The sequence below is a fragment of the Mytilus californianus genome, unplaced genomic scaffold (genome assembly GCF_021869535.1).
Source record: "Mytilus californianus isolate M0D057914Y unplaced genomic scaffold, xbMytCali1.0.p SCAF_3, whole genome shotgun sequence".
In the NCBI taxonomy this organism is placed as follows: domain Eukaryota; kingdom Metazoa; phylum Mollusca; class Bivalvia; order Mytilida; family Mytilidae; genus Mytilus; species Mytilus californianus.
In genome coordinates, this window is record NW_026262679.1 from 111,035,675 (window position 1) to 111,274,490 (window position 238,816).

General features: G+C 32.6%; 1 protein-coding gene across 7 annotated transcripts; it reads left to right on the forward strand.

Annotated features, from left to right (window-relative positions):
* Positions 1–10,748: 10,748 nt before the first annotated feature.
* On the forward strand, positions 10,749–227,199 carry LOC127735795 (uncharacterized). Of its 7 annotated transcripts, none has more exons than XM_052246113.1 (98): positions 10,749–11,068; positions 27,783–27,999; positions 38,898–38,999; positions 41,090–41,137; positions 45,171–45,274; positions 46,932–46,999; positions 47,790–47,962; positions 49,094–49,567; positions 51,917–52,219; positions 52,423–52,534; positions 53,681–53,829; positions 54,329–54,431; positions 56,663–56,805; positions 59,021–59,156; positions 59,486–59,631; positions 62,108–62,209; positions 64,937–65,040; positions 66,195–66,262; positions 66,829–67,022; positions 68,553–68,664; positions 71,955–72,100; positions 72,822–72,984; positions 74,628–74,794; positions 75,674–75,809; positions 76,673–76,851; positions 81,228–81,351; positions 82,024–82,169; positions 85,008–85,131; positions 106,764–106,912; positions 107,827–107,935; positions 108,493–108,641; positions 109,137–109,252; positions 110,511–110,572; positions 111,021–111,193; positions 111,760–111,883; positions 113,704–113,852; positions 116,152–116,260; positions 118,034–118,179; positions 118,966–119,081; positions 119,294–119,355; positions 122,139–122,311; positions 123,061–123,187; positions 133,190–133,341; positions 133,951–134,062; positions 135,034–135,170; positions 135,977–136,092; positions 137,195–137,256; positions 138,137–138,312; positions 139,515–139,638; positions 140,342–140,493; positions 141,069–141,183; positions 143,728–143,867; positions 148,340–148,442; positions 148,764–148,906; positions 150,633–150,789; positions 151,139–151,299; positions 151,822–151,954; positions 153,015–153,193; positions 153,901–154,018; positions 155,593–155,744; positions 156,372–156,623; positions 157,391–157,496; positions 158,374–158,510; positions 161,356–161,471; positions 161,788–161,861; positions 162,907–163,109; positions 164,831–164,860; positions 166,318–166,420; positions 167,712–167,854; positions 171,473–171,632; positions 173,133–173,347; positions 175,039–175,183; positions 175,734–175,909; positions 176,273–176,381; positions 176,724–176,872; positions 180,667–180,828; positions 185,499–185,614; positions 186,823–186,884; positions 187,399–187,571; positions 189,581–189,730; positions 190,398–190,501; positions 190,873–190,940; positions 195,811–195,971; positions 196,627–196,732; positions 197,210–197,355; positions 201,934–202,133; positions 205,118–205,226; positions 205,698–205,829; positions 206,162–206,331; positions 206,735–207,029; positions 207,416–207,565; positions 208,885–208,987; positions 215,002–215,144; positions 216,093–216,295; positions 216,796–216,857; positions 220,905–221,170; positions 222,030–222,132; positions 225,727–227,199. In XM_052246113.1, the coding sequence occupies exons 1-98, from the start codon at positions 11,039–11,041 to the stop codon at positions 225,878–225,880; spliced, it is 13,725 nt and encodes a 4,574-aa protein (XP_052102073.1). In that variant the 5' UTR covers positions 10,749–11,038; the 3' UTR covers positions 225,881–227,199. The 7 variants fall into 7 exon arrangements, with proteins under 7 accessions (XP_052102073.1, XP_052102075.1, XP_052102071.1 ...); XM_052246115.1 differs by having other exon boundaries at positions 10,750–11,068; positions 27,861–27,999; XM_052246111.1 differs by lacking the exons at positions 10,749–11,068; positions 27,783–27,999 and adding an exon at positions 34,862–35,465.
* The last annotated feature ends 11,617 nt before the right edge of the window (positions 227,200–238,816 follow it).

Genomic DNA, 238,816 nt, shown 5'->3' on the forward strand with positions numbered 1-238,816 from the left:
ATGTTGTTTTAACACTTTTCAACATTTCCTCGCCATTGTTTCAAAAACTATTTGAGCTAGATTAAAAGTGTAAATTGCAAAAGTGATCAGCATGACAAGATGTATCTGCCGTGATAATTATGAGAAAACTTTAAAGGTCGCCCTGTTTTGGAGTTATTGCCTCTGAAATATCCATATTTTGCAGTTTTTGGGTGTTATTGTGAAAAAATTAGGAGTTAGGTTAAAAGTGTAAATTGCCAAAATTTATCAGCATAACAAGATCTATTAACTCTAAAAAGTTCAGAAAAATTTATCAACCTGTTTTTGTTGACTGCAAAATGATCAGCATGACAAGATTTACCTACTCTTGACAAACCGTCTTGGAGTTATTTTGCTCTTTAAATGTTGAATTTTTTTTAATTTTTTTTTTGGAAGTTTTGGCTGTTATCTAAAAAACTATACAAGCCAAGTTAAACATGTAAATAACAAAAATAATAAGCAACATAAAGTCAGAGTAACTATTGCATGTGCATAGGAAAGACCTTATAAGCAAACTGGCTAACTTTTTTACTGCAACTCAATATAAAAGTTCAATATCACTTATTTTAGTAGTGCATCAGGAAAATATTGCTGTTGGTGGATTAAATTTATGTTTAAATGGAATAACCCTGATTACTTCTGTAATTGCCTCATAATTTCCTTATTGACTTGCAGCAGGGCCCTCTGTGATGGCTTCCATCACTATCTTTTAGTGTTTTGTGTAAAGATTGCATAAAATACAACCAAAACCTTTATGCTACCTGGCTTGATATCTTGGTCCTGGAATACAGTAATCATCCTTTGATTTTCGTTGTCTTCGAATATAGTCCAAAATTTAGTCCTTCATATTTTATGTATGAAATAGTAAAAGGTTGATGAAATTACCTGTGAGTTAGAGCAAGTAGACTTTTCTCTTATTTTGATATAATATTCCCGAAAGTAGTACATCACACTGTAAAAAATTTATTGAGAAAACACAGATGTGAATTTTTTTTTTAATTTGCATTTAAATGTATTCTAAAGATATGAACTACAAAATAACTGTTCTCTCCAGGTTCTTTATCTTTCAAGTCTTATCACTACCTTTGATAGTCAAAACAACATATAGTGCAGTGAGGTGAACACTCTTTAAATCCTATCCAGCCAACATCATGCAATTTATTAATCATATTATGTACTCAAATAATCAAGTACAAATGTAACAAAATTATGTGTATTTGTATAATTATATTTGTCAAGAAAACTTATTAAAAAAATGCATCAGTTGTGTATGATGAATGAATCTATCTGATATAATAATAGATTGAACTACAAATGTGCATATATGCAAAGAAAGATAACCTCAATTCAAAATATATAATTTGCCTAAAAAATGTTCCAATGCTAGCTAAAATACAATGTATAATTTTAAGTTCTCATTGCAAAATGAAAGCTATCTTTATCCTCAGTGCTCATAAGCACTTTGGTTTTTAATATGAAATAGGGTAACATTCCTATTACTAAGAGTAGGAAATATAGATTGCTTTAATTGAGGGCACTTTTATCTTTTATCATCACTTGGTGTTTGCATGGTAATCTTTTTTTGAATTTTTTCCCTCTGAAACCAATGGTTAAATTAAAACCAAACATTGCAACTAGCATTCATGTGCTCTTGTATCAAAAGTTTTATGTTAACTGATAGGATAGCTTTTACAAAATGGCAGATTTTTGATAGTGTCAGTTACTCTCCTTTGATAGTCTCTTACATTTGTTCACTTCCAATCAGCCAACATGACAGATATTGAAGAATGCAGATCTTTTATTGGCTTCACATTTATTCATCCACAAAAAACTGAGACTGCAGAAGCTGTTACTAAATGGGAGATATTTGATAGTCTCTCTGTTAATTTATTTCACTACTATCAACAATCCTCAAAGATTTTTATCATAGATACAGAGCCAGAAATAAGAATACTTATGTTTTACTACTGAGATAAAGGTATTACCTTCAAAGTAACACACCAATCAAAGCTGCTAGATTTTCAAAAACTAGTGCCACTCAAAAGTATACTAAGATGGACTATAACCATGATAACAACATTCCAGATAAAGGACCAAAATCCTACCCAACCATGAAACCAATTAAAGTTAACATTGTTAGGCATCATAAAACTCCGTTAGATGGCTTAGACCACTCAGAGCCACCAATTTAAGTTTTCATCTTAAGAACACTACACACCATCCTGCAACATAAATGACAAAATTATACCAACTGAAGTTAAACGAATTATCTTTACTTGAAGATTTGATGACAGCTATTAACATAGCTAGTTCTAGTTTTATAAAAAAGGGACAAAGCACACTACATCTGACTATCATAGGATTTCCCTGACATCAGTTTCATCAGAAACAAGTCCACAAACAAAATGATACAAGTAGTCAATAGTATTATCATGGACCATGTTGAAACATGGGTTCATGTGAGTTTCAATTGCTTATTACAATTGGAGACATTTAATACAACTGTTATGATCCATGACGGGGAAAAATGTAGGTACAAAACAGACACCATCCTGATAGACTTCGACAAGAGCTTTGAGTATGTCTTACATGTCATATTAATACTAAAAACAGAAAAACGTCCAACAACTAAGTCCGTAATACTAAAAATCCACAAGTGAGATCTTATCTCTTGGTGTGACATCAGTAGTACCCCTAGGATACTGTGATGGGCCTATTATATTCAGAATTAACAACGGTCAGTGCTCTGCTGTTTCATGACTGACTCCGTTTCTGTCATCAATAGGAAATTGCAGATGTGCTTACATCTAGAAAAATGTATAGTTATCTGTGTCTCAGGACGACATCAACATCACTATCAGCCATACTCACTACATGGACCATTTCTATAGGATTCTATTAGTGAACAGTCAAAAAACGACGAAAATCTAGAATTGAGTATGATTGCTCGTAGAAGCTATGGTGGTGTAGGCAAAGAAAAAGAGATGGATGGCAAAATATCAGTAATGGTTGATTGGATCAATACAGGTTAAACAGATGGAGACTGACAACACTCCCTTATGTCTCATTAATGTATACATGCCATCTGACAACAAAGATACGGATAATGAATACAAAGATACTCTGACACAAATGACCGAAATATTGAGAAAATACAGGAACACTCGTAATATACTGATATGTGGAGACTTGAATGGGTCTGTACATCGATCAAAATAATCTCATGATCCTCTATTTAAGATATTATTGGCAGAAAACTCATAGGATATAACCCAGATTACCCAGAGAAAGAAACATTTTTCCATCATAACGCGAAATCTTCTGGACAAATTGATTATTTTTTCTCAGCTACTAAAGAACTAAAACTAAGTGTATAGATCTTAGATATGGAACCAGACATAGCATTTGACAATGTACCTGTCATAGCCACAGTCAAAAGAAGTTAGGAAATCCAACAAACCTAAATCAGTCATTGTTAGAACAGAATGGGAGAAATGCAATCTAAAAAAATATTAATTGACTATATCTGATGGAGTAAAAGAAATACTTCAAGCTAGTAACAAAAATATAGAGGAGGACATCACATCTATAGAAAAACTCCATACCGACCTACAACAAATCAATAAGAACCAAAAGCACTGTGAAATACCCTTGGAATAAAAATATATCAGAAGCATAAAAAATTACTAAAGAAAAGTATGCCTTATGGGAAAATGGAGGAGCACCAAAAGACAAAACATAATAAGCTAATAGCAGCCGAAAGGCTATTACGAAAGGCAAATTCACAAAGGGAAAAATTGGCAAACCAGATAATGACAGCATCTTGCTCGGACAATAAACTTTTCCACAAGCTACTAAGAACACAAAGGTCAGATGGTAACCGATTTACCAAGATTCTACGAAGGGGTAACCAAATTGCTGAAATAAACGAGGACATTCTTCAAATGCGGACACTGAGTTATTTCCATGAGCTGTCGAATCCAGACTATCGGCAGGATTTTGATTACGAAATAATTTCCCTGCAAAATACCATAATAGAAAAGATAGAAAAGGGGAAAGTTAAAATTGAACCAATAAAAGAGGAGGAAATACATAATGCTGTCAAAAAAAATTAAAAACTGAAAATCGTTAGATATTTATGGAATTTCACCCAAAAACTACAAAAACGCTGAGGCCGAGCTTCTCCCACTCATCATGTATTACATGTCCTCAAAACAGTAATAAAATAACTTGACATCCCACAGATGCTGAAAGGAAGTATAACGACACCAGTATTGAAGAAAAATTAGGACCGTCAAAACCCAGCAAACTATAGAGGAATAACAGTGAACAAAATCTTCATTAAAATCCTACAGAGCGTATTAAAACCCAGAATAGATATTAAGATCCATCAAAATCCAAAACCAACTACAACTACAACGAAGAGCATTCCTGGCATCGGAAGAAAATAATACAATCTTGTGAAGATGACCAGGAAATTCTGCTACTAACTTTGGATGCAGAAAAGACTTGATAAACCCAAACATGAAATATTATTCAGCAAGGTCTATCCCTATGGCATTGATGGTGAAATAAGGATTATACTCCGTAATATGTATAAAAAAATGAGCATTAAAATTAAATTAGACGATCTTGTTTCTGACAAAATATCTGTCAACTAAGGAATTCAGCAAGGAGCAAAACTCTCAGCCTCCCTATACAAATCCTATAATAATGCCGTTCTAGATAGTGTAACAGAAAGTGGATTAGGAAGACATATGGGGACAATAGGTATTGCTACACCAACATATGCGGGTGATATATTAGTACTGGCAAACTTTGAAAGTGAACTGCAGGTCATTATGATCATTGTATACCACCAGACATATAGAGAGACCTGGTCAAAATCAATCCACAAAAATCAGACTTTGTGTGCTATAATACCAAGCCTTAAAGAGTAGTTAGCATTGTCAGCTCTCAGATAGGTACACGTACAACTGCAAAACGTCTAGGTATAACAAGAAATGAAAAGAATACAATAGATATTGACAAACAAAAATGAAAGTAGGAAGGGCCACTATCTATGGCATGTTATGAGCTGGACTCAATGTAAGAAAAGGTTTTTCTCCTCTTGTATCCCACAATCTCTGGAAGGTACATTCTGTTTCAAAATGACATATGGGCTGGAGGTCATGCCAATTGAGAAAAAAGAAATGGACCAGATGGAAAATCTTAAGGCAGCTACAGGGCCTTACCAATCAGGTATCCAACACAGCAGTCTTTACATTAATTGGGACAGTAGCAATCCGTATGGTGATGGACCGACATATGCTAGGATTAGAAAAAAACTAATCGTTAGAATTTCAAATAATAAAACGTCAACTTGCAATAGATAAAAAAATGAAAAATGAAATTTATTCATAAATAGAGTACAGGAAGCTCTGACTAAGTATGGGATGGAACCTGTTGATAATCTTATGCAACACCCAAATAAAAGGAAAAATGGAAAAAGATAGTTAAATATCATCAAAATAAATACTGGCATGAAGTATGCTTAGAAGACCAGTCCAATAAAAAGACATCGGAATACCCTCAAATATAGGAAAAACCATCCTTTGTGCCTCATAAAATCTGGCAGTGTACAGGAAATAACCCATTTAATTTGAGAACAGGAGAAATAAAGAGCATACTAGTAACACAAACATATATGCTACAGACAGTTGGGTCTAGACACAATAAGAATATATCCCCAACATGTACACAGTGTAAAACAGCAGATGAAGATCTAGAACACTTCATTTTTTCATGCAGTAGACATAAGCGTACACGTGAAAGTCACTTCCAGAAAATAAAATCATACCTGGAAAACTTAAAGAATGGGCTCTATCAGAACTTGGTTGACTGTGACATGCTTATACAAATTGTGATGGACTGTACTAATAAAAGCATTAACTATGAATTTCATATGAAACAACAACACTACATAGAGTTAGAAAACCTTACACGGTTGTTAGTCAGTAGATTGAGACAGCTGGCAGGATAGGGTTGAGGGCGTAGTGAAAGCATATCTAGAAGCATTTTATCTTTTCTAAAATAAAGACAATCTGCTTGATAAGTGCTTACATAAATATATAGACCATATCTCAATCTATTCCTTTCAAAAATTGTAATAACATTAACGGTACCAATTGTTTTGCACCAGATGTTCATTTCGACAATAAATGTCTCTTCCGTGAAAATGATGGACTGGTTGACGGTCATGGTTAGGATTGGGGCAATTTCACTAGTTAGTTCTTTTTAGTATCATTGGTTTGATGTCATCTTGTCCAGCAGCCCTGTGTGGATTAAGATGTTTCAAATTTTTTTTCAGCTGCATTATTTGTCGGATTATAATATTTCCTGTTTTGAAATTTTTCTGGTGAATTTGTCATTAGTTTTTTTTTCTATCGAATTCTCTTTTACTGGTCGGACATGCAGTGGATAAGCCAGATTTGAATTCACCATTCAGTATATATTTGCTCTGTTTAAGGGATTTGTTTCTAATTTGCCATTTCTGAATGGTGCTACTACGTTTTTTTATCGCTTTTCTATAAATGTTTGATGTAGGTCCAGAAGTTTTTTTTTTTTCATTGGTGTTCATTTATGCATAAACAATATCATGGTCTGGAATTCCAGGTGTATAAACATCTATTCTCAATATTTTACTTGAACCGTTGGTAATGAGTAGGTCTAGTGTGCTTTTTGTTGTCTCTTGGACTAATTGTGTAAATTCATTGCCACCAGGAACGTCTACGCGATGGTAGAATTTTTTCAGTATGTTGCGTTCTTTAGCTTTCGGTTTTGTTTGACCAGGGACATATAATACAATTATTAAGTATTATGTGTCTCTGGTTTGATCAATGCTATCCTGATAGGATGAAGTCATCTCACGACCAGTAAGCATGCATAACTTAGTGAAGCTATATTGACAGATGTTTCAAATTCAGATGTTTTGATGTTTTAGGATTACATAATGATAATGACCATATGTAGAGGTCTTTTGTCCCTTCTTGTTAGATTCGTGCCCAAATTAATTCGCAGTTTGTTTTCAATTCTGGTACCTCTAAGCTGAGAAACTTGTTTATGGCTATTATGATTCCACTCCCAGTTTTATTGTTCTTAATATCCTTGTGGTAGATGTTATAATCTGGTGGACATAGTTTGTTAATTGTAATTGGTGATTCTAACCAGGTTTCTGGACTGAAGTTAACATTAAAGAACTGAAGTTAACATTAAGACTCGTTAATGGTATAAATGGTTTACTTCAGTTTCCTTGTTTTTCTCGTTTTTGGAGTTAACTGTGTTATGGTTTTATATTTTTTTTATAATTTAATATGCTGTACTGTAGTGAGTTAACACTGTTATATGTTGGAATAGCTGTTGAACTATAACATAAGGAATTGTAGTTTGGGTTGTCACAAATGATACAAACCCATCGCACAGAAATGTTTTTATCATCCACGAGGTTTTGATGTGTATGTCTTTGCAGTTGATATGAAACCATTAGTCACAAGTATCGCATCTAATAGCTCTGTCGTCCTAGGTCACATGTTGGTCACATGTTCTTCAGTGGTATACAGTGCTATTATTTGTGTGTTGCTCCTGGATTTGAATATACATCATTTGTGTTTCTATTATGAGCAGTGAATAGAATGTAACTGACTTACATTTATAATGATAATCTCTAGGTGATTTTGGCCTATTTACTTTGTTAGTAGCTGTTTACAGTTATATCTCGTTGTATTTGTACTTCTTCATTCTCAATGCTTGTCAAAGTAGTATTTTTCATGTTCACAATCGCGCCTACAATGATGATAATCCGATGATAATTATTGTAATAAAAATTAAACTGCATTTTGAAACTTGGACTCTGTATCAATATGATGTATAGTAATATTGATTAGATAAAATCGTCTAAAACTCTCTAGTACAGTGTATCTTCGTCTTGGGGCTAGAATAAGGCCAATAGCTCTGTTTCTTCGACTTGTATAGTTGAATAAGTTCAGATGTTTGTGTATCGTGGTAGCATTCACTATAGATGTCAAGTTATAGTTATTTGGTGATGGCAAGGCTAAGTAGATTTTCTGGATGTACACCGTCCTTTTTATTAATAGTGATGTTTACTGATTTTGAATATCTTCTTATTTTTATGTATCTGCCTCTAAAGAAGTATTTGCTAGCTTTGATTGTGTTCTTACTAAACAGCTGCTTAAGTTTTGTGATTTCAAAGTTCAGCTTCTGAATCAGTTGTCTTGTAACTTGGAAATCTCCCACTTGATGTAGGATGTGTGTGTCATTGTACTTGTTTTAATTGGTTATTGACAGTATGGGACAATCTATAAACTTAATTTCACCACCTGGATGATGCTCGGCAATGTTTATCGTAATCTTGTATTTTTTTAGTACAGTGTTAACAGTTTCATTATTTTGGTGTTATAGTCTAAAATAAATGAACTTTCCTTCTGTTATGGTAGGATCACAGGTTCCCGACCAAAATTATGATGATATGATGTCTTTTGATTGTTTTGGTAATCCCTCGAATCAAGTCGACCAATTCATGTGTCTTTGCTTCAGAGATGCACCAGGATTCTAGTAGGAACTCGTTGTCTTGACAGGCGTTACCCAACGGTAAACCCTTTCTATCAGATACAGGTATTGGTATTTTGAATTTAAAGCCGCCTGGTATTTGGGGTAGTTCAGCAATGTATTTCTTTAGTTTGTAGCTGGTTTAGGAAAATATACAGTTTTAAACATTTTTTCCCGCTATAGATAAGAAGAGATACTTTTTTTACTGTTTTTTTTAATTATTACAGTAAATTTGAATATGTGTGTAAACAAAACTCGGGATCATATTCAAAGGATATCGTCTCCTATGTACATTTTGCTCTCTCGTGGGAAATTTGAAATAGTCCATTCAATTCTCGCACATGCGATAAACAAGTTATCACACATACCAATAACATACATCCCAACATTACAATTACACATGAGATATCAAAAGATAAAAAAAATACCTTTTTTGACACTCACCTATATGATTCCCCAAACAAACAACACCTACAGAGGGAACGTATGGTATTCAAACCTCGTCAAGTGTCTGATAGAGAGAACATACGGTATTCAGCACTCTTCAAGTGTCTGATAGAGAGAAAGTACGGTATTCAGCACTCGTCGAGTGTCTGATAGAGAGAACATACGGTATTCAGCACTCGTCAAGTGTCCGATAGAAAGAACTTACGGTATTCAGCACTCGTCAATTGCCGATAGAGAGAACGTACGTTATTCAGCACTCGTCAAGTGTCTGATAAAGTGGACATACGGTATCCAGCAATCGTAAAGTGTCTGATAGAGAGAACATACGATATTCAGCACTCGTCAAGTGAATGGTGAAGGGAACATACGGTAATCATCACTCGTCAAGTATCTATAGCTTAGCCTATATATTATCCCATTGCAAGTACAATTATCCAGAATCTATATAGCCAAGTTGTGAATAAATCAAAAGAAATTGGCCATCAACACCGAATTCCACCGAAGGGCGACACATTTTGTCCTGTTCGGCCTTTTTTTACCGTTAACAATACGGTATGATTTTTGCTCATTGTTGCTGTATGGTGACCTATAGCTGCTTACATCCATTTCCTTTGAACTCTGGTGGATAGTTGTCTTATTGGCAATCATACTCCGTATCTTTTTTTCATTTTGTTAATCATTTGAGTTTTCTGTGCTGTGTTTTTGATTGCCACTGTAGAATTTCGTTTTCATGTTAATCCTATTAGAATGCCTTTCCCGCTGTGTGTCTATTTTTGGCTTTATGTCGTCCTTTTACTGTCTTCATTAGCCTATTTCACAACATATTGTATAAAAACATGTTTGTTGTTATACTTCGGGCAAATCGGGTGGATGTCTACAAATCAACGTACCCTGGCCAATGATGTGCTATTCAGTCTTGTAATGATTATATGGGTTTTGCTCATTATTGAAGGCTGTACGGTGACCTATAGTTATTATCTCCTATGTCATTTGGTCTCTGGTGGAGATTTGTCTCATTGACAATCATACCACATCTTCTTATTTTTATAGTTACGGTTCCCTATGGTTGACTAACAGATACCAGAAAAGCCTTTCCATTTTGATTTTTTTTTTCGAATGAGGTCCCTACAGGTATTCATAGCAAATATTGGACCCTTTTCCTGAAATCTGCAATTCTATTTCAATTTCTTTGTATGGTCTTTTTGTGGGAACATGCCATTCCATATTCTTTCAACTGCCAAATGGCCATAAAAATTCTTCAAATATACTGGGCTTATAATTTTGGTACGCCAAACGGCCATAACTTTCTTTCTTTCTGGAAGGGAACACACGTCAATAATATGAATAGGTGCTTTATTCTATGGGTCTGTCACTGTATCTGCTATTTAGTAGTTAAGAAGTTATTTGTGTATGAGGAAATAATAAAATCAATTTGTATAAAATCGAATATGCCCAGTCAAAGTCAATCATTTGAAAAAATGTGAAAATATCATTTCTAATAGAAAAAAACTAAATATTGAAATTTTATTATTTGAAATATAACTTGATTTTCCGATTAGAAGTTAAAACAGGTGATAACCGTATAAATCTCCAGGGCTTTTGTTATTCAACACGGAAATTTGCACCTGAAAAGAAAATATCGACTTGTATCATCAATTATTAACAGATAAACAACGTCTACCCGTAAACTGCTAACGTGAACTGTACTCTTCTGAAACCAATCTCATATATAGAAGTACCTGTTTTTACCCTCAGTTTGCGAAAGACGCCTGAAACGGACAGTTAACTGTGTTTAAATCGCGGAAATCTTTGATCCGAAACAAAGTTATGGTGAAGACATGATTACGTAGAGTTACAAAACAACGATTGGTCTTATATTGTGTGGATTTAAAGGTTCTTAGATTGTAGTTGACTAAATACTACCGTTAAAAGTGTAGGAGAAACAACCTCCTTTTACGTTGGACTAATAATGTCGGGGAGTTACCGGTTCAATCACGAGGTAAGATTCTGACCGATTGTTATTGTTGTGCGAACCATCCTATTTTGGGTAGATTGTAAAAAGTCTTAATCAGTTTCAAGAATATAACGACAGAATAAAATTTTAAGTAAATGCAAAATATAGTTAATAATAATTCGTCTGAACATGTAGGAAATATTTTCCAATGGACGCTAATAATAATAATAATAATAATAAAAAAAAAAATAATAATAATAATAATAATAATAATAATAATAATAATAATAATAATAATAATAATAATTAAATGAGAAATAAAAAAAACCCCAACTTTTAATTGTCCCATTAAATACAAGAGCTTAAAATATTTTCACAATCACGAAACCATTTGAAATATCTAGAACACCCTTGAGTAAATTGTTATTGATTTTTTGTACACATATTCAATGATCTGTATAAGGCCAACTAAATTTAATTAGTAGATTTTCATCCAGATTTTTGAAAAAAAATGGGGCGGGTGGGAGGATTTTATTTTTTAAATTCTATTTCATATGAAACACTCTTCTGACGTGTTCTTCATACATGCAAGTGTAATAATAAGCTAATATCATGTATATACATGTATAAGGAATCGTACATTTTTTTTTTAAATTCTTAAATAAATATCTCTGATTGGCAACCACTGTTCTACATGCAATTGCCGCTTTAGTATACAACAACAACGTGGATAAATGCTCTCTTCAGTTAGACTGCCTAACACCAAATTTATTTTGCTTTTCAAGCTACGGTTTGTAGTCCCCATAAAATGAAGCAAATGCATTGGTATGCAACACAAGTATTATGAGTACAGTCTGAGAATAAAATGAAAACTCAAACAGTGTTGAAAAAAATAGGGTTGGTGCTTATTCAATATGCAAATATAATATTACAATGTAAAACATGAACTTAACAAAAAAGAAGTTGTTTAATGACTCTACTGAGGGTATAGGGACAGAGGGTGTTTGCTGTTTGTCAACAAAAAAAGACAGCCATGTGTAAATCTAATGAACAAAGTCTGGAAATCGTAAATTTTTTAAAATAAAAAAAAACGGGGCGGGACGATTTCAGAGGGGCGGGCGGGGATGAAAATCTATCAATTAATTTTAATTGGCCCAATATATATATATATATATGGGAAATTAAGAAAATAATTTAAATATAGCTTACATACACATACGTACCTTTCTACTTCTGTAAACATTCTTTTTATATGCACTTGACTCTTTTTTTTTGTTTGACTGAAAGAAAAAAAAATTAACTAGAAACTAGTAACATGTGTAGAGTATTATAGTCTTAAAATTCACAGAGTACACGCAGTTGAATTCATATCTAATAACAGGTGGACTATTTGGTCTAAAGAATCATTGTAATGTGTTACTGTACACTGGCGCTGCACATGAATTTCCCCACGCTAGGACCACTTAATTTTGGATAGGAAGGAACACATTAAATGAGTGAAAACAAGGATTTGTATAGTATTTTACAACTTGAACCCTTGGTGAAAATAGGTAAAACTATTAACGAATATTTACAACAACTAAAAATAACACGGAAAATATATATCATATAAGCAGAGACATAGTCTCTGATATAGGTACTGAAGTAAGTAAAATTATTTAAGAGTCGGCAATGCCGCATATATGTACAAACGGCAATATACATGAGCTTAAGAAAGTTCTAACAACAATCTAGATCTATAGCCAAGGATTTGTATACATGGCATAGTCGTACTATACAAATTCTTGCTCATCACATATAATTGATATTTAATGACACTATACATAAAAAAAAATGGGATCCATTCCCCAAACACCTGTGAGGAAATCGTATGGATAAGTAAGAACACATTCAATAAGTTGAAATATTGAGGAATAAATGTACTAAAATAATTTGAATTAAAACACACGGAAATATTATAATATATGTAGGGCCGGGGTCCATTCCCCAAGGGCCTGTGATACACGTAAATCTGTAACATTGGACCGAGGCTTTTATACTTGTATATATAGTAGTCCTAGCATTGGTTAGCAAAGGATTTTAATAGCATATTCTCTTCTTTGAGAACGGAACCATTTCTTAACCGAAAAAGTTCATGAATTATAAGTAGACTGGTACCTGACATTTTTCCATAGACGAGCTATATCTGGTCATAGTACAGATAAATAGGCGGAACAATCAAAACGAAAAGTAGAGATGTGTGGTGATTTTAGAAACCAATTTCTGTCAGGAAAAATTTAATATTGAAACACTTTATTTAGAATTGATCATGAATATCTAAAAGCTTCCATCGTAACAATATAAAGCACATGCAAGCTGCCAACGTATATCATAAGGTTTAATTTTAAAAAAGATAAGATAAGAGATAAGGTAAGATACATTGTTTTATGTTGTTGTCTAAATAATGTCATATCATATATAAATAACACATAGCTGACAGGGTGATAGAGCAGATTGCTACCCCGAGAAAACATTGTCAACTGAGTCGAAGCTGAGGTTGACAATGTTCTTTCGAGGGGTACAATTCTGCTCTAAGATATCAGTATCACCCTCTCAGCTATGTGTTATTCAATTTATTATACTGAAGGTTCTATCATTATTGTCTTTTACTACTAAATTTTGAATTGAAAGTACTTAACTACCGTACAGATAGTGGACAACAGTGAGTTCCCACTCAAAAAATGTCCTATCATTTCAACTAAAATCGATATTTTTCAAAAAAAATATTACTAAGTAACTTTAGATCAAAGTTTTATAAAACAAATACCATAAGATGCAGAAATGTTTAAAATTTATTTGTTTATTTGGCCATTATATTATTCAGGCTCACTTTTATTTTCTGATGAGGTGAACACAAAAAAAATTTCTGGAAAAGTTTGCTATGCATTCTACATGTTCTAACCAAAATATAATCGTAAAAATTTGCATTTGTGTTCAACCAATCAGAAAATGAAAATGAACCTCACGAAAATTAATAATTATGGCCAAATAAACAATAAAATTTCAGACATTTCTGCATCTTATGGTATTTATTTGATATAAATCGGTCTTCAGTAGTTACTTAATTTTTTGGTAATATTTTTTTGAAAAATATCAATTTTTGTTGAAATGATAGGACATTTTTTGAGTGGGAACTCATTTTTGTCCAGCCTCGACTTTAGTCGAAAAAGCGAGACATAGCGATCCTACATTCCGTCGGTGTCGTTGTCGTCGGCGGCGTCCACAAATATTCACTCTGTGGTTGAAATTTTAATAACTTTCTTAAACTATCCTGAATTTCTACCAAACTTGGACAGAAGCTTGTTTATGATCATAAGATAGTATCCAGAAGTAAATTTTGTAAAAATAAAATTCCATTTTTTCCGTATTTTACTTATAAATGGACTTAGTTTTTCTGCCGGGAAATATTACATTCACTCTGTGGTTAAACTTTTTAAAATTTTAATAACTTTCTTAAACTATCCTGGGTTTCTACCAAACTTGGACAGAAGCTTGTTTATGATCATAAGATAGTATCCAGAAGTAAACTTTGTAAAAAAAAAATCCATTTTTTCCTTATTTTACTTTTAAATGGACTTAGATTTTCTGTCAGGAAACAACACATTCACTCTGTGGTTAAAGTTTTTAAAATTTTAATAACTTTCTTATACTATTTTGGATTTGTACCAATCTTGGACAGAAGCTTGTTTATGATCAAAAGCTAGTATCTAGAAGGAAATTTTGTAAAAAAATAAATCATTTTTTCCGTATTTTACTTTTAAATGGACTTAGATTTTCTGCCATGAAACAACACATTCACTCTGTTGTTAAAGTTTTTAAAATTTTAATAACTTTCTTATACTATTTTGGATTTGTACCAAACTTGGACAGAAGCTTGTTTATAATCAAATGCTAGTATCTAGAAGGAAATTTTGTTTTCTTCCAGTTAACATTACATTCAGTCTGCAGTTAAAGATTTTAAACATTTATTAGATTCATAAACTATCCTGGATTTTTACCAAACTTGGACAGAAGCTTCTTACAATCAAAAGATAGTATCAAGAGGAATATTTTTATTGATTTACTTCCTCATTTTTGTTGAGCCTGCGATTAACAGAAAAAGTAGGCGAGACACTGGGTTCTGCAGAACCCTTACGAATTTTTTGTCCACTATCTGTATGACGTCATTTACATAACAACGTTACAGTTTTTAGAAAAACAACAGAAGTGAAGCAAGATATATTTTTTTTTTTATTTTGACATTAATATTGTATGAAAAAAAGTCTGAGGCCAAAACGTAGAATTTGAGCATTCAGTTTCAATGTTTTTAATTTATTGATGTAAATTCAATTCATTGTCCTTATAAATTATCGATTTTTGATTGGTCTGCATGAGAGGGCGACATTCAACAAATTGTCTCCCGCTGAGCCATGGGATAGAGTAAATTATCTCCCTCGTATTAGCCAATCAAAATCTGGCATTTTAACGTGAGGTATAATAAATTACAATATGACATTTTTTAAACAACATTAAAGACAAATTGAATGCTCAAGTTCTACCTTTTGGCCTCAGAAATTTTTTCATACAATGTGAAAATTATTTGCATTTGTAATGTACATGACATCATAGTAATATATTATAAAACAGTTTCAAACATGTCAAAGAATAATATGAAATAACAGTTTTATATTCTATTGAACAAAATTCTCTTTCTGAAAATAATAAGTGCATTTTCAGACAGTTCAAACCTTTTTACGATATAATGAAATATTTTGACATATTTTACACAAGGGTTTTGAATGGGAGTGTCCTTAATTTCTGTATTCTTTAATATCTTAGGCCATTTTTCTCTTTTCTTTATACTTTTTGCCCATTATTATCTACTCTTTATATTTTAGCACCTCATTATCTTCTATTCTTTATTTTTTTGGTCCATTTTTCTCTATTCTTTATATTTTTTGGCTATTATTCTCTATTCTTTATTTTTTTGGTTCATTTTTCTCTATTCCATATATTTTTTGCCCATTATTGAATTCTCTATTGTGTAAACATGGGAAACCCCCATCCACACTCTCTTACGTTGTCCCCTTTTGGTATCTTTATTATACATGTATAGTCTAACGATTGCTCTGATGTCCCACGGTATCAGAAATTCATAAAAAGGCCATCAATAGCAGTCTCTGAAGTCTATAGATGAATAAAATTGAGGATGGAAACGGGGAATGTGTCAAAGAGACAACAACCCGACCAAAGAGCAGAAAACAGCACAAGGCCACCAATGGGTCTTCAACACAGCAAGAAAATCCCGCATCCAGAAACATACTTTTGAGGAGACACAATTTTCGTTTAATGATAGAAAGATTTTATTTTAATTTTCAGCCCCCAAAAAGTGGTTATGTCATTAAATATCAATAAGTTGAATATAGGCCATTATTAAGTATTTAACAAAGTTTTAAACTTCAACCCTCCTTCCTCTGGTTACCACGTTGAGGGTGTAATTGGCCGATTTCACTTTTGAAAAACAAAATATCTTTAACTAGTTAATTCAAACTAGTTAAATCAGTTAGATAAAGTAACTAAATAAAAAAATTGTTTCCTAATTTTGGTATACAAAATCAAGACGAAGTGTGTAGTCATAATTTGATCAATCCTTTAAAATAACTCAAGACCTAACCTTAATGTCATAATCACACAGAATTGAATTAAAACTGAATAACATCTGTTTTAAATCATTTAGATAGGTATGTTGATAACAATTTTAAGTTTTCTACAAACATTATTAAGTTTATTTGTCATGTTTATGCTGCAAGTCATACATTTACATATTGATTAAAAGTATGACATTACCCATCTTATTGATGTATCTCCTATTTAACAAAGATCATACATTGTATTAGAATTAGAATTATATTTTAGATGATGATAAATATATTTACTCTTTAGTCATTCTTGCATACAAAATTTTCGAAATGTACAATCATTCGAACTTGAATTAAAAAATGATATTTTGATTTAAATAATAGTCGAGTTAAAAAAAATATCAGTTTTTGTCAAGAATCATAACATTAGCTGTATAATAAATTCATAGTAATCAACTTCATATCATGATATTAAACTTTTAAGAGGTGTATAATAAGTATTTTTTGACCATATATTGCACAAATTTGTAGATTCCTTTCCTAGTAAATTGTGAGAGATTGGTATCTGGACTATTGGCTTGTAAAGTACTATTTACTTTTTAAAGTGAAGTTCATTTCTTCAGATCTTGTTTGTGAACCCTGAAAGATATAGTTTCTTGAAAAAGACCAATACAGCAATAGATGAACATGCACATGTTATATGAAGCATACATTTAGATCACATGATATATCAAGCATACATGTACATCACATGTTATATCAAGCATACATGTACATCACATGATATATCAAGCATACATGTACATCACATGATATATCAAGCATACATGTACATCACATGATATATCAAGCATACATGTACATCACATGATATATCAAGCATACATGTACATCACATGAGATATCAAGCATACATGTACATCACATGATATATCAAGTACACATGTACATCACATGATATATCAAGCATACATGTACATCACATGGTATATCAAGTACACATGTACATCACATGATATATCAAGCATACATGTACATCACATGATATATCAAGCATACATGTACATCACATGATATATCAACCATACATGTACATCACATGATATATCAAGCACACATGTTCATCACATGGTATTCTCAATAATACATGATAATCATGAGGAGTTGTTTATTAATCTTCTCTCTATTGCCATCCATGAAGCTATACTACAAAAATGTAGATTGCATTTATTGTACAAGCATTTTCATGGGCACAAGTTTTGATTCTCTTTTTTAAAGGAAAAAATCTACATCTTTAAGTTCATGAAGTTAAACTCCTTTTTTACACTGTAATTAAGTTTAAAGTGTAGTTTAAAATCTTAATTTAGTAAACTATACAGATTTTGGCTTCTTTTTGAAAATCCTTGACCTTATCTGAATTATAAAATTCAGTTAATGGAAAAATTCTCCTGCTTTTATCTATACTTACAAAGAAAAATCATTTAAACACTATAATAAAATTACATCAATAATTACCTAAAAATTATTGAAAATCATGAAAATGTATGGTTCAGATTTAGATATGACAAGTTAAACACAGTGCTGATTGCAATTATACCAGTTAACCAGTAACTTGGATTTTGAGACATAACTTAAAGTAATTCTGCTTTCAACATGTTCAATGGTAAAAAATTCATGGAAAAAGATAAGCAAAAATCATAAAATGATTATATTGAAAAAGTGTAAAATGTATTGCACAATTAAAGCAGCATACATTTAGAGAAATAACAAGAAAGGTTTTTGATTTCCGTCTTTTGGTTAAAATTACTTTTTAATAAGGAAGAAATGGTATTGAACATGTGAGGATTTCGTAATACCTTTTGTATATTAAATAGATCAATTTTATGTACATAGTTGTTAACTTTTGTCTCACATGTTTTTGCTATTTATAAATTGAATTCATTGTCTGAAGGTAACATTCGTAATTCTGTGGTTAAAAAGTAACCTGGAAATATGCTTAATCAAATTAAAAGTTGACTTGTGTCTTCTTGTAACTTTTATGTACATGTATGTTTGTTAACTATGCTGACATTATTATTAAATCATTGCATTTGATATTTTTGGGGATTAATATCAATTTCCCTAATTTGAAGTTTAAAACAAGACTAAAATGTTTTTTTTTTTTCTGCATTGAAACTGCACAAATAACTTTTGTGTATTGCACAAGATTATGCCTTTTTGTGTTGCTTTTAATGTAGCTGTATGAAATCTACTCCATGGTACAGCAACTGATATTTGAGTGTATTACAACAAGATTTCTTATCAGTAGTTTGAGTACTTTTAGCTCATTAAATACTAGTGTGTTCTTTTGGATTTTAGAACTAGACATTTAATGTTAAGAAAGACACTTGTCCTCATGTTAAAGACCCTAAATTGACCTCTAGATGTGTGTTGTTTGATCTTTGTCTCTTTGACCTTAATTATATACCACATCTTTTATTTATTTATATATAAACACCAAAAATGGTAATTTTACAAATAAAAAGTCTTATTTGGATCATCTGTAGTTGAAATTCTTCACTGGTGATATAGGTCAATACCTTTGTCTAGGACAGCCAATAAAAGATATAAGTATGTACAAAGCATTAAGATATAATTAATAATCAGACTATTTTTATACGACCGCAAAAATTAAAAATTTTTTGGTCGTATATTGGTATGACGTTGGCGTCGTCGTCGTCCGGCGTCGTCGTCCGGCGTCGTCCGAAGACACATTGGTTTTCGCACTCTAACTTTAGTTTAAGTGAATGGATTTCTATGAAATTTTACCATAAGGTTCAATACCACAAAAGGAAGGTTGGGATTGATTTTGGGGGTTATGGTACCAATAGTTAAGGAATTAGGGGCCAAAAAGGGGCCAAAAATAAGCATTTTTGTAACTTCCAGACAATAACTTGTGTGTAAGTTTATGGATCTCTCTGACATTGTACCACAAGGTTCCATATCACAAAGGGAAGGCTGTAATTGATTTTGGGGGTAATTGCCTCAAAATTTTAGGAATTAGGGGCAAAAAAAGGGGCAAAAAACAAGCATTTTTCTAGTTTCATGACAATAACTTGTGTGTAAGTGTTTGGATATTTCTGAAATTGTACTACAAGGTTCCATATCACAAAGGGAAAGCTGGAATTGAGTTTGGGGGTAATTGCCTGAAACGTTTAGGAATTGGGGGCCAAAAAGGGGCCAAAAATAAGCATTTTTTCTAGTTTCCAGACAATAACTTGTGTTCAATTGTATGGATCTCTCTGAAATTGTACTGCAAGGTACCATACCACAAAGGGAAGGCTGGGATTGAGTTTGGGGGTGATGAATCATAAGGGGTTCAAAAAATTTGGGGAGGGGGATTTTTTTTTTTTCTTTTTTTTTTCTTTTTTTCCTTTTTTTTTCTTTTAAAATTTTCCATTTTAAGTTGGTTATTTCTGATTTATATTTAAAAGCAAATAATAATGATATGGCAGGAGATACACACCAAACAGGATGTGTAAATTATTATATAATAAGTATTGTGCAATAGCAAGAAATTTTCAATTGCACATGTACAGTATTGCACAATAGCAAGAAATCTTCAATTGCACAGTATTGCGCAATAGCAAGAAATCTTCAATTGCACAGTATTGCGCAATAGCAAGAAATATCCAATAGCACAATATTTCGCAATAGCAAGAAATTGTCAATTGTACAGTATTGCGCAATAGCAAGAAATATTCAATTGCACAGTATTGTGCAAAAGAAGATACTTCGTATAAATTGCTTATTTCTTGATCAATTTCAATGGGGTTTTATTCTTGAATTCTTGGGGTTCTTTAATATGCTGAATCTAACCGTGTATTAAGTTTTTGGATTTTGGGCCCCGTTTTTAAATTGGTCCACATTGAGGTCCAAAGGGTCCAAAATTTAACTTTGTTTGATTTCATCAAAAATTGAATTATTGGGGTTCTTTGATATGCCGAATCTAACCGTATATTTAGATTCTTAATTTTTGGTTCCGTTTTCAAATTGGTCTACATTAAGGTCCAAAGGGTCCAAAATTAAACTTAGTTTGATTTTAACAAAAATTGAATTCTTAGGGTTCTTTGATATGCTGAATCTAAACATGTATTTAGATTTTTGATTATGGGCCCAGTTTTCAAGTTGGTCCAAATCGGGGTCCAAAATTAAACTTTGTTTGATTTCAACAAAAATTGAATATATGGGGTTCTTTGATATGCTGAATCTAACCATGTATTTAGATTTTTGATTTTTGGGCCCCGTTATCAACTTTGTCCACATTGAGGTCAAAAGGGTCCAAAATTAAACTTTGTTTGATTTCATCAAAAATTGAATTCTTGGGGTTCTTTGATATGCTGAATCTAACCATGTATTTAGATTTTGGATATTGGACCATAATAGGTGAATGTCCAATTTAAAATTTTTAAGTTCTTAGACCACATTCATTCTGTGTCAGAAACCTATGCTGTGTCAAATATTTAATCACAATCCAAATTCAGAGCTGTATCAAGCTTGAATGTTGTGTCCATACTTGCCCCAACTGTTCAGGGTTCGACCTCTGCGGTCGTATCAAGCTGCACCCTGCGGAGCATTTTATTTTAGATATGACATAAAACACTGCAAATGGCCTATATTAAATTTACATCATATGATCATGGTCAGATACATTGAAGATTATTGCCACCACAGAACATTGTTTCCATACTCACCTAGCTTGAGCTATTGAAGCTATCCCAGATTGTTAAATGCCATGGAATGTGTCCAACATATATTATTTGCATTGTAAATGTTGATTCATAGAATATGTAGAGTTAGTCGGATAAATGTAATATTTGCACATGCTACAAATTAGCTTAAATGTTTTTTAAACAAAATACATGAATTTTTTTAATGCATAAAAGGATAACAGGAATTACCCCACAATTTGACAATACAACAGACCACACAACCACTAAAACACAATGAACAACACATACAGTACAACAGACCACACAAGCACTAAAAGACATTGAACAATGCTTACAGTACAATGGACCACATAACCACTAAAACACAATGAACAATGCATACAGTACAACAGACCACACAAAAACTAAATACAATGAACAACACTTACAGTAAAACAGACCACACAACCACTAAAACACAATGAACAACACATACAGTACAACAGACTACACAACCACTAAAACACAATGAACAACACATACAGTACAAAGGACCACACAACCGCTAAAACACAATGAACAACACATACAGTACAATGGATCACACAAACACTTAAACACAATGAACAACACATACAGAACAACAGACCACACAACCACTAACACACAACGAATAACACATACAGTACAACAGACTACACAACCACTAAAACACAATGAACAACACATACAGTACAACAGACTGCACAAACACTAAAACACAATGAACAACACATACAGTACAATGGACCACACAAACACTAAAACACAATGAACAACACGTACAGTACAACAGACTACACAACCACTAAAACACAATGAACAAAACATACAGTACAACAGACTGCACAAACACTAAAACACAATGAACAACACATACAGTACAATGGACCACACAAACACTAAAACACAATGAACAACACGAACAGTACAAAGGACCACACAAACACTAAAACACAATGAACAACACATACAGTAAAAAGGACCACACAAACACTTAAACACAATGAACAACACATACAGTACAATGGATCACACAAACACTAAAACACAATAAACAACACATACAGTACAAAGGACCACACAAAAACTAAAACACAATGAACAACACATACAGTACAAAGGACCACACAAACACTAAAACACAATGAACAACACATACAGTACAACAGACTACACAACCACTAAAAGACAATGAACAACGCATAAAGATAGTATGGCTTGGTTCGGGCTCAACATGTTTTAGGGTAAGACCAGTTTTTAAGTGCCCACAATCCTTCCCCTAGACCATATATGTATCTAGTAAATGTAAGTTTATTTTTTTATTTTAGGTACAGGTAAAAAAAGCACAAATTTGTTTATTTTATAAAGTTATATCTAATATTTTGTTGTATTCTACTAATCCTGTTATTTGTTGTGATTGGATATTTTAGACTTGTTTGTTTGTTGAATATAAAAAAACATATATATTAAACATATATAGAAAAAGTGTGAATGCAAACTTGCCAACTTTTGAGATTTTAACAAGCTGGCAGGTATGTGCATGTGTGTTTTGGCATTATTTTGTTTGTTCTTTTAGAAAGTATCCTTGTTTTAAAATTTTGCAGAATTGATTCCCTTATATTCATAAACATCACATATGCCACTATATTTTACAGTTAATGTAATATTGTATTATATATATATTATTGAGAGATGAGACTTATATAGAATATTGAATTGAAATAGAAATGCCCTTCCAGCAAGAACCAGATATTTAGTATTGTCAACTATTATGTCAACTCTAATGAGTTTGTTGCTACTAAGAAATAATAACATTACTATCATATACATGTATAATATGTAACTGAACTATTTAATATGCATGCATACACATAACTAAATAGTTATGGAAAAGACACATTTACATTGACTACATGATGTTTTTCATGAAAATTTAAAACATTATAAATCCAGAATTATATACATCATGTACATGGTATAGATAACTTGTTTCATTTTTAGCTCATCTGGCCCAAAGGGCCAAGTGAGCTTTTCTCATCACTTGGCGTCCATGGTCGTCATTAACTTTTTACATTTTGAACTTCTTCTAGAGAACCACTGAATGGAATGAAACCAAACATGGCATGAATGTTCCTTATGAGGTGCTGACCAAGTGTTGTTACTTTGTAGCCGATCCATCATCCAAGATGGCCGCCAGCGGGGGACTTAGTTTAGCATAGGACCCTACAGGAAATACATACAAATGTCTTCTTTTAGAGAACCACTGAATGGAATGAAACCAAACATGGCATGAATGTTCCTTATGAGGTGCTGACCAAGTGTTGTTACTTTGTAGCCGATCCATCTTCCAAGATGGCCGCCAGCGGGGGACTTAGTTTAACATAGGACCCTATGGGAAATACATACAAATGTCTTCTTTTAGAGAACCACTAAATGGAAAGAAACCAAACATGGCATGAATGTTCCTTATGAGGTGCTGACCAAGGGTTGTTACTATGAAGCCGATCCATAATCCAAGATGGCCGCCAGCGGGGGACTTAGTTTAACATAGGACCCTATGGGAAATACACACAAATGTCTTCTTTTAGAGAACCACTGAATGCAATGAAACCAAACATGGCATGAATGTTCCTTATGAGGTGCTGACCAAGTGTTGTTACTATGAAGCCGATCCATAATCTAAGATGGCCGCCAGCGGAGGACTTAGTTTAACATAGGACCCTATGAGAAATACATACAAATGTTTTCTTTTAGAGAACCATTGAATGGAATGAAGCCAAACATGGCATGCATGTTCCTTATGAGGTGCTGACCAAGTGTTATTACTTTGTAGCCGATCCATCATCCAAGATGGCCGCCAGCGGGGGACTTAGTTTAACATAGGACCCTATGGGAAATACATACTAATGTCTTCTTTTAGAGAACCACTGAATGGAATGAAACCAAACATGGCATGAATGTTCCTTATGAGGTGCTGACCAAGTGTTGGTACTATGAAGCCGATCCATAATCCAAGATGGCTGCCAGCAGGGGACTTAGTTTAACATTGGACCCTATGGGAAATACATACAAATGTCTTCTTTTAGAGAACCACTGAATGGAATGAAACCAAACATGGCATGAATGTTTCTTATGAGGTGCTGACCGAGTGTTGTTACTTTGAAGCCGATCCATAATCCAAGATGGCCGCCAGCAGGGGACTTAGTTTAACATGGGACCCTAAGAGAAATACATACAAATGTCTTCTTTTAGAGAACCACTGAATGGAATGAAACCAAATATGGCATGAATGTTCCTTATTATGTGCTGACCGAGTGTTGTTACTTTGAAGCCGATCCATAATCCAAGATGGCCGCCAGCGGGGGACTTAGTTTAACATGGGACCCTATAGGAAATACATACAAACGTCTTCTTTTAGAGAACCACTGAATGGAATGAAACCAAACATGGCATGAATGTTCCTTATGAGGTGCTGACCAAGTATTGTTACTATGAAGCTGATCCATAATCAAAGATGGCCGCCAGCGGGGGACTTAGTTTAACATAGGACCCTACAGGAAATACATACAAATGTCTTCTTTTAGAGAACCACTGTATGGAATGAAACCAAACATGACATGAATGTTCCTTATGAGGTGCTGACCAAGTGTTGTTACTTTGAAGCTGATCCTTCATCCAAGATGGCCGCCAGCGGGGGACTTAGTTTAACATAGGACCCTATGGGAAATACACACAAATGTCTTCTTTTAGAGAACCACTGAATGCAATGAAACCAAACATGGCATGAATGTTCCTTATGAGGTGCTGACCAAGTGTTGTTACTATGAAGCCGATCAATAATCTAAGATGGCTGCCAGCGGAGGACTTATTTTAACATAGGACCCTATGAGAAATACATACAAATGTTTTCTTTTAGAGAACCATTGAATGGAATGAAGCCAAACATGGCATGCATGTTCCTTTCGAGGTACTGACAAAGTGTTGTTACTTTGAAGCTGATCCTTCATCCACAATGGCCGCCAGATGGGGACAATGTTTAACAAAGGACCCTATGGACAATACATACAAATGTCTTCTTTTAGAGAACAACATACTGAATGGATTGAAACCAAACATGACATGAATGTTCCTTATGAGGTGCTGACTAAGTTTTGTTACTTTGAAGCTGATCCTTCGTCCATGATGGCCGCCAATGGGGGGACTTCCTTTAACATAAGACCCTATGGGGAATACATACAAATGCTTCTTCTATTGGTGCACTGAATGGAATGAAACCAAAACATGGCATAAATGTTTCTTATGAGGTGCTGATGAAGTGTTGCTACTTTGTTGCCGATTTACTGTTCAAGATGGCCACCAGGATTTTTTATTAAATTACAGGACCAATATTAAACCAAATTTGGCCTCACTCATTATTAGGGTATCTGTTATGATTTTAATCTATTTTTACATGATTTCCAAAACCAAAGTAGAATCAGGTGAGCGACACAGGCTCTTGAGAGCCTCTAGTTTCTTTTAAGAGAGGATTTAAAGATTTTTGGCATGACTTCTGCTTGAAAAAGAAAATATTTAAGGCTAAATTTGAAAGAAAACAACATAAGTATGATGTCCATTAATCACATTCTTTTCTAATGGTTCTGCACAACAAAAAACGAAAGCCAACTACTAGCAGCATGGTGATTGCTTATGAAAATTTGCAATGTGCTCCTTACCTCAAAACTTCACAGCAATAGGAAACTTTGTTGACAATAAAGACATACTATATAATATGTAGATGTGCATATCGATTGACGGGAAATTATGATTTAATTGTTTGTCTAAGAGTTATGCCCCTTTGAACTCTAACCTAAATATACTACTCCAACAGTTTGTCACAGCAACTCCTCTGAACCACAAAACAGAATTTCATGAAACTTTGTAGATAATTAGGGCATACTATGTAGATGTGCATTTCAACAGGAAATTATGATTCATTGGTTTTTAGTCCCCTACCGACAAAGTTGAAGGGGACTTTAGGTTTGCACTCTGTCTGTCTGTCTGTCTGTCCATCCGTCAGTCCAGCAAATCAGTTTTCCACCCTTTTTTTCTTCGTCCTTGAAGATATTGATTTGATATTTGGTTCATTGTTTTATCATGCCAAGTTACAGATCAAGTTCGAATTTTGTTCCGGTCTGATGATTTTGTGCAGAGTTATGGTCCTTGGACTTAGAAAATTCACTCAAATAATCAGTTTTCCTCACTTTTTTTTTGTCATGCTTGAAGATATTGATTTGATAATTGGTATATAGTTTTATCATGACAAGCTACAGATCAAGTTTAAATTTTGTTCCGGTCTTATGATTTTGTGCAGAGTTATGGTCCTTGGACTCAGAAAATTCACTCAAATAATCAGTTTTCCTCACTTTTTTTGGTCATCTTAAAAATATTGATTTGAAAATTGGTATATAGTTTTATCATGACAAAATACAGATCAAGTTCGAATTTTGTTCCGGTCTGATCATTTTGTGCAAAGTTATGGTCCTTGGACATAGAAAATTCACTTAAATAATCAGTTTTCCACACTTTTTTCATCATGCTTGAAGATATTGACTTGATATTTGTTATATAGTTTACACCATGACAAGTTATAGATCAAGTTAGCACTTTGTTCCTGTACAATGAATTTTTAACCGATAGGGGACTATGTATTGCCATGCAATACCCTCAGAATGCTTGTTCTAGGAGTTATGCCCCTTTGAATTTAGAATTTTGACCTAGATATATTACTGCAACATTTTTTTAGCACAACTCCTCTGAAACCACAAACAAATATTCATGAAACTTTGTAGTTAATGAGGACATAATATGTAGATGTGGATATGCACAAGAAACTTTTACTTTTGTAAGTGTTATGAGTCTTTGATTGTTTGCCCAGTGACAATGTTGGGGCATGGGGTATGTGAGCAAAAAGTTCTGTCATAATACCGTTAATACAACCTGCACCTCACAACGACTAGGTTTTTAGACCACCGATATAAGAGAAATTATAGCTTTCATTAGCGATCCTTTCCTTGTCAATCATGGATTAATAAAGGCAACAATTATATATATCTATATTGTATAAAAATAAGTATATGATGTATGAATGCAAATGACAGAACTATCTACCAGAGTTCAAATGATATAAGTATTTGTTTGAAATTGAATATGTATCAAAATTGTATAGCTAATGATCTATTTTCAACATTTTTCTAAAGAATCTCTGTTTCTCAAACCACTTACATTGGTATCCATTAAAGTAGATGAACAATTTTCATACAATAGTGTATTATATATCATAAACTATAGTACTATATCATATATTTCATGATGATTTTTTCTTTATATCAGAATTCCTGGTATAATGTCCATAAGCTGCATCTTCCTGACCATGATTATACTAACACCGCAAATTCTTGGTACTCACAGAGTGACGCTGGTGTAAAGAATGGTGGAAGAAAACATGAAATGGTCTCTGGTGGATTGGCCTACTACGACAATGCCACATACAGTGGTCCACATTCCAATAAAGGTTCCTTCACCAGGGGCTCAGTTGAACACCCTGATGGTGAGTAAATTTTAATGGGATTAAAAAATGTAAAGTTGAGGAAAAGTACACTATTATGAAATTCTCTCAAATGTGGAGGGTTTTATGTTCATCTCAACAGTGTACATGAACCAATAATACTATTTGGAAATCATTGATACTTCAGTCAAAAAGAATAAAAAATAAGTCCTCTAAGTCCATCCATTGCTGTCATTTCTGCAGAATAAGATTGAGTTTGAAGGTCTTCTTTTATTTTATGATCAAAAGTTTTCAACATTACTTCTTATTGATGAAAAAAGGAAGTAAAATCTGTTATTAATTGTTAGTTTTAAATGTAATCCATAAGTCTATTGTTTATAATGTCAGTTGTAATTATTGCTGAAAATTTGAGGTATTAATATTTAATTTGGATAATTTTGATAAAATTGGTCAATGGAATTATATTTGCTGATCATTCATTTTGTTTAAGAATTAATGCAGTTTCACTTTAGATGAAAATTTAGAATCTGTAGCTGTAAATAAATGAGATAAATTGCTACAAACATAGAAAGAATTTATTTGATAGATAAACTAAAATGATTTTTTTTCAAATTAATGTGATTTTATGACATTGTCCTGGTCAATAATTCTCTGATATCAATTTTAGAGAATTTTTATAATCTTGAATGTTTTACCAAACTGCCTAAATTTCACTAATTACATGGTAAATTGGAGATGTTTCCTTGTTATATCGATCAGATAATCTTATGTATGAAAGGAGTGTATAAAGCAGGAATAAACATTATTTAAAGATTTACGTCGTTTCATTTTTTTAGAAGACAAACATTGTACTTGTATTACTCTTGTCAGATACATATCACAAAAGTTTATTGACTGTGATACATAAAATCGGGTAATAAATATTGGCCTTGAAAGTGTATTAAGAAGATTGAAAGAAAAGGAACAATACGGTACACCTTGGTTGGAATTTCTTTGTCCTTCAGAAAAATATAAAGATGTAGTAGTGTTTGTAATCCGTATAAGTATTTTATGTTCATTCTGAAAAGTTATAGTAAAAAACTGTATTCTAATATGATGATTTTTAATACGTCAACTTTTACAGTTTTTGTAAAGTTACCTTTTTTTATTTAGTAACATGTTATAGCAGTTTTCAAACACAGGTTTGAGAAATGTATTAAAACATATGAAGCATGGGCTACATGTAGCATTATTCGATGCTGTGGAAATTAAAAAGTTTAAGTTAAAGGGGCACTAGCTGTCAAATTCATGTTCACCGATTTGACTCAAATTCTCATATTTGACTTATAACAATGTAAAATATTTATCCAAAATATTAAAAGTCTAAAATAAACAACTTACCAGTCATGGGCTCGATAATATGTAGCTTCGTTTCATGTGTATTCTAGTCTAGATGCCATCTAATTAACTATCGAGTTGACCTCCGAAGACCTCCGATGACCATATAAGAGATGTAAACATAAATATAGGTATAAATAGATTAAGCGAACTCGTGCAATTGGATTTTTCTAGGTCTGTTTAATTTCGTATTATAGATTAAAAATAAATGTTTACCATCGTTTTTACCTGTATAAGAATGATTTTTTTGTGGATCGAATCAGTCAATCAAATGATTTACCTTTGTTTCACTTTCAATGTTGACATTCTTTTCCTTTAAATAACTTTACATGCACAATTTATGCGTTATCCATCTCTAGCTAAGGGGTTAAATTGAAGTTCACATGAATATGGATTCAATGAGGTCGAATTATTCACTTGCAAGTGAAAAATTCATCAATGTTTCTTGGCTTATTTTGACAAAATTGAACCATAGTTGCTGCTAAAAGCGAATAATTATTTCACTATATCACTTTCATTAATGATTGAACAAAAAAAAAATCATATTTTAGATTTTTTATATATCTCGTAGCTAGTGCCCCTTTAAAACTAGTGCAAAAATACAGTTTATTTATTAGGTCACTTCCACATCCGTAAGGATAAAAAAATTCACCACATCACTGAAAATTAAGTTTGATAATAATGGTGAAGGTTAAGTTACTGCTGAAGCTTGTATTTCATATTGAGACATCAGGAGTTGATAATATACAATATTTATTTGTTTGTTTAGCAAAAAGACTAATTCAATTTGTTCCAATACTTAGATAATAATATAGTGTGACATGTGAAAAAAGAAACCTTTTAGCTTGCAATTGACCATTTTACTACACATACAGGAGTACAGATAAACTGATGCAAAATACTTATAGGTATAAATATCTCATCTCAATTTGTTGGAAAATATTAAATATTGTTTGTATTCAATATAGAAGAGTTACAAAGAAAAGCTTAGAAAGTGTCCATTTTCATCCAGTTTCTTAAACTCCAATAAATTTTATATTTACAAAGTTCTTTGAACCATTTGACTGAAGGGGAAAACTGAAAAACAATTATTTTATAATTATAAGTAGATCCCTGCATTCCTTGAATTGTATTAATTTCTTATTTATTAGTATTTAAACCAGGTAAGTTAAAATGAAACTTTTCATTGCATCAAAGGACAAAAACTGAGTACATTGTAACTTTATATGGTTAAATAACAGTTTCATGACTATAAATTTCAAAACAAAAATAAAATAGCATAATTTTTAAATCAATATTGTGAAAAAAATACGGGGTAAAATTTTGTCCCATATGATTAAGGGAACCACAAATTACACATTATTTAGAGTTAACTATAAATCAGTTCTTCCTAACATATTTGAAATACTATTTACTGTGTTAACACTCAGATTTCATAGTTTTCTTTCAATGCATGTTTGGTTAAATTTTTTTTCAATTTTTGTTTAAAATATATTATTTATTATATATGTTCAGTTTATTTTGATTTTGTTGTTTTTGTAAGTGTAGATTAAATTGCAAACTGACAACTTTTCAATAACTTTTTCCCAACATGGAACAAAATCTGCAGAAGCAAGACTTAAACATGTTGTCTGTGATGTCAATGCATCAACCATTGTTAAATGTTGTGATTGGTCTCAAAGACAATACATTTCTCTGTGTTAACAGTTTGTCCATTGTGTACATAATCCATTTGCAAATGCATCAGAATTTAGGAGGATTTTACTTATAATACTTATCCACAATCATCTGAACACAGGCAATGTTAATCAAAAATCGTAATCTGTGAAAATGTTTTCTAGTACATCAGGTCTATTAGGTTTTTTTTTTAGCAAAAAAGGATACTTTGCTCTTATGGGTTAGTCTTTTCAGTGATCAGGATATTTTGTTTATTTGGTCTGATAACAGAATGTTTTGTTCTTTTTGTTAAATCTTTGCTGTGAACAGGGTAGTTAGTTTATTTGGTTTAGCCTTTTGTGTGAACTGGATATTTTGATCTTAATCCAGCTTTTTCTGTGAATTAGATATATTAATTGCTCTTTGGTCTAGCCTTTTCTGTAAACAGAATAAATTGCTCTTTGGCTAGTCTTTTCTATGAACAGGATATTTTTCTCATTTGGTCTAACCTTTTATGTGAACCAGATAATTTGTCTGTTTGGTTTGACTTGTACTGAAAACAGGATATTTTTCTCATTTGGTCTAGCTTCTACAAGTGAGATGTTAAGCTAACTATAAAACCAGGTTTAATCCACATGAGACAGGTACATAAAGAATGTGATGGAATAAAGAATAAGTCTGTTTAGTATACACCTTCCTGTAAACAGGATATTTTATCCATTTGGTCTAGCCTTTGTTGTGAACAGGGCATTTTGTTTATTTGGTCTTCTCTTGTACGCAGGATAGTTTGCTATTTCTATCCTTCATTTACACAGAAAGTTTTGTCTGTTTGGTTTAACTTTAACCCTTAACTGAAAATGGCAACAATTTGCTCATTTGGTCTAGCTTTGAACAGGATATTTTTTCTGTTTGGTCTTCTCTGGATGTGAACAGGATATTTTGTCTGTTTGGTCTTCTCTGGCTGTGAACAGGATATTTTGTCTGTTTGGTTTAACTTTAACCCTTAACTGAAAATGGCAACAATTTGCTCATTTGGTCTAGCTTTGAACAGGATATTTTTTCTGTTTGGTCTTCTCTGGATGTGAACATGATATTTTGTCTGTTTGGTCTTCTCTGGCTGTGAACAGGATAATTTGTCTGTTTGGTCATCTCTTGCTGTGAACAGGATATTTTGTCTGTTTAGTGTTCTTTTGCTGTGAATAGGATATTTTGTCTTTTTGGTCTTCTCTTGCTGTGAACAGGATAGTTTGTCTGTATTGGTCTTCTCTGGCTGTGAACAAGATATTTTGTCTGTTTGGTCTTCTCTCCCTGTAAACAGGATATTTTGTCTCTTTGGTCTTCTCTGGCTGTGAACAAGATATTCTGTCGATTTGATGTTCACATGCTGTAAACATGATATTTTGTGTTTGGTCTACTTTTGCTGTGAACAGGATATTTTGTCTGTTTGGTCTTCTCTTGCTGTGAACAGGATATTTTGTTTTGTTTAATCTTCTCTTGCTGTGAACAGGATATTTTGTCTGTTTGGTCTTCTCTGGCTGTGAACAGGATAATTTGTCTGTTTGGTCATCTCTTGCTGTGAACAGGATATTTTGTCTGTTTAGTGTTCTTTTGCTGTGAATAGGATATTTTGTCTTTTTGGTCTTCTCTTGCTGTGAACAGGATAGTTTGTCTGTATTGGTCTTCTCTGGCTGTGAACAAGATATTTTGTCTGTTTGGTCTTCTCTCCCTGTAAACAGGATATTTTGTCTCTTTGGTCTTCTCTGGCTGTGAACAAGATATTCTGTCGATTTGATGTTCACATGCTGTAAACATGATATTTTGTGTTTGGTCTACTTTTGCTGTGAACAGGATATTTTGTCTGTTTGGTCTTCTCTTGCTGTGAACAGGATATTTTGTTTTGTTTAATCTTCTCTTGCTGTGAACAGGATATTTTGTCTTGTTTAATCTTCTCTTGCTGTGAACAGGATATTTTGTCTCTTTGGTCTTCTCTTGCTGTGAACAGGATATTTTGTCTTGTTTAATCTTCTCTTGCTGTGAACAGGATATTTTGTCTGTTTGGTCTTCTCTTGCTGTGAACAGGATATTTTGTCTAAGGCAATTAATTATTGGGATGCTAATTGTATTTAATTCATTCAGAAATGAACAATAAAAAAGAGATGAAGGATATTTAATTTATTTAGATCAGATTTGTAAACAAGAATCTCTCCTTTTTCAACCATTGTATATGTTTTGTCTTTGTAATGATAGGTATCTATTAAGTATGTTTGATATAAAAAGATTTAATGCACCATATATGATTAAAGCAGATGATGAAGGCAGGATAGATATAAAAATGTAAATTGTTATTGCAAATAAGAACCCAAATTGTCTAGGGATTGGGACAAGAAAAAATAAAATTCATATGAATACTGTATTTTGTTTGAATCTCAGCTTTATATTGTGGTCAAGGTTGAATTTCTTGTTTAGTACCAAAATAAAATAGGTTACATAAAACTGGTAAAGCTATATATCATGATAAACTGGTGATTGCATGTTTTGGTTGAGGAAAATAAATTAGTATCAGAAGGAGCAAGCAACAGTATCACCTAAAAATTTAACCTTTGGTGACTAAATAGGTGAAAATATATCTATTACATGTATTAAGTTAAATATACATATCCATACACTGTAAAGAAGGTACATTTGGGGTGTATTTTACACAGCTATTTATTTTTAATGATCAGGTGCACTGATTTATATTGTAACATTTCATTTTGAATTAAAAAGTTATAGGTCCAAATTTAAATTGTTTGATGTTGCCTACCTACATACCTAAAAAGCTGACATAATTTTTTTCAAACTTTTAAAAAAAATATTTTTTCCTGCTCTAATGTCGTTTTCTTGTCTAAAACATGTAACTTATGTTGTTCGCCAACAACAAAAAAAAATCTCTCCATACCTACCCAACCCTACAAGGCATGGGTAGGCAACATCAAACAAAGAATTTTTTAAGGGTGGCCTAGTTGATTGATTATGATGCTGCTGTACTCTACTGTTAATACAAGTTTGATGATACATGTACCAAGGGAACAGTCCAAAACATAATATGAAAGAAAGATAAACAACACATTGGCATGAATGAGGTGAAAGTCAAACAATTTAACAGTTAACAAAAGACTTTAAGATAACAAGAAAATCACCAAAAACCTGGGGTGAAATCAGGTACTCAGAAAGCATTGTAGTTCTTGCTGTATTGGTGTCAACTGTTGTGACGCTCATGGGAAGTTAAAATCCAGTGATAAGAGTCATCATCAGATATTAGGCATTTGTTTTACATGCAGCAGCACACTGATTGAGTATGCTTTGGTCCATTTACTTGAAACTTGACACTGTTGTTGAGATTGGAGTATCTTAGGCTCTTCAGATTCTGAAATTTTGTAGGTACTTGGTTTCCAGAGTTGCAGGATTCTAACAATCAAATTTAAGGCAATTTTGTATACACCTAAATATGTGTGTTCTTGGATATTTTTCTGCAGGACCATTTAAATGACTTCTGATTTTTTTTTATTACAATATTCCATTTTATTCTCTTTGGGTCTTGAGATCAAAATTTTGAAAGGGAACATATCCAAAGCAAGAAACCTGTAAAAGTTAATACTAGATATTCTTTATGAGAATCAGTCTTCGTGCACATACAATGTATGCCGTAAATAATTATGTTTGTGAAAATAGTTATACTGTATGCCATAAAATAAATATTTCATTCTGCATTTTTACATTGATCTTATTAAATATTCATAGGACTTTAAAGAAAAACTTATGTCATGGTTCATGAAGTTCAAATGTATCTATAATTACAATGTGTACTGACATTGCTCCATCCATGCAAAACAGCCATACCTAATTTGATAAAAAATACTGCTAAATAACTTGTTTATTGTGTTTAAACTTTGGTGTGTGGATATAAAACTGAAATCTATTATTTGGAGGTAGATCCCCAATTGGAGCAAATTTAGGATTGGAATATTAAGTTAATGTTTAAATAGGGATATAAAAAGCATGTTTATTTTAACGGATACTGCATAAAATGATGGAAATAGGTGACCTTGAGAGTGGCAAAGTCAATGAATATGAAAATGTGATTAACACTGGTACTGTAGGGCAGAATGGAGTGTCATTTGTTGACAATAATGTGCCTCATGCAGAAACTCATGGTGCAGCATACATAAATCATGCTTATATTAGTACTGATAGTATAGATGTCTGTGTTAATGAGGATGTGCCACAGATCAGAGAAACAAAAAGCTCTGCTGCCAGTGAAAATAGGAAAACAATGTATTATCATTTTCAAGACTATAAAGATAGTACTGCAAATTTACAAGAATTGGCACAAAAGACAAGTAGTGAACATAGCAAAAGTAGTGACAGATTGCCCAATAGATATGTAGATTATAAATCCAAAGAATGTGATAACTTGCCACATCAAATCAAATTTGGTAGGTAGGCTGTTTATTTTCCTTTCAGGAGTTTTTTTTTTTAAATTATGTGTTTCTAAACCTTATTTAATTCTGTACATTTGCATAGTACATACTGGTATGTGCATTCTTAGTTGTCAATGACACACTGGGTTTAAAACTTTTACTAGTGACAAAGTTTGTCATGCATGGAGAGTACTTTGTTTATTAAGTTCTATACATATATTGGGACTATGTACCGATTTTATTTATAAGGTTATCTCATAAAAAATTCTTAAATAAGCTTGATAAAATTTAACCTTGTTCATAAAAATATTAGGTTTTCATAAAACCAAAATGAAAATATTTCATGAATATCATTAATACAAATTATCTTTCAGTCATTGTGTAATTCATATAAAAGTTGTTGTGTCTCATTTTTAAAAATTTCACTTTAAATACTGTAGTGTAACCTTACAGAAATGTAAAATGTCATGGCCATGATATAATTGATTTAAAGATTATAACAAATGACTAAAATGACTTTTCGCAAATAATTAATGAATACATTCAGTCTCTCCTTTAACTATTGAATAATATTATACTGAGCACCGACTATGCAAAAAGAGTAGCCAAGGTTGAGAACATAACGCATGATCTGAATATGCACAACATATTATGTCTTTCAATGTCTTTACAGAGGCTATTATTTTGCATAGTCAATGATAAACACAGCATTCTTATATTATTATCTAGAATGTCAAATTAATCTAACCACTATGAAAATATTAGCTTTCATCTCCTTAATATATTCATACAACATGATATTACAAAGTTGCGTAGGGTATAATGTTTTTCACCCGTCTGTTCGTCCGTCCGTCTGTCCGTCCATCCGTCTGTCGTACCGTCTGTCAGTCCTGTTCTTGTCATCGCAACTCCTCTGAAACTGTACAACAGAATTTCATGAAACTTTGTAGATAATTAGTACATGCTATGTAGATGTGCATATTGACAGGATTTTTCAATTCAATTATTTTTCTAGGTGTTATGCCCCTTTAACTTAGAATTTTGGCCAAAATATACTTTGTCATTGCAATTCCTCTGAAACCACAAAACAGAATTTCATGAAACTTTGTAGATAATAAGGACATACTATGTAGATGTGCATATCGACAGGAAATTATGATTCAGTTTTTTTTCTAGGAGTTATGCCCTATAACTTAGAATTTTGGCCAAAATATACTTTGTCATCGCAACTCTTCTGAAACCACACAACAGAATTTCATGAAACTTTGTAAATAATAAGGACATACTATGTAGATGTGCATATCGACAGGAAATTATGATTCAATTTTTGTGGAGCCTGCAACTTTTGTCGCAGAAAGCTCGACATAGGGATAGTGATCCGGCGGGGTAGGTGGCTACGGCAGCAGTGGTGTTAGCTAACTTCTTAAAATCTTTATATTTTAGAAGATGGAAGACCTGGATGCTTCATACTTTGTATATGGATGCCTCATGTTACGAAGTTTCCGTCAGTCACATGTCCAATGTCCTTGAACTCATTTTCTTGGTTCAGTGACTACTTGAAAAAAAAGTTATTATTTTTTGTAATGTTAAATTCTCTCTTATTATAAGTAGTAAGATAACTATATTTGGTATGTGCGTACCTTGCAAGTTCCTCATGCCTGTCAGACAGTTTTCACTTGACCTGGACCTCATTTCATGGATCAGTGAACAAGTTTAAGTTTTGGTGGTCAAGTCCATATCTCAGATACTATAAGTAATAGGTCAAGTATATTCCGTGTATGGAAGGACTGTAAGGTGTACATGTCCAAATGGCAGGTGTCATCTGACCTTGACCTCATTTTCATGGTTCAGTGGTTATAGTTAAGTTTTTGTGTTTTGGTCTGTTTTTCTTATACTGTATGCAATAGGTCTACTATATTTGGTGTATGGAATGATTGTAAGGTGAACATGTCTAGCTGGCAGGTGTCATTTGACCTTGACCTCATTTTCATGGTTCAGTGGTCAAAAGTTAAGATTTTGAGTTTTGGTCTTTTTTTCTAATACTATATGCAATAGGTCAACTATATTTGGTGTATGGAAATATTTTATGATCTATTTGTCAGTCGCGCAGGTTTTATTTGACCTTGACCTCATTTTCACAGTTCATTGCTCAGTGTTAAATTTTTGTGTTTTGGTCTGTTTTTCTTAAACTATAAGCAATAGGTCAACTATATTTGTTGTATGGAAGAATTGTTAGCTGTACATGCCTGCCTGGTATGGTTCATCTGACCTTGACCTCATTTTCATGGTTCATTGGTCAATGTTTAGTTTTCTTGGTTAATGTTAAGTTTATGTGACAGTTGTAATAAAGCTTTATATTTAGGACTATCAACATAATATCAGTGATTAGTAAAGAAGGCGAGGCATTTCAGCGTGTGCACTCTTGTTTTTCTAGGAGTTATGCCTCTTTGAACTCTTAGTAGAGTTATGAACTTACGAATCTGGTAAGATTTTGTTTCTCCAGTGACAATGTGGGGGCGTGGGGTATGTGAGCGTGATCACAAAGGTTATTTAATTTTTCCAAGCAGACAACAGTGGTAAAATTTTTACTTCAAAAGTACTACAATTATTCCATTCATAAAGTGCATTCAGGATGCAGACAACAATTGCTGTAAGATCTGTCTACTCACTTTATCATACAATTACCATTGACATTAGCTATGATGACTATCAGGCAATAGAGGACTTTCCATAACATAGTTTTTAAATCAAAGCCAAAAAAAAAAAGATTTTTGATTTTAAAAGAACATTCTAAGAAAAAGGATAATAATCAATGCTACAGTAATGTTACTTATCAAGAAAGACTACATGGGATATTCCAATATTATTCATTTTTCAGAACTCAAAACAATGCTTCTACAAATTCCTCAATGCTAAATTTGATTTTAAAAAGGCATCATACTAGCTGGTTCACATTTATGTTATATGATAAAGTTTTAAGTACAACTGTAACTGTAATTAATTTCATTGACAATGTAATTGTAATGTAATTAATTTCATTGACAATGCAATTGTAATGTAATTAATTTCATTGACATTGTAATTGTAATGTAATTAATTTCATTGACAATGTAATGGTAATGTTATTAATTAAATTTAAATATCAGTTTAATTGTAAAGTAATGAATTACATTTATATGTCAATGAAATTGAAATGTAATTAATTACTTTAAATTGTCATATAATTGACCCCAGGCCTACTCAAACTCTGAATTCAACAAATCAAAATACTAAATTTGGTGTTTTAAAGCAAATTTTGTACTCTGAGTACTAAGTGTAGATTTATGACTGAGATCCCAGGTCTGTTTTTTTTAGGAAAGAGTCAAAGGGGTTACAAAATATAAGAAAAAAGTTGCAAATGTGAGCATTTTGAATTATTGATAGAAAGCATTTCTTTTATCATTTTAGATACTTACAGAAAAAAGAAGAGCAGATGCTTGATAGCAATCATTATTATAGTTCTCTTGTTAGTCATTGGTCTGGCAGTATTCCTTGGTGTATATTTTGGGAGTAAGTAATATCAATCATCATTATAGTTCTCCTGTTAATGATAGGTCTGGCAATATTCCTTGGTGTATATTTTTGCAGTAAGTAATATCAATCATTATTATAGTTCTCCTGTTAATGATAGGTCTGGCAGTATTCCTTGGTGTATATTTTGGGAGTAAGTAATATCAATCATCATTATAGTTCTCCTGTTAATGATAGGTCTGGCAGTATTCCTTGGTGTATATTTTGGAGGTAAGTAATGGCAATCATTATTATAGTTCTCTTGTTAATGATTGATCTGGCAATATTCCTTGGTGTATATTTTGGGAGTAAGTAATATCAATCATTATAATAGTTCTCCTGTTAATGATAGGTCTGGCAGTATTCCTTGGTGTATATTTTGGAGGTAAGTAATAGCAATCATTATTATAGTTCTCTTGTTAATGATTAGTCAGGCAATATTCCTTGGTGTATATTTTGGAGGTAAGTAATAGCAATCATTATTATAGTTCTCTTGTTAATGATTAGTCAGGCAATATTCCTTGGTGTATATTTTGGGAGTAAGTAATATCAATCATTATTATAGTTCTCCTGTTAGTGATAGGTCTGGCAATATTCCTTGGTGTATATTTTGGTAGTAAGTAATAGCAATCATTATTATAGTTCTCCTGTTAATGATAGGTCTGGCAATATTCCTTGGTGTATATTTTGGGAGTAAGTAATAGCAATCGTTATTATAGTTCTCCTATTAATGATAGGTCTGGCAATATTCCTGGTTATATGTTTTGGGAGTAAGTAATAGGCATAATTATACCCCGTTGAATAAAGTTCCGTAGGGTATAATTTTTTTGACCCATCCAAAGTCTGTCAGTCCTGTTCTTGTCATCGCAACTCCTATGAAACCACACAACAGAATTTCATGAAACCTTTTAGATAATAAGGGTAAACTTTGAAGATGTGCCTATTGACAGGAAATTATGATTCTTTTTTTTCTAGGAGTTTTGCCCCTTTGAACTTAGAATTTTTGCCTTAACATACTACTGCAACAGTTTGTTATTGCAACTCCTCTGAAACCACACAACATAATTTCCTGAATCTTCCTTGATGATAAGGGCATAATATATAGATGTTCATATCCACAAATAATTATTATCAGTTGACTTTTGTAGGAGTTATGAGTCTATGAACTAAGGAATCTAGTGAGATTTTGTTTGCCCAGTGACATTGTGGGGGTGTGGGGTATGTGAGTGTGCTCACAAAGGTTCTTTAATAAGTTTTCATGTTGAAATTAGGTTGGATTTATTCCTCCATGTATATCTTGATGGTAGGTTATAGCACATCCATAACTCATCAATTTCCGGTTTATTGCATACTTAAAGCAGGGATCTCAATAGTAAGCCTCAGCTCACAGTTCACCTTTTTGAAAATTACATCTATAGTTCATAGATTTTTGGTCCTCAATGCACTGCAACTTTGTACTTTATTTGGCCTTTAAAACGTTTTAGATTCAAGCGTCACAGATGAGTCTTTTGTGGACAAAGCATGCTTCTGGTGTACAAAATTTGAAGTCTGGTATTTATGATGAGTTTATCTATAAGGAATTGAAATATTACATGATTTATAATATCTTTATTCAATGATCTGCTTTTATTACTGTAGCTTGATAGTAATAGCTGTTTTTACCACACTGCATTAATTGTTACAAAGAGGCCATAATTAACGCTGTATTATCCAGAAATTCATCAAAAGAAGACTGTTCCTAGTTTTTAGATGCCTTTTGTTGACCAACTTTAATAATCACCAGACAAACAGTTATACAAAATAAACAGAACATAATTTTGTAAACATTTTGATGTTCAAATTTAAGTAGGATTCCTCAACTTTCTCTATTTGTCCATGTGAATGAAACGAATGCAGGGGATAATATTTGATAATTTTCATTGCAATACTTGGGCAAATTAGTTATAAATTTTCTCTTTCGGTTTGATTCTTACACAATTACATTTCATATCTGAAGATGTACCTTAAATTGTTTTATTTTTATGTTTTTTTTTATTTTCATAAGCTCTGATCATTTCAAAATATCAATTCAATAAAATTTCTAATTTAAGTAATGGACAAACCAGACACAGTTTCTAAGGAACCACAGTATGAAAAAGGTATGTTTTATCATATGTCCCACTTATATATTTGAATGGTTATTTACAAATTTAAGAAAATGAAATATGAAGTGGTATCATGCTCATGAAACAATCTGAAAAGTAACAGTTTTTCAATTGAAGTTTATAGCTGTTCTTCATCTAAGCAGTTACTGATTACAAGTGAACCAAACAACTATCTTAGAGTAAGATAATGACGATCCCTGACATTGAGTTAATTGGTACTCTTAGAGTAAGATGAAGCCAATCCATGAAGTTGAGTATATTGGTACTCTTATATTCAAGGATGACTGTTCAATTGTTCTTGATGATGCAGGAGTTGTCAGTAAATTTGATTACTTTTAAAGATTTAAACATCATCTGATTATCACCTGCATTTAACAACAAAAAACTTTGGTCATTTTAAATGAAGAACTTTTTGTTGTGTTTCTTTTTAAAATGGAAATATATTTGTGGTAAAAAATCTAGTTTATTTAAAATACTTGTTCATGAAAATAACACTTTATTTATGTCTTGTATCCGAAGCGATTTTCTATATTAACCTTCATCAGGATCGCTCAAACTCTTGAAAGGTCAAGGATGTGTAAGACCTAAACACATGAACACTATTTGACCAAAAGTTTGTCCCAAGTAGTGTTTTTTGTTCTTTAGTGATTTTGGTATCGATGGCATATCTTGTTAAGAATTATTCAAAATTTGACCAAAACTGACATTACAATACAGATAATGCATACTTGAGGAATAATTTTTAATGTGATGTGACAAAAAGAAATTATTTTGTTTAAATAGTTTTATCACATGTGTATTTTCATGTGAAATTTGTAGTATTTTGGCCTAATTAAAAAAACATCAAATTCTTAGGGCCAATTTTAACCCTTCCTGAACTTACTCCTTTTGTAGGCTTATGATAATTTATGGCTAGCCATATTGTATAGACACCTGTCTATTGATTATTGAAGTCTTGATGTCTAATGGACTTTATGTGCAGTAAGAATGTATCGATTTATAATTCTCATCTCCTTTTATTCATATTATAACTTTCAATAAAATTTGTTCTCATCAGTAATGAATGAAATCCATGGATTACCTTAGCTGACTTAGTCCCATTGTATTTGACCTAAACTGAGATATATTGATAGTTGGTCAATCAGATTTATTTACTACAATGTACTATGTTAAGCTGAGTATTATATATACCAGTAGTCATGTTCTGCCCCAATTATTTTATATGAATGGACACTATATTATAAGGCTAAAACTTTAAATCATTGATTATCATTCACAAAAATGGTATTTAACCATTAATTTATCTATCTGGGTTTATAGAAGCTTTTCAAATCATGTCCCAGATACGGGTTTTTCAAACATTAGGAATTTTATAAAGTACATTTAGTAAAAAAATTAACCAAAATACAACAGATGACTTTTCAGTTGTATCAGAACACCAGTCCACAGTGTATATAGTATTATTTTGATATCTACATATAGTAGTCCTTGAATTATTCCCCATGTGTGATGAGTTTTTTTTCTTTTTCCGAGTTGGCTGCAGCAGTGTAATGCCAAACTATAATTTTCAAATAGTTTTCATTTGATAGGATGTATTTACCTATTTCTTCGATCAATTGTAGTCTGAATATAACATGTGGATTAAAGGGAAACCTCAAGGTGGAATAATTTTAAATATCATATTACATAACATTTAAATATGTTTCAGTGATAGGATTAAGCAGCACATTTTCCTGTTTTCTTTATAAAGATATCAGCAGTAAAAAACAACCTGCATAAAAGAAACAAAATGAAAATGTCTATACATATACATTTATGTGTTCCCTTTAAATTTAATTGACGATATTTGTGACCTGAGGCAACATATCTTTTCATCAGAGACATTTAATGTTTGTATAGGATGAACCTTATTATCTGTTGTCTTACAAAACAGTCCTGAAGGTATCTTCGCACAAATATATTAGTCACAGTCATATTCCCAGCCAGGTTTAAAGAATATTATTTCATTGTTATTTGAATGAGTGGTTGGTTGTATTAAAATGGTTCTGCAAATTAAAAGAAGTGACACTTATATAATTCTCACAATAATAGGTCTTTGTATTGGCTGTTTTTATTATTTCATCGCCAACACAGTACGTGAAAATCTTCGATCAATACCTTCCATAAAGAAAATACTGTTTTATATTAAATATCTTTTCAGAAAGCATTCCACAAAATAGTTTTTGGCATTTGACTGTTTTGTTTGTTGTTTTTTCAATGAATGGCTTTTTGAATAAAGACTAGATAAGATGATGTATGTAATATGTGAAAGTCAAATCTTTACACTTTTATTACAGTATAATAGAAAATATGGTGTGGTAAGAGGGGTCTATATTACTAGGATCTGACCAAACAATGCCTTTATAAATATATAAGTCAAGGTTAATATTTGTAAACATTACAGGCAGGTCAAGTTTAGAACTGAGGGGTTTTATTGAAGGATAAACTTCCAATAATTATGCTACAGAATAATTATGAATTTTCATACCATCCATTCCTCAATGTTTATTCCCCCCTGTAGCAACTCTTTTCAGTCTTTTGACTTAACAAAGTGTGATACTTCAATGAATAGAAGATGATGTAAGGGTGTTTGTCAGGGAGACAGCAACCCAACAACACAATAAGCAAAATACATATAAAGTATACATACAGTCTTCATGGATAGACAACTCACAAGTGCCTATTCAATTATGTCAAGCTCTAAATTCATTAGTCTAGAAAAATAGACACATGAAATTTGGCAGGTTTACATTAGTTTTTGAGATTTCAACACACACCTTTAATCATTTAATGTTTATTTGGTGTAGTAACCCTGACTGTAATTAAACAGGTAACATTGAAGTACTTAAAATAATGTTGTTTAAAAGCAAAATAAAAGTCAGTTGGAAAGTAGCTGCTTAACTTTTATATTCAGCAATATGTCTCTACACAAAATCCCACAATAAAACAGTTGCTATCTTTTCTAAGAAGCTGTATTCATTTTTTAAACTTACAGTTCAAGAAAGGGAATTTAAGACCCATTTTTGGCTAAAGAAAATGAAGTTTTTAAGAACTACTTCAAAGGAGTAGGTCCGATAAGGGCCGATTTTGGCCTCAAATTTCAGGTTCATCTGATGAAATATTTTGGACACTTTTTAAACACTCAAGTGTCTACTTTAGTAGATTCAATTAGTTTATCTGTAAGATTTGGGCCGATTTAGTCACTAAAGACGCTTAAATTCAGGCTTAAATATTAAAAATCTATCAATTATGCCATAATATGTCACTTTTCAGATGGTTTTTGTCAAAGATGAAAGTGGCCGCATTCGTGTTCATCCTCGACCTTTATATATGATATGTATTATCATCAAATACAACTAACATTTAAATATTAAGAATGAACACGAATGCGGCCACTTTCATTTAAGACGAAAACCGTCTAAAAATTAACTCAAATGCTTAAATTGTGAAGATTTCAGTAATTTAGCATGACTTGTGCATACATGTGCATTGTATTGTCAAAAACAGCCCATATTTATGTAACAGAAGTATTCTTCTTTCCAATAAATAGCTAAAAGTTTACATTTTAACAATTTTGTCAAACTGCTATATTTTGGGGCCAAAAAGGGGTCTTACTGGACCTACTCCTTTACTCGTAATATAGAGAAATGCATAAAATCAAGAAATGTATGTTAATAAGGATTTATGTTTTTATGATGTAACAATTTGGTGTAAGAATGGATATATTTCATGAAAATGAAGAAAAATGCTGATTTTCTAAATGGTTCCATCCAGAACTTTTTCAAATAAGAAACTTATCTTTATTTTCTTTAAACATTTTGCTTTAGTCATGTTAGGGCAAATTTAAGAACATGTATAGTTATTTTTGAATATGCCCTAAATTTGGGGCCAAATAAGGACATTATTGCCCCTACATCTTCTAGAACAAATATATTTTCTTAGATATATAAACCTGTTATTAATGTTTATTTCATTATATTTATTGCAGGAAAGTTTCAGACTTCTATGAAGATCAATAAACCATATGATGCTGCATATGCAAATCAAAATAGTCAACAATATATAGACATGAAAACAAAATTAGAAAGGCAGGTAAGTTCAACTGTAATCAAATCAACAGCTACAGACAGTAACATTACCAGTGAATTGATATCTAAAAATGAAAATGACCGTTTGTTAAGATGTATACAAGTACATGTATATTCCCTTTACTTTTTCTTTTTATGCCCCACCTAGGGGCATTATGTTTTTTCGGTCTGTGCGTCTGTTTGTCCGTCCGTCCGTCTGGTTTAAAGTTTTTGGTCAAGGTAGTTTTTGATGAAGTTGAAGTCTAATCAACTTGAAACTTAGTACCCATGTTCCCTATGATATGATCTTTCTAATTTTAATGCCAAATTAGAGTTTTGAACCCAATTTCACCCTCCATTGAACATAGAAAATGATAGTGCGAGTGGGGCATCCGTGTACTATGGACACATTTTTGTTTCTTTTTTCATTGTTAAAATCTTGATTATAACATTAAGCAAACAACAATAAATTTTGTTGACACCATTACTTTAATTTTTATCAAGCCTGTAACAAAACAATTCAAACCAAAAAAATGAACAGCCTGATTTATCCTAAACACATTAAATGAAAAACAACTATGACAAACAGAAACTAATGACATTCATTGAATTACAGACTCCTGAATTTGGACAGGCACATATAGAATGTTGCAGGGTTAAACATGCTTGTGAGAGCTCAACCCTCCCCTAAACAGGGACAGTGGTAAAACAGCACAACATAACAAATTGTAAAATAAGTTGGGAATGGTTTGACTCATCAGATTGGCACAAGCACAAAAAACAACTAACATAAAGAAAAAAGACACAAAGTACCCATAAGAGTACTCACAGTTACTGAAAGCTAATTCGAAGCCAATAGCAACTAATAAATGAATCACGTTCTTCCAGACTAAAGTATCAATCAGTTCACATCCAACAGATTTAATGTAAAGACGTCAATGTAAATTATGATATGAACTTTAAAATATATATGTCAAATTAGGTTTTAACCAATTATATTTCATGATTCCCTGAACATGGAAAATTGTGAGTAGTGCATGGTGTCCTACAAACACATATTCTTAAAGGAGTAGGTCCAGTAAGACCCCTTTTTGGCCCCAAAATATAGCAGTTTTACAAAATTGTTAAAATGTAAACTTTTAGTTATTTATTGGAAAGTAGAATGCTTCTGCTACATAAATATGGGCTGTTTTTGACAATACAATGCACATATATCGGGTACTAGCATCATTAAGTCATGCTAAATTACTGAAATCTTCACAATTTTAGTATTTTAGTTAAATTTTAGACGGTTTCCGTCTTAAATGAAAGTGGCCCCATTGTGTTCATTCTTAATATTTAAATGTAAGTTGTATTTGATGATAATACATAACATATATAAAGGTTGAGGATGAACACGGATGCGGCCACTTTCATTTTTGACAAAAACCATCTGAAAAGTGACATCTTTTGGCATATTGGATAGATTTTTCATATTTAAGCTGTAATCGGAGCGTTTTTAATGACTCAATCAGTTAAAATCTTTCACATAAACTAATTGAATCAACTGAAATAGACACTTAAGTGTTTAAAAAGTGTCCAAATTCTTTCGTTAGATGAACCTGAAATTTGAGGCCAAAATCGGCCCTTACCGGACCTACTCCTTTGAATTAGTCTTGAAAACAACATTCTTTATATTGTAGCTAACATCTATGTATCAAGGCTCTGCTTTAAAGAATGACTTTCAAGGAGTAACAGTAACAGGACTAAGGTGAGTTTAACTTGAACGGCTAAAAACTACTTCAGATGAAGAACAGCAATAAAAGCAATGTTCCTTTGCTACACTAAACAAGTACTTTCAAGGTCAGTTTAAGTCAAAGAATAATGGCCAGTATAAACTTAAAGGGCTAAAAAACTAAGAAAAATGTGCAGGTAAAAAATAAAAACCAAGATTAGGTAAACACAAATACCTGATGTACAAAATACAATCCAAACAACAATAGTGAACAAATATATAGCCTGCAAAAACTGAAGTACAAACAGATGTTCCTATGGCAATGCATATTACTGGACTTATAGAATAGATCGAAATATTAAATTTCAGTTTTTGCATTGAAAGTTAAAAGAGGGGATATTGATCATTGATATTTTACATGAAAAGAGGACTAGAATGTGTGATTAACAACTGCTTGCAAATAAAAAAAAAAAGATGTGTGAATGCCACTTTAAAAGCAGTGGTGTTTAGAGTGTGGTCAGCCTTGTCTAAAAAACAAGGGATGGACAGATGACAATGTACTTTTGCACAATTGAAGAGTTTAAGGCAGATATTAGTACGCTGATGTTGCACACTTCGAAAGATGCACTGTCAATTTAACAGTTTGCGTCATTACATCAAATTTAAATCAAAAATCAAGTTTTTATGTCAATCATTGTTTATATGATGCCCAACTGATTACCATGATTGCCTGTTGTTACTATTTTTTCAAATCAGTATAAGACATAAAATGTCCAGCTGGCTCAAATTTTTTTTTGAAGCCCTGACCTGTATACTTCTGTTTCAGCCAAGGCAGTTTAGTAGTAGACTATATAATAACATTAAACCAAAATACAATACAGACAGTTGGTACTGTACAGCAAGCTACAGAACAAAGTGTACAGCAAATTAAGGATGATTCAACATCTTCATCTGATTTGATCAAGGCTGTAGATGAAGTAACTGTGACATCAGTCATTGGTAAGAATAATTTATTAAAGAATTTAACCCTAAAACCTAGGAACTTCTGACTCCATACACAACAATTTACATTAGTTTAATCCAGCCACTATATATTCAATTCATAGCATTGGTGTTTGTCATTATTAGTATTTGTAAAGGTTGTTTGTCTCACACTTATATATGTTAATAGATGATTATGAGATGACCCTATTTTTGAATTCAGATTTCAGGCCATGGGAAAAGGGGATTTACTGAAAATTTAGAATTAATGTTTGCAATTGTTATTGCGTTTTTAAAAGAATTTACAGTAATTTACATGAAATTAAGGGCCTACAAAATACACGCAAATATTCATTAAATGAATAGCACTTTAGTTACTGTGAAATTAACATCAAGCTTAACCCAGTATACTAAAATACTGAAATAAAACATATTCATTATTTCATGGATTGTAATGTTAATTATGAAAATAAGAGACATTAAGCTTCATAGACTATGCTTCCATCTATCAGCCTGTCTATTCATCTGTCAGCTTGTCTGTTTATCCATCCTGTATTAGGTTAAAGTTTTAGGATAAGGTAGTTTGCCATGAAATTAGTTATCACATCAACTTGTAACTTGGGTTTAGGTTAAATTTTAGGATAAGGTACAAATGTAGTTTGCCATGAAATTAGTGATTACATCAACTTGAAACTTGGATTTAGGTTAAATTTTTTAATAAGGATAAGGTAGTTTGGTACACATGTTCATCATGATGTAATGCTTTTAAAATAGTACGCCTAATTACAGTTCTGACCCCAGATTTTGCAGTTCACTGACCATGAACACATAATCTCATTATTATGTTTTTGATTGTGTATTGTTATTGTTATTCAACAGATTTGATTTTCAATGTGTGTTTTTTAATGGTTATAATTTGCTTTGTTTTTCTATTATGCTAATAACAGGAGAGGACTTAATAATGTTGCTTTAACTTGTGTCCAACTGTTTTAGATTTTAATAGCAAATGAAATATGTTAAAGTTAATCTAAGTTATTGATGAGATTATTTTTAATTTTTTCAAAATTGTCATTCAGAATTCTTAAATATTTTATTGAAATTTGAAAAAATAAATTGAGATGTACATAACACAATATCCTTTGTTTTTAGTGTCACAAACAACAACTTCCACTACTACAACAACAACAAATGCTCCAACTACTACCACTACCAAGGCAACAACTACATTGGTTGTGACAACAGAAGATGCTCAGCCGTCAACGACAACATCCAAAGCGCCAACTACTACCCCTACAAAAGCATCAACAGAAGAGATTTTTACAACACAAGAATCTCAGCTGTCAACGACAACAACCAAAGCGCCAACTACTACCACAACAAAATCATCAACAGAAGAGATTTTTACAACACAAGATGCTCAGCCTTCAACGACTACAACCAAAGCACCAACTACTACCACAACAAAAGCATCAACTGCAGAGGTTTTTACAACAGAAGATGCTCAGCCATCAATGACAACAACCAAAGCGCCAACTACTACCACTACAAAAGCATCAACTGCAGAGGTTTTTACAACAGAAGATACTCTGCCATCAACGACAACAACCAAAGCACCAACTACAGGTACTACTAAATTAGCTATTACTGAAGTTGAAATAACAAAACAAGTTACTCAACAGCAGAGTACAGATAGAGCCGTTTCTCAAGCTAAAACAACTACACAATCTGTTGTTTCTGAAGCTAAAACAACAACAACACAATTTGTTAGTACCCAAGAACAAACAACAGGAGTAGTTTCTCCTGAACAGACAACCACTAAAGTTGTTCTTACTCAAGCAAAAACAACAACACAATCTGTTGTTACCCAAGAACATACAACTGCAGAAATAGTTATTACTCAAGGCAAGACAACAACACAATCTCTTGTGACCCCAGAACTAACAACAACCCAAATTAAGACAACAACAACACCACCAACAGGTAAGGGTGTTTTCCTCCCTTACTCATTCACATATATTTCTTTTTTTGTTTGACCAGTTAACATTGTCTTCTCTCTGTGTGCACTGGTTTTATAAGTAATTCATATTATACAATGTCTACTGTAAATTCTGAATTGTTGCGAGATTTTTATTAATGTGAATAATGCAACTGGGTGAGTATCGCAATAGTCAGAACTTGCATTCTGATATCTGATACATATATCTGTATATGCAGATTATCCTGAAATTACAATAATAAATCACACATTTTTGTATATTCTTCAAAAATCCCAGTAATGAATGCACGCAAAAATTTCTGAATTTACAGTATTTGAAGTTGCACTTTATAGCTATGATAATTAAAAATACCTCATCACCCATAATTTCTATATATGTGAAAAGTCTAACAATATTTTGTTTGTCACTTATATACTTATTTTCATATTTAATCACAGTGGTGAAAATTAATTTATTTAGATTTTTATTTTTTTTATATTAAAAATGGTATAGAGACTGAGTTTGAGTGTATTTAACTTGGACTTCTATTTAATGTTTAATTTCTATATTCATACTATTTTATGTTTAATTTCTATATTCATAGGATTTTTATCTTATTGGAGCACAACATATTTTTTAGTAATCTTTATTCTGATTTTTAAGTTAACATAAAAATGTTGAAACTTCATGTAAAGACAGCTTTTAAAGTATTTCTTATATTCAATTTACCCTTTCAATTTTGTATTTATTGATTGATCATGAAGTTAGAAATTTTTAGCTCACCTGGCCGTCTGTTAACTTTTACAAAAATCTTCTCCTCTGAAACTACTGGGCCAAATTTAACCAAACTTGGCCACAATCATCATTAGGGTATCTAGTTTGAAAATTGTGTCCGATGACCCGGCCTGCCAACCAAGATGGTGGACATTGCTAAAATAGAACATAAGGGTAAAATGCAAGTTTTTTTGAAAACCGTTATAAATAGAGAAAATCTGCCATGGTCATAAATGTTCAGAATTTTGAGCTCTACCAATTGTCAGACGACTTCTTATAATAAATGACAAATTTTACCATTTTTTTTCTTCATTTTTGCCTATTATCTAGATCTTTAAATCAATATTTGGAGAGAGAAAAACTTTAAATTGCAAAAATGATCAGCAAGACAAGTTCTACAAATAAGTCTGCATGGTCGAAATCTTCAGTCGACTCCTTATTAGAGTTATTTGCCCTTTGATGATTACCAATTTTTTGCGTTTTTGCCTTATACCATAAAAAATATAGTAGATAGATAGAAACTTAAATAAGCAAAAATGATCAGCAAGACAAGATCTACAAATAAGTCTGCATGGTCGAAATCTTCAGTGGACTCCTTATTAGAGTTATTGCCCTTTGATGATTACCATTTTTTTGCGTTTTTGCCTTATACCTTAAAAAATGTAGTAGATAGATAGAAACTTAAATAAGCAAAAATGATCAGCAAGACAAGATCTACTATTAAGATAATTATGGAGGAAATCGTCAACGACTCCTTATTGGAGTTATTGCCCTTTAATGACGATTTTTACCATTTTTTTTGCGTTTTGCCTTATATGATAAAAATTAAAATAGATAAATAGACACTTTTAATCACAAAAATGATCAGCAAGGCAAGATCTACTAACAAGTCAAATTTTGCAGATATAGTTAGTAGACTTTCACTCTTTATAGGAGTGATTGTCCGTAAATGAGGATTTTTTTTTTACCCTGTTTTGTATTTTGAGCAAAAATTAAAGAAGATAGAGAGAAACTAAACAGACAGCATTAACATCAACAAAACAGAGATTTTCATCTTGAATTCTATTCTCGTCTACAATGTTGGAGAGTGTCCTTTGTTGAATATGCACATAGGCCAGTATGAGCGACACAGGCTCTTTAGAGCCTCTAGTTTCATCACATGTGAAATATATATTAGACATCTACAAAACAATGAATTGCTGATTTTTCTTATATTATGTAGACGTACCATCTGTTTCATTATCCAAAGTATCCTACAGTGTTGCCAATGGCAGTGTGACCTTGGATTGTAGTGTGACCTCTACTTTAGTTGTTAGCAATGTGTTCTGGCAGAGACAAGTACTTGGTGATATAGAAACAATCAATTCTCAAACAGATACCAACAAATACACTGGTAGTAGTACCAGCAATCCGTCCTTGACCATATTAAATGTCCAGCCAAGTGATGAAGGATCTTATGTGTGTTTCGCATCCAGTTCTGCAGGTCAAGGTCACAGTGGCATCACCAAACTTAGTGTTACAGGTGGTGAGTACATCTTGGATTTTTTTCTTGTTTTAAAAGTTGGTATCATATATTTAAAAGAAAATTACAAACTTTAAGGTAAAACTGATATTTTTCTTATTTTTATAAAAATGCAATTGTTTTTATAACAAAAGACTGATAAGAATCCTGACTTATGTTAGGGACATGTCCATACTTTATCTTACTTTTTTAATTTGTTTTTACAGTTGGTAATCCATGTACTGACTCTAGTTTACTTGTGTCTCCTTCCTTGGCATGTGTTGCTGCCTCTTCAGGAGATTTAATTAGAAATAACATCACTACGAAAGAAAGATGCAGGTTTGTTGAAATATTGTAACTTCATTAATTAGATTTTAGCTTTTACATATTTTGGAATTGTATTTAGTTGATCAGTAACTTGTTTTAAAGGCAAGGTATGAATTGCAACCTTGTAGGCATCTACACTCTGGAATATAGATTGAAAATAGACTATTTTCATATTAAAGACTTTTAACTCAACAGTATAACATATTTTGACAGGTTACCTACTCTTTGATAGAACATTCTGGTACTGGTTCAAGTAAGAACAACCAAAAGAAGTAAAATCTAGCCTACAATCGGTGCAATTTTGGGGAAAATTCTATGTTTTCTGATGGTATAGAAAACACAAAACAGTAAAATCTTTCCTCAAATCTTTTTTCTTGATGCAACAGGTATTTTTTTTGTCTCACTTGTAAAGAAAGTCCCAGAATGAGAGACATAGGGATACAATCGTGTAGGGGCGACAGCCTAAACTATTTGTATCAAGCTTTATATTTCAGAAGCTAGAAGATCTGGATGCTGCATACCTTGTATGCAGATACCTTATATTACAAAGTTTCCTTCGGTCCATTGTCCCTAACCTCATTTTCATGGTTCAGTGACTGCTTGAAATTATTTTTTTTAATTTTTGTTGGTCAATGTTTAGACTTTGTGGTTTGGTCTGTTTCTCAGGTACTATAAGCAATAGAACCACTTTATTTGATGAATGCAATGGTTGTAAGATTTCATAGACTTTCAACATGAATTCAATGATAACTAATACTGGCGAGACATTTTAGCGCACTTGTTTAATTATGAAATTTGATAGACCCTTATTCTTATAGTCAGCAGATCTTTTCCTTATGTATTATTTCATGGATAATGTTTATCAATTTTGAATGTTTGTTGTTTTATTTGACAGCTCTTTCTTCTTGTTATTTAACAAAAGAGAACACTGCTATTAATAGATTACTGTATATTCAGAAATTAATGCATCACATTAATTGGATCACACATTTAAACCAGTTAATGGTGATTTGCAATAATCAATGAATAAAGGAAAATCACTATCGTAATCATGACTGCTGGTTTTTATTATCGTGAATTTGATACTGTTGCATTTTTTTCATTAATAAAAACATCGCAATAATTTCTGAATATACAGTATGTAAAATTTTCTTACAGCATACTTATGGGAACTATTTTACCCTGTATCATAAATAAGATAAAAACAGATTATAGTGGAAGGATGTGTACAGAGGAACAAAAACATAACATTATTGTCGATAACAGGGAGAGTATTGGTAATATGCTCAATGTTGATCCTATGTCATGTAAGTTTGTTTATCAATAACAAGATTAAAAGGAGAGGGCAGAAATCTCATAAAACCAGTTTAAATTTGCTACATGATCATGTGCCTTTCCAAAGATATAAATAAATGTTTCACATGCTCAACCTTCCCAACATGAGAACAAATTGTAAAAATCAGTAAGAAAGGGCTTGACTCAGCAAATCAGCATGAAGCAAAAAACCAAAATGATGAAAAAAAAAAAACACAATTTGGTGTCATTCAACACAAAAAATTTGTTATTATATAAAAGATATAAAAAAAAACTAATTAAATTATATTTTTGTTCAAAACCAGTCAAACAGAAAATGAATCCCAAAATTGAACAATATAAAATATATGTAACATTTTTCTACTGCTAAAAGTTGCCAGTGAAAAACACTAGAGGTTTTGGAAGTTTTTCATTAAAAAATTGTCTGTCAGGAAGAAGAACTGTCCAATTTATTCCATTTATAATTTAAATTTAATCTTAAATTTTATTCAGGTTTACCAACATCATCTTGTACAGACATAGAAGCCATTACATACTATATACCAGTTATATGTGAATCTCAAATCAACTCCCTCAGATCATTTGGAAGTTGTAGGTAAGATATGTGAATCTCAAATCAACTCACTCAGATCATCAGGAAGTTGTAGGTAAGATATGTGAATCTCAAATCAGTTCCCTCAGATCATTTGGAAGTTGTAGGTAAGATATGCAAATCTCAAATCAACTCACTCAGGTCATTAGGAAGTTGTAGGTAAGATATGTGAATCTCAAATCAACTCACTCAGATCATCAGGAAGTTTTAGGTAAGATATGTGAATCTCAAATCAATTCCCTCAGATCATTTGGCAGTTGTAGATAAGATATGTGAATCTCAAATCAACTCACCCAGATCATCTGGAAATTGTAGGTAAGATATGTGAATCTCAAATCAACTCCTTCATGTCATTAGGAAGTTGTAGGTAAGATATATGAATCTCAGATCAACTCCTTAATGTCATTAGAAAGTTGTATGTAAGATATGTGAATCTCAGATCAACTCACTCAGGTCATCAGGAAGTTGAAGGTAAGATATGTGAATCTCAGATCAACTCCTTCATGTCATTAGGAAGTTGTAGGTAAGATATGTGAATCTCAAATCAACTCCTTCATGTCATTAGGAAGTTGTAGGTAAGATATGTGAATCTCAAATCAACTCACTCAGATCATCAGGAAGTTGTAGGTAAGATATGTGAATCTCAAATCAACTCCTTCATGTCATTAGGAAGTTGTAGGTAAGATATGTGAATCTCAAATCAACTCACTCAGATCATCAGGAAGTTTTAGGTAAGATATGTGAATCTCAAATCAATTCCCTCAGATCATTTGGCAGTTGTAGATAAGATATGTGAATCTCAAATCAACTCACCCAGATCATCAGGAAATTGTAGGTAAGATATGTGAATCTCAAATCAACTCCTTCATGTCATTAGGAAGTTGTAGGTAAGATATATGAATCTCAGATCAACTCCTTAATGTCATTAGAAAGTTGTATGTAAGATATGTGAATCTCAGATCAACTCACTCAGGTCATCAGGAAGTTGAAGGTAAGATATGTGAATCTCAGATCAACTCCTTCATGTCATTAGGAAGTTGTAGGTAAGATATGTGAATCTCAAATCAACTCCTTCATGTCATTAGGAAGTTGTAGGTAAGATATGTGAATCTCAAATCAACTCACTCAGATCATCAGGAAGTTGTAGGTAAGATATGTGAATCTCAAATCAACTCCTTCATGTCATTAGGAAGTTGTAGGTAAGATATTTGAATCTCAAATCAACTCACCTAGATCATCAGGAAGTTGTAGGTAAGATATGTGAATCTCAAATCAACTCACCTAGATCATTAGGAAGTTTTGGAAAAGATATGTGAATCTCAAATCAACTCCTTCATGTCATTAGAAAGTTGTATATAAGATATGTGAATCTCAGATCAACTCACTCAGGTCATCAAGAAGTTGTAGGTAAGATATGTGAATCTCAGATCAACTCACCCAGATCATTAGGAAGTTGTAGAAAAGATATGAATCTCAAATCAATAGACCACTTTCGAGTTTATCCGTCACCGGAAAAAAATCGTCAATTATGCGCGCCTTTATGACGTCATTTACCAGATAGAGGGGATCGCCTGTATCCCTGCACTATAAACGTTCATCAAGCGTCTTAGTGATCGTCATTGTGCAGGATAAACTAGATATAATATTCGTTCTGTAGGTACTTAATCACAATTCCCTAATGACAGCTGTGCTTAAAGACAATTATGACAATTTAATTTGCCGAATAATTCGTGCAACATAGCATTATAGTTTTCCAACCACACGCTCAACATTGGAACGGATTGACGACGCCCCTAAACGCACGAATGATGTTCACTAAAACCAAAGTTTTTGAAGGAAATGCATCGAACTCGAAAGTTGTCTATTTCATGTCATTAGGAAGTTGTAGGTAAGATATGTGAATCTCAGATCAACTCACTAAGGTCATCAGGAAGTTGAAGGTAAGATATGTGAATCTCAGATCAACTCACCCAGATCATTAGGAAGTTGTAGAAAAGATATGTGAATCTCAAATCAACTCCTTCATGTCATCAGGAAGTTGTAGGTAAGATATGTGAATCTCAAATCAATTCACTCAGATCATTAGGAAGTTGTAGGTAATTTCTACTTATTCAAGAGTCGGTCCAAATTCAACTAATGTACATAAGCCACTGACAACAGAGATCCCCTATATAAAGAGATATATGTGACGAGATCCACAGATAACAGTATTCTAACTATTTTTTTTATTCCAGTGACTTTTCCGATGCTTTGAAGTGTTATTACTACCACATTGGTAAAGATAAATGTGATATGACCCAGTACATATACACAGTCAGTACTAACTATACAAAGTGGCTAGAAGATATAAAGAAACCAGAACTAAATTCATGTAATGGTAGGTATTCAATTTACTCTTTGATTTCTGTTATGTATAACACGGATGCTTATGTGGTTACCCTAATTCCAAGGGATAGAAAAAAACCCAACTTTCTGTTCTACAAAGATACTTGAGTCCATGTATAAAATGTAAAAATATTTAATTTGTGATTTTTTAAATATTTTTTTAATATTTTTTTATATTTCATGTATATTAAGTAAGCCTCAGGTAACAAGCTTCCAATCGTTGATATGTATTATCAGACATAATTTCGTTGTACCTGAAATTTGGGCAAAGACTTTTAGTACTACTGAATACAAAAAAATCTTCATATTCAGTTAACATAATTGGTTGATTGAATGTTGGTTGCTTAACGTCCAGTGGCAAAGTTACCATGAAACAATATCGCAAATGTCATAAGATTTTATTGGAAGGCATCCATTAAATTTACAATGCAACATCACAGGTGCCACAAGTGGAATAGGATCTGCCAACCCTTCCAGAGTACTGAAGATCGACCCCAGTTTTCCGTTGTGTCTGTGTTTCTCTGTCTTTGAATTACTATGTTGTTTTTTGTAGACTATTGGTTGTGTTTTCCTTATTTACTTTTTTGGCCTTTTTTTTTGTCTTGCCTGCAACTTCTGTCGCAGAAAGCGAGATATAGGGATAGTGATCGGACGGCGGCAGAGGTGTTAATAAGTTACTTAATAGCTTAATATTTCAGATGGAAGGAAGAAGACCTGGATGCTTCATACTTTGCATATAGCTATATATATAGATGCCTTATATTATGAAGTTTCTGTCTATTATATGTCCATTGTCCTTGACCTCATTTTCTTGGTTCAGTAACTGCTTGAAAAAAAGTTAAGATTTTTTGTACCATGATTTTTATTTCTCTCTTATGTGTAATAGGAGCCTAAGTATATTTGGTATGTGGCCCGAGAACACAGTTATTTCTTAGTGCATTTCTTTAGACAATAAATTCAAATTAAAAAGATTGCACCTGCTCTATCTCAAAAAGATTTTTACAGTGTAGTGTACTACAGTTGGGACAAATAATATCAAAATTATAGAAAAGTCTACCAGCTCTAACTCAAAATATTGACAATTCTATGTTAAGGGGGTCTAAAATTCAGTTTGACAGCTTCAGACATACTAGTTTTTGACCTTTTTTTAACTGGACCAAATCACTTCTTAACATAAAGATACAGCACTGAAATTTTTTTAACATGTAATTTCATCCCCATGCTTAATATTTCATGCATGAAATATAAAGAAATAAATTTGGAAAGTGTATGAAAAAAATTTGCAAGTTATACACTGACCACGCTAGGGACTATATTTGTAGACAACGAAAATCTAAGGACGATAACTGTGTCCTTGGACCATGTGCTTACCTTGATAGGTCCTTATAACTTTCACTTGACTAAGACCTCAATTCATGGATCAGTGAACAAGGTTAAGTTTTCATGGTCAAGTCCATTTCTCAGATACTATAAGCAATAGCACTACTACATATGGTGTATGGAATGATTGTAAGGTCTACATGCCCAACTGGCAGGTGTCACCTGACCTTGACCTCATTTTCATGGTTCAGTGGTAAAAGTTAAGTTTTTGTAGTTGGGTCTATTTCTCAGATACTATAAGCGATAAGGCCACTAAATTTGGTTTATGAAATGATAGTAAGGTGTACATGACAATCTGGCAGGTTTCATGTGACCTTGACCTCATTTTCATTGTTCATTGGACAATGTACAGTTTTTGTAATTTTGTCAGTTTATCAGATACTATAAGCAATAGGGCAACTATATGTTGGTGTATGGAATGATTGTAAGGTGAACATGTCTGTCTGGAAGGTTTCATATGCCCATGACCTCAATTTAATGGTTTATTGGGTAATGTTAAGATTTTGTGGTTTGATCTGTTTCTCAGGTACATGTACTACTAGCGATAGGACCACTATATTTGGTGTATGGAATGATTGTTAGATGTACATGTCTGTTTGGTATTATTCATCTGATCGTAACCTCATTTTCATAGAACATTGATAATGTTAGGTTTATGTGACACTTGTAGTAAAACCTTCATTATTACAGACTTTCAACATGAATTCATTGATAAGTTAAACACGTGAGACATTTAAGCGTGTGCACTCTTGTTTTCTTAGACACAGTACCTTTATATCTTTACTTCATGGCAATATAATTGTATATTACAAACCTTTGTTTTACAGTTAATATAGACTGGATAAATTCTGGAAGTAAAGTTTCCTTGTGTAATGATCCTGATGCAGTCCATTTGATTGTTAATATGTATTGTCCTAATGACCTGAAGGAGTTTATATCAGCCAGTCAAGATGATAAATGCATGTAAGTGTTTATACTGCAGTTCTACTTTGTGTAGCCAGCGGATTTTGACATTTTTATATTCCAAATACTTAAATTTTTGACATTTGAACTATTGGTATTTTTAAAAGGAAATTGGGGTTTTTTTTATTATAATTAATACGATTAAATACATTTTAATAATCTTATTCTGGTAAGAAGCTTAGCAGTTTTAAGTCAAATTATACTGTTATTTATTGCAAACATTTGAGTGTTTTTTGCATGATGTCATCAATAGTTGTGGAGAATATATTTTCCTTATAATTAATTATGAGAAATGTTGTATTGAAAATTTAGTTCTATTTTCTTTGTAGGAAAGCAAGTAATTTGATTGTATGTATAGAACAACAACTTAAAGCTGTGTTAAAAGCTACATGTACAATAGATAGTATCTATCAACTCATTAGTATGTACCAGTCTCAGATTATAGGAGATTCCAATCAACCCAGTATTCAAGATTGTAAGTTAACGGCTAATATAAATATACTATTCTGCTTATGAAGAAATCTATTTTTACCTCAGTCCCTTGATTCTTCTAAAAAACAATACAGTTGGTTAAAAGAGAAAATGTTTTGGATTGCTGAAAATTGTAGTTTAGAAGAAAAAAAACCACATATTAAGATAATACTTGTTTCTTACTACATGGCACATGCAAGAAAATGCTAACATGTTTTCATACATCTTGAAAGCTAGTACCAGCAGCACATGATATGTTATTAGCCAATACAATAATTAAGATTGTATAAACTAAACTGTGTTTTTTCAATGAAATCCTGAGTAATTTTGATATGAAAATAAATTGCAAATAATTCAAACGATTTTAAGATGCATAAAGTAATTATTTTTTATTACTTTTAACTGATGGGTTATAATATTTTGTGGCATGTTGTTTACATTTTGCTGCAAATTTACACACAGGAAGATCCTGTTCTGTAATTATAATAAGTCTGTTCATTAAAACAAAATGCACAGACTTGCCAGGGAATTACAGGACTAGTACAAAGAAGAAAACCTTTTTTATTGGATGATTTAGAATTAACTTTTATACAAATAATATTTTACAAAGTGGAGACATTTCAAATTTTACACTGAATCTATAGAGAAAAAGGGCATTTAGGGAACCAAGCAATTATATTGAACTGGAAAAAATGGTAAATAATGTACATTTTATCTGAATTGGAAATTTTCAGGTAAACAGAACATAAGATTTACTAAGTAACAGTATTATTTGCTGTGATTGTGTGTTCTGGAAATTTAATAAATTTATTGACATAAACAATGTTCAGATTTTAAAAATGTGAATAGGAAAATGTGTACCTCCCATTTCTAGGAAGAGCTCTATGACATCATTACTAAACATCACCAGATAACAAATATATTGTGACTAAATTTAACTATATATTCAGCTTAATAGTGTTGTTTGGAATCTTTTTTGGTGTTGTGTTATTGAAATGAATAAATTCATGGCAGCTTCTACTTACAAGATCTCTTTTAAATTACTTTTTATAAAAGTTTTGTGAAAGAAAACTTTAAAAAATTTGTAGTTTACATCATCAAACTAAACAGATCAATAAACATAACTGTGCAATCTGTTTTAGCCAAAATGCATTAAGACTGAAGATTTTGTTTGCATAAGACAGGTTTTTGATTTACATACATTCAGTTAATGAAGAATGTCCTGATACAAAAATTCAGTATAAACATGTTTTTCTGGATAAAGCCATTGATACCAAATTTAGTGCATATGATGCAAGTTTCTTGAATTAATCATGTCTGGTATGATTGAAAGAGAGAAAATATATAAATCTTGAGAGCATGAAAACTACCAAGAAGTCAGAACAGGAAAGCTAATCCAAAGACAGAAAAAAATAACAGTAGAACTTGTATCTAGATAATAGAAGAGAAAAAATATGGGGTATCCATTTTGACAAAAAATCAGTTCATGCACATAAAAAAAAATACAAAAAGGAAAGAAACAATGCTTTTATTGCTGTTCTTCATCTCAAAGTAATCTTCTCAGTCATTGTTTTCGGTTACATCATATTTTTTTTATCTTGTTCATAATTGTGTATTGATAGCAGCTCTTTGATAGTGTTTATTAAATTTATTTACAACTTTTCTATACTCATTCAGAACAACTAAAAGGGGCATCAGCTGTCAAATTCAAGTACTGATTAGAGGCAAATTCTCATATTTGATTTATAACAAAGTAAAACATATATCCAAATTGTAAAAAGTCTAAAATTAACTATTGGTATTCTTTATAATTTTTTTGTGCATATCTAGATGAGTGATGAAGATGTCTTAAACTTTAATAAGCAGACATTAACAATTTTATTTCATATGTGTTTTGATAAAAACCTGTTTTGTATACAAGATGTTTGCATTCAGCTGATATATACGCCCAACCAAGACATTGATAAAATGTCCCAATAGTATAATAGTATTGTCCTGAAGTTTAAATATTGTACATATACTGTACCAATTTTTAACATCAGTTTTTTGTTCAAAGTGATTTTTAGAACCAAAAAGGGAAGACTTAAAAATAAATTGTGCAAAATTTCATTAAAATACATATTGAACTAATGAGATTTTACAAAGAGACCTTCAGCTACAGCTAACATGTGATTTTACATGGAGACCATCTTTAATAAATGCAAAAAAGAAATTTATTTATATTAAAAACTTTGAACAGGTAAAAAATTTATTGGAGGAAGGTAAAAATACATTTCAAGTGCATCGATGAACAAACTTTGCCAGAATTTGTACTTTTAAGAAATCCAAATAACCCTTTACATTAACAGGGGTTTTCTTTAATTTCAAAGTTTGGCAAATTATGCAAGTCAACATATTTACGCAAATGAATTTGATCTTATGTTTGATTTAATTACTTTCTATTTAACAATAAGTTAAAATATTGTTTGACTTTTTTGAAGGTCATATTGTGATGCCAACTCCTACAGAAGAAATGACAACAATGGAAGCTATGACAACAATGGATCCACAAACAACAACAGCTACAATAGTGGTGGTTGAAGGTCAGTTAACAGATACGATAATTATTTTCCTGTTTCTTTCTGAGTAATGAGTTGACCTTAGTGGTGGTTGAAGGTCAGTTAGCAGAAAAGATAATTATTTTCCTGTTTCTTTCTGAGTAATGAGTTGGCCTTAGTGTACATAAGTCATTTATATAGCTTGTTGGGTTTTTGTCGAGCCTTCGACTTTTGTCGAAAAAGCAAGACATAGCGATCCTACATTCCGGCGTCGTTGTCGGCAGCGTCCACAAATATTCACTCTGTGGTTAAAGTTTTTGAAATTTTAATAACTTTCTTAAACTATCCTGGATTTCTACCAAACTAGGACAGAAGCTTGTTTATGATCATAAGATAGTATCCAGAAGTAAATTTTGTAAAAAAAAAATTCCATTTTTTCCGTAATTTACCTTTAAATGGACTTAGTTTTTCTGCCAGGAAACATTACATTCACTCTGTGGTTACAGCTCTTTTCATAATGCTAGCAAGACAAAGGTTTGTTTGGCTTGCTTGCTTTGTTTGTATCAATGTTTGCTCAAGCATTGTAATTAAGATTGACATCTGGAAACAACATAAAAAGGCGGATTTAAACTTGTATACATTATATTTAAATTTGATTGGACATTATCAAATAATCAAATTTACCTATACACAGGTTTAACTCTGCCTACTTATATTGTTTGCAGATGTCAGTCTTAATTACCATGCTTGAGCAAACATTTATACAAACAAAGCAAGCAAGTCAAACAAACCTTTGTCTTGCTAGCATTATGAAAAGAGCTGTAAAGTTTTTAAAATTTTAATAACTTTCTTGAACTATCCTGGATTTCTACCAAACTAGGACAGAAGCTTGTTTATGATCATAAGATAGTATCCAGAAGTAAATTTTGTAAAAAAAAAAAATTCCTGTTTTTCCGTATTTTACTTATAAATGGACTTAGTTTTTCTGCCAGGAAGAAACATTACATTCACTCTGTGGTTAAAGTTTTTAAAATTTTAATAACTATCTTAAACTATTCGGGATTTGTACCAAACTTGGACAGAAGCTTGTTTATGTATGATCAAAAGCTAGTATCTAGAAGGAAATTTTGTTCCTGTTTTTCCTTATTTTACTTATAAATGGACTTAGTTTTTCTTCCAGTAAACATTACATACAGTCTGCAGTTAAAGTTTTTAAAAAATTTATTAGATTCATAAACTATCCTGGATTTTTACTAAACTTAGACAGAAGCTTCTTACAATCAAAAGATAGTATCGAGAGGAATAATTTTTTTTTTTTTCCTCATTTTTGTTGAGCCTGCAATTAACAGCAAAAATAGGCGAGACACTGGGTTCCGCGGAACCCTTACGAATTTTTAGCCATTATCATGCACTTTCACAAATATGAAAAAGTCAAATGGCTGAAAGAGTGAATAGCCTGTGTTGTTCATGGACTATATATCTACAAATTATTGAATTACAGAATATTTACAAAGATGTTTTCTACTTATCACATGGGTTATTGGATATTTAGTGCCTTGTTGATAAAAAGTTTTATGCCCATCATTGGATATTCATTCTAGTTATCTAATTTTATCACAGAATATTTAACAGGCATGGTATCTTTTTTGGTACTGTTAATTCAGAAATTTATGCATGCATTTATTATTGCGATGGTTGAACGGCAATTAATTATTGTGATTTCAGGAAATGCATTGAAATAATAATGTTGAAATTTAAACTGCAAGTTTTTATTTTTGCGAAACATTGTGCATTTTCATACTGAAAAAGATATGAAAAGTTTAGACTCATGTTTATTTGCTCTATGATTAGATTTACAAACATTTTTTTTTATGATAGCAGTGGACAAAAATTGAATACATGTTGTATTTCACATCCAATCTTTAATGGTAATATTCTTTACAAAGCACAAAAATGTCAGTATTCACCTCAAAAGCTAACAAAACCTTTAAACAGACTTATTAAGAAGGGATATAGTTACGATACTGTTGTCAGGTCATTAAAGATTGCATATTTTGGCTTTAATATTGATTCACTTATAGGGTCTTTGCATTGGAATTAAACACATTTATTTTAAAAACAGTTGTTGGCATGACACGGGTTATGTTCTTCTCATATATTTTATGACGGTATAATACTAAACCCTGCACAGGAGGGATTATGCCTGATATTCATATGATGAAGACATAATCTTTCAATCAGTTTAATTGAGGTCTGGAGCTGGCATGTCAGTAACTGCTAGTAGTCTGTTGTTATTTATGTATTATTGTCATTTTCTTTATTTTCTTTTGTTTCCCATTCTGACATCAGACTCGGACTTCTCTTATACTGAGTTTTACTGTGCGTACTGTTGTGCGTTTGTTTTTTTCTACATTGGCTAGAGGTATAGGGGGAGGGTTGAGATCTCAAAAAACATGTTTAACCCCGCCACATTTTTGCATCTGTCCCAAGTCAGGAGCTTCTGGCCTTTGTTAGTCTTGTATCATTTTTAATTTTAGGTTCCTGTGTATAATTTGGAGTTTAGTATGACGTCCATTATCACTGAACTAGTATACATATTTGTTTAGGGGCCAGCTGAAGGACACCTCCAGGTGCGGGAGTTTCTTGCTGCATTGAAGACCCATTGGTGGCCTTCGGCTGTTGTCTGCTCTATGGTCGGGTTGTTGTCTCTCTGACACATTCCCCATTTCCATTCTTAATTTTGTTATTATGAATTTATTCTAATTTTTACAGGTGAATTTGAGGCTAATATGAAAGTGAATAAAACATGGGATCCAAAATTTGAGGATAAAAATAGCACAGAATATAAAGAGTTAACAGAAAAATTCAGAAATCAGGTAAGTTACTCATATAGTAATTTATTTCTATTACAACTGTATCCATACATGACAAGAAATAAGTATGGCATGGTAGAAATCGTCAGTCCACTTCTAATTAGAGTTCTTGCCCTTTGATGACCAATTTTTCCATTTTTTTGCGTTTTTGCCTTATATCTTATAAGTTATAATCGATAGAAAGATAGAACTTAAATTAGCAAAAATGATCTACATTTAAAACAATATGGGGAAAATTTTCTGACGACTCCTTATTGGAGTTATTGCCCTTAAATGACGATTTTTACCAATTTTTTTTGCATTTTGCCTCATATGATACAAATTTTAATAGATAAATAGAAACTTTAAAGAACAAAAATGATCAGCAAGGCTAGATCCACAAACAAGTCAAATTTTGCAGATATAGTTAGTAGACTGTCACTCTTCCTAAGAGTGCTTGCCCTTAAATGAGGATTTTTTTTAGCAAAAACTAAAGAAGATAGAGAGAAACTAAAGAGACAAAATGATCAACAATACAAGATCAACAAAAAAGAAATTTTCGCCCTGAATTCCATACTCGTCTACAATGTTGGAGAGAGTCCATTGTTGATTATGCACATAAACCTAGATGAGGGACACAGAGCCTCTTGTTTACTGTATCAACAGCTATTTAAACAAAATATCAGGTGTTGAAACCAAAATTGTTTAAGTGGAAATTAAGTCACCTACAGCAAGGTCTACATAATTAAAAAAGGTCTTTAGGAATAAAACCACTAATTCATAGCCCCATTGCTTTCTATGTTAAATTCTGCAATTTCAAGCATTAATGGCTACTTTGTCTTAAGTTCAATAAACTTTCAACAAGGGTTCTACAGTGATCTTAAGTCCTTTAGCTTTCATTTGATACCAAAATTACCTACCAGTAAATATTTTACTTATTGGCAAAGTTACATATGTGTAAGAACTATTTCATTTAAAATATGTACTACTTTCTTGTATGTTCTTTCTGACCCTGCCCCCAATTAGTGGTTCTATACCTTTACATAAAAGATGAAATTAATGATGTAACTGTAGGTTTTTAAAGTAAAAATAATTCAGAAAAGTTTGGTACCATATCAGAAGACTTCCATTATCTTACCTTTTCTGTATATATAGCTGTTCTGTATATATTCTTTTAGACATTGGCTTTGTATAACTACAAGAACAGTTCTGTTGAAGTTGAAGACATTGTAGTTTTAGAGGTCAGGTATGTAAAATCTGGATGCAGGTTCATGTACTGATATTAAAGTTTTAGATGTTACACTATGAAAAATCATATGGTACAGTTGTTTTAACTATGTATTCTTATATATCTGCTGTTTATAATTTGATTGATACAAAAATTTGCTAGGACCAATTTGCATGAAATGTTAACAAAATATCCAGATTAATGGTGGAAAGCTATTATGTTTTTGATGCTTATTTGTACAATTGTTTTGAAATAGTTGGAAATTTAACTTTGAAAAGGTTGTTTTGGGAGAAGAGATTTTGATATGTTACATAACAATCTATAAACTGGCTAAACAGCATGCAAAGGACTGGGTTTGAACTTTTTTTTAAATCATCTGGATTTGTAATACTTCACTTTTTTAGGCTGAAAAGGGCCCTAAGCACATCTCCTCCTATGTCAGCAATATTTCTTTTTCTTGTGCAGAAATTCCAAAAGGAAACATAAATACACACTTGTTATTCATCATGTGTGAATTTTATCCCTGAAGATCTCGTAATAATTTTTTACCCTGTAGTTAATCAATAATATTTATTTCATTTCAGTCAAGGCTCTATAGTGTTTGTCATTATGATCATTCTGAAGAAAGATTCTGCAAACCTTAGTGACTGGACCTCAGAAAAACTGATACAAGAAACAACAACAATAATTGAAGCAGTTAAAAAAGACCCAGAAGTAGATAATTTAGACTTTGTACAAACTATTGATACTAAGGAAATCTCTGTTAAAGAAGTAACAGGTAAATCTCATTCAAATTACTGTAATTTGAAAAGTCTTTAATCGTCATTTTTTAAGCGGTTATAACCAAATTATAAAATTATTGTCCAACTCGCTACGCATTGAAGGGGACAAAGAAATACCGTGCGTCCGTCTGTCCATCTGTCTGTCCGGTCTTGTTAAAGTTTATTAAACTTATATCACAGATTTATGTCAGCAATGTCTCTGACGAGTTCGAAAATCAGTGCTGATGACCTATTTTTAAAAGAGTTATGCCCCTTGGAAACATTAATAATATGGAAAATTGCTTCGTTAGCGCTCTCATTTGCCAGATTTTTATGAAACTTATATCATAGGTTTATATCAGCAATGTCTCGGACAAGTTTGAAAATCAGTACTGATCAATTACTTTTAAAAATGTTATGTCCCTTGGAAACATTAATTATATGGAAAATTGCATTGTGAGTGCTCTCATATGTACAATATCATAGGTTTATATCAGCAATGTCTCTTGACAAGTTTGAAAATCAGTGCAGATCAATTATTAGGGCCCCACTGAATGGCGGACGCCCTATAGTGATCAGTCTGTCCGTCCATCTGTCTGTCCGTCTGTCAATCCGTCCGTCCGTCCGTCCGTCCATCCGACTGTCCATCTGTCCGACCGTAACAAATTGTATCCGCTCTATATCTTGAGAACCGTTATGATTTCAAAGTTTATACTTGACATGTATGTAAACCAACACCAGAGGGTGTGTCATAATTTATGCACAACTTCCTAGGTCAAAGGTCAAGGTCAAAAACTTTGGTTTCAGTTGACAACCCCATGTCCAATGATAAAGATACAAATTTTTTACCACACATTATTCACAGCGGGGCCCACAGAGATGGCTCCCATCTCAATGATATCTAGTTTTGAAAAGAGTTATACCCCTTGGAAATATTAATTATATCGAAAATTGCATTGTATTTGCTCTGAAACCTTCATTTCTCAAAGGTATTTATAAAAAAATGTTTAAAAAAATTAAAAAAAAATTGTTTTAGTTATTGCCCTTGGACCATGGACAGATAAAATATGTGCAACTCAGGGGAAGTTGGAACTCTTCTTTTATTGGTTCTTGGTTTTAAGGATTTTTTTTTAAAAGTAATTTTATGAAATGTGTAGAGGTGAACATACCAAAGGGATAATCAAACTCATAAGTCAAAAAAGATCTGACAATGCCATAGAAGAACAATAGCACATAAACCACAACATAGAAAACATAGAAGACTGAGCAACAAAAACACCACCAAAAACCTTGAAAACTTTTAAGATGTCCTACAAATAAATTCTTTCAACATAGATAATCTTTTGAATTATGGATTTAAAACATCAGTGAGGCAGGATTTGGATGGCTCATGGCCTCACTCCTCTTCATGTTGGATAAATTTATTTAAAATGACTTAAAACTGGTAAAAAAGTAATAAACCTTATACTGTTTTATGTACAGTTACTGTTTACTGTTCATATTAAGTCAAATAGCAATTATTTATATTTTTTGTTTTTGTTTTTTAGTTGTTTTAACAGAGTGTGATAAAAATTCCTATATTAAAACAATTATACACAACAGATGTGACACAGCATTGCAACGACTGACACAGGTACAAGATCCTCAGGACAGGTGTAGGTCAGTATTCTTTAAGCATAAAAAATATTATTTATGATTAGTTGACTCTAAATCCAAAAAAGAAAATTATTAAAGATTAGTTGGACCTAAATCTCTCTTTTTTTAAAGAAAATGCTGAGTGCCATTGATAGTAAGCAATCTTCCATTAATTGTACTATTGAAAGCCCATTAAGAGGTTTATTTGAATGAAAAACTATGGCAAAGGCAAAGCTGTAAAGTGTAAAAAAAATGTCTACTCCGGGGGTTGTTCCAAAAAATATTGTTTTGTCGTTTTAGATATCTCTTGAGTAGTTAGATCTATTGGTAATAGACTTTTAGGGTACTGTGAAAGATTTCATTGAAAACATTTTTATGAACTCTATCTGATTTGGGAACAGCCAGCCTTTTTCTGAAATAGAAATATAATAGTTTGGTCCTAGAAAAACCAAACTAAAGGCACTTTGATAAATAGAATTATGTTTCTTTTAAAATATTATTTAAGCCATATGTTTTGCAACTGTGTACTTAAAATTCTTTGATCAAGTGTCTGAGTTCTTTTCTCCAAACAACATGTATGTTTTTGGATTGTTTAATTTCATTTTATGGTTAAAATTCAAAAATTCAAAACTTAAAATAAAATTTTGGCTATTCTGATATAATTTTGTCCCCCGCGTGATGCGTTGCGGGGGACATGGAAATACCGGGCGTCCGTCCGTCAATGTGTCAGTCCGGTCTTGTTAGCAATCTCACGGGTACAATTCTTGCCAGATTTTTATAAAATTTATACTATAGGTTAATATCAGCAATATCTCAGACAAGTTCTATAATGGTGGACGATCGACTTTTTTTAAAGAGTTATGCCCCTTGGAAATATTAAATGTATGGAAAATGACCTCATTAGCGCTCTCACGGTTACAATTCTTGCCAGATTTTTATAAAACTTATACTATAGGTTAATATCAGCGATATCTCGGACAAGTTTTATAATGGTGGCCGATCGACTTTTTATGGCCCCGCAACAAAGTTGTTGGGCCATATAGTTTTACCCTTGTCCCTCATTTCCTCATTCCCTCATTCCATCATTCCATCATTCTGTCATTCCATCATTCCCTCATTTCGCAACAAACCATTATACAGACTTTTGTTCTAAATGCCTTCAGATATTGGGCTGATTTTTGGTATGTGAGTTAACCATGATGAGTTACAGATCAAGTTTAAGTTTCGTTATGCTCTGTTAATTTTTGCCGAAATTACGGGCTTTGGATAAATTGTTGAAAATCACAGTTATACAGACTTTTTTTCTAAACGCCTTCAGATATTGGGCTGATTTTTGGTATGTGAGTTAACCATGATGAGTTACAGATCAAGTTTAAGTTTTGTTCCACTCTGCTATTTTTGCTGAAATTACGGGCTTTGGACTTTGATAAATTGTTGAAAATCACAGTTATACAGACTTTTTTCTATATGCCTTCAGATTTTGTGCTGATTTTTGATATGTGAGTCTACCATGATGAGTTACAGATCAAGTTTATGTTTCATTCCGATATGCTGATTTTCATGTCGCTTCAACACATCTTCAGTACATCCACTTCCTGTTTGCTGATAGTTTGAAATTTAACTACTCATTGATTAAGGAAATTTATAATCAAACTAGTATTAGTCTTGAGAGCTGGATACTATCCATGCATGTTTGTGTCCACATGTGTTGTTGAAATTGCAGATTTTTCAACTTTTTGAGACGGGCCATTCGTGTCGTTCCGACACATCTAGTTTTAAAAGAGTAATGCCCCTTGGAAATATTAAATTTATCAAAAATGGCCTCGTCAGCGCTCTCATGGTTACAATTCTTGCCAGATTTTTATAAAACTTATACTATAGGTTAATATCAGCAATATCTCAGACAAGTTCTATAATGGTGGCCGATCGACTTTTTTTAAGAGTTATGCCCCTTGGAAATATTAAATTTATGGAAAATGGCCTCATTAGCCATCTCACGGGTACAATTCTAGCCAGATTTTTATAAAACTTATACTATAGGTTAATATCAGCAATATCTCGGACAAGTTCTATAATGGTGGGCGATTGACTTTTTCTAAAGAGTTATGCTCCTTGGAAATATTAAATTTATGGAAAATGGCCTCGTTAGGGCTCTCACAGTTACAATTCTTGCCAGATATTTATAAAACTTATACTACAGGTTAATATCAGCAATATCTCGGACAAGTTTTATAATGGTGGCCAATCGACTTTTTTTAAAAGAGTTATGGCCCTTGGAAATATGAAATTTATGGAAAATGGCCTCGTTAGTGCTCTAAGGGGTACAATTCTTGTCAGATTTTTATAAAACTTTTACTATAGTTTAATATCAGCAGTATCATGGACAATTTATATAATGGTGGACGATCAACTATTTTTAAAAGAGTTGTGCCCCTTGGATTTATTAAATTTATGGAAAATAGCCTAGTTAGGGCTCTCACGGGTACAATTCTTGCCAGATTTTTATAAATCTTATACTATAGGTTAATATCAGCAATATCTCGGACAAGTTTTATAATGGTGGGCGATTGACTTTTACTAAAGAGTAATGCTCCTTGGAAATATTAAATTTATGGAAAATGGCCTCGTTAGGGCTCTCACAGTTACAATTCTTGCCAGATTTTTATAAAACTTGTACTATAGGTTAATATCAGCAATATCTCGGACAAGTTTTATAATGGTGGCCAATCGACTTCTTTTAAAAGAGTTATGGCCCTTGGAAATATGAAATTTATGGAAAATGGCCTCGTTAGTGCTCTCACGGGTACAATTCTTGTCAGATTTTTATAAAACTTTTACTATAGTTTAATATCAGCAGTATCATGGACAATTTATATAATGATGGACGATCAACTATTTTTAAAAGAATTATGCACCTTGGATTTATTAAATTTATGGAAAATAGCCTAGTTAGGGGTCTCACGGGTACAATTCTTGCCAGATTTTTATAAATCTTATACTATAGGTTAATATCAGCAATATCTCGGACAAGTTTTATAATGGTGGCCAATCGACTTTTTTTAAAAGAGTTATGCCCCTTGGATTTATTAAATTTATGGAAAATAGCCTAGTTAGGGCTCTCACGGGTACAATTCTTGCCAGATTTTTATAAATCTTATACTATAGGTTAATATCAGCAATATCTCGGACAAGTTTTATAATGGTGGCCGATCGACTTTTTTTAAAAGAGTTATGCCCCTTGGAAATATAAAATATGTGCAATGCGGGGGACATTGGAACTCTGTTCTTTTATTTGTATTTATAATTTGTTTCAGAATTTTTCTCCAAATGATTGGATGTGTTGTATTTCATGCCCAGCAATGTTCTGTGGAGAAAGTGACTAAAACCATGACAACTTACTTCCAGGATATAGTATCTGGTGTAGGTACAGTCACAGGCTTTGACCCAAGCACCTGCTATGGTTAGTTTTAAAACATCATGGCCAGATAATTAGCAAATATTCAGCTTAAATTAAAATTTAGATATTTAATGAAAAAATCGTCTTTAAACTTAAAATGTATGTACAGGATTAAAGTTTATATATTTGAATTATTCTTTCAAAAATTACTAATTAGTTTTAGGAGACTTTGACTCAAATGAAAATAGCTGAATTAACGAATAGAGCTAAAAATGAATAATGTCAAAGAATCCGAATGATGGATTGTGATTTACGCATTATTGAATGGGAAAGATGTCATGCTTATTCTGAATATGCATCAGGAACTTCAAATCAGTGTTTCCTGGTAGCAAGATTCATGGGAAAATGCTCTATACCTTGTGACGCATGTCCAAATTCATCGATCATCAACTTATTGTTTACCAAATACGTTCGTATTCTTTCAAAAGGCAATTGTATGCAATTTTTGTTGCGTTTTTCTCAGGAAGAAGTCAGAGCTTCCTGAAAATTGGTATCAAGTTTTATGTAATCATGCTATACCATGACATACCATGTGATGAATTTTATATCCATCTCTCATTAACTTTCTGTTTACCCAAAACTTCTAGTGGAGTCATCGTTAGTGAGCAATAGTTCACAGTTCATCTTTGTTTTACCTACAGATGCTTATAATTGCTTTCCGTCCAACTATATGTTCATCCCAATATATTGTCCTTTTAACTGTACTATTATCTTTCTTTTTCAGCTTCAGCTGATACAGTTGTTTTACCTACAATGATGCCTGTAACTGCCCAAGTCAGACCATGTGTTCACCCTGATGTATTGTCCTATATATTGAACTTTGATTGTCACTATGATGCCATACCCACAGATATTAAACAAGGTGCTTCAATGACAGAAAAATGCAGGTAAATCAATTTACTAAATTTTATAACTATGCGCATTATTCATCCTTAAAAAGGCATTCCAGTAAGGCTTCCCTGATCTGGAAATTTTATAGCAAACTATTTTGAATTAAAATTGACTTTTTATATTCCTCATAATGATAAGATTTTTATAAGACAAGATTTTGTTATTGAAAATGTTTTCCTTACAGAAAAAAAAGTGCAAAAGCTTCCATGATTTTTGTCGAGCCTGCAACTTTTGTTGCAGAAAGCTCGACATAGGGATAGTGATCCGGCGGCGGCGGTGGCGTTAGATAACTTCTTAAAAGCTTTAAATTTTAGAAGGTGGAAGACCTGGATGCTTCATACTTTGTATATAGATGCCTCATGTTACGAAGTTTCCGTCATTCATATGTCCAATGTCCTTGACCTCATTTTCATGGTTCAGTGACTACTTGAAAAAAAGTTCAGATTTTTTGGAATGTTAAATTCTCTCTTATTATAAGTAATAGGATAACTATATTTGGTATGTGTGTACCTTGCAAGGTCCTCATGCCCGTCAGACAGTTTTCACTTGACCTCGACTTCATTTCATGGATCAGTGAACAAGGTTAAGTTTTGGTGGTCAAGTCCATATCTCGGATACTATAAGCAATAGGGTTAGTATATTTGGTGTATGGAAGGATTGTAAGGTGTACATGCCCAACTGGCAGGTGTCATATGACCTTGACCTCATTTTCATGGTTCAGTGGTTATAGTTAACTTTTTGTGTTTTGGTCTGTTTTTCTTATACTGTATGCAATAGGTCTATTATATTTGGTGTATGGAATGATTGTAAAGTGTACATGTCCAACTGGCAGGTGTCATTTGACCTTGACCTCATTTTCATGGTTCAGTGGTCAAAGTAAAGTTTTTGAGTTTTGGTCTTTTTTTCTAATACTATATGCAATAGGTCAACTATATTTGGTGTATGGAAATATTTTATGATGTACATGTCAGTCTCACAGGTTTTATTTGACCTTGACCTCATTTTCACGGTTCATTGCTCAGTGATAAGTTTTTGTGTTTTGGTCTGTTTTTCTTAAACTATAAGTAATAGGTCAACCATATTTGTTGTATGGAAGGATTGTAAGCTGTATATGTCTGCCTGGCATGGTTCATCTGACCTTGAACTCATTTTCATGGTTCATTGGTCAATGTTTAGTTTTCTTGGTTAAGTCTGTTTCTTATAAACTATAAGCAATAGGTCAACTATATTTAGTGTATTGAATGATTGTAAGGTGTACATGTATTTCTCGTTTGGTTTATATGACTTTGACCTCATTTTCTTCGATCATGTTAAGTTTATGTGATAGTTGTGGTAAAGCTTTATATTTAGGACTATCAACATAATATCAATGGTTAGTAAAGAAGGTGAGACATTTCAGCGTGTGCACTCTTGTTTCTTTATATGAAATTAAATGGCATAAATTTATGTCATACATAACACATGGAATTTCTGGAAAAAAGTGAAAGTATGAATATAATTGTGAAGTTTATAATCTAGTTGAAAATGCTAACCATATAATCTCAGAATGATTAAGATGATTTTTTTTATCTAAAAAAAGATTGTGCAATTAAATTTCTTTCAGACTTAATTGTTTATGTTAAATGTCTTGTTGTTTCAGATTTTATTGGCAGTCATCAGCATGTGTGTATAGAATGAGTAAAATAAACCCACTACTACAGAGTGATGGGACATGTACATACAGTGACATTACAAATGTATTACAACAGCATGCCAGCCAGATGTATCGTGTTAAACCCAACAATGTTAATCCTACAGACTGCTATAGTAAGCATTTTAATGTATACAGTACTTTGAGTTTACACCCTTATTGAATTCTGAGGTATTGTTCAGTAGCATTTTTATGTACACAGGATACCTTAGAAGTATACAATTTTAGTTCCTTTTTTTGAGATACTTTACCCATTATAAAATAATCCAATGAAATGATACTCTAAAATTTCATCAAAATTGAAAAGAAGGATTATGTTGGGTCAAGAAATTAGATTAATTAATAACATACTGATTGAAATTCTTTCTTTCTTCAAATCGCCATATTACACATAGATATTACCAAATAGTTGAGAAATGAAACAAAACAAAGCATACAGTTATTATCGTTCTACATGGAAATCAGTTAATTTCATTTGTATGATGGGTTACTGTGGTTACATCAGTGAAAATATACACCATACACCTAATGTAATTGGAATTTATATAGACTGTCTTCCTTTTAAGTTTTATAAACATTTTATAGCTTTCTATAAGGTATGAGTTTTGATCTTTTAATAGTGAAGATTGTACAATGACCTTTAGTTGTTCACATCTTTGTCCTTTGGTCTATGGATAGCTGTCTTATTAGAAATCGTACCACATCTCTTTATTGTTATATTGCTTGGTTTTTTCACCAATTCATAAGTAGTAGATCCAATGCTGTTGAAAAACCTATTTTCTATTTTTTTCCCTTTCGTTTCGCTATGGAAATGCATGTAGTTCATTTGTGAAAACAATGAGATTTTTTCCATATAAGTAATTCCAGAAATATTTAAACCTTATTCAGACCCTCCTTTATTCTAAATATAAAAGTAGTTATTTTAACTCTAATAGATAAATTTTATGAATAATAAAAGAGTATAAAATTGTCTCATATGTTTTTATGAATTTCAGGCTATGATCGTGACCAAGAAAGATGTTCCAGTTTCCTGTATGATCCAGAAATGTACCAGGATTTTGATAACTGCCTTTACAATGTCATGAGGGCTAGGTTTGACACAAAGTTGGATACTTCTAATTTGACTTGTGTGTAAGTTAAATTAAATTGAACTATGCTATCACTTAAGATTAAAGCTCAAAGGTTGTATCTAAATGATCTCTATATAAATTTGTCATAGTATCCTGTCAACATTGCAGCAAGCATTTGTCTGTTATAAAAGATACAAAAGTATTATGAAGACCATGATTTGACTTCTTTTCTTGTTTTCTTGTTTTCTTGTATTGGTTAGTTGCTGTCCCTTATATATATACCTCAATGTTCTGTCAATGTTTTAAGTGTCATATTGCCAGTATTATGTTGTTATCATACACATATATGTACATATTTACTTCAGAATAGAATAAATATGCCATTGAGGACAAAAATCTTTTCATTTGCAAGAACTTGTACTGTATGAATAGGCTACTTTCTGTTTCCATTTGGAAATCAGTTTTTAATAATTTCTTGTTCAACATATAAAAATAAGAAGATATGGTATGATTGCCAATGAGACAATTATCCATCAGAGACCAAATGACGAAAAAAAAATAACATCTATAGGTCACCGTACAACCTTCAACAATGAGCAAAACCCATACGTCACAGCAAGCTATAAAAGGGCCCGCTATAACAAATGTAAAATAATTCAAACAAGAAATTGAACTAACAGCCTGATCTATATACAAAAGAAAAAACGAAAAACAAATTCGATATGCTGCAATAAATGACAACCACTGAATTACAGGGTCCTGATTTGGGACAGGCACATACAGAATGTGGAGGGGTTAAACATGTTTGCTGGAGCCAAACCCTCCCCAAACATGTCCACCTTATTACCAAGATCTTCACAATTTATTTCAACACATGTCAAATCACCAACAATTTCTCATTTTATTTATTGTGTTTACTTCCAGACTCTATGAAGAGGCAACCGAATGTGTATTCAGATATTACAAGTGGAAGGGTCTAGATAGCTGTGTCAAGAGTCAGTTTGAATCAGATTTAATCTGGATGATAAACATGCGTGCTGCCCAGTGGTCACAGATGATGGGCATGGATATAAAGGAAACAGAAATTACACAGAAATGCATAAGTATGATTTATGTGGAAAATTTTGCAGCCAGGTTTCTTATGCAGTCATTAACTGTGTAAACAATGGCATTCTTGTCACTTATTTATAAAGTCTGTACTTTTGATGTTTATAATATATCTCTTTAGAACTTGATATAGGATTTCACAAAAGAGACAGAATTTTTATCTTGTTCAAATCATGTGCAAAATTCACAAGTATTATTAGAAATTAGTTTCTTCTGATTTTTCATTTTTATACGACCGCAAAAAATTTTTTGTGGTCGTATATTGGTATGACGTTGGCGTCGTCGTCGTCCGGCGTCGTCGTCGATGTAGAAGTCTGGCGTCGTCCGAAGACACATTGGTTTTCGCACTCTAACTTTAGTTTAAGTGAATGGATCTTTATGAAATTTTACCACAAGGTTCAATACCACAAAAGGAAGGTTGGGATTGATTTTGGGGGTTATGGTAATAACAGTAAAGGAATTAGGGGCCAAAAAGGGGCCAAAAATAAGCATTTTTGTAACTTCCAGACATAACTTGTGTGTTAGTGTATGGATCTCTCTGACATTGTACCACAAGGTTCCATATCACTAAAGGAATGCTGGGATTGATTTTGGGGGTAATTGCCTCCAAATTTTAGGAATTAGGGGCCAAAAAAGGGGCAAAAAACAAGCATTTTTCTAGTTTCATGACAATAACTTGTGTGTAAGTGTATGGATCTTTCTGAAATTGTACTACAAGGTTCCATATCACAAAGGGAAAGCTGGGTTTGAGTTTGGGGGTAATTGCCCTAAACGTTTAGGAATTTGGGGCCAAAAAGGGGCCAAAAAACACATTTTTTTCTAGTTTCCAGACAATAACTTGTGTTCAAGTGTATGGATCTCTCTGAAATTGTACTGCAAGGTACCATACCACAAAGGGAAGGCTGGGATTGATGATGGGGGGTGATGAATCATAATGGGGGTTCAAAAAATTTTGGGGGGGGGATTTATTTTTTTTTCCTTTTTTTTCTTTTTTTCCTTTTTTGTTTCTTTTAAAATTTTCCATTTTAAGTTGGTTATTTCTGATTTATATTTAAAATCAAATAATAATGATATGGTAGGAGATACACACCAAACAGGATGTGTAAATTATTATATAATAAGTATTGTGCAATAGCAAGAAATTTTCAATTGCACAGTATTGCACAATAGCAAGAAATCTTCAATTGCACAGTATTGCGCAATAGCAAGAAATCTTCAATTGCACAGTATTGCGCAATAGCAAGAAATATCCAATAGCACAATATTGCGCAATAGCAAGAAATTGTCAATTGTACAGTATTGCGCAATAGCAAGAAATATTTAATAGCACAGGATTGTGCAAAAGAAGATACTTCCTATAAATTGCTTATTTCTTGACCAATTTCAATGGGGTTTTATTCTTGATTTCATGGGGTTCTTTAATATGCTGAATATAACCGTGTATTTAGTTTTTGGATTTTGGGCCCCGTTTTTAAATTGGTCCACATTGAGGTCCAAAGGGTCCAAAATTAAACTTTGTTTGATTTCATCAAAAATTGAATTATTGGGGTTCTTTGATATGCCGAATCTAACTGTGTATTTAGATTCTTAAATTTTGGTTCCGTTTTTTGAATTGGTCTACATTAAGGTCCAAAGGGTCCAAAATTAAACTTAGTTTGATTTTAACAAAAATTGAATTCTTAGGGTTCTTTGATATGCTGAATCTAAACATGTATTTAGATTTTTGATTATGGGCCCAGTTTTCAAGTTGGTCCAAATCGGGGTCCAAAATTAAACTTTGTTTGATTTCAACAAAAATTGAATATATGGGGTTCTGTGATATGCTGAATCTAACCATGTATTTAGATTTTTGATTTTTGGGCCCCGTTATCAACTTTGTCCACATTGAGGTCAAAAGGGTCCAAAATTAAACTTTGTTTGATTTCATCAAAAATTGAATTATTGGGGTTCTTTGATATGCCGAATCTAACCGTGTATTTAGATTCTTAATTTTTGGTTCCGTTTTCAAATTGGTCTACATTAAGGTCCAAAGGGTCCAAAATTAAACTTAGTTTGATTTTAACAAAAATTGAATTCTTAGGGTTCTTTGATATGCTGAATCTAAACATGTATTTAGATTTTTGATTATGGGCCCAGTTTTCAAGTTGGTCCAAATCGGGGTCCAAAATTAAACTTTGTTTGATTTCAACAAAAATTGAATATATGGGGTTCTTTGATATGCTGAATCTAACCATGTATTTAGATTTTTGATTTTTGGGCCCCGTTATCAACTTTGTCCACATTGAGGTCAAAAGGGTCCGAAATTAAACTTTGTTTGATTTCATCAAAAATTGAATTCTTGGGGTTCTTTGATATGCTGAATCTAACCATGTATTTTGATTTTGGATATTGGACCATAATAGGTGAATGTCCAATTTAAAATTTTTAAGTTCTTAGACCACATTCAATCTGTGTTAGAAACCTATGCTGTGTCAAATATTTAATCACAATCCAAATCCAAAGCTGTATCAAGCTTGAATGTTGTGTCCATACTTCCCCCAACTGTTCAGGGTTCGACCTCTGCGGTCGTATCAAGCTGCGCCCTGCGGAGCATTTTATTCTGTAATATAAGGGGAAAACCTATAATTGTCTCACATGTAATATTAAGTGGTAATCTTGAGGAAACAGGATAGCCATGAGCAACATTCCTTGTTTTTTTTTTTATCTATTTCTAAGCCTCATAAGAATAAATGTTATTTTTTAAAAACATTGCTAAAAAAATGTTCTTGAACACAAACTTCAAAACTAAATTCTATGCATGTAATTGAGAATAGCATTGCCAAAAAATATGAATGTTAACCATTTACAATTTTAGTATTCTACTAGCTGCTTAATGAAACTTTTGGCACAATTCTGAATTGCCCTGATAATATGATGAATGCTATCATGGCAGTTTCCAGACAATATCTTTCAATAATTAAGCAATATCTATATCAAATTTTGTTCGAATAGGCTCCATGGGATGAAAAGATCCCTATTGATTTCGAGGTCCCTAGTCTTAAGGTCAAGGTCATAGCAACAGTTGTTTGACTGAAATTGTAAGTAAATTTTGGTTTCAAAACACATTTGGAGAAAAGAAAAGTTTTTGGTTTAGTTTTGATTCTTTTTTATTACAAAAATGTGGAGACATATATCAAGCCTCCTCATGCCGCTAAACTAAACACAGCTTTAGAGCAACAAAACATGTCTGATGCCATGGCACTTTAATTCAAAATGTATTTACATCGCATGATAAAATTGTATCATAAATCAAAGGGACACTACTCTCATTACTTCCTAGCATACAACATGTTTTTAACATTTTAGCCAAAAATAAGATCTTAACCAAACTTGCATGGATAATGCTGCTTTGGGATTTTGAGATCTTTCAGTTATAAGAATTGTTATAATATTACAACCAAGGGTCTGGAAACCGTCTCATTTGAGAGTCATGACCTAAGCTGAAAGCTATTTGTCCTATACGAAAAATTGGGATTTAGGACAAATTTTATTTTTGTACAGAAATAATTTCGGTCATTTCATTGAGATCGAGTTTCTTAATCACCATTTTGCACTTGTGATCACTTGTTTTTGTTTTATAATCCCTTTCCTGTCATAAAACTGCCACTCCAGTATAGTTTGCTAATCCTCATGGCCCTCCTAATAACTATATTAATGCCTACGGGAACATTTCTAATGATAGGCAATCACTTTTTACCTGTGTTTTTAATTCACACCTGACATTGATCACAAGCTCATAATAATATCACAAAGAAATTAAAATTCCATGACAACTATATTCATTATTTAATTACTTTTCAGCAAAGACAGTCATCAATTCTGATTTAAAAATTTAAACTTAATTTAATTTACATAGATTTCATTCTAAATTAAACGAGTGCAACTATTATCTGTTATATCCAAACACTTTTAAAGGTTATAAAATTAAAAAAGCCGGTGATTTCCTGTCAATTTGATGAACAAAACGAATCCCAGAAATGAATCCAGAATTACTTGTACTTTAGTATTATCTAAATAACCGGTTTTAATTTCGTCTTCAAAATCGAAAGAAATGTTAGCTATGTTTGAGAAATTAACCATTTTGAGTCATTAAAGTCATTTCAATTTCAAACTGTTGCCTTCCCTAAACTGTTCTTGAACATTTTTAGAAAAATGGTAAGAAAATTCATGAAGTAAATGCGATGAAACAGTAATACATGTTCGTTGATGCTATGATGAATCAGTGTGATATCGAGAATTTGAAAAAGGGCACCAACTTTTCAGTCATCTCAAATGACTGAAATTGTGTGAAAAAATTTCCGGATCCTTGATTACAACACTTTTTATTTTATAGGTAATTCAACCAGTAGTCCAGATTTTGGACACAGTATATGTGAAGATGGAAGAGGGCTTATTTTATCTAGAACTGAATGTATCAGTGAAATTTTGATATCTCAACCATCAGATTCTGTCTGCAGGTATCTATTGCATTATACAGCCACACAATCTGCAGCTAATATAAATGTACTCTTTTGATACTTGTGCAAACAATATTAAAGTGATATGTAATGGATCATTGGACTTGCACTTATTTTTACACCTGACAATGTTAGTGCAACTCCTACTAAACTCAATGGATTTGATTGAAACTCAAAGACTATGGTGTTGCAACAAATAGAAAAATGAAATATTTCATGGAAGGGGAGATAATTGAACATAATTTTTGAAGAGATTAAAAAGGCAAATTGTGAGTCAGTCATTACTTTTGTAAGCTTGCTAGTTTTGTCAGAGGGGTGAAAGGACCTTTTTGGGGAATTCTGGATTGAGCTGTTTAATTCTCTGGAATTCTGGAATAGCCAGTTAAATCGTCAGGAATTCGGGATTCAATTACATTTATATTGTGATCCTGGAATAGACACATGATTTTCACTGGAATTCAGGATTTGGCTTTATTTTCTCAAGATTTCGGGATGAGACCCCCTCCTACTCCCCCTATTGTCATGCTGTTAATTAAAGATATCCTGTCAGTGATATCATATTTTAATATCAGATATTACTTTAGAACAGTATTCAACATAGCAGTCCAGTAAATAACTGGAAACTGATGACCATATCATGCTTAAAGTCAATATAAAACATTTTCATTACAGGACATTTGAAGACCGTTATATACCCTGTATTTTTGAGAAACTATCACATAATTTCAATTGCACTAGTCGCAATATAAAGAGGAGCATCTTGGAGGAAAATGATCTTATTACAAAGTTATCTCGAGGAAAAGTAGATTTATCATCATGTAAGTTTATTTTTTATGCCCCCGCCGTAGAGGTGTGGTCATTAAGTTTTACCCTTGTCTATCTGTACGTTCGTACATCCCAAAATTGGTTTCCGTTCTCTAACTTGAGTTTGCCTCAACCAAATGTTATGAAACTTATGCACAATGCTTATTACCACAAAACACAGATCAAGTTTGAATTTTGGTGGTGTCACTTTAACCGTTTTAGAGTTATGCCCCTTTTTAAATGGAAAAATTGCAAATTTTTTAGTTTCCATTCTCTAACTTAAGTTTGCCTCATCCAAATATTATGAAACTCATACACAACGCTTATTACCACAGAACACAAATCAAGGTTGAATTTTGGTGGCATCACTTTAACCGTTCTAGAGTTATGCCCCTTTATAAATGGAAAAATTGCAAAAATTTTATTTTCTTCTAAATATCAAGTAATTTTTAGAATTAGAGTTATCTTCCTTTGTCCATGATTATTTAAGGAATGACTGTAATATTTTTTCTGTCTATGAAGAAATAACATCAAAAATGTGGTGCACACTGAATAACCCGCGTAGCGGGTTATTTTAAAGTGTGCACCACATTTTTTATGTTATTTCGAATAGACAGAAAAAATATTACAGTCATTTCTTATAATTTAATTCTAAATTCCATTTTAAACCGGAGTAAACCTTGAAAAAACGTTGATGACGTCACGGTCACATGACAAAATCATGTCTATGAGCTGATAAACAAAACAACGTCAGCCAATCAGAAGTTGTGTTACATCCAAAATTAAATTACAGTTGAATCAACTACAATCAATGCTTTATGCAATGCAATGTTTAATTTAGACTTCCACTGATAAAACACAGATCAAGTTGAATTTGGGTAGTGTCACTTTAACCATTATTGAGTTATGCCCCTTTATAAATCGAAAGATTGCAAAATTTTTAGTTTCCATTCTGTAACTTAAGTTTGCCCCAACCAAACATTATGAAACCTATACACAATATTCATTACCACAAAACTAAGATCAAATACAAATTTTTTGTTTCAGTTTTCTAACTTTAGTTTGCCTCAACCAAATGTTATGAAACTCATACATAACTGTTCTAGAGTTATGCGTGTTTACAAATAGAAAAATTGCTGAATTTTTAGTTTCTGTTCTTTACTTAAGTTAGCCTCAACCAAATGTTATGAGACTTACACACAATGCTTATTACCACAAAACTCAGATCAAGTTCAAATTTGGGTAGCGTCACTTTAACCGTTCTTCAGTTATGTCCCTTTATAACTATATGCTATGGAAGCGGGAGCATCATCTGTGTCCACATGTGGACACTATCCACATTTATTTGCATTTACATTTAGTGTCTTTAAATGACTTCAGAATTAATTTAATGTACACCAGGAACCAGATTTATTTCTGTTTTATGAAAAACTTTTCAATGTTATATACTTATCAGTGTATTTCCTGCAATGGTTATAAGCTTACAACTTGAATGTTGTATGTGTTAATCTAGTTTATTATACCCTATGGCACGAAGGATATAAAGTTTTTGATCCGTCTGTCTGTCCGTCTGTCCGTCAGTCCGTCAGTCCTGTTCTTGTCATCTCCACTCCTCTGAAACCACACAATAGAATTTCATGAAACTTTGTAGATATTAAGGACATACTATGTAGATGTGCATATCGAAAGGAAATTATGAATCAATTTTTATTCCCCATGTACGATAGTAGGAGGGGCATTATGTTTTCTGGTCTGCGTCCGTTCGTATAGCCGTCCATCCGTCTGTCCTGCTTCAGGTTAAAGTTTTTGGTCAATGCAGTTTTTCATGGAAGTTGAAGTCCAATCAACTTGAAACTTAGTACACATGTTCCCTATGATATGATCTTTCTAATTTTATTGCCAAATTAGAGTTTTGACCCAAATTTCATGGTCCACTGAACATAGAAAAGGATAGTGCGATTGGGGCATCCCTGTACTATAAACACATTCTTGTTTTTCTAGGAGATATGCCCCATTTGGACATAGAGTTTTAGTCTAAATATATTACGGCAACAGTTTGTCATCTCAACTCCTCTGAAACCACACAACAGAATTTCATGAAAATTTGTAGATAATAAGGACATTCTATGTAGATGTGCATATCAACAGGAAATTATGATTCATTTTTTTTTCTAGGCGTGATGCCCTTTGAACTTAGAATTTTGGCTTAAATACACTACTGTAACAATTTGTCATCTCAACTTCTCTGAAACCACACAACTGAATTTCATGAAACTTTGTAGATGATAAGACATAATATGTAGATGTGCATATCAACAGGAAATTTTTCTAGGAGTTATGCCCCTTTGAACATAGAATTTTGCTGGAAATATACTACTGCAACACTTTATAATCACAACTCCTCTTAATCCACATAATAAAATTTCATGAAACTTAGTAGTTAATGAGTACTCTCAAATCGTACTTTCGTGTTAATTTGATCTGTTGATACAATTTGTAATGCATTTTTGTTATTTAATGTTTACTTATTCAGTGTTATATCTAGTCTCACTATTTTTAATATATTCCACCTTTGACCAGTGGCTGAGTGGTCTCAGTAATTCAACTACTGTATCACTAGTCTCTGAGGTTTAGGTTTGAACCCTGCACTTGTCATGTGTGTTAAACTCATATCTTAATTGACTAGGATTATCAGTTTTCATATCAAAAAATCTTTTTCATCAGGGCACCCTGGCTTCCTCCACAAATAAAAACTGGCTGCCACAAAATAGCCAATAGTGCTGAAAGTGGCATTAACCACCAAAAATCAATCGATCAATCATCTATGTAATTTGAATATTTTTACTCCACAGGTATATCAATGAATGTAACAGATATTTGTACATCTTATAAACCAGAAATTGTCAACTTTGAAGATTGTTCAATGGCTGCCTATGGTTTTATAAATAAAACAGTGTCTACAGAGGTTCTTTGCAGGTGGGATCTTGTTTTACTTCTGTTTTAATTACATAGATAGACAAACTACAAAGTAGGTGATTTGACAGAAAAGTTAAAGATAGGAATTTCTTTACTGAAGTTGAAAATGAAATTAACATGATATAGTTCTTTATACAATACCATGCTAAAGGATTGGGAATATACTGATTTAAACTTTTTTTCAGCTCACCTTGCACAGTTGCCATCACTTGGTGTATGTCGTTGTCGTCCATTGTTGTCGGTGTAAACTTTTTAAAGATCTCCTCTGTAACTAATGAACCAATTTCAGCCAAACTTTTGGTGAATGATCAATTGGGTATCTAGTATCAATTTTGTGTTTTTCCCCCATCAGTCGACAAACATGGCTGCCATGGTTTGAAATAGAACATAAGGTAAAATGCATTAATCGTCTTATAGCTTGAAAACTATAATAGGTAGAGAAAGACAAGGGCATAAATGCTCAGAATGAAGGTCTGTATACTTCCTATTTGCATCAAAATGATTAGATGACTTTGTAAAGAGTTATTGTCGTCAATTTTTGAGTAATTCTCATGTTTTTGCCTTTTAACTAATAAACAATATTGTGTAGGTAAAAACTAGTAAGGCAAAAATGACTAGCAATACAAGATTTACAAAAATGCCAATATCACCAAAACCATTGGATGATCCCTTAAGAAGTTATTGCCTGTAAATGACTGGTTTTTACTAATTTTAGTGGTTTTTATACAACTGCAAAAAATTTTGCAGTTGTATATTGGTATCATGTCGTCGTCGTCGGCAGCGTAGTCCGAAGACATTTGGTTTCCTGACAATAACTTTAGTAAAAAAAAACAGAAATCTATGAAATTTAAACACAGGTTTATAACCACAAAAGGAAGGTTGGGATTAATTTTGGGAGTTATAGTCCTAACAGTTTAGGAATTAGGGGCCAAAAAGAGGCCCAAATAAACATTTTTCTAGTTTCCAGACAATAACTTGTAGAACGGTGCATGGATCTCTCTGAAATTATACCACAAGTTTCCATACCACAAAAGAATGGTTAGGATTGGCTTTGGGGGGTTATGGCTCAAACCGTTTAGGAATTAGGGGCAAAAAAGGGGGAAAAACAAGGATTTCCTGGTTAATGGACAATTAAAAAAAAGTACAATGTTATGTTTAGATTACCTCCCTTACACTGCTTTTAAATTATGTATAAAGAAATGTTGTATTGTCTTGAGGTGATTAACTCTCAATTTATTCTTAGAAGTTACTATTTAAAAAAGCTGATTAAGGAATATTAATTTTAGCCATGATTATGTATGTCATTTTCTATTTTAAGACTTTTATGATGTATTTAAATGGATAATCGTGGTTGCAAACTCCAATGGAAATTTGAATTGAGATTATGGCCATATCTCGAGGGAAAGAATTTTTTGTTTTGGAAAAAGGTGGGTTGGGAGCTGAAAAAAAAATATTGGTGGTGGTGGGGGTAAAAAAGAAAGGGGGAGACAATTTTTCAAATTTTTTTTTTTTGGAGAATATGGCCATATCTCGAGGGAAAGAATTTTTTGTTTTGGAAAAAGGTGGGGTGGGAGCTGAAAAAAAAATATTGGTGGTGGTGGGGGTAAAAAAGAAAGGGGGAGACAATTTTTCAAATTTTTTTTTTTGGGGGGGGAGGGGGGGGGGGTCAATTCGCAACAGCACAGTGTATTGCACAAAAGCAAAAAATTGAATATAAATTCAAATCATATAACCAATTCTAAGTTCTTTGACTACAGTTATTCTGTGTCAAATATTTAATTACAATCCAAACTCATACCTGTATCAAGCGTGATTATTTTGTCCATTTTTGCCCTAACTGTTCAGGGTTGGACCTCTGCGGTCGTATCCAGCTGCGCGCTGCAAAGCAATTTATTTTTATTATCTCAATCAATATATTAGATGGGTTGAAACTGTAAACAGCAAAAATAATCAGAATAAAAGATCTGCAAAACAGCTTTTACAACTTAAGTAATTAGAAGACCACTTAAGGAGTAATAGCCTTCAATGACGATTTTTTAGTTCGTTGTATACTTGTGATTTTCAAAGATCTTCTCCTTTGAAATTACTAAACCAAATTTCAACCAAAGTTGGGGTGAATGATCCTTTATAGGGTATGCAGTATGAAATTTATGTTTTTTCCCTGTCTATCAACAAACATGGCCTCCATGGCTAAAAATAAAACATATGCTTCAAATGCATTAATTGTCATATATATCTCTAAAAACAACAATAGAAAGAGAAAATCTGACAATATCTACCTACTTCCTGTTTTGCACCAAAATTATCAGATGATTTATTATGGGAGTTATTGTACTTAAATGATGATTTTTTTTACAAATTTTAGCGTTTTTGCCTATTATCTTGAAAACTATAAAAGATGAGTAGTAACTGTTAACAGCAACATTATAAAGGAAAACAAGATCTACAAACATACCAAAATAACCAAATTCATCGGATGACTCCTTATGGGAGTTATTGCCCTGAAATGATTATTTTGACTTATTTTCAAGTTTTTGCCTATTATCTTGAAAACTAAAATAGATAGATAGAAATTATAAACAGCAAAAGTAATCAGCAATACAAGACCATATAAATACTCATATATCCGAAAACATTGGAAGACCCTTGATGGTATAGGTATTATATGTAGTCCTACCTGTAGCTCAGTGAATGTGATGAATATTTTCAACTCTGCTCCTCGACGTAGACGTGGTCATGTTCATCGTCATAATACATCACCTCTCCATGATGTCTCTATTAATGACCTGCTGCCATTTATACAAAAGCTGTTGGGTATTCATCACATTCGCACAAAGCTTTACTCACTACTCCGTTCAAAACTTTATTCTCTGTACAACTTAAGTTTGGAAACCACTGTTAAAAACCCCCATTTAAACCAATACAAACTTACAGCTATCATCTCGGGTATTGCCAGTCACAGACTTTTCGGACCAGTCCGCATAGGAAAAGATGAAAGGAGAAAAGATTCTTTTTAAAACTTTCCTTTGACAACAAAGGTCTCGATAACATCTCATTTGGCAATATCCTTTGTCATAAATTAGTTCACTTGAAAATATCTCCCTGCTTTAAAGATCAGTCTGTACCTATCATCTCTTATACCTATACTAAACCAATTGCAACTAAAATTTTCAATTACAAACATTTGTTGTAGGATCTCAACATTGATGACTTCAAGTCTAAACCTCTGTATAGCACATGTGCTAGCTCCCCATTCATATATAATCCGGCAGGCCACGTTATTACTGGCGACCAGAACATTGTCATTAACACTTCTCTGCCAAATGTGTTATCCAAAGCCCTGAAATATCGTGAGCCCAAATCCATCAATTGGAAACACAACTTTAAAATACTGACAGATTCAGTCGAGGATTAAGCCAGACAATGGGCTAAGTTCAGAAAAGAAGATGTAGATATTTTTGAATGGGTTAAGGCTGTGAGGTTGTTAATATAAACTAGAATTAAAAAACTGAATGGGTCTATGAAAACACATGCTACATCGATCTTCAAAGACCCAAATGTTGCTAAGCACCTCTCCTACCTCCCTGACAAATTTGTTGTCCTCGCAGATAAAGCCCCAAACAACATTGTTTTTGTGTGTTAATCACATTACATAAACTGCCTGATAAAAGAATTAGGTATTGACAATTCACTTAGAAACATATTCCACCACAACAATTACCAAGGAGGAAATCCTGAATAATCATAGGTCTGTTTTATGTTCGTTTGGAATTTCAACCAAAGATGAGAACTGCATCAACCTTCACTGTATTGGATACCTAAATCACATAAGTTTCTATATGATTAACATCAATTTTATCAGCATTCAAAGCCGACTTCAAAGTAATTGTGAAACTACCTACTCTAGGGGCAGCATGAATCAGATGTGGATACTTAAAAATTTAAAAGATCTGTTAGAGTAGATACAATGTATGTCTCTTTCCTCTTGCAATAGTATTACAAAATGTATAACATTTGACTTTTCTACCCTTTACACAAGTATTCCCCATTCCAAACTAAAAGAAAAATTTGAAAAAGAATTACCAATGTAGAAACAAGTATCTTGTCTTAGGGAGTCTTAATTGTACTTTGTAAAAAATCACTCTGATTCAAACAAAAATTCTCTGAAACTTACATTATCAAGATGCTTGATTTCTTGATTGACAACATATTTGTTACGTTTGGCGGATGTGTTTTTCAATAAATAATCGGTATTCCCATGGGAACCAACTGTGCTCCTCTTCTTGCCTACATTTTACTTTATTCATATAGGCTGACTTCATACAGGAGCGTCTTAAGAAAAATAGAAAGAAGCTAGCATTATCCTTTAACTTCATGTTTAGCTACTGTAAATTCAGAAATTATTGCGAGGTTTTTATTAATGCAAATAATGCGACTAGGTGAGTATTGCAATAATAAGAACTCGCATTTTGATAACTAAAACATAGATCTGTATGTAGATTTTTCTGAAATCGCAATAATTAAACTCGCATTTTAGTCCTTTTTTGGAAAATCACAATAATAAATGCACGCAATAATTTCTGAATTTACAGTATATAGATGATGTCCTCTCACTAAATAATTCAAAGTTTGGTGACTACCGTATAGCGGGTTATTTTCGCTTATTTTGGCGGATAAACGAAAATCACGAAAATAAATTCTGCGAAAATTTATGCATATGTTGGGTACTTTCTAATAGCTAAAGCGTTTTGTGAACGATCTATTTTTCCCGGTCGGCAAGTCAATAGCGGTATATGTTAGTTTAAACAACATAAATGCCAAAGGGCATTGTACATACATGTATTTCATAAAATGGCTGTCAGGTGTGTATACCTTATTGATAAGTGTCAGTTAGAATAAGGGTGTAAGGTACTTTGATCAGATAATTACCCTTATTAATTAGTGTCAAACTATACAAGAGTTGTAAACACTCATGATAATTTTGTAACCTAATTAGTAAGTACATCAAAGGTCCGGTCAATTTTGTAACTAATCAACCGTAAAATTTACAAGACGTTTGAATACCTGTAACAAATATCTAAGTCATCGGTATTCTATTTATTAACTGTATCAGAATATAATCAATAAATAAGATGTCATTTTTCGTATACTTTGTTGCCCCTAAATCGTGAAATTTTACACCCGCGAAAATAACCCGCTATACGGTATGTTGAACCAATCTATCCAATCGAATTTGAAATAAAGGATACAACAGATGCAGTTAAGTCTGCCTCATATGTTGACTTGCATCTAGAAATTGACAATGAGGGTTGATTGAGAACAAAACTTTACGACAAAAGAGATGATTTCAGCTTCCCAATTGAGACTTTCCATTTCTTTGAAGCAACACTCCAGCAGCACCTGCATATGGAGTATATATCTCCCAGTTGATACGATATTCCAAAGCTTGTATTTCCTATCATGATTTCCTTCATAGAGGGTTGCTGATTACAAGGAAGCTATTAAACCAAGAGTTCCAAGTGGTTAAGTTGAAATCATCCCATCAAAATTTTACGGACAATATCACAAGTTGGTTGACTGTTATGGAATATCTGTTTCATAGACGACGACCGATATGTTCCAAATGTTGTAACAACAATCCCGTCCTCTTTTCCTTGAATGTGACATACCGAATTAGACTTGTCACCAGGTTTGTACTTACATGAACAACAATACTGGTGCCACATGTGGAGCAGGATCTGCTTATCTTTCCATAGCACCTGAAATCACCCTCGGTTTTTAATGGGCTTTGTGTTGCTTTTTGTTTTAGTTTTTTATGTTGTGTTTGTGTACTGTTGGTTGACTTTTTGTCATTTTTCATTTTTTGCCATGGCATTGTCAGAATATTTTTGACTTATTAGTTATATATCTCTTTGCTATCTTTCGCCTCTAGTTAATAATAGATATTGTTATCAAATGACGATTTTTGACCATTTTACAAGTTTTGGCTTATTTCCTTGAATAAAATTGAGAATGGAAATGGGGAATATGTTAAAGAGACAACAACCCGACCAAAGAGCAGACAACAGCGGAAAGTCACCAATGGGTCTTCAATGCAGCGAGAAAATCCCGCACCCGGAGGTGGTCCTCAGCTGGCCACTAAATAAAAGTGTGTACTAGTTCAGTGAAAATGGACGTCACACTAAACTCCAAAACATAAAAATGAACTAATATTAAAAAACATACAAGACTAACAAAAGCCAGAGGCTCCTGACTTGGGACAGGCACAAAATGCGGCAGGGTTAAACATGTTTTGTAAGATCTCAACCCTCCCCCTATACCTCTAGCCAATGTAGAAAAAAGAAACACATAGCAATACGCACAGTAAAACTCAGTTTAAAAGAAGTCTGAGTCCGATGTCAAAATAGGTGACAAAAGAAACTAAGCAAAATGACAATGATACATAAATAAACAAAGGACTACTAGCGATAAAAACTATAATAGATAAATAGTAACTGTGAACAGCAAAAATAACCAGCTATACAAGATCTACAAAAATGCCAGTATGTCCATAACTTCCAGATTACTCCTTGTAGGAGTTATTGCCCTTAAAAGAACTTTTTGTGTCGCTGTGATAGAGTAAAAAGGCGACACTAGGTATGCTGTTTCTGGCGGTGGCAACAATTTGTTGAAATTTGTGATTAGGTCAGTTCAGGGGGACTACTTATGACAAGTCCATACTTGCCAACTTTTAAAAAAAGAGTTCTTATAGTATGTAGGTTCAGACATGACTTTGTGATTCTTCCGGCGGAGTCAAAATCTCTACAAATAATGTAAATTGATAAAAGAATATAAATGAAATACAAATTGAACAAAGAATCATATAAGAATGGTAGTTTAATGAATTTTAAATGTCTTAGGACAAATAAAAAAATATTATTGTGAAAATAAATAGAGAGATCTATACTTCTTTTCAATGTTTAAATTGAAATTTATAAGTTATGTATTGACCATATTGAATGACCATGTGAGTGTTTATGCTAAGTCTGGCTAAATCAAAATTAGTTAGACAAATGGAATTACACTTTATAACACATATATAATTATTGAATGATGGAACAGAGAAACACACTAATGAAGACAAAGATGAGGCAAGGAAAAAATTCACTTACAAAGAGTATAGCTTAGTGTTGACAAATATTTCAGATGGTAATAATACAGAGAGAATACATAAATAGTAAAACTGTTATCTTAAAAAAAGGGGAAATATGTAGCTTTATCATCAAAATGAACACGGAAAACGGCGATAAGTATGTCGATAAAAAATCTCCAGCTATGAGGCCCAAACTCCAGCTGAAAATTTTCAAATCTCCAGCTGTGACTTGACAACTCTGGCACATGTATGTAGGTTTCAGTGAGGGACAACATTTTCAAAGGTTACAGTTTGTCGGAGCATTTTGTGAGTGCTGTTTTGTACTCTAGATATAGTGTCATATCTTGTTATATATTTATTGTGTCAGGTATAATGTTTTTGACCCGTCTGTCTGTCTGTCCGTCCGTCCGTCCTTCCGTCAGTCTCTCAGTCCATCAGTCCTGTCTTGTCATTGCAGCTCCTCTGAAACCACACAACAGAATTTCATGAAACTGTAGATAATAAGGACATACTATGTAGATGTGCATATCGACAGGAAACTATGATTCAATTTTTTTTCTAGGAGTTATGCCCCTTTGAACTTAGAATTTTGGCTTAATATACTAATGCAACAGTTTGTAATCGCAACTCCTCTGAAACCACACAACAGAATTTCATGATACTTTGTAGTTAATGAGGACATAATATGTTAATGTGCATATCCACAAGAAAATTTTTATCAGTTGACTTTTGTAGAGTTATGAGTCTTTGAACTTAGGAATCTGGTGAGATTTTGTTTGTCCAGTGACAATTTGGGGGCGTGGGGTATGTGAGCCTGCTCACAAAGGTTCTTTAATTTTTTCTTATGGTAAACTGATGATGAGCTAATAAGTCCTTTTCTTCTTTTTATTTGCATGATTCATGTACATATATTATTGTGTAGAAATGGACTAGCAGATCATAAAAAATGAATTTATGTGTAATGCAAATATGCATCTGAAACAAGAGGCTCCTAAGAGCCTGAATTGCTTACCTGCTAAACATTGAAATATTAGGCAAAAACTAAAAATAGTAAGAAATGTCTTTTATAAAGGGTCAGCCAATGGTTTTGTTATATTGGCATTCTTATAGATCTTGTATACTGATTTGTTTGCTGTAAACAGTTTCTACCTATACTAGAAAAAATATTAAAATAAACTGTTGACACAGAGATATGTCTTGTTTATTCATAATTTTGATAGTAAAATGCAAATATTGAAATTAAAATATAAATACCGGTACTTTAACATGTAAATTATGCAAAATGCTGAATGGACCATGACTAAAGGACCAGGGCCAAATATTTTTTGATATATAAGATATGCCAATGATAAAGCAACTGCATACTAAATATCATGGACAGGGACAAAAAATATCCATGGAAATGAGATGTTCCAATGCTTATACAACTGTAAACCAAATATCAATAATCATAATATGTTCCCCTTAAACAGACCGAATTACAAACTTTAACATGTAAACTATGCAAAAGTTTCTTAGTCAATAGCCCATGACTGAGGGGACAGGGCCAAAAAATCTCCATGGAAATGAGATGTGCCAAAGCTTATACAACTGCATACTAAATATTATTGACTTTAATACATACCTACCAAATTTCACTATTTAGGTGTAAAAATAAGCATAAACAATCATATTGCCCAGTATTGTCTCACCAGGGTTTTCCCGGTGATACTTTGCCAACCCTGATGTACATTAGTATTGAATGCATTTTTAAAAGTCCTTAATTTTTTAATTAATTAAAGTCCATATCTTTATGCATTTAGCTCCCATTCTTAGATGGATTTCAGTTTATATTCAGATCCATATACCGGTACATTCCAAATCTGAGGTTCATTAAGAAAAATCCATTTTTACTCACAAGTTAGTCCATGTTTTGAATGCATTTAATACAAGTCTATATTTATACCTTTTAATAATTAATTCACTTTGATTTAAAAAAATTAAGTAGATATGTTACGATTGTCAATGAGACATCTATCCACCAGAGATTAAAGGAGGTGGTATATCACTGTACAGCCTTTAACAATGAGCAAAACCCATACTGATATGAAACTATTAAAGTCTCTGACATGACAAAATGTGAAACAATTAAAAAGAGAGCATCAACAACATGTTTTTTACCAAAACGACAAAGGAAAAACAAATAAAGCATATAGCAAACAATTCAAACCACTAAATTACTGGATCCTGACTTGGGACAGGCACATACAGAATGTTGTGGGTTAATTACTGGATCCTGACTTGGGACAGGCACATACAGAGTGTTGTGGGTTAATTACTGGATCCTGACTTGGGACAGGCACATACAGAATGTTGTGGGTTAATTACTGGATCCTGACTTGGGACAGGCACATACAGAATGTTATGGGTTAATTACTGGATCCTGACTTGGGACAAGCACATACAGAATGTTGTGGGTTAATTACTGGATCCTGACTTGGGACAGGCACATACAGAATGTTATGGGTTAATTACTGGCTCCTGACTTGGGACAGGCACATACAGAATGTTATGGGTTAATTACTGGATCCTGACTTGGGACAAGCACATACAGAATGTTGTGGGTTAATTACTGGATCCTGACTTGGGACAGGCACATACAGAATGTTATGGGTTAATTACTGGCTCCTGACTTGGGACAGGCACATACAGAATGTTATGGGTTAATTACTGGCTCCTGACTTGGGACAGGCACATGCAGAATGTTATGGGTTAAACATGTTTGTGATTGCTCCACCCTCCCCAGTCGTGTGAGAGTAGTTTAACAGCACAACACAAGAGCAAACTATAAACATTATATAACATTATGCAAAATGTAGAGAATTTCTTTCTTAGTTACATTAACATTCAGATATGGTAACTTCATCTATTTTTGCCTCCTTGGTTGTGCTGTGTCCTTGTCTAGTACATCCTATGTAGAGCTGTTCTGTTGGAGAGAATGCAAGAGAATATGGGAAGATTATGCTTATGTCACTTGTTTTATAATGTGTCATCAACAGGCCAGCATTGTTCAGGATATGAAGTGTATGGATATTCACATCAGATACAATAACATTGTCTCTAGGTGTTGTCAAGATGTCTATTGGTCTGAATTGTATGTCCTTGTTGATTTCTGTATCTCCTGTATAGATATTGATTATATCCCCACCCTGTCCTAACACTACTACTCTGCCTCTATCATCACTTGCTGAATCCACTACATGAAAATTCCCATGACTGGTACTGGTTATAGCCCAGGGACCAGTGAATATAGGTTGTTTATGTTGATCATGTTCGTACACTCTCTCATGGTCTCCATTCTGATTCATTAATATTACAACTCTTCTTCCTTTATTAACACCTCCTACTAGAACTTTATTGTCACTGGTGATATGGACTGCTATAGGATTGAATGGTGACACATCATATACTGAGTCTGTTAGTGTACCTGTATTACTACTGATCTGTTTTAGTCTTGATTCTCCTGTAGATACAAGTAAATTATTTGATTGAGTAACAGCCATATCATAGACCAGGATATTAAAGCTGGATAGTATCTTTAGTTTGGTTCTATCAGGTTTTACTCTCTGTAATACTTTATCTTTGCTGCTACATATCCACAGTGAATCATCATGACAGTAAGACATATGTCCTACTGTAGATAGTCCAGTTTGATATTGTTTATTAATGTTTAGTTCTACAGCATTCTGTTGTCCCACATCTTTGATGTTTACTACTTGATGGTCCTTGGCACTTTGGAATTTTGGATGGACTTTATCTTTGCAGTTATTGCACAATAAATGGCTACAGTTTATACACTTCCATTGAATGGTTCGGTCAGTTTCACATATTCCACATTTTGCTGGAGCTTGACTCCTTAAAATGGACCGAGAGAACGCCATTATTGTTAGATATGCACAATGGATGTTCTTCCTGATTTATAACTAAAGTAAATTACACAAAGTGTACAATGAAAATGATACTACTTTGATAAGTTATATGATTGGTCGATCGTGTAAGACAATCATTGTTGTCAAGGTTGTTACATATCGGTGAGGATTTTTTAAACACTTAAACTATATTGATGAAAAAAGATAAAAACTTCACTATGAATAAACTTAAAATAGTTTCTGTTGATTTGAATGAAAGGTATTTTATATTGTGTTTATTCATCCTCCATTATCAGAATATCTTTTGAGTTATTGCCAATAGTTATTCTGGGGTTCTTTAAAACTCATTTTCAATTCTTCGATTGGTAATGAAGTAATAGTATGTTGTTCCTGTTATTTATCTTTTGCTACTAGTGTGACAAAAAAAACATTTCATACAAATTATATCACAGGCACTTGGATACCGCTTAGCACTTTTCTTACTTAGTTTTGAGTAAAGGAGTAAGCCCATTAAGACCCCTTTTTGGCCCCAAAATATAGCATTTCAAAAATTTGTTGAAAATGTAAACTTTTAGCTATTTATTGGAAAAAAGAAAACTTTTGTTACATAAATATGGGCTTATTTTGATATTACACTGCACATACATCAGGTACTAGCACCATTTATCTATGCAAAATTACTAAAATCTTCACATTCTTAGCATTTGTGCTAATTTTAGATGGTTTTTGTCTAAAATGGAAGTGGCCGCACTTGTGTTCAGTCTTAATATTTAAATATATGTTGTATTTGATGATGATACATAACATATATAAAGGTTGAGACTGAACACAAATGGGGCCACTTCCATTTTAGACAAAAGACCATCTGAAAAGTGACGTTTTATGCCATATTTGATAGAACCTTATATTAAAGCTAGAATTAAGGTGTCTTTAATTACCAAATCATTTCAAATCTATTACATAAAGTAATTGAATCGACACTTAAGTGTTTGAAAAATGTCAAAAATCTTTCATCAGATGTTCTTCAAATTTTCGGCCAAAATAAGCCCTTACCGGACCTTCTCCTTTATTTTCTCAGATGGGTCAATATATCCCTAATGCGCCTCAAAGTGAGGCACTAAAAAGTAGTGTGTTAACAAAAAATCTCTGTGCAGTGATATTAGCTAGTAAAATAAAGGATTGTATCCATTATCTAAAGTATTTACTGGGTATCATTGGTAATTAAGGCTGTAGATGTTTTGTGTAGGCCTATTGTTGATAAGGCTGTAGATTTTATTCTGTAGGCTCATTTTCGGTAAGGCTGTAGATTTTATGTAGGCCCATTTTTGGTTAGGCTGTAGTTTTTTATTATGTAGGCCCATTTTTATACGCCCACTTACAGGATTATGGTATACTGTTGTCCGTCTGTCTGTCTGTCGTCAACATGTCGGACAATAACACAATAACTCTTTCACCAAATTGCATGAAACTTTGATGAATTGTTTATATATATTGACCTGAGCTCCCTTTCGATTTTTATAAATTTTAGATTTTATGTTTCCGAGTTATAGGGTTTTATTCATTAAAAAAGGGGGATTTTCCAGTTTTCCGACAATAACTCAAAAATGCTTTGAGCAGTTTTTGTGAAACTTTGGTGAATTGTTTATATCTATTAAAATAAACTTGCTTTAGTTTTTTTTATAAATTTCTGATATGACATTGAGGAGTTATGGAACTTTATTCTTTGAAAAAACAATGGGCGTATCATGCGCTCATGGCGCAGCTCTTTATTGGTAAGGCTGTAGATTTTATTTTGTAGGCCCATTTTTGGTAACGCTGTAGATTTAATTATGTAGGCCCATTTTTAGTGAGGCTGTAGTTTTTTTTGTGTTGACCATTTTTAGCTCACATGGCCTATTAGGCCATTTGAGCTTTTGCCGTCAATTGGGGTCTGTCCTAGAAAACATTAAAAGGCTTCTTCTGTTAAACTGCAAGGCCAGATGTTTCCAAACTTTGCCTAAATGTGCCTTAGGAAATCTAGTTTAGAAATTGTATCAGGGGATTTGATCCATCAACAAACATGGCTGATGTTGCTGAAAATAAAACATAGGTACTATGCAGTTTATTACTTATATCTCAACAACTAAAGCAGTTACAGTAATCTGACGTTAGTAAAAATGATCAGCAGGTCATAGTCTATCACCTGTGAAGTGTTCAGAAAATTAGACAACTCATATTTGACTTGTTGCACCTAAAGTATAAATTTTTAGTAAATTTCAAAGTTTTTTGCTTCTATCTCAAAAACTAAAGCAGTTAGAGCAAATCAGACATGATTAGTCATGACAAACTGGTCTATCTTCAGAAAAATAAAACCACCCATTTTGTCTTTTTTTGCAAATTTCACAGTTTTTGTCTCGCCTTGACGGAGTCAAAAAGCGAGACATAGGTATGCTGTTTCCGGCGTTGGTGGCAGCGGCGGCGGCGTCAACAATGTATTAGTTTGTGATTAGGTCTAGTTCATGGTGAACCACTAGTGGTAGGTCAATGATATTTGGTATGCAGTTGTATTAGCATTGGCACATCTCATTACCATGGAGATTATTTGGCCCTGCCCCCTCAGTCAAGGTCTATTGAGTTTGAAACTTTGCTTAGTTTACATGTATTAATTTCTGATTAGGTCAGTTTATGGGAAACCACTAGCGGTAGGTCAATGATATTTGGTATGCAGTTGTATTAGCATTGGCACATCTCATTACCATGGAGATTATTTGGCCCTGCCCCCTCAGTCAAGGTCTATTGACTTTGAAACTTTGCTTAGTTTACATGTATTAGTTTCTGATTAGGTCAGTTTATGGGGAACCACTAGTGGTAGGTCAATGATATTTGGTATGCAGTTGTATAAGCATTGGCATATCTCATTTCCAAGGAGATTATTTGGCCCCGCCCCCTCATTCATGGTCTATTGACTTTGAAACTTTTGCTTAGTTTTCATGTATTAGTTTGTGATTAGGTCAGTTTAAGGGGAACTGTTAGTGGTAGGTCAATGATAATTGGTAAGCAGCTGTATAAGCATTAGCACATCTCATTTCCATGGAGAATATTTGGTCCTTACCCCTCAGTCATGGTCTATTGACTTTGAAACTTTTGCTTAGTTTACATGTATTAGTTTGTGATTAGGTCAGTTATAGATGAACCACTAATGTTAAGTCAATGATATTTGGTATGCAAATTTATTGACATTTGCAAGTTTCATTTCCATGGAGATTATATAACCCCACCCCCTAATTATGGTTCATTGACTTTGAAACTTTTACATAGTTTACAAGTTAATGTTTGTGTTTAGGTTTGTTTAAAGGGAAAGACTTATGAAAAGTCAATGGTAATTAGTTAGCAGTTGTATTAGCATTGGCACATCTCATTTCCATGGAGATTGTTTAGCCCTGTACCTTCAGTCATGGTTCATTGACTTTGAATATTTGCATAACTTACTTGTTAAAGTATTGCTATTTTAATTTCAACATTTGCATTATCAAAATAACAAATAGGCGAGACATATCTCTGTGTTAACAGTTTATTGGTTATTATCTTGAAAACTATAACAGATACAGAGACAATTTTCAGTAAGAATGTCCAGAACAGTAAGATCTACTAATAAGTCATCATGGAAGAATTGTCAATTGACACCTTACATGAGTTAATGCCCTTGAAAGACTTACTTTTATGTTATTTATAACTAATTTTTTCATACTTTTAATTCTGGAATACAAAAAATATGACCAGAATAACCTTTAAGGTTATGAATGATCGTCGAACGACCCAAATTAATTGAAGTTGCACATAGGAAATAGTGCTCAATAAAAAATTTATGCGTAGTTTTTTATACCCTGTGATTTTGGCTAAGATGTCAAAGAACAATTGTATAAAATATTTCATCGCCGAAAATCTCTAATTACAAGTTGTTTACATTTCCCAAATGACAAAATGCGCAGGAATATTGTTCATGTACACCAAATCTCTTTCATAGAGGAAATAAAGACATTTAAATATAGTAGTCTAAGTTGGCGGTAATTATAACTGTAAACTTGCTCGAGTTTATTTATACTTTATACTGTTATGGGGAACTCTCGTACCTTATCGTGCTGTACAATAACATTCGGAACGTTTGTTACAGGAAACAGGATTTGAGTTGTCGCCCATACAATACTTCCGTCCATTAAGAATTAAAATACGACGACACGACGAGCAAAATTAATGCCTTCTATCTATAGAAGTCGAATTATATTAAAAGTGCCGGCATGTTAAGTAAAGAAATGTTTGAGAAAACGAGTCATAGGCACTGACCCAAGGGAAGTTAAATATTTAATGAATTAGGCTTGGGATTCCCCCAAGAATTCACATTGAAAAATAAAAAATCTGTATGAAGTGAGATACCTTCTCTCTAATAATATATCAGTGACTGCTGTTGATAGTACACTTGGAAGTGTATTTGTAGTATATTTATGTTCTTGTGATACAGAAACATGCGAAAATAATTCAAACTAATAGAAAACGAAAAAATAACTGATTTTGGGAAAAGGGGAAAGGCAAAAAAAAAATTGTCCTGTCCCCAATTACCTATGGTCAAGCTGAGCCATCAATTTTTCGTTTGTGCATTGGGGTCTATGTTGGGATATTTTGAGGGGCATAAAGAAGGGAGGGGTTTACTATAGAACCCTATGGAATTTTATTTTTTTTAATTTTCAAATGACTTTTACTTGAAAACAGTAAGTGACAGACACACGCGGTCTTCAGTAATGATAAGAGGACAATATAACAAATCAAATAAAATATAGGGTGAGTTCCTGGGGGTCATCCCCCCCCCCCCCCCCCCCCCCCCTTCAATTTGAAAATGTGCTTTTATCTAGTAAACGGTTGCGATCCCCACTCCTAAACCATATGTATACTTGTATGGGTCAATAAAGCAAATCAAGTGAAAATTTGGGGAAGTCGGAAGTCCCCGGAGTCACCCCACCCCCTTCTGTTTGAGAACTTGTAAACAGTCGAGATCCTCACCCCTAAACCATATATATTCATGTATGGGACAATTTAACAAATCAAATGAAATAGAGGGGGAGTCCCTGGGGTCATGCCACTCCCTCCTGTTTGAGAACTTGGAAACGGTCAGGATCCCCACCCCTAAACTATATATATTCTTGTATGGGTCAATAAAACAAATCAAATTGAATTTATAGGAGGTGTCCCAGTGGGGTCACTCAACCCCTTTCTGTTTGAGAACTTGTAAACGGTTGAGATCCCCACCCCTAAACCATATATATTCATGTTTGGGACAATAAACCAAATCAAATGAAATAAAAGATGAGTCCCCTGGGGGATCACTCCCCCTTTTTAGCTCACCTGGCCCGAAGGGCCAAGTGAGCTTTTCTCATCACTTGGCGTCCGTCGTCCGTCGTCGGCGTTAACTTTTTACATTTTGAACTTCTTCTAGAGAACCACTGAATGAAATGAAACCAAACATGGCATGAATGTTCCTTATGAGGTGCTGACCAAGTGTTGTTACTTTGTAGCCGATCCATCATCCAAGATGGCCGCCAGCGGGGGACTTAGTTTAACATAGGACCCTATGGGAAATGCATACAAATGACTTCTTTTAGAGAACCACTGAATGGAATGAAACCAAACATGGCATGAATGTTCCTTATGAGGTGCTGACCAAGTGTTGTTACTTTGTAGCCGATCCATCATCCAAGATGGCCGCCAGCGGGGGACTTAGTTTAACATAGGACCCTATGGGAAATGCATACAAATGACTTCTTTTAGAGAACCACTGAATGGAATAAAACCAAACATGGCATGAATGTTCCTTATGAGGTGCTGACCAAGTGTTGTTACTTTGTAGCCGATCCATCATCCAAGATGGCCGCCATCGGGGAACTTAGTTTAACATAGGACCCTATGGGAAATACATACAAATGTCTTCTTTTAGAGAACCACTGAATGGAATGAAACCAAACATGGCATGAATGTTCCTTATGAGGTGCTGACCAAGTGTTGTTACTTTGTAGCCGATCCATCATCCAAGATGGCCGCCATAGGGGAACTTAGTTTAACATAGGACCCTATGGGAAATACATACAAATGTCTTCTTTTAGAGAACCACTGAATGGAATGAAACCAAACATGGCATGAATGTTCCTTATGAGGTGCTGACCAAGTGTTGTTACTTTGTAGCCGATCCATCATCCAAGATGGCCGCCAGCGGGGGACTTAGTTTAACATAGGACCCTATGGGAAATGCATACAAATGACTTCTTTTAGAGAACCACTGAATGGAATAAAACCAAACATGGCATGAATGTTCCTTATGAGGTGCTGACCAAGTGTTGTTACTTTGTAGCCGATCCATCATCCAAGATGGCCGCCATCGGGGAACTTAGTTTAACATAGGACCCTATGGGAAATACATACAAATGTCTTCTTTTAGAGAACCACTGAATGGAATGAAACCAAACATAGCATGAATGTTCCTTATGAGGTGCTGACCAAGTGTTGTTACTTTGTAGCCGATCCATCATCCAAGATGGCCGCCAGCGGGGGACTTAGTTTAACATAGGACCCTACGGGAAATACATAAAAATGTCTTCTTTTAGAGAACCACTGAATGGAATGGAACCAAACATGGCATGAATGTTCCTTATGAGATGCTGACCAAGTGTTGTTACTTTGCAGTCGGTCCATCATCCAAGATTGCCGCCAGCAGGGGACTTAGTTTAACATAGGACCCTATGGGAAATACATACAAATGTCTTCTTTTAGAGAACCACTGAATGGAATGAAACCAAACATGGCATGAATGTCCCTTATGAGGTTCTGACCAAGTGTTGTTACTTTGTAGCCAATCTATCATCCAAGATGGCCGCCAGCGGGGGACTTAGTTTAACATAGGACCCTACGGGAAATACATACAAATGTCTTCTTTTAGAGAACCACTGAATAGAATGAAACCAAACATGGCATGAATGTTCCTTATGAGGTGCTGACCAAGTGTTGTTACTTTGCAGTCGGTCCATCATCCAAGATGGCCGACAGCAGGGGACTTAGTTTAACAAAGGACCTATGGGAAATACATACAAATGTCTTCTTTTAGCGAACCACTGAATGGAATGAAACCAAACATGGCATGAATGTTCCTTATGAGGTACTGACCAAGTGTTGTTACTTTGCAGTCGGTCTATCATCAAAGATGGCCGACAGCAGGGGACTTAGTTTAACAAAGGACCTATGGGAAATACATACAAATGTCATCTTTTAGAGAACCACTGAATGGAATTAAACCAAACATGGCATGAATCTTCCTTATGAGATGCTGACCAAGTGTTGTTACTTTGTAGCCGATCCATCATCCAAGATGGCCGACAGCGGGGACTTAGTTTAACATAGGACCCTATGGGAAATACATACAATTGTCTTCTTTTAGAGAGCCACTGAATGGAATTGAACCAAACATGGTATGAATGTTCCTTATGAGTTGCTGACCAAGTGTTGTTACTTTGTAGCGGATCCATCATCCAAGATGGCCGCCACCGGGGGACTTAGTTTAACATAGGACCCTATGGGAAATGCATACAAATGACTTCTTTTAGAGAACCACTGAATGGAATAAAACCAAACATGGCATGAATGTTCCTTATGAGGTGCTGACCAAGTGTTATTACTTTGTAGCCGATCCATCATCCAAGATGGCCGCCATCGGGGAACTTAGTTTAACATAGGACCCTATGGGAAATACATACACATGTCTTCTTTTAGAGTACCACTGAATGGAATGAAACCAAACATGGCATGAATGTTCCTTATGAAGTGCTGACCAAGTGTTGCTACTTTGTTGCCGATTTACTGTTCAAGATGGCCACCAGGATATTTTATTAAATAACAGGACCAATGTTAATCAAAATTTGGCCTCAATCATTATTTGGGTATCTGTTATGATTTTTATCTATCTTTACATGATTTCTAAAACCAAAGTAGAGTCAGGTGAGCGACACAGGCTCTTGAGAGCCTCTAGTTGAGAACTTGTAAACGTTGAGATACCCACCCTTAACCGTATTTATTCCTGTTCGACATGTCAAGAAGATTTGAATGACATACAGGGTCATTCTCCTAGGTGTCACATATGCATATCACTTTACTAGACCAAACCAATGTGTACTGGACTCAGCCCAATGTCAGGCGACCAAGGGGAATGACGAATTATAGCTTTGTTTGCGAGACTTCGTAACAGCATCCTGTTACAATTATTTCTTGTTCATTATAAAATCTAATTGATGCAAAAAATAAGTCTAGGTTGAATTTTCTTTTAGTTTTTTTAGTTATTTCTGGGCCTATAAAATTTTCATTTATGGCTCGTTTTATAGGAATTTACATATTTAAAATAAATTAGAAATAACTTTTGAAAATGGTAGGATTGGATAGCAGAAACATTAAGGTACAAATATTTTTATGAAACTAAGATCAAGTACAAATTTGGGTAATGTAACTTTTATCGTTCATGAGTTATGTCCATTTATAATGTTATATGCAAGTGGGGGTATCATCTGTGTCCAAGGGGACACATTCTCCATTTATTTGATACTTAAAATAGCTGAGATAAGTAATTAAACCAATTCTTCCACAATATATATCTTAACTTCTGCCACGTTTGCCTTGGTTTTTTTTTAATTAACTGCCTATAGCGCCCTTGGTGCTTTGATTATCCATTTTTTGCAACTTTGCCAGAATTAAATAAGTTTGAGAGAAACTTGAAAAAGCTAAAAAGATCTGCAAAATAAGATCTGAATGTAAGTCAACATAGCTGATGTGTCACACTAGTTGTAGGATTTATTGCTATTAAATGACAGATTTTATTTTAAAAACCTCAATAGATAGGAATAAACTGTAAAATATAATAAATGATCATCATTACAAGATCTGCATTAATGCCACTGAATAAGATCTACAAATAACCAAACATAACTGATTGCAATAAAGAAAAAAAATAAATATCAAAATGGCTTATTGTTTACCAGGTGAGCGATTCTGGCTATTGGTAGCCTCTTGTTTCAATCCCTGTACCTCCTTCACACTGTCTCATAATTACTACTAGGGGGTGTTTAACGACCTTGACTTCCCATGGGGGTCTCACACGGTCAGTTTACTTAATTGATTTGTCACCAACTGTTTATAATACTGAATCAAAAAGATTTATTATTTAGCATTGTATTGGTTACCTACATTTTCAAGTCTTAGACTCAACTTAATCTTGATATAAATTTCCTTCTCGCATATTTGTAACAGATTTCTCTTTTTATAGATATAATAAGATGTGTTATGAGTGCCAATGAGACAACTATCCATCCAAGTCACAATTTGTAAAAGTAAACCATTATAGGTCAAAGTACGGCCTTCAACACGGAGCCTTGGCTCACTCCGAACAGCAAGCTATAAAGGGCCCCAAAAATGACTAGTGTAAAACCATTCAAACAGGAAAACCAACGGTCTAATCTATATAAAAAACGAGAAACACTTATGAACCACATCAACAAACAACAACCACTGAACATCAGGTTTCTGACTTAGCACAGGTGCAAACAAATGCAGTGGGTTTAAACGTTTTAATACACATATTACTGTAATTTGAAAACAGGTTGATTTTTGTGAGTTGTAAGGTGTAATGTTCACATACACCTTATCGCTATTTGTCTGCCATTATTTTCCGTCACAGATGTTTCCGTAAAGTTTTGATGTAATAAGAGAAAATGTCTAATATCACAATGCAAGCCTTATTGTTGTATGACGTCAACAGTTCTAGTGTCGCAAAATGTCAAGTCAAGTGTTGTAGAATCTGAAATAGGGATAAGGTCTCTTGTTCCTGAATAACACAACCTGATTATTTTTATACTACAAATTGAATTTTTTAATTAGAAATTTCTCAGCAACTATGTATTACTTTAATTTGATTTAATATATATATATGTAATCAAGTAGGTGAGTTTACATGTTTGAAACTGACACTTAAACAATTCTAATAATAATTTCATGGATCTTATATAGATGTGTACATTTTGAATCAGTCATAGTATAGAATTTGATGATATGAACATTCCTTCTTTATACATTTTATATTGTATGCTATCTGTTAAATGAGGGATTCCCCCCTTTTAAATGTACCACAATATCCAGACTTTACTCTATTAATTTTTGGGGCCCTTTATAGCTTGCTGTTCGGTGTGAGCCAAGGCTCTGTGTTGAAGACCGTACTTTGACCTATAATGGTTTACTTTTATAAATTTTGACTTGGATGGAGAGTTGTCTCATTGGCAATCATACCACATCTTCTTATATCTATTTAGCTGCCAAAATGTTCTTATCCAGTCCCATTTTGTAATTTTTTTGCTGTAATTTAAAGATTGCTGCAAATTATTTTTTTACAAAATTCTAAGAATCATTTTTAGAGAAAATCATAAACTGTGAAAGGCATCTGTTCACTTTGGATTTTATGTTCAAAATTTTACTACACAACTAAAACTTACTATCAAATTAATTTACAACACTTAATACAAATCAATCATTTTTTCCAGTGGCTACAACGTTTTCATTAATTGTTTATCAATAAAAAACAAAGAGAAAACTGGTAATATGTGCAAGAAGTCATCATTAAAGACATGGCTGCCTATCTATTTGTCAGCATTTACAACATTGAAGGAGACGGACATAGCTGCTTGTAAAGGTAAGAAGAAACTACTTATTTTAATCCAATCATTAAGACCATCAAAAGTCCATCTTGTCTGGTTTTACCCATTAGTCTGCCTCATCTGCTTAAAATAGTGAGGGAAAATATTTAACATTTTTGATGTACAAATGTTGACCATTTTTACTAATTATATTTTAATTATAAATTTAGGAAGTTTGTTAAAGAATTCAGATTTGATTTCCTGTTTAAGTATTTATATTAAGTTTGATTCCTGATTGTGAAAATTGTTTGTCAATTATTTTGAAGAAAATCATGACATTAGTTTTGAAAATTTGGGTGTCTAAACATTGAGTTACTACTACTATGCAGGTTTAAACGACCTTGACTTCCCCTGAGTTATTGGGTTGGCTCAGATTATACATATTTATAAATGAGCTGCGTCGGATAGAAATGGACCTTATGGAAATGAAAATCAATACATCTGTTAACTTATTTCGGGTTGAAAAAATCTCTATGCAAAGTCTGTAACTGTTTGAAAATTGAGTTGATATAAACCCTACAAAATAGACCAAAGTTCATGTTTTATTTCGTATTTGAATGTTCCAAAATCAATCAAAGTCTTATACATGTACATATATACCTGCACTTGCAAGGTCGATTCTATCTGACCAGCTAAAATATAATGATAAATTTTTATAAATTTTTTTTTTTTTTTAATGTTTTTTGTCTTGCCTTTTTGATAAAGGCATTAATTTTTTTTACAGTAGAATAATTGCATGAATATAGGTCAATATTTGTTTTAGAATATGAATTGTATTCCAGTCTCAAGTTTTCCTTCAAATAGTTTAATGCTGTTTTTTTTAACATTTGTTTGTAGTTTTGCTTTTAGATTCCAGTCTCAAGTTTTCCTTCAAATAGTTTAATGCTGTTTTTTTAACATTTGTTTGTAGTTACTGATGATAATGTAAATGATTGTAACGATGTGAAAGAAGTAGAGACGATGGCCATGGTCAGTGGATGTACAGCTTATTCTCAATATTTGATCCACCCAAGCTGCCAGTAAGTGTCTTACATTATCAGAGTTTACTAAGGAATAAATATACAGGATGTGTTGTTATGAACAAAGGTTCCAAGAAAGTTAAAATTGAAAGAAAATAAATTACAAATGGTTGAGAATTATAATGATTAAACATTTTTTTCTAGAGGTTATTGATGTGTAAACTGGGCAGCTGACTCAACAAATGTCACATAAAGAGTCTATTCAGTTTTTGAGTTAATCATCCCAGTTTAACCATCAATAACCTCCTAAAAAAATGTATTTAATCCTATAGTATTGATTTTTATCTAATATGTAGTCAGGCTTAAACAGTCTTTTTTATGATGTATTTAAAAAAAATTCTTACTGCATTTTCTAGCCATTGCACTACAAAAACGAGAGAATAGGATGGAACTATGACCCTCTCTTTGAGTTGTGATCAATAAAGAACCTGGAACAAGTAAAATAAAATTATTGAAAAACACACATACTGTCTTAGAATTAAGTAAAAAGAAAAAAACTTATTTGTTTTTTGCTGTGCATATATTGATTCAACACTTAGATTTATCTTTATTTCCAGAGTTTGGACACCATATATTCGTTGTATAGCTAAAATGTTTCCAGCATGTAAGACTGACCAAATAGCTAATACATTACTGAACTCTTCAACCGTACAGGGACGTGTTCCTCAAGGTTATGATGTTATGGAATCCTGTTTCCCATCACCAGGTCAGGGAATTATTAATATTCTGACAGTTATTATTATCAAGTCATAAAAACTGTAGACTTTAAAGCATCACTATGGCCTAAGTTGTAAGTTCAGGTGTAGAGATGTAAAGCAGTACTGTAAAACAACTACAAGACAAGTTCTATTTATAATACATTATGATATGATGTTATCAGGTAATGTATAATATCACCATCCATAAGGACATAGGGCTTCCACTGTAAGGGTATAGTATTTTTCCTTGCACAGCCAGCTAAGTTCTTTAAGTGACTATTCAGGCCAGGCTGCAGTAAAATGTTAATAGATATTTCATCTAATATTGAATACTCAAGAATCATATCATCATTATCTTTGATGTATTTACATAAAATGTATGGAAAATAGTAGAGTCCTTCCCTGCCATAGTTTTATTTTTATGTCTCAAGAAAGATGATATAAAGACTGTTATCACTTATGATGATTTATTTTTCAGTTGATTTTTTTTTATATTTCTCCAGATAGAACTTCATCAAAATTTGAAATAACTGTGACATTAGACCTTCCATGGAAAGTGGAGTATGCTGATAAGAATAGTCAAGAGTATGCCAACTTTACAAGGAAAGTAGAGGAACAGGTAACTTGTTTTTGTACTTGATGTAGATCAGGTGTCTTCTGCCACCTTAGATTGTAAAATAGCAGAAAACAATTGGAGTTCAGTATTTTTGTTAATACTTTTTGGGTCTAGACTTTTAATGAAATGCTAATTTTGAGAGACGAATGTAATTTATTTGAAAGATTTTTCATCTTAATTAAGAAAACTATGTGTTTTATTTTATTATTATGACTGTTTACAAATACAGAAAATTTTTTGTTTCGATTTTCAACTCAGCCATATAAGGGGAGATAACATAGATTATGTAACTTTTATAAGGGAATGTGTTGTTAATTTACCTATTTTGTTTGTAGTAAGAAAATTGATTATCAGTTTTCCGCACTTGTTTTTGTCATTCTTGAAGATATTGATTTGATAATTGGTATATAGTTTTATTATGACAAGTTACAGTTCAAGTTTAAATTTTGTTGCGGTCTGATGATTTTGTGCAGAGTTAAGGTCCTTGGACTTAGAAAATTCACTCTAATAATCAGTTTTCCACACTTTTTTTTCGTCATGCTTGAAGATTTTTAAGGTAGGGGACTATGTATTGCCATGCAATACTCACAGAATGCTTGTTTATTTTTATTTTCTGAAAGCACATAGTAAGAGCTATCTTCTCATATTTTATCTTAAAATTTTGCTTAGCCTGCTACTAAAAAAAAAACCTGTGACCCATACTTTTTATTATATTTTTGAAAAAAGTATTATGTAAACTACATTTTGGCAAATTATAAAAACATTCTATTTATTTTTATTTACACCCCAATCTACCATAACCATTTAAAAAATCTGTTTATGCAGAGGGAATGATACATAGAAAGATACCAATTACCTCTAATTTCTATAAAAAAAAAGTAGATAAAACTAGTACTACTTCCCCAGTTTTGTGCCTATACAAAAAAGTTTATATTTTTCTGACATTGACCTAATATTGTTTTTATACTGCAACTTAAATTAATACATTGATAGCTATTTAAATTGTAACACAAATTTCAAACTTATTTTCATCCCTAAATGAACCCCTTGATTGTGGAAAAAGTGATCCATGATGAAGTTGACATTGCAACAAAATATAGCTGTGTTACTATATTTAGGAAATAAACACAACTAGTTGCAGTATAAACCAAAATAGCATATTGTTTGAATTCTTCCAGTTTGATTAAATAAAAAAGTCATGAGTTCGTACAGAGTTCATGAAATTTGTTTGAAATGTAAAGATTTATGGAATTTATTTCAGGTGAGAGCTCTCAATAAAGACTACAGTGCTGCTATTGAATATATCAAAGTCATTGATGTCAGGTATATAACACATAGTAATATTTCCTATTTAAATCACTAATTCCAGTCATGCTTCAAATTTGTCAATTGTCAACGTAAAATGATATGCAGCTTTACAATGATTTTTTTTTTAAAGTAAATGAAACACTAAGTATCTTGAAGATAAAAAAATAAAAATTCACCCCTACAGCACTTGTTACAAACAACTTCCAACGAGCACATTGGTCAGTTTTAACGTAACTTATTTTGCTAATTTATTTGTTGTCATATATATTTTACATGCATGTGACATAGGATTAAATCACCTTTTTCAGTTTGATTTTAGTGCCATAAAAGGAGGTTCATACAATTTAAAGGGAGGTAACTGTTACCATGATAATGCATGTTCCATTTCTGTATTTGGGGGTGTGGTATCATTTTCTGAGCTTTTTTCACTTTACTTCAAGTTTTAATTATATTTTTTTTTCAGATATGGCAGTGTAGTTGTTGTAATGGAATTGAAATACTACGTACAGATAAAGGTATCAGACATATCATCAGGAACAACACAGATGATAATGACTGCAAGGAGAGATCCCAGCTCACAGTATGACCTGATTAAAACTGGAGATCCAGACAGTATTATTATCGAAGCAAAGGAAGGTAATTATTTTTAAATTGGAATTTACAACTTGGCCTAATGAAATCTGGAAGTACAGTATTATTTTTTAAGATAAGATAAGATGTTATCATTTTATTGCTCTGTGGTGTGCATAGACTCTCTGTTTAAGATACATTTAAATTCAATTTTCCTGTGGTCCCAAAATTTGTTTTATATAAATATATGTATTTCAACTTCTGAATAGTCAAAATTTCAGTTGTTAAGGTTAACAAAAGCCTCTAAATTGTGTTCATTATCTCAATGACAAAATGAAAGTCAAGGTCTAAACTGACAATTTTCACTTTTTTTTATTCAGGAGCTGTGGTCCCTTATTGAATGGTTAAATAGTACTTTATTTAAATTCTGTGCAATAACTTGGGAACACGGGATCCATTCCTCTGCAAATGTTAATGTCTTGTTTCTCATGACAAAGCTGAGATCAAAATTGGTTTTTGATTATTTTCACTTTTGCTGTTCAATAATTATGGCCCTTTAACAATAACATTAATAAATGTAAGAAAAACCCAGTATGCTGTCATTTTGACAACCTTTTATTTTTCCCTTTTAGATGACACCCCGGTAACTGATGTATGTGGAAGCTACAATGCTAGAGTAATGAACAGTACTTCCTGTGCTGCGGCTGTGTATTTCCTTTACAATAATACAAATGCTGATCAAGATTTACTCTGCAGGTAATGATACCTGTAATCACTAACGTATTAATAATTTACTTAAATTGGAGTATTTTAGTACAAAGATTTTCAAATGCTTATCATTATTGGACACTTAGCACTCATGCAAACATTTAAAAAAATAACTATGTCAAGAAATAAACAGTTCTATCAGGAGTTGTTCCCCTTAAAAAATATATCATAAGTTGGTTGCAGTGCTTGTTTTAGAGATCTCATTGACATGAAGGTATTGTAATTCTCCATGCAGAAAAGTTGTGGAAGATATATAATTGACAAGTATGTAAGTCCATTTGTATACCTTAATTTAGCTGGAAAATATGTACATCATACCCCCTTCATATTTGAATGAAGTTTTTCTCTCATCAAATTCAAGTATTTGAAAAACAATTTTGGAAAGAGGATTCTTTCTTTAGTTTCAACAAATTTCAATTTCTTTTTGTTTTTAGTACCTAAAACATGCATCTAGAAAGATCTTTTAACATTAACTTTGTTTCAATAAATTTTTTATCTGACTTGAATATTTCATACCCATACTCTATATGTGTCATAGGAATATATGTGGTTAAAAGACAGAAAATTTTATCAATTTCCACCAAAATTTCTTATTTTTGACCTCTTCAGGTAAATGTCAATGTTTTAGAAGAAAAGCTTGACAAAAACAGTTCTTTTTCACTTGCTTACATATCTATTCATCATCTTGACACATTTTTTATCTAGAAACAATTGACTTCATATTCTGGGCCTAATATGACCCTATCAAACTTGCTCCTTTAACAAACATTTTTATAAGATGAATAAAGCTTACTGCAGGTAGATACAGTGGTTGACACAATCTATTAGAATAAAGCTTACTGCAGGTAGATGGAGTGGTTGACACAATCTATTGGAATAAAGGGAACAACAACCCAATGATACAAACTACTAAAAGGTATCCAAAGGGCAACATATAAAAATCAATAATAGACAGCTGTCTATACAATATGTCAAGATCTAATTAGATTTATTGGTTTATAAATTAAAAAAACAATAGCAATTTAGGAAATTTTAAATAACATTACAACCTTGTTTTAAAGTAATAAGAATAGAACATATTCATTTTGATAAGTTGAAGCCCAATCTATGATAGTATGGGGACATATTGATTTTTGGTTTGAACAATTGTCCATTCATTTGTCCATCTTTATCAGGTTAAAGTTTGGCTTAACATGCAATGAAGTTGTCTTCACATCAACTTGAAACTTGAAATATAGGCCAAATTAGGATTTTGACCTGGATTTCTGGGTTCACTGAACATGTAAATGAGATAGTGTGAAATCAGTACATTTTAGATGAAAGGTTTATTTTAGATTATTTACCCTGAAATGATGGTCATTTTCACTTCAAACTTACTACACATGTTAATTTTGATGTAAACTTTCTAAAATCTATTTGCCAAATTAGGGTTTTGACAGAGAGCATGGTGTCCAATAGTTTCTTCTGATCTTTAGTTCCATTTAAAAAAAAAAAATCACATAAATTGTGTACCTTTTCATAGGGAGCCAACAAACAGCATTCTGTATCAAATCTTGAAGGATAAATTAATTGGCGTGTAATTCAGTCAATTGTAAGTTGAAACTATTATATCCTCAAAACAAAAATAAAATCAGTTAAGGTCTTAGGTTTGATGAGAAATTTGTGTTTTCTTGTGCTTTTATTCATGAGAAAATGATAAATTTTAGAAGAAGATGTGGTATAATTGCCAATGAGACAACTTGCCACCAAAGATCAAAAGACATAGAATTTAGCAGCTATAGGTCAAAGATTTGATAATTTTGTTTTAGTGCCTACAATCTCTACCTGAACTGTTTACATTTAACTGTGGAGGAAGAAACAGGAAAAGATTGTAAAAGATCAAGTCTAGATGCATGGATGCCAGCTGCTTTACCATATATGCTAAATATTCCAGACTCTCGATTCAGATCTTGTGATGGTAAGCTGCCTTTACTTGAATAAAGTCACGGAAAGATATGATATTACTGGGATATTGAAAATATTTATAGCTTCATTGGGTTCTTTTCTTAATGTTATAAAAATAAGAAGATGTGGTATGATGGTCAAAGATTGATTGATTGTTGGTTGCTTAAAATCCAGTGGCAAATATTTCATGCATGTTAAGGACGATGATTGCCAATGAGACAACCCTCCATGAGAGACCAGATGACAAAGAAGCTAGCAGCTAGAGCTCTATGTATATCCTTGAACAATGAGTAAAACCTATACCACATAACCAGCTATAAAAGGTCCTTACATGTAAAACAATTCAAATGAGAAAACTAACTCCCTGATTAACAATTTTTTAGACTAAAATATAAAAAAATGTGAAAGATATAATGAATACTACAAAAGATATAATGAATACTACAGGAATACAGTGATCCTGATATAAGGTTTGTACACAGAATGAACAGCTTTTGTTATAGTCAATAAGGTTTGTACACAGAATGAACAGCTTTTGTTATAGTCAATAAGGTTTGTACACAGAATGACAGCTTCCGTTATAGTCAATAAGGTTTGTACACAGAATGAACAGCTTCTGTTATAGTCAATAAGGTTTGTACACAGAATGACAGCTTCCGTTATAGTCAATAAGGTTTGTACACAGAATGAACAGCTTCTGTTATAGTCAATAAGGTTTGTACACAGAATGACAGCTTCCGTTATAGTCAATAAGGTTTGTACACAGAATGACAGCTTCCGTTATAGTCAATAAGGTTTGTACACAGAATGAACAGCTTCTGTTATAGTCAATAAGGTTTGTACACAGAATGACAGCTTCCGTTATAGTCAATAAGGTTTGTACACAGAATGAACAGCTTCTGTTATAGTCAATAAGGTTTGTACACAGAATGAACAGCTTTTGTTATAGTCAATAAGGTTTGTACACAGAATGAACAGCTTTTGTTATAGTCAATAAGGTTTGTACACAGAATGACAGCTTCCGTTATAGTCAATAAGGTTTGTACACAGAATGAACAGCTTCTGTTATAGTCAATAAGGTTTGTACACAGAATGACAGCTTCCGTTATAGTCAATAAGGTTTGTACACAGAATGAACAGCTTCTGTTATAGTCAATAAGGTTTGTACACAGAATGAACAGCTTCTGTTATAGTCAATAAGGTTTTTACACAGAATGAACAGCTTTTGTTATAGTCAATAAGGTTTGTACACAGAATGAACAGCTTTTGTTATAGTCAATAAGGTTTGTACACAGAATGACAGCTTCCGTTATAGTCAATTAGGTTTGTACACAGAATGAACAGCTTCTGTTATAGTCAATAAGGTTTGTACACAGAATGACAGCTTCCGTTATAGTCAATAAGGTTTGTACACAGAATGAACAGCTTCTGTTATAGTCAATAAGGTTTGTACACAGAATGACAGCTTCCGTTATAGTCAATAAGGTTTGTACACAGAATGACAGCTTCCGTTATAGTCAATAAGGTTTGTACACAGAATGAACAGCTTCTGTTATAGTCAATAAGGTTTGTACACAGAATGACAGCTTCCGTTATAGTCAATAAGGTTTGTACACAGAATGAACAGCTTCTGTTATAGTCAATAAGGTTTGTACACAGAATGAACAGCTTTTGTTATAGTCAATAAGGTTTGTACACAGAATGAACAGCTTTTGTAATAGTCAATAAGGTTTGTACACAGAATGACAGCTTCCGTTATAGTCAATAAGGTTTGTACACAGAATGAACAGCTTCTGTTATAGTCAATAAGGTTTGTACACAGAATGACAGCTTCCGTTATAGTCAATAAGGTTTGTACACAGAATGAACAGCTTCTGTTATAGTCAATAAGGTTTGTACACAGAATGAACAGCTTCTGTTATAGTCAATAAGGTTTTTACACAGAATGAACAGCTTCTGTTATAGTCAATAAGGTTTGTACACAGAATGAACAGCTTCTGTTATAGTCATACTTTGCGATGTAGGTCTACACTATTTTAAAAGGTTGACTTACACAAAAATCTTCGCTTCAATATTTTTGTTTATTAAAAGAATGTCATTCATGTCATCTCTTTCAAGGAAAATTGGTTTGATAACTAAATGTGTTGTATAGTGAGATATAAATGTCAAAATTTATTATATTTTTTTTAATTCCCTTAATTTTGAACAAATGCTAAAGAAGGGGGAGTTCAGTTCTTCCAACCAATAAAATCTACATGTTTCTAACTCTAACAATTACTGATATGGTAGTGATTTTTTTTTCTGACTTTCAGTTGACGATGATGATGTATTTTCATGTGGTGATGTACAACTTCTGGAGAAGATGGCGTTCAACAGTTCTTGTGCTAACTATGTACAATACCTACAAAGTCCATCATGCAGGTAGGCAACTTATTGCGAACCCAAAGAAAGTTTTCCACAGTGCCATCTCTATCTTGACCAGGTATTTAAACTTTTGTAAGTTCACCTGTCCTATTGAATGAATACAATAGCTATTTTTCTCTGTGTAGTTTATTCACTGGGACCTTTAAATTTCTTCTAAGAGAAATCTATCACTCATTGATTAATTTACCTGAGTAAAAAAAATTTCTTATATATAGACAAAAATACTTTTTTTATACTCATTAACTGCGTGTGATGATGTATTTATTCAATATTAATAATATATATTCATTCAGTTTAATTAAAACATTGATTCAATCATAAAAAGTTGATTTCAAACAAAAGTTTTATCAATGTTCCTATTGAAATTTGATTTTTTTTTTGCCTAGTTATAGAGAACATTTAAGAAGATCCTAATTTGAACATCATAATTTTCAAGTTTTTATTCATGTCAAACAAATTTTTTTTTAAAAAAGAACAATGTTGAAAGTTTTGTCAGAAATCAACTTTTTTTTTTACTGAGGTAAATTAATCAATGGGTGATAGATTTCTCTTAGAAGAAATTTAAAGGTCCCAGTGAAAAAACTACATGGAGAACAATAGCTATTGTATTCATTCAATAGGACAGGTGAACTTACAAAATTTTAAATACCTGGCCAAGATAGAGATGGCACTGTGGAAAACTTTCATTGGGTTTGCAATAAAATAATAATGAAATTGTTATACAGTTTGCCATAGAATACTTTTATTGGTACCAAAGGCAAATATCAGATTCGTAGTTTTAATCGACAGAAAACTGAAGTGACAAATTCTATAACATTCACTAAGACAAGAAACTCAATTGAAGCTTTGAAGGTTTCCATATAATATTTAAAATATTGGTTATGTAGGAAATTAAAGAGACTTTTTGGCATCATTCTAATGTAAATGTACATGAAAACATTTGATCAAAGTATACTTATTATATTGTATTTCTTAGGTTTATCAAGGAAATCCAATGTTTATCAAAGTTGTGTTTTAAGTACCAATCTGCCTAAGAATCAGGCAGTGGTGAAAACATGACAAAATGTATAATGGTGCACGAATATAACCTTCGTTTCCTTTTCCTGCTCTGGTATTTCAAGATATAGTTTGGTTGAAATGCACTAGAAATTACCAATTAAGGGGAGCTAACTCTGTAATTTGCTATCATTCTAACCAACATTTATATAGAGATTTCTTGAATTTCCAGACACACAGAAACGAAAGACCTACCATTTCTAACTCAGGATGAGAATAACTTCAAAATAGGATGGTTAGGGCAGTGGCTTTATATTGGCCATGTTTTGAAATTCTTCTAAATTGCCTGATTCTTACGAAGACTGGCCATTAAAACTAATTCTCACATCCTACCTTGGGCCTCAGTTGCTAGTTCATCTATATTAATCACTAGCCTGTCAACACTAAGGTTATGATTTTGAACCTGGCTTTGATGCAGGTGCGTTATCTCCAATTTTAAATTACTAGATTGCCAGTTTTTCCGCCTATGGTTGATTTTTCTCTCCCACCAATATACACAAGCCACAATGATAAGACAAAAGGTGTTGAAAGTGGCATTATACACCATTAGTCAACTAATCACATCCTTGTCTTTCGGTGATCATGTGATCAATTGTGGTACCTCCACTCTCACGGACTATACACATACTTTCTACTACTCAGCAAAGCCAAGTCTTCTTTACAATATTTGTATCTTTTTGATAGATAAATGTTTCAAGTATTTATATTTTTCAGCATGGTTTGGACTCCTTACCTAAAATGTATAGCTGATATATTTCCATCATGTACAGTAAATGGAGTAGCACAAACATTGATGACCTCAGCGAACTTCAGGAGTCTGGTACCACAAGGACTTGATTTAATAACCTTATGTCTTCCAGGTAATATATTTATATATATATAAAACTACTCTATTAAAGTAAGACAAATATTCTTCCAAAAATAGTTTTTTTAATGTATGAAAATAGTATCAAGGTTAGCATGCTTTGAAAATTTGTCTGGACATTAAGATGGTATATACTTAAAAATTGTTGGTGGATGGCATCCCACGATAATTGTTGTGGACCTGGAATTTTAGCCTCTCCTGGCTGAAAAGACCAGTGAGTGCTATTCCCATCACTTGGTGTTTGTCTTCTGTCGTTCAGTGTCCCTTGTCTTTTAGCTTTTATAAAAATCTTCTCGAAAACTAATTGGCTAGTTGGAACCCCACAATCCACACCAATTAAGTTTTTTTTTGGTGTTAAAAATTTAATTTCTCACTTCAGAAAAAATAAAGAATACACCTTCTTCTCACCAAATTTTCATTTATGGCTTGCTAAAATGTTCATTTCAGAAAAATTATCAATAAACAAAAGTTTGTCCCGCTTGTTCCATATTTTGTACATGAAAGTCTGGAGAACAAGTAGTCAATTTGGAGTGGTCTTACAGGGAGACGACATAGACTAGAAATTATAGGAAGAAAATTGTATTTGTCACTTAAAATATGATATGGTTACAGCAAGATGGCATTAAATAGTTAAATAGTTAAGCAATTCTATAATGTCATGATAATGATATGGTAACCAGGGAGAGGCTATGATAATTATATGGTAACCAGGGAGAGGCTACCACAAAGACTACCTCAGAAAGATACCACTACTTGAATAAGATTTTTGTTTTTTTACCAGATGAGAGTTCATCAATGTTTGAAATAACCATTGAATTTAACATTCCATGGAAGCCAGAGTATTCCAATACATCAAGCAAAGAATTCAAAGACTTGGAGACCAGACTTGTAAATCAGGTACCTAAGTATAACAAGGAATTTATTAATGTATGAGGGATACTAATTTTAGTGGATTTCATGACTGAAGGTAAATTACGAAATTACTGTAATATTCTCTGTATATAATATGTAGTTACATCAAAAAATTGTTGATAGGTTTGTTTCCACATACCCATAAGTAATTGTTCATTTACAGTTCACATATTAAAGTTTTATTTTTTTCTGAATAGATTATTACAGCTACAGGAAACAACAGTGCTGCAATGGATTATTTAAAGGTGAAAGAACTTAGGTTTGTATTTTTTAAAATAACGTTTGAATGATTTTAGCAGTGAGAACTTCAATTGTTGTTATCTCAACCTCTTTTTCAGTAATCAGATTAAATTTTGTATGATGCTTAAGCCAAACATATATGAATTATTTTAAATGAATAGACAACTTCCCATGTTGAGCAAGTGGTTGAAAAAATAGGATGCTATTTTGCACAAATTATTCTTATAATTGATAATCAGTAGTACTGTCATTAGGGAATTGTTGTCTCGCCTTGACGGAGTCAAAAAGCGAGACATATATGTATGCTGTTTCTGGTGTCGGCGGCAGCGGCGTCAACAATGTATTAGTTTGTGATTAGGTCAATTTATGGGGAACCACTAGTGGTAGGTCAATGAAATTTGGTATGCAGTTGTATAAGCATGGGCATGTCTCATTTCCATGGAGATTATTTGGTTCCACCCCCTTAGTCGTGGTCTATAGACTGAAAAATTTTCTAAGTTTACATGTATTAGTTTGTGATTAGGTCAGTTCAAGGGGAACCATTAGTGGTAGGCCAATGTTAATTGGTGTTCAGTTGTATAAGCATTAGCACATCTCATTTTCATGGAGAATATTTGGCCCTGCCCCCTCAGTCATGGTCTATAGACTTTGAAAATTTTTCTAAGTTTACATGTATTAGTTTGTAATTAGGTCAGTTCAAGGGGAACCATTAGTGGTAGGCCAATGTTAATTGGTGTTCAGTTGTATAAGCATTAGCACATCTCATTTCCATGGAGAATATTTGGCTCCGCCCCCTCAGTCATGGTCTATAGACTTTGAAGATTTTTCTAAGTTTACATGTATTAGTTTGTGATTAGGTCAGTTCAAGGGGAACCATTAGTGGTAGGCCAATGTTGATTGGTGTTCAGTTGTATAAGCATTAGCACATCTCATTTCCATGGAGAATATTTGGCCCCGCCCCTCAGTCATGGTCTATTTACTTTGAAACTTTTGCTTAGTTTACATGTATTAGTTTGTGATTAGATCAGTTTAAGATGAACTGCTAATGTTAAGTCATTGATATTTGGTATGCAAATTTATTAGCATTTGCAAGTATCGTTTCCATGGAGATTATATAGCCCCACCCCTGATCATGGTTCATTGACTTTGAAACTTTTATTACATAGTTTACAAGTTAATGTTTGTGTTAAGGTTTGTTTAAAGGGAACGACTTATAATAAGTCAATGGTATTTGGGACATCTCATTCCATGGAGATTGTTTAGCCATGTACCTTCAGTCATGTTTCATCGACTTTGAATATTTGCATTACTTACATGTTAAAGTATTGCAATTTTAATTTCAACACTTGCATTATCAAAATTACAAAAAGGTGAGACATATCTCTGTGATAACAGTTTATGATTAAGTACCTACAGAACAAACCTTATTTCTAGTTTATATTGCATAATGACAATCATGAAAACGCTTGATGAACTTTAATAGTACAGGGATACAGGCAATCCCTCTATCTGGTAAATGACATCATGAAGGCGTGCATACATACTTGCCAACCTCTGACAATGAGAAATCATGTCATGACATGACATGACATGTTAAAAAGCGTGTGAAAACGCGTGACGTAGATGCGGACTTTTTCATAGAACAATGTTCATAATTTCACAGTAATCATTATACAAATTTGTCAATATAATAAACAAGAGTCTACTGTAAACTTTTTTTGAATTCAACTGTTGCTTTTGAAGCAACATCACTAGGCAGATATATATTCAAAACACGGTGCATACTTGACGAACTTTTCCGGTGAAGGACATAACTTGAAAGTGGTCTATTCATCAGTGGTGCTGTGGGCGATAACCATTAAACCCTTAAAATTGAATTTATAAAGTAATTTGATATTATGAGAGTGTCTTCTCACAACATGAAGTATGAAAATATAATCCTCTTCTGTAGATGTGACTATACATGTAGGGAAGTCAGTTTAACAGCAGCATAATACCTTTATTTGAAGATGTCATTAAATTAAGAAATAATTCATGGAAGCCATAGATTTGTTGGACATTTACACATGGCCTGGGCTGTGATTTTCAATTTTTATCCTCAGCGTTAGCAAGGGATAGAATTAACGAATATCACAGCTCAGGCCATGTGTAAATGTCCAACAAATTTATGGCTTCCATGAATTATTTCGATTCTAATGGGACAAATACGGTAATTTGAAAACTGAAGTGAAGGAAAGATTGCTGTGTGTATGGCTGTTCTACTTTATCCCCTGTAAGATGAAAACTACAAATTTCAAATAAATCTAAGTCTTGCATGAATTATTTCTTATATAACCACTAGAAAAAATGTGTGGAAATCCTCATAAATCTTAACCAAAACATTTTTTTTCGTTGGCTACTATTTATTGTCAAATCCACAGTTGACATTTTGTAACTAAGGAGTGAGCGTGAGCATGACGTTAATGCGCCAAGATCATTCATGAAATTTTACAGAATTTTATTTTATTTTATGTTATACATTTGTTAAGCACTTGTGCATTAATTCTTTTTGTTATACATTAGAATAGGAATAACGGTTCTGTAGTTTCTTTTTCAATTTCACTTTGAACACAACGAAATCGATATAGTGTTTGCACATATAGGTTGCGTGACATGTGGATTTATGTGGGAGGTAAATAGTAACAGCCACCAATATGTACATCTCTGAGTCTGCGCTAAGTATAGATATATCGAGAATTTCATCACGCTGTTGTTTACAAAGCGAAAGAAGCATGTCTTATTAGAATTGTTCTTCATTTACAGAGAAGGCAGTGTAATAGCAGTATTTCTGATCAAATATTACTATCGACTTAAGACATCAGATATCAAATCAGGCACAGTACAAATGATTTTGGAAGTTGGAGGTGACCCAAGGTCACAGCTTGATTTAATAAAGGTTGCAGATCCAGATAGTGTTATTGTTGTATCCAAAGCAGGTAAATTTAAACATTGAATTAGTTGGAGGTGACCCAAGATCACAGCTTGATTTATTAAAGGTTGCACATCCAGAAAGTGTTATTGTTGTTTCCATAACAGTATCAGGAAAGTGTTATTGATGTATCCTTAACAGGTAAATATAAGTATATCATTATCTAGAGGTCACCCAAGATCACAGCTTGATTTGATAAAGGTTGCAGATCCAGAAAGTATTATTGTTGTATCCATAACAGGTAAATATAAACATATCATATGTAATTATGTCGGTAAAATTAAAAAGAACAGGTAATTATAAGGGTCATTATAGAAATACATAATTATGGTCATTACATGTACAAAGCATTAATATAAATGTACTTGCCATTGAGACAATTTTCCACTTGAGACCTACGGTAATGATGTATAAGTTAGCAACATTACCACCTTCAACAATGAGCAAAACTCATACCACATAGCGAGATATAAAAGGCCCAGAAATGACAAATGTAAAATATCTCAAACTAGAAAAATAATGGTCTGATATATGTATATAACAATAATGATAAAAAGCAACAAACTACAACCACTGAATTTGAGGCTCCTGACTTTGGACAGGCACATACAGTATGTGGTGGGGTTAAACATGTTTGCAAATACCTGTCTAATAGAAAATAGTTGTTGTCTATTCCTTTCTTGGTGATTTTATTTCCCATCTTAAACTTATGTTCTGTAGTATTTTGGTATGATTAATATAACATTTTTTATACAGATGACACAACAGGTTCAGATGATGTCTGTAAAGTTTACAGTATAGAAGTCATTTCTGTTCAGACTTGTACTATGGCTTTGTATGGATTTATGAATTCAACCACCATAGACCAAGACATTCTCTGCAGGTAAATATAATATAAGTGCTCAGAGAAGTTAAACTTAAATTTACATGAGTTCAGCCTCAGTTTGACTTAGGTGGGTTAAGCTTAGGTTTACATGATTTCAGTCATAGCTTGACTTAGGTTGGTAATGCTTAGATTTACATGAGTTCAGTTTGTGTTTCCAAATCAAGAGGTTTCCTGAAGACTACTTGAGTACCTCTTGCATGATTAGACGGATGGAAGATATAGGGAAGGGAAAGACTCCTTGTGATTTTGGGTCAATTAGTCAAAGGTCAAAGGTCACTATTACTTAAAAAAAATAAAAGTTTTTAAGCCCCAATCGTAGGGGTGGGGGCAATAAGGTTTACCCTTGTCTGTCTGTATGTACGTACGTCCCAAAATTGGTTTCCGTTCTCTAACTTGAGTTTGCCTCAACCAAATGTTATGAAACTTATACAAGATGCTTATTACCACAAAACACAGATCAAGTCTAAATTTTGGTGATGTCACTTTAACTGTTGTAGAGTTATGCCCTTTATAAATGGAAAAATTGCAAAATTTTGGGTTTCCGTTCTTTAACTTAAGTTTGCCTCAACCAAATGTTATGAAACTTATACAAGATGCTTATTACCACAAAACACAGATCAAGTTTGAATTATGGTGGCATCACTTTGACTGTTCTAGAGTTATGCCCTTTATAAATGGAAAAATTGCAAAATATTTAGTTAGCGTTTTCTAACTAAAGTTTGCCTCAACCAAATGTTATGAAACTTATACACAATGCTTATTACCACAAAACACAGATCAAGTTTGAATTTTGGTGGTGTCACTTTAACCGTTCTAGAGTTATGCCCCTTTATAAATGGAAAAATTGCAAAATTTTTATTTTCTTCTAAATATCAAGTAATTTTTTAAATTGGAGCTAACTTCCTTTGTCCATGATTATAGTTGAATCAACTATAATCAATGCTTTATACAATGTAATGTTTAATTTTGACTTCCACTGATAAAACACACATCAAGTTGAATTTGGGTAGTGTCACTTTAACCATTATTGAGTTATGCCCCTTTATAAATTGAAAGATTGCAAAATTTTTAGTTTCCATTCTGTAACTTAAGTTTGCCCCAACCAAACATTATGAAACCTATACACAATATTCATTACCACAAAACTAAGATCAAGTACAATTTTTTTGTTTCCGTTTTCTAACTTTAGTTTGCCTCAACCAAATGTTATGAAACTTATACACAAGGCTTATTACTACATATTACAGATTAAGTACTAATTTGGTGGCGACACTTTTACCATTTTTGAGTTATGTCCCTTTATAAACATAAAAATTGCTGAATTTTTCGTTTCCGTTCTTTAACTTTAGTTTGTCCTAACCAAATGTTATAAAACTTATACACAACCGTTCTAGAGTTATGCGTGTTTACAAATAGAAAAATTGCTAAATTTTTAGTTTCTGTTCTCTACTTAAGTTAGCCTCAACCAAATGTTATGAGACTTACACACAATGCTTATTACCACAAAACTCAGATCAAGTTCAAATTTGGGTAGCGTCACTTTTACCGTTCTTCAGTTATGTCCCTTTATAACTATATGATATGCAAGCGGGGGCATCATTTGTGTCCACATGTGGACACTATCCACATTTATTTCTGAATGGTATCTTCAGTTTCATTTTTTAAGCAGAATGAAATTTATACTGATTGAAGATAAAAAAATTGGGAAGAAGCCTATAGATTTTGGCGTCAATAAGTTAAAGGTAAAGGCCACTAACTGAAAACAAATTTTGTTTTCGAAAATTTTGAGTTTCCCTTGTTTGATAGAAATAGACTTTATACAGATTAGAGACTAAAGAATGGGGGAAAGCAGAGCGATTTCATGGTCAACAGGTGAAAGTTAAAGGGTCACTGTTACTAGAAATAGAAAATAATTGAAAATTAGTTTCAGAGTGGTAGCTTTACTTTCCTTTGTTTGATTGAAAAGAAACTGATATTGATGGGAGATATAAAAATGGAGAAGAAGCCTCCAGATATGGGGGTCACAGGTCAAGGTCACTTTAACTAAAAATGGGGAAAAAAAATGAAATAAATGGTTTTAGGATAGAAGTTTTAATTTCCTTTGGTTGGAATAAAACTTATACAGATGGGAGATATAAGGAAGATATGGAAGCCTATTGAGTTTTACAAGATTTGAAAATAATTTTTAAAGTCGGTTTTGAAATGGTATCCCACTATGAATTTTAATACATTTATTTAGATGAAAAATAAGCAATTATAGCACATTTGAAGTTTATACAAAGTCCTCAGAAATGTTCCTGAATATTTTTAACTGTAATTTGTTCCATGTTTGACTAGAGTACCGATTCTGGATTGTAGATATACTAAAGGTCCATTCATAATTTGTTGTAATGTTGTACTCAATATTAAAGTGTCTGTTGTTTATACAGTACATATTTCTCCTTTGGTTAGTGGATGTGTGTTTTGTAATAATGAAAAGTATATAACGCCTGAGTAAACATCCAGAAAAACAGTTACCTCCTTGCAAAAATCTTTTGACCTGACATTAAAAACCTGTCTGAGTATAAGTCTAACTTGCCGAAATGTGTGCCCAATGAACAAAATCCTCAAAGTCACACATAATGAGTTCTTAAGACAATTAATTTAAGCAACATTTTAATTATCCTGATTTGCTTCAGAACTCTCCATTTGAACTCATGATATGTAAAATTAAGCATTTAGTACTCATATCAACAAAAAAATCAACATAATTCAAAATCCTGCTCTATCCCATTATAAATAAACTTCTGTGTAAATACATGTATAGCGTAGCAGTGCCAGTTGTATCCAGGTTTGAATGAAACATAAATCATAAATGAGCTATAACTTTTATTATTTTATATTCATCACTTAATTTTGGCCCTTGGGAATCTACTCAGCTAAAATTAAAATTTTTGCTCCATGCCTAAGCCAAGAGCCTATGTGCGTACTGAAAAGTAGCAAAGTAAAGACCCCTAGCTTGACATCACACCAATCCAATTGGATCTATGGTTCCAAATAAATGCGTGAGGCTATCAGGAAGCATATGAGGCTATCAAGAAGCCTATGAGGCTATCAGAAAGCCTATGAGGCTATGAGGAAGCCTATAATGATGCTATGAGGAAGCCTAGTATGTGGCTATGAGGAAGCCAAGTAGTGTTGATGTTGAATTGGTGTTGGAATGAATTTGTATGAAATTTGACAGTTTATCCCCAGAAATTCTTGGGGGATGAGTGAAATTTTTGAAACAACCAGTGATAAAATTTCATAAATGTCCAAACATGATGGACGTGTTTCAGATGCTGAGGTTATTTATCTGATCCATGCCTAAACCAGCAGCCTATGTACATGTGCGTACTGAAAAGTAGCAAAGTATAGACCCCTGGCTTGACATCACACCAATCCAACATAGCTCCTAAAAGTACTTTTTGCACTACTGGTTGCTGAGATCTACTGATATGAACTGATGTTGGAATGAAATTTTTAAGCACTTTTGTAACGTATACATATACAGAAAAATCAATAAGAATCTTATATAAACTGTGCTGAGATTGATTCCCCTGTCATGGCAATATTGAAGGTGTAAGGTTGGGGTTGGTGGGAGGCAAGTTTTTAGTTAAGCCACTTTTTGAGCAAAAGTTATTCTTTTAACTGCTTAATCTGCATTGAAAAAACTGGACACTAAAGGCAGCATGTACTGGTTTTCAATATACAACTACTTAATGGGATATTCCTAAATGGGAGGAGCTAAACTATACCAAAGTTTATGTGCAAACAAACAAAGGATAAAGGAAAGCCAGATGCCACAAGTGGTCACTAATTAACAAAACATGTATATTTGTAATGGAACTGATGTAATTAAACCACCCTGCTAAGAAACACCTGATAAACTCACATGTAGCTGATTAAGATATGATGATAAATCTGCTTCTTCTCAATAGTAAAGAAAACAAAAAATCCTGGGAAAATCCTAAAATAATGACTACTGAGTGTAATGGAAATCAAACTATGTATAAACATAACTTATATAACATATAAGTAACTATTTATACAAAGTCCTCAGAAATGTTCCTGAATATTTTTAACTGTAATTTGTTCCATGTTTGACTAGAGTACCGATTCTGGATTGTAGATATACTAAAGGTCCATTCATAATTTGTTGTAATGTTGTACTCAATATTAAAGTGTCTGTTGTTTATACTGTACATATTTCTCCTTTGGTTAGTGGATGTGTGTTTTGTAATAATGAAAAGTATATAACGTCTGAGTAAACATCCAGAAAAACAGTTACCTCCTTGCAAAAATCTTTTGACCTGTCATTAAAAACCTGTCTGAGTATAAGTCTAACTTGCCGAAATGTGTGCCCAATGAACAAAATCCTCAAAGTCACACATAATGAGTTCTTAAGACAATTAATTTAAGCAACATTTTAATTATCCTGATTTGCTTCAGAACTCTCCATTTGAACTCATGATATGTAAAATTAAGCATTTAGTACTCATATCAACAAAAAAATCAACATAATTCAAAATCCTGCTCTATCCCATTATAAATAAACTTCTGTGTAAATACATGTATAGCGTAGCAGTGCCAGTTGTATCCAGGTTTGAATGAAACATAAATCATAAATGAACTATAACTTTTATTATTTTATATTCATCACTTAATTTTGGCCCTTGGGAATCTACTCAGCTAAAATTAAAATTTTTGCTCCATGCCTAAGCCAAGAGCCTATGTGCGTACTGAAAAGTAGCAAAGTAAAGACCCCTAGCTTGACATCACACCAATCCAATTGGATCTATGGTTCCAAATAAATGCGTGAGGCTATCAGGAAGCATATGAGGCTATCAAGAAGCCTATGAGGCTATCAGAAAGCCTATGAGGCTATGTCTGAGGAAGCCTATGAGGCTATGAGGAAGCCTAGTATGTGGCTATGAGGAAGCCAAGTAGTGTTGATGTTGAATTGGTGTTGGAATGAATTTGTATGAAATTTGACAGTTTATCCCCAGAAATTCTTGGGGGATGAGTGAAATTTTTGAAACAACCAGTGATAAAATTTCATAAATGTCCATAACACAGATGGTAACAGCTGAGTGTCCCCAAGGATTTGTGATGTAAGGGAGGGGAGACCTTCAATAAAGCCATAAGAAAAAAGAAAAAAAAAAATATATATGAAATACACACAAAACATAAAAAGAAAAGCTAAGAATAATCACATAATGATAACACATAAAAAAAAAACTTTAGTCACAGAACAATACTGAAACTAGTTTGAAAACATTCATGCATATTTCTTCTTATTTTTATATATATGAAGAACTTGAGAAATAACATTTTCTTACGTAAAGCTACCTAACCTACTTTGAAAAGATTTTATAGATACTGTTGATACTAAATACATCTACTTTAAATATCTGAAGACCAGCTTGATCTTCTATTTGTCTTTCCAGCCCTAGAAGATGTCCCTATTCTAAAGCTATGATCTGAGTAACATATAAGTAAACAATGTCTTTCTAAAATTTCTTATCAATGGTTAAGAAAAGTGGGTCAGTTGGATGGATAGGAGTAAATTCTTACATTACTGTATAAATTCTAATAAAATCTTGTATGGGCAAATAAGTATTAATTTAATTAAGCCATAATTTATGTAGCTGAATGCTTATGCCCTTTCTAAACAGAACAGTTTTTGATATTTTTTAATTTAAAAACTACTTAGTTGGAGTAAAATGCAGCATCTATAATGCATATATTTACAGCTGTATCAAATGTATATGAGGCCTTGAAAATGTAAACTTGCCAAATCTATAAAAGAAATCCATAAAAGCTACAAAGCATGCAGTTCCTTAAACATCAAATCAGTAAACTTGAAAAAAAAAAACTTTTTGCAGACAATTACCATTTTCTCTAAAATCAAAATTATGGTAATCTGATGTATCTTGGTTTTGTAGCATATTTACAGAATTTAAAACATGTTCAAGCCTAATTATGGTGTATTACTTTCTGACAGCAAAGGATCATTTTCATTACCTTGCAGATACCTTTACCTTATTCTATATGAATACAAATTAATGGTAGAGTATAGTAAACTCAGAATTTAAAGCAATATTATAAAATCCTCAGAAACAGCAGGTAAACTAGTAATTATAATCCATTCAATAACATAAAGGTCTCAAACTTCTGAACCCAGTCTTATAAACAGTTCCTGTAGTATTAGCATTTTACTGTTCCAAAGATCATCAACTGCTGATTTAGGACCACATTACATCTGACCTGCATGGGCACTTCATTGAAAGTTGTGCTGCACTGGGTCTGGTTTGTGAAATCCATCTATCCAGAGGTGCATGTGAATGAGGAGGCTCTAGCTAGTATCTAATGTTTGTATGGTTGAATATGGATAATGTATCCTGTTTAAAACATGGGAACACTAACTCTGATTAATATGACTAGTTGCTGAACATTATGCATTTACTACAGATAAAGTTGAATCCACAACTAAAAAGTATTAGTCCCTTTGTTCCAAATTTAGTTAATCTAGTTTAATTAGTCCAGGTTTAAAACATCCCATTACGTAACAGTAAAACATCTAGAGCACTGAGATTTAACATTAAAGTCTCTTGGGTATGTACCATGGAGATCTGAACTGCTTGGTGCTGAATTCTTTGTCATTATCCAAGAGTATTGAACAGTATATAACATGATATGAATACCATCAATGTTCAAGTGTATAATGTATATATGACTGAGCAGCAATGATAAATATAAAGCTAAACAATTAAGTCTGTGAAGGTGTTGATCCAACTAGCATTAAATAATATAGTCGAGCTGTTGCCACAGCTATGCAGAAGGAGAAGCATGTCAAACTGGTAGGGTCCAATGCTTTTGATTGTCCATCTGATGTTCCCAATGTGCATACAGGAGGTGCAATGTCTTGTTTCCCTCAGTGTATAAATATGCAAATAAAAGAGATGAAGAAAGGTGTCAGTTTTCACAATATATCAAATGCTGTTATAACATATAAAATTATTTGTTATGTAAGTATCTATCTGTAAAGCTAGCATAGTAACGATTTAACCCATATCACACAGTATTCTAGAATTATTAACATTTAGATAAAATGTTTATACTTATATGTTCACAAGTTATTTGTTCTTAATTCATTTATCGCCGTGATATTGCCTTTATGTGCTGAGGCGGCGTAAAGCAACCACAAATCAATCAATCAATCTAAATACTCCATTTACCAATTGTGTTTACCAAAAAAAAAAAAAAAAAAACACACACAATTTCGATTGACTTTAATTATGGAGATGCCATATAACTGTAACAACATAATTGTTTCTCTTTGTACATAATGCAAGGAAATATATGGTAAATAGATCATGAAATTAATTTAGCAGTAAGTGGAGTATATGTTATAAAATATAGATATTATACTAAAGAAATAAATCAAAATTATCACATGAAGATGAAGAAATGAATACAATATCTGACATATATATGCTATTGTCAATATAACCATGCAAGTTAGCTTATGTGAATACCAGTGCATAAATATTCAGTATCTAATTCACAAATAATACAAGATGGTCTTGAGTTATAGCTTCTATAGGTACTGAAGTTGTGCAATTATGATGCAAGAGTTTTTTAAAGTGTTGTTTTCACTTGATACTGTTGTCTTTATATTTTACTTGATTGTACTTTATTGAGAAAGTGTAAACTATATGCTGTATGTACTATCAACTACAAAAACGTTTTGTTGCTGTGTAGATTTATTTGTATGTAAATGTTTGAGTTTTTAGTCAGATTTGTATACATGTTGGTGATGTATGTTTACACAGTTTTGGTGCTGGATCCTAATTATTGTCACATTAACCTATTATCTCTGTTTGGGTTGCTCACCCAATTGTACATGTAGTAAAAAGATACTTGCCTAGAACATTTGTAGGTAAATCCAGTTCATAAACATGGATGAAATTATCTCTGCATGGTCACAACAAACATACGGATCTGATGCTGTTAAAATCGGCTATATCAAATATAATTCACTCTCTAATAAAGTTGCAGTTTATATTGGTCGTCCAAAATTCCGATAACATTAAAAATGTAAAATTATGCACAACACGAATATCGCCAGCATTAAATACTCAGCTTTGTAGGGATAATTCATAATCCAAAAGTGAAAAAGTTTAGAAGTAATATATACAAAATGTGTTACTGCTTCATCACTATCCTAATAAAATTGCTTTAACACTAATTTTGACATTTGATAAGATGTCCTAATTCCTTTTTTGTCTTTCAGCTTGTAATATTCCAGTTAAATGGATTATTATAGTCCAATTGTTCTCATAAGGAGAAATCCTTAATATTCCTCCTACACACACCTTTCAATTTGCCAGACATTTTGATATTAGTTATTCCAAAATAAATGTGTATTTAGTCTGAATCAAAATTAAATAGTTCAAAAATCTGTATAACCTGCTTTGGTAAAGTATTAATCCAAATCACTGAAACATTAAGAAGTTTTTAGTTAAGCCACTTTTTGAGCAAAAATTATTCTTTTAACTGTTTAATCTGCATTGAAAAAACTGGACACTAAAGGCAGCATGTACTGGTTTTCAATATACAACTACTTAATGGGATATTCCTAAATGGGAGGAGCTAAACTATACCAAAGTTTATGTGCAAACAAACAAAGGATAAAGGAAAGCCAGATGCCACAAGTGGTCACTAATTAACAAAACATGTATATTTGTAATGGAACTGATGTAATTAAACCACCCTGCTAAGAAACACCTGATAAACTCACATGTAGCTGATTAAGATATGATGATAAATCTGCTTCTTCTCAATAGTAAAGAAAACAAAAAATCCTGGGAAAATCCTAAAATAATGACTAATGAGTGTTATGGAAATCAAACTATGTATAAACATAACTTATATAACATATAAGTAACTATGAAAATGTTTTCTCTCCATAAATGTGTAGTTTATGGAGTATCAGTTGGCAGTACCAGTCTGTACTTGTTGTCACAATTGGAAAAGGACACAATCAAAACAAAATTTTAAATTATATTAAAAGTAGATGATAACTGCAATATAAAACAAAGTTTAAATGGAATAGAGACTGATTGAAGGTGTTGTAAACATTATTGTTCATGGGTACATTTAATTAACTTTTTCTGCTTTGCTGATGATGTAAACAACTTTTGGCTTTAGTTTTTCTCCTTTAACTTTTAGACAGCTTCTTTAAGAGGAATACCTATCATATGATTTTTGTTGAGCCTTCCACTTTTGTTGAAAAAGCGAGACATAGCGATCCTACATTCCTCCGTCGTTGTCGTCTGCGGTGTCCACAAATATTCGCTCTGTGGATAAAGTTTTTGAAATTTTAATAACTTTCTTAAACTATCCTGGATTTCTACCAAACTTGGACAGAAGCTTGTTTATGATCATAAGATTATATTCAAAAGTAAATTTTGTAAAAAAAAAATTCCATTTTTTCCGTATTTTACTTATAAATGGACTTAGTTTTTCTGCCAGGAAACATTACATTCACTCTGTGGTTAATTACATTCACTCTGTGGTTAAAGTTTTTAAAATTTTAACAACTTTCTTAAACTATCCTGGATTTGTACCACACTTACAGAAGCTTGTTTATGATCAAAAGCTAGTATCTAGAAGGAAATTTTGATAAAATTTTGTTTCATTTTTTCCGTATTTTACTTATAAATGGACTTAGTTTTTCTTCCAGTCAACATTACATACATTCTGCAGTTTAAGTTTTTAAAACATTTATTAGATTCATAAATTATCCTGGATTTTTACCAAACTTGGACAGAAGCTACTTACAATCAAAAGATAGTATAGAGAGGAATATTTGTATTAATATTTTTCCTCATTTTTGTTGAGCCTGCGATTAACAGCAAAAGTAGGCGAGACACTGGGTTCCACGGAACCCTTACGAATTTTATTTCATTACAGAGTATACAATATATACTTAGATTGTCTACATAAGACAATTGAAGAAAACACAGACAGGAAGTGTGCCAGGACATCACTCAATGGATGGATGCCTGCTATATTACCAAGCTATCTACCAAATATACCAGAATCACAAATCAGATCTTGTAGTGGTAAGAATTTATATTGAATAGTCAGTCAAGTTCTTTTCATCTCTCTTTTAAATCTTTTGAAGGAAAAAAAAACAGTGATGGCAATTATAAGTTTAAAAATATCACAAAGTGTAACTTTATTTCCTCCAAGAGAAAAAAAATTAAAAGTGGACATAAAGGGAACCACTAAGTATAAGCCTGATATTTTTGGTATGCAGTTGTTTTAGCATTGGCTAATCTCATTTCAAGACATTATTTTGCCCTTTACCATCAATCAATTGACTTTTAATGTTTTACCTAGTAATATGTTAAAATTGTCATTTTCATTCTCAATTTTTACTATAAGAATTATATACATGCAAGACATATCTTGGTGTCAACAGTTTTATATACTTACACCGTACAGTCACCTATAGCTGTTAATTTAAGTGAGATAAACTTGATTTACTCTTTGATAAAATAATTTAAAGAAACAGGTGTGCAGATTCAATGTTTTAAAAGAAGTTGACAGGTATTTTACTGCAAAAAATTATCTACTGTACCAGGCTTATTTTTTTTTAAATGCCAGACAATTGCAATCATCAGTTCAAAAGATAGATAAATGATTCCATATTACTTACTTCTCTCTAGTGAATGATGATGATATGGATTCCTGTCATAATACAGAACTAATAGAAACCATGGCGATGAACAGTGCATGTTTTACTGGATATGAGCAATATTTACAGTATCCAAATTGTCAGTAAGTATGAAAAAATTATGAACTTTACAAACTATACAGTTAAACATACAAAACATGAAATAGAGAACAATTTTGAATGAGTTTTATACAGAAATAACATAGTTTGTATTTATTATACCTCAGCTATCATTTTCTATACAAAAATAAGTACACAATATTTTCACTATTTTTCAAATTGCAGGTGTTGAACTATTTGACAGGTCAATAGTTTCCAACTATTTGACAGGTCAATAGTTTCCAACTATTTGCCCTTAATGAAACTATTTGACGGCAAGCATCATTACATTTTGCGGAATTTCAACTGCAGCTTAACAGGTTTTTTTAAAAACAATTCATTCGGGACTATTATCAATGATAATTAACCTCGATTCCCGAGTTGTTTGAACACACACCAAGTGGCCTCAGATTACAGGATAATGACTCAGTCAGGGCAATTTGCGTCACTTTCCAATTGAGATCTGGAATAATTAATTAAGGACAAGGATGCCAAAAACACAAAATCCGTCGTCTGAACAAATAGTTATAACAGATCAAAGAATTTTTTGAAATTGCTGTTCTGTTGTTGAGCTTAAGTTTTAAACCTACAATTGCCTGATTGTTTTTGTAATGCATATTTACAATGGGATAATATTCATCGCTATGTGTCTGTTGTCTGTTACAAATGTGAAAGTGAATTTTGGTCAGCTGTGGCCCTTGGCATAACTTTGTGTCTGTTGTCTCTTTCAGTATAATAAAATACTTACTGACTGGATATTCGTGGAATAGTAAGTTTATAGTCTCCTCAGATACAACAATAATCCTTGGCTACGCCTCAGGACAATAGTTACAGTCATCAAAGTAAAACCACTAACAGTGAAGAAAAATGCACAGAACAGACACAGGAAAATGACTTAAATGAAATATCTCAGTGACTTCACCCAATTTTGAAAATTTGTTCACCACTACCACTATTTAAAATATTTTTTTTACAGAATCTGGCTCATGTTTATCAACTGTACAGCTATGAGTTTTCCATCATGTACTATCAGAGATGTTGCAGAGACCTTAGTCACATCAAATTTTACCAGCTATATACCACAGGGTTTTGATATACTCACATGCGTGCCAGGTAAAATGTCCTGAAAAAAAAACACTTTTATGTAAAAAAAGCATCTTTGAATATTTGAAATTGCTAGATCTCCCTGTAAATTACTTTCATGCTATGGTTAATTTGACTTGTCTAGCATTACATTACATCTCTTAATTATTTTTTATACAGAAGTAAACAATTAGATAAATGTAAACTGCTGGTGAAAAGTTATTATCATTCAGACTCTGCATTTACCAGGTTTTCATGCATGTTGCTCCACCTGTAACTTAAGAATCAAATTATTTTCAAATTTCAATATCTTTTTAAATTATAAAAAAATGGAGGTCAAGGAAAATGGCACTTTTTGACAGTCACTTGTAATTGTTGATGGGAAGATGCACATTAGCCCACCAATCTTAACTCTACTAAAAGACCAGCAGTTTCAGCTTGTCAGGTTGCTAATGTGCTAAATACTATTGCAAATCCTTCAAACTCAAGTCAAGTTGGAAACAAATTCGGTTAATTGCAAAATTAGGGCTGCACTTTTAAAAGTGATCTAGATACAGTATAATAAAAAATACTAAACTTCAAAGTCATTTCCTGATTACCTGTTCCATTGAAAAGATAAGCTAATTGAAACATTTAATTATACAAGCTTAAAAGAGATTAATTTTTGAGATCACATATGCCAACTGTTATTTTATTAATTTGTATTTGGAATGAATGAACTAAAATGGGAGAAAATTCATTTTTGAGAGGCTCGTCAGTTAGTAGGCGTTGTAGTTAGTACTTTGAATAGCCTTTAACAGGTCAGTGAATTGAATATAAGTTAATTTTATTGACAGCTGAAACTTCAAATTTATTTGAAATCACCATCAAATACAATATTACCTGGAAGCCAGAGTATGCTGATTTAGAAAGTACAGTAGCCATGGAATTAGAGACCAGACTTGTACAACAGGTATGTAATATACAACTTAGAATTCTCAGGTTAGGAGACTAGACTTGTAAAACAGGTATGTACAACTCAGTATTCTCAGAGTAGGAGACCAGACTTGTACAACAGGTATGTAACATACAACTCAGAATTCTCAGAGGAGACCAGACTTGTACAACAGGTATGTAATATACAACTCAGAATTCTCAGAGTAGGAGACCAGACTTGTACAACTGGTATGTTACATACAACTCAGAATTCTCAGAGTAGGAGACCAGACTTGTACAACAGGTATGTAACATACAACTCAGAATTCTCAGGTTAGGAGACCAGACTTGTACAGCAGGTATGTTACATACAACTCAGAATTCTCAGAGTAGGAGACTAGACTTATACTACAGGGTCAAACAACTCAGAATTCACATAGTAGGAGACCAAACTTGTACAACAGGTATATACAACTCAGAATTCTCTGAGTAGGAGACCAGACTTTTACAACAGGTATGTAACATACAACTCTGAATTCTCAAAGTAGGAGACCAGACTTATACAACAGGTATGTAACATACTACTTAGAATTCTCAGGTTAGGAGACCAGACTTGTACAACAGGTGTGTTACATACAACTCAGTATTCTCAGGTTAGGAGACCAGACTTGTACAAAAGGTGTGTTACATACAACTCTGAATTCTCAGGTTAGGAGACCAGACTTGTACAACTGGTATGTTACATACAACTCAGAATTCCAGAGTAGGAGATTAAACTTGTACAGCAGGTATGTACCATACAACTCAGAATTCTTAATTTTTATTGACAATGGAGAGCTATTGCAAAGACCAAATTTATCTCAGCGTAATGTGTGTAACCTTAATGTTTGTCAAAGCTTTTAATTTTTTAAGCTAAAATATTTTAGACTAGTAGTTATTTTTTTAAATTGGATATAACACAGATATATGACTTTCAACCTGTCATGCTTTGCATAGACAGAAGCAAATTTGTTCTGGTATAGAACCAGTCTATGATTGACAAAGAAAAGCAATTTGTGTTAAAAGTATGTAATAAAAGAATCTAATCGGTAATTGGCAAATGGACTATTGGTGGACTAATTTTATTGTTTTTTATTCAGATCATCACATATACTGGAAATGACAGTGTTTACGTTGAATCATTAAAAGTTATAGAACTAAGGTTTGTTTTATCCATTGAATTCGTTATTAAAAATTGTTATTTTATATTTTGTATGTATAGCAAAATAATTTCTTGAAGCCTTCTTATTGGCTAGTAAAATAATACAGCATTTGATTCTAGTCGAATTTCACAAAATGTGAGACAAAGGCATGCTAACAAGATGGTGACAGTTGTGGCAGATGGGCAGAAGGGCTGGATAATCCATATCTGACATATGGACAACAGGCATATACCAGACAGAAACTTCTTACTCTGATAAATATTGTAAATTCAAAAATTATTGCAAGGTTTTTATTAATGTCAATAATATTAATGCAGCTGCGAGTGTATCGCAATAGTAAGAACTCCGATTCTTATATCGGAAACATATATCTGAATGCAGATTTTGTTGAAATTGCAATAATTAATCTTTCATTTTTTTGTCCATTCTTTAAAATCACAATGATAAATGCAGGCACTAATTTCTGATTTTACTGTATTTTCATTGAATTGCATGCAAATTAAAAAACATGAATGTACATTTGAATATGGAATTTTTTTTGTAGTAAATGTCATGTGTTCTTATATGTAATTGGTTTAAAATTAGTCCATGAATATATAAATAGATAGAAAATACTCTTTGGTTAGTTTGTTGTCTCTTTGACACATTCCCCATTGCCATTCTCAATTTTATTGTACATTTTATCAAAATACCTGCCAATCACAATTGTCATTTCTTAAAAACCTGTGGATTTTTCTGCAATTTTATTGAGACTGAGAAATGTTCCATTAAGATAATTCTTACCATTATTTTCAGCATGAAGATTTATATGCATTTTTATGCCAGATAAAATTGGTGTTTACTGGTATTTATTCATTTATATATTCTATTTATTTACAGAGAAGGCAGTGTAATAGCAGTATTTTCGCTTAAATATTATAATCTTCAACTGAGGACATCAGAAGTCAAATCAGGCACAGTACAAATGATTCTTCAAGTCAAGAGTGATCCTAAGACAGAGTTTGATTTGATAAAGGTTGCAGATCCAGATAGTGTTATTGTTGTATCCAAAGAAGGTAAAGTTAACATTTTATTAGTTAGAGGTGACCCAAGGTCACAGCTTGATATGATAAAGGTTGCAGATCCAGATAGTGTTATTGTTGTATCCAAAGCAGGTAAATTTAACATTTCATTAGTTAGAGGTGACCCAAGGTCACAGCTTGATTTGATAAAGGTTGCAGATCCAGATAGTGTTATTGTTGTATCCAAAGAAGGTAAAGTTAACATTTTATTAGTTAGAGGTGACCCAAGGTCACAGCTTGATTTGATAAAGGTTGCCGATAAATATAGAGTTATTGTTAAATCCAAAACAGGTATATTTACCGATGTATTTGACGGGTAACTAAAGGGCATACTATAGGCCTGTTTCTTGATTACTATAAGCAATAGGTCGACTATATTTAGTGCATATATTGATTTTGAAGTGTTTATTTCTGTCTTGCAGGATTCTGACTTTGACCTCATTTTCATGGTTTAATGTCAAAGTTAAGTTTTCATGTTTAGGTCTTTATCTCAGATACTATATGGAGTAGGTCAACTGTATTTGGTGTATGGAATGATGTATTGTGTACATCCTTGTTATGTGAGATTCCTCTGACTATGACACCATTTTCATGGTTCATTGATCAATGTTAAGTTTTTGTGGTGCCAGTTTCTATATGCAGTAAATTAACTATGTTTGGTGTATGGAATGAATATAAGATGTACATGTCCATCTGGCCGGGGTCATTTGACTTTTAATTCATTTACATGGATAATGTTAAGTTTACATGTATGTGGTACTTGTAGTTAATTTTTATCTGAAAGATTTTCAACATAAAATCAATCATTATCAGTAATGCAGGCAAGACATTTTAGTGTGCACTCTTGTTATACAGATAGTTATGACAAATTTCCTGATCCATGACAATGAATTTATCCACAATATAACAGGTTTTATGTGTATAGGTAGTTGTAGATGTACTTAGGACACTCAAATATACAATTTGTTATCAGATTTCTTGGAGTTAAAAAAAAATTAAAAAGATCTTCAATAGGAAAATTAGAAATCTTAAAGATAATTTTTTTTAATATTTTTTGTAAAATGAAAAAAATACAAATGGTATAAAAGTAATAAGTTTTTTCCAGGATAATAACAGTTTTTTTTAGCTGCATTATTTCTTGTTTTATCAGTACTGTATATAATATATATATATATTAAAATGGTGGTATTTTATAGATGAAAACCAGACGACTGATGTGTGTGCAGTTTATTCCGATAAAATAGTCTTCCCTGATGCATGTGGTATGGGTTGGTTTAGTTTTTTCAACAAAACAGATATAGATCAAGACTTCTTATGCAGGTAAATAGTTAATGAAACATTGATCTGCCTGCAATTAAATGAATGCTCAGAATGCATTAGATTCTGAAATTCACTAGTAGCCAGACTATTAAAGATGTACAGTGAAATTCAACCATCTGAAAATTCAGTTTTAAATGACTACACATGTATTGATAGTCGTATGAGTACTAAAGTTATCATGAAATGTTACACTTTTAAAACACTCTGATATTATTTAGACAAAAATCTGGTACTTATAATCAATTTTCGTAAATGATCCCTGGCTAATGTTTTAGTTATATTATTGGGAAACTCATTTTAAGTTTCATGTTGTAGAGTTTTAATGATAATGTTGTAAACATTTGAATATTTGACAATGATGTAAAGACAGCAAATAAACTGTCACTAGATGGCAGTGACCTACATTAAGGGCAGACCAAGACAAGTTTGAAAATACAATGAGTAATAAGGAGACATGAATTGAGAGATGTATGGAGAATAAGATGGTTTATGAATTGTTTTCATACAAATGACTAGCACCTATTATGGATTATGTTAGCACTACTTTCGACCACTGTAAAAATATGTCTAGCATTATGATGGATTGCCCCCTACAGAACTATTTAGCCTGTGTATGAATGAATATTTTGAAGCATAGAAAAGGTTTTTTTGCTATGAGGCCCAACAATGGAATATGACTTAACATAAGTACATTATTTTTCAGTATCTATGAAATGTACTTAGGTTGTATACAGGCTGCACAAATAGAGAAAACTGGCAAGGAATGTAAAAGAACATCATTAGCTTCCTGGATACCATACACTATAACAGCATTCTTACCTAATATAAAGGATTCACAACTCAGAGCTTGTAGAAGTAAGATATTGTTTGTCCTTTAGATTGTTTAGTCTATTAGGGTGATGGAAGGAAAATCTCTTTATTGGGTAAGGGATGTCCATCTAGAATTAAAAGAAACTTTTAATTACTTGAAAATTTGGGACCAATATCAATAGTGTCTTTGATCATTAGTTCTGACTGACTTGAAATGGCCTAAACTGTCCTTTGAATTTACTTTCTAAACTTCCTAGCTAAACAGGGTATCAGTTATTATAACAAATAGAATATTTTGTATTAATAATAATAATAATAATAATTCTTTATTTAAAGTATTTAATCTAACTTTTGTTTACCTGACCCCAACTGAAATGAAATCTCCCCTTTGCATATATATACAATAGTATTTTACATCCTAAAAAGCTTAACACAAATTAGCTTTGACATAGATGTCAACTACCATTTACTGACAAAATATTGTTGAAACTATTTACAAAAAGGAAAATAACTTTGTCAAAATGTTTTCATGTTAAATAATTTTGAGTTTTCTTTTGCTTTGTTACCTTCAAATAAGTTAACAAGAGTTGAGCAATATGATGGACATTTTTTCTTTTCAGTATCCAATGATAAAGATATATGTAATGACCCAAAGAATTTAGAAGTAGCAGCTGTAAACACTACATGTTCTATTGCCATTTTTTATTTCCATTTCATACCAATGATTCCTTGCAGGTAAGTTGATTGTCTAAGAATACTAAGGATTAATTATTTTTCAAGGGATATCAATTTTCACGAGTATACATGACCCACAAATTGAACTGATCAATGAGGTATAAATTTTCTATTGACTTGTATGCAGACTTTGGCAAAACTATGTAATCAAATATCCATGGAAGTACCATTTTTCTTTGGTCCACGAAAAATAAATGAATCTACAGTAAAATGATTTGTGATAAGATCCCAGTTACTCTCTGTATGGATGTAGTCTCATAAAAATGTTAAAATGATATGTTTAAACTTTTGACTTAACAGGCATTTTAATTGTAAGATATATATTATCTTTTTACAGTTTTTGCCTATACAACTTGATAGTTTTTGTCGAGCCTGCGACTTTTGTCGCAGAAAGCTCGACATAGGGATAGTGATCCGGCGGCTACGGCGGCGGTGGCTTTAGCTAACTTCTTAAAAGCTTTATATTTTAGAGGGTGGAAGACCTGGATGCTTCATACTTTGTATATGGATGCCTCATGTTACGAAGTTTCCCTCAGTCACATGTCCAATGTCCTTGACCTCATTTTCATGGTTCAGTGACTACTTGAAAAAAAAGTTAAGATTTTTTGTAATGTTAAATTCTCTCTTATTATAAGTAATAGGATAACTATATTTGGTATGTGCGTACCTTGCAAGGTCCTCATGCCCGTCAAACAGTTTTCACTTGACCTCGACCTCATTTCATGGATCATTGAACAAGATTAAGTTTTGGTGGTCAAGTCCATATCTCAGATACTATAAGCAATAGGTCTAGTATATTCGGTGTATGGAAGGACTGTAAGGTGTACATGTCCAACTGGCAGGTGTCATCTGACCTTGACCTCATTTTCATGGTTCAGTGGTTATAGTTAAGTTTTTGTGTTTTGGTCTGTTTTTCTTATACTGTATGCAATAGGTCTACTATATTTGGTGTATGGAAGGATTGTAAGGTGTACATGTCTAGCTGGCAGGTGTCATCTGACCTTGACCTCATTTTCATGGTTCAGTGGTTATAGTTGAGTTTTTGTGTTTTGGTCTGTTTTTCTTATGCTGTATGCAATAGGTCTACTATATTTGGTGTATGGAATGATTGTAAGGCGTACATGTCTAGCTGGCAGGTGTCATCTGACCTTGACCTCATTTTCATGGTTCAGTGGTCAAAGTTAAGTTTTTGAGATTTGATCTTTTTTTCTAATACTATATGCAATAGTTCAACTACATTTGGTGTATGGAAATATTTTATAATCTATATGTCAGTCACGCAGGTTTTTTTTTACCTTGACCTCATTTTCAAGGTTCATTGCTCAGTTTTAAGTTTTTGTGTTTTGGTCTGTTTTTCTTAAACTATAAGCAATAGGTCAACCATATTTGTTGTATGGAAGAATTGTTAGCTGTACATGCCTGCCTTGCATGGTTCATCTGACCTTGACCTCATTTTCATGGTTCATTGGTCAATGTTTAGTTTACTTGGTTAATGTTAAGTTTATGTGACAGTTGTAATAAAGCTTTATATTTAGGACTATCAACATAATATCAATGATTAGTAAAGAAGGCGAGACATTTCAGCGTGTGCACTCTTGTTTTATGTTTAAATTGATGATTTACCTTATGTTTAAATCAATACAGGAGCTATTGTAAGCTATTGATATGCATATTGATTAAGTTACTGTTGCAATGTAGCTGTTCTGTGCTGATGCAAACCTAAGCAATAATTAATCATGAAAATACATACTCTTTTACCTTGTATTATCATTGTCCATTCTTAGGTAATTTTGTTTTTATTCATTAATTATGATAAAAAAGGTATAAATAGGTCTGTTAGTAGAAAATTTATTAGACTGACAACAGAATTTTAACTATTTGTGTGAATTTATTTAATTCTTCACTCAAATTACAGACTATTTTGAATTTTTTTTTTTTTTTTTTTTTTTTTTTTGCTTTAAGGGGGATTATCTTGACGTCTTTAAACACTTTATTTTTCTGACAAGTAATAGATTATTTTGACTGTTTTAGTATATTATTATCTTAGTGTGCTAAGACACTTTTTTCAGACAATTTACAGACTATTTTGACTGTTTAGTGTGTATGGTTACCTCTGCTACAGAACAGTATCATTTATTCAGACAAGTCATAATGTATTTTGACTGTTTTCTACATATTAACCTCAATGTGATGGGACACTTTTTATTTTTCAGTCAAGTTACAAATTATTTTTGACTGTTTGGGTGGATTGTTACATCTTATTTTTCAGTCAAGTTACAAATTATTTTGACTGTTTGGGTGGATTGTTACATCTTATTTTTCAGTCAAGTTACAAATTATTTTGACTGTTTGAGTGGATTGTTACATCTTATTTTTCAGTCAAGTTACAAATTATTTTGACTGTTTGGGTGGATTGTTACATCTTATTTTTCAGTCAAGTTACAAATTATTTTGACTGTTTGGGTGGATTGTTGCATCTTATTTTTCAGCCAAGTTACAAATTATTTTGACTGTTTGGGTGGATTGTTACATCTTATTTTTCAGTCAAGTTACAAATTATTTTGACTGTTTGGGTGGATTGTTACCTCAATGTGATAGAACTGACATGGTAAAGAAGATTGTAGAATTACCTATGTTTAAAGCTGTTGTACCTGGTAATTTTGAAGCTCTTCAGTGCTATGGAGGTAAACATTCAAAATAATAATCTTAATAAGTTTTTTATGAATAAATGTCAATTATAAGTCTGAATGTTTAATTATACCTTTTGCAACAAAGTTGTGTAGGGTATAATGTTTTTGACTCGTCTGTCCATCAGTCAGTCCATACGTCTGTCTGATTGTTTAGGGTCCCGGTAAAGTGAGAAACGGAACAGAAACGAAACAGAGCGAAACGAAACGAAACAGAGCGAAACGAAACGAAACATGGCGAAACGAAACGAAACATGTAATTTGAGAAACGAAACACAACGAAACGGAACAAATTCTGTATTTTAAGGAACGGATTTTTTTTTTTTTCATTTTCGTCTATGAATGTTAGTGATGTCCTTTTCATATATTTTGTAAATTAAATAAATGCATGTAATGTTTTTGATGTTCCAAAAGGTTACTTCTCTCCAAAATTAATTACAACCCATCAAAGAATATTGAAGCGTGAGATCCGATGTTTTTTTGGCTTTATCTCCGCCGACAATAATAGATCAAAGACATTCACTCGACTCATTTGGTAAGCCTCATTTAGTTACTACTACTAGTAAGGGTCGAGTCGTTTGTAATGACTGTCCTGTATACAACAACGTGAAAATCTGTTCACATGCCGTGGCTGGAGCCGACTTTTTTGGGCGTTTTAGCTAAGTATATTGCATGGCGAAGCAAGGAAATAGTGGCCAATGCATTATCTGATATAATTTTTGAAGGGACTAGAGGTGGAAAGAAGAAGATTTCTAAGCCAAGACGCGGCGGAAGAGCCCCAGTACCAGCAACATCAGTCAGAGAGGAACCTTCTGTTCAACGAACTCCCTTGGTTGTAGATACCAAATCATTAGCGGCAGTTGTTGATGATTTGGAAAAATTTGAGGAAGTTGAAAAAACAAAGTTTGAAATACTTTATCTTTTTCAAACAAAAGCAAGCATTTGCTATGGCTGTTCACGAAAGTTTGAACGAGACGAAGATAAAAACAGAATGATCATAAGGGTGTATTGTCAGCGCGAATACAAAGTATCAGGTGAAATGAAGAAAAAATGGCAGTTCGCATATTTTCACCTCAAGAAACCATGCGTAACAAACAAGTTTCCAGACTTCACGCTTACAGATATTGCCATCGCTAATGAATGCAAAGATATCATACCGGACACTTTATTAGTTAAACTGACATCACATGGGGTAAAGCTTTAAACTGTTTCCCGTTTTTATGTGACTATTAATTTGAACAAAAGAGTTGTTTGTGTGATTTTTTTTTATTTTGTTGCAATATTTTGTTTGGTTCCATGATAATTAATTTGATGTAAATTCATTTTAAACTTCATGTAGTAAAAAGATGTGTAAATGTACATTGTTTTCCTTGTTTGACGAATCAAAAATGTAAACATTATCGCTGAAGACGATTGTGAGTGTAAGAGGAAAAGCCTTGGCACACAACAGTTTGGCCTGACGAAGGGAGTCCAAGGTTTTTGAAAGTACACAAGATTGTTACAATATATAGTTATTTCATCAATTTAGTAGTATCATTTTATACCCATTCAACTTCCTTATTTTATTGAACATTACTATCATCTCAAAAATATAACGGAATAAGAGTAATGTATGAACTGCCGATAGATGTTAATATATTCTTCTGATTGGACAAAAACACTGCAACAGTAAACGGTCAAGTTTGAATATTGCCTTCTCTAAAACTAAAATAAACAGACCAAAATATACCCACTCAATCTTTATTTTTTTTAATGTTAGGTGAAAGTCAATGAGACAGCAACACATCAACACAAACCATCGAAAGGCATCTAGAGTTTATAGTCAACAATAGACAAGCGTTTATTCATTATGTCAAGCTCTCAGACAAACCCATCCTGAGTCGAATAGTAACATGACATACTATAAACCGTTTCCTACTTTAATGACAAAACAGCAGCATACAACATTAAGAAGATAAATGATACATATTGATATTCAGCATTAAGAATATAAACATTTATGTCATTCATCCTTTTCTTATTGTTAATGGCTGTTTAAATCAAACATGGAATACTATTCATCCATCAGTTATTATAACTCCATCTGTTTTCTGTTCAGATTCAGTGCGTCCTTTGGTATTTTTTTAGGCTACTACAATTGCAAAGCCGGATCTTGGTCTTCTTCGTTACCAACACCGAATATTCCATTCAACTTAGAAAAAATAACCCACCATTTACATGGGTATCATCGTGCATTAGTTGCAATTAATACACTTTTTTGTTTAATGCGAGACTTAGGTGCGTCAGCTATGCTAGAGTCTGTTCTAAAATTAAGGCTTCTTGTCACGTGCAACAATGAGGAAACATTGTAATTAGAATGGCCGTTACTGTGGATCGTCTGAATATACGCCTGAAACAAAATTGGCCATTCTTTCCTTAGTGATTAGGATTTTGATGCCACTACGGTAGTGGGGCATAATATTTTCTGATATGTGCTGCCGTCCGTCAGTCCGTCCGTCCAATACTAGGTTTATGTTGTTTGCTATCATAGATTCAATTACAATGGAGTTGTGTCCACGTCAACTTGAAACTATACACATGTTCATTATAAAATGGTCTTTTTGAAATATTTGCCAAATTAGGAATTCAATGAGCATGAAAATTTGATATTTTAAGCAAGTCATACTGTCCTACGGATACATATACTTGTTGTTTTTTTTTCGTTTATACTTTTTTTTAAGTTGAAGAGATTTTTTTATTATGGCAGTCCATGCCATGACATTCTCCTTCTTTTATTTTGTTGCAAAGCAGATAAGACATGCATAAGATATTAACAGATGTGATCGAATGAAAAGTTATACGTACTAATAGTTCATAATATTATTAACGATAACAATGTGTGGGACTATAAAGAATAGACAAATATAAAGTGTAAGTATTGCGTTCTTTTCGTAGTTCAGCAATTAGTGGAATTAAGCCCATTATGTAATGTGTCTTCGAGATTAAATCAGATCTTCTGTAAAAAACAAATCAAGAGACAGACCCAGGCTTTAAGAAAAGGGGCGTAATTGTCCATATTGACGATCTTTAAGCAAACAGCTAGATGTTTTCGATCAAAAGGGCCTTCTAAACCCGCATTGATCTTAGGAAGATTTTCTATGGGTCGTTCCTTAAAATACAGAATTTGTTCCGTTTCGTTGTGTTTCGTTTCTCAAATTACATGTCTCGTTTCGTTTCGCCGTGTTTCGTTTCGTTTCGCCATGTTTCGTTTCGTTTCGCTCTGTTTCGTTTCGTTTCGCTCTGTTTCGTTTCTGTTCCGTTTCTCACTTTACAGGGACCCGATTGTTTATCAGTTGTCAGTCAGTTCTGTTCTTGTCATCGCAACTGCTCTGAAACCACATAACAGAATTTCATGAAACTCTAGGTCAAAGGAGATACTATGTAGATGTGCAAATGGACAGAAAATTATGATTAAATTTTTTTTTTAACTTAAACTTTTGGCCTTAATAAACTACTGCAACAGTTTGTCATCACAAATCCTCTGAAACCACACAACAGAATTTCATGAAACTTTGTAGATAAATAGAACATACTATGTTGATGTGCATATCGACAGGAAATTATGATTCAATTTTTATGCCCCTGCCGTAGCTAATGGGGGCATTAAGTGGTACCCTTGACCGTCCTTTCATCCATCCCATTTTTGTTTCCGCACTCTAACTTAAGTTTTCCTCATCCAAATTTTATTACACTCATACACAATGCTAAGAACCAAGACTTGCAGACAGAGTTGGAATTTGGGCAGTAAGTCACGTTCCGTTCTAGAGTTATGCCCCTTTATAGTTTGGAAAATTGCAAATTTTTTCGTTTCCACACACTATTGAATTTAGAATTTTGGCCTTAATATACTACTGCAACAGTTTGTCATTACATCTCTGCTTCTGTGACATTAATTTTGTTTTTTATCATTGACAAATTGATGTTTGAATACTATCTGTATATGCTTGGTATCATATCCTTTAAGTATTAGAACATTATCTAGTATTTAAAAGGAGTCTTGGTGAACAAGTGGTCTAAGTAGTTTACAGTATCACTAGCCTGTCATCACTGAGGTTGTGAGTTCAAAACCCTGCACTTGTCGGGTGCTTTCGAGTCAAATTCTGATTAACTAGGATTGCCAATTTTCACACCCAAGGCCCAGAGATCTCTCGGGCACTCTGGCTTCCCTCCACCAATAAAATCTGGCTGCCACAATATAGCCAAAGTGCTTCAGCATTATATACAGTCAATCACCAGTCGTAGAATTTTAAAATTACCAGATATAATTTAATATTTGCCAACACTTTTCAGTTATATGACTAATAAACATAGTACAAAATATGAAGTATGAATAACAAACAGTTGTCTTCTTATTAAAGTTATTCATTGTCTATTCTTATTGGAAAGTTTTGAAATATTCATCCCATAGAAATCCCTATCTCTCCTTTCAGTTGTTGACTGTGCTAGTATTGGTTACATTAGACATACAGTAAGTAGTTACTGCAGCAGTACCATGAATCACCTGAAAGTTGTGGACCAGAGCAGAAGATGCAGGTAAGTGAATATGAAGTAATGATATATTAAATCATTTTGAATATTACAAAAGTATCATGTCTCTGAGTAACTGAATTTAGAGGGGTTTTGTATTCAGTAAAAACATGAAATTTAATTTTTGATGAAAATTTTTTTTCTGTAACTGTGCCTGTAGTTTGATGCCAAATGGGAGTAGATTAATTTGTGACCAAATTTACACTTTATTTCAAAACTGAAAATGTGATTTTTATTTCTGCAAAACTTATCATGTCACAATTTTTGCAATAATAGAAACACAGCAAACATTTCTAAATTACAATATGTGTTATAAATATTTTACAGTGTTCTAATGGATATAATATCCTGTACAGTCTACAACTCCAGGGTCTGTTCACCAGAACATATTATAACTGCCATTGAGAAAGAGCCCTGGAATGCTCTTGGGCTTAACCCTATAGGGGGATTTAATCTGTCTTCATGTTACGGTATGTTCATATTCAATTCAATAGTTATTATACCCCACGCAACGAGTTGCAGAGGGTATAATGTTTTTGACCCGTCCGTCTGTCCGTCCGTCAGTCCGTCAGTCCTGTTTCTTGTCATCGCAACTCCTCTCAAACCACACAACAGAATTTCATGAAACCTTTTTAGATAATAAGGACATACTATGTAGTTGTGCATATCGACAGGAAATTACTATTCATTATTTTTTCTGGAAGTTACGCCCCTTTGAACTTATTTACTTTAATTTACTACTGCAACAGTTTGTCATCTCAACTCCTCTGAAACCACACTACAAAATTTCATGAAACTTTGTAGATAATAAGGACATACTACGTAGATGTGCATATCGACAGGAAATTACGATTCAATTTTTTTTCCAGGAGTTATGCCCCTTTGAACTTATTTACCCAATATACTAATGCAACCTTTTGTCATCGCAACTCCTCTCAAACCACACAACAGAATTTCATGAAACCTTTTCAGATAATAAGGACATACTTTGTAGATGTGGATATCGACAGGAAATTAGGATTCAATTTTTTTTCTAGGAGTTACGCCCCTTTGAACTTATTTGTTTCAATATACCTCTGCAACAGTTTGTCATCGCAACTCCTCTGAAACCACACAACAGAATTTCATGAAACTTTGTAAATAATAAGGACATACTAGGTAGATGTGTACATCGACAGGAAATTATGATTCAATTTTTTTCTAGGAGTTACGCCCCTTTGAACTTATTTACTTTAATGTACTACTGCAACAGTTTGTCATCTCAACTCCTCTGAAACCACACAACAAAATTTCATGAAACTTTGTAGATAATAAGGACATACTACGTAGATGTGCATATCGACAGGAAATTACGATTCAATTTTTTTCCAGGAGTTACGCCCCTTTGAACTTATTTGCCCAATATACTACTGCAACCTTTTGTCATCGCAACTCCTCTCAAACCACACAACAGAATTTCATGAAACCTTTTCAGATAATAAGGACATACTACGTAGATGTGGATATCAACAGGAAATTAGGATTCAATTTTTTTTACTAGGAGTTACGCCCCTTTGAACTTATTTGCTTCAATATACCTCTGCAACAGTTTGTCATCGAAACTTCTCTGAAACCACACAACAGAATTTCATGAAACTTTGTAGATAATAAGGACATACTATGTAGATGTGCATATCGACAGGAAATTATGATTCAAACTTTGTTGTTCACTGAACACGGAAACGTTATTCTGTGAGCCAGGAATGGTGTCCTATGGACACATATTCTTGTTTTTTTCTGTATTTGTCCAGATAGAACAACACTGAACAGGACTTGCAGAAATTTTCATATGAAAAAGAAAATCTTCCAGATAAGGCCTTTTTTTTGTAAATTGTCCTTAACACAGGAACACAATCAATTCATAAATTTGACATGAGGCGTTCTAACTGTAAAAACTAGCCCTGATTAAATACCTCCACATTAAAACAGCTTCTAGTAACAGAAAATTGACCATAAAGTAGTACACTACACTGTAACAACCATATTGAGAAAACAGAGGTTGGATTTATATGATTTGCATTTATTGTTCTAAATAAGAAATGCACCACAAATTTATTGTAATCTTGGGCCTCTATTGATATGTAGAGATACTACTGATTTATTTTACATACAATGTTGAAAAATAATAATTCTGTTTGAAATATGATTTATTTTCAGATCCTAAGAATATAGATTTACAAACCATCTTCCCTGTAAATTCTACTGTTACTCCATGTCTTAATCCAGATGTTTTACGAAGTGTTCTCAATTACAACTGTTACTATATGGGACTGAGACAACAGATGCAGGGAACCAGTGTATTTGATAGCTGCCGGTACAGTATATTTTTTGTCCTGATATTTTACAATGTAGCCTCATTCTGATTATCATTAAAGCGGTCGATTAAAGACCCCAAATGTCATAATATTATGAAACTGATTGAAGGGTTTTAAATATTTGTTACGAAAGTTGGACTTCTTGTTGCTGGAAAAAAAAACCTTTTGTTCATGCTTTTTTTATTGATTTAAATAGATTTGTCAATCGGCTAATTGTTCCTTACATATTTAGAAATATAGTTTCAGCTATATAAAGCAAGATTTCTTGATGAACCATCTTTAGAACTAGTCTTACAAGACTACAATTTTAAACAATCAAATTAAATGTTTACTATTTAATTTCTACAGATTTTACTGGTTTAGCTCATCGTGTGTTTATCATACTACAATGAGCAAACCTGAATACTTTGGGAATTGCACTTACAAAGAGGTGGAAGATGTCTTAGAGATGTATGAAGACCAGATTTTCACAATATCACCAAATAATGTCAATGCTTCTGTTTGTTTTGGTAAGTTGAACCTTGTTTTTGATCTAATTATGTTAAATACACCACACATATGTAGCCTCTATATCATATGCACATGAATATATAAATAGCCTTCATGTGCACACTACAGTACACTTATATGTCCAGTTCAAATCCTGAAAGGCCTTTTAAATCAGAATTTGATGAAATCTTTTCTAAATCTTCACAATATAATACATAATTGCACCGCCTGTTTTAGTTTTTGGTCTTAATTATTTACGGGGTTTCCCTAACCAAAGCATTGACTCTGAAAGGGATTGGGTATCAATTTGTAAGCTTTGCTCACATTACCTCTAGTTTGAACTGTTTTAAAAACTAATTGTTATTTTTTGGGATAAAAATCAAAATTTCAGTTTCAAAATACTTTTTTTAAATAAAGCTTACACCTGATAATTTGTAGAAGCATATTTTACGACTTATGTGTTTGTGTTAATCTTCAAGTACACTAAAATGAGCTGCACCTTGAAATACATTTGAAATGATATTTGTTTTTAATATTTTCAGGTTACAACAGAAAGGAAAAAGAATGTTCCACTGCACTCTACAGTCCAGAATATTTCCCACGTGCTATCATGTGTTTTGAATCTGCAGTAACAGCTTACTTAACTCCTTCTTTTTCATTTCATGATGACTGTCTGTAAGTTTTTTATGCCTTGTCTTGAATAGTCTGGGCCTTATATCTTGTTTTTCTGTCCATCCTGTATCAGATGAAAGTTTTGGTTTAGGGCAGTTTTCCATGAAGATGTGGTTGCATCTACTTGAAACTTAGTACTTGGGTCTGGATGCGGGGCTTTTCATTTCTGTATTCTTTAATTTAGTTGTCCATTTTTCTCCATTCTTTATAGTTGAGCACATCATTGTTTTTTATTCTGTGTCTATTCCTTATTTTTTAACCCTTTATTCTGTTTTTTTGTTTTTGCCCATTTTTCTCAATTCTGTAAACCCCATTCAGACCCTCTCACATGTTCATTATGACGTGATCTGTATAAAATATATATGCCAAAATAGTTCATCCAATTTCACAGTTAATTTAGTAATTTGGAAATGTGGTAGTGTGTGGGTGTCATGATGTTCTATGAACAAATATTCTTGTTTTGATATTTTTTGGGAAATACCTAGCTAGAATTATGTTACATTTCTATTTATTGCAAACCAAATGAAACTTTTCCACAGATTCATCTCCTATTGGTCTATCTATTTAAACTTTTGTCAGTTCTATTGTCCCATTGAATAAATACAATAGCCATTGTTCTCTGTGTAGTTAGTTCATTGGGACCTTTAAATTTCTTCTAAGAGAAATCCATCACTCATTGATTAATATACCTGAGTAAAAAAATTATCTTCTAAATAGATGAAAATACATGTTTCAACTCACAAAACTGCATGTGATTTTGTATTTATTAAAATATTTTCAATCTGTTCAATATAAACACTGATTTAATCATAAAAAGTTGATTTCTGACAAAATTTTTAGCATTGTTTCTTCGTATTCTATCATATTCTTCGACAAGTTCTAAAATCAGTGCTGAATTTTTTTTGAAAGAGTTTAATATGCCCCTTTGAAATATAACTATATAAAAAATTGCAAATAAGTGCTCTCATGTGTACAATTCTTGTCTACTTAAGTCATTAGTAATTTTTTTGAATAGATAATACAGAGTTGGGTACATAATGCTAAATCTCTATATTTTGTACAGAATACACAAAGAAAATTTTGAATGCATGGACAGATTTTATAAACAAAAAGGATTGAAGAATTGTCACATGACTCAGTTTGAGAATGACGTAATGTTTATAACCAAGAGTATGTATTCCACAACATCAGAGGCTATAGGATATGACCTGAACCAGAATGATATGATTGACAGATGCATGGGTATGTTAATAATTATAAACATTTTAAGTTTCCTTGGAATCTAGGCTACAATTTGGTTGATCTTGGCTTTCTATAATGTTACCAATGCTTTTTACAATTGAGAGGAGGATGTATTAAATGAAATGCAGTACCTTTAGGGTATTTTTAAAAGTACTTTAATTTTATACATACCACATCTTGTTTACTTATTTCCAAGGTGCTGTTTTCATTTATTCCTTTACTCTTTGTATCCTTTCTATGTTAAGAAAGATCAAATCGATTCATGTGCAAAGTTCATAGCAACACATTAAATGTGTCATATAATATAAAAATCTGGCTTAATCGATTAGAAAAATAAAGAAATGTGGTATGATTGCTATCTAACTCCATCTATTTTTTATAACGTTTCAAAGATGTAAAATGGTGTTTTTTTTATAAAACTAGATTCTGTGAATTATTGCTGGTGCCTTACTTTAAAAAAAATAATTTTTATAAAAAAAAATATATTTCTTTGTTAGATAAGTTATTACCATTAGATGAAATCAGACAATTTAGTCATTTCGAGGAAAATTCCCACATTTCTTCATAATAATTTACTTCAGTAAAAAAAAATGGACTGACGATTGCAGTTATTTTGCAATTCAAGATGGTGAAAGTCTCTCTTACTTCCTCAGCAGAATTCGATTTTGATAGTTCTAATGAGTTAAGTTAATATTTCTGTATTATAGTAAATGTATCAATGGAACCAGGTTTTGGTGAAAATTTGTGTGATGATGGAGTGGGATTAATTATGTCAAACACAACATGTCTAACTCATCTGATGGCGGAACGAAATGACATGTGCAGGTATGTGAACGATTAATTATGTCAAACACAACATGTCTAACTCATCTGATGGAGGAGTCACATGACATGAGCAGGTATGTGAACGATTAATTATGTCAAACACAACATGTCTAACCCATCTGATGGCAGAACTAAATGACATGTGCAGGTATGCCTTAAAAGATCCAAGTTTGACATATTTAGAATGAAATTATATTCACATATATCATATATTAATAACTCCTGATAATTAGTTGGTATTCAATGTTTTATAAGAAATTCTATTATAAACAATAATACTTTTTATAATACTTGGAATATACAATATAACAAATAAGAAGATGTGGTATGATTGACAATTAGACAACTCTGCACCAGAGATCTAAGGTGGTACAAGTTTGGAACTATAGGTCACAGTACAGGCTTCATGGTAAAAATAAGTAGATGTGGTATGATTGCCAATGAGACAACTCTGCACCAGAGATCTAATATGGTACAAGTTTGGAACTATAGGTCACAGTACAGGCTTCATGGTAAAAATAAGTAGATGTGGTATGATTGCCAATGAGACAACTCTGCACCAGAGATCTAATATGGTACAAGTTTGGAACTATAGGTCACAGTACAGGCTTCATGGTAAAAATAAGTAGATGTGGTATGATTGCCAATGGGACAACTCTGCACCAGAGATCTAATGTGATACAAGTTTGGAACTATAGGTCACAGTACAGGCTTCATGGTAAAAATAAGTAGATGTGGTATGATTGCCAATGAGACAACTCTGCACCAGAGATCTAAGGTGGTACAAGTTTGGAACTATAGGTCACAGTACAGGCTTCATTGTAAAAATAAGTAGATGTGGTATGATTGCCAATAAGACAATTATTGATTGATTGTTGGTGTTTTAACACCACTTTTAAGAGCCACATTTGGGCTATTTCCTGGCGGTCAGTTTTTATAGGAAGCCGGAGTGCCTGGAGAAAACCACTGATCTTCGATAGGAAAACTGACAATCCTAGTCAATTAAGATTGGAGTCGAGTGCAACTGCACCAGCAGGGTTCGAACTCACAACCTCAGTGTTGACTTGCAAGTGATTACAGTAGTGGAACTACTTAGACCACTTGGCCACCGGGGCCACCCTTCAAAAACCCATACCATATAGTCTGCTATAAAAGGCCTCCACATGAAAAATATTATGTGAAACAATTCAAATGAGAAAACTAACGTCCTTATTTATAACAGAACAATTTACAAAAACAAATGTGACAGACATGAACCAACGCATTATTTGAGGTCTTTTATGTAAACACCATTGTTGCTGGATGTATTACCTTCTAAGCTATCTATATTGAAAAAATACTGTAAATTCAGACATTTTACGAAATTTTTACAAGACAGGATAGATTTAGAAAAAATAAAACTATCATTTAAATTTTTTATAGCATTATTTTTATGCAGTATTTCCTTAAATCCCAATAACTATCCTCACATTTGTGTCCATTGTTCAGCAATACCAATAGTAAATGTAAACAAATATTCTGATTTTACAGTTTACTTAATTAGCATTGTTCACAATGAAACATTGTTTTATTAGATTGGAAGGGGAGTATTATATTCCCTGTATAAAGAACAGAACAGACAAATATGAAATGAATTGTACCAAAGGTGAAATAAGTAACAGTTTACGGAAAGAGAGACAGTTCATTAAAGAAATGACGAAAGGTGTACTGGACTTTACTGCAACTTGTAAGTCTGTTTTTCCATTACTCTACATTTTTATGATTTCTGTGTTTGGTAAGTTCAGTTCTGAATAAAAATATTAAAATTTACTTCAGCTATAATTGGTTCCAACACATTTCCATTGCATTTTTCACCAACTACAAGTCATAGCTTCTTTATATATGGCATCAAGTGTCATCTGGTTATGCCATACGATAAGACATGTATTCAACTCCAATATTTTTTTCCCATTTGCAGAAAACATACATCTTTAAAATGCTTTGCATTGAAAATTCTGTCACATATAGTCAACAGCATTGAGTGGGGGTATAATTAGGGAGCAATGATAGCTCACAGGATATCTTATTTATTTGGGAAAGGAACTTGGTCCTGAGCAGATATACCTTGCAATGTTTTGCCCAAAGAAATAGTCTAATGTAACACCTGAATAAGGTTTTTTTTTTTTTGTAATGTGTTTATTGGCAAAAATACATGTATCAATATGATATGTTATGATTACAATAATTAGTCAGTAGTTACGTCAGTAAAATCAGGGCAAATACCTAAACAAGTTTGGTCTCTCTACTATCTATTAGTAATACTGATTTACTCTTATGAAATCCAAAAAAAATAAATGATTTTTTGTTTATACAGGTGGAGGTGACGTATGTTTAAGTTATACAAATTACATGTATGTTGAGGAGGAAGAAGATTGTACAATAGCCTTTGGTAATGATGAACAAAAAGATCCTTTTGAACTGTTATGTAAAAAATACAATGTTTATTTAAGTTGTGTGACAACAAATATCAAGGAAAAGCATCAGTGTGAAAAGTTTTCTCTACATTCTTGGTTACCTGGATACATAGATAGACGTTACAATATATCTGGTGCAGACAGGTGTAATGGTAAGTTTTATTATTAGACATGCTCCTAAAGTCATTTGTACAGAAACTTATACTGACACCCATACCCTAATATAGAAATAGAGGGAGCATATCAAAATGTCTAATACTGTAAATTCAGAAATTATTGCGAGGTTTTTATTAATGCGAATAATGCGATTGCATGAGTATCGCAATAATAAGACCTCGCATTATGATATCTAATACATATATTTCTATTCACTTTTTCCTGAAATCGCAATAATTAATCTAGCATTTTTTCCAATTTTTCAAAAATCGCAATAATAAACGCACGCAATAATTTCTGAATTTACAGTATTCTGAATGAATATTGATTGGATAACGATTTAAGCTTGTTTAAAAACAATTTCTGAAACTTATTGCTTAATAAACACTAACATCATTATAGTTATATCATAAGATTTACCTAGCTTCATAATGACACATTCTTTGCATTTCCATTTTCATTAAAAAATAGATAAATGTTTAATGAAACTGTCCCATCAAATATCATGCAAGCTTGTGATTTCATAAGATTTGTAATATTATGTTGCCAAACTCAGACATTTTCTGGTTTGTTGCAAAGTTTTACTATTTTTATAATGATGTCTGTATAGTTTAGGAGTTTATTTTAAGAAAGGGATTTGTATAAGACTTGTCATTATTTTCCATTGTGCATTGTATAGCTATTCGTGTGTATGACATCATTACTTTTTTTATACATTTTGTTTGTACTAATGTTAATGTTGTGTAACTTTTTATTATTCCAGTGACCAATGAGAACTATTGTAATGAAATACACACCCTAGAACTGATGGTGAACAATACAAAATGTGGATATTATCTAAATGTTATGGCATCATATCCTAGTTGTCTGTAAGTATGATTGTTACAAAATCAGATAGAAATCAACCTTATGCAAGTGAACGTATACATGTACATGTATAAGAATTTGATGATTTTGGAACATTCAAATACGAAATAAAAGATGAATTTTGGTCTGTTTTGTAGGTTGCTTATATCAACTCACTTTCAAATAGTTACAGTCTTTGCATAGAGATTTTTTCAAGCCCAAATAAGTTAACATATATATTAATATTCATTTGCATAAGGTCGATTTTACTCCGACGCAGCTTATATATTGACATAATATGGTATCAGTAGTTGATGATGAAAAGATGTATATATAATAACAACATTTCATAAAAGCCTTTAAGTGTTAGGGCTTCAAACTTCTTACATTGAGTGCAAAACTGAATAAACTTAAAAAATGACCTCCTTCTGGGATCTTTTCATTTTTTATTTAGATATGAACAACATTTTAACCAAATAAATATTTTGCTCAAGATGTATTTTACACAGATGGTAATATGTGTGGGATATCTTAAATATCTCAATTTCAACATGTTTATGACATCAGTAACATCAAAGGTGACCTTTCTGCACTGAAGTGTCCAGATTATATTAACCTGTTCATTTGTCAATAAAATTAACAGTAATTTTTCTACTATTGCAATTTCAGGGGTCAAATAATATCTCTTATCATACCTCCTTCTTTTAACTGCCACGATTTGGTAAAATATGATATCACACTTGATGCAGTGGTAGAAAAATAAAGGCAACAGTAGTATAGTCAAAAATCGATTACGCGAAAACAAATCCAGGTTACAAACTAAAACCGAGGGAAACACATTAACTATAAGAGGAAAACAAAGGAACAACAGAAACTATATTTTAATGTTTTTTTTTACAGAAATGCAAAGATGTTTTTGGATTGTATGACAGGACTTTTCCCTAGTTGTGATGAGTATAGGTTAGCACAGATCATGGTTAACTCAGTTATAAAAAACAGAATTCCACAGACATTTAATCCAATGGCATGTTTTGGAGGTAATTTTCAATAAATGTACAAGTCAATGAAACATTCTACAATAATATAACATGAAACAACACTTTTGATCGGACAACTTTTGTCATGAGTTTCACTGTTGACAGTCAGTTTCATCTGGGACTAATACATTGATTTTGTCCCATGTGTCATTAGGAACAATGTTTTGTTTTGAGTATATTTCCAGTTTTGCTTTAGCATAGTATGTGAAGTATTACTACAGTCACATTGGTCTTTATGTGTGATCCCTAATTGACTGTTGCAGTTCTAGAACAGTATGTGAAGTATTACTACAGTCACATTGGTCTTTATGTGTGATCCCTAATTGACTGTTACAGTTCTAGAACAGTATGTGAAGTATTACTACAGTCACATTGGTCTTTATGTGTGATCCCTAATTGACTGTTGCAGTTCTAGAACAGTATGTGAAGTATTACTACAGTCACATTGACCTTTATGTGGGATCCCTAATTGACTGTTACAGTTCTAGAACAGTATGTGAAGTATTACTACAGTCACATTGGTCTTTATGTGTGATCCCTAATTGACTGTTGCAGTTCTAGAACAGTATGTGAAGTATTACTACAGTCACATTGACCTTTATGTGTGATCCCTAATTGACTGTTACAGTTCTAGAACAGTATGTGAAGTATTACTACAGTCACATTGGTCTTTATGTGTGATCCCTAATTGACTGTTGCAGTTCTAGAACAGTATGTGAAGTATTACTACAGTCACATTGGTCTTTATGTGTGATCCCTAATTGACTGTTGCAGTTCTAGAACAGTATGTGAAGTATTACTACAGTCACATTGGTCTTTATGTGTGATCCCTAATTGACTGTTGCAGTTCTAGAACAGTATGTGAAGTATTACTACAGTCACATTGGTCTTTATGTGTGATCCCTAATTGACTGTTGCAGTTCTAGAACAGTATGTGAAGTATTACTACAGTCACATTGGTCTTTATGTGTGATCCCTAATTAACTGTTGCAGTTCTTCTCATTACAATATTATTATATCTTAAATGAATGAATGAATAAAGCTCAAGGTTCCATGAACCCATTGTTGGTCCTTTAACAGTGAATTATACTTATATACATATATTTTAGGGGTTGGTTAAGAGTCTAATATACATATATTTTAGGGGTTTGTTAAGAGTCTAATATACATACATTTTAGGGGTTGGTTAAGAGTCTAATATACATATATTTTAGAGGTTGGTTAAGAGTCTAATACAAGGCTTCCAAAACGGTCATATATTCCGGACATTTGTATAATGTCCGGTAAAAATCCGGCTGGGCAAAGCATGAAACGGTCATCTACTTTTTAGTTTTCAAGGCTTTCTTAAGAGACGGTCATTTTAACATAATTCGCGATCTTTTTGACCCAACCTTTTGCCTTTAACAGCCACACATCATAAAAGTGACATGATCATTAAGTTCTATCAAAACAACCCCTACTTTAATACCTTCTTATTTTAATCAAGGCTAATTAGTTGTCGAACAGCTGACATTTACCGGTTCAGGTGACAGGTAAACAACAATTTTGAACCGGACATTGATCGGTCTATTCAAAGTTATTTTCTTACATTTCAGCGGTTTGCAACTTTTTAATTTAGTCAAAAAGATTTAAATTATCAGAAATACGTTTACAAATATGATTTGATGAAAAAATAAAAAGGTGAAAATGAAAAATCGTCATAACCACGTTGTTTACATGTCTCTGTTTGAACTAGTACACGTGTGGGCAGGTGTGAAATTTAATTATGCATCCTAATTTTTTCAAAAAATGCTTAAATTGTCATTGATACCTTTATCTCACGTTTATTTCGAATATTTTCTTGAAGAAATAATGTAGAAAGAGCTACGTACACTCATTCATGCTTTGCAAACGTACACGGAATTTACGTATCCGTCTCTGGTCCATGTTTTACCATTGTCAAGATAACATCCGGATTAGATTTAAAAACGAAAGTAAAGTTTTTGACAACGTAATTTTGCACAAATAAAGAGTCTAAGGCAGATATAAGTACGCTGATGTTGCACACTTCGAATGATGCACTGCCAATTTAACAGTTTACATCAGAACTTCGAATTTGAATCAAAGAAAGTTTAATATCGTTTTTTTTTAATGTCAATCATAAAAAATTTGGGATGGCCAACTCGGCAACTGAATACCATAATTACCTTTTGTTTATTTAGTCTTAAGGGATTAAAATCAGGATAATATATAAAATGTCCGGCTGGCTAAAAATAATTTTGGAAGCCCTGGTCTAATATACATATATTTTAAAGCCTTTTTCATCAAACTTTATGAATACATTTGTAGTAAGAGTAATTAAAAAACTTTCGTGTTTGTGTTTTAGGTACAAAAAATGAAAACACTTTATAAATTTCATGCGTCCGACTGGATTTACCTTCATCAGGAACACTGGATGCCGAATGTTTGATAGCCAAGGATGTATAAGAACCAAAACAGCTGAAGAGCTATACGACCAAAAAGAGACCTAAAAATATAGCCAAATCAATTTAAGGTCAACTTTGCCTGAGGGAATTGAAACCTTAGTTGCTTATCAATTTCAAAATTTATAAACAGACAATTTTTGAAAGGTATGTTAAAAATCGTGTCAGTATCGTAGTACTGACTACTGAGCTGATGATGACCTTGGGGACTGATATTCATCCAGCTGTATCAACCCAGTAGTGCTGTTCAAAATGAAAACACTATAACTTTCATGAATCTGAAATGCTTTTCTGAATTAGTCAATTTTTGCCGGAAAGGGTCTTTTGATTTTTTATTTCTTTGAATGTTACAAGTCATTAAGTTTTAATTTTTATCTCAATAGTGAGTGGTCCATCTAAGTTTGTTGCTGAAGTGAAGATAAATGCAACGTGGGATGAAGACCTAAGTTCTGCAGAGAGCAGTGATTACAGACAATTAAAAGCAACATTTGAACAACAGGTAATTACACTTATTACCTGTTATTATAAAACTTACACGTGTAAGCTGTAATGCAATCAGTGTTTGTGTAAGTATGAGTTATTCTGTGGAAACAATATGCCCAACAAGTTATAATATTTATAATGTTATTTTTATCCAACTTTTAAGTTTGTAAACATAACACTATTTTTGATAGATTAGTAATTTGTGAATATATCTAAAAATAACAGTAATCTGAATGATTAATTTGCTATTGCAAGTCTACAATTAAACATTAAGTGATTTTAAAAATGCGTAGATTATAAAACTGTTCATAGCATTTGTACTATATTTTTAGGCATGGCTGCTGTTCTCCAACCAAGTTTTATTCTTAAAAGACAACATAGAATCCATAGATGTTCTTAGTTTCAAGTAAGTAATTGATAAAAAAAATTTAGTTATTAAGATTTTTTAAGGAAAAAGGGAAATTAAATCAGCATTTGATATTTTCAGAAAATGTATGTATTTAAAAGATTTCAGTATAAAACTAACTTTCTGAAGGTTTCCATGTTTTATCCGTAAAACCTGACACACAAACTTATAGATCGAGTACAAAACTCTGTGAAGATTTCCATATTTTATCTGTAAACACTGACACACAAACTTATAGATCAAGTACAAAACTCTGTGAAGGTTTCCATATTTTATCCGTAAAACCTGACACACAAACTTATAGATCGAGTACAAAACTCTGTGAAGGTTTCCATATTTTATCCGTAAAACCTGACACACAAACTTATAGATCGAGTACAAAACTCTGTGAAGGTTTCTATATTTTATCCGTAAAACCTGACACACAAACTTAAAGATCTAGTACAAAACTCACTTTGTTGGGAAGGTTTCAATATTTTTCTGTTAAATATGACATTTAATACACAATTTTATTGATTGACCAGAGGGCGTCCATGCCTGATAAGTAGTTCATCAACTGTATCACTAGCCTGTCAAGACTCAGGTTGTGAGTTCTAACCCTCCACATGGCAGATGTGTTCTACTCTATTCTTAATTGACTAGCATTGCCATTTTCCTGCTGAAAGATCAGTGGTTCTCTCAGGGCACTCTGGCATCCTCTTCCATTAAAAACTGGCCGCCACAATATAGCCAATAGTGCTTAAAGTGGCGTTAAACTCCAATAATCAATCAATTAATCAATATTGATTGATTACCAAACTTTTTAGATTTTTAGGTATGAATTGTAACATCACAAATAAAGGTTGCCTACATCCTCGTGCTTTGAACTTTGGTGGATAGAGACATTGTCAATCATACCGCATCTCCTTATTTTTTATAGAGTTCTTACTGGGATATCAAACAATCACTGTAATTGATCTGTTTTGAAAATAACCACCAATGTTATATAGACATATGAGTTTGAATGCCAACATTTCTAATGTGATAAATTAACATTTGTTTTCAGACCAGGTAGTGTTATAGTTGAATTTGCCATCATCATTAAATCAAATTCAGACTTTTATAAAACTCTGCAACTTGAGGACATCAGACAAGAACTTGTGAGAGCAATAAAAGAATTGAAGATGAATCCTCCAACAGCACCAAACTATTTTACATTTGTTGATGTGGACAGCATAAATATTACAGGCAGTGATGATGATCACCAAGGTAATAATGAGGTCTGAAAATTCTCCATAATAGTCAGGTTTAAATATAGTAAGGTCTGAAAATTCTCCATAATAGTCAGTTTTAAATATAGTAAAATTCCCAATTATCTAATTCTGAAAGTCATGCTTATTTCAAGTATTTACATGTGAATACAATATAAAATAGAGATATTGGATGGAAAATATTTAATAGTAAGAATGAATAGATGGTGAAGTCCACATCATAATAAATTTAACCTCAGACTTAATCTGTCAGTTTATATATACTTATGATGCAATCACAACTGAAACATGAAAAAAAAAGTTATGATAGTAATCATTATACTTATCATCAATCACTAACAATTATTCTGTGATAGATTTTTTTAATTTAAATCTGATATTTACTGTTACAAGAATTACAAGTAAATAAAATGTATCAACCAAGTATATCTTCTCAAGCAGAAACAAATATTCCTGATAAGGCCACTTTTTTTCATTAGTTGGATTACAGGATTTTTCTGAGACTAATAAAGTTTGGACAAAAGAGAGAGAGTATGTACTAAGAAGGAGGACAGTTCTCCTTATCCTAAAAGAACATCTTCTTAGCACGAAAAGATAGTGTAAAAAGTTACAAACTATAATATATATATTATATTCAATAATAGCCATTTGTAAATATCGTAATACCATCTTCCCTAGACACCTCATGAACACTGACATGCAGAAATTTGTGCCCGAAATTGGTTAGTACTTTCACATGGTGTGTCCAAAGGGACAATGCTGGCATCGTCAATCAATTTGTCTTTCTTGGAAGCTTTCACGGTGTCAATAACAAAAACGCTTTCACTAAGACATTCAAGAATAATGTCTATTACAGTCTGTAATGGTTTTGTGCGGACAAACTGCCCTAAAACATCCCCTTTCGATGGGTTTCTGATCAACATTTGAAAAAAAAATTGACCCGCCGTCAACCTCCATTTTCAACTGGTTCCTTTTCACTGCATTAGATCATGATGAAACGTTGACTGAACAGGGAACCGCACGGGATTTTCGAATCCACTCCGAGGGTATTCTGACTGGAGGAAGAAAGGCAGATCTTTTTTATTATGTTTTTATTTTTATTTGTACTTCTTCAAACAGAAAAGGGTCGGCGGTATTAAAAAAAAATCTTCAAAAACGTATTTATTTTTATTTCAAAATCGGGAAAAACAGGGTCGGCGGATCCGTAAACCAACAAATAAAAAAAAGTGGCCTAAACATGAAAAAACAATGTTAAACATACATAAACATGCCTCAATAGCACTCTAATTATGAAAAAAATATACATAAACATGCCTCGATAGCACTCAAACTATGAAAAAATATACATAAACATGCCTCGATAGCACTCTAATAATGAAAAATATACTTAAATGTTCCTCAATAGCACTATGATTATAAAAAAACGTACATAAACATGCCTCCATAGCTTTCTAATTATGAAAAATATACATAATCATGCCTAGATAACACTCTAATTATGAAAAAATAAACATAAACATGCCTCGATAGCACTCTAATAATGAAAAATATACTTTAACGTTCCTCAATAGCATTCTGATTATGAAAAATATACATGAATATGCCTCAATAGCACTCTAATTATGAAAAAATATATACAATGTATAAACATGCCTCGATAGCACTCTAATTATGAAAAAATAATATATATAATCCACTTTTTCATTTTCTTTTCATAAGATGTAACAACACCATCTACTACAACACTTGGTAAGTATCATTAAATTATTGGTAGAAAACAAGAAATTCATTAAATATCTGTAACGGTATTTCCTTCTTTTTTGTCGAGCCTGCGACTTTTGTCACAAAAGCCAGACATAGCGATCCTACATTCCGTTGTCAGTGGCATCCACAAATATTCACTCTGTGGTTAAAGGTTTTGAAATTTTAATAACTTTCTTAAACTATCCTGGATTTCTACCAAACTTGGACAGAAGCTTGTTTATGATCATAAGATAGTATCCAGAAGTTAATTTAAAAAAGAAAAACCTGTTTATCCATATTTTTCTTATAAATGGACTTAGTTTTTCTGCCAGTTAACATTACATTCACTCTGTGGTTAAAGTTTTAAAAATTTAAATAACTTTCTTAAACTATCCTGGATTTGTACCAAACTTGGACAGAAGCTTGTTTATGATCAAAAGCTAGTATCTAGAAGGAAATTTTGTAAAAATTTATTTCCTGTTTTTCCGTATATTACTTATAAATGGACTTAGTTTTTCTTCCAGTTAACATTACATACAGTCTGCAGTTAAAGTTTTTAAAACATTAATTAGATTCATAAACCATCCTGGATTTTTACCAAACTTGGACAGAAGCTTCGTACAATCAAAAGATAATATCTAGAGGAAAAAAAAACATGAAGTTGTGGTTAACAAAGACTGAATCCATACTATACACTTTTACCAAGATTGAATCCATACTATATACCTTTACCAAGATTGAATCCATACTATATACCTTTACCAAGATTGAGTCCATACTATATACCTTTACCAAGATTGACTCCCATACTATATACCTTTATCAAGATTGAGTCCATACTATATACCTTTACCAAGATTGAATCCATACTATACACTTTTACCAAGATTGAATCAATACTATAGACCTTTACCAAGATTGAGTCCATACTATATACCTTTACCAAGATTGAATCCATACTATATACCTTTATCAAGATTGAGTCCATACTATATACCTTTACCAAGATTGAGTCCATACTATATACCTTTTTCAAGATTGAATCCATACTATATACCTTTACCAAGATTGAATCTGTACTATATACCTTTATCAAGATTGAATCCATACTATATACCTTTACCAAGATTGAATCCATACTATATACCTTTACCAAGATTGAATCTGTACTACTAGTATATACCTTTACCAAGATTGAATCCATACTATATACCTTTACCAAGATTGAGTCCATACTATATACCTTTACCAAGATTGAGTCCATACTATATACCTTTACCAAGATTGAGTCCATACTATATACCTTTACCAAGATTGAATCCATACTATATACCTTTATCAAGATTGAGTCCATACTATATACCTTTACCAAGATTGAATCCATACTTTATACCTTTACCAAGATTGAATCTGTATATATACCTTTACCAAGATTGAATCCATACTGTATTTATATATTTCAGCACCTGATTGCGATAGTATGATGTACATATCAAGTATTATAAATAATCAATGCGATTCAGCAAAGTCGCAACTAATATTGGTCCACAAAGATAGAAAGTGCAGGTAATAGAATATAGAAATATCTGTGATTGTCAGTTGTTGAATTACTGATCTCAAACTAGATAAGCTGTTTAACTATTTTGCATACATCAGATCCTGGTTTTACGTTTGTGAATGTAATTCAGATTTTCCTGTTTTTCAATTTTTCTAAAAGCACAAAGTATAAAACACACTATGACCAGTCTTTGGTGTCCTATGCAGTTAAGATTTAGAATTTGATTTAAGGAAAACATTTTATTTAGACATTATATTGAAAAGGAACCGATTGTGTCCCCTTTTACTGAAATGAAGGACACAATTAAAACTTTCAAGTTATCAATGAAAAGACATGTGGAATATGTCCAAAGAGTATCAACATGTCAACATTCAGTTTTCAATAGTAGAGAATTGTCAATACAAATGAAATGTGAATTATTTAAACAAAAAATAGTAAAGCTCCGATACAAATCGCCAAATCCTTTAACAAAAAATGATTAAATACTAAGGTATAACATAAGACAACCAAATATGTGGCAGGATTAACATACTGTGGATTCATTTTTATTCGTGGTATACCAATTTTTCGTTGGTTTCGTGGGTCACAGCGAACCACGAATTCAAGAATTCAACGAAGAATAATCCAGAGAAATGTTTATGGATTCGGATGTTTATTTCTGGTTATGTTATGCAGTTCTAGTATAGTGTTGACTAGCGATAAACATTGTAACATAACATATGTTTTTATTGAAAGAAGATACAAGTATTTTGATTAAATCAATAATAAATATATCTAATATCAGTGATAATTTACTTTTTTTTAAATTGATTAAAACTGTTCATGGAAAATAACTGCAAGTTGTTAATTCTTCTTTGTTTGTTTTATTATTCATCAAACCAAGGAGTTTATATGATCTCCAAAATCAAAAAGAAATCCACAAATTACGTATCTGAATTTTTTATTTTTTTTTTTAATCAGCGATCCACGAATTTACGTATACCACGAAATGTCTTTTTTTTCTCTATCCACGAAAATTGATACCCACAAAAATAAATCAATCAACAGTAGTTGTCTCAACCCTTCACCTTTTTTAATCTTGATCAGTAGACTTTACAAATGGTTTATAAAAAAAACATTCAATAAACATCAATCAGTACAGGAAAAGTAATGATTAATAATACTGTATGAAAGAATTCTCTCGATTCCTGAAAGAAAGCTCAAAGTACTTTACCTGTTAAAAGATAGTTTGAATGAGTGTTTGTATACTGAACAATTCCATTTTTTTTATCTTCAATCTTTTACTGTTTTTATTTTCAGTGTTCTTTTAGACATGATTGGGTGTTTACTGTTCCACACACGTATCTGCAACAAGGAACAAATCGTTTCAACAATGTCGAGGGACTTTTGGTATATGATAGGACAAAATATATCATCAGAGTTTGATCCATTCTCATGTTTTGGTATGTATATTTTATCCTTTATTGTGGTGCTTCTTTTTAAGTTCAATTTTATTATTGTAATATTTGTCTCCTTTTAAAGTTCTTTAATTCACCAATGCTTGATATAAAAAGGCATTTAATGTTAAACAATGCATCAATTTTGAGTTGTTTTTATACGACCGCAAAAATTAAAAATTTTTTGGTCGTATATTGGTATGACGTTGGCGTCGTCGTCGTCGTCGTCGTCGTCCGGCGTCGTCCGGCGTCGTCCGAAGACACATTGGTTTTCGCACTCTAACTTTAGTTTAAGTGAATGGATCTCCATGAAATTTCACCATAAGGTTCAATACCACAAAAGGAAGGTTGGGATTGATTTTGGGGGTTATGGTACCAACAGTTAAGGAATTAGGGGCCAAAAAGGGGCCAAAAATAAGCATTTTTGTAACTTTCAGACAATAACTTGTGTGTAAGTGTATGGATCTCTCTGACATTGTACCACAAGGTTCCATATCACAAAGGGAAGGCTGTAATTGATTTTGGGGGTAATTGCCTCAAAATTTTAGGAATTAGGGGCCAAAAAAGGGGCAAAAAACAAGCATTTTTCTAGTTTCATGACAATAACTTGTGTGTAAGTGTTTGGATATTTCTGAAATTGTACTACAAGGTTCCATATCACAAAGGGAAAGCTGGAATTGAGTTTGGGGGTAATTGCCCGAAACGTTTAGGAATTGGGGGCCAAAAAGGGGCCAAAAATAAGCATTTTTCTAGTTTCCAGACAATAACTTGTGTTCAAGTGTATGGATCTCTCTGAAATTGTACTGCAAGGTACCATACCACAAAGGGAAGGCTGGGATTGAGTTTGGGGGTGATGAATCATAAGGGGGTTCAAAAAATTGGGGGGGGGGGATTTTTTTTTTTTTTTTTTTTTTCTTTTTTTCCTTTTTTTTTTCTTTTAAAATTTTCCATTTTAAGTTGGTTATTTCTGATTTATATTTAAAAGCAAATAATAATGATATGGTAGGAGATACACACCAAACAGGATGTGTAAATTATTATATAATAAGTATTGTGCAATAGCAAGAAATTTTCAATTGCACAGTATTGCACAATAGCAAGAAATCTTCAATTGCACAGTATTGCGCAATAGCAAGAAATCTTCAATTTAACAGTATTGCGCAATAGCAAGAAATATCCAATAGCACAATATTGCGCAATAGCAAGAAATTGTCAATTGTACAGTATTGCGCAATAGCAAGAAATATTCAATTGCACAGTATTGTGCAAAAGAAGATACTTCGTATAAATTGCTTATTTCTTGATCAATTTCAATGGGGTTTTATTCTTGAATTCTTGGGGTTCTTTAATATGCTGAATCTAACCGTGTATTAAGTTTTTGGATTTTGGGCCCCGTTTTTAAATTGGTCCACATTGAGGTCCAAAGGGTCCAAAATTAAACTTTGTTTGATTTCATCAAAAATTGAATTATTGGGGTTCTTTGATATGCCGAATCTAACCGTGTATTTAGATTTTTAATTTTGGGTCCCGTTTTTTAAATTTGTCTACATTAAGGTCCAAAGGGTCCAAAATTAAACTTAGTTTGATTTTAACAAAAATTGAATTCTTAGGGTTCTTTGATATGCTGAATCTAAACATGTGTTTAGATTTTTGATTATGGGCCCAGTTTTCAAGTTGGTCCAAGTTGGGGTCCAAAATTAAACTTTGTTTGATTTCAACAAAAATTGAATATATGGGGTTCTTTGATATGCTGAATCTAAACATGTATTTAGATTTTAGATTTTTGGCCCAGTTTTCAAGTTGGTCCAAATTGGGGTCCAAAATTAAACTTTGTTTGATTTCAACAAAAAATTGAATATATGGGGTTCTTTGATATGCTGAATCTTACCATGTATTTAGATTTTTTATTTGTGGGCCCGCTATCAAATTGGTTCATATTGAGGTCAAAAGGGTCCAAAATTAAACTTTGTTTGATTTCATCAAAAATTGAATTATTGGGGTTCTTTGATATGCCAAATCTAACCGTGTATTTAGATTTTTAATTTTGGGTCCTGTTTTTTTTAAATTGGTCTACATTAAGGTCCAAAGGGTCCAAAATTAAACTTAGTTTGATTTTAACAAAAATTGAATTTTTGGGGTTCTTTGATATGCTGAATCTAAACATGTGTTTAGATTTTTGATTATGGGACCAGTTTTCAAGTTTGTCCAAGTTGGGGTCCAAAATTAAACTTTGTTTGATTTCAACATAAATTGAATATATGGGGTTCTTTGATATGCTGAATCTAAACATGTATTTAGATTTTAGATTTTAGGCCCAGTTTTCAAGATGGTCCAAATTGGGGTCCAAAATTAAACTTTGTTTGATTTCAACAAAAATTGAATATATGGGGTTCTTTGATATGCTGAATCTTACCATGTATTTAGATTTTTTATTTGTGGGCCTGCTATCAAATTGGTTCATATTGAGGTCAAAAGGGTCCAAAATTAAACTTTGTTTGATTTCATCAAAAATTGAATTATTGGGGTTCTTTGATATGCCAAATCTAACTGTGTTTTTAGATTTTTAATTTAGGGTCCCGTTTTTCAAATTTGTCTACATTAAGGTCCAAAGGGTCCAAAATTAAACTTAGTTTGATTTTAACAAAAATTGAATTCTTCGGGTACTTTGATATGCTGAATCTAAACATGTGTTTAGATTTTTGATTATGGGACCAGTTTTCAAGTTTGTCCAAGTTGGGGTCCAAAATTAAACTTTGTTTGATTTCAACAAAAATTGAATATATGGGGTTCTTTGATATGCTGAATCTAACCATGTATTTTGATTTTGGACATTGGACCATAATAGGTAAATTAAAAAAATTGAAGTTCTTAGACCACATTCTTTCTGTGTCAGAAACCTATGCTGTGTCAAATATTTAATCACAATCCAAATTCAGAGCTGTATCAAGCTTGAATGTTGTGTCCATACTTGCCCCAACTGTTCAGGGTTCGACCTCTGCGGTCGTATCAAGCTGCGCCCAGCGAAGCATTTTATTTATGATTGAGTTTCACTGGTTGACCCGGGGTCAATCGGTGTGAACAACTTCATCGAACGACAGGTTCTTATTGTGGCGTAGTAACAGAAGCATTGTGACATGGGAAATTTACTGGAAAGTACATGAATTGGAAAAATATGTCTACTAACATTTTATATACAGTATTTATTGATATTATCTGTTTTATTGATATTATCTGTTAAGAACAGAAAATAATGGAAGAATTACAAAATAACAAAAGTGAAACAGTTTCAATTGTATGCATTCAACCATCTTCAACCATTTAACAATTTATTTTTAATGTATTACATCTGAAAACAGAATATTAACAGTAAAAGCTGTTTTTGTCTATTTTGACATGTTATAGTATATTGTGGATTCATTTATTTTCGTGTGCACCAATTTTGGTGGATATTTGATTTTGAGGTTTTTCCAGATTGTACATACATTTCTATAGAAAATTTGTAATTCATTGAACATTTAAATTCATGCTTTCCCTGTCCCCATGAAATCCTTGAAAAGTGGTATCAAACAAATCATAATGAATCCTCAGTAGGTAAAAGTTTTAATTTGAAGATTTTTGTTATAGGTCCAGGAAATGAAGTTGTATTGCCAACTATTGTTCCACTGAATGTGACCTTGATGCCTTGTGTTCATCCTGATATAGTACACTACATTCTAAACTATGACTGTTATTACTATGGGTTACAGGAACAAATGCAGGGAGAATCTAAACTTGAAAGTTGCAGGTAGGGTTAAATAATGGACAAAAAGATTTTCCAAAATCAAATTCTAAAAAACCCTATGTAAACCAAACCTTGTTGGGACTAAAGATTTAATTAAGAGATGCATTTGGTTGGCAAAGCAAAATAAGTAGAAACTTTAGGGGATAGATGCAAAAAAAAACATCTATAGCTATACTTGTCAGCAGTTTGTTTTCAATATCCTCTCTTGAGCAATTAAAGGCTTAATAGCCAAGATTCTGGCTCCTTGTTTCCTCTTGCTAGATTATATGGCATTTTCAGATCAAAGATCCTGTTTCCTCTATTTCATGGGGCCTCGGTGGCCGAGTGGTCTGAGTAGTTACTACTGTAATCACTAGCCAGTCAACACTGAGGTTGTGAGTTCGAACCCCGCTCGTGCGGGTGCACTCGACTCCAATCTTAATTGACTAGGATGGTCAGTTTTCCTATCGAAGGTCGGTGGTTTTCTCCGGGCACTCCGGCTTCCTCCACCAATAAAAACTGGTCGCCACGAAATAGCCCAAAAGCGGTGCTCAAAAGTGGCGTTAAAACACCAAAAATCAAAAATCAATCAATCCTCTATTTCATTATTTTAATGGCTTATTTGGCATTGTTTGAAATAATGAGATTTCAATTTCAAATAATTAATATTTTGTATGTATGCACTACATATAATTTTATTTTATTGCAATTTATTTTGTTTTTGTTGACATCACGTTTCATGCATCACTATTTCAGATGCCTATGTTTTACAAATTTATTGCCAAATGGGCATGCAAAATTATTATATAGTCGCCATGGTAACCAGTAAGGCTGAGCAACAGATATAAAATAGTTTTAAAATAGTTTTTCTTTTAAGTTAACTGGAAACTTGTCTACAAAAAGAATTTGATCAGATTATTATACCCCCGCTTTAAAAAAGTGGGGGTATACTGTTTTACCTCTGTCTGTCCTTCCGTCAGTCCGTCCGTCCCATGAATATTTTCGTCGCATTTTTCTCAGGAACTACTTGACAAGGATTTCTGAAATTTGGTTTCAGGGTTTATATAAGTAAGTTACACTGTGTGATACGTTTTCAGGTTCATCACTCAACAACTTCCTGTTTACCTAACACTTGTATTATTTTACACATGATAGCCAAGTTGAAAATTTTCATCACATTTTTCTCAGGAACTACTTGACAGGGATTTCTGAAATTTGGTTTCAGGGTTTATATAAGTCAGCTATACCGTATGAAGTGTTTTCAGGTTCATCACTCAACAACTTTCTGTTTACCGAAATATTTCGGCGGGGGTATCATCAGTGAGCAGTAGCTCACAGTTTTACTTGTTTGCATCAGGATCAGTTGATTATTCTTACATGGAGACCAAATTAAAATCTTTATGTATCACTCATTGCATTATTCTTACATGGTGCCTACTTAAAAGTTAACAATATTCACTAATTATTTCAATACATTTCTGGACATATCTTTTTTTTTAATTTTAATTTAGTTTTATTTTTTAGATTTTATTGGTACTCTTCTGCTTGTCTCTTTGGAACATTACAGACAAACAAAGATCTACAAGGACAATGTTCTTTGGAAGAAGTAAATGGTGTTTTAACTAAATATGAAGACGAATTGTTTAAAGTTTCTCCAGATAATGTCACTATGTCAGAATGTCTTGGTGAGTGTTATTTATTAGATTCCCCAGATGATGTCACTATGTCAGAATGTCTTGGTGAGTGTTATATATAGATTTTATTCGTCATCATTATAGCATTAGTTATGATTCTATCTGTACATCTACTGAATAATGCAAGGACAATGAAATATCAGGATTTGTTTTTTAAAGCAATTGCTTTTATGCCATCGCGTATGGCCATCTTTGTGACGCAAATCAGAGACTCTGCCCAGATTAAGCCATAGTATTTTGTTAAACAGGCTCCTGGTCTGTCATTCTTAAACACCTATGTATGTTTTCTAATGTAATACATAGCTTGAAACTTTTGAATAATGTTAGTGGATTTAAGAGGTTTCAGCATATGTTCTTGTAGATGTATTTTTGTATTTAGGGGGACAACCGTTTGACTATCAAAAAACATAGAAGTCCGAGTGAAAAAAAGTGCATTTTTATACCTGCGATTCCGTTCTCCTTTTGTACGATGTTTCAACAAAATATCGAATCATTTCAGTTGTTGATTAGTATTGAAAATTTTACTGAATTATTTCTTATTAAATACGGTTTTATATGTTTAATTGGTGTTTCTCTTAGAAAGAGGCCAGGTGCTCTATTTCATTCATAAAATTATCGTTCATTCATAAATTTATCGTAAAATCAAAATCACTACACAGGTTATACGTAGTGTCAAATGATTACCTGTAATCTAAAAATAGACAAACTTAACTGACCTATTTTGTTGATTTGTTTGCGCAAATAATTTAGCGGAACGAAACCGTTGTTAAAAACACATAACAATAAGTTCGTTTTCCTTTTTTGTCATAACTCCGTAAGATTTATCGATCACCTTACTAATGAAATGGACCGGTCAAAACGTGATAGATGCCAAGTCCAGATGAAGAGATATTTACAATTTGGAATTTTCTAGTTTCATAGATTGAAAAAAAGTATGTCCTTTTGAATATCATAATAAAAACTGGGTATGCATGACAAATGATGAAACCATTATCCTCGTCTTTCCAGTGGACGAGTCTACTACGTGTGTTGACACTCGACAGTCCACCATGTTTGCAATTTTATTTCACATGTTTTCGAAATATTGAAGATCATTTTTCGCAATGTTTCCTGAAAATTGATAAATATCAAAGCAACGAAGAGCTGTTTGTTCTTGTTCGTATAATGACGATTTAATGTCATGTTTGTCTGTGATTTTATTTCTTTCCCGTTTTTCAACATTTGCGTCTGGAAAGTTGAAATGTTTCAATTGAATGGTTAAATTTAAATTAATTATGATAATTGTTAAAATTAAATCAATAAAGGAAATTATTGCCCAGTTACAAACACTACCAGGGGATAATTTCTTTTTGAGTTATATGTTTCAGCACATGTAAATTTGACCCAACGTTAGCCTGGTAAACGTGTTGTCTCCTTGTGAAATATAAAACATATCAAAAATGACTATCTGCTAAAGTCTTTTATTGATATAAAGTTAAAACCTTCTTACTTCTCACTAGACAACACTCTTGTCGGGTTTAATTCTTATATATATATATGTGGATGAAATAGTCCCCAAAACATTAACATGGCAGCAATTGCTTTTACAGCCTTTAAGGCTTTGATTAATATCTCTTGTTAATCATGCAACACCTCAATACTTTTTGTGCACATTAACATCATAGTATAGGTCTCATAACAAGTAAGAATTTGGTGACACTTGATATCAACTTAAGTTAACTTACAATTTTTTTCAGGTTTGTACGAGTCAGCAGATAAGTGTACCAAAGCAATGTATGGTGATGATTTCTTCACAATAGCTCAGACCTGTTACGGGACTGCTGCGTCAAACAAAGTTGCTGCTCAATATTATATAATTGATCTATCTGATTACCCATGTCTGTAAGTATACTTACAACAAAAACATTTCCATATAACCTTGGTTATTACATCCCAGGTCAAACAGTTGTTAACTAATTGTCTTTCCCCTTATAAGTTCTGTTTGAACTTTATACATTTTTTGATGAAAATCAGTATTTGCCATGGTTAAATGAAAATTTGTATTTTGACTAAAACATTTCTGTACCTTGAAATGGAGTTGTCCCAATTTCAACTTAACATTCAACTTGTGGCATCAGGTATGATTTGCTATAATTAATTTTTGTATTTTTGAGTAAATTTAACCTAATTATGTTACACTGACTATTCCATAATAAAATATTTCTTATTTTGTACTAGCCTGATATTTCACCTTGATAAGGTCAGTGTGTCCCTTATCCAATTTACATATTATATATTTAAAATAAATGTTAAAACTCTGATGCTGCATTTTCTAATGTTGTCTCTTAACTAAAAAAACAGAATGGATATATAACTGAAAAGCATTTACACAAAATAATGTCTCCAAACCTCAGGTTGACCTCATATGAGTTATAGTTCCTGTTTTATTCAGTGTTTACCAAGAGATGTCAGAATGTTTATACAGATCAATAAATGAATATGATCTGTGCACGGATCTAACTGAGATGGAAGATCACATAATATGGCTAACTAATGGTTTAAATGACATTATGACCATAGCAATGGGAAAACCCCTTGATGAGAGAAAGACTGTAGAGACGTGTTTAGGTAAGTTATATGATAATTGTATTTTATTTCTAGGATTTGACTGTAAGTATTAACATGCTGCTTTTTAGGGTTACAAGAGCTCATTATATTTTCAAGTTCTGATTTTGTAGTTTTTCTTAATACTGCAATTTGTTACATCTAAGCTAACTGTTGTTTTTGTTGTTTTCATACCAACACATGGACTTTTCATATCTTAGGAATAGGTTAACTTGAGTCTTAAAAGTTCATACTTTTTTCTCAAGTCTTAATTTGCTGACAAGCCAAATATGAAAGTGTTGAACTTTTATCCTGGTCTTTATAATAATCAAGCAGTAAGGTGTCTTAGGATATATATATATACTCTGATCATTGTCTATATTGTAGGTAATGTAACAAAGACACCAGACTTTGGTCAGGATTTGTGTGATGATGGTGCTGGGTTGATTATGTCAGAAACCATGTGCATTTTATCTATTGTTAATCCGGTCTGCAAGTAAGTCTCATCAAATAGTTTTGATACCACCCTAGTTTAATTGATTTTTACAGGTATAAACAAATATGAGGGAAATATTTGATAAAATCTCTTCTGTTAGACTAACAATTTCATATACAACTATAGTTGTCTATGATTTACTCCTGCAGATACTGAACATACTTTTTGTAGTGGAAGTCAAATAAGACATAATTTGTGTTTGTTTCCTCCATCTTTTCACAGTCATGTCCTGTGTTACACTTATTTCTTTTTGTTGCATTTGAGGGTATTTCTGTCAAATGAACATATCTATAATCTAGTTTAAGTTTTAAGTTGTTTACAAATTTTGCCTATTTTTTTCAGTTCGTTGGAGTCTGCATACATTCCTTGTTTGACAAACGGCTTGTCAAGGAAAAAGATATTTTGTTCAGCTGAAAGAATTTGGCGTAGTCTAAGTACAGTGAGTGAGTTGTTTGGAAAGTTAACCCAGGGTAGAGTGGACATTTCTAGCTGTAAGTTTATTGCACTATGAAGTAATACAAATATATTACCCTAATAGGTAGTAGTTTTTGTTGAGCCTACGACTTTTGACCACGAAAGCTCAACATAGGGATAGTGATCCGGCGGCGGCGTTAAACTATTTTTAAAAGCTTAATATTTCAGAAGGTAGAAGACCTGGATGCTTCATACTTTGTATATAGATGCCTCATGATATGAAGTTTCCCTCTGTCATATGTCCATTGTCCTTGACCTCATTTTTATGGTTCAGTGACTACCTGAAAAAAGTTAAGATTTTTTGTAATGTTAATTTCTCTCTTATTATGAGTAATGGGATAACTATATTTGGTATATGCATACCTCGCAAGGTCCTTATGTCTGTCAGTCAGTTTTCACTTGAACTCGACCTCTTTTCATGGATCAGTGAACAAGATTAAGTTTTCGTGGTCAAGTCCATATCTCAGATACTATAAGCAATAGGTCTACTATATTTGGTGTATGTAATGATTGTAAAATGTACATGTCCAACTGGCAGGTGTCATCTGACCTTGACCTCATTTTCATGGTTCATTGCTCAATATTAAGTTTTTGTGTTTTGGTCTGTTTTTCTAATACTGTATGCAGTAGGTCAACTGTATTTGGTGTATGGAAATGTTTTACGATGTACATGTCGGTCTGACCGGTTATATTAGACCTTGACCTCATTTTCATGGTTCATTGCTTGTGTTAAGTTTTTGTGTTTTGGTCTGTTTTTCTTATACTGTATGCAGTAGGTCAATTATATTTGGTGTATGGAAATATTTTATGATGTACATGTCAGTCTGGCAGGTTTTATTTGACCTTGACCTCATTTTCATGGTTCATTGCTTGTGTTAAGTTTTTGTGTTTTGGTCTGTTTTTCTAATACTGTATGCAGTAGGTCAACTATATTTGGTGTATGGAAATATTTTACGATGTACATGTCAGTCTGGCAGGTTTTATTTGACCTTGACCTCATTTTCACGGATCATTGCTCAATGTTAAGTTTTTGTGTTTTGGTCTGTTTTTCTAATACTGTATGCAGTAGGTCAACTATATTTGGTGTATGGAAATATTTTACGATGTACATGTCAGTCTGGCAGGTTTTATTTGACCTTGACCTCATTTTCACGGTTCATTGCTCAATGTTAAGTTTTTGTGTTTTGGTCTGTTTTTCTAATACTGTATGCAGTAGGTCAACTATATTTGGTGTATGGAAATATTTTACGATGTACATGTCAGTCTGGCAGGTTTTATTGTCTCGCCTTGACGGAGTCAAAAAGCAAGACATAGGTATGCTGTTTCCGGCGGCGGCAGCGGCGTCAACAATGTATTAGTTTGTGATTAGGTCTAGTTCATGGTGAACCACTAGTGGTAGGTCAATGATATTTGGTATGCAGTTGTCTTAGCATTGGCACATCTCATTACCATGGAGATTATTTGGCCCTGCCCCCTCAGTCAAGGTCTATAGACTTTGAAACTTTGCTTAGTTTACATGTATTAGTTTGTGATTAGGTCAGTTTATGGGGAACCACTAGTGGTAGGTCAATGATTTTTAGGTCAACTATATTTGGTGTATGGAAATATTTTATGATGTACATGTCAGTCTGGCAGGCTTTATTTGACCTTAACCTCATTTTCATGGTTCATTGCTTGTGTTAAGTTTTTGTGTTTTGGTCTGTTTTTCTAATACTGTATGCAGTAGGTCAACTATATTTGGTGTATGGAAATATTTTACGATGTACATGTCAGTCTGGCAGGTTTTATTGTCTCGCCTTGACGGAGTCAAAAAGCAAGACATAGTTATGCTGTTTCCGGCGGCGGCAGCGGCGTCAACAATGTATTAGTTTGTGATTAGGTCTAGTTCATGGTGAACCACTAGTGGTAGGTCAATGATATTTGGTATGCAGTTGTCTTAGCATTGGCATATCTCATTACCAATGAGATTATTTGGCCACGCCCCCCTCATTCATGGTCTATTGACTTTGAAACTTCGTTATTGGTATGCATTTGTATAAGCATTAGCACATCTCATTTCCATGGAGAATATTTGGTCCCTACCTCTCAGTCATGGTCTATTGACTTTGAAACTTTTGCTTAGTTTACATGTATTAGTTTGTGATTAGGTCAGTTTAAGATGAACCACTAATGTTAAGTCAATGATATTTGGTATGCAAGTTTCATTTCCATGGAGATTATATAACCCCACCCCCTAATTATGGTTCATTGACTTTGAAACTTTTACATTGTTTACAAGTTAATGTTTGTGTTTAGGTTTGTTTAAAGGGAACGACTTATGAAAAGTCAATGGTATTTGGTTTGCAGTTGTATTAGCATTGGCACATCTCATTTCCATGGAGATTGTTTAGCCCTGTACCTTCAGTCATGGTTCATTGACTTTGAATATTTGCATGACTTACATGTGAAAGTATTGCTATTTTAATTTTAACATTTGCATTATCAAAATAACAGATAGGCGAGACATATCTCTGTGTTAACAGTTTATTTGACCTTGACCTCATTTTCATGGTCCATTGCTTGTGTTAAGTGTTTGTGTTTTGGTCTGTTTTTCTTAAACTTTAAGTAATAGGTCAACTATATTTGGTGTATGGAATGATTGTAAGGTGTATATATCTGTCTGCAGGTATCATCTGACCTTCACCTCATTTTCATGGTTCATTGGTCAATGTTCAATTTTCCAGGTTAGCTTTGTTTCTTAGATACAATAAGCAATAGGTCAATTATATTTGATGCATGGAATGATTTTAAGGTGTACATGTCTGTCTGTCTGGCAGGGTTCATCTGACCTTGACTTCATTTTCATGGTTCATTGGTCAATATAGAATTTCAATGGTTTGGTCTGTTTCTTTTATACTATAAGCAATAGGTCATCTATATTCTGTGTATGGAATGATTGTATTAAAGGTTTACATGTATTTCCGCCTTGGTTTATCTGACCTTGACCTAATTTTCTTAGATCATAAATGTTAATGTGATACTTGAAGTAAAACTTTATATGTAGGACTATCAACATAAAGTCAATGGTCAGTATAGTAGGTGAGACATTTCAGCGTGTGCACTCTTGTCTGATTTATGAAAAGAAAAGACACGTGGGACAATGAAGTATCCCACCTATTTGTTATAGTCAGATTATTGTCTTTTTAGTACACAGTATTTGCCTTACAGTAAATGTTGTTCTAAAGTGTACAGCATACAAACACTTATATTGCTGATTAAATGGTGAAAGGCCTATTGTAATCAGATTGTCTGTTCATGGGTGCCACCATGTGTCCAACTGTCACAAATTATTTCTGTTCTAAGTACAGTGAATGAATTGTTTTAGAAGCTGATCCATGGTAGAATGGTTATTTCTAATACATGCACAGTGTATCAAACCCAATGCCTAACCCTTATAGAAATAAGAAATATGTCAAATTATATAGGGTGATCTGATGTATTTAAGTAAAATAAAATATTCTTTTTGTATGGAGTGTATATGATTTCAAACTTAATTAAGACAATAGGTTGCCACTTGGGATAAATGTAAATTAGTGAATAAAGTCTTAGTTCATAATTTTTTTTGAATTTCATTAATGATTGCTAGAATCCACTTCTTAGCATACATCTGGTAGATGAAAGTAAAATGAAAAAAAATAATTTGGTTTTAATTTTGTACTAGAAAGAAGTACTGTTATATGTGATTTCCCAGAAAGCTTCATGAGATAAGTATTTAAGTATTTGCATGTAGTATACCTGTTAGTTTATCATGATTATTATAATATGTATATAGGCAGTAGAGATACAGGTAACAAACAAGGGACCTGTCCAGCTATTGGTAACCATACTGTGGGTACCTGTGTGGAGGAATGCTCAGGAGATTATAATTGTACAGGGAACCAGAAATGTTGCTCTAATGGATGTGGTCATGTCTGTATGGATCCTGATTCTAATAGTAAGTTCAAAAAATAAATTACAGTGAATGAATGAAGCAAAGAGCTGACGTTTTACCTTATTCCTGTATTTTATCAGATGTATTAATGCAGTAGAGGGATTATGTTTTGGGGTCTGCTGGTCCCTCCATCCTTTTTGTCAGTTTGTCCATTAGTCAGTCCAGTATCAGGTTAAATATTTTGGTTTAGGTAGTTTACTATGAAGGTGTGGTCATATCAACTTGAATTTTAAGTAAACATGTTTATTATGATAACTTTTTTACCCTGATTACACAGTTTACTAAACATAGAAATAGAAATAGAAATAGTGAGACATTAATGTATTCTCAGGTTAAAGTTTAAGTTATTAGGGCATATGATACAGTTTTGATCCCAAGGTGAATTTTTGGCGAAAGTTTGTATACAAGCTATTTTTCACCTAGTCAATTCAAATATTTGATAAAGAATATACCTTCATGTGCTACTTTTAGAGATAAATGAGGTCAAAATTTTAGACATTTACTGGAATTTCGGTTTCTTGGACATTTTTATCCTTTGGAAACACACACTTAACTTTTTTATTTCATAAGATAAACGCAAGCAGATTTTTGTAAAAGCATCTGGAATATCTTCTCTACATAGTGTGCTTTAAATTTGTGTAACAATTCCTTTGACATCATTCATTTTTATTAAATTTTCATGATTTTAGTCAAAGAACAGCATTTTTTTCTGTATATTTATCAAATCAACAAAAAATAATCATCAGTGATTTCTTCATAAAAATTGGCACAAATAATCTTCATACATAATCAAGCCAAATTTCATTTTTATACGACCGCAAAAAAATTTTGTGGTCGTATATTGGTATGACGTTGGCGTCGTCGTCGTCATCGTCCTCCGAAGACACAATGGTTTTCGCACTCTAACTTTAGTTAAAGTGAATGGATCTCTATGTAATTTTACCATAAGGTTCAATACCACAAAAGGAAGGTTGGGATTGTTTATGGGGGTTATGGTACCAACAGTTAAGGAATTAGGGGTCAAAAAGGGGCCAAAAATAAGCATTTTCTAGTTTCCAGACAATAACTGTGGAATGGTGTATGGATCTCTCTGAAATTATACTACAAGTTTCCATACCACAAAGGGATGGTTAGGATTTGCTTTGGGGGTAATGCCTCAAACCGTTTAGGAATTAGGGGCAAAAAAGGGGGAAAAACAAGGTTGTCCTGGTTAATGGACAAATACTTTAGTACAAAACATAATTTAAAGCAGTGTAAGGAAGATAAATCAAATACATCATTGAAATTACCTCCCTTACACTGCTTTTAAATTATGTATATAGTAATGGTTAATGAACAATTAAGATAATTTAAAACAGTGTAAGGGAGGTAATCCAAATACAACGTTTTGGTTACTTCCCTTACACTGCTTTTAAATTATTGTTAAAGAAATGCATATTTATAAAGGAAGACCAGTAAAAAAATCCATATGAAAGATTTGACACTATATTTTAAATTCTATTATAAAATAGATTAAGATAGCACTATGGTAAATTTAAATGGGTAATTATGGTTGCAAACTCCATTGGAAATTTGAATTGAGATTATGACCATATCTTGAGGGAAAGAATTTTTTGGGGGGAAAAAAGGGGGGGGGGGGGGGTAAAAAGAAATTGTGGGGGGTCAATTTTTTCTCATTTCAGATTTCAGAAATTAAAAAGAATTATTCTTCAAATATTATTTTTTTTCTTCAAATTTCAAATATTGAAAAATTTCAAGAAGTAATCTTTAATTGCACAGTATGGCGCATTAGATTTGTAAAATCTTTGACCACATTTATTTATTTGTTATGCCAAATCTAACCGTGTTTTTAGATTTTTAATTTTGGGTCCCGTTTTTTAAATTTGTCTACATTAAGGTCCAAAGGGTCCAAAATTAAACTTTGTTTGATTTTAACAAAAATTGAATATATTGGGTTCTTTGATATGCTGAATCTTAACATGTATTTAGATTTTTGATTTTTGGCCCAGTTTTCAAGTTGGTCCAAATTGGGGTCCAAAATTAAACTTTGTTTGATTTCAACAAAAATTGAATATATGGGGTTCTTTGATATGCTGAATCTAACCATGTATTTAGATTTTTTATTTGTGGGCCCCTCTATCAAATTGGTTCATATTGAGGTCAAAAGGGTCCAAAATTAAACTTTGTTTGATTTCATCAAAAATTGAATTATTGGGGTTCTTTGATATGCCAAATCTAACCGTGTTTTTAGATTTTTTAATTTTGGGTCCCGTTTTTTAAATTGGTCTACATTAAGGTCCAAAGGGTCCAAAATTAAACTTAGTTTGATTTTAACAAAAATTGAATTCTTGGGGTTCTTTGATATGCTGAATGTAACCATGTGTATAGATTTTTGATTATGGGCCCAGTTTTCAAGTTTGTCCAAGTTGGGGTCCAAAGTTAAACTTTTTTTGATTTCAACAAAAATTGAATATATGGGGTTCTTTGATATGCTGAATCTAACCATGTATTTAGATTTTTTATTTGTGGGCCCCTCTATCAAATTAGTTCATATTGAGGTCAAAAGGGTCCAAAATTTAACTTTGTTTGATTTCATCAAAAATTGAATTATTGGGGTTCTTTGATATTCCAAATCTAACCGTGTATTTAGATTTTTAATTTTGGGTCCCGTTTTTTAAATTGGTCTACATTAAGGTCCAAAGGGTCCACAATTAAACTTAGTTTGATTTTAACAAAAATTGAATTCTTGGGGTTCTTTGATATGCTGAATCTAAACATGTATTTAGATTTTTGATTATGGGCCCAGTTTTCAAGTTTGTCCAAGTTGGGGTCCAAAATTAAACTTTGTTTGATTTTCAACAAAAATTGAATATATGGGGTTCTTTGATATGCTGAATCTAACCATGTATTTTGATTTTGGACATTGGACCATAATAGGTAAATTAAAAAAATTCAAATTCTTAGACCAAATTCTTTCTGTGTCAAAAACCTATGCTGTGTCAAATATTTAATCACAATCCAAATTCAGAGCTGTATCAAGCTTGAATGTTGTGTCCATACTTGCCCCAACTGTTTAGGGTTCGACCTCTGCGGTCGTATCAAGCTGCGCCCAGCCAAGCATTTTATTAAAAAGAGTTGTCCATAAACTCGTTTTTAAGTTAAATCAGTATGGGATAAAAATCAGTCGAAAATGCATCTTTTCCCGTGTTTGACATCGTGAAAAATAACATTTTACGTAAGCAACGTCATTATCGCCCCTGTATCATATGCCCTTAAGGTCCATGAAGTTTAAGTAACAACAGCTTTAAACTTAGTACTCTTGTTCATTGTGAGGTGAATATCTTTTAAAAGACATGAAGAATTACAATGCTAATCCAAATTTCATAGTTCACTGAACATGCACATAGAATAGCCTGTTGCTCAGTATGAAATACTTCACCTGTTGTTCAGTATGAAATACTTCACCTGTTGCTCAGTATGAAATACTTCACCTGTTACTCAGTATGAAATACTTCACCTGGTGCTCAGTATGAAATACTTCACCTGTTGCTCAGTATGAAATACTTCACCTGGTGCTCAGATATTAAATACTAAATCACCTATTGCTCAGTATTAAATACTTCACTTGGTGCTCAGTGTGAAATACTTCAATCACCTGTTGCTCAGTATGAAATACTTCACCTGGTGCTCAGTATGAAATACTTCACCTGTTGCTCAGTATGAAATACTTAACCTGTTACTCAGTATGAAATACTTCCCCTGTTGCTCAGTATGAAATACTTCACTTGGTGCTCAGTATGAAATACTTAACCTGTTACTCAGTATGAAATACTTCACCTGTTGCTCAGTATGAAATACTTCACCTGTTACTCAGTATGAAATACTTAACCTGTTACTCAGTATGAAATACTTCACCTGTTGCTCAGTATGAAATACTTCACCTGGTGTTCAGTATGAAATACTTCACCTGTTGCTCAGTATGAAATACTTCACCTGTTACTCAGTATGAAATACTTCACCTGGTGCTCAGTATGAAATACTTCACCTGTTGCTCAGTATGAAATACTTCACCTGGTGCTCAGATATTAAATACTAAATCACCTATTGCTCAGTATTAAATACTTCACTTGGTGCTCAGTGTGAAATACTTCAATCACCTGTTGCTCAGTATGAAATACTTCACCTGGTGCTCAGTATGAAATACTTTACCTGTTGCTCAGTATGAAATACTTAACCTGTTACTCAGTATGAAATACTTCACCTGTTGCTCAGTATGAAATACTTCACTTGGTGCTCAGTATGAAATACTTAACCTGTTACTCAGTATGAAATACTTCACCTGTTGCTCAGTATGAAATACTTCACCTGTTACTCAGTATGAAATACTTAACCTGTTACTCAGTATGAAATACTTCACCTGTTGATCAGTATGAAATACTTCACCTGTTACTCAGTATGAAATACTTAACCTGTTACTCAGTATGAAATACTTCACCTGTTGCTCAGTATGAATAATGAATTTATTGAATTATATTTAGTTTGATTATGTAAGTTCTGTACATTTTGTTGTGTGGGTGGTTACATAGAAGATTTACAGTTTGAAAATCCTTCTTTACAAATAACTTTATTTTAATTGCATTCTTAAGAAAATGATAGATTTGATTATCTTTCAGATATACCTTCATATGAATTTGAAATTACCATAAAATTTGACATTCCTTGGGAGGCAGAGTATACTGATAAAACCAGTGTACAATATCAGAACTTAACAAGAGAAATTCTAAAACAGGTATTTTGATTTATAGTTAGTTGTCCATATCTAATAGTTATTTATTGAATCCAAATTCATAAAGATACCTTATTCTGTATGTAATCCTTTACGAAATTTGTATATTAGTATTATTATTGGGGACAAAAACTGTAAAAGAAGGTATTGTAGAGATTGTTGATTTCATTGCCAAGTTTATAGCTTGTCAAGATCATTCCTTTTCAGGCCTCAACTGTTTCCTATAATTTTCTTCATCAATTTTGAATATGTTGATGCTAATGTGGTGTAAAGCAATCATCAATCAATCAATCAATTGAATATGTTGAATTAGGAGTGAAATTGAAATTTAATAAAGAAATATTTTCTATTAGAATGTGAAATGACATAAAAAGCTTCTGGAAACATTCTGGAATTTCATATAGGATGCTATTGAGTCAAGAATATAGCTAAATATAGAAATGACGGTTTCAATTTATTTGTTTAAATGTTTTTTCTTTTCAATTATTAATAAAATTTGTTTTGAATCTTGAAAAATATAATGAGAACTGCAGAAAAAAAGGTCAAATCTGTTTTACTGAGTACAAATACAAACATATAATAAACAATTTCATTTTAAAAGTTAAAAAAAACATGTAATTAAAAAACTAAAGCAAAGTGCATTTAAACTTCTGATTTTATTTTTCGTTACGACTACATAATCAGAATAACTATACATTGTCTCAAAACAAAAGATCTATTAGAAGGAGGCTTATAAACAGGTAGAATGTGAGGCTTTGCATTTTTATCCAGTTTCCAACAAAGTGCAAATAAAATTTATATTTTGAGACAATGTATGGTTATTCTATTCATACTGCAGCCCTTAAGACTGTTGCAAATGAAATTTTAGGGTAAAACTCAATTATTGATTTGAAGCCGAGGAAGTAAAAATCAGCCAGTCTTCACCTTCATTCTTTCAGGATGTCATAGATAAACTCTACAAAAATATAATAGCAATGTTACAAACAAGGCTTAACAGTCAGTGACTATAAGTTCATACTGTCAATGCATTTTTACTGTGCAAATGGAACAGTTGTAGTATAATTAACAACATTAATTGGGTTTGCTATGATGATTTATTCTTTAGACATTTTGTTCAAACGATAGTGCAGGTTATTTTAAAAGAAGTAACTAACAGTGAATCAGCTTATTTTTTTTAACTTAATGAAAACATTGTTTTTGTTTCATTACAGATGACAATAGCATTAGGAGATTTTAGCTCATCCATTGACTTTATGAAGATTAAAGAACTTAGGTTGGTTTATCAAATTTGTTTTTTACTGTATCTATTAACTTATTGGCTGTTAACTTAATCCTTGAAGCTTAAGCATAGTATAATAACCAATCACTGTTCAGTAAAATTTCTTTTCTGGATTACTTTGTCAACCAAGACTTCAGTCTCTGCTGTAATCTTAATATCACATAATGTCAAACTTTAAATCACTGAGGACAAATAAAACAAAAATATTTTTCCAGTTGTAGCTTTAGAAATAATCATTATCACAATAGAATAAGAACAATCTAAATTAATCATTTATGATAGGCTTTTCAAGGAGAAATTTGAAGGTCCCATCGAATAAACTGAACATAAACTTGCAAAAAATTAAATAGCCTGACAAAGAGGAACTGATTCTGGGAAAATGTTTCATTTCTTTTGCAATAAGAGTTTCAGATTTCTGATTGTAGATGCCTGAATATGCTATGATTTATCTATAAGAAGGCAGAAACATTTTGTCTGAAAATAAGTACAATCTGATTATTTATTTCAGACAAGGCAGTGTGTATGTAGTGTTTGAAGTGAAGTATTATATTCAGTTAACTGCAAGTGATATAAGATCAGGAACATTAGGGTTTGTTAATGCAGCAAGGATGGACCCTAAATCTGAGCTGGATCTGATTAAAGCTATAGATACTGACCATATCTATGTCAAAACGATAACAGGTAACTAGATACTGACCATATCTATGTCAAAATAATAACAGGTAACTAGATACTGACCATATCTATGTCAAAATAATAACAGGTAATAAGATACTGACCATATCTATGTCAAAACGATAACAGGTAACTAGATACTGACCATATCTATGTCAAAATAATAACAGGTAACTAGATACTGACCATATCTATGTCAAAATAATAACAGGTAATAAGATACTGACCATATCTATGTCAAAATAATAACGGGTAATAAGGTACTGACCATATCTATGTCAAAACGATAACAGGTAACTAGATACTGACCATATCTATGTCAAAATAATAACAGGTAACTAAATACTGACCATATCAATGTCAAAATAATAACAGGTAACTAGATACTGACCATATCTATGTCAAAATAATAACAGGTAATAAGATACTGACCATATCTATGTCAAAACGATAACAGGTAACTAGATACTGACCATATCTATGTCAAAACAATAACAGGTAACTAGATACTGACCATATCTATGTCAAAATAATAACAGGTAACTAGATACTGACCATATCTATGTCAAAATAATAACAGGTAACTAGATACTGACCATATCTATGTCAAAATAATAACTGGTAAGTAACTAGATACTGACCATATCTTTGTCAAAATAATAACAGGTAACTAGATACTGACCATAGCTATGTCAAAATAATAACAGGTAAGTAACTAGATACTGACCATATCTATGTCAAAATAATAACAGGTAACTAGATACTGACCATATCTATGTCAAAATAATAACTGGTAAGTAACTAGATACTGACCATATCTATGTCAAAATAATAACACGTAACTAGATACTGACCATATCTATGTCAAAATAATAACTGGTAAGTAACTAGATACTGACCATATCTTTGTCAAAATAATAACAGGTAACTAGATACTGACCATAGCTATGTCAAAATAATAACAGGTAATAAGATACTGACCATATCTATGTCAAAATAATAACAGGTAACTAGATACTGACTATAGCTATGTCAAAATAATAACAGGTAATAAGATACTGACCATATCTATGTCAAAATAATAACAGGTAACTAGATACTGACCATATCTATGTAAAAATAATAACAGGTAACTAGATACTGACCATATCTATGTTTTATAATAACTGGTAAGTAACTAGATACTGACCATATCTATGTCAAAATAATAACTGGTAAGTAACTAGATACTGACTATATCTTTGTCAAAATAATAACAGGTAACTAGATACTGACCATATTTATGTCAAAATGATAACAGGTATTTAAAGGTCAAAGTTACAACATCCTCAACATGCATGTTCAATTTTACTGACATTTTGCTTACAATTTCTGTAGGAAGAGTGAAAATATTTTGCTAAAGGTCAATATAAATAATTTCTCCAGTTACTGTAATCATCTGATATATTAATGTGACCAAACAGCAAAAATGATTATCAAGACAAGATCTGCAAATAAGTCAGACGGCAGAAATTGTCAACTCTTTTAGGAGCTATTGCTCTTCAATAACATATTTTACCCTTTTTTGCAAATTTATTAAATAGAGAAATACTAAATAGCAAAAATTAGTATCTGAAAAAGATCTATGATTACGTAAGATATAAATCAAGATTTGTTTGAGCTATACTCCTGTGGTAGGTTTGACTCTTAGACATTCAAGTGGATGAGGGATGGATGAACTAGAGTCAACATATCTGGTATATACTGGGAAATCAAATTGTTTGTTTTGTCTATGAATTTTTCAAAGATATTGTCTGGAAAACTATTACAGTATTTGTTTGATTTCTTTACTAGTTTCAGTCTGCAATTGTTGATATTACACTAACTCTGTAGTCTTCAATGCAGATATGTTGCCTTGTTGACATACAGCAAAGCAGAGCTTTTGATGATTTTGTCCTTAGATTTCTTCATTGATGTTTTGATTAGCTTAATTGTCCTTATTCATGTAAATGTAGTACTGTTTTATTTTGATGTAGGTAACTCTGAAGTAAATAAACCAGGTAACTGTCCAACATTGATGGGAGTTGGTATTTGTCTACAAAACTGTTCCTCAGACTCACATTGTACAGGGGACAAGAAATGCTGTTCTAATGGCTGTGGTCATGTCTGTATGGATCCTGCCCCTGGTTTGTATGAAATAATTAATGAAAAGCATCTTTTCCCTTATTGGCTCAAATTTTGTATGTACATATATAGTTAATTTCACTTAATTATTAAATCAATGAAAAGACATAAAAAAGATTTTAACATTAGTTTTGGCCAATTGAACAAAAAAACAAAAAAAAATCACTTCTCCAGTATTTAGATTATTAACTCATTTCTGTCTCATTCTTCTCAACAATAAATCATAGCTTCTTGGCATATATTACCAAGCTACATCGAGTTATGCCAAACTGTCTGACACATTTTCAGTTACTTTGTATTGATGGGTTGATGACTTGTACTGCACAACTCCTTTCTTTCATTGACATCAGTAAAAAGCTAAAACAAATATAATTATCAGACTGCCTATGTACTGTTAAAATGTACTTTCTGCATTTTACCTTAGAATAATGAAACTTTTAGTTATTTAAGACATCATACCTGACAAAATTATCCAAGGTGTGAAGGTATGCCGATAAGTCATATTTTCCTAAATGTTAATACTTTTAATAACATAAGCTGTTCTGTCACCTATAGTTGCTTACCTCAACTTGATTTGGAATTTGGTGGATTGTTTTCTCATATGCATTCATACCACATCATTCTACTTATTTTCATAAAGTAAAAAAAAGGGGTTTTATATCTTTACAGAAGAAAAGTCTGGAAAGTTTAACATTACCATAAGATTTGACTTAGACTGGATGCCAGAATATAGAGAGGAAAACAGTACTTTTAGAACTACACTTGACAGTGAGGTAAGATGGGAATACTTTGTTTTTATTTAGATAATTCTATATGTAAATGTTAATCCATATTTTTTCTCTATTTTTTGTATATTCATTTTATTTTGTATATCTCATTTTGTGAGTTCTCTTTATTTTGAAAAAGAATCATTCAACAGATTATTGTATCAAGAATGTATTTGCTGAAAATAGTAATATAAAAATGATTTAAACATCAGTTCAGATTTTGACTGCCACAGGAATTATACATGGGAGAAATTAAACCTGGGCATTGGCGACTCATTTGACTATACTTAAAGGGTCTTTTTGTGCTGGGAGCATAGCAATCTCCCAAAACAATGAAAGAACTATTACATTTGTATAAAGTACATTTTGCTTTTCAGCTAAATAAAATAATAGCCAGCAGTGAGTTAAAGACCTACTTGAAATATATCAGAGTTGTAATGCTGAGGTATGTAACAACAATAACATTAAATTGATAGTTTATAGTGTAAACAAATCATGTCTTTACCAAATCATTGACCAAATGATGAATGATGAAACAAAAATAGGGCAGTTCTTTTTGTTCCTTTTTCCCTTCACTTGGTGTCTGTCGTCATCATAAACTTTTCAGAGATCTTCTGCTCTGAAACTATTTAACCGATTTCAACCAAACTTGGGGTGAATGGTCCTTATGGCATTTAGTATAGAGTTTGTGTTCTTTTATTCCGGTGAGTCAACAAACATGGCCCCCATGGCTCAAATAGAATTAGAGGTAAAATTGCAGTTTTTGGCTTACATCTCAAAAATAAAACAGTTTGAGCAAAACTGACAGGGATAAAAACGATCAAATCAGACAACTCAAATTGGAGTTATTGCCCCAAAAAAAAAATATTTGTGAAATTTCTCAGTTTTTGGTTTTTATCTTGAAAACTATTATAGATAGAGAGAAATTTTAAACAGCAAAAATGTTAAGCAAATTTAGATCTACCAAATAGTCTTAAGATTGAATTTGTCTATATATACCTATAGGAGTTATTGCCCTTGAAAGACTGTTTTGATTATATATTTCAGGTTTTTGTTCATAAACTTCAAACTGTAAAAATGTTTAGCAAAGTAGGAGCTGAAATAAGTCAATATGACCGAAATTTTCAATTGATCCCTTATTTGAGTTATTGCCTAGCCAGAAACTACAAACAGCAAAAATATTCAGCAAAAAAAGACCTACAAATAAGTCAACTTTACTGAACTTTTTCAATTGATCTTATATAGGAGTTATTGCCCTTGAAAGATCATTTTTGTCCCCCGCGTAACATGTTGCAGGGGACATGGAAATACTGGGCGTCTGTGTGTGTGTCTGCCCGGTCTTGTTACCGCTCTCATAGGTTCAATTCTTGCCAGATTTTTATAAAACTTATACTATAGGTTAATATCAGCAATATCTCGAACAAATTTTATAATAGTGGCCAATCTACTTTTTTTTAAAAGAGTTATGTCCCTTGGAAATATTAAATTTATGGAAAATGGCCTCGTTCATGCTACAAAAAAAAAGTTTTATTTATTTATTGCCTTTGTACCTTGGATAGATAAAATATGTGCAATGCGGGGGACATTGGAACTCTGTTCTTTTATTTTTATGCCCCCGCCCCGCCGGAGCAGTGGGGGCATTAAGTTTTACCCTTGTCCGTCCGTACGTACGTACGTCCCAAAATTGGTTTCCGTTCTCAAACTTGAGTTTGCCTCAACCAAATTTTATGAAACTTATACACAGATCAAGTTTGAATTTTGGTGGTGTCACTTTAACCGTTCTAGAGTTATGCCCCTTTATAAATGGGAAAATTGCAAAATATTTAGTTTCGGTTCTCTAACTTAAGTTTGCCTCAACCAAATGTTATAAAACTTATACACAATGCTTATTACCACAAAACACAGATCAAGTTTGAATTTTGGTGGCGTCACTTTAACTGTTCTAGAGTTATGCCCCTTTATAAATGGAAAAATTGCAAAAAAGTAATTTTTAAAATTGGAGTTATCTTCCTTTGTTCATGATTATAGTTGAATCAACTACAATCAATGCTTTATACAATGCAATGTTTAATTTTGACTTCCACTGATAAAATACAGATCAAGTTGAATTTGGGCAGTGTCACTTTAACCATTATTGAGTTATGCCCCTTTATAAATCGAAAGATTGCAAAATTTTTAGTTTCCATTCTGTAACTTAAGTTTGCCCCCAACCAAACATAATGAAACCTATACACAATATTCATTACCACAAAACTAAGATCAAGTACAAATTTTTTGTTTCCGTTTTCTAACTTTAGTTTGCCTCAACCAAATGTTATGAAACTTATATACAATGCTTATTACTACATAATACAGATTAAGTGCGAAATTTGGTGGAGACACTTTTACCATTCTTGAGTTATGTCCCTTTATAAATATAAAAATTGCAAAATTTTTCGTTACCGTTCTCTAACTTTAGTTTGTCTCAACCAAATGTTATAAAACTTATACAAAACCGTTCTAGAGTTATGCGTGTTTACAAATAGAAAAATTGCTGAATTTTTAGTTTCTGTTCTCTGCTTAACCCTTTCACTGATAGCCGGCCTGACAGAAGCTACTCTGAGACGATGGCTTCCCTGGCTATTATGACACAAGTGGGAGATCTTCATATTAAATATCAATAAAAACTTGTCTGTAGTTATTTATGTCTTTATATTATTCACTTACACCATGGACACAGTTTTGTTAATGTTTTGATCATTTTTTCTTCATAAAAAATCAAAATTTGCAAATTTTCAGCATTAGAGAGATGAAATTCTAGAAATTCGACTTTTTGACCCAAAATCGTAGTCTTTTAACCCAAAACGGCAAAGGTTTGAAAAATTCAACAAGGTTGTACAAATTCCTTACACTGAATGATGTCCATTCCAAGTGTTTTTGTACATAAAACAGCATTTTATGTAAAAAAAGTACACTAGTCTGGCTTCAATTCTTCCATATTCTTTCAAAAAAAATGTTTCCTTATTTCAAATTCTAGTAAAATCCGTAAATTTCATCTGATTTTGACACGGTTTTCAACAAACTGAAGCGCCATGTTTACACTTTCATCCGGGTATTCAACAAAGAAAGATAACTTGTGTTTTCAATGTTTTTAGCAGGAAATGTAAAAGAGGTATTCCGATCCCAGTAAACCGGGACTCATCGTCAACTGTCTGAAGCGTGAATCCCAATAAACGGGCATTCGTCGGCGAAAGGGTTAAGTTAGCCTCAACCAAATGTTATGAGACTTACACACAATGCTTATTACCAAAAAACTCAGATCAAGTTCAAATTTGGGTAGCGTCACTTTTACTGTTCTTCAGTTATGTCCCTTTATGACTATATTATATGCAAGCGGGGGCATCATCTGTGTCCACATGTGGACACTATCCACATTTATTTTTATTTTTTCGCAGGAACTATGAAAGATAGAGAAAAACTTCAAACAGACAAAATATTAGGCAAAGTAAGACCTTCAAATAAGTCGACTTGACCAAAAATGTCAATTGATTCCTTATAGGAGTTATTTCCCTTGAAAGATCACTTTTACCATTTTTTTTAGTTTTTCGCAGAAACTATGATAGGTAGAGAGAATCTTTTACAGCCATGTTTAAACATGCATTAATATACATTTAATTGGAAAATAATCATTGATGCTAGATCTACACACAAAATTCCAGGTGGGCAATTTATGCTCTTAGGAGACTCTTGGGGTTTTTTTTTTTACCCCCCCCCCCCCTTTTTTTTAATCAAGCAGTATGGGAGTGTCCATCTATCCTTTTGTCCTTCTTTCTCAATTTTGTATCAGCTAACTGCTGCTGAACCACTGAATTTTCTGAAACTTTTTTATGTAATAAAATTAAAATTGAGAATGGAAATGGGGAATGTGTCAAAGAGACAACAACCCGACCATAGAACAGACAACAGCAGAAGGTCACCAACAGGTCTTCAATGCAGCGAAAAATTCCCGCACCCGGAGGCGTCCTTCAGCTGGCCCCTAAACAAATATATATACTAGTTCTGTGATGATGAACGCCATACTAAACTCCAAATTGTACACAAGAAACTAAAATTAAAAATAATACAAGACTAACAAAGGCTAGAGGCTCCTGACTTGGGACAGGCGCAAAAATGCGACGGGGTTAAACATGTTTATGAGATCTCAACCCTCCCCCTATACCTCTAGCCAATGTAGAAAAGTAAACGCATAACAATACGCACATTAAAATTCAGTTCAAGAGAAGTCCGAGTCTGATGTCAGAAGATGTAACCAAAGAAAATAAACAAAATGACAATAATACATAAATAACAACAGACTACTAGCAGTTAACTGACATGCCAGCTCCAGACTTCAATTAAACTGATTGAAAGATTATGTCTTCATCATATGTATATTTAAATCTCTCATTTCATTTTCATCTGAATAACTTTTTGGGTTTACTTTCACTGGCATGACTAAAACTTTGTATTATCTGTACAGTACAGTACACATTTGGATCCGCTAAACCCCTAATCAGAATTTAATAAAACTTTATCAGAATCTTCAACATAGTAAGCCATTACTAATACAATTCCCTAGCTAATCATGGACTTTGCAAAGTGCAAAGGTATAATTTTGTGAGCTTTTCTTGCAGTACTTCTAGACTTTTAATTTTTTTTTATAGGTTTTTGTTTTATTAGGTAAAGCTTTGGTACCAGAATTTAAATAAAATTTATAATTATTAATGTTATATAGAAAATGGTAAAAAAAATGAATATCTTACTTTCTTGCAGATTCAGATATAAGAAGATGTGGTATGAGTGCCAATGAGACAACTCTCCATCCAAGTCAAAATTTATAAAAGTAAACCAATATAGGTCAAAGTACGGTCTTCAACACGGAGCCTTGGCTCACACCGAACAGCAAGCTATAATGGGCCCCAAAAATTACTAGTGTAAAACCATTCAAACGGGAAAACCAACGGTCTAATCTATATAAAAAACTTGTATGCTTTGAAAATTTCTAACAAATTGCAAATTAACTTTGTTAATGATTACTTTTATAGATTTAGTATTCATCAACAACTTGGTTAATGTTTGTGAAGGAAACGCTTCTACACATATATTGTGCCAAATTATTTAAGAGAAACTACATTGTGTGTCCACATTTGTTTATGTATTCATTGTTTTAACTTTGTATCAAACTAAATCTGGAATTAAAAAAAATACCATCTTAACTGTGAAAGTGAAGAAAGATTGTAATCTAACAACAAACAAGTATAACACAGGATACTTCATCAAAATCTATAATTTTGCAGACCCGGCAGTATCATAGCTGGGTGTGAGGCTGAGTTCAATATGAACATAACAGATCTAAAACTTGAGATGACCTTGAAGACAAGAATAGAAGAAATCCAAGGTGACCCAGAATACACCATCTTACAGAAATGGTCAGATCTGTCTGTTGAAACATTCCCAGGTAAAGAACACAATTTCTTATGCAGCAGCCCTTCTGCCTATTAAGGTATACCTTAAAGCAAATTGTCAAGAAATGAGTTTCACAGATGATTGAAAATAAATAGTTTGTTTAAACTGGGACTTTTATTCTAATGAAAAGATATAATTGCTATTAAAATTGATCTGTACTTGGTTTGGAATGACAATATGTAAAATCTGTTTTGTTTTAATAATTAAAATTGTTCAAATGCATTTGAATGCTTTTTAGCTCATCAAAATAAAAAAAATTGTAAATTCCAGAGGGAGGTATACAGTAATTTATAGTAGACATTTGTATAATCCAATTGTTTACTTTACAAACCTTGTTCATATTGTAGTACATTTTTACACAATGTACTGTACAATGATTTCAGTAAATTTGTTCTTAAATGTTCCTAATTTATAAGGAAGTTGATTTTATGTTGATAAAACAGTTTTGATTACTTGCAGTTGTGTTTTATCCTCACATCAGTTTCACAAGTCCAGATAAAGATGATAATGAATTACATCAAATGTTGAAGTGATAGAGGTCACTAAAATTCTCTCTCATCTCATAGTTGAGAATAGGTGTATTATAACAGTATCATTGTGTATATAATAAAAAGTACACTTTATAAATGTAGTGCATTAAATTTCAGAATTAGAAGATGTGTGTACAGATGTGACTAAGATAGCCAGAGAATTACAGGTGTGTTCTTCATACCTGAACTATACTCAACATAAAGACAATGGAACTAACTGTGGGTATGTAAAAGTTTATAATCTTCTAAAACATCTCACAGGGTCGGGGGGGGGGGGGGGCATTGGACTTGGATTTCTTGTTTATGACTTTGAGAGTTTTCTTATATCTCTCAAGACTTTAGAAATGGTTTAAACTAATCTTAGTTTTGACTTAATTTGTTTTTTTTGAAATTATTTGATTTTTTTTAGAAATCTAAATCAGATCTTTGACTCATGTGAACTTAGCTATTATATCTGACACAGCTTAGACTGATACTATTTTTTTCTCCACTTTTATCTTTTAATTCTTAAATTGTTAAAACCAGTTTTTTTTGTGGTCAACTGTTAATAGATTTTCCATTTTTAGGGTATATATATTTCCTAAACTGTAATCTAAAAAGTGTTTGTTTCAAATCACATGTACAATATTAGTTGTAGATGAATTGTCTTTTTAAGACAAAAAATTTCCTTTGATAAACATAATATTTTTCATTATTTTAGGTTGTACAACTATTTCCTGAACTGTGTTATAAGCAGTGTAACAGCTAATAGACAAAGGTGTACAAGAGACTCTTTAGAAGGAATCATGCAAACAGTTTTTGAGTCTATTGGTCGCTCAGATTTACAGGCTTTAGTCAGTTGTCCAGGTGAGTTTTGAGTCTATTGGTCACTTAAAGGCTTTACTCAGTTGTCCAGGTGAGTTTTGAGTCTATTGGTCACTAAAAGGCTTTACTCAGTTGTCCAGGTGAGTTTTGAGTCTATTGGTCACTCAAAGGCTTTACTCAACTGTTCAGGTGAGTTTTGAGTCTATTGGTCACTCAAGGCTTTACTAAGTTGGCCAGGTGAGTTTTGAGTCTATTGGTCACTTTAAGGCTTTACACAGTTGGCCAGGTGAGTTTTGAGTCTATTGGTCACTTAAAGGCTTTAGTCAGTTGTCCAGGTGAGTTTTGAGTCTATTGGTCACTCAAGGCTTTACTCTGTTGTCCAGGTGCGTTTTGAGTCTATTGGTCACTTAAAGGCTTTACTGAGTTGGCCAGGTGAGTTTTGAGTCTATTGGTCACTGAAAGGCTTTACTCAGTTGGCCAGGTGAGTTTTGAGTCTATTGGTCACTGAAAGGCTTTACTCAGTTGGCCAGGTGAGTTTTGAGTCTATTGGTCACTCAAATGCTTTACTCAGTTGGCCAGGTGAGTTTTGAGTCTATTGGTCACTTAAAGGCTTTAGTCAGTTGTCCAGGTGAGTTTTTAGTCTATTGGTCACTTAAAGGCTTTACTCAGTTGTCCAGGTGAGTTTTGAGTCTATTGGTTGCTCAAAGGATTTACTCAGTTGACCAGGTGAGTTTTTATACAACCGCAAAAAAATTTTTTGCGTTGTATAATGCTATGATGTCGTCGTCGTCCGAAGACATATTTGGTTTCAGGACAATAACTTTAGTTTAAGTGAATGGATCTCTATGAATTTTTACCAGAAGGTTCAATACCACAAAAGGAAGGTTGGGATTGATTTTGGGGGTGATGGTACCAACAGTTTAGGAATGAGTGGCCAAAAACAAGCATTTTTCTAGTTTCGGGACAATAATTTGTGTGTAAGTGTATGGATCTCTCTGAAATTGTACCACAAGGTTCCATATCACAAAGGGAAGGCTGTGATTGAGTGTGGGGTTAATTGCCCCAAATGTTCAGGAATTAGGGCCAAAAAAGGGGCCAAAAACAAGCATTTTTCTAGTTTCCAGGCAATAACTTGTGTTTAAGTGTATGGGTCTCTCTAAAATTGTACTACAAGATTCCATACCTTAAAGGGAAGGCTTGGATTGAGTTTGGGGGTAATTACTCAAAAAGGGAGGGTGGGGGGGTTCAAAAAGTTGGGGGGATTTTTTTTTCCAATTTTTTTGGGGGGGATTCTTTTTTTTTCTTCAAAATTTTTGAAATTTCAAATTTTTGAAATCTTTAACTGCACAGTATTGCGCAATAGCAAGAAATCTTCAACTGCACAGTATTGATCAATAGCAAGAAATTTTCAATTGTATAGTATTGCGCAATAGCAAAAAATCTTCAATTGCACAGTATTGTGCAATAGCAAGAAATCTTCAATCGCACAGTATTGCACAATAGCAAGAAATCTTCAATTGCACAGTATTGCACAAAAGCAAGAAATCTTCAATTGAAAACAAATACAAATGTTTTAACCAATTTCGATGGGATTAATTAAGTCTTTAATTTTTGGGGGTTCTAACCTTGTATAATTTTTTGGATATTGGGCCCCATTTTTAAATTGGTCTACATTGAGGTCAAAAGGGTCCAAAATTAAACTTTGTTTGATTTCATCAAAAACTGAATTATTGCGGCTGTATGATTGGCTGAATCTTATTGTGCATTTAGATTTTTATTTTGGGCCCTGTTTTCAAATTAGATATAGGAAATTGTGGTATGAGTGCCAATGAGACAACTCTCCATCCAAGTAACAATTTATAAAAGTAAACCATTATAGGTCAAGGTACGGCCTTCAACACAGAGCATTGGCTCACACCAAACAGCAAGCTATAAAGGGCCCCAAAAATTACTAGTGTAAAACCATTCAAACGGGAAAACCAACGGTCTAATCTATATAAAAACGAGAAACACGTATGAACTACATAAACAGACGACAACTACTGTACATCAGATTCCTGACTTAGGACAGGTGCAAACATTTGCATTGGGATTAAATGTTTTAATGGTACCAAACCTTCACCCTTATCTGAAACAATAGTGTAACATCACAACATAGAAAGACACACTATAAAATATCAATAAGCTTGGACAGAAGCTTCTTTACTCAGTTGTCCAGGTGAGTTTTGAGTCTATTGGTTGCTCAAAGGCTTTACTCAGTTATCCAGGTGAGTTTTGAGTCTACTGGTCGCTCAGATTTACAGGCTTTCCAGTTTAGTTTAGATTTTGATTAAGAAGGATGAATCAAATATTGCTAAAACATTTTCATGGAAGAGTATTGCACAAACAATTTTTAGGCATTTTTGCAACAATACACAGTTTTATGCTGCATAAGTCCACATAAGATCCAATTGCTATCAAATTATTGCATAACAATTTTAGTAGAAGGCTTGGGGGTTGATAATACATCTGCTATGAAATATGTCACGTGATGTTCTTTTTATCATATAATTCAACTTGGGAAAACATCATTGTATTAAAAATATCAATCTTAACTACACAATGTATACTGCAAGTCAACAACAAAGGCAGTTGAATATATTTGATTTTTAAAAATCTAAGAAATATTTAATCATAGAACACTCAAAGGTACTGTCACACTGATGTTTTTGTACTGACATAAATGTTTACAAACGAAAGTGAACCAACGCCTGGTGAGTCTGTAGTGAGTTAGAGTCCCTGAAGTGGATACCTCGGGTATGCAGGGTCGTTATGATGAAACACAATAATGTAGAAAGTCTTATAACAACAACACTGGAGGGACTGCTGCAGAAAATTTATTGATCGACATGTTTCGGTGCCTAGGGCACCGTCATCAGGATACAAATAATACATTGAACATACTTAAGTGTACAATCGGGTTGTCTTGTGACAACGTCATAGTATAGTAGTTGTTATGAAAGGGAAGTAATAGTGAAAGTATAAATAGAAAATGTATATAAATAGATTGTCAACATGAAAATGAAAGTAAATTAAAATTGTTTGTATATCAACTCTGTGTTATTATTGTCTCAGCTAAAAATGTTATAAATAGAATGTACAAACACATGTCTGTCCCATAGTTCTTCCGGTAGCTCATCTAAACATATGGTTTCATCACTGCTGCTTGTTGTCAGGTCTATGTAGTCTTCCTGAGTAAGGTCCATGACATAACCGTAATCGTTTGTTATGTATTGCGGAGTGTTATTTAAAGAAGAGTCGGAATCCGACAGGTACAGGTATTGTTCCAAATCACTTGTTGAGGGTTTTTTCGGTTTTGAGGTGGATGATTGGTGATACTCATACGGTGATTTAGCTGGTATTGTCCTGAATGTAGGTGTTTTCCCGTTCCATTCTTTTTTCTGTACGGCTTCAAATGGTGGTCTCCATTTTTCTATTGCTTTGGCCATTTCACGAGGATTTTGTTGGAAGCTATTATAATCTTCTCTGGCTTTATCTGGGTGTTTTGATTTAAGGTGTGTTACGGCATTTGATTTTCTAGTGAAGGTTGCAACACAATGTTTGCATTCAAACATTGTTGCGACTGGTTCGTGGCGTTCCTTATGGTGTCTTCGTAAAGTAGAAATACTGCAGAAAGTTTTCGGGCATTTTTTGCAATTAAATCGTCTTGTGAAAGTTCCTGTAGTTTCTTTTCTTTTGGTAATCTTCGTATTAGCCATATCGTCTGTTAAGGCCCCAGGGTTCGGTGCTTCCAAATTTATGTATAAGAGCTTCTTCCGTTCTTAGTCTGACGTTTATGTTTTGTTCTGTGGTTGTTATGCCTGTTATGGTGACGTCGTGTTTATTGTGACCATTTGAGGTGAAGTGTTTCGAGACTGGTTTTGTATTATTCTCAGTGTTGATGTCCTGTAGATGTCCCCTGAATCTTTCTTTTAGGCTATTTCCCGTTTGACCAATGTATTGTTTTTTGCATTGTTTGCATTCTATTAAATACACCACACTTTCTGTGTTGCATGTAATTTCGTGTTTAATATCTATTTGGTAACTGTTTACGGTACTTTTTGCACTTTCTGCGGTTTTCATTAATCTACAGAGATAGCAATTCTTTCCGCAAGGGTGGCTACCCTTACGGGTTTGTTTGCGTACAATTTCGGTTTTTACTAGTATTTGTTTGATTGATAAGGCTCGTCTATATGAAACAATGAGTTTTTGTTTCGCGAGGGTTTGAGTTTCAGGAGTTCTTTTGAGGATATCTTTCCTCTGGTTGATGGTTCCGTTAAGATTTTTTATTTTTGGATGGTAGTTGATTACTAATGGAATCATATCTGGCTTCACGGGTTGACATAAATGTGTTAAAGTATTTTAGACAGACCTTACTTGATGAATAAGTTTGGACTTTGCATGCACTTTCATTTCATACCAAAGTATTAAAATTTCCTATTGTTGATATTTGTCTTTCATCTTCCTATGCTTATTTGTTTTTGAAGTTTGATTTCACAGATGCATATGCTTATAAATAACATGAATATTAAATTTACAATGTTCATATTGCACATAACTTTTTATCTATTCGAATTTCAGGACAGGGGCCTGTGTATTTTAGAGCTGATTTAGAATATATGAAAATAGTTATCAGAACTCACTTTTCTGATACACGACACCATGCCCCAGAACATAGTGCCTACAAACAAACTGCTAAGCAATTCATCTTTGATGAATTCCAGAGATTTGGGTTAGACACTGAGTACCATACCTTTAACGACACAGCAGTTTCATCTTCAGTAAGTAGTAGCTGATAACGACACAGCAGTGTCATCTTCAGTGGTCAAATATGTTACACTTATTAAATATGTATTACAATGTATAATTTGAATTTGTCAGGATATGTTTGCAAAAAGGATCAGCAATAATGTCAATATGACTGAGACAATTTATCGACTTCTCACAGGAGTTATTGCCCTTAATAAACAATATTTTCACTCAAATGGGTATTAAATCTATGGCATAGTCATATTTCTCAAACTTGTGATATCACTACTACCATACCATTTCTATTAGGCATTACTACTGACTCAACTCTCATATTCAACAGTCAAACAAATCAAAAACCTTTGACAAGTTTTCATGAACACAGAATCAGTTAAATATAGGGTAAGGTCTAAATTTGAACCAAATATTAGGCGTAGGAAAATAAGTCATAATTCCGTAGCCAAGTCATTATCACAGTTATCATATCAGCTGATAGAGTTCTAACTTTGAAAGAATGTTGCTATTGTGGAAATTGTCAGTAAATGCCAATAACCAAGGAATGATTTTGTTGCCAAATTTATTATAACACCTATAGGTGTAATACCACCATTGTTTTTCCCCTATTAGTCTTTGTTAAATTTGCACTTTTTTCAAAAAATTGTGCAGAATTTATCTTTGTTTCAAATAAAGAAATACTTGGCATGAGTAAAGTTTTATCCTGTCCAGTACTACAGACAAATTTTCACATAACATTTCATTGCATATAAGAAAATAACCATCACTGGAAGTTAACCAATCAAATTTTCACCCCTTTGTTTCCTGTGTGCAAGCTTTAGTAACCATGAAACCTCAAGTTTCCAAAATATTCTATAGAAACACCAAATAAAAAAAGAATGGTGCTTTGAAACACCCAAGATATATGTTTATGACTCAGAAATTTTTTACTGCAATGAAATGTAGGATTAATTTCCTACAACTGTCAAATTCAAGGGAATATTTTTTTTCGACCCTTTTTTGTATGCAACCGAACGTGTCGTACTATGATTTGGTGGTATTACACCTAAAGAAGACTTTTTTGTTGAATAAACTTAATGTAATTTTTTTCCTTTGTAATACTGGTTATTTCAAGCATAACTGTTAAGTTTTGCCATAATCAGTTCAATAGTTTGAGAAAAATGTAGTATAATGTAAGACGACATCTACAGCGATTCGAGCAAAATTTCTTCAAAAACCCATATCAAGCAGCAGTATGATAGAATATAGTGTGGACCAATTAATGATCAAATATGTATCTCATCTGCCTACAAACAGTTGAATATGACACAAAAGATAACTCTATGATGATAAATACCTCTTATAGACCTCTTTGTCTTCATCATAAGGTCCCATTTGGTCCATTCATACCCCTCATTTCCTCAAAATTTTACTTTTTAGGCCAATAAATCAAAATTTTGGGGTAACTTTCACACATTTATGCAAGAAATGTGATAAGGAATTAGTAATTGAAGTATTCAAGCTGAATGAACTATCAAGATAAAAGTTTACTGACTCCATGGAGGTTTCAATAAGTACTTACGTAAAACTTAAATTTACGCCGCACATCAGAGAGGAACATAAAAAGCTTCCCTTTAAGTGAATAATTTGTTGTTACTGCTTCAAAAATAATTTCATTTACTTATAACTGTATATTTACTAAAGTATTACTTGGGAAAAAGTTTTCTTTTATAGCAAAATATAAGAAATAAGGAGAAAAAGTCAGAAAAAGCTCAACAAAACTCTAAGTATGGCTTGCTCTGTCTACTAATATCCATGGTAGAGTCCTATTTCAAGGCTATTTTCTCTAAAAATGTGTTTTTGAGACTCAATCCACTCAGAATATTTCATTTTTGTAATATTTCACTTTAATAGCATGAAGTTTTAACAAATAAGAGTACATACAAGGTCAAAGGTGCATGTGCAGCTTTCCATATTAGGTGTAATACCACCATTGTTTTTCCCCTATTAGTCTTTGTTAAATTTGCACTTTTCAAAAAACTGTGCAGAATTGATCTTTGCTTCAAATAAAGAAATACTTGGCATGAGTAAAGTTTTATTCTGTCCAGTACTACAGATAAAATTTCACATAACATTTCATTGCATATAAGAAAATATCCATCACTGGAAGTTAACCAATCAAATTTTCACCCCTTTTTTTCCTGTGTGCAAGCTTTAGTAACCATGAAACCTCAAGCTTCCAAAATATTCTATAGAAACACCAAATAAAAAAAGAATGGTGCTTTGAAACACCCAAGATATATGTTTATGACTCAGAAATTTTTTACTGCAATGAAATGTAGGATTAATTTCCTACAACTGTCAAATTCAAGGGAATGTTTTTTTTTCCACCCTTTTTCTTATGCAACCAAATGTGACGTACTATGATTTGGTGGTATTACACCTATGTAATGGAAATAAGAAATTAGGCATGGTAGATGTTACGTAGAAATGTACACTTTTTTTGCTCTTCAATGTAAAAGAGTACCACAAAGTGGCAATAAATTCAAAATTGAAAACTGTATTTCATGTGTACAACTATCCTATGCGATATTTTTATCTTTCTCCTTAAAACTAGCAACAATCAATATTTCTATCAAATGTGATTAATTTTCTTTTACTGTATATTCAGAAATTTTTGCATGCATTTTTGTGATTGTCGAACAATGTAATAAAAATATCCTGTCGCAATATTGAAAACATTGCAAGCATTTCTGAATAGCAGTATTAAGTATATTGTGTATCAATTGATAATTGAAGATGATCACTAGTGATGATCTTTATAACGTTTAATTATGTTTGTAATTTTAGGTGGAAAGTTAGAATATGTACATTTATTTACTACAGACATGAAATTTTGACTGTTTTTATATTATCATTGTATAGATTAGATAAATAAGGTATGAATGAAACATATGCTGAAGTGAAATTCACCAAAAAATTATTATCGAAAAGAACATAGAAAGTATTTATATTTTTACAGGCAACTTTTCAATCTGTGATTGGGGTACTCAAAGGTACAAGATTTGGAACAGCTGATGATTTGATTACAGGTCTTGGTGCACATTATGACACAGTATTGACATCGAAGGGTAAAGATTGTCTATAGATACAAGTTTCCTAAATACAGCAGCGTTAAATTAAATAAATGTGTCTCATCGTAGTGATAATATTTTGCACATAGATTAAGTGCTTTCTATTAAATGAAATTTAGATGTGAAATTAATTTATAGTGTACACTCAATGTTGAAATAAGTAAAGAGAGGAAATAATCCCCAATTTCATACGGTACACGAAAAGTCATAAATGAAAATAAAGAATTTAAACCGAATATTGAAATATTCTGATGTAATGGCAATGAAATGAAAGAAAATATACAAATGTATACCGGTAGTTAAACACACATGGCATATGTTTCAATGATTATCAAATAATGCCAGTGCTTTTCTTAAAATGTTTATATCAAATAAATAAAAAAGGATGATTTATGATGCAAATTTTCTCACTGAAAATTGATAATAATTTACAGAGTAAATTTAAACATTTTTGTTTAATCTATACAGGAGTGGATGATAATGGATCAGGTGTGGCAGCCATGTTGGAAGTCGTCCGACAACTCACTAATATAAATAATTCAGGATACAAGAGAAAAAACACAATTATATTTGTCTCGTTTGATTTAGAAGAATATGGAGGTAACGTTATAAACATTTAACATGAAATAATGAATCAAATAAATTTTATTAGTTTAATAGTCTTAAGAAAATTATTTAGATTTAAATGAGGTTAAGGATTAGAGAGATAGAACAGACACTATCTGCAGTTCAATCATGTGGAGAAAACATCAATATTATCTTTTTATCCTTTTACTGTGATCATTTTTGACATTTTATCTTTAGCAAACAGAAAAATGAAGTAGACCTTTTAATTGACATTTTAGTATTACCGATTGTTTTGAATATTATTCCTATTATAAATTGTTTTCTTAACCCTTAAGATTAACTATTGGCAATTTTTTGTTACCTAGGGTTGTCCGGAAGTCGGAACTTTCTACAGGACTGGCTCACTCCATGGTTGATTAAAAATTATGGCTTGACCCCACCAACAAGAATACATGGTGTTATTGTCCTTGACACAGTAATGGAGTATAACACTTCTAGCCAATCACAAGTCATTCCGCTAGATGCTTTGGACCAGGTAAGGTCAAATCAAGATCAGTTTATAGTTATTTTGGGGGTGAAAAATATTGGTTTTTTTTTCATATTTGGAATCATTCCTAAGATAGGTTTCCCAAGAAAAGATTGTATAGATATAAGGACATATTTTATGGTGGATCTTTGATAGTTTTTCTTTAATTTATTCACATTCTTTTTTTTCTAATTTGGATGATTAAGAGCTTCACATATTGTATATACATCTGTCTCTTGTTGAAGACAGTGTATTGACTTTTGGATGTCTTTTGTCATTGGGTTGCTGTATCCCACCTCTCTGTTTATCCATATATAGATATATAGACTCTCTGAACTTTCTGAAGTGATAACCATATATCAGAAACATTATTTTAAGCATGGATAAAATCTATGTTACAATTTTATATCAGTTTCAGCAATTTTTCCCAAGTGCTATTGAAAGTATAGCATCAGATAATTTTAGAGGAGACTTCATCACTTTAATTTACCGTCAACCTACCGATGATAGAGTTCTGGCAGAGACATTTAACTCGTCCTGGGCAGCTGCAGGAAGGGCTGAGTTTGAGATTGAATCATTCCCATTGCCATTTGCAGACTTACAGAGTGTTCCACAAGAACAACTAGCACTAATGTATCAATTCCTGAGAAGTGACCATTACAATTTCTGGGGAGCTAATTTACCTGCCATATTTCTCACTGATTCAGGTAACGTTTGAATATTTTATTTTAATTTTATACATAGAAATGTTTAAAGACTGGTCCAGCTTCAAATTAATTGAAATTATTTGTTAATTTAAATACTGTAAATTCAGAAATAAATCTGTACATATAGTATAGAAAATAACTGATTAATGGTAAAAAAGTGAGATCTAGTTCATACAATTGCAGACATTTTGTGAAAGAAAATCACTACTGAAATTATGAATGAGAGTTTTTATTATTACAGTATTCAAGTTTGTAAATACATGTTTAACTGACTTGATAGATAGGTACAGACAAGTTAAAGTTATCCATTAATGATAGAAAAATATGCATACTAAAACTGAAGTGTTAAAACTCGTAGGCTAACTATTCCTTCGTTAAAATTTTAGCTAATTTCCGTGGTGATATGATACAATGTTACCACAATCCTTGTGATGACCTTGACACAATGCTTACGGATGACAATGTCAATTTCCTGGGTAAAACAGCAGATACAGTCACAGCTACCATTCATAGACTTTCAGAACCTTTCAAAACAGGTTGGTAATTTACTATAGTACTAAGTATTCATTGTTTTCAAACTTGGAAAGATTGTCTGCAGTTATCTTGGCTGTGAAGTTAAACTTGCCTGGTCACATTTAATATTTATGTTATATTTTAAGAAGTGAATCCAGTAATGGGTAATATGGACTGGACCCATTGGTCACCATAGCATTTTCTTCTTCAATAAAATATCTCGTCAGTGGTCTTGTGGAAGCATGCTTGCCTAGCGTACATTGTGGATCCAATCTAAGGATTGATCAATTCAAAGACTTTTGAACTGGTATTGCTGCTTCTCTGCTAAGTACATGGCATTTTGGAGTTATAGCAAAGACTGGTCAGTTGAGAGTTTGAATGATATATCCAAATAAGATTAAATTCTTCCAGCAGACTGTAACCTAATGAGCTAGTATTTAATAAAGTCACCACATCAACATGTTATCATAATGAATATGCATGTAATATTTGTGCTGGTCTTTAAGCATCCATCAATCAAAATTTCAACTGAAGGAAAGTGTATGTTTCTTAGACCGTGACATATCTCTAAACAATGTAAATATATATGAATTGCCCAACATTTCATCTTAATTTTAATGTACACTGTTTTTGGATTGGAATCTTATTTTTAATGTACACTGTTTTTGGATTGAAATCTTATTTTTAATGACACTGTTTTTTTTAAGTGTAATCTGTATAGTACAGGTAATTGTTTTCATTAATCTATTAAGTACTGGTAATTTCTTTCATTAAGCTATTTAATGTTCATATGACAGTATGTCCAGTCTGTATATAATTCACAAATGAAAAAAATAACCTTTTTGATAATCATTAAAAATCTGTTGTTCAGGTAGCAATGCATTCATCACATTGGCCTTTGGCTTTTGGTTACTGAAGGTCATGGCGTTGAAAGTATATCCAATGATTATTAACATATGAAAAATGTAAGTATGGCTCTTATCTTTATCCAGGACCCAAGTTTCAAGGTCATATTGATATTGGCTGAGAAATATCTACTGTAGCAGAACACATAGCTGTCTTTATGATCTTCTGTAAAGTGTGTCTGCTTAAAATCATAGGGGTATTTGACAGGGGGGAGGGGCAGTCTCAACATTCAAATTTGGATACAGGTGTCCGGCTGGGGTTTGAAAAACACTCCCCATTCACCTATTGATTTTCGCGTATATACATGACCCATACCAGCATCACGTCTGTTTATACCTTTATATAGGAAAGACACCCCCTTGGAATTTGAACACCTTTATGTATTGTCTTATGATATTTTAGTACACATTAAATAGTAAAATCTTAATGTTGACAGATTATGTGGGTGATATATGTGAGGACAGCATGGTGATGGAGTTAATAGTCAATCAGTCATGTACTTCATATTTACAAGGATTTCAGAGCCAACCACTTTGTCAGTGAGTATAAATATTATACATATTGTTTTTATAAATTGGTCATAGGGTAAATGTCAATGAAAAGCAACCCAACTACTCATAATCTCAAAAAAAAACCACTAGATGTGACTATTTAGGCCAACAAAAGACAGCACCTGTCAGTGTTCAGACTTTAGAATTTGAAATAAATGTACCATAATGATACTGATGCAATCATTATGGTATAACTTTAAATCATCATAATAGTCATTAAAAATCTATTTGTTTATTAGCAAAGCATTCATTATAGTAACCTTAAACTTAACAATGATATGCATGTCATGGCTAAAAGGTAAGGGAAGTAATACTTCAATGCTTTGATTTTAACCAGTATTTCAATAGCCATACTAGCTGCGGAACCGTAGCTATAATGGTCCTTATGATATTTTTTGACAATTTGTGGACATTGTCAAAAAATATCTTAAGGACGATAAGAGCTACGGTTCCACAGCTATAGCCTTACCTATTACTAAGTGAAATATTACAAAATCATATAAATTTACATTGAAATACTTAAGAATTATAGATTTACTGAACTATTAATATTCATTTGGCAAATATTTTTGAGTCTTTCATTCTAACTTTGATTATTTTAACCTCATTTAAAAGCATTATATTGATAAATCATGCTGCAAGTGTGAGACCTTTGATTAATCTTGTTGCAAGTGTGAGACCTTTGATTAATCTTGTTGCAAGTGTGAGACCATTGATTAATCATTATACAAGTGTGAGACCATTTTTTGTCTCGCCTTGACGGAGGCAAAAAGCGAGACATAGGTATGCTGTTCCCGGCCACGGCAGCGGCATCAACAATGTATTAGTTTGTGATTAGGTCTAGTTTATGGTGAACCACAAGTGGAAGGTCAATCATATTTGGTATGCAGTTGTATTAGCATTGGCAAATCTCATTTCCATGAAGATTATTTGGCCCTGCCCCCTCAGTCATGGTCTATTGACTTTGAAACTTTTGCTAAGTTTACATTTATTAGTTTGTGATTAGGTCAGCTCAAAGGGAACCACAAGTGGTAGGTCAATCATATTTGGTATGCAGTTGTATTAGCATTGGCACATCTCATTTCCATGGAGATTTTTTTGCCCTGCCCCTCAGTCATGGTCTATTGACTTTGAAACTTTTGCTTAGTTTACATGTATTAGTTTGTGATTAGGTCTAGTTTATGTTGAACCACAAGTGGAAAGTCAATCATATTTTGTATGCAGTTGTATTAGCATTGGCACATCTCATTTCCATGGAGATTTTTTGGCCCTGCCCCTCAGTCATGGTCTATTGACTTTGAAACTTTTGCTTAGTTTACATGTATTAGTTTGTGATTAGGTCTAGTTTATGGTGAACCACAAGTGGAAGGTCAATCATATTTGGTATGCATTTGTATTAGTATTGGCACATCTCATTTCCATGGAGAATATTTGGCCCTGCCCCCTCAGTCATGGTCTATTGACTTTGAAACTTTTGTTTAGTTTAAATGTATTAGTTTGTGATTAGATCAGTATAAGATGAACTGCTAATGTTAAGTCAATGATATTTGGTATGCAAATTTATTGGCATTTGCAAGTATAGTTTCCATGGAGATTATATAGCCCCACCCCCTCTTCATGGCTCATTGACTTTGAAACTTTTACATAGTGTACAAGTTAATGTTTGTGTTTAGGTTTGTTTAAAGGGAACGACTTATAATAAGTCAATGGTATTTGGTATGTAGTTGTATTAGCATTGGCACATCTCATTTCCATGGAGATTGTTTAGCCATGTACCTCAGTCATGTTTCATTGACTTTGAATATTTGCATAACTTACATGTTAAAGAATTGCTATTTTAATTTCAACATTTGCATAATCAAAATTACAAAAAGGCGAGACACATCTCTGTGATAACAGTTTATGTTGAGCCTGCGACTTCTGTCGCAGAAAGCGAGACATAGGGATAGTGATTCGGTGGTGGCCACATCGGCGTTAACAAGCTTCTTAAAACCTTAATATTTCAGAAGGTAGAAGATTTAGATCCTTCATACTTTGTATATAGATGCCTTATGTTATGAAGTTTGCATCTGTCATATGTACATTGTCTTTGACTTCATTTTCAAAATTCAGTAACTACCGTCTTTTGGTGTGTATAGTGCGCATTTGTGTATTGTGCGCACCCCCTTTATGGTCCAAGAAACTTGAGAAAAAAAGTTTCTTGTTCATATAATACTCATAGATATTTTCGGAAAAGTCACAGCTCCAAAATCGGCAAACAGGAAGTCTACCGGTAAACTGGAAGTTTTTTAAATGGACACCGATGTCAGAGAATTCCGTACAGAATACGTTATTAATACGAAATTGCAAATATTCTGACAAATGAATAAGAATTTTATTTTAAAATGTAAGTAGATTGAGATAAATCTTCATTTAAGTTTGTTTTTTAAAACCAAATTTAATAAATTGTTTGAGTATCAAAGACAAGATTAAATATCCTAATTAATGTTCTGATTGAAGCAATAACATAATTACGAATCAGTCAAATAATTATCATTAACATCTATTTCTTAATCTTTAATGATTAATAAACACATGTAAGCTGAAATAAATTGTTAAAATCTCATTATTTTTATTTTTTGTTTGTTGATTCTAGCTGTTAATCCGGATTATCACACCTCAATCAATGGGTCTAATTGATGTCAAAACAAATCAATGACAGGTTCACCTTGTTCCTAATTAAATTCGTTCAGGTTACAATTATGGGATTATCATGTTTTCAATCATAATTTCTTGAAAGGTTTTAAACAGTTGTTTAAAAGTTACAAAGTAGAAACGTATTTATAAAAAAAAACTTCTCATAGACTAAATCATCACTTTACAATATTAAGTCACATGACTGGCAATCACCTGATACATTAGAAAAAATGGCGGTTTATCTTTTCAAAAAGATCGTGGTTTATTCAATTTTCATAAACTTATCTTCTACTCTCCATGATGAACACATACAAAAACAGCAAGTTATGACAACAAGAAACACAGAGGCTAATTTAACCGACAACAAAAGCTTTATTGTGTCTTTATTAAGACATGGCAAACTTCCGGATTGCAAACAGATGGACAAATTTACTAGAGACTAAAGAGATATAAAATGTATTTTATTGGAATAAAACATGACATATCAAGTACCATAAGATACATATTACAAATATAACATGTAAAACATAATAACAATCGAGGTTATAGCAAAAAATTCCGTACTCTTCACTTCACCTGGTATTTTCTTTGGTCGGAGTTTGGACCTGAAAAAAGACTAAGAAAATGTTTGTAGGCATGTATAATGCGCAACCCTCTTACAAGAAACACGACCCAGGGTATAAATGTGCGCACTATACACACCGCATGACGGTACTTGAAAAAAAAGTTAAGATTTTTAGTATTCTTAATTTCTCTCTTATTGAGAGTAATAGGATAACTATATTTGGTATGTGCGTACCTTGCAAGGTCCTCATGCCTGTCAGACAGTTTTCACTTGACCTCAACCTCATTTCATGTATCAGTGAACAAGGTTAAGTTTTCATGGTCAAGTCCATATCTCAGATACTATAAGCAATAGGTCTACTATATTTGGTGTATGGAATGATTGTAAGGTGTTCATGTCCAACTGGCAGGTGTCATGTGACCTTGACCTCATTTTCATGGTTCAGTGGTTAAAGTTAAGTTTTTGTGTTTTGGTCTGTTTTTCTAATACTGTATGCAATAGGTCAACTGTATTTGGGGTATGAAAATATTTTACGATGTACATGTCAGTCTGGCAGGTTTTATTTGACCTTGACCTCATTTTTACTGTTCATTGCTCAATGTTAAGTTTTTGTGTTTTGGTCTGTTTTACTTAAACTATGAGCAATAGCTCAACTATATTTGGTGTATGGGATGATTGTAAGATGTATATGTCTGTCTGGCAGTTATCATCTGACCTTGACCTCCTGTTCATGGTTCATTGGTCAATGTTAAGTTTTCCTGGTTAAGTTTTTTTTTAGAAACTATATGCAATAGGTCAACTATATTAAAAGCATGTAATGATTGAAAGGTGTCCATGTCTGTCTGGCAGGGTTCATCTGACCTTGACCTCATTTTCATGGTTTATTTATCAATGTTTAAGTTTTCCTGGTTAAGTTTGTTTCTTAGATACTATGTGGAATAGGTCAACTATATTTAAAGCATAGAATGATTGTAAGGGGTACATGTCTGTCTGGCAGAGTTCATTTGACCTTGACCTCATTTTCATGATTCTTTGCTCAATACATGTATAAAGTTTTCATGGTTTGGTCTCTTTCTTGTATACTATAAGCAATAGGTCAACTGTATTTGGTGTATGGAATGATTTTAAGGTGTACATGTATTTCTGGCTTGGTTTATCTGACCTTGACCTCATTTTAAATGATCATGTTAAGTTTATGTGACACTTGTAGTAAAACTTTATATTTAGGACTATCAGCATAAAATCAATGGTCAGTAAAGCAGGCGAGACATTTCAGCATGTGCACTCTTGTTTAATCATGTTGCAAGTGTGAGACCATTGTTTAGTCATTGTGCAATGTGAGACCATTGATTAATCGTGTTGCAAGGGTGAGACCATTGATCAATCATGTTGCAAGTTTGAGACCATTGATTAATCATGTTGCAAGTGTTAGACAATAGGTTTATCATGTTGCAAGTGTTAGACCATTGATAAATCATGTTTCAAGTGTGAAACCATTGTTAAATCATTTTATGAGTGTGTGATTATTGTTTCATCATGTTGCGAGAATGAGACCATTAGTTCATCATGAGACCATTGTTTTATCCTGTTACCATTATAAAACTATTTTACTTATTTGATAATTCAATCAAAGGAGATGTATGGTAAATTCAGAACCAACTCACAACCACAAAAAAACAAAAGATATTTAGAGCTTGGCATATGGTCTTCGATAATAGACTTTATTTTATATCATGCTCTAAATTGTCCAACATTAAGAGAAGTTGTGAAGTTTAACAGACACTACCAATGACTTGCCGTCAACATCATTAGGTTACTTGGTAGTATTGTTGACAGCTATTGTTAATGCTATTTTAAAGAACTTGGTAGCATTGTTGATAGATGTTTTACTGCTACTTTAGAGTACTTGGTAGCATTGTTGATTTCTATTTAATTACAATTTTAGAGTTCTTGGTAGCATTGTTGATATCTATTTTTACTGCTATTTTAGAGTTCTTGGTAGCATTGTAGATATCTATTGTTACTTCTATTTTAGAGTTCTTGGTAGCATTGTAGATATCTATTGTTACTGTTATTTTAGAGTTCATGGTAGCATTGTTAATATCTATTGTTACTGCTATTTTAGAGTTCTTGGTAGCATTGTTGATATCTATTTTTACTGCTATTTTAGAGTTCTTGGTAGCATTGTTAATATCTATTGTGGTAGCATTGTTGATATCTATTTTTACTGCTATTTTAGAGTTCTTGGTAGCATTGTTAATATCTATTGTTACTACAATTTTAGAGTTCTTGGTAACATTGTTAATATCTGTTGTTACTGCTATAAATTTCAATCCTGGTATCTATGATTAGTTTATTTAGAGTACTTGGTACTATTGTTGATATCTATTGTTACTGCTATTTTAGAGTATTGGGTAGCATTGTTAATATCTGTTGTTACTGCTATTTTAGAGTACTTGATACCATTGTTGATATCTATTTTTACTGCTATTTTAGAGTCGTGGTAGCATTGTTGATATCTATTGTTAATGATATTTTAGAGTCGTGGTAGCATTGTAGATATCTATTTTTACTGCAATTGTAGAGTTCTTGGTAGCATTGTTGATATCTATTGTTAATGCTATTTTAGTGTACATGGTACCAATGTTGATATTTATTTTCTACAATTTTAGAGTACTTGGTAGCATTGTTGATATCTATTGTTACTGTTATTGTAGAGTACTTGATAGCATTGTTGATAGATGTTTTACTGTTATTGTAGAGTACTTGATAGCATTGTTGATAGATGTTTAAGTCCACTAATGCCAGGAGAAACATGTAACAGGAACAGAATGTTGTCAGATGTTGTCACCATGGTGATGGTTGCTAAGATGTTACCAGTTGGATTTGATGCCTCAACTTGTGGTAAGCAGAACTTGTTCCGGAAGTTTGGTTGGTTTATTTAAGAATTATATTTTTTTCTCAAACTTGAAATGGAAATATAAGCTTACAACCAGTTAACAATAGGTGTAGAATCAAATTTCCAGTGCATATAAATTAAATTTTGTATTATTTCATTTTATGAGCTAATTCCTTTAAATCAAAAGCCTCTGAAATCAGAATTTTACCAGAACTTTCTTGTTAATTTTACACCTTCATCAGCAATTTCACAAATTTTCTACAATATAAACCAGGGGAAAGATGATAATCTCATGTTGAATCTATAAATATGTAAGTGTTGTGGTAGTTAATAACTGGATTATGTGTTCTGAGTTTTCCAAAATAGAAATAAATTGACATCAATGATACAAATTTGGACTGTGCTAAGTAAAGAGACATTGACTTTCATAACATGTAAACCAACTTATTTTATATAAACGTCGAGATAGAAATGATGGATTGATAATTCAAACATTTATACTCACTGACATATATCTTTTGGTCATAATTTTTTCCTTGTGAATATATATACTTATGCCAAAAATCCAAATGTGTTTTCTTGTGTTTTATTTTATTTATATTTTTTTTTCCTTTCTTCTTTCTCCAAAATATAGGCCGTACTTTATTGAACGATACTATGGAAACAATGCATATATAATGATATAGTAAATGTATATTTCAAATTATAGATTACCAACAAGTACTTACTTGTCCTATGTAATTATATACTACATAGTTTAACAAGGCCAGGATAAGATACTGGTATATTATGTGTATCAACTGAACAACGTTCAAATTTTCAATAAAGGTTTTCTTTTTTTTTTTAAATTTATATTTATCTTTTTTTCCCACTTGAGCATTTTTTTACTCATAGCCTTATGGAAAGAACCATCATTTTTACTCTGATTAATATTTCAAATGTTTGTTTTTTAGGTGCTGCCAATCACTCAGATAATGGTGATCAGTCCATATCAGATATGTGTTTAGGACAATGGGGAAGCTGTGCATCTCAACAAGATTGTCATATGGCCACATGGTCATATAACCCCAATACACAGATGATTTCATTTAATATAACAGCAGCTGTAGATAGTAGTAAATGGCTGGGTATTGGATTTAATGGACAGAAAGCAATGGTAAGTTGCTAGTTAGTGTTAGTTTTGGATTTAATGGTCAGAGATAGCTATGTAAGAAACATTGATATAGTATTATTTTTTAGCTGCTCTTGACTAAGTTTTATGCCTCACCTATGATAGTTTTCTGGTCTGTCCTTCTATCCCTCCCTAATCAGTTTAAATTTTGGTCTTAATGTTGTTTGTCGTCTTGATACTAAGTACACATGTGCATTATGACTTAAATGCCAAATTAGGGTTTTGACTTAGATTTCATAGTTCACTGAACATGGAAATGTCATATGTCAAAGATTTGGTTTAAGGTAGTTTGTGGCCACATCAACTTGAAACCTAGTACACATGTTCCTTTTGAAGTTAACTTTATCTTAATACATATGTAAAATTAGGATTTTGACCCAAATTTCATGGTTCATTAAACATGGAAATGCAATGGTGTGATCGGGCAGGGTGTCCTATGGACACATATTTTAGTTAAAAGAGGAATTTTGATTGTATTTTTTCAGGCTGGTTCAGATGCTTTAGTTGGATGGATAACACCCCAAGAAACAGTTACAGTTACTGACAGGTAAATATAAATATATCTTATATTGTAATGAATTTGATTAACCGTATATGGATATGATTTAATTTTGGATGTAACACGTCTTCTGATTGGCTGAAAGTTTTTTGTCTATCAGCTCATAGACTTAATTTTGTCATGTGACCGTGACTTCATCAACGTTTTTCATGATTTCTCATTAAAAATGGAATTTAGAATTAAATTATAAGGAATGACTGTAATATATTTTGTGTCTATTCGAAATAACCTCAAAAATGTTGTGCACACTCGTCACTGAATTACCCGCATAGTGGGTTATTTAAAAGTGTGCACCACATTTTTTTTGTTATTTCTTCATAGACAGAAAAAATATTACAGTCATTCCTTAAATAATCACTTTGCATGCTTTATGCCCTGACTCACTTAGTTTGTGGCAATCACCTTATTCATTTGTCTGTTCTTTTGTTCATTACTATTGTTGAATTTTTCCTCAGATTCTATATTAAGGATGTACTTAGGTGAAATTAAAAAAATCTAGAATTTAAAATTGATACTATAAGTCAGAAGAGCATTAGTTAAGGAACAAAATAAGCTAAAAATATTGATAGCTAGGTTATACAGCTCCTTTTCGAGATATTTAATTTTAAAAAAATGGCGGGAAAAGGCTGACTCAGACTTTTACCTTATATTTGCATTGGTATTATTTGGGTCTCAAATCGAAAGAAAAGAAATCTAGAATCTGCTTAAATTTTGGTAAATGACCTTTAAGGAGCTATTGAAGTCTTATATGAAAAGAAAAATTGGTGTTATGGGGCAAAATATTTTACCCTGTATTGTAGGGAAAAAACCAAGGAGTCCAAACACCTGACAAAAATTCCTAAACCTGACCTAAGTACATCCTTAAGGTGTGATTTGGTATTGGAACTGGAACTTTTTCATGATTTATACTGTTTAAGCAATTTTCAGACCTGCTTAGCAGTCACTTCTTGTTTAATGATACATGTAACCTTAATTTTTTGAGAAAAGAAGACTTTCAAGTCTTCTTTTAAGACCTATACTAGCAAGCCAAAGGTTCCTAAATATGGAAGTTCCAAGAGTAACTTTTTATGTGCTTTATAACTTCAATATTGTAAACCTCATTTTGACACAGATCTTCGTATGTACACATAATTTGTTGTGTTTTTGTTTTAAAAAATCTTTGCATTATTTCACGAAACAACAGATAGGAAAGATATGCAGATAAGGTTTAAACTACAATCCCTTATGTAAATTTTCTCATGTTTTAATGTTTCCCTTTTTGTTTGCATTAATTTTTTACATTTTCATCATTGGTATGTAATACAAAATGTCTCAAATTTTACCATACAGCCTTCAACAATGAGCAAAACCCATACCATATAGTAAGCTACAAAAGGCCCTGGCATGACAAAATTGAAAACAATTCAAAAGAGAAAATAAACAGCCTGATTTATGCTAAACACAATAAATGAAAACAAATATGGACTGTTAAAACATAAAGACTATTAATCACCAAAGCAATATAGAATTGAGAACATTTGAATTTCAGATGTAACTTCATCATATAAATAGTGTTTGCCAAGGTGACTGTTTTTTGCTTTTCTTTCTGTCTATGGCAAAAAGTACTAAATTTATATAGAAAGAAGAACATTTGAAGTATTGGGATATCCAATTAACACCTGTGGATTTGTAGCACTTTGCAAGATACATACCTGCCAACCTTTCAAAATCTCCATGGGGACCTAATGCTCCTCTTATATTGTGATAAGTGTTTTAAATTTACTACTGTATTGTTTGAAAGAGTATGTTTGTGCTTAGATACCCTTTTATCTCATTTGAATGCCTGTTTTGAAGTGTTCAATTTGTACAATTAAGAATTTCAAAATTCAGGTCAACACCTCTCATGGGGTAAATCCCCCATAAATCGTGAAGGTTGGCAGGTCTGATTAGATATGTGAATGTACTAAAATCAAAATCGATCAAGAACATTGTAACATTTCATAATCATTATAATACCAGTACTAAGATTTTTGTCGAGCCTGCGACTTTTGTCGCAGAAAGCTCGACATAGGGATAGTGATCCGGCGGCGGCGTTAGCTAACTTCTTAAAAGCTTTATATTTTCCAAGGTGGAAGACCTGGATGCTTCATACTTTGTATATAGATGCCTTATGTTATGAAATTTCCGTCTGTCATATGTCCATTGTCCTTGACCTCATTTTCATGGTTCAGTGACTACTTGAAAAAAAAGTTAACATTTTTTGTAATGTTAATTTCTCTCTTATTATGAGTAATAGGATAACTATATTTAATATGTGTGTACCTTGCAAGGTCCTTATGCCCGTCAGACAGTTTTCATCTGACCTCGACCTCATTTCATGGATCAGTGAACAAGGTTAAGTTTTCGTGGTCAAGTCCATATATCAGATACCATAAGCAATAGGTCTTCTATATTTGGTGTATGGAATGATTGTAAGGTGTACATGTCCAACTGGCAGGTGTCATGTGACCTTGGCCTCATTTTCATGGTTCAGTGGTTAAAGTTACGTTTTTGTGTTTTGGTCTTTTTTTCTAATACTATATGCAAACGGTCAACTATATTTGGTGTATGGAAATATTTTACAATGTACATGTCAGTCTGGCAGGTTTTATTTGACCTTGACCTCATGTTCACGGTTCATTGCTCAGTGTTTAGTTTTTATGAAATGGTCTGTTTTTCTTAAACTATGACCAATAGGTCAACTAAATTTGTTGTATGGAATGATTGTAAGGTGTATATGTCTGTCTGGCAGGTATCATCTGACCTTGACCTCATTTTCATGGTTCATTGGTCAATGTTAAGATTTCCTGGTTAAGTTTGTTTCTTAGATACTATAAGCAATAGGTCAACTATATTTGGTGTATCGAATGATTGTAAGGTGTACATGTATTTCCGGTTTGGTTTATCTGACCTTGACCTCATTTTCTTGGATCATGTTAAGTTTATGTGATACTTTTAGTAAAGCTTTATATTTAGGACTATCAACATAAAATCAATGGTCAGTAAAGAAGGCGAGGCGTGTGCACTCTTGTGCCTTATGCTATAGTTCAAAAATATCCTATATCTTTATCTGCAATTAAGAATGATTGAAGATCACTATATATTTTAATAAATGCATATGGCCCAGGGGATTGAACATATATAGAGGTTTTGTCCAAACAATCAGACGTCAAAGTGTCACACATTCATTTTTTGTCTCTAAAGACTTTGGTTAATTTTACCTTTTTGAAAATGTACAATTTTTCACATATCGCACTCTTCCTCAAGTACACCTTGAACAATTATCTTCCAACCTAACATTGGTGGTCCCAAATTCACTTCAAAGTTTATCAAATTTTTAAGAATTGTTGTCTGGGAGTAGGTATACATTTTAACCATTTTCACCTTCATCAGACTTTAAATTTGAAAAACAAGCCATTTTTTGCTGAAATTATATTTTTTTTAGATATGGTAGTCTTTGGGTCTGAATAGTTTTGAACTATGTTCATTTTATTTGTTATTAAGGAATTAATGAATTTTGAATGTGAAAATTAGGCAATACATGTATTTCATATGTCTAAAAATAACTCAAGTATGATTGAATGAATCCTTTAACTTTCATTGACTGTACATGTTTTGTTCATTCAATATCCCTGCACTCTTTGATTTGTTGACTGACATAAAGAGGCTCCTGATGCAACTGTTTATTTGCAGCTTAAAAATCGAATCTAATTTCAGGAAATTAATTTAAAATTTGGGGAACATGTGCAGTTTAATTATTTTTGGAACAGAAAATTTACCTCAAAAGAACAGTAATCTGGGTTGGTGTGGTACTGTCTAATATTTTTGGTTATTCAAATTATTCTTTTTATGTATTTTCTTTTCACCCTTAGAGCTATTTTGATAGCTCTTTGATTAAAATTTTGATAGCTCTTTGATTAAAATACCCTTTGAGCATAACTTTTTTCCATCATTATCTCAACTCATAAATATATTTTTAGTGGTAATATATGTGATGGTTTGATTTGTATTTTTCAGAAATAATCCATCTTATGCTGGTTCATTCGTAGACTCAACAGAAAATGTTGAAAATGTACATGGCGACAGAATCAATGGAATAACATCAATATCATTTCAACGTCATAGGGATACCAAGGATACTTCTGACTTAATATTCTCTGAAGATAATTGTGCTTACTTCATTTATCCAATGGGAGGCAGTTATAATGAGAATGATAAAAGTATTTTTAGACATAGCAAGACACCTACAATTTCATTTAAACAATTCTGTTTCCCTTGTGCAGGTAGGTAAAATAGAAATGTAGAAATAATAGGTGAAACATCTTCAGAAGTGTAGTGATATAAAAGGAGGTGCACATGGACAGTGTTCTACTCCCACACACATAGAAAATGTTCTTCTCCCACACACAATGAAAACTACCTACTTACAGATCTTGAAATTAGATCAATTTGAAAAACTAAACAATGTAAATTCAGAAACTTTTTTTTAGGAGCTTAAGAACCTTATTTTGACACAAAATTGGCTCTTAATTTCACCTTTATTACATTTTGTTTTCTTTTTACCAGGTGGTGCACAACGGGTGTCCCCTTCCCCCCTGTTTGAATCTGCGCCCGTATTTCTTCTACGGTTTCTTCTTTATAAAAAATTCAGACAGGAAGGATATGTGTTGGAGACAACAATCTAATCAATATCAAATGAACAATGTGTTATTGCTGTTCTTCATCTCATCGGTTGCTAGAAGATATAAAAAGATAACTTAGATCTCAGTTCACATGTAACAGGATGATTTGATATGTCGCCCTTTGCATTTACTTTAGTGTTACATATTTGATATTCATTGTAAAGTCCAATATAAATCTAAGTAGGAACATTTCAGCAATTGAAACTATGAATTTTGAAGATTCAAGAAATTCAATAAAAATAATGGATAAACCTTTTTTAAAAAGATTTTGTTTGTTATTTGAAATTAAGTCTAATTCTGTATTAAAGCTCAATTGTGCAGTCCTGTTATTTAAAGGGAAAAGATTGGTGGATTTTGTATAGACTAATAGAAACAGTGATTTCATTGGAAGTTAAACGTGTGTACCAATAACTCATCAACAATGTGTTAAATTGTAAATGCAATTTTTCCTCCATTTCAGATGTTTGTACATCTGAAGAACTATTTAGAAAGATGGGTAGCACTGAGTGTAAATCCCAGGTTGATAGCTTTAATGAAAGTGATGATATTCCTACTTTTTGTGGGTAAGTTAGTCTGAGGGTAATAGCTTTAAGGAAAGTTATGATATTCCTACTTTTTGTGGGTAAGTTCGTCTGAGGGTGATAGCATTATTAAAGGAAAGTGATGATATTCCTACTTTTTGGGCAAGTTAGTCTGAGGGTAATAGCTTTAAGGAAAGGGATGATGTTCCTTTTTTATTTAGGTAAGTTAGTCTGAGGGTAATAGTGAAAATGAAATTGATGATATTCCTTCTTTTTGTGGATAAGTTAGTCTGATGGTGATAGCTTTAAACAATTTGATAACATCCTTACTTTCTATATAAAAAAATAAGAGATGTGGTAGGATTGCCAATGAGACAACAATCCACCAAAGTTAAAATGAAGTGGATGAAAGCAATTATAGGCAACCATACAGCCTTCAAAAATGAGAAAAACCCATATCATATAGTCGGCTATAAAAGGCCCTGATTTGAAAAATGTGAAACAATTCAATAGAGAAAAATAACGGCCTAATTCATAACACAACAGTTTACAAAAAACAAATATGACAGACATAAACCAACGATAACCACTGAACTACAGGCACACAAAGAATGTGGCAAGGTTAAACATGTTAGCTTCCACCAAACTCTCACCCTAAACAGGGACAGTGGTGTTACAGTACAACATAAGAAATAAACTGCTTCGCTGATACACCCGCAGAGGTCCAACCCTGAACAGTTGGGGCAAAAATGGACACAATATTCAAGCTTGATACAGGTCTGAATTTGGATTGTAATTAAATATTTGACATATTATAGGTTTCTAAATAAATGTAGTCAAAGAACTTGAAATTGGTTATAAGAATTGAATTTATATTCAATTAAAGATTTCTTGCTGTTGTGCAATACACTGTGCTGTTGCGCAATACTTAGTAAATCTATTGTCAGACTATAAACAAATAAAGTTCAATTAATTCTCAATGTCATTTTAGAAATTTATGAAAATGTAAAGGGAGCTTACATCAATAGATATAAACAATTCACCAAAATTTCATGGAAATTGCTGACAGCATTTTTGAGTTATTGTCCGAAAACTGGAAAATCCCTCCTTCTTTAATGATTGATGATTGATTGATTGTTGGTTTGCTTAAAGTCCAGTGGCAAATATTTCATGCATATTCAGGAAGAGAACAAATTAACAATAAATACAATAGGTAGGTTCTGTAATAGGGGCGTCCGGGATTAAGGTAGGAGAAATTTAGACTGCCACGGGAAATGAGGGAATATTGGAGAGGGACAGAAATTTAGCCTTGCAACAGGTCACCTACGGACCCCTCAAAGAGTTGTTGCAAAGGTTCTTAACATGCAAAGAGCGTGGCACTCTCTTTACACGAGGCATCCGATTTAACGTCCCCATTCTGACCGGACGTGGCTGCAAATTCTGTACATCCCGCACAGCCAAACGGACGCCCCACTTTAGCAAGGGTTTTACTGCCGGTCGGAGGAAGACCAATGGTGACCATACTTCTATTCCCCAGTCACCCTTGGGAGCCTTTTTTAATGAATAAAACCCCATAACTCAGAATTGTAAATTGTAAAATTTATAAAATTCTAAAAGGAGCTTACATCAATAGATATAAACAATTCACCAAAGTTTCATAAGAACTGTTGAAAGTATTTTTGATTTTTTGTCTGAAAACTTGAAAATCCCCCTTTTTTTATGAATAAAACCCTGTAACTCGGAAACGTAAAATCTAAAATATATAAAAATCTAAAAGCAGCTCATGTCAATAGATATAAACAATTCACCACAATTTCTTGCAAGTTGGTGAAAGCATTCTTGAGTTATTGTCCGAAAACTGGAAAATCCCCCTTTTTTTAATGAATAAAAGCCCATAACTCGGAAATGTAAAATCTAAAATTTATAAAAAACGAAAGGGAGCTCACGTCAATAGATATAAACAATTCACCAAAGTTTTATGCAAATTGGTTAAAGCGTTTTTGAGTTAATGTCCGACATGTTGACGATGGATGGACAGAGGTATACCATAATACGTCCCGTAAACGGGCGTATAAAAACTATAAAAATCAGATGAAAAGGGCTATAGGTAATTTGAATGGAGATGCAAAGCTTAAAGGCAATGATTTTTATCCAGGGTGGATAGCTTTATGGAAGTTGATAGTTGCCTTATTTTCTTATACTGAGACTGATCTGTAATGGTGAAAACATCTGCAGTTCAAATTTCATACCTGTCAACTTTCTCCATTATGGGGGATTTCCCCCATGAAAGATGTTGAACTGACACTTGAAATCCTTCACTATATAAACTAAAAAGGTATTCAGAGAAGTTGATATACATTAGTGTCATCACTTTTGATTACATGTGTGCAAAAATTAAAATGTTTTTCCTTCAATCCAGACAATTTGTAAGCATAGACGAATCAGCTTATTTCCAAAAGCAATTATTTTATTAAAAATTTGATGAATGTTGTCAGTATTTAAAGAGGAACAAGTAAGTAAATATGAGCACCTTATTTTGTAGCCTCCCACAAATCATTATAAAACAACATATGATTTTTCTGAAAAAAAAAAAATCATTTGTGATGGCTTCAAACTCATCACTTGATTATTTTCTTCAGAAAACTAAATCCACGAATTTAAGTACCCATGAACATGTAACTTTATGCTCAAACCACGAAAATTGATACCCACGACTAAAAGTACTTTCACAGTACTAGTTCAGCGAAAATGGACATCACACTAAGCTAATATGTTCAGTCTTTGGTTAAAGTTTCTAAAACACCAGTAAACTTTTTCAAACCTTCATAAGGTTCTTCATAATCAAGAGTTAGCATCTAGAGTAAATTTATGACTTTTTTTCCCATTTTTACCATATTTTACTAAAGAATGGACTTAATAGTTTTATTCAGTCAACAGTTAAGTACAGCATGTGGTTTAAGATTTTAAAACTTTAATAATTTTGTCAAACTTTTATGAAATTTTACAAAATTTGAACAGAGGCTTCTTCATAATCAAGAGAGCGCACACAATCACGATTTAGATCTTTTTCTCTTTTTCATTTTGCTAAATTTTACTTATAAATAAACTTAGTTATTTAGCAGATACATTACACTTTTACACTGACAGCAGCAGTCACAGGCCAGACATAGGGATCTGCTGAACTTTTCACGAATTTGTAAAGGTCTATATTATCGATGAAGAAGATATTAGTGTAGAAAAGAACAATTTATTTCTGGATCTATCAATAGTTTCTAGATGGTTGATCAAAACCTAACATGTAATTACCAAAACAACACATTTTAATAAGATGGATAAAACAATTTGTAAATACCGTTAGATAACCAAACAATGACTATTAGAGACCATAGAAAAATTTCTTTACACTAAAAACTGTATATACAGGTCCTCCTCTGGACAAGAAAACTGACCTTATAAGAGAAGTGACCTTTGAACTGAGGTTCAAAATGCATATAGGTATAACTACAGCGGTACACAAAGAGGGTGACATGACATGACAGGTTTACGCTTATGTGACCTAATTAAGCAGGTTTGACAGTACCGGTATTTGATATTCCTAATTCCTACAAAAACATATCATGTCTTGTTTTTTTGCAGGAAATTACAAAGAATTACAGAGTGCCTTCAGACGAATCTGGCAACACATGGATGTTCTAGTACAATCAAAGACTCAACATACCCAGTGTTACTCAACCTGCTCAGTGAACTTGTTAGATTTGATGCATTGTCAAAAGCTTCAAGCTGTCAGTAGCAGCGTAACAAATGATCGCTATCAGGAAAGAACAAAATATTTACAATAGTGATACAATATACAAACAAACTTATTGTTAAAAAGTATTTATAATGCTGATGTAATACACCAACTAAACATACACAAAATATTAAGAATGCTGGAGAAACATTCGCAGGATAAACAAGATATGTATAATGCTGATGAACATAATATTTATAATGCTGATGTAATAGTCCCAAAAAATAATTGGATGAACGAAATATTTATAATGCTGATGTAATAGTCCCACAAATACAGTGATAAACAGGTTTGGTGCTGTGATGACTGTAACCAATATATAAATTACTTGTGAAAGATGTTCAAGTTTTGTGATGTATTGTGATGTACAAGTCTAAAAATAGATAGAATTATGGTATATTTTATAGAGATCTTTAATTGCATGTTGGTTATTGTTTGTTTTGTACTTAATAAAATAGCGTCAAAACTAAGTCCTGAATATCCTCTAAATGCTTTAATAATTTTGTTTACAACATCTTCATTTTTTATCCTATGATAAGTAGTTGATTCGTTGGCAATTATACCACATATCCTTATTTTTATATTTAATCTGATTTTTCAAACAAACAAGGCCAGCATCAGACTTCTGTTTACACATATGTCTTATACATATTATGTTCTTGAAATCCATTTGATGCTTGTAAACTATAAAACCAGGTTTTAAGCACCAAAAATTTAAGTTTATTTTAACCACTTGAAATCCATTAAAACCAGGTTGGTTTTAAGCATCTAATATCCAGTTTGATTTTCAACATTAGAAATCCATTTGTTTCTTGTAAACTTAGCTAGAAAACCAGGTTGGTATTAAGCACCTAATATCCAGCTTGGTTTTAAACACTTGAAATCCATTTTATTCTTGTAAACTATAAATCTAGTTTAGCTTTAAACACCTGAAATTTATTATGTTGTACATTCAGAAACTATTGCATTCATTTATTATGGATGATGGAAATTTTGGACCAAAATGCAAGATTAATGTATGCAATTAGGGCAAAAACTGTTTTTAAAATATAGTTGTCAAATTACAAAATGGGAGATCTTATTATTGAGATACTTATCATGTTACAGTATTCACAATAATAAAGATATTGCAATAATTTCTGAACTTATAGTAATCTCATATAACAGTGGTTTATTGCTGTTGTTAGGTTATTTTATATTTTGATATTTAGAAAGCTATTAATATGACATCTATATCTTACAAATATATTTATTATATCCTCTATACAATAATATATTTGCAATATTTAATACAAAAATATGAAATTCTTTTTGTTTTTGGGTGGCTGGCCATCCTTTTTTTTACAAAAAAAAAAATGATTAAACGAATTTTATATTTTTTCAATTCATTTATATTATGTTTTGTATATGGTGTCCTCATAACACTTTAATATTCATGAAATTTTTGTATAGAACCAAATATACATGTATTTTATATGGCATTACTTCAGAATTATATACATATCACATTTTTATAAAAATCATTTCATACAAATGCTCCAAGAGTATTTTCACAAAGATCAGTGCTGTCTGTTATATTGCTTGTCTTTAGACAAAGATAATTTAGATAGCTAATTGCCCAGGAAATTTGTCCTGTTTTCAGTAAAAAAAAAAGACATAAAAAAAGTATTTTTAAATATGAATAATCATCTAAAAAATGTTACTTAAACAAAAATGACGATAGCTTGATTTATGATAGAATTGCAGTGTAATGAACAGCATTGTACTTATTATTTACTTTGAAAGTACTTTTATCAGTAAATTGGAATTATTTGACTTGTGAGAAATTAGTTGGTTTGTGAGTAGATAATAAGTGATAATCAGTCATGCATTTGGCATTTATATTTTTATTTTTGATTAAACACAAATCTACAAAAAATTTAATCCCATGAATAAATGTACTTTCTCAGTATTATTATGTAATTTTATCAACCATCATAGATTCACAATAACTCAAATGTTAAACTTATTCCTTAAATCATTATTTTGTAGAGAAATTAGTATTGAATCTTTCATATTTTGAATATACTGTACTAAGAAATCTGTCACCTGTGCTATCTGTAACCATGGAAATGGAAATTTTTAAAGTCCAAAAATCTTTTTTGCCTGTAACAACACACAGGAGCTAGCAATTTTATCAATAAACATGAGAAATGAGGTCAGAATAAAGAAAATTCAAGCCACTACATGTGCCTTTCGGTATCCATGACAACATTCCAACAAATGATTTGTGATTTCACTCATTGTTTTTATTTTGTTTACACATATCATTTCTATATATATTATACTACTTACTTTATATATTTTTATCATTTTTTTAATAAAGATATACTGATTTATTATTGTAATTTTAGTGATTGTGTCCTATTCCCGATTGTGACATTTTAACTGAGTGTGGATTAGCATCGGGGATGTTGCATTCATAGCAGGAAACATTTACCCTGGTGAAGCACCAGGTTTCTCCCTTTTTGGAGTTAATGCGATTCCCTCAGTATTTTGTTTTCATTCTTGATTTGTCTCTTCTTACATGATTTACCAGATTTTAACATCAGAAAATTATTGTCACCTTTGTTTAGATGAGGCATTGTTTTATGATAGCTTCTTTTCAAGGACTTCAAGGTGGATAGTTTTGGAATGAGTTTTCATTTTTAGGTAGTCATGCCAATGCTGCTATATGGAAAATAATAGATTATAATTAAACACACCTGAAGATTGACCCTAGCACCAGGTTATTTATATCTATAGTCGCTGTTAGGCCGGCAATGCAGAGTAAAAGATCTAACCTCACCTAAAGATTGACCCTTGTACCAGGTTATTTATATCTAGAATCAATGTGAGGCTGGCAATGCAGAGTAAAAGCTCTCTCCTAACACCAAGATTGACCCTTGCACCAGGTTATACCAAGTAACTCTTGGGTCATCAATGCAGAGTAAAGGCTCACACCTCACCTCAAGATTGACCCTTGCACCAGGTTATACTTGGGTATATCGCAAAGTAAACTTTTAGGTCATCAATGCAGAGTAAAAGCTCACACCTCACCTCAAGATTGACCCTTGCACCAGGTTATACCGAGGTATCTCAAAGTAACTTTTAGGTCATCAATGCAGAATAAAAGCTCACACCTCACCTCAAGATTGACCCTTGCACCAGGTTATACTTGGGTATATCTCATAGTAACTTTTAGGTCATCAATGCAGAGTAAAAGCTCACACCTCACCTCAAGATTGACTCTTGCACCAGGTTATACTTGGGTATATCTCAAAGTAACTTTTAGGTCATCAATGCAGAGTAAAAGCTCACACCTCACCTCACAGATTGACCCCTGCACCAGGTTATACTTGGATATATCTCAAAGTAACTTTTAGGTCATCAATGCAGAGTAAGGGAGCTACCATTTGATTTTTATGGGGGGGCTAGGATGAAATTTGAAAAAAAAGGCAGGACAGAAGTTTTGAGTTAAAAAAAAGGCAGGACAGAATAAAGTGAAAAATAAAAAGGCAGGACCGAGATTACAACTAAAAAAAAATGCAGGACACAATTTTTCATCCTAGCCCCCTCCCCCCCCCCCCCCCCCCCCCCCCCATAAAAATCAAATGGTACTTCCCTAAAAGCTCACACCTCACCTCAAAATTGACCATGCACCAGGTTATACCAAGGTATCTCAAAGTAACTTTTAGGTCATCAATGCAGAGTAAAAGCTCACACCTCACCTCAAGATTGACCCTTGCACCAGGTTATACTTGGGTAGGTATATCTCAAAGTAACTTTTAGGTCATCAATGCAGAGTAAAAGGCAGCTATCCCTAGCACCAGGTTGCATATATTAAGTCACTGTGAGGTCGTCAATGCAGAGTAAAAACTATCCCTAGCACTAGGTTATATATATTTAAAGCCACTGTGAGGCTGTCAATGCAGAGTAAAAACTCTCCTCACCTCAAGACTGATCCTTGCACCAGGTTATACCGAGGTATCTCAAAGTAACTTTTAAGTCAATGCAGAGTTAAAGCTCACACCTCACCTCAAAATTGACCCTTGCACCAGGTTATACTTGGGTAGGTATATCTCAAAGTAACTTTTAGGTCATCAATGCAGAGTAAAAGGCAGCTATTCCTAGCACCAGGTTGCATATATCAAAAGTCACAGTGAGGCCATCAATGCAGAATAAAAGCTATCCCAAGCATCAAAATCCAATGTGAGGCCGTCAGTGCAGAGTAAAAACTCTAATCTCACCTCAAGATGGTCCCTTGCATCAGATTAAGCGGGATTTTTTTATCATTTTCTGTGCAATGAAGAACGCAACCGAAGGGTAATCTCAACAAATAACAGACAAAAAAATAACTAGGAAATGAAACAGATAATTCTCTCTACAATCTCATAGTAAAATACAGAAATATCAAAATATTCAGAGGCTTATCAAAACATTTGTTAGACAATTTGGCAGAAAATAATGTATGCATAGCTGGCAAATAGTTCAGATGGACAACAATTTTGATAAACATACAGCTCTAGAGATATAGAGAAAATAAACATACAGACTGAAAGAGAAAACAAACATACAGAACGAAAGAGAAAATGTAGAGGAGTACACATATACAATGCAACAAGTTACCTCAAGAATAAAAACTCCTTTAGATATATAAGAGAATACACCTCAAGATTGGACAAGTTTGTAAGCATTAGGGTGTCTTCCTCTCATATCTCTATCCTCATAAAACTTGGTACAATTGCTGTGCTTGAAGGAATTAAGGATGAATCTTATTTAATATAAAAATAGATCCAAGGTTGTAAATATCTAATCAACAGCACTATAGGTTTGTTTAAAATACCACATTTTGATTAAAACAATAATCTAGTGATAGCACAATGCTTGCTGCTATTTTAATGAGTGCACCCAATGAAATGTTGCCTGCTTTACTTATTGATTGAATTTATGTTAAAATTCTTGTAATATGAAGATTTTTCTACAAGTATCACATAAACTTAACATATCAATGATCCAATAAGTTAAACTGAGGTCAGGTCAGATGAATCATGCCAGACAAACATGTACACCTTACAATCATTCCATACACCAAATATGTTTGACCTATTGCTTAAAGTATCTGATAAACTGACAAAACCATGAAAAATTAACATTGAACAATGAACCATGAAAATGAGACCAAGGTCATATGAAACCTGCCTGACAGACATGTACACTTTACAATCATTCCATTAATGGCCCTATTGCTTAAAGTATCTGAGAAATAGACCAAACCACAAAAACTAATATATTCCAATGAACCATGAAAACAAGGTCAAGTTCAGATGAAATCTGACTGTTGGACATATACACCTTACAATCATTCCATTCACCAAAGGCCCTATTGCTTATAGTATGTGAAATAGACAAAACCCACAAAAAACTTAACATTGTCCACTGAACCAAGAAAATAGGTCTAGGTCAAATGAAACCTGCCAATCAGACATGTACACCTTACAATCATTCCACACACCAAATATAGTAGACCTATTGCTTATAGTATCCCAGATACGGACTTGACCATGCAAACCTTGATCACTGATCCATAAAATGAGGTGAAGGTCAGGTGAACCCGCTCTGGTAGACATGTAGTCATATACCAAAGATACTAGACATATGACAGACAGAAACTTGGTAACATAAGATTTCTGCATACAGGTAATAAAGCATCCAGGTCATCTACCTTCAGAAATATAAAGCTTTATACAAATAGTTTACGCTGTCGCCACTATATTGTTATCCCTATGTCTCGCATTCTGTGACAAGTCGCAGGTGTGACAAAAGTGATGAATCAAATATGAGCCAGTCTATGCAAAAAGGTACAAACACCAAAAATTTCGAATTTCTAAAAAGTGTGCATAATTATTAGTAGCAAACTTGTGATCTATAACACACCGTTACTTTTCCCGTTAGCTATACACACCTTTCAGAGCTAACTCATCACTCAAGTTGATCAAGAATGATCTGAGAAGCACCATGAAGGATGATGCTTTTTCTTCATGTTCACAGAGACATTAAACTCGATTATAAAATAGTTGACGATTACTCCATGAGAAATCCGCATAAAATGGCTCTAATGAATCCACTCTAGTCTAACCATTCATTGAAAATGAGAGTCCGTCAGTATTTCTGTGTTTAGGTTTTGCGTTGAGGTACAATTTATACTAGTAACATGTAACATGTATATTTGGTATAGCATTTTTACTTCCCATCTGGATAGCTTTTGGTAGTATCATATTGTTTCACTATCCATTAGTGAGTAACTAAGTGACATTGACCTACATTTTGCCATGAAGTTCAAGCACCATATCTATTTATGTACCATATACCACCTGTCGGAACTAGACAGTGACATACGATTGCTTTAATTTAGTACTGTAGCTAGTACAATGATGTCAATTTTTCATATTCAATCATGTATTCCACATTAAAGCCTACAATATTTAGAACGAAAGAACTTTATACTACAGTGTTTGTTTGTCTTGTATCATGTGTGTCGTTCAACGAAACCAGAACTTAATCTAAAATAGAGAGATATTTATCAGTCTGGCTACTTCATAATTTGATGCTAAATTGTTGAAAACCAGGAGCTTCTGAGCTTCCCCATGGACCCTCTACCAGGGCAACCGTAATTACGCCTCCCGGTCATAAAATCCTGGCTTTAAGGAGGACTATTTAAATGTTAAGTAACGCCTTATACCCTAGAATTTGGAATTTCTCGTTATTTGTCTACTGCTGTTAAGATCCATCCAATCATTTTAATATACCATAGACAATTAATGGAGAGAATTCGGCAATAAAAATGTCAAACCCTGACACTTTAACTATAAAATATACATGCTCCAAGTCAGGAACCGTTACATTAGTGCATTTCACAATTATTTTTGTTTTTATCAAACTAGAGGCTCTAAAGAGCCTGTGTCGCTCACCTGACTCTACTTTGGTTTTAGAAATCATTAGTAAAGATAGATAAAAATCATAACAGATACCCAAGTAATGATTGAGGCCAAATTTGATTTAATATTGGTCCCGTTATTCAATAAAATATCCTGGTGGCCATCTTGAACAGTAAATCGGCAACAAAGTAGCAACACTTGGTCAGCACCTCATAAGGAACATTCATGCCATGTTTGGTTTCATTCCATTCAGTGGTACTCTTAAAGAAGACATTTGTATGTATTTCCCATAATGCCTTATGTTAAACTAAGTCCCCTGCTGGCGGCCATCTTGGATGATGGATCGGCTGCAAAGTAACAACACTTGGTCAACACCTCATAAGGAACATTCTTGCCATGATTAGTTACATTCCATTCAGTGGTTCTCTAAAAGAAGACATTTGTATGTATTTCCCATAGGGTTCTATGTTAAACTAAGTCACCCGCTGGCGGCCATCTTGGATGATGAACCAACTGCAAAGTAACAACATTTGGTCAGCACCTCATAAGGAACATTCAATCCATGTTTGGTTTCATTACTTTCAGTGGTTCTCTAAAAGAAGACATGTGTATGTATTTCCCATAGGGTCCTATGTTAAACTAAGTCACCCACTGGCGGCCATCTTGGAAGATGGATCGACTGCAAAGTAACAACACTTGGTCAGCACCTCATAAGAAACATTCATGCCATGTTTTGTTTTATTCCATTCAGTGGTTCTCTAAAAGAAGACATTTGTATGTATTTCCCATAGGGTCCTATGTTAAACTAAGTCCCCCGCTGTCAGCCATTTTGGATGATGGATCAGCTGCAAAGTAACAACACTTGGTCAGCACCTCATAAGGAACATTCATGCCATGTTTGGTTTCATTCCATTCACTGGTTCTCTAAAAGAAGACATTTGTATGTATTTCCATAGGGTCCTATGTTAAACTAAGTCCCCCGCTGGCGGCCATTTTGGATGATGGATCGGCTGCAAAGTAACAACACTTGGTCAGCACCTCATTAGGAACATTCATGCCATGTTTGGTCTCATTCCATTCACTGGTTCTCTAAAAGAAGACATTTGTATATATTTCCCATAGGGTCCTATGTTAAACTAAGTCCCCCGCTGGTGGCCATCTTGGATGATGGATCGGCTACAAAGTAACAACACTTGGTCAGCACCTCAAAAGGAACATTCATGCCATGTTTGGTTTCATTCCATTCAGTGGTTCTCTAGAAGAAGTTCAAAATGTAAAAAAGTTAACGACGGACGCCGACGGACGTACACGGAAGACGGACGCCAAGTGATGAGAAAAGCTCACTTGGCCCTTTGGGCCAGGTGAGCTAAAAAACAGGTCAAAGATTTTATTCTACGCCCCTCCTTCAAATATCCTAGAAACGCCCCTGATTATGTTCTCTTGGGTATCTGTGGGGATAAGTAGAAATCAATGCAATTTGATGGGGGCAACGATTCGAATCTCATCCAATTTATATAATATTTGATAACTTAAATTTCAATTTCAAAAACACAAGATGACATCATTTTTGCATTCTCCCTTTCGTTTAACTATTGTGTGCCTTTTTTTATGCATAGGTAGACGGATGATGGCAATTGTTGACCTTTTCTCTTTACAGTGTCGTGAATGGTTTTATTTCGGCCCAGTATAGCATTGTTCCGGGTAACATATGATTTTACACTTGCTTAAGTACAAAAATTCAGATATTTCAACGTCTTTTCTCGTTCTAACTGACAAATTCAGAATATACCATTTTATGAACATTTTCATAATTACCAATTTTTAAGGATAAAATTGTTTTCCCAAGTATTTTAACGAACTTTAACGATGTGTCCTGTAAAGTTTATCAAAAATGCTTTTTTGTACCTTTTCGCATGGAGTGGCTCATATGGTAACTACCTGGTCTGTGTCCAAATTTGAACACAATGATTCAAAATGCATAATTCTTTCAAAATTAATAAACAAAAACAAAGTGTGTAGTTTAGACTTTTTCCTTAAATGCGGAAAAAACGACACCATATGAATAAAAGGAGAAGACGGGTATACATCAACGAACAAAAGAACATTTAAACGCTAACAGTAATCATCAACAGACAGTCACAGGTACGTGTCTATACAATGTCAAGCTCTAAATCTTCAATATACTTAGGCTTAAGTTTTGTAATTTATTTCAGTGTTTTTGGAAACCTGAATAAATAGTATAACCTCCCTGGATATGAATAACATTGAAGAAACACCATGGTGCAAATGCTTAGTTGAGACCATTACTGTTTCAGAAGGAAGTTTTTAATCCCAAAAAAAATTGGCCGACTTTTTCTATTCCCAACGGATATTATCAATCTAAGATTGGATGTATGATTCAAGAGATAAAAAATTGCTCTGATTTCATTTTTACATCGGATGTGACCTTGAGAGGTCTTACTGGTGTTATATAGAAATTTCCTTGCCGTTTGACTGATAACCGAACGTATTTCGTTCTGGCTACGTTTACATTGAAATATGTAACAATAATAAAAAAGTTATTGTTACATTGGAGACTAATTGCTGGAATGCAGGGTTGGGTAAGGAAATGATTAATTACGAATGTAACAATAATATTCGTGTCTACGGTTACATTGTGTTATTGTAACGTTAGATTTATTAAACTATAACCTTCTATAGTTTTGTTGCTTAATTCTTCGACAATATTATTATTATTATTATTATTATTATTCAACAAATAGTGTTTTTAAATAGTTTTAAGTATTAATTGTTTTAATATTCTTCAAGATACTACTACAGTTTAGTTGTGCCAAAGGCGAAAAATATAGTTCAATTGTTTGATGTTAAGAAGAAAAGTGTTCCTTTCTATGTATTTAACTGCACACTTACCCTTATTACTGTAATTATACTTTGAACAATGGATGAAGTGATTCCTATTACCAAATTTGTTTTGCGTGAAAAATTTAAACTTGGGATGCAATTATATTAAAGACAACATGAAACAACCTCACATGTTTCCAACAAAAATATTGGACGAAAATAAAATTATCGCAAGAGTAAAAAAATATTTTTCACCTGGAGCATGACAGACATTTAAAGTTTCTATAACTTCAAAAAGGGATACTGCAATATGGAAATGTAAAGTCTGCAAAACCGACGTCCACATTGCTACATCACTCGTTTGTGATGGTTGCCTAGAGTGGTTTCACCAAAAATGCGTCGGAATGAAACATGCTCCCAAAACAACATACGTGATGTTTAGAAACTGCCATTGTAAATTAAAATTTCAAAAGTTATATGCAATATTGTAAAATTCAAATAAAAGATTTCAAGTTTTATTTTAATACATATTACTAGTCCCAGCATACATGTACATTGAAGTGCATTAACGTAACAATAACACAATGTAACCGAAGACACATATTATTGTTACATTCGTAATTAATCGTTTCCTTACCCAGCCATGCATTCCGGCAATTAGTCTCCAATGTAACAATAACTTTTTGATTATTGTTACATTTCAATGTAACCATAGCCAGTGCCTATATATAGTTACACGGATATTATCGAGTGCAAAATAACATTCCTTATCGCTTTTTATATATTAATTTCATCAATAAATATTCATGAAAATAATTTTTAAGAACATAGATAAATGATATGGAAATCTTTTGTCGTGAGAAATATATATATCAATAACAAATCATAAATACCGAAAATTTGTGTTTACGCATGCGGAAGAATATCTCGAGAACATTTTGCAACAAAAGCGGGAAAATATGAATGCCTACTCAAATCCAATCTATTAGAAACACGAAATATTACAGAAGAGTGTCCACCATGCACTTGTACTGCACTATCATTAGAATAGTAGAATAGAATGATATATAAATGGATGAAAATTTGCCTGTAGAGTTATTAAGATAATCTGCTATAGGTATAACTATTATACAAATATTAAAATAATATATAACAACAAACCAGAGTATACTGATAACTACGGAAGCTGGTTAGTGTCATGGTGGAGTTTTATTTTTAAGTCGTTATAACGACTTAGCTTGTTTTACCAACTTAGCTAACTCCTTTAAACAACTTAACTAACTCGCTAAAACAACTTAGCTAACTCATTTAAACGACTTAGCTAACTCGTTATAACGACTTAGCTAATCGAACTCGTTATAACAACTTAGCTATCTTAATATAGCGACTTAGCTAACTCGTTTAAACAACTTAGCTAAAACGTTTAAACGACTTAGCTTACTCGTTTAAACAACTTAACTAACTCATTAAAAGGACTTAGCCAACTCATTATAAAGACTTAGCTAACTCGTTATAACGACTTAGCTAACTTGTTATATCGAGTCAGCTAAGTCGTTATAACGAGTACTTCAGTACTTTGATATTTAGCGCTGCTGACCTTGATCCTTGACACAGTGACTTCAAATTCCTTTCGGGGCCTTTTTCATCCATCTTCGCTAGCCAAGGGTTACCATCCAGGGGACTTGGCTAGCAAAGATGTTTTTCATCTCAAGGCACATTCTCCATCAAGGATTGGTAAAAATCTGATGTATGGCTCAAAAGATATTAACCAGAAATGAATGCTTTCATGAAAACTTCAACTTCGATCTTGGCCATTGACCTATTAACCTGAAAATCAATAGAGGCCCTTTTTTTTAACAAAAGGAATATCCTAGCTTTGTTTGTTTGGACATGTGCTTCAAAAGGTTGTTTGGAAAATTTGTCCCAATTTCAGTCTATCAATTACAACTGTTACCTTCACCATTGACCTATTAACCTAAAAATATGTAGGGGTCTGTATCATTGTATGGGTCTTTATCAAACAAGTTTGGTAAAGATCTAATTATCGATAAATAGATATGGTCAAGATATTAATATTAATGTTTAAAGTTAGATAATATGAATTGCAACTGTGACCTTGAACTTTGACCCATTGACTTAAAAATCTGTTGGGGTCTATCATCCTATGGGGCATAGATTGGTAAAGATTTGAATAGTGGATAAAAAGATATTGTCCAGATACAAATATTGGAAGTACACCACTAATTCATGGCCCTATTGCTTTCCATGTTAAATTCCTCAATTTCAAGCAGACACAGCTCTTTTGTATTAAGTTCAAATAAAGTGACAATCATTGCATGCCAAAGCAAAACCTTATGGTGTCTAATGTACTGAAAAAATCAACATACCTTTAATGGCATATAAGAGATAACTGGTTCCTGGAACTTTGGATGTACCAAAACAGGTACTTCAGATCTGACAAACAGGCAAAATGTACCCTCCTTTTTACATTTCATGTAATTCTTTTGTTATTCAAAATTATCAGTCAAAAAGTGTTCTACAATGATCACCAGCCATTCAGCTTTCATTTGATACCAAAATTACCAAAATATTTTACATATTTTGAAAGTTACACCCATGCATAGGAACTAATTTGTGTTAAATATGTACTTCTTTCTGGTATGTGCTTTCTGACCGGGCCCGAATTAGTGGTGTTACACCTATTAATGTTTAAGGGAGATAACTCAACAAGCTTTTCTTTCAAATTGATTTTCACAACTTGATGCATCAACCAGGTAAAATTTGAGGTAAAACCGTTCAGATAATTGTTTTAGTAGTTGTAGAGGTAGTAGAAGCTAGTTACTTTATATATATAAATATATATATATATATATATTCAGAAAGGTTCTCTCTCATTTCACTATTGTCAAATGCCTACTAAAATTGAGTTTTAATGTCTTGATAAACTAGGGAAAGTTAAACTAGAGGCTCTCAAGAGCCTGTGTCGCTCACCTGTATTTACTGATGCTTTGGAAATCATGTAAAATAAGGTTAAAATCATAATTAATAGTATTAGATATTAAATATTATAATGATATCTAAGATAATAACAAAAAACTGCAAAATTTCTGTAAAATTACTAACTCAGGGGCAGCAACCC

What these genes read in the sequence shown, in the direction of transcription:
- LOC127735795 (XM_052246111.1), top strand. Translation starts at nt 35,057, where the DNA reads ATGATGGAAATAGGTGACCTTGAGAGTGGCAAAGTCAATGAATATGAA. An exon ending in TCTACAGAGGTTCTTTGCAG is followed by an intron (nt 85,132 to 106,763) that starts GTGGGATCTTGT and finishes CATTTTTTCCAG; the next exon opens with TGGCTACAACGTTTTCATTA. An exon ending in CAATGCTTCTGTTTGTTTTG is followed by an intron (nt 151,300 to 151,821) that starts GTAAGTTGAACC and finishes TAATATTTTCAG; the next exon opens with GTTACAACAGAAAGGAAAAA.